Genomic DNA, 288,358 nt, shown 5'->3' on the forward strand with positions numbered 1-288,358 from the left:
CCTTATAACAATGGAACAGACCATGTTTGAGGAAGGTCCATCAAGCAGTTCATGAGAAGGCGGCGTTTCAAGGTAACTATTATTCTTTTCTTAGCTTTTGAGGTTCCTGAAGGGTGTCAAGCAGAACCATTTTAACAAACTTGATAGGATCATGCCAGGATGCAACAGACCAAGTTTTGTTGTGGACGAAGGATGCAGACCGTCCACCATTCATAATAGCTTACCCTGATCCTTTGGTTCCTTAGGGGAGCTAAAACAAGAAAACGTTAGTCATTCTCCATATTTTTTTCTCTTGAGCATTTGTGAATTTTTTTTTATGCACAATTTATACAGGCTTTATACCTATACTTGAAATAAGCCAACATAGATTACATTGTTAAAATTTATTTTTTCAGTAAATATATATTTTTTTCCATTAAAAAAAAATATTACGATATCACAGACAGTCCAAAAAACATACCAATATGCATGTGATCATGTTTTTACACAAAGATCTATACTTCTTTGTTTTACAGCAACAACCTCTTATGATATAAGGCTTGATGTGAGATCATTTATCTCTCATGAATAAAATGCATCAGTTTTAAATTATATAGGAAAAAGAAAAATATTTTAACAGACTATTATTGATATTATATTCTGTTCACATTTTTTTATGTACGAACACCATCTTTTCTTCACAAAGACAGTAAATAAATATATTCAAGTTAATAAACAGAAAGAAAATTGTCAAGCAAAAATGCTGTGTTGCAATTTTTCACAAAAGGGAGACAATTCTGTTTTATTCCACTTCTTCTTCATCTTCTTCTTCATTGTCCGACCCCTTCTTGCTCTGAAAACATTCAACAATGAATATTGTAAAAAAGATACAGTAAAACTTCATTCTAATGCCAATTAGGTTACCTGAAAAAAAAAAACAACACTAGAAAACTTATATTTTGTACAGACAAACTTGGTTACATTTTATTTTATTTCACTCCAGTCAGGTTTTATAAAATATGTCAAAATTAATATAAAATATAATTGTCCAAATGATCCCAAAATTTTACAAGGCAAAACATTTTAAGACAACTTCCAATAAAACTTGGGTTTAATTAACTCTGCTATGTTGACACAATGCTTTTTGTCCATCTCATTTCTGTTATATATCAGTAAAATATATTTAAGTTAGTTAGTATGCTAAGCAATAACCTTGTCAAACAATAAAAAAAACACAAGAAGTCCCCCTGACCCTAGAACCGCTGTTAGTGCTCCCTGTACCAAAGCTGAAATTCTACAAACACATTCTCAATGCCCTTGTTAAATGTTCATCTATCCTGTGTTCTCAAATCATTCAAGAACTAAAACTATTTAAGTCAAGATCTCTCTTTTTACAGCTAGTAAATTGTGTGAAGTCAGACATGCCCATGCAATATTACCATTTCTGTGTGAAAACTTACAGTTGGGTGAAGTTGGTTGGCTCTGCAATTCGAAGAGAGTTTAACTACTGGTAATTTTGCTTTGCACAGTCATGTTTTTAATATTTTTAAAAACTCATACACTAGGAGTCTAAGTATATTGAAGTAAAACACAGGTGCACTTCATGTGAAATTCTATATCCAAAGTAAGCTGGAATAGTTGGAATAAAAAAGGTCCACTTAGAACTATTTGCAGTCACTTTGAAATTAATGCTGTTTATTTTTTATACAAGACAATGTACATGTGAGAATAATAAGAATCTTTCACTGGTTGTTGGTGCAGATTGGAATCCCGGGCTCAAGGGTAACTACTGTAAAATTCAAAGGCATAACATTTTGTGTTTTTTGCCGTAACAGCTATTTTTGGGAGAAAGGAGTTCACAGATTTCAAACTTTGAAGATAAAATTAAAGGAAACTTTTCTTAATTTAATTAAATCAACCATGAAACCCAAGAACATTTGTCCCTCATGAATATTAATGATTTCACACAATTAAAGAGGTATTAAGTAGGCTCTGCATTGCCTTCAACTAGTGACAGATTCTTTTTCTTGCATACCATATTCTACAAATAGTAGAAGAAATAAAATAAAGGTTTAAAGCATTCTGTCATAACAACCTATAAATTTAAACATTTCATTCATAAATAACACATTCTTGAATAAATGAAGTCATAAATATTTATGGGTTATTAGCTTTGTATCGAGGAAATATGCACGAGTCCTGCAGCAAAAATACTGCGTGACTTTAGAAGCACATTATTCTTCCACTAAAGAATTAGTGCATATTTCCCAATGCAAAGGTAATAACTTTTTTATTACATATGTATATAAATGTATAAATTTAATGTAAATAGCCTGAATAAGATCAACAATAATGAACTAAATAAAAGAATTAGTGCAACGACAAGCATTACATTATGTCACGCACCCGATATGAAATTCAGGCGTCAGTATATGGAAAAATATTGACGTTTCCAGTACAATTGTAACTGAATGGGGAATAGAAACGAATATGTAATAATGTCTTGTATTTAACTTCATTCACAACATAAGAGTTGTCCTCTATGGCAGCATGGATGAAAACATTGGAAACTCGTGTCTGGTATGCAAGAAAAAAACATTCTCCTCAAAAAGCAGCACAACAGTAACTGACAAAAATTTACCCTCTTACCATATGAAATACCAAGCACAATGATTAATTTTGCTCATGAGACCAGTTAATTAAATATCTAATTACAAAACCAATTAACTGTGCCAGCCGTTACATTTCCACTATTCTACATTCATATTACTGTTTTTAGTATTTACTGCTACCAAGCTGAAAACATCTGAAATATCTACACTGTTAGAATATCAACATCTCTATTACATGTATACAGTCATTTTTACATACGGGTCATGTGATAATAACAAATTTTAGTCCTCCGTGGCCTGCTGTTCCTCTCCTTCTGCCTCAGCCTGTCATTAAAATAGGATAGATATCATGCAAGTGTTGTTCTCATGCAGTTTTGCCCCTATAATGATCAAAGGGTTACAGTACCTGCATGCAACTCGAAACAGTTTACCCCTTCATCGATATATATATATCAAAGATTAGTTACTACATGCAATTTCCCCTTACATTAATCAAAAGGAAGAAACCCAAAATATTTTACCCTACATAGATGAAAGGGAAGAACTTTTTCCATTACACTGATTAAAGGGAGGAAAACACAAGCAGTTTTTCTCAAAATTGATCGAAGGGAAGTATCCTCATGCAGTATTCCCATACATCCATCAATCGGCAGTATCTCCATGCAGTTTACTCCTGTATCAATTAAAGGGAAGTACAATTGAAACTCCGTATTTCGAACTCCAAGGGATCTAGCTTTGTACATTAAGCTAACCGAAGTTTGACTTAAAATTATATTTCATGAACGTGTTTTCTGGACGGGACTTGAAAATGTCTTTGAGATAGCTGGAATTTTGAGATAAGCAAGTTCGAGATATCGGGTTTCAACTGTATCACCCTGCAGTTTATCCCTTTATCAATCAAAGGGAAGCAATTCCATTCCTTTTTACCTATACATTGATAAAATGGAGGTAGTTTAACAAAATTTCAACTTTTGGTTAATTTGGAGACACCAACTTTAACATAGTTAGTATGACATAAATAATTTTGCCCTAACTGTTACAATTTTAATGTGGATACAACAGTTAACATGTACAATAGTTTATCTTCACCCAGAATTCCTCCAGCAATAGGCATTATAAGCATTACGGACTACCAGCAAATAAATGTTGAATGTCAAAACTGATGCCCGCACTTGTGATATATCATGACATCTGAGCCTTAAAGTAACGATGGAGAAAAACTTGATGTACTAGGAATGTTTCAGGCATAAATGAGCTTGGATTCAGGCATGAATGAGCTCTGGTTCAGGCAAGGATGAGCTATATTAAGCATGGAAGAGCTCTGTAGGTAATTCAGGCATGGATGTTTTTGTCTTCTTTTGTTTTTCCTTTAACGCCATTTTTCAATAGTATTTCTGTTACATAACGGCGGGCAGTTAACTTAACCAGTATTCCTGGATTCTGTACCAGTACAAACCTGTTCTCCACAAATAACTGCCAACTTCCTTACATAAATCAGAGGTGGAGGATGAATGATTTCAGACACAATGTCTTTTATCAAATTATCACAGAGAACATTCAACCTGACTAGCGATCAAACTCATGACTGAGCACTCCGTAGATATGTGCTCTCCCTATTTAGCTAAGTTGGTGGGCTCGGACACGGATGAGATTTGTTTGAAGGCATGATTGAATTATCACGAGCTATCAGGAATGGATGAGTTCTGCTTCACAAAAGAATGAGCTCTCTTCTGCTTCTGACATAAGTTCTGTTACATCCATAGATGAGTTTAGATTCAGGCATGAATGAACTCTGGTTCGGACAAGGATGAGCTGTTTTAGGCAATGTAAAGTTCTGCTTCAGGCAGAGATGAGTTATTTCAGTCATGTGAGAGCTCTGCCTGAGCTTTGTTGCAGGCACGGCTGAACTCTTTTTTCAGGCCTGGTTGAATAGGCATGGATGAGCTCTGTTTCAGACACAGATGAGTTCAGCGTCTGGTATGGATCAGCTCTATTCAAATTTACTGAGCATTCTGGTCAAATATTATTGTTATGAAGGGAATGTATTCCATTTATCATTGCTGTAAGTTTATCAGTTCCTGGTAGAATTACTCTGTAATACTTTTATACAAAAATGTTGTATTAGATAAGACCCCTTTTTCCCATAATACATAATTTTCTTTCCAAAATAAAATGTCAACAATGTAAACTTGTAATATAATATATGTTCTGACAAATCTAACTAGAGCTAGTGGAAATTCTGGATGAAGATGTACAATATGGTTATAAACAAAGGGAGATAAACATGTTTTAGATGAACATTGTGGGATGATTGCCCTTACTTCATCCTGGGTTACAGTAAATGCTGGGACCTCTTCTTCCTATGGAAAAATATGTTTAAAAAAATGAAATATTATAACATGAATAACAAACTATACTTATCATAATGAGCTAAGGTACCTAATTTATTATAGCGTTATTAATCAAATGATTTCATACTGGCCTTGTTATTTGTACGAGGACCAATATTACTCCTAGAGAACAAAATTAATAGTGGCCAATATGAAATAACTTGATTAATTATAATTTTATTAATCAACTTTACATTGGCCCCCTCAATTTAATAAGTCAAAATGCCTGAATACCATATTGGCCCTGTTTTCTTGTATTGGTCCTGAATAAATATTGGTCCTGATTTTCTCATATTGGCTCAGTTTACTTTTGGTATTGGCAAAATCTGTTTCAAATGATATCCAAACTTGTAGTATTGCACAGTCGAAAAAGACTGTTTTATTTACTCATTCCAATTCCTATCATCAAAGCAGAATTCAACTACAATACCCCCCAAAAAATGTCATTTAAATTCAAATGCAAACATTTTGTTCATATTTGGTAAATGACACAATGCGTCTTTATTTTATTTATGATATAATGTTCATCATTTTATTACAATGTACCTTTTCTCATGTTTAGACACAATTAGTCATTAGGTAAATATACTGTGAAATCAAAATTTAATATTCTTTGGGAATTTTGTGGTTGTATGAAAACCACAACAAAATAAATTTTATGTTTCCACGACAAAATTGCTATTTTTGGATGAAACCACAAATTTTTTATTCCAACAGAATGAACTGATTTCACAGTATACAGTCTTGTTTCAGAATTCATGAAAGAGAATCAGCCTCCACAAGACTGAAAAAAAAAATCCCTTCTTTGTCTTCTGTAAAATTTCAAATTTCAAATAATTCTGAAAATAAGTAAATAGTTGGATAATCACAAAGCCAGCTTTAAATAAATGTCAGAAAAATGATAACAATTCAATAGATAAGTAAAATAAAATCAGATTAGGTTATCAAAGAACTGTGTCAATTCTGTTTAAATTACTTTTAAATGAAAAAAAAAAAGGAAATGATGTGTTAATAGTTAAAAGAAAAAGTTTAGAATGGATAAACAGATTACATATTATATTTAACCCTCCTAACTAGCAACACTCTGCTGCCTTATATACCGGTACATTACTGGCTAGACCTGATGCCCCTTTTCAAACACATGCAAAAAAAAATCCAACTGCAAAGTGACCCTCAGCGGCCATTGTAAGCCACCACAATCTTTATTTGTAATACAAGGTTTAAAGAAATGATATAGAAATATTTAAAGAAATAAAATCAGAAAAACTTATGCAGGGAAGAAAGTTTTATGGCTTGTTAATATTGTCATCATGATTTAACAAAAATAGAAAATGGAAAAAAAAGAGTCTTAAATGGTAAATGTTTCCAAGTCTACCTTTAAACTGTCTTTTCTGACTGTTTTGGTAAAACTGATTTACAGCCATTTTAACAAACCTTTTGTGATGTAAGATAAAAGAAATCATAATGAAAGATCAGTGATGACAAGTGTAATGCTGTCCGAAAGTGGGTCTATGTTTAGACTGACCTGAACCTTAATCAAGGGACAATGAAATACGCCCATAACCAATGTATGAGAAAAACAAATGAGAAATGTAAAATCATTTATACACAATGCCGCAAGGGATATTTGTTGTTTTCATGCAAGGTAAAATCATGCATTTTCATTGGCTGAGACAAATACAGCTTCCACCTTTGCTCCGCCTTCCAACAAAGCTAACATTAGGGTAGGTGGTTGCAGTTTTTGCTCAATTACTAGCATTTAAATAACAACTGAAATACAGATGCTGATTTTCTTTTATACAGAACGGGTGTACCATTACAACAGCTGTTAATCTTTAACCCTTAGCCTGCTAAATTTCTATAATGGACTGGTCCATCATTCAATTTGGGCAATAGCATTTATTATTCAAAGGGGTGTTTACTGAAAATTTACTGACTGAATAGCGAACAGTGCAGACCATGATCAGACTGCACGGATGTGCAGGCTGATCTTGGTCTGCACTGGTCGCAAAGGCAGAATTACTGTCGCCAGCAGGCAAAGGGTTAACCTAGTAAATTTCTAAAACCATTCAGTTTTGGCAGTACCATTTATTATTTGAAGGGGTGTTCACTGAAAATTTACTGACTGAATAGCTAACAGTGTAGACCATGATCAGCCTGATCAGGTAGGCTGATCTTGGTCTAAAGGTTAACAGTATCAGTTAAGTTTCATATTGTTTTCAAACTTTTTCGATAAATCCTGTTTTTTCTTTAGTTATCATGAATTGGTCCAAAGTAAGTGCTTAAAACATGTTAAACAGATCCAAATTATTGGTACAGTAGATGTTACAACTTTGGGCACTGTACATTTGACCAGTAGTCAATTTTTACTATACTGTAAATCGGACCAACTGAGATGAATATTTTTAAGTTCAGTAAAGTGCCTCTGTATAGAAAGATAACCAACATCTGTATGACCATAAGTAGCAATCTCCTTTCCAGAATTTTTGTTTATTAAGTGTTAATCAATATAATGATGTATGTACATGTATATACATGTATGATACATGTACAAAAATGAAATGATGGTACAAAAAGTGAAACAGGGAAAAATCATGGATTATGATTGCTTGTATAGGAATAAAAAAAAAATATAAAAAGGGTCTGATAAAAAAAGTTTTCAAGAGTACAAAACATGTGACCCAATTTTCATGGCAACTGTAGACTATTGGTAGAGCATTGCGTGCTTCAATTGTCTTTCTTAAATTTCATTAAAAAATAAACAAACTACTATTAACGAAACATAAACATAAATAAAAAATAAATTTAAAAGAAAAACTAGTTTAAAAGCAATGAAAACCGATGAATTTTTTCATGACAATTATGATCTTCCAAAATTTATTGAGATTGTCTCCCTTGGATTATACTTTCTTTAAACTGGACTATTCATGAAAAATGGCCAATGAACAAAAATATATTTTGTTATTTAAAAACTGAATTAAGACATCTTTGTTGCTGTTGAACAAATTGGGTCACACAGTAATGTCCTACTGCCATAGGAAAATACAAAATGTACAGACATGTATAAATAAAACTGTCAGGGTTTACATTGTAATGGTAAAAGAAGCATAGTACATTGTAGGCATTCTATACTTAATATTCACTTTTAAACCATTTCCAGAACGAATCTTTGTAGCAAAATGGGATTCTTCAAGTTTTGAAACAACTAACCACTACTCCGATTCTAAAGTGTAATTTTTGTATACGGTGGAAGGATTTTTGCTTTATGGCAATTGTTAAATTTGTTTTTTGCCGTCAAACTTTTTCAAATACTTTTCATAAAGTGGCAATAAGTTTTCATTAAATTACTCGGATATGTCAGTAAAATACTTCTAAACTTTAGATTTTTTCCTGTGCTTGTTATGTTAGAATGGTAGCATATAAATGTCTATAAAGTATAGAACAGCCTCCACAAAGCATATCAGTGATACGGATATATTCGTATCACAATTAAAAGCAGCGATATTTTGGTAAAAAATGCAGGCCATATCATATCCTCACCGTCGCCATTTTCGCCCTCGTTCTCGTCATCGCGAAAACTAATATGATAGCGTGTGGGTCCATGCACATGTAAATCCCTCATCTAGGAATGAGGCATCAATCATGCATTAATTTGTGTGTTAAAAAAAAAACGTGTTTGTCTCCAAAATATGACTAATGGGCCAAATTCTGCTTTTCTTAGTTTATTCCTTTGTCTTAAAACATTTCTTATTCCTTTGTCTTAAAACATTTCTTTTACCGACTGTACAACTTGCAAAATTTGAAATCTTTTGTTTAAGAAAGTGGAGATAATTTCAAGAAAAAAAGGAAACTGCTGCAACTAGCAGGCAATTATCACACCAGAAATTTCAGCGTATTAAGGTAGTGTGTCTATAACAACAATAAGCAATTTACATATTCTTTGTAAGTGATTTCAGCATTCTACAGTTGTTATAGAAAGGTATATGCACCTTTAGCTGAATTTATGTCCAAAGGATGACTAATTGCCTAACAACAATATGTAATCACACGGAAATTGCCAAGTGTTATTATGGGGCCACTAGCTTAAAAGTAAAGAAGATATTGTCTTTGTAAAGCAATGACCAGAGTCATATTTTGGAAACCATCTATTTTGTCAATAAAAGCACTATAGATCAAACAGGTACGTTTTCAATCAACAATACACAATATTTCTGGGACAGGCTCATTATAACACCATGAAGTAGGATTAATGATATGTTATGAAAACTACATAAAGACAAATGTATATTATTTACAGAAATTTGTATATATACTTTGTTCAAATCAAGCTTTAAGCCAAACTTTCTCTGTATGTAAACAATGTCTGCACTATGCAACAGATTCAAAGAAGTACAAAAACTAAAATGGTCCAAATTGGGTCCATGTGTATGGTCAAATACTTGGGAGAACGGATCATCTGACCTTACATTAACAAAAAAATTCCACCTTTTATTTGAGCAGTCACATCTTTATAAGCTACACCATTGCTACCCTTTTAAGAATTTACGAAGTTTTGAAAGTTGCTACTGTATGCAGTCATTGATTACATACAGAGAGCTTAAAACAGTTCATGCATATTGCATAATAATGGAACACAACATTTTAGAATCATGCCACATTACTTTTCAAGACACAACATCAAAATTCCATTAAAATTTCAATACTTAAAGATGTATGATACGGAAATGATGTGAAAAGATAATATTCATATGTCATTTTTTCTGAAAGAAAATTCTTTTGAGTATCTTTAAAATATCTTTAAAATGATTTCAAATTTTATCAAATCTGCAGTCTTACAACTGAAAGCAAATCCCCAGACTCAATCCCAGCTCACCCCCCTCCTTCTATAAGAATTTACAATTAACAGACCTGTAACTGTTTTTTATTGTTTCACAGTGACCCCTTTTCAGATTTACATGAAATATGTAAGCCTTAGCTGATGTTATCACAGCGACTCTTCTAAGATTTACATGAAATATGTAAGCCTATGCTGATGTTATCACAGCGACTCTTCTAAGATTTACATGAAATATGTAAGCCTATGTTGATGTTATCACAGCGACTCTTTTAAGATTTACATGAAATATGTAAGCCTATGCTGATGTTATCACAGCGACTCTTCTAAGATTTACATGAAATATGTAAGCCTATGCTGATGTTCAGCGACTAAAAGATCTACATGAAATATGTATTATTAACAGTGACTCTTATAAGATTTACATGAAATATGTAAGCCTATGCTGATGTTCAGTGACTCAAAGATCTACATGAAATATATAAGCCCTAGCTAATGATTTTAACAGTGACTCTTATAAGATTTACATGAAATATAAGCTGATGTTATAGAAAGACCTAAAAGGTTTTTATTTCTTTGTTTCACTTTCTCTTCAAAAATCTTTAGAGTATCTTTTTTCAGTTTAAAGAGCAAAAGCTAATAAAAAGCTAAGCTCCATAAACTCGCTGACAGACTAGTAATGAAGAAAAAAATCTGTGAGAATTCGTATTTGTGTTAACGATGTCATTTATATACAGCTAAGCAATGATAGCAATTTTTTCAATTACTTGAAAAAATGCACCCTATTCTAGTTGCCCCATACTTTCCAAGAGACAAACTGTATCTCAGACTCCTGGCCAGCAAGCAAGTCTCTTAATTCCTAAAAATTGCAAAAAAATATTGCACAAACAAAAATAAAATTGCTCTGAGTATCAGTGATGGGTAAAGGACAAATCTGTGTCCCTGGATAAAAAGCCGAGTGTTGAGACCAGTTTCAAAAACTCTCCGATCTGATTGGTTGTTTCTGAACACAAATTTAAAATCAACCAATGAGAAGGCTGCATTCCAAGACTGGTAACCAAACTCAGGCAATAAAATCCTGGAACCAGTCTTGTTTCTCACAACTAACCTCAGCATTAGCTTCCTCTGCTTTTCTTGCTTCCGCCATTTCTTCAGCATCATTTCTTTCATCTTCAGTATACTCCTCTTTATCAAGACGTTCCAGTTTCCGCAAAGCAATCAAAACTTCAACACGGTAGTCGTCTTCTTCAGCAACAGGATTTTCTGTTGTATACAAGATAAAATTGATAAATGGAATATTAAGTACTTCATCAACTAATTTTTCAAAAATAAACCATTCACAGACTTAAAGTGCTGAGCGAAGTTCTATACATTTGTACATGAATTTTCTTCGAAAAAAACTTAAATCCTTAACAGTGTTTAAAGGCAATGGAAGAATTGATATATATACATTGTGAAATTATAAATATATTGGAAAGTAATATACATGCATTTCATGGCAGCATCAATCCTTGAAATTAAATGACATTCTTATATTTTAAACTGTGGTACAAAAGAATCCTCCAAAAATTTTGAAAATTTATATTTGTACAAACTGTTCTTTGATTTTTGGATTTAATGTTGCACCGACACAATCATAGGTCGTATGGTGACTTTTCAGCTTTGATGGTTAAGGAAGACCCCAGGTGCACCTCCATGCATTATTTCATCACAGGCAGCACCTGGGTAGAACCAGTGACCTTCCGTAAGTCAGCTGGATGGCTTCCTCACATGAAGACTTCAAAGAGTGAGGCTGAAAACCACATCGGTGAGGGGCAAGTGATTCAAAGTCAGCATCCTTAACCACTCGGCCACGGAGGCCCCTGTACAAATTGTAGACAATTAACCAAGTACAATCAACACACGTAATAAACATAAATACCTGACAATACAAGGGCTCTCAACATGGGGATACATGCCAGCTTCTTGATCTCTTTTACATCTGATGTATTGTTTCCTCTGTAAAATATAGTAAATCCATGTACTTATTAAACACCCAGCCAAGGGAGAGAAACAATCTCGCAGCTTAAGGCAGGTGGCAGCTTAAGGTAACTTGAAATTAAAACAAAATGTCAATTTTGGAAGTTAGCTAACTGACGTCTGCTTAATACAGGCGGAGCTATGGCAGGTCCAACTGTAACTATATTTTATACAAGACTGAGGAGTATTGTTTACACATGCAGTTTTTCACATCACAGTACCTTATGTATAGGAGATCTGTCACAGACAAAAAGGACAAGGTTAGTCTCATATGTACATATTGTGGTACACTCACATAGTCTTAGATCTAGTCTAATCATTATTTTATATCCTTCAGACAACTGTAGCATATCTAAGCATTATAGGATATGGGCACTGATTATATGAGCTGCACCTTGAGAAAACCAACATAGTGCGTTTGCAACCAACATGGATCCAGACCAGCCTGCGCATCTGTGCAGTCTGGTCAGGATCCATACTGTTCGCTAACAGTTTTCTCTAATTACGATAGGGTCTGAAAGCAAACAGCATGGATCCTGACCAGACTGCGCGGATGCGCAGGCTGGTCTGGATCCATGCTGGTCACAAATGCACTTTGCTGGTTTTCTCAAGGTGTGGCTCAATTATCTCTACTGCCCAGTCATCATTTGCTATCATCCAACCCAGTCTTAGTACTCAGACAATATCATCGCCATATATCTAATTGATCAATTATTCTCTCAAAGGTGTATGCTAGAATTCGGGGCGAAATTTTTCCCAATAATAGAATTTCTTCAAACTTTGGATATTGAAATTCTACTATTGGGAAAAATTTCGCCCATCTCATATCCAGGGAATTCTAGCATACGTCCTTAAAAAAAGTTGTACAAATATGTTCTTCATACAGAGCAGTAAATCTGAGCTTATCAGTCTATATACAATAATAATATTTACATTCCTCCATTTACTTCCTTTATTCATTTTATTTCATAACAGATTTATAAAGTGCCCTTTTAATGACAACAATGTTCAACAAAAGTGCTTTACATAGAATGGTGACAGCCATTCAGGACATCAAATTCATTCTCTACTATTACAGACAGAGATATCTGACCAGATGGACAGAGCAAGAAAAAGCCAGTTGAGAGAGAGTCAGAGAGAAATCTTTTTTATACAGGCATGTCCAGCTAATTTAGTCTAGCTCTTTGTGAACAGACAACCTGGTTCTTTAATATGCCCAGTGTATAGCACCAATACATGCAAAGCCCAATTTCCTGGGAAGAACCAGTATGCCGCTTAGTATTTTACCCAAATCATAGTTGTGTAAAATATTAGTAACACATTATATGAATTTGGTTATGTCCCCTTAATTAGCTGTGATATTTTAACAACCACTTGTCTTTTCTTCAATAAAAACATTTTCAGCTGAAAAAATGCCTATTCTCCCTATACATTTTCCTGATGCTCTGAATTTGGTCAGCTAAACTACCAGTACTTCTATTCAAACATCTCAGGGCATGTATGAAGTTGTTTTGTCAATGAAATAGGACTTTGTAGTAGCATATGTAGAGAGCACAAAAAAACTGTATTTGACTAATAATTAAATATGTGAGAGTACTGTTTTAAACACATAGAACATGGAATATTAGTGCAAATAAATGACCATTAGACCCTTTCCATTTCGCATTATGAAACAATGTCTGAATTTCTTTCCATAAAAGCTCTAGGTCAAAGTCACACTTTAATATCATAGTACAATACTTATTTTTCATGTAAATGAAATTATTAAATATAATGATCTACAAAACTCTTAACAAACATGTTTACAACATCTCAAAAAATCTTGTTATTTAACTTAAAAGTCAAGTATGTTTTCAACAGCCGTTTCCTTTTCATGCGAAAATGTGGATTTTCACAAAAATGAGCAAGTTAACAATTTCCTGAGTACTTGACATCGAGAGAGACTTTCTTCCTAAATAACCATGTGAAATTTTCCCTAAAACTGAGATAACGCTTTATCATTAAAAACAAAAATTCATGTTTAGATGAAGGTTAAATGAAGCTTAAAGGAGGATTTTCAAACACGCATAAGTGTGTAAGAGGAAGGGTGAGCAAGAAAAATTATTTGTTTCAAATATAGCAGTACAATGTACACATCTTTTCCACCAGTTGTTTAAACATGTACCAGTATGGAACAATTTTCATGCATTTAAAGGGACATTCACACAGATTAATGTTAAAATTATATAAAACAAGAGCACCGCCTTGCGGGTGCTGACGCTCATCTGATTTTTTGGTCTCTGTATAATAGAAATATTGTCCTATCCATGATTTTCTAAGTCCAAAAGGGGCCATAATTCTTGCAAACAGCAATGTAGAGTTACGGTATTTGCAGTGCAGAGTCAGCATTTAATGGCAAATAACTGCTCTAAGTTTTAAAGCAATAAGCTTTGACCATTAAGGAGAAAAGTTGACCTAAACGCCAAACTTAACCAAGAAATCTGATATTTTCTAAGTCCAAAAAGGGTCATCATTCTTGCAAAAAGCAGGATGGAGTTATATTTCTTGCTGTACAGAGTCAGCTTTTGATGGTGAACAAGTGTTAAAGCAACAGCTCTGATAGCTTAGGAGAAAAGTTGACCTAAACATAAAACTTAACCAAGAAATCTGATTTTGTAAGTCCAAAAGGGGCCATCATTCTTGCAAAAAGCAGGATGAAGTTATGTTTCTTCCTGAACAGGAGTCAGCTATTGATGGTGAACAAGTGTTGCAAGTTTTAAAGCAATAGCTTTAATAGTTTAGGAGAAAAGCTGACCTAAACATAAAACTTAACCAGGCAACGCCAACGCTGATCAAATGATGACAATAACTCATCATTTTTTTTTCAAAAAATCAGATCAGCTAAAATCTATAGGCCTATATCAAATATTATTAAAATCATAAATTCAAAATTATTCAAATTCATGTTTTCAGCAAGTTATAAAATACAGCAAAATTCATTACACCACACGGCTATTGCAGCATTATGCTTTACAGCATTTTTTCCCCTTTATATCAGAGCTTTTTTCCCCTATAAAGCTACCACCTATAAAAGGAGGCAATTTTGCTGGTGTCGGTGGCATTCCCAACATGATGAGAAAAAGGTCTGTATATTATATTTTACAGAGTACAAAATTGTGTTTTGATACCTAAAACTCACTGAAATCCCTATCTTTAAAGACTACTAAGTAATGATAGCGTTTCCTAAATTTCGAAAAACATTGACATGAATCTGGATAAGTGCACTATAAATATTTAAGAGAATGACAACATCAGAATCCCTAAATTTACAGCAAAATTTGAGGTAAGGAAGTACAGCACAAAAGGGAATATTTTTATATGAAATTTTCTAATTCATTATGTAGCACAAACAGGACAAAATACAAAATATGCAGACCTATGATTTGCAGCAAAACTGAGAGACAAAACATGTTGATATTTAAAGGAAACTTGCCAGTTTGTGAAAAAACATTATGGGTATGATGTAAAACAAACAGTTTAAGAATAAGATGTAAAACAAATAATTTAAGAATAATTCTGGGTAAATCTCTGATTTAAGATAAAGATACATTTAATATACACATGCAGTTTTGGTTGTGCAGTATGAGTTCAAAGACGAGGGAAAGCCCAAGCTTCAGGAAAAAACCTAGACTTAAATCTCCCACTTAAGATAGTAATACACTTACATTGTGGTTTTTGCCACAGACTATAAATTGACTAACCTCCATTTTAAAGCGTTTTAATTGTTTTTACCTCATGTTTATGTACTGTAACATTTTGTTTTCTTCTGAGAAACCATCCAGCTGAGAAAGTTGATTTTCTCGGAGATGTACTGTTGTTACACCAGTTAATTTGTCCATACCATCTAACTGCTTTATCATGTTTGCTCCCTGTTACAACAGAAGAAAAACAACTTAAAAGTTAAGTATAATACAAGTGGTAATTTCTTTCAGCTCAGATAAGAAAAAGAAAGTTCATTTTAATTACCCCTACAATCGCTTTCCTTTGGGAAACCAGTACTCAGGTCATAAAAGGATAATGTGATTATATCTTAAGTGGGATTCAACCTTATGATTCTAGGTTGAGCTGCAGAGACGTTGTTCACTGGACTGCTGCTCACCTTGGCGGTTATAGCAAGGGCATGTATTAACCCTTACCCTGCTAAATTTCTATAATGAACTTGTCCATCTTTCAATTTGGACAGTACCATTAACTATTAAAAGGGGTGCTTACCAAAAAAGATACTGACAGAATGGCAAACAGTGAAGATCATGATCAGACTGCATGGATGTGCAGGCTGATCATGATCTGCACTGGTTGCAAAGGCTGAATCAACTGTGTCAAGCAATTGGTAAGGGTTAAGACAATGCTTCTTTTCAACGCAGAGAAACAGATTCTATTCTAGACCTGTACAGTCTTTAAGATGACAAGCCACTATAGAGACAGGATCTGGTGGCATTTCTTTACAACCTGTCATTTCCTCACAGTAAGACAACCAAATTTTAATCTTAAGCTTAAAATTCATACAGTTTTTATAAAGCAGGATCCAAGGTTGTAAAGATGTGTATGGAAACCAGTTTAAATATCAAACATTTGACTGGCCGTCTCTCAACACAATTTTCAAACCGGCCAATAGCAGGGCAGCATTCAGTTTTAGAACCTCACAGCCTTCTGTCCTTGCCTTATATGAACTGACAAATTACAACCTAGGCATTTTTAAAAAAAATTAAGATGGTATAAAGTTTGTCAAGCTGAATAACTTTGCTAAATGTTGCACTTTTTGCTTTGAATAAACGAACAATTCTGTCACTGCATGGTACTAGACTTATGCAAAAACAGAATCTGTCCAAAATCATACGCAGATGGAAAAAGTAACCATAAAACTTGTAGTCTTCATTAACCAATAAACCAGTAGACCTATCTAAGTTATATTTTGTTTCAATACTATCATCTCTAGTTTCATACCAAGAACAGGTTCTTCAAGTTGGGCAGGCAAATGCCTTCTGTAGTAGTGAGTTTATTCCCTCTTAATTCTATTGTATGTAGTCGTGACAACTTGGCCTCATCAAGACCAGACACTTTGGTAATCTCGTTGTCTGAAATTAAAAAGGTGTATAATTAATTATGATTCAACAATAATTTGAGCTGCGCCATGAGAAAACCAACATAGTGGCTTTGCGACCAGCATGGATCCAGACCAGCCTGCGCACGTGCAGTTCACGGTAAGCTGTTAGTTTCAAGCCATTCCAATAGGGATATGCTGAGGACCAGCATGACCTACAACTGACCAAATCGGCAGCGGACTGGATTCATGCGGTTCAAAGCACTATGTTTCTCATGGTGTCGAGCTACAATAAACTTGATTCACTATATGCAATTTTGATAAATGACAATTTGTTATGCAGGATCCACTATGCCATCTTTTTGTATCAATTCTTTATTTTATTTATACAACCAATTTTTATTGAACACCTTTATAAATAAAACTATTTCATAAGGCACTTTACATACCATTCAGTCTTTCTTTCTGTTCCAATCCCTTTTGATTAGACAGAACGCAGAGCAAACTCATAATGTGATTCATAACAGTAGGGGGACTAAAACTGAATTTCTGGTTATTAATCAATTTGATAAAAGCCAAACGCAATCAGGTCAAATTCACGTTCATTATTTGTTTCAAAAGTTTATAAATCCGAGATAATCAATCCAACGCACTTAATATTAACTTTTTCTGTACCATTTATTACAGAAACATGCAGAAAACTAAAACTGATTTACAGTAAAATTGACAGTCACAGTGCATGCTACAATCGTAGCTGTGTCCTTTTTTCAATTGCTACCTCTAAACTTTGTTTCGTTTTCTTGAAATAGCCAAGTTTTTTCACACCAGCTCCTTTTCTATTGGTGACTGTTTTACCTTTTTATGTTTGTGCTACATTCAAGTAAACAGTCTGTATTCATCAGCATTTAAAAGTCTGAAATCTATTTTTTCAGGATGCGAAAAGTTTATTTGCCCGTAATCATCAGCATTTAATGTCTGAATCTTTGACTTAAATATTCAATTTGTAATAACTTTGTTCAAATCAAATTTGTATTGATGAAATTTAACCGAGCTGTCTATGGCCATAGATTACACATTCATGCAAAGTTCAATTACAACAGATCTATGCCGATTAAAATATGACACAGCAATTTTTTTTTTAGACTTTTGACGTCCAAGTCCAAATATCAGATTTAAAACACTGGACACAGGCCCCGTTTATTACTTACTATTCATTGACAAGTGCTCCAACATCGGATGATTGACCCCTTCTGTTGTTGTGATTTTGTTATTGTTAAATGTAGCGACCTGTAAAAACGGCATCTCTTCCAACTTTGCACTGGTCAGCAAATTTTCATTAGCATTTAATGTCAACATATGAGTAAGTGCACTTAATGGTGAAATGTCTTTCAGATTGTTTTTACTTACATCCACATACCTCAGGTGAATAAATGATTTTAGTAATGCTATGTTTGTAAGTTCTCTGAAATAAAAGAAAAAAATGAATTCACTCGTTAATTAACAGGTAAATGAATGAAAAACTCAGTTTCCACAAACAAAAATGGTACATTCACATAACACTTTTTTCAGACATTGTTTAGTAATATTTACAATTTTTTATTAACCTTTAGCCTGCTTGCGGCAAACGATTGTCTTTGCGACCAGTGCAGACCAAGATCAGCCTGCACGTCTGTGCAGTCTGATCATGGTCTGCACTGTTCGCTATTCAGTCAGCTAATTTTCAGTGAACACCCCTTCGAATAATAAATGGTATTGCCCAAATTGAGTGATGGACCAGTCCATTTCAGAAATTTAGCGGGCTAAAGGTTAATAGGTATATGTGCAGTACTAGTGTTATAAATCGCTATATACATTATATAAAGCAGCTGCAAAAAATGTCTGATAAAGCTAGCTACATGTGAATCTACATGTTTAAAACTTTATGTTTGGTTTTGCGAGTACTTTTTGAAGGTTTATGGCTAAATTGTGTGAATAATTTGCAATGTTCTAAATTCCGACACCTCATGTTTATTGAAACGAAGAGTGGAATCATAAAAGCATATGTACCAAATAAGTATAGAATGGCAACCTCTCAAATAACTGCAGTAAAACCTGTATTAAACAGTCAGTCAATGGAGTCACATAATGTGGTTGCTTAAAGCAGGTGAAGGCAACTGGCTGCTTAACAAAGGTGACTGCTAAGACAGGGTCAACTGTATTTTATTTTACCTTACACCAGCAGTTTAAACTGGAATGGCTGAAGCTCCACATATATTAAAGAATCTGCATTACTGATATAAGAACCTGCATCACTGATATATGAACCTGCATTACTGATACATGAACCTGCATTACTGATACATTGCAAAATGCAACTCAAGTTGTTAAAATGCTCTCTTAGATTTTTCTGTTAAAGAGGCAAAAATTCAAGGTTAGAAATATGAATTATAAGGAAACAAAAGCTATCAGAAAGTGTTTGCTTAATTGCATCTATGAGCAGATAAAGTGTACCTCTCCTTGACATCAAGTTTCACATATGCATGGGCAAGTCCGTCTCCAGTCTTACAGAGAAGAGACAGACAATCTGGCATCATTTCTTCAGTCAACAGCACCTCTGGAACTTTCTACAATGAAAATGAGAGACAGGTAATTTAATGGGTAATTACTTACTTGTTTAATAAAGGTGTTGTGTTTTAAACATGAAAAGATATATCATTAGTTTTAGATATATTTGTGTGAACTGAATATTTATTACAGTCGTAACGGGGCTTGGGTGGTTGTGTGTGTATGTGTGGGTGTGGTGAGGAGGGGGGAATGGGGGTGGCGGGGAGGGGGCAGAGGAGAGCAGACAGGATGGCTGGGTTTTACTAGATGGTAAGCAAGATAAAAGAAAGGAAAATAAAATATAAAAGAAAGGAAAATAAAATAAATGAAATTGTTTGTAAAGAGTGGATTTCCATATTCAACAAGGAGCTGCGTTCAATAAACGCTTGATGCCCCCGGTGGCATCCTTGTCGATAGATTTTGCACCATATGGTTCAGGTAACTCTAAGGCTAAAATGAGGTCAAGGTCAAACTGAGGTCTGGTGATATTTGAAGATAAGGAATGGTCACAGGTTACATCTGCACTAGTATCAATTCATTCTAGTAAGGGGTATTGATTATAGATGAAATGGTTCTATTTGGTTAACCAAGAGGTGGCCCATATAAAGCAACCTAAGTCCAAAATGAGGTCAAGGTCAAACTGAGGTCAGGTGATGTTTGAAGATAAGGAATGGTCACAGGTTATATCTGTATTAGTATCAATTCATTCTTGTAAGAGGTATTGATGCTAGACGAAACGTCCCATTTGGTTAACCTTGTACGGACGGACAGGACAATCACTATATGCCTCCCGCATCAGTAGATGCCGGGGGCATAATTAATAAAAGTACATTACAGTCAAACCTGTGTTAAAGACCACTTCTGAACAGAGACCACCTGGCTCCAAAGACCACGTTTTGTTTCCCATTTTAACATTTACAGTGTATTTTAACCTGTGAATAAAAACCATCTTCCAATAAAGACCACATTTTGGCTCTCCCAAGGGTGGTCTTTATAAACAAGTTTGACTGTATTATGTTTGAAAGTTTATCACACATATTTGAATAACCATTAATTGCAAAAAAAAAATGCCTTTTTAGACTAACAGTGAGTAGGTCAGATCTACTAAGTCTGTGACCACTGTTACCTATCATTTACATTCTTGAAATGCACAAAAACCTTTAAATTGTGATATTTTTTATCAATTACAAATCTATTTTCATTACACACAAAAAAACAAAGCAAAAGTAAATGATATTTTTGTTTTAGTAGTGTGATAAATATGAACATTTTGGACAAAACTCTTTTAATCTGCCTTCTGATTCCAGAAATGTGATTTTTTTACTGAAATTTGCTTGTTTTATACATTTCCTAGATGTTTTGTATTAAGCATTAAAACGAGAAAGTGTCAATAATCCTGATAAACTCTGCAACAGCCCTGTTTTACTGGTCTAAAATCATTTTCACATTTCGGAACAATTACAGAATTGGAAACCAGCACTGTCACTGCATCAGAGGGATTATCTGCAGGTTAAAACTGAGCGGTTTGTTACAAATAAAGTGACATCAGGGTGCAGCTGCAAACTCTGAAACAAAATAATAGCTGATATCAAGATTATTAACCTTTACCTTGCTAAATTTCTAAAATGGTCTGGTCTGTCATTCAATTTGGGCAGGACAATTTATTATTCAAAGGGGTGTTCATTGAAAATTTACTGACCGAATAGCAAACAGTGCAGACCATGATCAGCCTGCACATCTCTGATCTTGGTCTGAACTGGTCACAAAGGCTATGTTGAAATAAACTTAACATGTTTGGCTATATAAATAGAAAAGTGTGTTGTGTGTTTTAAAGCTATACTTGCCCTCAGTTTGGGTGAAACTTTTCAATATGTTCATTTCCACCAAGTTTGGCAAGGAATCTATATACGACACTGAACAATGATAAAGTGAGTGAAAAAAAAAATGCAGGAAAAATGTAAATTTACTGCATTATTTCAACGGTTTACTACCTTCTGCACAATTGTTTTTAGTTATTTATAAGAATATTAATATTTTGCAGAAATCTTATGTCAATAAGTTAACAATGTACCACATTTTCATTTCAGAGTACTCACTTTTTACGGATTTTTGAGAGAAATTCTTTTTCGTTTAAAATGTGTGGGTTTGTCCCTTTAAATGTAAAACAGTACATGCCTAATACATGTATAGCTATGTACAGTGTAAATGTGCACTACCTCTAAAAAAATGGGAGATTTTTTTAATAAATGATTGATACACACGACATTTTATTGTGAGTGTAGCTCTACAAAATCAGTTAGCTAGCTAAACCCTTTTGATGAGGATTTTCTACATTTAGAGATAGTATCTAAAAATAAAAAAGTTATAACGGGTAACGTTATTTTTAGATGAATATGTTTGGGGGCTGCTGCTCCCCACTTCGCCACACACCCCAACTTGCACAGTACATGATGCATGCGCAGCCATAATGTGCATTGTAAACTTCTGGGGATTACTAAAGTGCATTCTACCCTTTACTACTTCATATATTACAGTTTATTTTTAAAAAATACACTGGTTCTGACAGCTAGCATTTTAAACTGAAACTCGTATTATTTTGAAAACAAACTGAGAAACAAAAATAGTTATGCACTCTTCTGGTAATTCCGAGGCTATGCATTGATCTAGCCTTTGGAAAATGTGATTGCAGCTATATTCAGTTTGCTAAATTTTAATATGTTGTAGCAATGCAAGGAGATACACACAAAATAAAATATGAAAAGAACTTGCATAAAATAGAAATATATTCAACGAATTTGCACAAACTTGTTATTAAAATTTATTGGGTAATATATAACCTTCTTCAGAAAACAGAAGATTCTATTTTAAAAACTTTTTGTCCATTAACACAATCATATATTGTTCTTAATTGTACAAAGAACTTTTCAAAAAAGACACTTATTTTTATCACAAGTGTATCTAATGATGAATCTCGTTAACGAGAAAGAATTGCTTGTTTCAGCTGGTGTTGGGCTCCTCATTGACAAGCCTAATTCACATTACAAAGCAATGCCTAGATTGTCTCTCTGGGGATTATTACAAGTAGATGTTCGTATCCTAACTATCAAATTCTTTTGAAACTTTAAATCTTCTATGACAGCACTGAAAAACCGGCTTAGGCTGGAATAACAAAATAGGGCATAATTGGAACACTGGGCATGCAGATCTGCCTGCATTACTCCCAAGTGGTATTGGCAGTAACAAATACAGATAGACAGAATTAAAAGTGTTGCTGTTAACTGCCCAGTGCAGACCACTGAAAATAAATATTGATAAGAACTTCACAAAAAAAAATATTGTTCACATGCACCTTTGTTTACAACTTCTGATTTAATTTTCTGATCGTTGAAATCAACGGAGTTGTCAAACAAGACAGTCATGTAATTAAATTACATTTAGTCCTCATTTTATCAAAAACGCTGATCAAACGAGAATGTTGCATGGTTTTGACATTACCACCACTTTTCTCTCGTTCTTGTTTCCTTGTGTAATTCTCGCACTCACTGTTCGCTAATTGCTCTTCCTTCAGCTGTCTGTTGCTTCTCCGATCCTAATTCTCATCAAATGTTTTCTCCTTCAACGTCAGACATTTTTTCGAAATTTTATTGCGTGTTCCTGTTTCGCACAGCTTTGATTCATAAATATGGCGACTGTTGCTAGGAAAGTTTATTCAAGTTTCGTTTTCGATTTTAATAATTTAAGATAAAGCGTAATGAACAACAATATATGTTTAATTACAGTTCGTTCAATGTGAATTTGATTATCCATTTAGATGCATTTTGCAGTTAAACAACTACTCTTTTATCTCGTGAATTCTCGTGAAATCACAAGAACCTGCAGGAGTTGTTCCAAAGTTTGGAGAGGACAGCTAAATTTGGGGGAATTAAATTTAATTTTTCAAAATGTCAACTTGATGCTTAGGTAATCGTTTTGTATTTGATTTATGCTGCAATATACATATTTTGTATTAATTACACCTGTCAATCAAGATAGTATGTAAAAATCGTCTGCAAAGTGGGCGTGTAAAATTTTTGATAATTTCCCAAAAATTTGATAGTTTTGACAAATACCTTTTAGCTATGTCATAAAAACGTTTTTTTTGTTTTTCATTTTATATTTGTGTTACTGCATAGAAACTATGGTTTGTTTTATTTATAATTATTTTGCACATAGTATCTATCTCAGACTTTTTGACATTGTTTTTAGACCATTGATATATTTGTTCTTGTACAATTAACTTGCATCTATAGATTGTTAGATGTGATTAGATTAATCCTAATATTTTTAAAATAAACGCAATATTAAATTTTATAATTGCATTCAGAATTTCATAAGATGCATTTATGTTAATTTTTAATTCCTTATTTTAGGTTTATCCTTTATATTAGTAATAAAACAGTACATTTTTGTTTTTCATTTTTATATTTTGCTGTTAACTGAACCAAAACATGGTTTTATACAGTTTACACTTTCGCTCTTAATTTCTTCAAGATTTTTTTCATGTACAATTAGTTTGCTTTGAGACCTTAATGATATTGCTGTTTATAAAATTTAGCTACTATTCAATGAGAGTTGTTAGTTTTGTTGATTTTAATTAGATTTTTAATTACCTCCCTTTATTAACAGTTTAACTTCATCAGATTTCTTTCAATTGTTTTTGCCTACATTTAAGTTGGACTTAAGTTCATCAATTCATCTTTATTATTTGGTAATCCTATTCAAAGAAAAGGGAGATAATTCTGATTTTAAAGAAATTATAATTATGATATTTGTACTTGATGCTTTTCATATGCTTTTCTTAAGTGATGTAGCAATTTAATACTGCTTAATCTTAGAGTTCACATCTGACAGTGAAACTTAACAAAAGTTTAAAAATCAATTCTTTTTTTATTTTGGATACACAGAGGAATTTGTGTTGATTAATTAAATCAAATGGCCCGTTGACCTCCACCATCCCCTCATCTTTAATAATATGAGAAAATGGTTTGTTTTAGGGTAAAAAAGACATCAGAATTTTAAGTCAACAAAATTAAAAGATTAGCTGTAGGTAAACATAGACTTTAAAATGGTTAATTCAAAACTGCCTTAAGTTTCAGAAATAAAGACATCAAAATCTGAAAGATTTATATTTGTAATCAGTTTTTGCTGGTTTGTCAATAATTTGAGTACAATTTCAACGGCGGTCCTATATAATCCATCGATAAGTATATTTTTACAGGTATATCCTCAATAAAAGATTTATTCAAGTTTATTGATTTAAGCCGTACAAGCCGGGTTCGAAGTTGCATTGTTGTCCTGGTAACACCCAATAACTGTGCCAACTTGCCGGGACATGATTTCGCTTAAAATCCACATTTAATTTTCTAGTTTTACAAATCGACCTAGCAACTGAAAAACTTTTCAACTCAGATTACAGTGTAAAAAAAGGTACTAGGAAATTTATGAGTTTACTTAGGGCTGACTTGTTTTAGTTCTATAGTTACCAGATAGATATTTGCTTTTTTCGTACATATAATCTGTATGCCTTCATTTGCAAATTTGGAATGGGTCCAGATAGTTTAAACACCATTTATTTGGGGAATGTCTCGTTTTAAGATTTGCAAGTAACTAAGTAAATTTGTTATTAAAGGTCAAAATTAGTTGATATCAAATTTATATTATCTGCATATCTTTGACGCATATAGAGTCAAATCTCCGAAAATGTACATATAAGTGGATGTGGGGCAAAGTTTAAATAGGTAAAATTTACAATTTTTATATGAGCCTTGAGATATTGAACTGATTTGTTATCTCATATTTATCATGATATTTGAATATAATGGAAAGATTCAGCAATAAAATACTGTTCAAGGTATACTGTTAGAGAACATGTATGACTAAATGGTAAGTTTTTAAAATAATCAACCTATTAAAACATGAAAACTACCAATTACTTTTCTTCCTCCACTCCTTTCATCTTGGTCAGTTGTTCATTTCTTTCTTTTTCTTTCTTTCTTTCTTTCTTTCTTTCTTTTATTCATTCTTTCATTCATTCTTTCATTCTATCTTTGTGTTTGTTGACTAGCATGATTTTTGGAGCAGTTGGTTTTATTTTGGAGTGAAGATGTTCTGTTCTTTCTTCTTCTTTCTATCTGTCTTTTAAAAAGTAACATCTTTCACTTTCTTTCTCTGTCAGCGATCATTGATTTTTCAGTTATAGTTAATCTGAAGCAGTTATTTTTATAAGTATTTTATAATGAAAGTGTAACTGTTATCACAATATTTTCAAGAGAATAATCATCATGTTGTAGTGTTTCCTCGATTTACCGTAACAGCTTTACCCTGTCACACAAATTGACTTAAAAGGAGATTAATCAAGCGGGAGGAAATCACCCATTATGCTAGGTTATTATCCACGATTTCGTTTCCATAGCAATGCATATGGGACAATTGTTATCTTGTTGCTATAGAAACAATTATTACAGGTTTACCATCAATATTTGAATAAATAATTAAACGTCCCAGGTACAGACTAGATTTTATTGACACCCTGAATTGATTTCTTTAGCCAATAAAGAATCTGAGCTATAGAAAATTTCCAAAGAAGTTCTGTATTCCAGGAATTGGAGTATTGAACCTCTGGTGCTTTTTTCCCCACTCTCAGAGCTGCTCTTTGATTTGCTGTAAGATAGTGCTAAATGATGATGCAGATTTCTTTGATATTCTTATAGCTTATACCAAAATTGTCTTTAGAATTTTAAGTTGGTTCACTTGTTTGAATCCACTTTATGAAAAACCTTTCCAGACCAGCATAAGATTGGTTGTATAAGGTAGTCATGAAATAAGTTTACACCTGTTTAGTGTATAATGATTCTGCAGAAAGTTCTAACAACAACTAGTCCCATGTCTGGGATTGTAAGTTTGTGAAGACTGCGGTACAAACCTAAGATTGATCTCCAGATCAGGGGTTCGGTGCTTTACACCACTATGCTTCCTAAATCATGAAACAAATTTAAAAAAAGATTGAATTATGAGGCTGGTTTCATAACTTGGCTTTATAATCTGTCCTGTTGTTAAGCATAGTAAGTAGAATTTTCACTTTTACTGCAGCTGCACTTTGTTCTTGTCCTGCAATTCTGTATTTCTTATTGACAATGTGTATCTAAAAGTTAGTTGAAAAGGCACATACTAGAATTTTGTTGTGGAGTCATTGACTACCAAACTTGTAGCTAATATAGTCATTATACTGTAATAGAATTGGAACAGGATGGATTTTAAAGTTGTGAAAAGTAAATCAATTTTGTTTTCTATCCATGAGATGTCCCACTTTAATGGCTCTGTTTTTATTGAATTTATTACTATTTTGGATAAAAATCATTCTGGTCCTTCAGAACGAGTCTGACACCAAGTTCCAGTGGACAAGTGGATTAGATGAGCCCTGCTACTAAAATCCTGAAACATCTGAGTTTAAAGTTTTGATTTTTATTAATTCTAAAATTTCATTCAGAAAGTAATAATTTTTTGACAACTTTCCTAAATGAATCATTGTGGATGGAAGGATGATTTTGTGGTGAGGTCATTAGGTGGACAATATGTCTCATATGCAGGGTTACAGCATCCGTGTTCAATGTTGTCGAAAGATTTTTTCTTTTAAGAAGTTACGATTTACAAAATTTCCTTCAAAGTAAGAATTTATGAAGTTGTCATATTATTATTAACACTTTTTAAAATTTCCTGAAAATTCTGTTTGTATGCAAACTTGGGCATTTAATGTTATAAAAGGAAATAAATATTATTTTCCCCATGTTTAAAATACCCTTCAAAGGTAATAATGTTATAAATACTTATAACTTCAGAAAAAAAGGCCCGTCTTAATGTGTCTAAATACACGTATACATCATTTGTTCAATAGAATGTAGAAATACTTGCTTTGCATGGCATTATATGTACATGTACATGTTTTTAGCTCGACTATTCATAGAATAGTGAGCTATTGCACTCGCCCATGCGTCGGCGTCCACGTCCGCGTCCACGTCCGCGTCCCGATTTTGGTTAAGGTTTTGTATGTAAGCTGGCATCTCAGTAACAACTTGTGGGAATGGATTGAAACTTCACACACTTATTCACTGTGACAAACTTACTTACATTGCACAGGTTCCATAACTCTATTTTGCTTTTTTACAAAATTACGCCCCTTTTTCGACTTAGAAATTTTTGGTTAAGGTTTTGTATGTAAGCTGGTAACTCAGTAACCACTTGTGGGAATGGATTGAAACTTCACACACTTATTCACTGTGATGAACTGATCTACATTGCACAGGTTCCATAACTCTATTTTGCTTTTTTACAAAATTATGCCCCTTTTTCGACTTAGAAATTTTTGGTTAAGGTTTTGTATGTAAGCTGGTATCTCAGTACTTACTAATGGGAATGGATTGAAACTTCACATACTTGTTCACTATCATGATCTGACATGCACAAAGAAAGTCCCATAACTCTACTCTCTTTTTTTTCAAAATTATGCCCCTTTTTCGACTTAGCAGTTTTTGGTTAAATTTTTGTATGTAATCTGATATCTCAGTATCCACTAATTGGAATGGATTGAAACTTCACACACTTGTTCACTGTCATGATCTAACATGCACTGTGAAGGTCCCATAACTCTACTTGGCATTTTTACAAAATTATGCCCCTTTGACTTAGCAGTTTTTTGTTAAGTTTTTGTATGTAAGCTGGTATCTCAGTATCCACAAATTGGAAAGGATTGAAACTTCACACACTTGTTCACTGTCATGATATGACATGCAGTACAGAGGTTCAATACCTCTACTTTGCATTTTACAAAGTTATGCCCCTTTTTCAACTTTTGTATTCATTCAATTGACAAGGCTGTTGAATAGTCAAGCGTTGCTGTCCTCCGACAGCTCTTGTTTTTTTCAGGAATTATTTATTAAAGGTCAGCAAATCAGGGACAAAGCATTTTCTGCTTACAGTCCCTTACTCTGAATTATTCTCAGGTATTTTGTTATGGAGGAAGTGTCATTCAGTATTGTCATAATAGTGCACCCTACTTTTGTGTATTAATTGATACTTACGGCATTAATTGATATTTACAGATATGTATTTTGTCAGAGTGTGAGCTGCACGCATTGATTATCTTTAATTTACGTAATTTTTTATATCACTTCAAAATTTATTTCCTTGAACCTTACGAATATGCTGTATTAATCATAAAATTTGATAGGTACCTTTGCATACATCTTTGAATAATGACAACTTATATTAAGAAAGAATAAATTTATCAGTAAAAACAGTAAAAGTATTTAAGCAGACTGTTTATCATTCAAATTTTGTCATAAATTGACAGATTTATTTCGTATTTTTTTCGCAAAAGCCTTTTGATGAATTGCGTTTTAAAGGAACATGACAGTGATAATGAAATTATTAGTTTTCGCTAAAGAAGGTACGAAAATTGCGGAAAATTACAAGATTTCCTTTTAAAAATCTAACTTTGAATTATTAACGAATCATTGTCGTAAGATTACATAAGTGGGGTTTTTATATAAAAATTTGAAGAAAGCTTGAAGTGACTCTTCCTTCTTGTAATTGAGTGCTTTAACAGTCATATTTGTAGATATGTTATTTTTTAAGGACAAGCAAATGTTAGTACGGCAAGAAAGAAATGTCAGTTCCTGACCCTTTCATCAGGTGGGACGATAACCCAAGAGATGAATTTATTCTTTTCTAGCTGATGTTGTTGTGTTTTTAGTTGAAATAGTTCTGTAATTTATTTTGTACAATTTTATCATAGAAATTTTTAGTACAGTGAACAGGGGTAGTTTATTTAGTATACAGTAATCTGATATGAAACTGAGTAAAATTAAAGAAAGAACTGTGAAATATGATATTCTGTTTCAGTAAAGTAAGAAAAAAAACATGAAAATTAAGTATTGGTTAGTAAATGACTTCTTAGTCAGAAATACTCTATCTGTCTGAACTAAACTACTTATAGATAAATGTGAAAAATAATATATTTATAATAATGTAAGAAGGATTTTAATATTTTGACCAAAATTTTTTTGACCTATATATTATATATAAAGTTTATCTTTAACATAAAATAAGACAATTTGTCTAGGTTAAGATTAAGTAACGTATGATTTCTTACATTTATAAATACGTAATCAGAAGATCAGTAAATTGAGAAAATACGATTATTTTCAGCTAATATTTGAAAATCACGAAATCTTTTGTTTCGGCTGATTAGACAGTAAATTACTATTTAAACATAATATGTTAGGTTTCAGGTTTTAGTTTGAACTGAAATTTCAATAATCTTCATGAAGATTGGCAATTTAATAAATTTGAATTAAACAGATTATTTTTGTTTGACAATGTGATTTAGTTTCGTTGCCAAATTTTATAGATCTTGATTTTGAACAAAATTGTTTAATTTTTTTGGTTAGAGTGAGGTTCATTCTTTTGGTTCATTTAAAAATAACTACAGATCACGGAACAGAAGTTTTAGTTTAAAATGTGGCTAGGTATTGCATCCATAATGACAGCCAGCAAGTTACATATTCTCTATATGGGATTTAGGCATTCCCTGTTGCTTTTTTTACAATGAAAGCATGTTTTTATGTCTGAAAATTGCCAAGTTGCCTAACAAGAAAGCATGGAAATTGCCAAGTTTCGTTATGGGCCCACTACCCTAGATCCCTTTATTGCGGTTTTAAGGCATTTATGTCATACATTATATTCTATTTATATTTTTTCCATCTTGATGATTCTGTAGAAATTTTGTAGGAATGTTTCAGACTGTAAGAGTTACGTAATGTCCACTTAGTTTGATATTTCTTACCTAAGATACATATTGACATGTTGAATTATCTTTTGCATTCTCTGGTATTAATCTGAAATTCTTTATTTTTATACGCCCAAAGGGACGTATTATGTTATGATGCGGTGTCCATCTGTTAGTAATTTCGTGTCCGCTGTGTAACTCTTGAACCCCTTGAAGGATTTTGAAGAAACTTGACATAAATGTTCACTACATCCATGACAATGTGCAGAGCGTATGTTTTGGATGGCTTGCTTCAAGGTCAAGGTCACACTTAGGGGTCAGAGGTCATACCTTTGGGTGTATATTGCTCCGCATTGCTGTGCTCTTGTTATTAATTGTTCTGAAATGCTATGAGATCATACTTTCAACAGAATCTTAACACAACACAGATCAATTGCCTGTTTGGGACACAAGAAATTTTACTGGGATTGGAGATTGTTGATCAAGTGTAGGAAAATACACTCCAAAATATCCTACAGTTCCAGTCCAGAATCTTCTTGACTTTGCAAATATCATAAAAGTGATATTTCTAATTGCCAGTTTTGCATTACACAAAACTCAAAGATAGGTAAACATTAAACAGGCTAGCTTTGATCTCCTCTCCGCACCCCGACCCATCTCCCCACCCCCCACATCCTCTTCCCCATCCCTCTCTCCTCTCCCATGTGAAAAAAACATGAAAAAAAGCATCAGTCAGTTGCCATAAAAGTGATAATTGCCTTATAAAGTTTTGAAATGAAAATTAATGTTCTTTTTTTTTTTTTAAACAATTTTATTATGTTTTATTATGCAGTGAGTCTGATATGGCTATTGATCTGAACTCTGTGATAAACATTATTTTAAATTAATACCTCCATCAACTTTTCACTTAAATATTGCTTTAAACAAAAATCACAGCCCAGACTTGCAGTTTGACAAAAAAAAAAAAACTGAACCGTTGCTTGTGACTTGCATTATTTTAAATTTATAGTCTTTATAAGTTGTCTTCATACATAAGTATCATAATTCATGCATTTCTAAAATTCGTAATATTTATGAATAGAAATCAATAATATCATGGATTTGAGTAAGAAATGCACACAATTTACTTCGATTTTATAAACTTTATAGACTTTTCTGTCAGGTTTAAAAAACGGCTATTGAAAAACTGGTAATGATTTATAATATATGTATATCCATACAATCTTGAAAATATTACGTACTGTTTCCTATAGCAACTTATGTATAAAACAAGGGGTTAACGCATATTTAAGAAGGCTATTTAATTTGAGTGTAATGCCAAATCTTATTTCAAATCATGCTGATAAATACAAATTTGGCTAAATCCTGTATATGCATGTTTAAATTGTTAAGGCCCGTGATAATTTAGTATGTGACTTTATAGAATTTTTGGTATTTAAGCAAATTTGAACTGGCTTGGTTGTCGAGCAATATATATAATGTAAGACCTTTATTCAGCTCAGAAGTTTAAACAGTACTTTGTGTTGTGCTTTATAGATAAAGGAATGTATTAAGAATGAATTAAGAGGTAAATTTTCTATATTTATTTATTTTATATATAGACTTAAATGTGTATATTTAATGTAAAGAGACAATAGAATTTAAGATTTCATGCAAAAAAAAAATGAATAAATAAGTTAACTTTAAACAAAAGTTGATAATTTCACAAGGTATATGATGGTTGAAATTTTTTTTTATTTATTTGTGTTCCGAAAATACAGCAGCAAGTGTTGAATATTAAAGGGAAGTAATTTGATATTTTGGCCATCCATTAAAGGCAGATTTTCACTGCATATTTTAAAGGCAGTTTACGAAATGGTGTTATGGTACTAATTATCTATGTTAATTGGTATTTTGATATGAGTATTCTTATTAAATTAATGTTTTAAAAGATTAACTTATTTTTCTAGCGGGGGTCTCAGCGGCCGAGTGGTTAAGGTCGCTGACTTCAAATCACATTGCCCCTCATAGATGTGGGTTCGAGCCTCACTCGGGGTGTTGAATTCTTCATGTGAGGCCAGCTGACTTACGGAAGGTCGGTGGTTCTACCCAGGTGTCCGTTTGTGATGAAATAATGCGCGGAGGGCACCTGGGGTCTTTCTCTACCATTAAAGCTGGAAAGTCGCCATATGAGCTATAATTATGTCGGTGCGATGTTAAACTCAACAAAATAAATAAATAAATATTTTTCTAGCTGTTAAGATAAAAATTCTACAATTTTTCCAACTGTTGTACTGGTTTCGAAGCAGTTTCCGTCATAAAATGAAGGTTTTTAAAATATCTTTTTTCTTGAACGTTTCAGTTCCGTAAAATGCTCCCAAAGAGAACACCTTAGCTCTTCTGCTTTACGAAAACATGTATATCAATAGTGTCTAGCGCACGTGATAACACACAGAGGGGCTCCAAAAGGGGTGAATAAATAGAGCTGGATCGGTTGACTACAGAAGCACTTCCCGTCATCAATTTTTGTTTTAATATTTATGTACATTTTTACAGTGAATACGACTAGAAAAGCACCATCCGTGTTTTTTTTAATCTTTCTGGTGAAATTAATTAATACAATTTTAAGAAATTTGAAGGTTCAGGTGTTAAATTAGGCTTGTTAAAAATAGGAGGTAAAAAAAAAGCAAAACCTGAGACTCAAACTCGCGATCTCATGCTTGTGAAGCCGATGTTCTACCGATGCACAAAAATTACTCATTTTTATCTTTATTATGTAGTTTTGGTAAATCATCTGGTTTCGACTGCCAAAAGGAGGAACTTTCAACTTAATTGGGGATTACGGAGTTATTCTTTGCGCATGCGCATTGGTTGCACGTGAAATCCCCCATGTGCGGAATGTAAACAAAACAATTATGGAATGAACAATTCGAGTTTTCTTGGAAAGTTTTTACCCTTTGTTGCTGAAATTTCACAGAGCTCTGGATTGCAGGGTAGCGTTATGGAAACAATCTCGACTTCATTGTGAAGAACGTCACGAAACGTAAAATAACGCGTTGACGGATACTACTAGCCGACGGAAACTGCTTCGAAACCAGTACACATGTAATTCTGTAACTTCAGTGATGAACAACTGTGGTGTGTAAAAACTCTTTGGGATAATTTTTTTAATTTTGGTAAATAATTATAACCCAAAAAGAAATTTATTGAATAATGCAATTCTTATGTACTCATTTTTTAAACCAATGCAAAATTGTAGAAACATTTACCACCTTGATAGCTGATTGGTAGAGTGTATGCTTTAACCCTTAACCTGCTATATTTCTATAATGGACTGGTCCATCATTCAATTTGGACAGTACCACTTATTACTCAAAGGGGTTTTCACTGAAAATTTACTGACTGCACGGATGTGCAGGCTGATCTTGGTCTGCACTGGTCGCAAAGGCAGAATCATCTGCCGCCAGCAGGCTAAGGGTTAAGTGTGGGAGAACCTGGGTTCTGCGTCATACCAAAGATATGAAAAATGATACATGTGGCTCCCTGGCTTGATGCTCCACATTGAAAGGGAAACTGGCCTCTTCTCTTGTACCCTCATGATGATGGAATCTGTCATGGAAAGGTGTCAAGAGTGATTAATATGAGTTGTGGAACTTGTTTCACAATAGAACTAAAATGAAATGGTGTAAACTTATATATTGAAGAAACATCATTTGAGCTTGGTTTTGTCTGGTACTGGTTATGCTGAGTTAATGTGCAAGGTTATGCAACTTTGAGTGGATATTTTAGTAATAGTTTTTGCATGTACTTAATATTAGTATCAAGTGGTAAAAATATGATTTCTTGGAACTCATAATGAGAAAAATTCTGATTGTTGCTGTTTATAATTGCCTAAAAGGTTAAACTAACAATTTTTGTAACTTGAATTCTTTGTGAAAGAAAAATGTCTTTTGTTTTCATTTCTTGCATACTAGCAGCTCCAACACATTTTGACTGAACTTTATGAATTTGAAAATATACATTCATTTGAAGTTTTTTTTGACATATTTTAGGAACAAAATGTTAAACTGACATTTTCAACAACTATTTACTTTGTATAGTTTGTATTTATGATTTCCGTGACTTTGCTAAATTTTCCCACAAATTTCATATAAACAAAACAATTATAATATTGCAAAGTTTTAAGTGATTTTATGTGGGCATGTTTTTCTTTTCTTTGTGAAAATGGAAAATAATTGTGTATATATATAAAGCTACAGAATCTGATGTAAGTGTTTTTTTCCTGTTCTTTACTAAAGTTATAATGAAATTGATTAAAACTTGATTTTAGTTTTTGTTGTTATTGTTGTTGTTGCATACACAGCAGAAGGGTCTGACTGACTGACTGTCTGTCTGTCTGTCTGTCTGTCTTGTAGGCTGTGCGGTAGCATTTTGGATTTTTTTGGAAAGTTTATAAATAAGGTTAGTTTCAGCATGATTTTAAAATTTCATAATACTAACTTTTAATATATTAAACTCATGTCTAGGAATTCTATTTGCATTTTTACCTACCAGGTGATGGTCAAGCTGAAATGTAAATGTGGCCAATGACCAAATAATTTTTGTTGCTGGATAGGCTTACAGTATAATTATTCTAATAATGCCGTCTCTGTTAAAACACACGCTGGAATGACGTCACGTTAACATGCGGTGACTTCAAAGTTTTTGTTGCGACCAAGAAAGAGCGCTACAATATTTTATCTACTGTTTTAGATTAAGGGCATATTAGAATTGAAATAATTCATAGCAAAAGCGTGTTTTAACACTATTTATACACTTGGGCGGTAATACGTCAGACAAATAATATCACTTGGGCTGCGCATATAACTGCCCATCATGCATAAATCAGTGTTAAATTATTTCGATTCTAATATGCCCTTAATCTAAAAAAGTAGATAAAATATAGTAGCGCTCTTTCTTTGACGCAACAAAAACATTGACGTCACTGCACGATAACGTGACATCATTTTAGCGTAAGAGTGTTTTAACAGAGAAAAGCATATTAGAATGACCTTTAATTTTGGATTCAAGCGTATCAAATAAAAAAAGCAAAATGGTTCCATTTTGCAACACATACTGTTGATATTTATCATTCAGAAGATAATAAAATTGAGATTTCCTGCTAATTTTCTCTGTTTATTTGTGATACATAGATACTATTAATGTTTCCTAACTAAGTGTTCCACTAAGTATCATTTCCATGTTTCTCTACCGAGTAACGACTTCACAGAAAACATAAAATATTTATTTGTTTTTTTGAATAACAGCAAAAGATACTGGCAACCATTGATTTTCTTTACGTTCCTTTTGTTGACATTTTTCATAAAAAGTGAAATATTGGTATTCGTTTTTCCATTAACTGGGCACGATAAAAGCTCTTTCTGGTTTAAATTTATTTTTCTTATTGTTCGATATTGGTTATTTACTCATATACCATGGTGAATTCGATACCAGAACCATTAAACACACAGAAATGGGAAAATTTCTCTTGTATCAGTATTTAAGGTAGAAAATTGGAGTTTTACCAATATATATTGTCCCGTTCCGCAGGTATTGAGAATTTTAAGTGCATACGTAATGAGGTGTCCTATAGACATATGAAGAACTGGGGATTGATTTCTGTTAATATCATTGTTCATGCCTGCTTTGCTGGGACGAATCGTTATAGCAACCGGGTATTATTTATGCATGCTTTTCATGGAACCTGATCATAGTTGCTATGACGACACCAAATTTCTCCAGGTATAGGTGAATTTATCCCATACATTTTCTCATTACAATGTCTCCAAGTTTTGTTAGGACAGTGCTTTGCAAAAAAACTTTGAAAGAATAATGTTTTTCTGAAAAGTGCGAGTTTCGAATAAGAAAATCATTATTTCCTATTCTTATGCATTAATGATAAGTTTGTAAAACTTTTATTGGGACAGTCTATAAAAGGAATTTAAAAGAGTGCCATTCTGCAGAATATGGTTAGTAAACTATCTAATGTTTTGAACACCTTTGTTACTTATTTAACACCATATTTTAATTGTCTTTTTTTGGTTTCATGTAAGTGGACACTGTATAAAATTCTCTTTTGATTTTGTGTGATAAGTTTACTTTGGCAATGTATACAATTCACTTTCAGTTTTGTGTGATAAATTCAGTTTTTAAAAATTTAGTGCAGTTTTTGTATTGTAAATTCCACCATCATCATCATCATCATTGCTGACATCATGATAGTCATCATTATCATCATTTTCCCGTCATTCTTTAGATATTTAGATCTTGGAACATTATCCTTTGTAATATTTTGAAATATTTATTATTTAACGCAGGATTCAGAAATGAAGAAGTTTCAAGGTAGAAACGTTATAAATGTTAGGTATTGGAATTTAAGAATTAAGTAATTTTGGCCTTATTGCAAAAGTTTTTCGTCTTTAAACATTAGTGACATTTATTTAAGATATTTCAGCACAAACTGTGTACAGATCAGCTTGTCAATCAATGTAAATTATTGGTTAATTAATGATCAGTTTATGACCTGAAAATTAACATTTTATACAACAAGTTCTTTATCAATGTCTGTAAAACGTGCAGTTACGTTATAAAATTAATAAATTCATTTTTCTGCTGAAATAGATTTTAAGTGCACAAACATAGTTTTATATGCATATGCAATAATAATGTGAAGTGTTACTTCATCACAAAGTCAAATATTGTTCTTAATGTTTTTCGATAATTAGAGTTTAGATTTAAGTGTACGCCTGTGTTAGAAATTCCTTATTATTACGTATGTATTTTCAATCTGCATATACTCACAACAGTACCGAATGTCAATATTTTTCTATACCGAGCGTATGGTAAATCGTGATGTCATTTTATGATGTCAGTATCTGTTTCATGTGGATAGTTATATTAACTACAGTATTTTAAATTCTGTTCAGGCTATTTAGCATGTTTATATTAATTTATATAATACTTTTAACTTTAGATGTGTATGTAATAAAAAGATTTTATTAAATTTGCATCAAGAAATATGCACTGTTGTTCTTTCCGGGAATAATAATGAGGTCCGAAGTGATGCAGTATTTTAACAGCAGAACTTGTACATATTTCTTGATACCAAATTTATCTAGTAACTTATAAATATGCAGTTAAAAGTGTCTGGAAAAGGTTGTTAAGTTGTTCAATACATGAAAATTTACGCCTTTCAAACTTAAAATGTTGGTGTTACAAGTATGCTTTGAATGAGAGGATAGCAAGATTTAGTGAAAATGTTAATGTTTGGAATTCTGACTCCTTAATTAACTGAAATACTGTACAATGATTGCTCTGAATAATACCCCTATTCATACATTATTTAGTATGAAATCTCTCAGTTCGGTACATTTTTCCATGTTTATCTTAAAGAACTGCATGTATAATACAAAATTATTATCAAAGACACCAGGTAAATTAAAATTCTGAATGGAAATTTTATATTTTACATTATTAATTTTATTAAAACAATTTATTATAGTCTTTAATTATTTTGATATTACCCGGGCTGTATCGTAATATATGTAGAAATCACTTATTTTCCTTTTAAAAATTGAATTATACACAAAAAACAAGCTGTTGTAAATGTACTTCATCAAAATAAACCTCAAAATAATTATTTTTACAGCAATGCTATAAAGTAAAAACTGATGTAAAAAAAAGGTAATCAGTGTCAGATTCGGTCGGTAAAAATTGTGTATTAATTCATCGACTAAGGATTTGTAACTTTTCTTTTTCATGTAAATATTTCCTTACTCATTCAGATATACTTGTGGCTAAAAATGAAATATGAAACAATACTTCTTTAAGCATTTTATATTTATTATCAAGTCCAACCTGAGCAAATAGAATAAGTTAGTTCTAGTAATTGGCCTCTTCCTGAAGGTTCTAGTAATTGCCGTCTTACTGAAGGTTCTAGAAATTGCCCTCTTACTGAAGGGTCTAGTAATTGCCCTCTTACTGAAGGTTCTAGTAATTGCCCTCTTTCTGAAGGTTCCAGTAATTGCCCTCTTACAGAAGGTTCCAGTAATTGTCCTCTTACTGAAGGTTCCAGTAATTGCCCTCTTACTGAAGGTTAATTGGCCTCTTACTGAAGGTTCCAGTAATTGGCCTCTTACTGAAGGGTCTAGTAATTGCTCTCTTACTGAAGGTTCCAGTAATTGGCCTCTTACTGAAGCGTCTAGTAATTGCCCTCTTATTGAAGGTTCTAGTAATTGGCCTCTTACTGAAGGTTCTAGTAATTGCCTTCTTACCAAAGGGTCTAGTAATTGCCCTCTTACTGAAGATTATAGTAATTGCCCTCTTACTGAAGGTTCTAGTAATTGCCCTCTTACTGAAGGGTCTAGTAATTGCCCTCTTACTGAAGAGTCTAGTAATTGCCCTCTTATTGAAGGTTCTAGTAATTGCCCTCTTACTGAAGGTTCTAGCAATTGCCCTTCAGTGTTCTAGCAATTGCACTCTTACTGAAGGTTCTAGTAATTGTCCTCTTACTGAAGGTTCTAGTAATTGCACTCTTACTGAAGATTCTAGTAATTGGCCTCTTACTGAAGGTTCTAGTAATTGGCCTCTTACTGAAGGTTCTAGTAATTGCCTTCTTACTGAAGGTTCTAGTAATTGGCCTCTTACTGAAAGTTCTATTAATTGGTCTCTTACTGAAGGTTCTAGTAGTTGGCCTCTTACTGAAGGTTCTAGCCTAAGAAAGTGGGTCTGTATAAAATATATGGAGTTAAGGGACTTGGACATTTTGGTGCTTGGATTAAAATATACTCGTCTGAATTTACATTACTTCAAGATGGACCAGTTGGTTAGAATAGAACAGAACAGGACAGAACAGACATTTCAAATTCTTGTTGTTTTTTTTTTCTTCCTTAATTATCAGATCAACAGGTAAACTGTTTTTATAAGAATCATTATGCAGATGCACTAAAATTCTGCTTTATTTGGTAAATAACCTAGAAAAAAACTATTGAAATCAAATTAAAGCGTTCCGGGGCGTTCATACCTGTAATTTCACAGCATGACACCTAAGGGATGTAGAATTAACTCAATAACAGTAATTGAAAAATCAATCCCCACGAACTGATCATCACATGGCCGATCATTATAGGTTTTAGACAGTCGAGTATCACTTTGTCATGTAGCAGTGATTTGTATTTCGTTTAAACAATTATCTTGTATGTTTAATTTTCCAATTATCCTACTTTAGCGTTATCTTGATAATACCATTACAGAATGGGAAACGACCATATTTACATTGTAGAAGTACAGAAAATGAGATTATGGCCACATTTCAAGGGGCGTGAATGACTTAACTGAACGATATTGACAGTGGTTAATACACTGGTTTATCCTTGATCTGTGATTTTTGTTGCTGTTCTTTTAGTAATAATAATTGATTAATTATCAAACATTTGTTTAGAGTAAGGACTTTTGTATTTAAGAAATATTAAAAACTGTTTGATGAAAATTTGAATTTTTATTGTGAAACATGTCAGATTGTATTTTAGTTGGTTTTTCCCTATTTTAAACTTTCCATTTCTCTTGGAAAAAGGGTTAAGAACTTAAGACTATGTGAAGTGCTGATCCTTTTCATGTTAAAAAGCAATTTAAGTTCCTCGTATAATTTTTGTTAAACTAGAATTACAAGATTTTTGATTTTGCTACTACATGTATGATTTATTGGTATAACTTCCTTTATGGTTTTCAGTCATTAGCAAAATATTAATAATTAACATAGTGCTTGGTACATAAAACAGACAAAAATCTTTTTTGTTGTTTTTTTTTTTGCATAATTATACTACAATTTCCAATGAATGAACTTTGTTCTCTTTACTAGTCATTAAAATGATCCTAATTTAACTTTTGAATGCATACAGTTTTTTTTAAAACTTAACACCCTTACGACAGTTTTATGTAATAAGCAAGAAGAAAGCTAAAACAATGATTTGCAATCTTTTGTACCAGAGAACAAGATTGTCATTTCATACACTTTATTTGCCCAAATTAGGAAATAACAGGTTTATTGGAGAGGCAGGACAAAGATTTGTAAAATAAAGATTTACGAGATGGGTTTTCAAAGGGAACACATCTCTCATACAGTTATATCTACATATTTATGGACATAAAACTGTCCTTTTAACTAATTTTACATTTTACTGATGTTTCAGTGAAGTCAGTCTTTGCTTGTTAGAAATTAAGCAAGAATTTTGCAAGTACCGTTACTTCTGATTTTGAAAATAGATTGAAATGTGGTGCAAAATTGCTTCATGATCTGATTTCTTAATTAATGCAATGTTTCTGCATCGTCAAAATTTTATGATTTTATGCAAATTTATTCCGAACAATTTTATTGTCAAAAATGATAAACTTTAATGATTAAATGATAGATAGGAGTTGAAGTTTGTTCACAGCGGAAATATGAATATGGAATTATCTTAGGCTTTGGCACTAACTTAACTCATGCAGAAAATATGTAAGATTTTGATTTTTTTTACACATTATTTCGTGTTTATTAATAATTATTGTCACTTCAGCAGCAACAATTTAGAAGACGGAGGTTTCGTATACAAATCATTTATTTATTTATTTATTTATTTATTAAAATATGTTTGTTTTAGCCTTCTACAATTTTTGACAGCACCATTAAATTTAAGCATTGCATGAAAGTGCTTAAAATTATTAATTGCAAACAACACTTACCAAAAAAGATAAAAAAAAAAAATGTGTTATTCTATGTAAAATTTAATATTTGATAATATACATTTTCAGGTGAATTGTCAAACTGCATGTAAAGTTGATGGAGAAGGATTGAACCTTGCGGGACACCAAGTGGAACAAGAAACATCTGAAACATGCAAATGTGATAGATCAGGTGGCGGGAATCATTAAAATGGCTTTCTTTACGAAACATTAAGACGGAACAAGGAATTGCAATAGAGCTCGTTTTTGGTGCTAGTTTTGCAGTTTCTTCAAAATCTCCAAGAGTAGACATTTTCATCATTCAAGATGTTTTGTAGCTGACCTCTTTAAAGGAAAAGTATATCCCATTTTCAGCATTTTAAGACACTAAAAAGATATTGAAGGAAAAATATTTGGTAATGATTGTTTGAAAAAAGAGACCAAAATTAAACTCTGAAAAAAATGGCTCTTACTAGCGGGAGAAAACTTTGTAAACTTGATGCTATTTGTGCAAAATTGAAGCAAATTAGTAGCAAGGAACAAACAAAACAAGATGAAGAGAAAGCTGTAATTAATGATAGAAATAATGTGGCAAGAAACAGAGAAGACATAGTTGAAGAATTGCCTACAGATCTGTCTGTGAAATGCGCTAATAATAACATAATTGGAAAGGCTGATTTGAACACATTAGATGGTGATAATGTAGACAGCAATGGGCTTGATTTGAGCAAAAGAGTAAAGATTGATCCACCTACTGAAAATAATCATGAAAATGGAGTTAAAACAGTAATTGTGAAAAAGGATTATGAAACAGATGTTGCTAATGATGCTGAAGATAGGAGTAGTGATAGATGCTTTAAATCTGCTATCGCTGATAATAGTAAAGGAAAACCAGTCATGGGATCAGGACGAAGAAAAAGAGCTATTCCAAGAAGTATTTCACAAGTAAGAGACTTTTATGATAATGTTGACAGTAAAGATGAGTTAGCAGAATATGAAATAAATAATCAGAATACCAACTTTCCACCAGAAGATGCATATGAAAGTGAAAGAGACACAAGTGGGTCTGGTCGTGAATCACTTTCTCATTCCAATGACTTTGGTAATGAGGAAAGTAATTTGTCACTTTCGAATAATTCTAAATCTTTGGGCCATTCCGGTGAATCTTTGAAGTTGAGATATTCTTCTGACTTTGACAGCAGCAATAATATATTAACCCCTCTTGATCTCAGTATTAGTCGCAGTAAAGATGATGATGACTCCATAAATGGGTATTTGTCGAGTGATGAAGATGATAATGTTGATGCAGATGATGACGATGAAGATGACTTTTTCCACCCTGATAGAAATCTAGTCATTGATGAGAGTAAACCGACAAGTCAAACTTCTGAGCATTCATTATCGAATGCAACCAGTGCAAGTCAAAGGTATATCGGCAGCGAGCAAGCAGCCCACCTTAAAGATTATGCAGAAAGCACAATGAATGAATTGATCTCCATGTATGGTTTTGGTGGTGTAGCTGGTCATCATAATGATATCGCAAAACAAGTGCCAATGAAGAACTTCAAAACCATTCTCCAGCATTCGCCTCAGGACCAAACATCACCAGGCTCCACAAGATCATCAGTATTGACCAGTTTTAGTAATCAGCCAATGAGCAGTGGAGATGAGGAGTCACATGATGGTTCTACACCAATGAAAGGCATCTATGCAAACTACGTAAACTCCACGTTGGGTGCTTCCAGCAAAGTTCAAGGTAAAACTTTTATCCTTAGAAAGTGATTTTTGTCTCCTTTTCATGGGGTGAATTTTGTAGTTAATATCCTTACACCTACCTTGATATATACCATGTAATTTTACTCATTGATCTAGTCTTGCATTGTAATAGACTCTGTCACAGAATCTTTTGCTGTTCTGATTTTTGTAGCCTAGTTTCAAGCATATAGAAAGACATGACAAAAATGTTCTTAAAGCAGGATAATAGAAAAATCAGATTAACCTCAGGAAAGAAGCTGTTATAACAGTTAATTCACTGACTTTTCACTCTAGCGTAAATACCCATAAAATAATGTGCAGTTTTGTTTTAACACCCCCTCACCCTCACCCCCCCCCACACACACACACACTTTCCTTGGATAACCTGAACCATGGGGGTGTATTGTACACGGGTTTAAACAATTTTCCAGACTTTTTTTTTTTCTCCAAAATCTGTTACTGTCTTTCTAAAGTTAAAATATGATATTAAAACATCTGACACGTTAAATATTCAAAATAATGTCTTAAAATTAGCGTGAAAAGTGCTGTTCACTTTAATCATGGTCAGATATCTCAAAATTAAGCACACGGACCTATACATTTTATTTCACCACATTACAGGCCATATTTTTATTTACAACTGTGGGAAGTTTCATTGAATTCTACATTTTAGAAAAATTTCTATTTACGAAAATGTTATGAAAGTTACGATTTTCCCATAGACTTCCAATATGAAAAATTGCGTGAGGTCCATTTTTTTCAAATCAGTCTAGCAAAAAATCAAGCACACGACCCTATCTTTTTTATTTGCTGAATTTTCTAGGTATATTCTGAAGTTTTGAAAAATCGGAGTTTAATCAAATTCTACATTGTAGAAAAACTTTCGATCCAAATGTGCAGAATTACCTTAAGAAAGAAATATGAAAAATCATAATTATTATGATTGGGTATTATTTTTAGCACAGATCAAACTGTCAACAGCAAAACTGACACAAGGTGACTCAGAAGGACTTTCCATCTATGTTTACATTTTAATACATTTTTAGTTTTGTTCCCTTCCAGTCGGACTGGAAAACTATTTTTCCCAAGATTTGAGGCTTGAATCAGGTGTGCGCATTATTAATACATTGGTGTGCATGATATACGAGTATTTAAAATAATTGATATTTAATGCAGGGATGTATATATGTAAGGTGAAAGAAATACGTAAAAAGCAGCCTATTTCAACTTAATAATCATGATACGAATTATATGCGGGCTATTATATGATTCAAATGTTTTCTGAGCGTAACTGTTTTGCAGTTATTAAAGTTATAGGAACTTACATAAGTGACTGTATCTAACAAAATCAGGCTTTAAAAGTCATTGCCAGACAATATGTTACAAAGGGTTAATCTGTAATAAATCATATAATAACTAAGTGCAAACAGGAAATTGGAAAAGATGGTATATAAATATTTCGGTAATATCTGAAAATGGCGTACATGTCAAGGTAGCAAAATAACAATCACCTTGACCTTTACCATCCTAAATTTCTAAAATGGATTGGTCTATCATTCAATTTCGGAAGTATCACTTCTTATTGAAAGGGGTGTTCATTGAAAGTTTCCTGACTGAGTAGCGAACAGCCCAGACCATGATCAGCCTGCAGGCCATAAAGGCAAAACCACTTGCTGCCAGCAGGCTAAAAGTCAATATGAAATTATATATTTGTCTCAGTTAAACTTTCATTAAAATTTTTTAACATCAGTGTTGACAATTTTTTGGCTACCACTGATCCGGAATCTCCCTACAAAAGTATAAGGTCCACAGAATGATAGTCTTTCTAAAATATACATTATTTCAATAAATGATTATGGCAGTATAGATCAGTTTTACGTATATTCTCACGAATAGAACTTGTTTAAACTTTTTATTTTATTTCTAAAATCTGTCAATAAAATGAAAGCTTTAAACAAGTTTCTTTCTTCTTTTTGCATATTTGTATACAAGCAACTCTTAAAGTGTCTACACACAGATTAAACACCATGGAAGCAGTTCAAAACACGAACAAAAATGTTTTGAATATATAATTTTATAATGTAGGTCTTTGTCACTTTGTAAATACAGAGAATTGGCAGAAAAGTTCAAAAACACTTTTCAAATTTGTAAAGAATAAAATTTCGAAATAATTAAATTCAGAAACCTTTAAATATTATATAGACAGATTTTTCTAAAAAAGAAATCAGATCTTATATGTGCAAATTAGACTACAGCAGATAATTGGAGAGAAAAAAATCATTGCACATAATTAGAAAAATTATTTTTATTTTTATATAAGAATTATATTAATTAATTGCGAGAAAGGTGTATCATCTGTCATTTATTTATTTCTGTTAAATTGTCCTGTTATCTGGTTCTACGTGATATCCAACAGCTGTATTCAGACATACTGCATCAGGGGGAAAAAAATGAAATCATTTGTGGCCATAAAACAAATTAACAAGTATGCCTTTTTCTCTCTTCTTTTTTATTTATTTTATATTCATTTTTTGTATTTAAGGAACACTGATAGCAAGAAGTTCTGTTTTGAGGCAAAACATAGAAAGTATTGGTTTCTTAACCTTTAGCCTGCTAAATTTCTAAAATGAACTCGTCCGTCATTTAATTTGGGCAGTACCATCTTGGTCTGCAATGGTCGCAAAGGCAGAATCACTTGCCACCAGCAGACTAAAGGTTAATGATGATAAAAAAAGTTTCAGATAATTTTAAGTTGTTTTTCTGTGTGTCCACATGTGCATCTTTTTCGCCATGTTTCTAAAGCAAATGAGAAAATTAATTGTTCCCTTATCACATTATCTAATGCGGTCAAACGTGCTTGAGAGACCATATCTGTTTAGAGACCAGTTGCATTAAGAGATTCCTTATTAAAGGACAAATTTAAGTTCCCTTCCAGATTATGTTATTTAAATTTTAGTCCTTTAGAAAGTTCCACTCATGAGTTGTTGTTGTTTTTTACAAAAAATGATTCAGTGTGTTAGTTCTTTGCAGAATAAGTAGAAAATCTTTCTTACTGCATTCTTAGATTCTACAAACAGAAAACGGTCATGATTTTGAACTAGAAATAATGCAGCTGAAAATATCATACTCATAAAATGCTATCTTAGGTAAGACTGTTTATTTTTTAGCTATGCTATCTATTTTAATAATTTTAATGTTTTGATATACATTATATGGAGGCATGTTTAAAGCAAGAATTCTAATTCCGTATCAGGTTATCAAGCCATGTCTTCTGCTAATGTTAATTTCTGTCTTGCCAAACTAGAATTGTCCGATCACTGTGATGATGCCGAGGATAGATATCCAGGAAACAGACTATAGTGAAGTGACATGTAGTACCAGTCGCATTATGTTATAATCAACTATGCATCTATATTTACAATCTCTTTCAATGTGATAAGCAAGAAAAATTATCTTAAATTCGTATTGGCTTGTTAATGACAACAGTTTTCTGTTTTCTCAACCCTTGGGACAATGTGGACAACAAACCTTGCTTACATTCGCCACTGTCTCTCAGGTAGGGAACAGGCAGAATTGTAAGATCCTTAAACTGTACTACCTACAAGTTTTGTCAGATCAAAAAGGATATAATATATAAGAGCTGTGATTTTTTTGGTCATTAAATTGTGATAAAATTTGTATTTTTTTTTTACTGTTGCACTGTTATAAATCATGTTATGGCAAATCTGTTCCAATATATATATACATTCAATAAAATATAGTTAAAGTTATACATTTATACAAAAAAGAGAGTAATAATTTCACGAGGGCACAGTCAGAGTGAATTATTTCATACGACGTATAACCGCCCGAGAGTATAAATAGTGTTCAAACACGGTTTTGCTGTAAATTATTTCGATTCTAATGTATCTTTTATCGTAAAATTTAGATAAAATATTACAGAACTTTTTATTGGCGCATGTATAGCACCAAATGGTAGGTTGTTACGCTTTTTTGTTTATAGACGCCAGGACCAGAAACGGTAATATGTTTTGCGGAATAGTTCCATTAGTGTGCAAGTGATGGCAAAATTATTCTGCACAGCTAATAACCAACTCCGTGTGTGTGTAAATTTATTAAGACAGTTATGCTATGTGACATTTACTTGTAAACATGTTTTTAAATAAAATATTTGATCAGATTTGAAAGCACTATTTCTCGATGCGTACATGGTGCTAAATATCACGTTGACGTGACGTCAGCATAATATCGTTGTGATGATTAAAGCATTGTTGGTCATATTAGAATGTTATGATATATACATTATTATAGAGGCATGTTTAAGAAAGAATTCTAATTCTGTATCAGAATATCAAGCCATGACTTCTTAAAATACAATTGTTAATGTGTCAGTTTCTGTCTTGCCAAACTAGCATTGTCTGATTACAGGCTGAGGATAGATATCCATTGTCTTTCCCCAAGGAAATACAGCCTATAGTGAAGTGACATCATGCAGTACCAGTTGCATCATGTTGTAATAAACTATATCTATCTATCATTTTCAATCTGTTTTATTATAAATAATGTATGACACCAGAAAAATGGTCTTAATCCTTGTCATGCTGGACACGATTGATTCTGCCTTTGTGACCAGTGCAGATCATGATCAGCCTGCACACCCGTGCAGTGACTGCATGCAGTCTGATCATGATCTGCACTGTTCGCCATTCAGTCAGTATCATTTTGGTATGCACCCCTTTAACAGTTAATGGTACTGTCCAAATTGAAATAAGGGCAAGTTCATCATAGAAATTTAGCAGGGTAAGGGTTATATGTCTGCTTGTAAATGACAGTTGTTTTTCCAACCGTTGGGACAGTGGAGACAAGAAACCTTGCTAATGTTCGGTTTGTCATTCCCACCTGTCCCTAGGGGTGAGGACGAACACTGTCTCACACAGGCAGGCATGTAAAATCCATCCTTAAATTCTACCTGAACTGCCTTAAATTTTTGTCAGATCAGAAGGGATATGATATTTAAAGGCTGTGATTTTTTTTTTGTCTTCAAATTTTGATAAAATTTGTAATTTTTCTTTATTTTTCTTTACTGTTGCATTATAAAGCATGTTATGGCAAATCTGTTCCAATATATACATTCAATAACATATAGTTAAAGTTATACATTTATACAAAAAAGAGACAAAATCTATAGACATAGATCTATACAATGGAATAGAAATTCAGATAATACACAAATATTGAATTTTACAAGGATCATTTTTCTAGATATTGGTAGTTTCCAAATTCTATAACGATTCATTAATTTTTGCAGATCGAAAATTCTAACAGAAGTATTGAACTGTGAAGTATTGAACTAACTGTCTATGGGATGTTGCTATGGTATTTGATAAACAAACTTAACTTCTATGTATATTTAATCTATCTACAAAACTATTTAAGTATAACGTTTTGAATAGGTTCAGAAAAAAGCACTCAACTAATAAATGTTACAAATTTTTTATAAATACAAAAAAAATCGATGTTTTGTAACATGAATCCTTAAATTTTGACAAAGTTGCAGATTTTTAAAAAAAAAAAATGCATGTTTAACGTGTTTAAAATTTTGAACTACATGTTACTTATAAATATAGAAACAGCTTTAGTGCTAGGGGTAAAAAATAACATTAGAATCTTTCACTGTTCGTACCCCTTGGTGCAGATAGGAATATCCGACTCGTGGGTAACTGTTTAGGCGGTAACGAGTCTGTGCCAGATTACCACAAAAACATTCACAAGAGCTTGATATTTCCTGTCCACCTGTACTAGTGGGGATAGATTCTTTTCCTTGCAAACTATATTCTTCAAATAAATAGAAGAAGTAAAATTAATGTTTTTCTTTACCATGGTAGTAACTATTAGTAAGACAAGTTTTTCAAGCACTGGCAAAAACACATGGAAATCCTGTCCGTCAAGAAAATCATAATAGTTGTTTCACACTGGGATATTTCAGTCCCAAATAACAAAGATAGACTAATATAAAAGCTTCTTTTTTTTTTTCTTTTTTTTATGAAATTTTTAAGACACCAGTGGTCTTTATTCTGAAAAATAAACAAGTATTCAAAGTATGTAAATGTTGCTGTTATTTTTCTGTAGCATGATATAATTTTGTTTTTAATATATAACGCACGATAAGAATGCATCTTCTTTTTTTCTGACAAATCGACTGAAAAGTTCGATCATATTGTATTAAATGACATACCTATTTATGGCTTTGAGGTTTTTACCAACATGATGTTTATGAAACAGTTTTAAAGAACAAAAACATATATCTTTTAGTTACCGAAAGAAAGTATGTAGTTTTGATTGACAGGTGTACCTTCGAAATGTAATTTATTCATAACAAGTTGCATGTAGAATCTTGCAGCTTTTAAATTGATAAAAAGTAACGCTACTGTCATTATTTGAGGACAATTTTTATAATTCAGAACAGTAGAAATTTACTTATTCAGTTTCATGCTTGGGAATAAATTAACAAGAAATTGTAGACTTGAAACTGTTGTTTTTGTGAAAAAGCATAATGAGAGAGTTTTAATATTCATAGAAGTGAAATTGTGTGATGTCTTCAAAAAAACAGCCACCCTCATTGAATAAATTGACCAGTTTAAATTTGCAAATTTTGAAGATGTAGCATGAAATCAAAATTAAATGCAGTTTTTGACTCCTGCCCGTTCAGACATGTATGCCTGTCTGATAAAAATATGTGAAGGTAACTTAGTATTGTTTGTTTTAACAAGATGAAAACTTTTTATTTCAAAGTTAATGTGTCCCTGAATTTGTTAATTTTGTCTTTTTTTATTTTCCTTGTTTTGTTAAATTGATACAGAATCTTTTTGCATAATGTGTGGCTATTTACCATTTTGGTTGAAAAACACAGTTCAGCAAAACTTCTTTATATAATTTCTTAATTCAAGACCCATTGTTTTTTCTCTATTCAGAATAATGATTATTAACCCTTATCATGCTGGACAGGTTTGATTCTGCCTTTGCGAACAGTGTAGATCATGATCAGCCTGCATATCCGCCATTCAGTCAGTATCTTTTTAGTAAACACCCCTTTTAACTGTTAATGGTACTGTCAAAATTGAAAGATGGACAAGTTCATTATAGAAATTTAGCATGGTACAGGTTAAGTAGTTGGTAAAATTAAAGCTGCATGCTAAAAAGTGTGGTATCAGTCAAAGAAAATTGTGTACGGAAAGAGCCGTTCTGAAAATGTCTTTATTGATTGGTTATTGACATGTTTTAATCATGTTTGGTGTTATTTGATAAATTATTAAAGGTAGTTTGAAAGGAATCTTTGCATCAATTGTTAAGGTTCTATGGCAACCAAGCAAAATAATAATCAAAATTTATTGATATTTACACAGTTCAGTGTTTTTGGATCGATCTAGCTACAATGACAGACGTCACAAGAATTAGAATGTCCGAGGATAGGTTTATTTCAAGATGGTAATTACTGCAATTTAGGTGATATATTCAGTTTTCATGTAAAAATGAGAAATAGCCTGTTTTAAGAAGACGTGGCAGTATTAGAACTAATAAGTCTTCTCTGGCTCAGTTGTTAGTGCACTGGCTCCACAAGCATAAGTTCTTGGGTTTAAAACCCCAAACCCCAACCCATGGTCATTGGTCCATCCTAGAAACTTCATGCTGGTCTTGTAGTGTTGTCAATATGATATCTATTAACCTTTAGCCTGCTGGCAGCAAGTAATTTTGCCTTTGCAACCAGTGCAGACCAAGGTCAGCCTGAACATCCATGCAGGTTTATCATGGTCTGCACTGTTCACTATTCAGTCAGTAAATCTTCTTTGAACACCCCTACAAATAATAAATGGTTCTGCCCAAATTGAATGATAAACCAGTCCATTTAAGAAATTTAGCAGGGTAAAGGTTTAGTAGCAACCTTGGAACTTTAACCTGGATGTGCCTAATTTACTCTGTGTGTTAAATGAAGTATTAGGGAGTACAAAATACAATGTCCAGTCCATTATATGATGTAAGTGTGAAATTACCATTGTCCAAGAACAGAAAGTTATGTACTTTTAAACTATTATAATGCAATTATTGCAAATCCAGCTATTTTGTGAATTTAAATTTTACTTAATGAAATCTTAAGTACAGGCTTGTGCCACAAAATAGTTTAAAAATAATTCCGTAGACACCTTTTCTGTCATTTTCATATGCAGTCACCACTACCTCAGTGTCACAAGAAAGTGAGAAAATAGGTATTTGCTCAAGTTATCCAGGATTTTGTGCAAACTATATATAAACATAGAAAATATAAGGAAAATGGCAGGATTGCATAAATTGCAGAAGAGAGACTGGGTACTAGCAATTAATGCTTGAGCGAGTGGCATTTCACTGTATTGATTTCAGCATTTTACGGTAAAACTAATGATACATGATGATGTTTATTAGGAAAGTTACGGTTGGTTCAGGTTCCTATAATTTTCTACCTGTCAATAGTTCTTGACCATAAATCATTCTAGACAAGAATAATAAAAAAATTATAAAGGTCTTTGTTGGGTTTAAGAGAAAAGTTTTGTCAGTAGTCATGGTAACTGTCAATCAGAATTACTGGAAATTGGTCCTGAAGTTGACAATACCAATTTGAAATAGACAATAATCAATTAACAGGTGTTTGTCTGCAATGAAATAGCAAACAAATGAAAACTGGCAATCGCCCACAAAATTTATGTACGTAAATAAAAATTTACTGTTTTAGACATACTCATGATACTGTTTGATTTATACTGATGGTACAGAGGGACAGACCGTGACTACTTCAGTATCACACATTATTTCTTTGTATCCATGTTTGCAAATTTTTTGGAGATTTTTGCAAAAAAAGAAGTATTGCTGTAAAATGCTTTCTTAACACTTTTTCTCTTACTTTTATTATGATTCTGCCAGGCAAAAACAGATTAGCTATGGCCATTATAGTATACTTCAATTACAAAGTAATGTTAAGTCATTTGTATGTAATCACTCTTCACCTTTCAGAGAAAAAAATGTATTTCAGTTTTGAATATTTGATTATTTCATTTTTTTTTTCATTTCTGAAAAGAAATAGATAAGTAATCTTTTCCTTGAAAATTTATAATTGTTTATATATTTGACAATTTTTATCAAGCACAAAAAAAAAAACAATGTGGAATTTTTCTTGAACTTAAAATAACTGCCAGTTGTATAGATGTCACTGGTGGCTATAATGTAACATTAAATTCTTTATGAGTAAATTTCATTGTATAATAATCTCACCTTTGATGTGATAAGTTTAAACAATGGCATGAAAATGAAATGTGGGCGGGACTTAATCAAATAATTTTCCTTTGTAGTTAAGGTAACACTAGTAAATCGCGAAATTACAAACTTAGGATGTCCAAAATTTATTCGACATAATGAATAAATCATTAGTTTGACAAGAAAACACACGAGTCATCTCTTTTATCTTCCTAAACTACAGTAAAAAGTATAATTTTTGTCATAAAATTATAATTTATGTGGTCCCGAACGGGCCATGTTTTATTGTAGTTTATACAAGTTCTGAAGAAAATCTCGAAACTAACATTTCCTGTGTTGCTTCAAACAACAGTGAACTTAGTTTTGATAATTTAGGGTAATAAATATTAAAATGATACACTTTATTTTTGGTGACAGTTGCTTTTTCCTCTACGAAGGCACGTTTTCCATTGATTGGTTTAGAGTTTGCGCAAAATGCCCGCTTCTCACCTAGATGGATCAACTTACGAGCTGGCTTGTGATGCATAAATCCGAGATAAATAATTAATCATATCAGCGTAATTTGGTAAATTATGTGTTTTTCTATGATTGAAGGTTTTAATTTCTCAAATTTGCCTGACTTTTTTCAGCTAATTTGTCTTTCTTCATAACAATTACATAGCATATAAAACAGGATCGTCATGAATAAAACCGAGAGTTTGGTGAAAAATGTATATAAGTGAATAATTTATTATACCAAATTAATTCAAATTACCTAACTTTTCATTCAATAGTGAAACTTTTCTCATTCATTTTGTATGATTTAGAAAAAAGAAGGAACACCAGTATTAAAATTTGTGAGAAAGTGACATTCTTTCCACTTATTTTTAAGTAAACAGAATATAATGCATTTTAAAATAAATCAGAAATTTTCAGAACTTGAACTCTGTGTTCAGACATTATTCTGTCTACTAAAAACTTTTCAGACATGGTTCAGTCTATTTTCAGACATGTTCAGACTTGTTTCAGAAATATTCAAACATATGTTTCTGAAATATTCAGAAAAAGGTTTTGTGTGTGAGGACATCTTTTGTGGATCTTAATTAAATTGATACCTAATTTTAAGAAATTATGTCCTTGATTCTGTATTTAGATAAGACCAATTTGGAGAGACTCTATATCATGTCGGCTTTTCACTCCTTGACAGATATTTTTTAGAAATTTTATCTCTCATGGGTTTATTCTTTCCGTAGTTGTTTTTAGTTAGTTAAATCCACAGTCTCTCTGTTTAAAGTCCATCACATTATTGTTCAGCAACAGGTCTTACTATCATCTAGACAACCGTCATATAAAGAAGTCCATTTATTCATATAAAGTTGGGTGGTGTGACGTTAAACCCAACAAAATAAAAATAAATAAATAAATATAAAGTGGACTAGAGTCACAGTATCAAAAAGTCATTCTCCTCCTACTAGTATTTAGTTCTGTATGGGTAAGTAACTTGTCATTACTGGAGCAATGATTTGAGCCGCACCATGAGAAAACCTATATAATGCATTAAATTGCGACCAGCATGGATCCAGACCAGCCTGTGCATCAGCGCAGTCTGGTCAGGATCCATACTGTTCGCTAATAGGGTTGTTTGAAAGGGAACAGTGTGGATCCTGACCAGACTGCGCCGATGTGCAGGCTGGTCTGGATCCATGCTGGTCCCAAATGCACTATGTTGGTTTACTCATGGTGCAGCTCATTTTGTAGGCTCTAAATAGGAAATTGTTGCAATATGAATGGTGAACAATTTTTACTAATGACTATTTATTAAACAAATAATCCAGAGCTCTGCCAGCATCATCATAAACGTCAAGATGGCTGGTAATGTTTTATTATAACCATGGCATGCATATTTAAAACATGAAAACTGAGTCTGATTTATTGTAACTGTAACTGACAAAAGCGCCAACCTGTGTTAACCTTTATCATGCTGGACACGAATGATTCTGCCTTTGCGACCAGTGTAGATCATGATCAGCCTGCACATCCATGCAGTCTGATCATGATCTGCACTGTTTGCCATTGTCAGTATCTTTTTGGTAATCACCCCATTTTACAGTTAATGGTTCTGTCCAAATTGAAAGATGATCGACAAGTTCATTATAGAAATTTAGCAGGGTAAGGGTTAAATGCCCGTGTGAAAAAGATTAGTTTAATCATATTTTATTGTATATATATACATATTTAATACACACACATACAAAAGCATAATAAAACATCAATGTAATATAACAAAAGGTGTGGCCAGAAGTTATAACAACATTATACGGGGGCCCTCCCTGACAAAGCAGACTATATGTTATTAGAAATACTGTGATATATGTGAACAATCAATCAGGAATTGAAAAAGAAAAAAGAAAATATAGTATGGTACTGCAAAAAAAAACAGCAACAAAAAAAAAAAACATTTATATATTACAGAAAAGCGAGAAAAAAAAAATGAACTTCATGAATTTATTCATGAACAAATTCATGAAATAGTTCATGAATAAATATTCATGAAAGTCAAAATTTATGTTTCATGAATTTCGATACTGGTATTCATGAATTAAAAATAATACATGAACAAGTTCATGAATATTGAAATTCATGAAACATAAATTTTGATTCTCATGAATTTTATTTCATGAAGAAGTTCATGAATATCGAAATTCCTAAAACATAATTTTGATTTTCATGAAATTTTAATTCATGAACAGTTCATGAATATTGAAATTCTGATACATAAATTTGATTTTCATGAACTTTAAATTCATGACTATTTCAGGTTGTGAAAATTTGACATTTTAAAAGGATTTTATAGTTTTTAAAATGAACGATTTATGACAACACCATAATTACTTACTTGATATTCAGTATACTCATGTTCCTTTTAAACCATTCCTAACAGTAGTATGATAAATATTTCCTTCTTACTTGCTGCACAAACTTCTCAAAAATTGCTGAATCACATGTGCAAAAAATTTCCCAGCATGCAACAAAATAATGGAAACTGATCATGTGACATTATGAATTTAATGTTCATGAACATTCACAAACAGTTCATGAACTTATTCATTATTGTAAAAGGTAATAAACCTAAGTTTTATGTTTAATGAATGAACAGTTCAGAAATTCACAATTGGGTTAAAGATCTGGCACTTAGCTAGAAAAAGGTTTTGAATTTTAGTACTTTTAATGAACCTGTGTTCATGAACAATTTCGGTTCTTAGTCTAATACCAACAGTAACTGTTCAGGAACTGGTAAAGTTCTGTAAGTTATTGAACTTTTGCAGTTTTTGAACCAATGGTCAAGAACCATCATTGTTCTAGAACCACAGTCTGAGAACTGTTATGCTGGTTCAGGAACAGTTCTTTAAGTTCTTCAGAAGTTCTTGAATGTTCAAGAACTTAATACTAGTTCTAGAAAATCTTTTACAGGGGAAAACCATAACCCTGTAGTTCCTGAATCACAATTTGAATCATTATCTGAATTTCATTTTCAAGTTCATGAATTTCTTAAATTATTTAATGGATTTTCTGAAATGTTCATGAACTACATTTACAAGTTCATGAAATGAAAGTAATATTCTTGAACTTGAGAGTTCATGAATTTAAGTAAGTGAACTTTTCCTTGTAGTTCATGAATTTTTTTGATAATTCATGAATTCTTACAAATTCATGAATAAATTCATGAAGTTCATGAACCTATTTCACAGGGGTTACGCAAGCCTTATAGGCTTGGGCATGACCATGGAAGAAATCCCATGGGATCCTGCTGATGTTATATATTATAATAGAAAAACAAGCATAACCCTGAGTAATAACATTTGCATGCGGGTGCTGCAGTTGTTGAATTGTGATGATTTGTTTCTTGTCCTGGTGTAGATCTCGAGTTACTCCCTGTTATATCTTAAGGCCCTAATATGTATGTCAGTATTACGCGACGTCTTTTAACGTCATGTCTTTTTATATACATGTCAACGTCATATCCGTTTGGTATGTTTTGATTTTATTATAATTAAATCTCAGAAGCGTTAACTGCTCTTGTTTTGAGTCTTAACACTCCCCATTAAATTTAATCTAAAAAAAAAGGCTTGACCCATTAGGAGTTTAGTTATTCCCCGTTAGTTTAATTTGCATAATTCTTTTTCATTCAGACTTCTCTGCAAAAGATGATGTAAGAATTGCATTGTTTTCCCTGTTTACTTTCCAGAAAAAATGATATTTTGTTTAAAAATTGGGATTTATATGAAATATTTAGAATGTTGCCTAAAAATGGGCCAAGTTAAGTTTTTGTCTGAGGAAAGTATTTTTAACTGCGATTTAAGAGAAATAGTTATCTATGTTGCCTTCTTTTCATTAAATTTTCTGAAAAAAAAAATTGAACTGAGTTATTCTCCTTTAATGCTTATTTATGTTAGATGAGAGTTATTCCCCTTAGTATTTTGACTCGGAAATCCCTGCTTTACGTTACTTTCCTTTATAACTCTATTGAAGGTTTCCTTTTTTCAAGATTTTTTTTATGATGCATTGCATGCACATGGCCTGTATACTGAATGAAATACTCTTTTCGTTTTCTGTCAATCAAAAATAGAGCACCGTCATTTCGGCATACATTAATTTGCCATTTCACGGTATAAACTCAAACGAAAGAAAATTATTATGCACATAACTAATATCATTTAATGTAACATTAAATACACTTACTAACTTTTTGAAAAGACAATCAAATATTCATAAAATTGGTTACAAAAAAATGTCAAATGATGAAAAATACAACCTATAGATTATTATAGAAGGAAATTGAGAGTGACCTGATTTGAATTAATTACCTGAATCTTGTCACTCAGAAATCTGAGTTAGGCGAAAATACTGACAGATACTATAAATTTCGGAAAGATTATATATAAACGTAAATTTTTCGTGTTGTTTAATATTCATCAAGCTTTGTTCGGAATATAAAAAGAAATCATTTAAATTTTCTGACAGCATTTGATGGTTTTATTTTCAATTCCGTCAAAGATGATCGAAGTTAGAGAAATAATATTGTTGCGTATTTGAGTTGTTGCACGTGCAGAAATTGACATTAATGTATTTACAGAACAAAAAAAAAACGCTACACGGTTCGGAATAACCTGCGATGTCTCTTGTTTTCCTGGATATCTGTTTTGAATTTTATTACAGAATATTGGTTTTTGTCTAAGTTTTTGTAGATGAATCGAAGCAATTATTTTTTGTCTAAATGAACTTATTTGATCTCGTTCTGCCCCCAAAAAAGAGGAAAACCGTCTGGTTCAAACTTTAAAATTATGAGATGTTTAACATAAATAAAAAAGGCAGAACAAGTGGCAAGCATAAATTTTCCCGAAATCTTTTACGTTTCGGTTTTAGTATGTAGTTCAGTTTTTTTTTCAAACTTAAAAGTTGTTTTGATATTTCATATATGGATGGTCACTTTTCAAGATGAAAAAACTACAAAGTGTGAACATCAAAGTAAGTTTAAAAAAACACATACTAATTGCCACTAACTTCAGTCTCTGCTTATTCCAAAATAAATGAATGATGCTGAATTTGCAATTTTTGGGCAGATTTATTTTTTTGACATTTTTTTTTCCTGTTGTTGTTTGGCATTTTAACAAATGATAAAGCATAGAACAGGGATTTGTTATTCTCAAAATTCAGGCCTTAAATGATACATGCATATAGAAACAAAAATGTAGATTTGCTATCTTGATTAGTGGCCATTGATACATTATGGAGGACAGTTTGGTATTTTTAAGGCGAATCAGCAGTTTGTCCATCTTTAATTACAGCCACTTATTTATGTTTAACCCTTATCATGCATGACTCGGTTGATTCTGCCTTTGCGGCTAGTGCAGATCATGACCTGCCTGCATGTCTGTGCAGTCTGATCATGACCAGTACTGTTCGCCATTTAGTCAGTATTTTTTTGGTATGCACCAGGCCCCTTTTGACAGTTTATCACCGGTACTGTCCAAGTTGAAAGATGGACAAGTTCATGATAGAAATTTAGCGTGGTAAGAGTTAAATAATTATGGTCATTTAAAAAATAATTAATGTTGCTGTTTGATTTAGAGCGATTGAGTTTAGTATACTACAATAATGAATCTAAAAAGTAAAATGGTGGATCAATATTTGAATAAACTAAAGTTTTTTTTCACCAATAATTTTTGTATGAATGCCTTGTACCAGCCCTTTATTTCAATATTACCAAAACCATTTCATTTGTATACGTATCAGATATCAATAAAAAAAAAAAAAAGCTAAATATACACGATTTCCACTTTTGGAGAATTTCCAAAATACCTGTAATCTTTCAAAAAATATATTGACTAATATTTGTCACATGCTCTAAAACTTGTTGTAAATTTGGAAATAAATCTTTTAGTAAATAGCATTTTTATAATCTCAAGTTTCGAAGAGAGATTTCTTGGGTTATTAATTCTTTATGTTTATATAGATTATTGATTTTAAATCTATATTGATCTTACAATAATATGTTAATACAGAATAGCGTATTTTAACTGAAATAAAAAGCACGATGTACATATTTAAGAGATTATCAAAGCTATTATTTAACTTTGATTTTCTAAAAATGTATCATAATAACATGAAAAAGAAAACAGCTTTTTATTGAACTGACACAACCATCTTTAGCTTATAGTGTAACATAAATGAAGCAGTCACTGAAGTGGCTGTTGGCATGTGGTTTGAATGCTGCACCTTAGATAACTGGCACCTAATTATGACTGTAAAAAAATGAATGATTATATCCATGAGATATTGTGCCACATAAATCGTATATGTTGACTCAGATCGGACAAAGCTTGGCAAGGCCCATTTCTAAAACCAAATTTTGTTGTTTTTTTTTTACTGTTTTTATTTGTGTTTGAGACTGTTTTTATAATGAGCTGATTGAAATTTGTTGCACGGAAGACGGTAATTAAAAAAAATTAAACTTTGTTCACTTATTTTCAAGTAGAGTAATATAAAATGAGTATGTTTTAACTTGATGGGACACTTTGGAGCAAGTGAAATTCAAGGTCACTGTTTTATTATTTTATCCATCCTCTTGCCCTTAATTTTCTTCATGTTATTTTTTCTTGCAAAATTGATAAGTAGACAACAGAATGCAAGAAATATATAATATGTTGGGGACTGTTGACTTAAATGTAAAAAATAATAAATGATATTTTACCCTAGTACCAAATAAATAAAAAAATGTGTATCAAGGGAGACAAACTTTGTTGTTTAACTTGATCACAGCAGTTAATGTCCTTGCCGTGTTCACACATACTTCCCTACATTTTGTTTGAATGCCAGATTTCCTTAATATTATCTGATCACAAAATAATATTTATTGTTTTCTCTACTTTCAGGTGGTGTGAAGACTCAAAATGACAGATTTACAACAAGTTCTTCTTTCATTAATGCCGTCTATAACAACAGTCCCGGACAGACTACCCCAGGACAGCTTTCTCCTGGTCTGCCCAATTACTCCAAATATCTTAAAAGGTATTGAAACTTTGTGTTGAATTAAATATTTTCCTTATAAACAACTGTAACTTTGAAAAAAATATTCATGGGAAATCAGAAGTATTTTAATTCTGTCACAGAAGAGTCCATACCATTGCTAACTTGTTCTATCCGTATGACTGACAACTTCTTCACATGGACCAGAGGTGGAGAACAGTGGATCTTCTATCAAGTTGCTATTGAAATCATACGTATCTCTTGGGGATCAAATTTGCAGTCTTGCGAGCTAACCGATCTTCAGTTGATGTAAAATAAATCAATTCAAAATAAATGGTTTTATATTTATATTACCAATGAAACATCTATTTGAAGGTTTTTGTAAATGTTTATATGACAAATATTACAGGTATAACAATGGAACAGAGTGTGGAGGTCAGCACTGTAATGATCTCGGATACAGGGAACACTATCACTGTATTGACTGTAGCTTCCAGGTGTTCGTCAAGAAGGAGGAGATGGTGCGGCATTACAAATGGCACAGGAAACGAGAGGAGTCCCTCCAGCACGGCTTTCTCAGGTTCAGTCCCCTAGACAACTGCACCAAGAGGTTCGGAAACTGTACGCATAATGGAAAACAGACACACTATCACTGTCTACAGGTAATATATCCATGTATATCACAATGATTGCAATACAATTTGAGTAAAACTACAAGTATTTTGTTGAAACAAGGAAGTTTTGTATTTAAGTGATTTGAATAAAGTTTACCTAAAATGTGAGTACATTTTTTTAAGCTCTCAAGAAAATTTATATTGAGTTTCCGGGATTAATTATACCCTTGCTTAAGTGTAGTGCTAAATCAATGAATACTGTCAGGAGGCTGATTAAATGTAGTGTTAGAGTAATGAAAACTGCTTCAATTTAATGAAATTTACAAAATCTTTCATTTCTAACTTTATTCAGTTTTTGCCAATGAACTGTGGCAAATAATGTAATAGAAACCAAGAAGTTAATTGGCTGATATTTCTACCTTAGCTTTTTTCAAGGAAAATTGTTTACATCTTTAAAATACCATTACTAAATAAGATCAAGTGTAGGAGGCCATGGGTACGCTGCCTGGCCGCATCATGCCAAAGACATGAAAAATGATACTACCAGTAGTAGCTGTTTTGTTTGGCACTCAGCATTAAGGGGGTAGTACTAGGACTGGTCAGCCCGGTGTCAGTATAATGTGACTGAGTGGGGTCTACAGCTTGATATTCCAGTGAGGCAGCACTATAAAGTTGGGTATTGTGCTCACTGCTACACGTAGACACTGTTGTTTATGTGACTGAAAAATTGTTGAAACTTAAACACACTATTGCATGCATACACACACTAAATAAAGGGAGACAACTATAAAAACTTTTAACATATATATTTATTATTATTATCCTTTTTAGAATGGATGTGACAAAGTGTATATCAGTACATCAGATGTACAGATGCATGCCAACTACCATCGTAAAGACTCAGCCATAATGTCAGAGGGTTTCCAAAGATTTCGTGCAACAGAGGATTGTGGAACAATGTCTTGTAGCTTCTATGGACAGAGAACGACACATTTTCACTGTCTGCGGCCAGATTGTAAATTCACTTTCAAAAACAAAGCAGATATGGGTAAGTTCATCCCCTGCATCTTTAAACAACAAGTTTATTGACATCAAATATGATGATAGATTTATAAAAGTTTTTATTTGTAGAAGTAATTTATCATTCAAATTCATCCAGATAATTTTTGAAAGGGAGATCTCAGCTACAAAAAATTGGTCTTATAGACAGAATTTTAAACTAAGAAATGCATTCTATTTGCTGTTGAAAATTGAAAAAGACAAAATGACTTTTTATAAATTTACACAAATAGGTATGAACATATCACTTTTCTTTCTTGAACCTGTATTTTCACTCACATTAAATTCTCTTGCAGAGAAACATAAGAGCTATCATCAGAAAGACGAAGTTTTGGGACGTGACGGCTTTAAGAAATTCATGAAGTACGAGCACTGTATGTTCCAGAGATGTCGCTATTCCAAAGTCAGCAATCATATACACTGCATTAGATCAGGTATTAATTTAGTTTATGTGAATTTAAGTTCTACAATTTAAATAAATCACTCGCGAAACCTCAATTTGTATTCAGATTTATTGTCATGAAGATATAACAGAATCTAGTTTCACTCTTTATGCTGAGCTTCAAACATAAGGAAGCTACTTAGTAGAGTTTTCCATGTCTGGTATGACATGATCAAAGCGTAAGCACACAAAGTAAGTACTCTACGAATAAGTAACTATGTTTGTGGTAGTAATTCCCTAGCTGATTTCAAAGTAAAATATATACATATCAAAATATGATATATTTGAAGGAAGAGGAAAGAAATATTAATTTTTAATTGTTATGATTATCAAAATGTCTTCTATTTTAGGCTGTGACTATGTATTACACTCCACTGCTCAGCTGTATTCACACAAGCGTAAACATGAGAGACGCGACTTCGAGAATGCGTATAAGAAGTACAGGGACAACCATCAACCGTCGCCACAGACAGCGAACAAACTGATCCTTCCTCGTACAGACTTCGGAACTATTCAGCAGTTAGCGACCCTAAGTGGCAGCCCGGTTATCCAGACACTTACCTCTGTAGCCAATATGCCGTCGGGACTGAAACGTCAGATAGATTGGGACCATCAGGAACCAATGGAGTTGACTAAAAAACCAAAGCTAGAACCTGGGTCAGATGTAGATGTCTCGGCTCCATCGACACCAAGTGCAAGATCAACACCTGTGGAGAAAATATCAATTAAAATGGAAACAGATGACCAATCAATGGATGACGAGTCTCTACACAGTGTGACTGACTCGCCTGATGTGTCACCTGATATTAAGTCACAATTAAGTCAGATTTACAAAGATGGAAAAAGTCTCAGTTTGAGTGGATCACTAACGCTGCCAATTCCAATGTTTTCTGGGAAGAAAGAACCAAACAGTGCAGAATTGCCAGTCCCATCAGCTAGTGTTAATATACCACTGAAGCCAGCCAGTAATCTTGGGAAAGGGGAGTCAATGTTTTCAGCAAGTAGTAGTCTTGGAAGTGCTATGCCAAGTACGCTTGGTGGTTCATTAGTCACGATGAACCCAGGGGCTTTATTGACAGTTCCAACAACATTCCATGGGCCCTCTACTGTACTTCAACCCCCTAAATCAGTGTATACAGAGAGAAGAGAAAAAGATGACTCGTGGAAGACATATCTCGTCAGGTGAGAAGATACTGTATTTATCATATAGTTTCTTAATGAAATATTGAGAAAAATGACAAACAATAATTCTTCTTTTTTTTTTTCATTTTACATATTTATTTTTACAGCATCTGTTTATTTTTTTACTGCAGTGAAATATATTTTATGAATTTTCTCCAGTTTTCAAGAACTATTTTCATATCCTTGGGCAGTGACTTACATCTGAATATTGAAAAGAATCTTTTTCTTTTGTCTTTTTGTCACTGATAACCAGTAAAATTTATTAAATCATAATCTATAAATGAATGAAAATCTTTTTTTTTTATTTTTGAGATACATATGTTGCATTTTGACAGAAAATATTGAGTTATTCATGCGTAAAAGATTGAATTAGAATGATTTGGTCGTTTATTTCCTTGTTTTATCAGAAGCATAATTTATGAGTTTCTGTATTTATTTATTCCTGTGACGGTATGTTTCTTGCAACCCTGTTTCAAGGTTCAGGTGTTTTATGACAAAATATTTTGCAACATTGTATTTATACAACACATAACATTAGAAAAATTGTGCTCGCAAAATGATTTTTATTGAAACAGTATTTATTCTAATTGATGTCATATAGATAAACAAGTTTTCAATGTAAACTTACGTAGATTCATTTTTGAATAATGGCTAGGTTATTATTGGCGGTAGATTTTACTCACTTTATTTGTATAACGCCACATAGTTAGAAAAATGTGAAGCCATATTGGGACTCAGACACCAGGCCTTGGAACTCTAGTCCAATGTTTTCCTAGGTAACTCTTATCATGCTGAACACGATTTATTCTGCCTTTGTGACCAGTGTAGATCATGATCAGCCTGCACATCTGTGCAGTCTGATCATGATCTGCACTGTTCACCATTCAATCAGTATATTTTTGGTAAGCACCCCTTTTAACAGTTAATAGTATTGTCCAAATTGAAAGATGGACAAGTTCATTATAGAAATTCAGCAGGGTAAGGGTTAGGTACAATGTACTTGGGTCAACAACTCATATATTCATTGTATAAAATATACATGTACTTTGAAAGTCTGTTGCATGGGTATTACATTGAATGTATGTAAACATTGCAGGTACACGGCCAATGACCCGTGTAACCCTCGGTGCCAGTATCTCTACAAGGACCATTACCACTGTAAGATGGATGGCTGTCTAGTCTTGTTTAAATCTAAGGATGGTGTGCGGGAACATGCTAGGTAACTGTCTTCCTTTATTCACTCAGCATCGTCACGTAATTTTATTTATTCTTTTAGAAGTTTACTAAAGATTATTAGCAGCCTCCAAAGCCTAGTGGCAGAGCATCCGCTTTGAGTGCGAGAGGTTGTGGGTTCGATCCCCTGCTTCATTATACTGAAGAAGTGAAAAATGGTAGCCCCCTTGCTTGGTGTTCAGCATAGAACAGGAAACTGGCTTCTCTTCTCTCATACCCTCATGACTGTAAATTGCACCAGGAATGAGGTGCCGAGAGTGATTAATATAAGGTGTAGAAGTTGCTTCACAATCGACCTAATATAAATGAGTATAAACAGAAAGATTACTGAATTAGATAACTAACTAATCTTAGGAAACATACTCTAGACTGTAAATCGTGTGTTATATGCAATGTTTTTTTTTTTCTAATATACTGTGAAATTGTTAATATTCGTGGCGGACTAATTTTCGTGGTCGAGTCAATCTACGAAATTTAATCCCAACAAACAAGTAAAATTCCCATTCATTTTTTGTTCAAAATTTAAAATCCACAAATTCATATCCCCATGAAATTGCCATTTTGACCAAAACCACGAAATTTCATGCCCACGAAATTAAATGATTTTACAGTATATAAATCGATGCCGCTCACAAATTCTAAATATTCAGATTGTTAACACGGGGAATGAGGATCACTAAATAACGCATATGGGAAAATTGCCCAGTCTACAGTGGTCATTCTCGTTTTTATGAGGTGTCGGTTACTAGAGATGGGAAACAAATCATTACTGATAGAATCCTAGAACCTCAAAACAAATAGATGACTGCTATGTAACACTGATTTACTAAACAATGCTGAAAAATGAAGTAGAAGACCCCTTCACCCATCCCCCCCCCCCCCCACACACACACAAACCCCGATAAGTGAATTACAGGACTGAACCATTCTTGAGAATGCACAATAGAACTTTAAAAAAAGATTTTATCCCAGATGTATTTTCCTTTCACATAAAATCTTCAATTTAAAGGGAAGTGATTTTAAATGTGGACCTTTATTTATGACAGATTTCACGAATTACAAGACAGGATTACTCCAATTGCTTACCAGACATACGAGGATGATGAAGAGTGTCCGGACAGATGTCAATATAGTGAAAAGGAGAAACATTATCACTGTATCTGGGTAAGTGTCTTCTGTTTGTGATAGTTTGCTCGATTTTGGCTTATATTGTTCTCCCACATGAGGTAAACATAAATCGTTCAACATTTACAAACTGAATGATAGCTGTGTATGGATAGATAAGGAATACCGAGCCCATATTCAGACAGATCTGAAATGAAGACTTAGTTACTACATTCTGTAGCTTTTCTCAAGTGTCTTGGATATATTGTTTGTTGTAAAATTTCATTTAAAAAGATTTATCAGTATGTCTGTTACGTTTCAGCAAAATTACTGTGCTTGAAACAAAGTATTTTGAGGTCATAGTTTGATAAAAATATGCCAGAATATAGTATTTACAGATGATATCAAACGAAACAGAGCAGACCATATTTGGATTTTTTATGTAAAAAAGAAGGAATACTTTATATAGGAGATTTTCTTACAATTTACATGTCTTTATTTTTGTGTAGTCTGGAAAATATGTATTATTAATTTGATATATATAAACATTTATTTCAGACTGGATGTAACCATGTTGTTCCATATGTTGGACCCACATTTGGTAGACTAGAACACTATCGTATACATGAGTATGCCAGGGCTGCTGCAGGAAAATCGTACAATCGTGGCAGCAAAAGTATACCAAGCATAGAGGACAATAGTATGAGACGAAGGGGCAGACCACCAAAGTATCCAAAAATAGAACTTCCGAAAATACCAAAAGTTGAACTAACTGATGAAGAAATTCGACAGTCCCATGTACAAGCTAGTGATTTAAACGTCACCAGTCAAACAAAAGTTATAAATGGATTCCGCATATTTTCTCCAGATGATCCCTGCCCGGACGAACGCTGTAATTTCATCGGGAAACTTCACTATCACTGTGCCCGACCGAGGTGTTTTACAATCACAGATAGAATTGATGTCCTGAATCTTCATGCAAAGGACTTTCACAGTTTTGTTAAGATTCTGGAAGGCTACGAATTCTTTGACCGAAACGTAAGCTGTCGAAGAATTCACTGCCAAAACAATCAGACAAATCGTCACTTTCACTGCACGAGACAAAAATGTGATTATTCATTCATCAGACATAGCACAATGGCTCAGCATGAGAAGAAACATCAATATTCAGGTGGAAGTTCCACTACTTCAGTTACTCAGTTTTCACCAAAAGAAGTTCCAATATCGCCTAAAACTTTCAGAGATGTTCCATTATCACCATTATTACCTAACACCAATCTTTCACCTGTACTAAGTCAAAAGGCTCCTCAAGGTGGAACGGCAACTTCAGTCATTACGTCTGCTGCAGCTTTCCTTCAAGTGAAGCAGACGCAAAACACAGGTATACCAGTCTTCATATCTCAAGCAGGAAACATAACCAGTCTGTCTCAGGGACCAGTCATTGTGTCACAACAAGCAATTCAAAACCTTTCTCTCAGTGGAACTCAGGTAGCACTTAAACAAACACCGGCCAATGTTGCAACAGTCCCAGTACCAATCAGTACAGTTCAAGCTTTACCGGCATCCGTTACATCGTCTCAGCTTGTAACAGGGTTACCTGCCCCTCTTGTCACAGTAGGTGGCGCTCCGATAGCAATAAGTCCTATAGATAGCACAAACAACAGTAACCCAAGTGTACCACTTACAGTACTCCTACAACGAGGTGTCAATCAAATTCCACAACCAAGTTGGAATGAACTGAGAACCAAAATGCATTATGCCATTTCACAGAATTGTGGCCGTCCTTTTTGTAAACTGAAAAAGAAAGATCATTATCATTGTTTTGATTGTAATCAAGCGTTCTCTGACCCTGCACGATTACGCTCCCACATCGGAAAACATGGCGTGAAGATCCCGCGTGCTGACCAAGGAAGTTCTGTTATCAAACATGCAAGCCAGGTCACTTCTCCCCAACAACAGAAGATAGAGAACCATATAGAAAATCAGGAAGATAGTTTAGATCCTGATGAAGCTCAGTGTCTCGCTGAGGGCAGAGACATGGTTGATAGCAACAGCGATGTTGAAGACCCAAAATCATCATCGCTCAATCTAAACCCTTCTACTTTCTCAGAAATGATCTCAAAAGCACAAGAGCAAAATAAAATTTCTACAGATGCTGAAAGTGATGGTGACGATGGTGATAATGCTTTACATATAGACACTAGTGCTGAATTAGATTATAGTGGTAACCAGTCTGATAGTAATGAACAAAAAGGTGACGTTTCGATCCGATCAGGAAGGAAAATATTTAAGACTAAGAAAGATGATTTTATGAATAGCGGAGATATCAACTTAAGCAAACAACGACAATTGTCCGCACCAAAAAGCAATTCAAAGCAGATGTCTTTGAAAAGTCCGACCACTGGTGGAAATAAGATAATTGGAACTGGTACACGAGGATTGAGAGATGATTCTATTCCGGATGGTTATTCACGTTGGCGCTACAATGAAGAATGTAAATATCCTAAATGTGCTTATCGTCACAGTGTCACTCATTTTCACTGTGTGCGTGATGATTGCGGCTATGGTTTCAGTGATCGTTCACGACTTGTGCAACATACTCTACGTCATGAACGTATCGACAGTATAACTGGTGGCGAACTCCAACAGTACAGAATAAATCAAGACTGCGGAGCCATAGAATGTGAATATAATAAAAAAATGTCCCACTTTCATTGTAAACGATGCTCATACGTGTGCACCGACTCCAGTAAGGTATTGACACATAGAAAATATCACGCTAAAATGGATAATATTTCTAATCAGGGTTTCGAGAAACATACAGCTGCAGATGACTGCGGTGTTAGCCTCTGTCCTTATGCAAGGAAACAGAATCATTTTCATTGTTTAATTGAATCTTGTCGTGCCGCAGCTCTCGGGCCGGTTCAGATGACCTCCCATAAAGCGAAACACACAAGTAGAGATAATCTATAGTTTGTAGGTTTTATTGTAGTAAAAATACTGATTTTTAGTGGCTTTCCCAAGTGTTCCCGTTATTTTCCTCTAAGCTAGAAATTTTCAGATACTTTTAAATGGAAAGGTGCCTTAAAGTTTGTAACAGTATATTTTTTCATTTCTTAATACCAGTTTTTGGTACAACTAATGTAAAGGGCCTGTATGTGATCAGTGTAGGATATATTTTGTAAATATGAAAATATTTATAAACTTGGAAATCAGTGAAGATTGTCATATGAAATGATATTTAATTTCAGTCGATAAGACTTACCTTTTAAATACATTCCCAACATTCCGCCTGACATTCCATTTTTAAATTAAATGATCTCTGTTTAATGAATTTATTTTTACAATTTCCTAGTTTGTTAAGAATTAGAAATTAGATGTTAAACACTAACTGTTGAAGAATGCTATGATTGCAGATATTTACGGTAAAGTATGTGTTAATTGTCTGGAAATTTAGAAAGGAAAAAAAAATCCTTCCAAGCATGAACATTTTTTTTCCAAGTTGTTATCCCAGAATATGATTAAACTGAAATACATATACTTAGAGTATTAATATATTAAACTGACTCAGTAGAGCTGTATGTAAATGTGTACTTGTTATTGTTTTTAGATAAGTTTTGTTCTGTTGAAATTCAGCCATTTTCAAGATAATAAAGTAGTTTTGTTGATTATATACGTTACTATAAATAGTAACAAAATGCCCTTGAAAACGGTCATTTCAGTCACTGTAGACAGAATTGCACTGGCGGAGTGTGCCTAACACGCCGTAATCATGAAAGCCCCGAGGACAGTGGAACTTTGGTGCATTTTCTGATAGATTCTCAGATAATGACATTGTTAATGAAAAAAAATAATACAATATTTTCGTATTATAAGTCAGTTGGAACATTATCAAAATGTTAGACCAAATAAAAAAAAAAAAAATGATAATATTCTGGAACATTCCATTGTATTCTTCACTCCATCTAAACATTACACTATTGTATGATATAATATTTTGTTTCTGATATTATTGGACCACATATATTTTTGTGATAAGATATTTTAAACTGCTGCACAAGATCATTCCACCAAATAATTTTTTTAGAAGTTTTTTTTTTTTTTTCACACCGAAAATCACTGCTGATTTTTTATTGTATATATTACACATGTTTATTTATATATATTACATGTCCTCACATTTTGCATATTATTTTGCTAATTTCCATTTTTTTCTAATAAAGCTAAAGAGCCTTGTTGAAATTTATAATTTAAACAAAACTAATAATTCGTCTGTTGACCGCCAGAACATGCTATCAGCATGTGAAATAAGAAGGCTGATAGCACCTTCTGGCGGTCAACAGATGTAGTATTTTTATTTTTTTGTGCTATCTATTTTTCAAGCCTTTGTGATAATTAATTTTTATGTGCTTAAAAAAAATATGTACTTTTTTTCTTGTAAAATAAACATGTTTTTAAGTTATTTTCTTTTTTCTTATTTACAACAGAACTGTTTAACAGTTTTAAATTTTATGTAGTTTTTTTTTCTTTTTTCACAAATTCATTTGATAGTTTCACATTGCAGTAAGATAGCTGTTTATATTGGAGGGAAAATTGTTGATTTCTTGGATCACTACTGCTGGTAAATCACATAACATATTTCATAGGAAACATTAATTAGATTGAAGTGTGTAATTCTATGTACACAATAAAGTATTCATATAAATCAGCCGTGTTGAATTGCAGTTTAGCGTTTTGAAACATGAATTTTTAGTCAACACCAATATTATTAGAAAACATGTAATATGTCTCTTAACCTTTACCCTGCCAAATTTCTAAAATGGACTGTTCCATCATTCAGTTTGGACAAGACCATTTATTATTCGAAGGGTTGTTCACTGAAAATTTACTGGCTGAATAGCGAACAGTGCAGATCATGATCAGACTGCATGGATGTGCAGGCTGATCATGATCTACACTGGTTGCAAAGGCAGAATCAGTCGTGACCAGCATGGTATGGGTTAATGAGATTTCTAAAACTGAAAATGATCTTTTCTTGTCTCCAGTTGAAGTCAAATACATGTACATAGAACACTTGAAATTGTAACAGTATACTTAATTCTTTTTGTAAATGTAATCTATGCATATTTTTGTACAAATATAGAAATAGATTGCCTTTAAAAGGAAGCCTCATACGATACATTCCAATATAGTGCATGTACATATCTTGTATATTTATATCAATTGTATTTTATGCAGTAACTTTTAACAGAGAATGTATAGTTATTTATTTTAAACTGTTTATATTTTAGTTTTTGTGAAGAGCATGAAAGCTGTCCCTATATACTTAATTTGAAATACAGTAATTCAAAGGAGCATAAAAGCTGTCGCTATGGAATTAACTCAAAATAAAGTAATTCAAAGGAGCATGAAAGCTGCCCCTATAGACTTAATTCAAAATACAGTAATTCAAAGGAGTGTAAAACTGCTGTTGAGAATAACTAAATTTACTGCTCAGGGAACTTAAAAAGAATTTTGTTAATATTTTCATATCTTAGGAGGCAGTAAGTTGTCAAAGCTCTTAGAAAACAGTTAAAAACCACACACAAGTCTGTGACCATGTACCTGAAATATAAATATTGCAATGTTAACATGACTATATTTGTCTTATTACAAACCATCATCAGTAAATACCTAACAGATGTCTGTCCGATGACTGCAACTTAAAATTAGCTTAACGAAGATATGTATTCCCATCTGCAAGTCACTGTGTCATATCTTAGGATCAAAACTACTCAACTAATCTTTCCACTAAAACTTGAATTCTAGCAGCTTTTATTTTTTTTAAAGTACAAAAATGCATTTAAATCTATAAAAGGCCTCTTAATTTTATACTTCATCCTGGTAGATTCGACACTAAGAGGTTAGTGTCGTTTGCTGCCTCTTTTATACTGTGTCCTGAATGGCAGAATGGACCATTTTGAAAAATTGGGCATAGAAGCCTCTGCAGAGAACTGATAGTAATTTTGTAAAATGTTAGTTTTTTAAGTTGAGTTTGTGTTGTTTGTAGCTTTTGCAAGGTTAAACAATGGTTCTATTCACTTGCATTTTGGCTGTCTTAAAAATTAAAAATTTATTTCCCAATTTCTTTTAACCAGTTTATGTGGAATATGGTGAAGTCAGGTATGCTAGACTAAGTGTATATATGTTACGTTTCTTTGTGAGTTCAGAATTAAACATTATCATTTCATCTTGCAGTCAGAAAATTGGAACATTACTTACGTCATTTACATAAATAAGTTTACAATTAACAGAGAAATGTGATAGAAGGCGTTCATGTCTCAGACCACTAGTCATAATATAAAGTTGTTTTACTCAGGCATCATGTATTACGTAATTGGTTAAAAATCTATTTATTTTCACCTTATATTTGATATTTGTTGTAACTTGTGTATTTTTTCATTCAGTCTGCTATATTTATTCTTGAATTTTATACAGATTTTGTATGATTGTAATGTATTTTGTGTGCTTGTTTCTGTCAAATGCGTGAAAACAAAAATTGTATAACACAACGTTAATTTGAATGGGAAAAAATATTTATGTTAGTTGTATGGAAATAAAGGTTAATTTGCATGAAAAAAAAGGAAAAATGTATGGAAAATGTTACTTTGTATGGACAAAAGGAAAATTGTATGGAAAAATGTTGATTTATGTGGGGAAAAAAAGGTTAATTTGTACTGAGAAAAATGTTAATGTACCGGTAATACAACATATTTTTAACACTAAAATTTATTTAAGATATGGCTCTTTCTGGTGATTTTATATAGAATATTTAACATTGTTCAGTATTCTTTAACATGTAGAGGAAGTGTGTTGATTTTATGTATGTAGATTGAAATGAAATCATGGTAGAAACTGTATATTGACCATGTTTTATACACATTTATATGAAGGTCACAGATTTCCAGGTGAGGAATGATGTGTATGTGATATAGTGCTAACTAGTCCTATCATATTTATACATGTAATATATACATGTTAGCTGACATAGTAAAAACCACTGTCTAGTTGGATTTTTTTTGTTGAGATTTTGGTTAAAATGTTAAGATAAAATCTGTTCTGAAGAAATTTGTATTCATTGAGGTATCTCTAAAATCTGCAAGATGGTGTTTTTACTGTGATAATGCAGAAAATTGTTAAGATTTGTGTAAAATGCACAATTCTAATTTTATGTGTATTGTCATGTTTCTTTGATCAATAGGTTAAAATAAAGAAAAGTCAGAGAGCAGTTCTTCAGATTTTTCCCAAATGTTTGCCAGTCATAGATATTAATTACTCCGTTTTTTTTCCCGCTTACAAGCCAATAGTTAAAGTAAAGGGGAGTCTTTCTGATGAGTATTTTGGCACAGTTATTTTTTAGTATTATTAGACAATATCTTCTCCAAATGCAATTTCGGCTTTCCGTTCTGTTACGAAAAAGTCATGAGCTTGTATGAGCCGGTTTAAGATTCAGTTAAAGCCCAAAAAAGTATCGGACAGAAGTTGCTGGTCGCCATTACAAGTCCACTAACGTAACATTTAACAGTAAAAATTAATTGAGACATGTCACCATGTTACATATTCACACTCTCCCATAAGTAAAGCCAACAAAGTAACCAGGATAAAATCCTACATAATAGATAAGCTGCTGAAAAAACTAAAACTGTTGTTGTACATGTGTTAATTTTACATACACATATGCCGTCCTGATTCATTTCAACGAAGTCATAAATGTGCCTAAGTCATTTTATTGTCACATATATTTTTGAAGTGTCATTTGCACAATGTCATAATTATAATGTATCAATGTTGTTTGGAATTTGCATAATTATTAGTGAACTAGTTATATATAAGATAAGAGTGAAATTCAGAGTGACAGCTAAGGCAAAGGTTGTTGTTTATGATACATTGTATATTTATCTTGGGAATGAACTGTTTGATGCTTGGTATCATCTTAAAGCTTGAAAACAGTCAGACACAATGATAATACGAAATGTGTTAAATTTCATACACATTAATGACAATTTTGTAATTTCAAAAAAAAACAAAAAAAAAAAAAAAACGGGTATTTCGTAGGGGCTTGGATTTTAAATTTCAAAGATATAAAATGTGAAATTTGTCAAATGTGTTTTATTTTCAAGGATTCACAAACCTCAAAACCTACAAAATGTAATCCTCAACGAAAAATAATTCTGCAGTATATTGATTTTTGATGAAAGATAACTTTTGCCATGATTGTCATTTTGAATAAGGCGGCAACAGCCTTTCACTGGTCTAAAATACAACAAATTCATACTGTGTTTTTTCCTAGAGTCGAAGAGTTTATTTATATGCCAGTAAAATATGCTGATTTTGAAATAAACAGATTCCAGAAAAAAAAAAGATTTTTTTTGTGTTGTATTGTATTAGGCAGTGGTTGGATCCATATTTCTGTACAGTTGTGTTGGCATAAAATCAAATGGACTTTTAATTGTTTGTACAAATCCATGGTAGAATGGTTCAGGTGGGGCTTTCTTATTCCCAAGTACTATGGGTTTGGGTTAAATTCTATCATGCAGCAAGACAGTCTGAAAACAATGCTACAACATAATGAATGGGGAAGAAGAGTATTCGAATCCGATCAAAAAGATGTTTCTGTGGTGTAGTCGCAAGAAGTCTGAAGAAAAAAGATTCTGTGTTTCCATTTTTCACACATTTTAGTGTTAGAATGTATTCTGCCATTGCAATTTTGTAGACTGAAACCGAAAGTAGGTGCTTAATCATGTGTGAATTTTTTAAATCTATTCCACCTGGTTTCAAGGTCACCGACTGAATCACTTGACTTTCACCACTTGGTTCAAAAGCTCACTTGCGCTGTAGAATTCTTGCATTATGATGTGCCTCTGTGGCTGAATGGTTACGGTCACTGACTTCAAATCACTTGCCCCTAACCAGTGTGGGTTGAAGCCTCACTTGGGGCATTGACTTCAGCATGTGAGGAAGCCATCCAGCTGGCTTACTGAAGGTCGGTGGTTCTACCCAGGTGCCCGCTCGTGATGAAATAATGCCCAGAGGAGCACCTGGGGTCTTCCTCCACCATGGAAAGTCGCCATAATGACATATAATTGCGTTGATGTGATGTAAAACCCAACAAACAAAATCTTTCATGTGGTGAAGCCAGCCGGCTTGCGGGAGGTCCGCGGTTCTAACCAGGTGTCTACCATATGTCTAAAGTAATGCTTCAAGAAACATCTGGTCGTCCTCCACCATGAAAACATATAAACCACCTGGTAATAAATGAAGAGTTGAGCTCACTAAGATCAGGACTTACAGGAAAGTCTCTATGACCCTATCCAATTTTGAGAGGAACAAACATAATAGCCTCTTATTTTCTGTCAAGTTCATTGCTAGATAAGTGAACATGAATGAAAACTGTCCTGAGATATTCAAAACGCAAACAAGAGGATCATGATGACCCTATATGGCTCCCCTGTTGAACTTGGTCTTGGAATCATCAATATGAACATTTTGACCGTTTCATGAAGATGGGGTCATAAATGATAACAAGCTTTTCTTTTGATTTGAGTGGTGACCTAGTTTTTGACCCAACATGACCCAGTTTCGAACTTGGCCTAGGAATCATCAAGACAAGAGGCCCAAATGGGCTTAAGTCGCTCACCTGAAGAAAACCTTAACCATCTGACTTTGCTTCTCACTAGGTTTGGTGAAAATCCTTTAATAAGTTGTTCATTAAACAACAGTTATTTAAAGGTTTTTTTCTATATTTTGCTGTGGTATTTCTATTTGCTCAAGTGCCCCCATTTGAACAAATTTGGTATGAAACCTTGTAATGATGTTACAGACCAAGTTTGATGAAGATCCATTAAGTGGTTTATGAGAAGGAGTTCTTTAAAGGTATTTCTTTTTTAAGTTCTAATGGCCCCTAAAAGTGGTCAAGTGCTCCCAACTGAACAAACATGGTAAAGGACCTTATAATGATATTCCAGACAAGGTTTGAAGAAGACCCATCAAGCAGTTCGTGAGAAGAACTCATTTTAAGGCAATTCTATTTTAACTGTAGTGGCTCCTGAATTGAATAAATTTCCAGAGGACCTTATAATAATGCTACAGACCAAGTTTGATGAAGATCAATCAAACAGTTCAAAAGAAGAAATCGTTACAAGCTTTTTGTTTATTTTCAGACCTAACAACTCCTACAAGGGGCCAAGTGCTCCCATTTGAACAAATTTGAGAGAGCACGTTATAATGATGCTACAAACATGTTTGATGAAGAACCATCAAGGAGTTCATGTGAAATTGTTTAAAGGTATTTCTAATTTTAGCTCTAGCAGCCACTCAAAGAGGCCACTTGGCCCCATTTGTATAAAGTTAGAAGAGGACTATATATAATAATCCTTAAGACTAAGGTTGATAAACATCCATCAAGCAGTTCATGAGAAAAAAATCTTATAAAAGTAACTCTATTTTTAGCTCTACTGCCCCAAAAAGGGGCCAAGTGTCCCAGTTTGAACAAAGCTGCTACAGACCTAGTTTGTTTTTATGGTGAACATTGATGTCAAGTTATTTCAATATCCCTTTATGGTTGGCAAACTTACAACCCGGACAAGAACTTACATGCACGTATGGACTCACAGACATAGACACACGGACGGACAGTATGATTTTAATATGCCCACCTTCGAGGGGGGGGGGGGCATAAAAATAATTCTAAGACAGAGTTATTCTATTACAAAGGTAAGTAACAAGTGACGCACAAAACCTGTTTCATTGTTGGAGTTATCCTTCTGCCCCCCAAAACAGAAACAGAGAATATTCCATAAAACTATAAATATAGACATTCATTATTCAGTCTGGAAATCACAGAATTTGAAGAAATTTAGTTACAGATTTGCTGGCTTCATACCAAAAAAAGGTATATATTAAGTAAATTTATCTTAACTCCCTGGGGCCGAAATGCGATATAGGCGTTATATTTTCTACCTCTGTAGCCAGGACTCTCCAGGACGGTAGTCGCGGCACTGAGATCATGATGCTTGTTAATTTTTGATAATCCTGACAAAAGCAAAATTACTTTGCATACTGGCTATTATTTCTTTGATGTTATAATTACTAGTTGTGCTAATAATTAGTTCCCTTGTTAAAATAAATGTCTGTAACTATGGGGTAATGTAAATGAAATAAAAAGACGATCTCCGCTGTGTTTCGTTCATACTGTATTTCAAAAGAGTAAAATAATGTCTTCGGCCAGAGATCTTTCTTAAAATGAAGAAAATATTTATTTATTATCATGCCGATTCTGAAATATCGGTTCCGTAAGATTGATGACTCCGACGATGCGATTCCATTATCAGACAAATGAATGGTCGGATAATGTTAAGTTTTAGAAGGCTGAAATATTGGTGCACTTACATCACATACGATACAAATGGATAAAAAATAACACAATAATGCAATGCATGTTTCATAAAATACAATATATATATATATATATGCTTGTAAATTTAATAATTATTCAAAGATGGATGTAAATATTACAACTTAACTGTCTCAGCGCGTGACACAACATTTGTGTATATGTTTAGAAATAGATTATACATCAAAATAAACCACTGATATTCACACAAAAACGGGTGTAAATTTACGTAACGCTGATGTAAACATTTATTATCGCATAGTGCGGCAATTTTCCTTTGATCTTTGCAGCATGTTATACATAGTAACACACATTATTACTACAAAACTGTGCTGATATCTTACAAAACTGTTGCGATATATATCAACACGGAAATCTCTATGCCCAGTAGGCATTTGACGTCGGTTAGACGTCGTATAGACGTCGGACCCCGACGTCGGATTAACGTTGGATTTTGGTTGGATTTGCAAACCGTTTAGACGTCGGATCCCGACGTTGGCTAGACGTCGCAATCCGACCATTTTCCAACCTAAATCTAACCACTTTTCAACCAAAATCTGACCAAATTTTCTACGTAATTTGCGGTCTAACAAGTGATCAACACATGTATTTTATCATCTTTATTTTATATTATGACGACGTAAGTCAAATACAATAAGTCCAAAAAGTAATCCGATAATTGAAACTTTCAAGTTTCGTCAGTTTTGCATGATTCTTCAACTCCGTTAATATTTCCATCTGAAATGTATAAAATTTGTCAGTTTCATCATTTCATAAAAATAGAAAATTTATATAAATATACTAGTGCTATTAATAAGAGCTTAATTACTAAGTGCAAAACAAATATGTAATATTTCAAATTCTATGAAAAATCTTCTATAATTTCGTAAAATGTAAAAGTTTGGTGTTAATTGAAATTGCTTTACAAACAAATATGCATCAGTCTGTGAAAAAATACGGAACATTAATCAGCATAACTATTAAAATAAGTATAAATTTTTAAAATCTGTTACTCAAGATTGCGGATCCCTCCCTTTTAAAGTATTTATAAACTTGCTCTATCTTACCCAACACATATCAATTACAGGAAGACTGGTAACCGATGCAGGCTTATCTCGCGGATGAGACTATAAATTAACATTTTAGAGAAAGATCCTTAGGTAAAAATTATACATTGTATAAATGCACTTTATCTTGAACAGTTTAAAAATTCGTGAAAATCCGTTTCCGAAAAAAGACAACTCATGCGATAATTATAATATAATTAACAGTATTTGATGTTCGAATGAACTATTAAATAATATGCGCATGTCCAGGCTTTTAATGAAAACATTATATAATAAATATAAATATCTGAAACTAACTAGCAAATTATACTAGTTAAAAGTTTTATAATTCATAACATTAATCAGACATTTCTATCCAAACCTAATTCCAACGTCTTCTAACGTCAATCTGACGTCTATTAGACTCGTGATATATGTTGGTAAGACTTGATTCGAGTCGCCGACGTCGCGACCAAAATCCAACGTCTAACCACGTCGATACGACGTCAGTGTTACTGGTGGATTTCATAAAAAAAAAGTTCCGATATATATCACACAGAAAACGTTCGAAATATATCGAACGCTTTCTTCTTAAATGAGCTCCTATCAAGGAGTATAATTTTGTTCCTTTCAAATAAAATATGATTATTGTCTCCAATTTACAGTTCACAGAGAAAGAATTGTCACAAACACCTACATTTATAAAGTAAAAGAATAAATAAATTAGAATATTTCAAAAACTTGATAGTTATTGCCAAATTCAGAAATACATGAAATATATGAAATTCTGAGATTTCTCAAATGTTTCTTTTTCTTTGATTTTTTTTACAAACAAAACAACAAGTTTTACAATATGTCTGGCCAATGAAATGCAAAGATTTAAAACCAATGCAGAAATTTGTTGGGTACTTTTATCTGGGGAACACATTTTCTAAAACAGGAGTTTTAGTGTTTCAGTCAGCGAGGCGCAGAAAGGGAATCAAAATAGTAAAAATAATAATAAACAAATTTAAATGAAAATAATATATAAATTTTAATGATAAACTATGCGATAAAACAGTTATAATATGTAGTGCTCGTGTGTTACCAGGATATATCAGAGCTAGGGGTACATCTCGTTATTTTTCTCTTCACATATCTGTCTCGGCCTACCGGCCTCGACGATATGTGCAGAGAAAAATACCCTCGATGTACCCCTAGCTCTGATATATCCTGGTAACACACTCTCACACATACTATAACTATTACGTGTTAATGATGCATTTCTATTTATGGGAATTTAATGTTCAAATATCTATTAAACGCTGTAGGTGTGTTAAAATTGTGAATATTTCGAAGTGAAAATTTTGTTCTATTTGGATATAAGCTACGGACGAAATTGGATATAAAAAATATTTGTTCAAACTTCGAATATTTTGTCAGTATATTTTAATTTACACCCATGTTAATAATGTTTCCCTGCATGATTTCAACTGACTGTATGCGAGTGTGGTTATGATAAGGTTAGATAATGTTCTTCCACGTCAGGTAGTAATCTTATCCCGCCGCAGCAGGTATGTTACGATATCGGCCTCAGGGAGTTAAAATACAAAATATTAATGTGATATTTTTGACTTTTCATTATAGTTCTAAACAGCATAATTATTGAATTATTAGCCTGACTACTACATAAAATTCTATCAAATTTCAGAATTGTACTCAAAAATGTCCCTCCATCTTATGAAATAAATAAGAGTACAAAAATAAATTAAAGTATCTGATAGAGTATCATCAGTCATCAGTCTACAAAATAATCAGATTTTGTTTTCTTTATTTTCAGAATGTTTCAACAACCTGGTTATATTGAGAATGTGTCACTGGGACTGTCAGAGGTGCTTGCTGATATAGGAGTGAATGAGAGAATTGTTAAGAAAAGAAGAAGAACATGGCTGCTAGCAGAATCTATGGATAAAAAATCAGCAAAACTATATGATGTGAATGGTTCGTCATACTACCTTGGCAGTCAGTGTGAGGGAACAACTACACTGGGACTCGAGTCAGACACTGATCAACTTGTCTGTCCTAACATTTTTAATGTGATACAAGACTGGGCTGACTGGGAACCTGATAAAAACAATTACCTGATGACCCAAGATGAGTCTGTATCATCTGGTTATTGTCGACTACAACGCCTGAGAAATGATGCTCCTCTTCCATACAGCAATGTACCTAATGAACACCATTTCAGAGACACAATGGGAAGAATATTGCTAAAGAACACTGTAATGTCAGCAATAGCTGATGTTTTTGAGAGAGGAGTAAAACATGGTCCAGCATATGCCGAACAAGAACAACATGGTGTTAGGGATACTGACACTGTTCCTGCTTTATCTTGTAAATCATGGCCTCTACAAGCTAGACAATGGGTTGAACAGCAAGGTGTAGGTCTGTGGCCACCAGATCACATGAAGAGATATTGTAGCAGTACTGGATGTTTTGTTGTTGGTGTTGGAAGCAAAGGCAGAGAAAATGAAGAGCTTGAATGGAGAATATCAACATCTATAGCTGAAAGGTGTTTAATGTTCAATCTAAATATCACCCAGATTCGATGTTACGTACTGACGAAGATGATGTTAAAAACATTCATCAAGCCACACTTTGACGACACTATTTCAAGTTTCATGTGTAAAACTGTTCTATTCCATTGTATTGCAAATACAGGTTTCAACATTTGGAGAAAAAATAAGTTACTTGTTTGTCTATCATTGTGTTTATTTGTCCTGTACAATGGTATTTTAAATGAATATTGTCCACATTTTATCATACCTGGAAACAATTTGATGAGAAGACATATTCCTCATGAATCTAAACCTTACATTCTTGAAATACTGAGGTATATTATAAACAGCAAAGGGAGAGCACTATTGGAGACTGATTGTGATGATCTTGGTGCAAGGCTTCAGCTGAAGTTGAGTAACTTGCTCTTTGGGTATGATTTAAAAAGAAGTGGCATGATTTCAGGACACTTATTACTATCAACTGCACAATTCATTGATCTGAGAATACAGGACTGTCTAACTGAAATTACATACGGTAGTTACAAAGAAACTGTACAGACATTGCTGAAGGATATTTTCAAACTAGCCATTATTTATGATCAGTGCCAGGGACTGGATAAAACAGCTTGCAGTCTTCTGGCTCCACAGTTCTGTACCACCCTTGGATCTGTCCTGGGGTCCTGCAGTATTCAACAGTACCATGCTATATCAGCAGAAGCTCTCACCTGGATCTCACTGGGTCTGAACACAGATGTTGCATCTAGTAAACTGAAGCTAGCCTCCATGTTTTACTGTATAGGGGATACTCAAAGAGCAGAAATTGTTCTCAGAGATATTGAAGGAAGCTATGATCTAAATATTGTAGAGCCTATTTGTAAGTGTCATAATTTCATCAAACAAGCCAGAAGAAATGGATTCTTCCCAATATGTGACAATCATAATGAAGAAGCTATACAGTACACTACAGCATTCTGTGTCAGATTTGTGCCATGTGAAATTAACTGTGTTCCACATGAACTAAGACATGAAATGTTTAGATCTACACAAGAGGACCTAGCTTTCAGAGGTAGACATGACCAATGGATGGACTGGGCTATGGTAGATTCTCTCCCTTACCTCTACTTCCTACAATACAAGACCTACAGCACTATTCAGAGACAAGAAGAAAAGCAAAGAGCCCTTTCCAACCTTATCAGAACCATTGACCAGGAACCAAACCTTGGACACAGGGAAACATCATTGAATCTACTGGGACAGTGTATGGAACAAGAGGACCGAGCTAGAGATGCTTTACATTGTTATTTGTTGTCCTTAAATCTAAGGGAGAGAAACAATGCTGCCAAGTTCCATATCTGTAGACTGCTGTCTACTCTGGCAAATGACCATTAGTTTAATATGAACAATTAAGTTATTTGACCAGTAAGTGAGAATATCAGTTCATACAATATTTGAGCCATGCCATGAGGAAACCAACATAGTGCATTTGCGACCAGCGTGGATCCAGACCATGCTATTCGCTTTCAAAGCCTATTGGAATTAGAGAAACTGTTAGCGAACAGCATGGATCCTGACCAGACTGCCCAGATGCGCAAGCTGATCTGGATTCATGCTGATTGCAAACACACTATGTTGATTTTCTCATGGCGCGACACATTTAAGTATACTGGTACAAGTGATATATCCTACAGTTTTAATGAAATGACTGTGGCTCACTGTGTGTGTCACAAATTGACATACGGGCCTTATTTTATCTGTAGTGTAAATGCAGGTATTGCATCATCTTTTTGTAAATTTTTGAGTTATTGAGGTAAATGTCAGATTTCACGCATGAAATACCTCTCATGTTTTTCTGTATTTCATAACATAAATTTCCATGTAAATTTCATTAAATTCTGTTCAGTAATAAGAAAGTTGATATTTTATAAACTTCAGTAATTTATGTTTTTATCCCCAAAACCACTATAATGGGCCTCAAATTGTCAATTTAAATTCGCGCCAAAGTAGTTAGATTCCCCGGCTATATCGTGAATCCCGTGGAAACACAAATAGTCGGAGCTCACGGCTTAACCGTGAATCCCATGAAATTTAGTATTTGGCGGGACATTATCCTTTAAATAGACTGGACTAGATATGCCTTGCGCACACCACCTTCGGACATTATAGACGAATCTATGTCTGAATTATTTTCTTGCTAGAAATTTATGCTCGATCGAGGTAAGAAATTTATTTGTTAGATTTTTGTATGATTTTTGCATTACGATTTTTTTTGGGTAAATTTTTGGTCATTCTACAGAATTCTGTAACATTTACTTTTCGGCATATGATTTTAGCTAGTTTCGGTATGTCAGGATGATTTATTAAATTTTTCAGACTTTTGTAAATTATTTCGAAAGAGGAATCTAAAATGTTTCATTTATATAAGATGTAAAATTTGTACTGAAATTTGTAACATGATATTTATAAAGTACTTTGTTTCAAAAACTTATGTCAAACATTTTGTTAATTATGGAACGCCATTACTGCATTGTATGGTTATGTATAAATCTATATGGCAAGTCTAGTGCCATGTTTGTAATATATTATTGTAATATGAAATTGTGTGACAGTCTATTGCATACACATACAATGTCCGTTTTAGTGTATGGCATTAGATATTATATGGATGCCAACTATCATATAACGTTTGATTTACATTGAATTTTGTTAATTTGTAGTTGTAAATAATGGCTGCAGTTTATCATGTCCGTATCTATAATGTTTCCTCATATACTTTTCATATCATTTCATACTTTAACTTTAGTCTTTTAAGTAAGTAATCTTTGTAATAATGGAAGTAATAAGTGACGTATTTTAATCATGTGACGTTTGAACTTAGTAGCACATATATTTTGTATAAGTAGCACGTATTATTTATGGGAGCCTACGGAGGTATGGTATACCCAAAGGAGCAGTTTTATGCCCTGACTTATTTGTTTTGCTATGGTGCTTACCATATGTTATATATTTTAGCTTCTTCCGCCAGACGATTTTCCTGGTGATGTCATAACCCGGAAGTACAATGCCCGAGGTTCACTTGTCTTCACTCGCCTGGATGTGATATTCCCAGCGCAGAGCTTTCGTCCCATGGTTGTGCCGTAAACCGCAAAGACGATGATTTTTGTTATCCTCTGAAGTCAGCTCAGGGATGCAATCACCTACCACCATAGGGAGCCAATACGGAATCAACGTATTCACGGTTTAAAGGGACTGTATTTTGAATTTAGAAGCTGTTTTGTTTGTGCTACTTAAAGTTCACAATTACATTAAAGACCTGTGTCACGTCAGATTAGAATGGACTATAAGAACTTTTGTATCTAGAGATACTGAACTTTCTTTTTTTTTCTTTCTTCTAATCAGTTTTTTTTTTCTTTTCATATCTATTCATTGTTAATAATCATCTTATGTAAATAAATTTGTAAATATTGTAAAGGGTGTTGATTTGTTCTGATGGTTACTGTCGCCGGTACGGCCTTTCCTGTCACAGTGTGATAAAAGGAAATCAAGCACTTTTCTGTTTAAAAATGAAAAAAGACAAATATCCCAATCAGCTTCACTTGGAAAGGCTGAACTGTACATAAAATTTTGCTTGAAAGTTTGTTTTAGATTAATTTTAACTCAGAAATATCTTTTATAATTATGTTTGATGTTGAATTACCTCTTAAATCTTCATTTTCTGCTGACTTATTTAATAAAATAGTGTAGCCTTTGTTTTAAGAAGGTCATTGATAAAAACTATCTACACACCAAGTATACTGAGATTAAGTGTACCCAAACTAAATAAAAAAATTTGGATCCCAGCCGGATTTGAACTGACACCCTTCCGTTCCACAGTCAGACCAAAAAGTAGCTTTTGGCCCAATGCTCTATACCACTGTGCCACCATTGAATTTTCTAAGTATGAACATTATTTAAGTTATGCTAATCTTTAACTTGACCCCAATGACACAATACCGGTGTAACAGTCAGTTTTTTTCCCAGGGAAAAAACTGACTAGTTAGTTTCTTCCCTGGGGAAAAGAATTGACTAGTTAGTTTTTTCCCCGGGGAAGAAACTGACTAGTCAGTTCTTTCCCCTCCTAGTCAATTTTTCCCCCCAATCGCAACTGCATGGTTACTCTTGATTATTCTTATGGGGGGAAAAAACTAACTAGTCAATTCTTTCCCCCCTCATCAATTTTCCTGGCTAGTCAATTATTTCCCCTGTTAGGTAATTGGAACTGGTTTTCTTGGTTATTCTTAAATAACCTGTTTTTTATTTCCGATAGTCGGTTTTCATTTAAATTGCATATAAAATAAGAAATATGTTTCATATTTTGTGTAAATTAAAGAAATGTTTTTAAACGAACTTATTTTAATTTCTGTTTTTTTTTATTTGCCTTTTTCCTGTTTCAATTTCTTCTAAGGTAAGGAAATTACTGCTGGTCAGTTCTTTTCCCACATAGCCAGTACATGACCAGTAAGGTGGGGGGAGTAAATTGACCAGTCAGTTCTTTTCCCCCTAGCCTGTACTTGCTCTGTTAGGTGGGGGAAGAAATTGACTAGTCAGTTTTTTTCCCCCCCTAGCCAGTACTTGACCTGTCGGGTGGGGAAATGAAATTGACCAGTCAGTTCTTTCCCCCCTAGCCACTACTTGCTTTGTCAGGTGGGGGAAGAAATTGACCAGTCAATTCTTTCCCCCCTAGCATATATTTACCTATCAGGAGGGGGAAGAAATTGACCGGTCAGTTCTTTCCCCCCTAGCACATACTTGACCTGTCAGGTGGGGGAAGAAATTGACTAGTCAGTTCTTTACCCTCCTAAGCCAGTACTTACTCTGTTAGGTGGGGGAAAGAACTGACTGGTCAATTTCTTCCCCCACCTAACAGAGCAAGTAATGGCTAGGGGGGAAATAACTGACTGGTCAATTTCTTTCCCCACCTAACAGAGCAAGTAGTGGCTAGGGGGGAAAGAACTGACTGCTCAATTTCATTTCCCGACCCGACAGGTCAAGTACTGGCTAGGGGGGGAAAGAACGGACTAGTCAATTTCTTCCCCCACCTGATAGGTCAAATATATGCTGGGGGGAAAGAACCGACCGGTCATTTCCCCACGCGACAGGTCAAGTAATGGCTAGGGGGGAAAGAACTGACTAGTCAATTTCTTCCCCCACCTGACAGGTCAAGTATGTGCTAGGGGGGAAAGAACTGACCGGTCAATTTCTTCCCCCTCCTGATAGGTCAAATATATGCTAGGGGGGAAAGAATTGACTGGACAATTTCTTCTTCCCATCCGACAGGTCAAGTACTGGCTAGGGGGAAAGAACTGACTGGTCAATTTTTTCCCCCACCTGATAGGTAAAGTATAAGCTAGGGGGGTAAGAACGACTGGTCAATTTCTTCTCCCGACCTGACAGGTCAAGTAACGGCTAGGGAGGAAAGAACTGACCGGCCAATTTCTTCCCCCACCTGACAGGTCAAGTACTGGCTTGGGGGGAAAGAACTGACTAGTCAATTTCTTCCCCCACCTGACAGTTCAAGTATAATGCTAGGAGAGAAAGAACTGACCGGTCAGTTTTTTCCCCCACCTGATAGGTCAAGTATATGCTAGGGGGGAAAGAACTGGCTAGTCAATTTCTTCCCCAACCTGATAGGTCAAGTATATGCAAGGGGGGAAAGAACTGACTGGTCAATTTCTTTTCCCCACCCGACAGGTCAAGTACTGGCTAGGGGGGAAAGAACTGACCTGTCAATGTCTTCTCACCACACCACAGGCCAAGTACTATCTATATATAGGAGGGAAAAAACTGACTAGTGAATTTCTTCCCCCACCTGACAGGTCAAGTACTGGCTACGGGGGAAAGAACTGACTAGTGAATTTCTTCCCCCACCTGACAGGTCAAGTATATACTAGGGGGGAAAGAACTGACAGGTCAATTTCTTCCCCCACCTGATAGGTCAAGTATATGCTAGGGGGAAAGGAACTGACTGGTCAGTTTCTTCCCTCACCTAACAGAGCAAGTACTGGCTAGGGGGGAAAGAACTGACTGGTCAATTTCTTCTCCCCATTCGACAGGTCAAGTACTGGCTGTTGGGAAAGAACTGACAGGCCAATTTTTTCCCTCACCTGACAGTTCAAGTATAATGCTAGGGGAGAAGGAACTGACTGGTCAATTTTTTCCCCCACCTGATAGGTCAAGTATATGCTAGGGGGGAAAGAACTGACTAGTCAATTTCTTCCCCCAACTGATAGGTCAAGTATATGCAAGGGGGGAAAGAACTGACCGGTCAATTTCTTCTACCCACCCGACAGGTCAAGTACTGGCTGGGGGGGGGGGGGGGGGGGGGGGGGGGGGAAGAATTGACCAGCCAATTTCTTCCCCCACCTGACAGGTCAAGTACTGGCTTGGGGGGAAAGAACTGATTGGTCAATTTTTTCCCCCACCTGATAGGTCAAGTATATGCAAGGGGGAAAGAACTGACCAGTCAATTTCTTCCCAGCACCTGACAGATATTAAATAGTAATGGCAATCAAACAGAAGTTAAAAAATTTGTTTTGACAAAAGAAAAACATTGATTAAAGTTACAAAAAAAGAAACATATAGGTTTATTCAAATTAAAAACAATATCTGTTTCATCTGAATGAATAGACATTTGTATCCCAAATAACAATACCGAAAGAATCCAGTACTTGAAGGGAAAACTTGACTTGGGAGAAAAAACTGACTAGAAACTAACCTCGTCGGACACAGGTATACAATCCCAACTTTGGTTTTTCTATAAGCTATCTATAGGCCAAGTTCAAGTTCAATACATCCATGCAAACTAAAGTTATTGATCAGAAAAAAATGTTTTTTCTACTTTTAACAACAGTGACCTTGACCTTGAACCTACTGACCTCATATGCAATCGCAAACTCTGACTCCATGCAAGCTACCTATATACCAAGTTTGTGGTCACTTGTGTGAAGTTTCATTAAATTGTGTGCATGGGTTCAGGAGATTAGGCACACACAATATTGCATATGCAGACTCTATGTATATAGTACATGTATAGTAACAAGAGGGCCAAGATGGCCCTAGGTCGCTCACCTGAGATACACACCATAACAATGTAAACATGTTTGACATAGTGATTTCATGGAAACAAATATTCTGGCCAATTTTCATTAAGATAAGACTAAAAATGTGATCTCTGGAGTTTAAACAAACATTTTCTTAGATAAGACCTAGTGACCTAGTTTTTGAACCCAGATGACCCATATTCAAACTTGACCTAGATTTTATCAAGGCAATCATTCTGACAAAATTTCATGCAGATCAGTTGAAAAATACAGCCTCTACCGCATACACAAGGTTTTTCTTTGATTTGACCTAGTGACCTAGTTTTTGACCCCAGATAACCAATTTTCGAGCTTGGCCTAGATTTCATCAAGGTGATCATTCTGACAAAATTTCATGAAGATTAGTTGAAAAATACACAAGCTGAATGTTGACAGACGACAGACAGACAGACGCCGGACATCGAGCGATCACAAAAACTCACCTGGGCTAACAAACAAGGAGCTGCGTTCAATAAACGCTTGATGCCCCCAGTGGCATCCTTGTCAATAGATTTTGCACCTAAGTCCAAAACGAGGTCAAGGTCAAACTGAGGTCAGGTGATGTTTGAAGATGAGGAATGGTCACAGTTTACATCTTTGTTTTTTTTTTTTTTTTTGGATTTAATGTCGCACCGACACATGATAGGTCATATGGCGACTTTCCAGCTTTAATGGTGGAGGAAGACCCCAGGTGCCCATCCGTGCATTATTTCATCATGAGCGGGCACCTGGGTAGAACCACCGACCTTCCGTAAGCCAGCTGGATGGCTTCCTCACATGAAGAATTCAACGCCCCGAGTGAGGCTCGAACCCAACAGTTTACATCTGTATTAGTATCAATTAATTCTTGTAAGGGGTATTGATGCTAGACGAAACGGTCCCATTTGGTTAACCAAGAGATGGCCCATATAAAGCAACCTAAGTCCAACATGAGGTCAAGGTCAAGGTCAAACTGAGGTCAGGTGAAATCTGAAGATGAGGAATGGTCACAGGTTACATCTGCATTAGTATCAAGTCATTTTAGTAAGGGTATTGATGCTAGACGAAACGGTCTCATTTGGTTAACCTCGTATGGACGGACGAACGGACAGGACAATCACTATATGCCTCCCGCATCAGTAGATGCTGGGGGCATAAAAAACAAAGTCCCGTAACTGCAATTTTTTTTTCTGAAAGAACCATCATGCTATCAGGCAAAACTGCTGTTGTTACTGATCACTTGTGCAAAGCATTAAACTGTCTCAAGGAGATGAGGAAAGTTGGTGCACACAAGATTGTGTCTACGGACAGACAGACGGACAGACAACCTGAAACCAGTATGCATGTACCTTACAACTTCCTTGTTTGGAGGTACAAAAATCTACTGTATTTCAAGATAACATTTCAAGGGAAATAACTCTCAAAGATAAAAGAAAGACAAGTAGTGTAAACAAATTTTATTTCAAAGAAATCTGTACATGCAAATACCTATAAAATATGTATGACAATTTGTAATGTTTCTATAAAACACAAAAAAACTATTTTAACCCTTAGCCTGCTGGCGGCAAGTGATTCTGCCTTTGCGACCAGTGTAGACCAAAATCAGCCTGCAAATCCGGGCAGTCTGATCATGGCCTGCACTGTCTGCCATTCAGTATCTTTTTGGTAAGCACCCCTTTTAACAGTTTATGGTACTGTTCAAACTGAAAGATGGGCAACTTCCATTATAGAAATTGAGCAGGGTAAGGGTTAATAGTACTTCTGAAACTCTGTCAGCACTTTGACAAATATTCAAAATGCAACTATGCTTTAGCAGACATTTTCTATGCAAATTCTGATATATAAACAAATCTTATACTGGCAAGTTCAAAAACCTGTTTCCATATTTGATTTGCAGCATGTCCAATATTTGTCTGACTGCAAAAATTGAAAATCCTTCATAATGCTAATGCGAAAACATGTTTATTGACAATTCTATTATGTGATCACTTTTCAATGAAACAAACTGCAATAAAATACATAATTATTCTCTTAACTACAGACACCAGAACATCCTTGAAAACAATTTCTGTAGCATTGATATTTCTATTATCAATCTGTGGTGCAGTAACACTGGCACATTATGAGAAATAAAAGGCCACACTGACCCCAAACCGATATTACACAGGCAACAGACCTGTCTTAAAATGAGCATGCTGAAAAATTATACACGGACAGGAAATATATAAGGCCGGTATACTGTTATCGTGTACATACTGCATTGTAACAACATTCAGAGAATATGGAAAAGATAAACAAGAAGGTCACGGCCTTAAGTTGCTAACCTAATGTAAAACCACGCACTGCTTGCCAAGTTTGATGAACATCTATCAAGCAGTTCATAAGAAGAGTGTCGAAATGTTTTATTTGATATATTTCATCATGATGCCCCCACCGCTCCCCCTCCCTCTGACTGCACTTTCAAAACCATTTAGACTTAAACCCTTATCATGCTCGACACGATTAATTCTGCCTTTGCGACCAATGTGGATCATGATCAGCCTGCACATCCATGCAGTCTTAACATGATCTGCACTGTTCGCTATTCAGCAAACTATTCTGACTGAATAGCGAACAGTGCAGATCTTGATCAGACTGATCAAGATCTACACTGGTCGCAAAGGCAGAATCAATCGTGTCCAGCATGGTAAGGGTTAAACTTCAAAGAAATTTCATTGATGTCACATTCCATCATATACCCGGTATACGTACCACAGTGACTGTAAAAATGTCTTGTTTTAGCCATAAGGCTCATTTATACAGGCTAGTTGAGTATGTATGTCTAAATGTTACTGTTATCACCTATACACCTTTTTCGTGTGGTATATAGATAAATAAAACAACTTGTAGCATACCCATTTTCAGTCTTTTACTAACAATGACATCAGTGCTTTATCCATAATGATGTATAAGACTTGATACTTTGTGTGTAACATTATTCAGCTACTCATCATTCACTCACTGTAAATGCATATGTCATAAAACAAAAAAGGTTATTAGCTTTGTGCTGAAAAATATGCTCTTGTTATTTTTCTCCATTTTGTTTTGTTTTGTTTTGGTTGGGTTTAGTGACACACCAACACAATTTAGGTAATATGGCAACTTTTTCGCTTTTGATGATGAAGGAGGACCCCAGTTCATCAAGGATCTTGACAGAACCACTGACCTTCTACACTCGGCTGGATGGCTTCCTCACATGAAGAATTTTACACCCAAAGCAAGGTTTTTTTTGTTTTGCTTTTGTTGGGTTTAACACCGCACTGACACAATTATAAATCATATCTTGACTTTCCAGCTTTTAATGGTGGAGGAAGACCCCCAAAGCAAGGTTTCAAACCCATATCAGTGAAGGGCAAGTGATTTAAGATCAGCTACCTTAACCACTCGGGCAGGGGAGGCCCTTGCACTTGTTCTTACATAAAGAAGTAATATTAGGCATGTAAATTTTGCGCAGCAACTTGACTGCAGAACTTGAATATATTTCTCAATATAAATTTAATGACTAATGTACATATGTATATGATTTTGACAGCAAAACATTTGATCCGACTTGATTATTGAAGCCATATAAACATAATGAGAAACTGTATGAATTTTTATTTTACAAATTTAATGTACATGCAGTAACTAGCCTATATATTATCAATGACAACACTCAAAGCAGGAACCCCATATTCTAGATGGATCAATGTTATAAACAACAGAAAAATTTGGTAACACACAGTAAAAATACAATCAAAGCTGATTTACAGAATTTCATAAACAATAACTTATCACAGATTATTTTCTAACAAACAATTGTAGCACAAAGTTGTGATATATAAGTTAATTTAACACATTATTCACCAAACATACAAATATATGAGTTAATTTAGCACAAACACACCAACACAAATTGAACATAATAAATATTGTAGAAACTTGTGCCAGTTCATAGTAACAAAGATGGGTTACTGAGACAATTTCAATTATAACACACTGCATGGACAATGAAACAGTAAGTACAGCTGGAAAGTTAAGTTTTTTTCTAACATACAAACATTCCTACTTTTTTTCTTGTGTGCCTCGTCAACCTATACTGACTTATGTATAGCACACCTCTACACTACTTAAATGTGCTATTTTATTACAAAACTCTACACCTACAAAAAAGGCAATTCTTTTACATGTAGGAAAACACTATTTCACTCAAATGCGCAACTACATTACATGCAGGACAAGTCTACCTGCCTCAAATGCAAAATTCTATTACATGTGGGACAATTCAACCCCTATGGAAATGCAAAATTCTGTTACATGCAGGACAATCTATCCCATTGAAAGCCCAGAACCCAAGGTGCACTCCCCTTTCTGCTATTATTTTCAGCATGGGCGAGTACCTCGGTAGAACCACCAACCTTTCGTAATCCTGCTTTATAACTTCCTACTATGATGACTTGACTAGGGCTTGAACTAACAGAAGTAAAAATCTTGTGATCTGAAGTCTGCAACCTTGGACATCTGATCATGGAGACCCCTTTTTCTGTATACAGCCGGCTGAAAATGAACTAATCAATGTTAAATATATATTTCGTTTCTCCCATCATATATAATAAGATTTTGCATCTGTAAATAAAAAGTACTGACCATGATTTATGAAATATACTAAAGGGAATGGTAATCTATATATTTTGAATATATTGTCGGGCACATAACCAAGAGGTTTTTAATTCAAATGCTACAAAGCTTGCATCCTTTTTGTCTTTTACCCTAAAGTAGTTCATCTTATGACACAAAACATGTAAATCTACTGATGATTCCAATTTGGAACATATATCCTTGTACAATAATCCAATCCAACCAATAATAGTAAACATCTTGAAGTACTGTATATAGTAACCTTTAGTGAATATTGTTACTGGATTGCATTGGGCTATTGGTAAAATATTTTCAGATTTTAGTTAGTCTACCAGTTCATTTTTGTTTCTCACCCTTCTCACTAATCTTTGAAAACACTGTACTGGCAAAATTTCAATAGTATAGATCCAAGATGATAACTTGGATCTATAGCAAAATGGAACAGACAGTTTAAGGCATACGAATATGTGCGAAAGGACAGTAAACTGCTGTTCACCCTGTTATCATATCTCATTTATTCTATTTTAGATTTCCCAAAAATACCAATAATGGTCAAACTATCATCCTAAATACTCAAATCTCAGCACTTCTGACAAGTTCAATGTGCATATACTGTAACTTATAACTCTTCGAAATAATAAACTGCACATGAAGTAAATCAACACAATCATGCATATCAAAACATTATTACTGTAAAATCATTAGTATTTGTGGCGGACTAACTGTCGTGATTTCGAGGCTGCATCAATTCACGAAAATTATTAAAATCCCATTTTTCTGCATCCTTATCTTTTAAAATTCACAAATTCATGTTCCCATGAAAATGTCATTTTTGCTGAATTCACAAAATTTAATGCCCAATAAACTAAATAATTTTACAGCACATGTTTTTCATGGGCACACAGTGAACCAGTTACTCATGTTAACATACTCCCACTGGTTTAAATAGATCACTTCAATATACTTCAAAAGTCTAAGCTAAAAATCTATCCACTCCCGCAAAAAAAAAGCCTTTAAAAAGCCACACCTCAATTTTTCAGTAACATGATTTAAGTTCGTCTGAATATAGCAGGGACATCACAAACAAATCTATGAGTACAAATTGATCTTTTTCGTTATAGGTTTTCTACACATATGGCAAATACGTAATTCATCGCCACATGTACTACACACTGTGTGTCCACACAAAAATGCCATGTTTCTTTTTCGTTCCATACAAATGGAGCATAATATATTCTCTTCCATTTCGTTAAGTTTACGCTGAAGTGTTGAATTCTGCGGGTCTTTACTAGTTGAAGCTGAGAGGTCTTGACCAAATATAGGTTTTCCATCTGAAATGAATTAGGTAATGCATTATTCTACATATACCTGAAGTAATGGAAGTTCAAAGTATTGAAAGAAAGGTTTTTTTTAGAAGAAATAATGCTCTACAAACATTTAAAGCTGTTGAAAATTTGCATAAATTTTTGTTGTTATACAGCTGTACCTGCTTTAGTGGCCACCTGTATTAAGCAGCCACTTGTCTTAAGCAGTCAGCAAGCTAACAATTTAAACTGACTTTTTGTCCTTATTTCAACTCATATTAAGCAGCCTGAATGCCACTCCTTTGGCTGGCTGCTTAAAACATGTTTGACTGTACACATAATTTAAAGCTAAAATATTCACTGAGACAAGTTTTATATTTATCTTTAAACCTATTTTTACTACAACTTGCTATGCATGGCGTAAACCACATGTGAAACAGATGGAGAGGATAAAATTAATGACTTTTAGACCATGCCTTAAACTCAATGTCACGATCTATGTTCATTGATGTGACTCCTTCTTTGCTGGTTGTTAAAATAGAGTGCAGATGGATACCAGCAAAATGAAAATACATAACAGCCTTTTACAAGGAATCTGGTATAAAGCCCAAATCAAAATGCATGACTTATTTAAAATCTTTCTTACAAAGAATTGTCCTTCTTAAGATTTGGTAATTATTGGCATTTTTAAGTAGGAAAGCCTAAAACTTACTTTCGTCAATTTTGGCAGTTATAGGCATTTTACACTCTATACATTTTTTCATCCTGATACAACATTCCAAGCACGAGACGATGTGCTGACATGGCTGGAACATTATACAGGCCCGCTGTTCCGAGCAAACCTCACACAACTGATCACGACCACTACTAGACAGCAGCTCCTGACGTCTGCTGCAAATAAAGACAAAATGAATAACGTGACAATTTTTGTGTTTGCTTGCATGTTAAATGTCGCTTTGAAAAATATGGTCATACAGTAACTTTTAAGCTCTACTTGCACAGGTTCCCATACCCTCACAAGCAAACTCTTAGGTGGAACCTGCTTGTTGCACGGTTTACTCAGATAAACGAATTCCATTCAGTTAAGGCACTAACAAGTAACTTATTGCATTTTGAGAGCCGAGTGCTATTGTAACTGTAAACAAGAGGGCCATGAAGGCCCTGTATCGCTCACCTGAACTATTGACTTAAAGATCATCAAGATAGTTTCATTAAGATATGGTCATAAATGTGGCCTCTAAACTGTTAACTAACTTTTCCTTTGATTTGACCCAGTGATCTAGTTTTTGACCCCACATGACCCAGATTTGAACTTGACCTAAAGATCATCAAGATTAACATTCTGACTAAGTTTCATGAAGATACAGTCATAAATGTGGCCTCTAGAGTGTTAACAAGCTTTTCCTTTGATTTGACCTGGTGACCTAGTTTTTGACTCCACCAGACCCAGATTTGAACTGACCTATAGATCATCAAGATTAACATTCTGACCAAGTTTCATTAAGATATGGTCATAAATGTGGCCTCTAAACTGTTAACTAACTTTTCCTTTGATTTGACCCAGTGATCTAGTTTTTGACCCCACATGACCCAGATTTGAACTTGACCTAAAGATCATCAAGATTAACATTCTGACTAAGTTTCATGAAGATACAGTCATAAATGTTGCCTCTAGAGTGTTAACAAGCTTTTCCTTTGATTTGACCTGGTGACCTAGTTTTTGACTCCATCAGACCCAGATTTGAACTGACCTATAGATCATCAAGATTAACATCCTGACCAAGTTTCATTAAGACACGGTCATAAATGTGGCCTCTAAGAGTGTTAACTAGCTTTTCCTTTGATTTGACCTGGTGACCTAGTTTTTGATTCTATATGACCCAGATTCAAACTGGACTTTGAGATCATCATAATTAACATTCTGACCAAGTTTCATGAAGATACAGTCACAAGTATGGCCTCTACAGTGTTAACATGCTTTTCCTTTGATTTGACCTGGTGACCTAGTTTCTGACCCCAGATAAACCAATATCGAACTCGTGCAAGATTTTGATATGGGTAACATTCTGACCAAGTTTCATTAAGATTGGACCAAAATTGTGACCTCTAGAGTGTTAACAAGCTTTTCCTTTGATTTGACCTGGTGACCTAGTTTTTGAACCCAGATGACCCAATATCAAAATCATCCAAAGTTTTATTGAGGGTAACATTCTGACCAAGTTTTATTAAGATTGGGCCAAAATTGTGACATCTAGAGTGTTAACAAGCTTTTCCTTTGATTTGATCTGGTGGCCTAGTTTTAACCCCAGAAAACCCAATATCGAACTGGTGCAAGATTTTATTGAGGATAACATTCTGACAAAGTTTCATCAAGATTGGGTCAAAATTGTGACCTCTAGAGTGTTAACAAGCTTTTCCTTTGATTTGACCCCGTGACCTAGTTTTTGACCCCAGGTGACCCAATATCAAATTCGTCCAAGATTTTATTGAGGGTAACATTCTGACCAAGTTTCATTAAGATTGGGCCAAAATTGTGACCTCTAGAGTGTTAACAAGCTTTTCCTTTGATTTGACCTGGTGACCTAGTTTTTGACCCCAGATGACCCAATATTGAACTCGTCCAAGATTTTATTGAGGGTAACATTCTGACCAAGTTTCATTAAGATTGGGTCAAAATTGTGACCTCTAGAGTGTTAACAGTCAAATTGTTGACGACGACGGACGACCGACGACGGACACAGGGCGATCACAAAAGCTCACTTTGAGCACTTTGTGCTCAGGTGAGCTAAAAATGAACAATAAGATATAATAGTTTCACGTTCAGCCCTTGATTTAGGCACAAGCAGGCCTATAATACATTCAACCGCCTCGGTAGCCTAGTGGTAGAGCGTCCGCTTCGAGTGCGGGAGGTCGTGGGTTCGATCCCCAGCCACGTCATACCAAAGATGTAAAAAATGGTACTAGTAGCTTCCTCGCTTGGCGCTCAGCATTAAGGGGATAGTGCTAGGACTGGTCAGCCCGGTGTCAGTATAATGTGACTGGGTTGGGTATCATGTCACGTGTCTATGGCATGATATTCCGGTGAGGTAGCACTATAAAGTTGGGCATTGTGCTCACTGCTACAAGTAGACATCGTCGTTTATATGACTGAAAAATTGTTGAAAAAGACGTTAAACCCGAACACACACACATACACACAATACATTCATCCAACAGACAAGAGATATTAAGCGAGTAGAGGAGACAAGAATATGTCCTGGTGAGAAGACAAGACATGTACACATTTCAAATCACTAAAAAAGATAACCTTTTAAAATATCAAAAACTGCTCAGATCCCGAGTACTATTGTTTTAAATTCTGGTATCGTATATGATTATACTGCTCCTCTCAAGTCCTGGAAAGTGTGTATATTGGGTTTAACAGATTTTCATGTCATTTAAAGAAAATTGTATTTGTTTAGATTAAATATGATTTTCTAGTATTTTTCAGCCATATATCAACAGTGTCTACTTGCAGCATCGAGTACATTACTAAATTTTATTGTGCTACTTCACTGGAATATCATGCCGCATAAATTATGTATATCTGGTGCAGTACTGACCGATCCGAAACTGTCCTTATGTTGAGCCCCAGGCAAGGAAGCTGCTAGTACCATTTTAAACAAGTGTTTGGTATGGCCCTGTGAGGATCAAACCCTGACCTCCTTCATGAGGGGTGTATGCTGAACTGCCAAGCCAAAGGCAAAGTATACATTGTAGACTACCAGTGTTAAGACTGATTTTTTTTGTTGGGTTTAATGTCACATCAACACAATTATATGTCATATGGCAACTTTTAAGCTTTGATGGTGGAGGAAGATATCAGATGCCCCTCCGAGCATTATTTGATCATGGACGGGCACCTGGGTAGAACCAGTTCTGTAAATCAGTTGGATGGCTTCCTCATATGAAGAATTCTACGTCCCTAGTGAGGCTTGAACCCACATCGGTGAAGGGCAATTGATCTGAGGTCAGCGACCTTAACTACTCGGCCACGGAGGCCCCTAGACTAGTTGTAATTAAGAATTACTTACTTTGCCGTAGCAAACTGTTTAACCACCTCCTCCAGTTTAGGATCACTGATGAGGTCTAGTGGTGTTTTCCCAGCATGATTCTTATGGTTGAGGTTCGCGCCTTGCTGAGCTAGGTAGCAGGCAATCGCCGTGCCAACAGTGTCTTCTCCTTCTGACATACCTAACTGCATCCGAATCTGAATGTAATAGGAACAGAGACCTTGTGATGTGTTCAACATTTTCTTTCATTTTTCTTAAAATTGTAATTTGCAACTGACCACATCAATGAAATTCAGTGCAGTATACCCTTAGCTTCTATAAATTACTGCACACATTTGTCAAAAGTAAAAGTCTTGTGTCAAATAAAATTTACAATACCTGCAAGGGACCAAGACTTGGCAAACTAAATTTCTCCTGATGTTAAACAGGAAGTATTTAGATATACCACAACAGCCATAAAATATCAACTTAAGTAACGTGGAACTGTGAACCTAGATGTAGATTTTGAAGCCTTTTAAGTGGTATGAGAATGGTTCCACCTTTTCATACCCCCATGGATGAGCTGAACTGATAACTTTAACTCATGTATAATAACACAGTTTTTATGCAAGAATAAAGTATACATACTGATTCAAGCATTGGACTATCCTCTCTTTCTGTGGACACGCTCTGTCTCATCAGTCCTAGATGTAAACATGTGTCGCCATCCTCGTCATCTACGTTCACATCCGCTCCCTTTGATACCAGTAACTCTATAAGCCCCGTATGTCCCTGGCTCACTGCCAACAGTAATGGCGTCTGCTGTCGGTTGTTTCTGATTTCTATATTAGCCTGACCCTTTAAAATTTGAGAATAAAGATATAAATTATCTCCCTTATATACTAGTTATACTATAACAGTAAGCCCCCTTTGTCTCTTGCTTACAGTCAACAGCAAAAATTAACAATGTTTTAAAATATCTCGGTATGTTGTTCAGTTAGAATAGTTTTGTATATTCTTAATAACAGCACAATAGTAACAAATGACCTTATTAAAATCTGCTTAGAATTAATCTTTTCTGCTCTGTACTGGAGAAACTTACAGTAACAAGCAGTGTATTAGTGACATCTCGATGTCCGTTTAAGGCAGCTAAATGTAAGGGAGCAAATCCATCGTCTTTCTTCATATCAACAATCTGTCGACACTTTTGTAAAATTTTCTCTGTGGCACTGTAACGGAAATTGTTCACTTTTGATAATACTGCATCTAATCAATATCAAATTCACGTTGAATGTGTGCTTTAAAAACTTTGCATGAAATGAGATGTTTTTCATGTTTATAATCTGTTAGTGAGTTTAGCAGATCGAAACCAAAAGCTTATTGTGCGGCCAAGAGCAAATATGCGCCATTTTAAGAGCAGCAGACCATCACTTACTGGCATTTCACTAGGAACTATTCAACTCCCTAATACCCTATTTTCTTTTCATTTTTTTCATAAATTATAATAGAACTTTCGTGAAAAATTGGTGTAGGAAAAAGTGATGTTCTATAAAGATGCGTAAATACGACTTGAGGTTGTCATTTTTTATACGAAACAAAGGATCTGAATTACTGACCCTTAAGCTGTGACAACTTGAGGTTGTCATTTTTTATACGAAACAAAGGATCTGAATTACTGACCCTTAAGCTGTGATAGCAGTTGAGACCGAAGTAAAGGCAACATGCTCTTATTAAACTACTTACTAGTTATTTCCCTTTAAAGCAGCATGGTGAAGGACGTTGAAACCGCGTTTGTTTCGTAGAGTAAAGTCAATACCAGGATAATTGACTAGTTGATCCAGTATATCTAGATTGTCTTTACCAATAGCATCATGTAGAGCTGTGTCGCCATATGCATCCTACAATAGCATAAAACAATTATTCCAAATTCAGACATATAATGCAATATTAATATTAATTTACATCCCAGATGGCAGTTTTTCCTTGCTCTTCTGAAAGAATGCTGCGATGCATCTGTAAATGTATAACGTGGATTTTGAAAGTACTTTAAACAAGAGCTGTCTGTAAGACAGCGCGCTCAACTTTTCGCAGTGCTTGACTCTGAATAAGAGCTTTGCCAGTAAAAAGTTTATAAAACTTTTTACTAAAAAATTCTAAGTTAAAAAGGGGCATAACTCCATCAAAATTCAAATCAGAGTTATGGGGATTGTTTCTCCTGATGTAGACTTTGGTAGTAAATAACTATTTTAAGTTTCAAGTCAAAGGCTTTGAAATTCATAGTAACAGAGATATTTGACTTTATCAAAATCTTTAACCAAAAATTCTAAGTCAAAAAGGGGCATAACTCCATCAAAATTCAAATCAGAGTTATGTGGATTGTTTCTCCTGGTGTAGACTTTGATAGTGAACAAGTAATTTTAGTTTCAAGTCAATAGCTTTGATAGTAACAGAGATATTTGACTTTATCAATAACTTTAACCAAAAATTCTAAGTCAAAAAGGGGCATAACTCCATCAAAATTAAAATCAGAGTTATGGGGATTGTTTCTCCTGGTGTAGACTTGATAGTAAACAACTATTTTAAGTTTTAAGTCAATAGATTTGATAGTAATAAAGATATTTGACTTCATCAAAAACTTCAACAAACAAGAGGGTCATGATAACCCTGAACCGCTCACCTGAGTAATATGAGCCACATTTTTCAAATGGCAAAATGATGCTAAAATATTAGATAGGTCAGTAAGTCAAATTCATGGTCACTGAAAGTCAGTTTTAAGATCGGTATGCAAAACTGTTTATGTCATCCAAATTTCAAGGCTGTATCTTAAAACACAAGAAAGTAGGTCAGTAGGTCAAGGTCACTGTAAGGTGACCTTTAATCACTTGGGTACATCAGGTAAATATAATTAAACAGTCCAGGAAATATGACCTGATAATTTTTGAAGTATTTTATGCCCCCGAAGGGAGGCATATAGTTTTTGAACCGTCTGTCGGTCTGTCAGTCTGTCTGTCCGCAATTTTCGTGTCCGGTCCATATCTTTGTCATCGATGGATGGATTTTCAAATAACTTGGCATGAATGTGTACCACAGTAAGACGACGTGTCGCGCGCAAGACCCAGGTCCGTAGCTCAAAGGTCAAGGTCACACTTAGACGTAAAAGGTCATTTTTCATGACAGTGCATTCGTGTCCAGTCCATATCTTTGTCATCCATGGATGGATTTTCAAATAACTTGGCATGAATGTGTACCACAGTAAGACGACGTGTCGCGCACAAGACCCAGGTCCGTAGCTCAAAGGTCAAGGTCACACTTAGACGTTAAAGGTCGTATTTTATGATAGTGCATTGATGGGCGTGTCCAGTCCATATCTTTGTCATTCATGCATGGATTTTAAAATTATTGGGCATGAATGTGTACCACAGTAAGACGACGTGTCGCGCACAAGACCCAGGTCCGTAGGTCAAAGGTCCTAAAATCTAACATCGGCTATAACTATTCATTCAAAGTGCCATCGGGGGCATGTGTCATGCTATGGAGACAGCTCTTGTTTCCTATATAACTCATATAACAAGTGACCCCCAGGGTGGGGCCTCTTTTTATCCCAGGGGCATAATTCGAACAATTCTGTTAGAGGTCCACTAGGCAATGCTACATACCAAATATCAAAAGCCTAGGCCTTTCAGTTTCAGACAAGAAGATTTCTAAAGTTTTCTCCTATATAAATCTATGTAAAACTTGGGACCCCCGGGGCACAATTTGAAAGATCTTCATAGAGGACCACAAGGCAATGCTACATACAAAATATGAAAAGGCCTAGGTCTTGTAGTGTCAGACAAGAAATTTTTTAAAGTTTTTTTCCTATATAAGTCTATGTAAAACTTGGGACCCACGGGGCAGGGCCTCTTTTCATCCCAGGGGCACAATTTGAACAATCTTCATAGAGGGCCATTAGATGACGTCACATGCCAAATATCAAGGCTCTATGCCTTGCAGTTTTGGACAAGAAGATTTTTAAAGTTTTTCCTTTCAGTACTTGTGTTACTTAATAGGCTCAGGAAAACTGGGCTTGAGACCCAGTTAACATCAACTCTATATTTAAGTAATACAGGGACACTGTCTAAATGTTGCTTTATTTTATATAGATTATAGACTGGTACCATACCTGTATGTTTACATCAGCTCTACGTTTCAGCAGTACACGGACACAGTCTAGATGTTGTTTATTTACAGCAACATGGAGGGTACTACATTCCCCATTGTTGAGGGCATTAATGTTGGCCCCTTTCTGGAGCAGCAGTTCCATTACATCTGCCTGGTTCCTGAAACAAACAATAAAATGAAAATTGGCACTGCCTATCCAGAGAGATAATATGTAGGATTATGTATTGTCAATGAAAAAGTGCGCTTGATTGTGTACCCAGTTTTTGCTCGGTACACTGATCTGTACTCGTTTCAGCTGAGCTAGTTGCACAAGCATCAATTTGATACACATGCCTTACAGCCCGATCAAAATATCACAGCGCATTTCAGTGTAGCGACCACATGACTGGAATAGCCAGGTGTTGCATCAATCAAGCCCACCTATTTAAAATGAAGGAAAAGATTGTAAGAATACCAACCCAAAGGAAGAATAATGGCCAGGTGTTGCATCAATCAAGCCCACGTATTTAAAATGAAGGAAAACACTGTAAGAATACCAACCCAAAGGAAGAATAATGTAAGGCAGTATCTCCATCTTCATCTTGTAGTTCAATGTTAGCTCCTGCAGCAAGCAGTAATTGTACTATCTCTTTATGACCTTGATGACTGGCCACCTGTAACGCTGTTTTACCTGAACTCTTCTGATCTACCTGTAACAATTGTAACAATAGTCTTTTAGTCTCTTCAATAGGAAAAGCCCTTATTACAAGTAGCATTTAAAAACAATTTTACTGCACTAATCAAGCCAGAAGTAACTTTAAGATTTTAATACTTTTTAGAATAAGATGACACCTTGAAATTTTAGTAAATGTCTGAGAATATGGCCGACAATAGAGGAATCCATTTAGGTGTATTTGATGTCACTGTCACACTTCTGAAATATCAATCATGTAAATACATGTTTAAATGTTTTGGGCTTTTTTTTTTCACTGAAAACTTCAATGAAATTTTCTTTTTTTATTTTCTTTTTTTATCAACTACAAAAAGTTTGAATAACTTCATCCATATGTTTGCCATTTAAAGATCGTTTTTTATTTTTAGCTCTGACTACCCCTACGTACAGCACAGTAAAACTGTCTGAAACATGAAGATCCTGGGAAAAACCTCCATAAACTTTACTAATATCCAACAAAAGATTTCAAAAAGAAACTATTTGAAGAAATGTTAACCCTTATCATGCTGGACATGATTAATTCTGCCTTTGCGACCAGTGTAGATCTTGATCAGCCTGCACATCTGTGCAGTCTGATCAAGATCTGCACTGTTTGCCATTCAGTCAGTATCTTTTTGGGTAAGCACCCCTTTTAACAGTTAATGGTACTGCCAAAACTGAAAGATGGTCAAGTTCATTAAAATAGAAATTCAGCACGGTAAGGGTTAATAGGCAATGGATGAACCATGAGTGATCATAATAGCTCAAGTGTCACGGAGTTCTAACATTCTGACTGTATATTATTTGATCCTTCAATATAAACCTTCATTTCTTGTACATAAATTAACTCCACAGTTCACGAACCTTATCTTGGAACTTGCTGATGATATCTTTGACCACATCAGTATGACCTTGTGCAGCCTCTCTTACCAATCTATCGGGACCTGTCTCTGTCTGATGTAATTCTACAAGCTGATCTAGTAGAGTTGTTAATGAAGCTGCAAGAATATACTTTAACCTTTAGCCTGCTGGCGGCAAGTTATTCTGCCTTTGCGACCAGTGCAGACCAAGATCAGCCTGCACATCCATGCAGTCTGATCATGGTCTGCACTGTTTGCTATTTAGTCAGTAAATTTTTAGTGAGCTCCCCTTCAAATAATAAATGGTATTGCCCATATTGAATGATGGACCAGTCTATTTTAGAAATTTAGCAGTGTAAAGGTTAAATAAAAGTACAGGTCTACATGATGTTGGAACTATAGCCTATACACTTAAGTACAGGCCTTTATGACCCTTTGCCTAAACGAAGCTGAAAGTATATACTTTGCACATGTGTATTGGCATCCATGATGCCCGAGATATATTTTTTTCCACAAAAGTATGTGAGGTAATGGCACTTGAAGTACAAAAGTATATGCCTCCATGATGTTGGAAGTCTACATTTTACATAAAGGTACACGGCTTGTATTCATCAACATCTTCAGTCTGAACTTTAGATTTTCATTTCAACAGCTAGAACTGCTTTCTGCTCTATCATTGCCGTTATATTAGATCAGACTGTAATGAAACTTTGCATGAATGTGAATCATGCTGCTTCACACAACTCAGCCAAATTCAATGAGTGTAAATCTGCTGAAAATAAAATGACATACTGAATATTTGCCATTCCTAACTTTAAGTTTCAGACTATAAACCTTGATGAATACAGGCCCAGGCCTTAATGGATAAAGAAAACATCTAGCATATACATAATTCAGCCAGTTCATCAGCTGGGTACAGGTGCTCCCTAAACAGCAGTCTGTGGTCTCTGCAAATAGATGTCTGTAACTCCATTAAAAAATTCCTTTCTTTTTTGTACCGGTATATCTATACATCTGACTTGGTCATCTCTGAACAGCTTTAATAGCCCATTTCGACTTTTATGACCACCAATAAATATGGAATTAGACAAACAATATTTCCATTGTTCAGAGATCAATGTGGAACACTGAGTTCACCCACATGTGCAGCCTTATTTAAACAACACAATATTTATTGTTACAAGATTTGATTATTTCTGGATGAAAACATATTTCACCTCCCAAAAAAATAATGTGAATGACTTTTTCTATAGTTTATGTTCTTACTGTGTTGTTGTTGGATTTAACGTCGCACCGACACATGATAGGTCATATGGCGACTTTCCAGCTTTAATGGTGGAGGAAGACCCCAGGTGCCCCTCCGTGCATCATTTCATCATGAGCGGGCACCTGGGTAGAACCACCGACCTTCCGTAAGCCAGCTGGATGGCTTCCTCACATGAAGAATTCAACGCCCCGAGTGAGGCTCGAACCCACATCGATGAGGGGCAAGTGATTTGAAGTCAGCGACCTTAACCACTCGGCCATGGAGGCCCCATGTTCTTACTGTGGCTAGAATTTAAATTATTAAACAAATTCTCACTTTGTAAGTCCTCTCTCTCGTTATGTCCCATAGTGTTGTTCAGATCTGTGATTACACTGGCTGGTACCTGACTAACACACATCGGATTGAACGTCCATGTCTGGTTACCAACAGCAACTCGCAGGTCCCCATCAGCATAAATTTTTAATACTCGACCAGTTTTTCCTAAAGTCTGAAAACAGTGAAAGTGTCATTTCTTTGATAAAACTTTTAAAATTCTTACTAAATACTATCTTTTACATAATCAAACATAACTACATATATCTGCTTTGTGCCCAGAGATGGGAAATTTTAATTAAGTCATGCTCTAACTTTGAAATATCAAACATGGATTCAGTAAAATCTTTAATTTCTCGAACATAAAATTTTCCTGGTTTTGTTAAAATAGACAGCTTCATAGAAGCATAAATTCTAAAGATCAAATAAAAGATCATTTTACATGTTCCTTGGGAATAATTTTCATGGTTTGATGCAAAAACACGATTCCATTAAATTAAGTCCCAATGAATACCAGTGATTTCTGTAAACTCTTAACTTGACTCATGTATGAAATAAAACTTAGACCAATATATAATCACTACTGAAAAGACTTTTTCATATAAAACTTACAGTTTTCATTGATTCGTTCCACTCCCCGTGATTTTTCTGTAAATCCTTCACAGCATGTATATTGTCTGATACTTTCACTATATCTCCAACAGACAATGTCTGTACCTGAAATAGTTTACTCAAAACTGTTCACAACTTGTCAACTATCATAAAATTTGAAGAAAGTAAATCCACAACAAATGCCTACAAAATTTACTTACAGAATTTATCTTAAATATTTTTCCATTTTAGATAATTATTATCAAAAACAAAAAGTACCGCTACGGAAACTGGAAGTATCAAAACAGCTATCCAAAACCTGACATAACAATATAACTCTAGCTAAACAAAAATTTATTGAATTAGAATCCCTCTTCAAAAAGGAACTTGTTACCCTTGTCCTGTTCGGTTTAAAGTCACTAGGACACAATTTTTTTCCAGCTTTTAATTGCAGAGAAAGACACCAGGTTCCCTTGCTGGCACTGTTCAAGACATGGGCAGGAACCAGGGCAGAACCACCATCTTCTATAAGCCAGCAGGATGGCTTTCTCACAAGAAGAATTCTACACCTCATGTTAGGTTTCGAACCCACATCCTTGAAAGGTGAGTGATTCAAAGCCAGCCACTTTAACCACTTGGCCCTAAAGCCCCTAGTGTAATAATGAAACATGTTGAAATGTTTAACATTCAATGCTGAACTTTACCTTGACCTGGGCCGATTAAAACATAGGTTTTATGTGTTGTTTTGATGCGGAACATTCTCTCTAACTTTAAGAAATACCCTTCAAGGGTCAAACATGAAACTTGAATGTTTGTCCTTCAGCTGTGACCAAACCTTTGGCTGGCACAACATGAACTCTGCAGGTCACCTTGATGAAAATTACATTTCGCCCAAGTGCCATGCACTTCCCAGAGATTGGATGGAGGGATGGAGTGATTGATGGGCAATGTAAAATCTATATCCCTCTCTCTTGTTTGTTTTGTTGGGTTTAACATCGCACTGACACAATTATAGGTCATGTGACGACTTTCCAGCTTTGATGGCAGAGGAAGACCTGAGGTACCCCTCCATACATTATTTCATCACGAAGGGCATCTGGGTAAAACCACCAACCTTCTGTAAGCTAGCTAAATGGCTTCCTCACATGAAGAATTCAATGCCCCGTGTGAGGCTCAAACCCACATCTGTGAGAGGCAAGTGGTTCGAAGTCAGCACCCTTAACCACGGAGGCCCCCCCACTCCCTCTTGACAGGGACAATATAATTATTCCCCTTTTATCAATTCTGGGAAACATTACAACTAGCTCTACCTTTTTAAGAGCACCTGGATGGAACGTCCATCTGTTAGCACAACCCTCATACTGTACCCTGACATCCCCTCTTTCTGTTATACGATGGACTTTTCCAGCCTTACCTATATACTGAAATACAAAAAATGACAAATATTAATTCTCAAATCACAAAGAAAATACAATATCATACACATACTGTATGGCTTGCAGGTTTCTCATTAGCCCAGTAAACGTGTGTGGAATATGGATGCTCATATAGACCAAACTATGGACTAGAGATTTATATAACGAGATGCCAACATGAATATGTCTTTCAATTTGTTTACATAACATCTTAAAACCTTTTTCAGTTTGAACTAAGTTTCAAATTAGTGTTAGATTGTCTAACTTTGTCCCTGGATTTCTAGCTAATTTACAACTTACCCACATGCAAAAAAATTCAACATACAGTACAATTTGCAAAACATGTACAACAGGGGAGAAGGTCTATGAACATACCACTGAGCATATTAAGTTTGGAAAAATGAATCTGATAGAATTGAATTTATAGACAAGTTAGTTTTGTAAGTGGAAGCACTCACTATCCCATTGAAATATACCCATCAGTTTGATCCAAGTTTTTTTGTTTGTTTTTTGTGAATTGCAGTTTTACCATTATTTTGCAAGTTTTGCAAAGATGTAACTATAATACTGAGCCATGCCATGAGAAAACCAACATAGTGCCTTTGTGACCAGCATGGATCCAGACTAGCCTGCGCATCCGCAGGATCCATGCTGTTCGCTAATGGTGTCTCTAATTTCAATAGGCTTTGAAAGCGAACAGGATGAATCCTGACCAGACTGCGCGGATGTGGTTTTCTCATGGCGCGGCTCATATATCATTCTGAATGTCTCCACTGGTGGTTGTTGGATACTTATTTTTTTTATTATCTTTATCAACCTTTACCCTGCTAAATTTTTAAAATGATCTGGTCTATCATTCAGTTTTCCACATAAAATTCTGTAATATCTTTTTATAATTTTTGGGTATAAAATTGACATTAACCTTAAGCCTGCTGGCCGCAAGTGATTCTGCCTTTGCAACTAGTGCAGACCAAGATCATTCGTGCAGTCTGATCCTGGTCTGCACTGGTCGCTATTCCATCAGTAAATTTTCAGTGAACACCCCTTTGAATAATAAGTGGTACTGCCCAAACTGAATGATGGACCAGTCCATTCTAGAAATTTAGCAGGGTAAAGGTTAAGCAACTTACCTCTCCCATTCTGGGATTCCAACCTCCATGTCCTTCCTGCATCATTCTCAGAATGTCGGGTTCAAGGTCAACACAAACTTTGTCACCGACCTTGAACTGGTTTGTTATTCCTGTGTTCGTCATTAGTTCCGGAAACTCACCTTAAAACACAGAAAATAATTTACAATGAATTAGATTAATAATTGAGCATTAAATCTTTACTGGTACTGATGATAAACCCGAACAGAAAATGAGGTTTTTTACCTGTAACTTTTTTATTTCTGCAGATTGAAATCAATGGTTGGTATCAAAATAAAGCTTAACCTTTGCTGAAAACTTTACATAATTCAAATTTATATTTAGTAAGAAAACTCACATGAAGTGAGGGCCTGAAAAGGGTATGTAAAAAGGGGACTTTATGAACGTTGACTGATGATAAATTCAAACCCTTTGTCATTTACAAAATTTTCTTGGTATTATTATATTGAAACTTTCCCCAAAAAAGCTGCAACAGTCATTCCTGATCAAGTAATGAAAAGTTAACAAATGTCAGGCCGTCATGTTTCAACAGTGAGCATGCGCAAAAAAGCACCCTCTTCCCCAGTAATCTTGGATAAATATTTTTTATACAAATTTATGTAAGTGATTTATTTATACAGAATATTTACCAATTTTGTTTTTGTTTACACCAGTTGGTGTTGTAAGTGGAAACTATTAGATGGTGTGTTCAATTTTATAAATAACCGATTGCAATCGAATATTTCCAAGGTGTTCGACTTTATCATCTGTCCGGGTTTATCATCAGTACCAGTAAACAGATAAAACCCATCAGAAAAAAACATTTAATCCATAAATACAGAAATGCATTAAGTTTGATGTTGATATCGGGTAAATTAAAATTTGAAAACAACCAATAATTCAACAAGCTTCAATACAAATCTATGTCAGATAAAATTGCCCATTTTCTTCTCAAGGTAACATATAAAGTTTAAAGATTACTAATGAAAAACGTGATTTTCAAAATATTAAAATGAGAAAAGTGTAAAAATGTGAAATATGAAAGCAAAGAGATGTGCCATCAAAATATCTAAATACCAAATACTCCTGGTAATAACCAAGTATATAGGACAGTAGATTGGCATCCTCAAACTAAAGAGCAACAAATTATTATTTTTCTTCTCAACTTTGATAATGCCCGAGTTTTCTCCCCTGATATTTGTTAAGTCAAAACTGTCTGTAAAATAGCCTTTCCATTTAAATGACGTACTTCGTGTAAAAAATTGTTGTAAATAACGAATTATACAGAATTTTTTTTTACTGTATATTCTAGTTTACAAATCTACAACCCCAGTCACCATATTTACACATTTTTCAATCAATCTATGCCAAATATGCAGAACAGCTTCATGGGTGAAGTGTTAATAATGTTAAAATTCATTCATTAGAACTTAGTTTATAGTTTGTATTATATACCTATATAAATCCTGTTGAAAATACTGCTTGTATTTCACAAGTAAATATGAAAAGCAAGAAAAAAATACGCATTGTACCTTTTGTATTGTATGTTACCGGACTATTTTCAATTAATATGCAAGACCAGACAGTTCTATAAATAGCGCACACAAAACTTTCACTCATTTTTATTTTAACATTGACAAACAATGAAGATTTCCGTTGATAACAAGATAACAAACAAAAAGGAGGAGGTATATAATAAAAGGGTCACAGTAGCTAGATCTGGAATTTTGTATTTGGCTCTCATGGATTTTGCAAGGACGGATCACACTTGGCGCTTGTGCGCCTCCCGAGATCCGATCTGGCAAAACCCACTTGAGCCAAATACAGCATCCCAGATCGAGCTACTATTATAATAACCCTATCATATTCACCTTTAAAGTAAAAACAAGAAATGTGGAAACTCCACGAAAACCAGGTTTTCACAATTTTTTTTGATCCCTTGTATTCTTTTATACAAGTACAAATCTATGACCCCAAATGCAATCCCAGCCTTCCTCTCCTTACCATCTATCTACGGGCCAAGTTTGTTGTCTATAGCTTGTTCCAAACTAAAGTTATTGTGCGGAAACCAAAATTATATTTTTAGCAACAGCAACCTTGATCCAAATGACCCCAAATGCAATCCCAGCCTTCCTCTCCTTACCGTCTATCTATAGGCCAAGTTTGGTGTCTATATATTGTTCCAAACTACAGTTACTGTGCAGAAGCCAAAATTCTACTTTTAGCAACAGCGACCTTGACCTTGACCCAAATGACTCCAAATGCAATCCCGGCCTTTCTCTCCTTATCATCTATCTACAGGCCAAGGCCAAGTTTTGTGTCTATAGCTTGTTCCAAACTTAAGTTATTGTGCGGAAACAAAAATTCTATTCTTAGCAACAGTGACCTCGGCCTTGAGCCAAATGACCCCAAATGCAATCCCAGCCTCCCTCTCCTTACCATCTATCTACAGGTCAAGTTTGGTGTCTATAGCTTGTGTGGAAACCAAAATTCTATTTTTAGCAACAGCAACCTTGACCTTGACCCAAATGTAATCCAAGCCTTTCTCTCCTTATCATCTATCTACAGGTCAAGTTTTGTGTCTATAGCTTGTTTCAAACTTAAGTCATTGTGCGGAAACCAAAATTCTATTCTTAGCAACAGCGACCTTGGCCTTGAGCCAAATGACCCCAAATGCAATCCCAGCCTTCCTCTCCTTACCATCTATCTACAGGCCAAGTTTGGTGTCTACTAGTGATGTTCCAATTGTCGCTGATGTTCGATTAATCATCGCCAAAGTTTCAAAGTCGGCGACATCCATTCTGACCAAAAAGAATCGATTCTAGTCGCTGATTTTGTTAAAAAATTAAAATCCCGCTTTCAGGACTTTTTCAGAATACTTCTCGCTGTTTAGCTTAAATACTTTTGCTCTTTTATAATCTTTTGGTTAGTATTTTAAAATATCTGCTCTTCAAATTGGAGAACGCTGTCAGGCCAGCTGTCATGATCGTAGATAAAATTTTTGTTGCACGCCTTGAAATGTTTTGGGATCTGCATGAAGCCTGAATGCTGGGTGTTGGCTCCTTTTAAGGAAAACCCTGATACTACTAGAGCTGTTTGCAAAATATGCTTTAAAGCGTACATTAACAAAGATACCCCACCCACTTTTTTCTAATTGGAAATAATTTTCAGATTTTATTTGACAAGCTTTTATTATTCCTTCAATACAAAATAGTGGATTTACTTAAAAAAAGATGATAAACTAATTCAAGACCTGCCATCAATGTCCCCAGCATATATTCCATGTCAAATTTGGCGGTGCATCTAGCATGACTTGAATCCCAGGCCTTGAGTCATAGAGAAAAGATGAATTCTAGTTACTTTTGCATCTGGTCCAATAGTTCCTCCCAGATCGCAGTTTGGACTTATTTGTTCGAACCTTTGAACAGCCGGTTAAGTTATTGGTTGGTTAACTTTTAAGGCTATATGACAACATTTTAGAAAAATTTGAAAAACAAATCTTTGAGTTAAGGACTGCCTTTATAGTGAAATAAAAAAATCCGCTAAAGACAAATATTTTGAATCAGATCTAACCAGCAGATATGTTAACAACCGGTTAAAGATTCGAACAACTGGGCCATAATTGCCCAACAGTTGCTAAAGGCTATACAGTACATCAGCTGTGTCATAGAATTCTTCATAAAAAGTAATAAAAGTAGTCATACAATAATCTGAAAGTCTTTAGAAAGGTTTGCTGTTACTACCATATTGCCACATTACAAAAGTCTGATATTTCGGTTCCGATTCTTTCGATTAATCGAATCGGAGAGAGATCAGAATCGGACCGATTAATCAATTCTGCTTCAGCTGTCCGATTCTCATCACTAGTGTCTACAGCTTGTGTGGAAACCAAAATTCTATTTTTAAGCAAAGTGACCTTGACCTTGACCCCAATGTACAGCCTTCCTCTCCTTACCATCTATCTACAGGCCAAGTTTGGTATCTATAGCTTGTTCCAAACTTAAGTTACTGTACGGAAACCAAAATTCTATTTTCAGCAACAGTGACCTTGGCCTTGACCCCAAATGCAATACCAGCCTTCCTCTCCTTTCCATCTATCTACAGGCCAAGTTTGGTGTCTAGCTTGTTCCTAAAATTATGATGCGGAAACCAAAATTCTATTTTTAGCAACAGCGACCTTGACCCAAATGCAATCCCAACCTTCGTCTTCTTAAATCCCACCCCCCCCCCGCCCCCTCCCCGGTACGCAAAATTCAACTTCCCCTATGGGTGATTGTTTTGGAGTATACTGTATATTAGTATTACCAACCTAATACTGGTAGGTGATCTCTGTAGTAAAATCCACCACTAGCTGCCTGTACATATTTCAGATCAACTTTTCCTTTGTGTCCCACCCTGTACACATTTGTTGAGCCAGACGACCATGTTACTGCCGCTACACTTCGACCCGACTCCGAGTCCCAACCTCTGACATCAGTAACTTTTCCAACTTTACCTTCACCTCCTGTTTAAAATAAAATCTTTTAACTAAATAAGTTTGAACTAGAAATATTATTTTCACTGGATATAAGTGACCCCTAAAAATAATGGCTAGCCCAAAAAAAGTTCATTTCTTAACAAGAGCTGTCCGTAAGAATGTCAGACGGTTTGACCCCTTGACAGTTTGACCCCTTAATTTTTTTTACCAAAGATGACACCTTGACCCCTTAGTGACACTTTGACCCCTATTTTCAGTGACACCTTGACCCCTACTTTTTTTTTTATTTGACACTTTGACCCCTTAGATTTTTTTGTGGCTAGGGGTACATTTTTCTGCAGTTTAATTTCTTAATGTGCATGTAAGTCATTGATAAAAGCTGTATAGATGGACTTGTACAAGTTCTAGGCTATGAGTAGGTGACAAAGTATGGTTTATGAGTGTTGGTTTATGAGTGTTGGTATTATTAACAATGATGTTTCACAAACGTTTGCAGTAATCTAAGAAATTATTTAGATGAAATTACTAATCATGTTAGTAATTAGATATACAGTTAATAACTTCATTTACTAATTGAAATAATAAAATAACTCTCTGTTCGAAACTTCTCATTTACTGGTATACTACTTTATTCATAATTGTACATTTTTGTACCCCCCGACAACAAAGTTGTAAGGGGGGGTATACTGGTTTCAGGTTGTCTGTCTGTCCATCTGGTCGTCTGTCCGTAGACGCAATCTTGTGCGCACCATCTCTCCTTATCCCCTTGACAGAATTTAATGAAACTTCACACAACTGATCAGTAACAACAGTAGTTGTGCATGGGGCATGTTAGGTTCTTTTAGAAAAAAAATTGCAGAGTTATGGGACTTTGTTTCTTGTTAACATACTATGTACATACAGCCTGCATATGCAATCTTGTGGGTGCCTAATCTACCAAACCCTTGCACACAATTTAATGAAACTTCACACAAGTGATCAGTACCAACCCTAGTTGTGCATGGTGCATGTTACATTCTTTTAGATAAATATTCTGCATAGTTATGGGACTTTGTTTTTTGTTACTATACTGTATACATACAGTCCACATAATTATGCAGTCTTGTGTGTGTCAAATTCAGTGTACTGTGTCAGTGCATGCGGGGGGTACATTCATCACCTTTAGTGATAGCTCTAGTTATAAATAAATACAAGTAACGCTAAACTATTTACATGAAACAGAAGACTGTAAAACATAAAAATCAAACAAAAGACAACAAAGACACAAATAAGAAAAATACATCACATAAACATAAAATACATTGAATAAGTACACTTTTTACACAATTTACATGAAACAGACAACATAAATATTAAACATCACATAAATCATAAAATACATTGAATAAAATACACTTTGTACACTATTTACATGAAACAGACAACATAAATATTAAACATTATACAAAAGACAACAAAGACACAAATAAGAAAAATACATTACATAAAACATAATACACTTTGTACACTATTTACATGATGAGCACTGGTCAGTCTATTATTAAGCACTGGCACTGTTTTTTCAATTTAATTGAGTTTTAGATTTACATACGGCCATAGATCTCACCAACCCGGGCAAGAAAGTCTTCACACACAATGTCATGGTCATCGTACTTGTCCCAAAGCTCGCCAATACGATTGTCCATTGACACATACACTTGACGACGGTTTCTGATCACTGCCTGTTGAGAGACAAGAGCAACAGTGATTGATACCAACTTTCCTTCCTGATGAAGAAGTGAAACTAGCACGTAGAATGGGAGCATGCTGCATCCAGCTTTCTGGTTGAGGCGCCGGTGCCAACCCTCACAGTCGTTGTTTGTGCATACAGGCTGCCTGTAGACACTCCACTCGTCGCCCGTCCACAAACTTGAGCACAACCACTGGTCCCAGACGTATTGGAAGAGATCCCACACTGGCTGCGAGCTGGTCATGGCGCAGTCCCTCAGACGTTGGAACGCTCTCTCGATGTCCAGACCCGGTAGAAAAGGAAGGGCAAGTAGCTTGCTTATCAGCTGATGAACGGTTGTCCTGTCCTGGTAAGTTTTGGCGAGACCGTGCTCCTTCACATGACGAATGATGGACTGTATCAAAGAAGTTGTATCAGTATATAAATGTGTGTAAGGTTATTGAATTATTATGATTAATTAAATCACTTTAATGTTTTGCTCACATTTTCTGTAAAGTTAATTCACTATCTTCGAACTTTTAAATATATTCAACTTAGATAAAAAAAAAAACATTTTGATTTTAAGGAATTTTCATAAAAAATTAGCCTGATAACCTTTAACACCATACATTTCAATTAATATACAGTACCTACTAGTTACATGTTGTGAAGGTGAGACCCCATTAGGTAACATGTTTATTGTATTGTACCTATATTAGAGTAATTAGGGGCACACTTCAGTTTACAGTGCAGTGTAATCCAATTATCACACCTCAGTAAGTTTTTAATCCAATCACCACCCTATTGATGGAGTTCAAGTATGCCTTTAAACAATAAATTAAATGATAGATAAATTTGATAATCTGTTTAAGAATAATTGTAATTGATGTTATTTTTGAATAATTTTATATTTGAAATTAGTTTAATATTGAAATATCATTTTTATGAAAATACATTGAAAAATTGATAAACGTGAAACAAAATGCTATTATAATAAGTGTTAGACTTTAATTGCTCAAATCTTATTAGTGAAATTTTACACTCCACAAAAAATATATATTCATTTATATTAATAAATCAACAAACACATCCTTCATATTCTATCTATTCGGACTGCAATAACTACAATACTATTATACTTAGTAAATCTTATAAAATCATTTTGCATATATTTATCATTGACATTTTTTAATGCAACAAAACATGTTATAATGTACAATTATATAAACACTGCTTTGTGTGATAAAATATGTCCTTGGGTTGTCCAACAACTCTTATAATATTTATAGCTTAGTGGAAAATAATTGCATTTATTCCAACATCTTATCAAACATAGCCAAATATGTGTAATTCTGACAAACATCTCAAATGAATGTCAGATTCAATTTATTATGAGTAAACAGAACATTAATTAGACAATGCAGTCCAGATACACAAATGAATTTACAAAATACAATATCAGTTTGACTCAGTTAGATATTAATATAACCATGGTAATATAGAGATATAGAGCTAACATTTTACACTTACCTGACTGACATGTTCTATGAGTCCATCTTTATCTTATAATTACTTGCAAATTAGCCCACTTACATAAAATTGAAATCAATGATTTCTTTGATTCAAAGTCATTCTATATTTTAATACAGCATTTATACTTACCATTATATCATTATCGCCTTTTTACATATTCTTTGATGTGTCTTGTGATGTCAAAATCTTCAAATAATGTGATTAAAATTGTATTATTTTCTGATGTCTGTTCCTTTTAAAACACTAAAATAATGTTAAATATTTGAGCCAGAATATCTGTCAATATTCAACAAAAACTGTAAAAGCTAACTATAAATACTGCACATTGACATATAACATGTAAATTTTTCACTTAAACCAAGCAAATAAAAAAAAAAATAGGGGTCAAAGTGTCACTATGAAAAAATTGAAAATAGGGGACAAAGTGTCAAGGGGTCAAGGTGTCATCTTATTTTATTAGGGGTCAAAATGTCAAGGGGTCAAAACGTCTTGCTACCGTCCGTAAGACAGCCAATGCTCGACTATTCGAAATATTGTCCCAGAAGCAGGAATATACTACCCAAAATGTTAAAATATCAAAAGAGTTTTAAGTTCAAAAGGGGATATAATCTGACCAAAATGCATGTCAGAATTATGGGATTTGATGCTATCAACTAGTATTATAACCCCAAAGGCACATGTGAAGTTTCAATTTAATATCTGCATTTGCTCTGCAGATAGTACCTTGCACACAAAACTTCAACCAGTATTTAAAAGAGGGCATAATTTGCCCAAAATACATATCAGAGTTATGGGACTTGATCCAGTGAGGTTGGTAATTGATCTAGAAAATGAAAAAATAAGTTTCAAATCTATATGCCTTTAAGTAATAGCTGTATGAACTTTCACGCAAAACTTTAACCAGGATTTTCTAAGTCCAAAAGGGGGCATAATTTGGCCAAAATGCAGGTCAGAGTTATGGGACTAGATGCTATCAGCTAGTTTTATAAACCCGAAGACACTTGTGAAGTTTCAATTCAATTTCTGCATTAGTTTTGGAGATAGTAACTTGCATGTAAAACTTTAACCAGGATTTTCTAAGTCAAAAAGAGAGCATTATTTGCTCAAAATACATGTCAGAGTTATGGAACTTGACCCAGTGAGGTTGGTAATTGACCTAGAAAAAGAAAAAATAAGTTTCAAAGCTATATGCCTTTAAATGATAGCTGTATGTACTTGCATGCAAAACTTTAACCAAGGTGTGACGCCGACTCAGGGTGAGTAGAATAGCTAGACTATTCTTTGAATAGTCAAGCTAAAAATTAACTAAGTTCTGTAACTAACAGGGATTAATCCTATCTATTATAACTACCTATCATGGGTGACCATTTGTTCAAATGAGTGCTAATCCCACTTCTCTTATTTTCACAGAGTTTAAACATGCAAAAATTTAGGCACATACCAACATGGGCAAATATCAATGCTGTATACTTTTCAAGGTCACAAAACAAGGTACATGTAATAATAACACAGACTCAGTAAAATTCCCCATTTCTTGATTTTCTATCCTGGTTCCCTCAACACCAATCAGGGCCTCTAACAACATGGGCACCAGCAAAATTTCCCCAATGCCTGCTCTGACAGTACTTGCCATCCTGGTTCCCAAACTCCAAGCCAAGACCTCTAACAACACAGGACCCAGGAAAATTTTCCACACTACTTACCGTCCTGGTTCCCCCAGTCCCAGTCAGGGCCTCTAACAACACGGGCACCAGCAAAATTTCCCATTGACTGTATTTTAGTGCTATCTCTTCTCTTTGGAACTTTGACGCTGTTCAAATGAAACAAAACATGCAAACATTAAGAATGCATTAATGGCAGCAATTCATACATCATTTATTATTCAACATGAGTCTGTAGAACTTGGCTAGATAATCAGACTTGTGTAGGAGTGTATTATAAATTTGTCATTTACAACCAATGCCAGACTTGAGACCAAGAATGGATGGGAGTCTCTGATTTGGTAAAAGTGCTACACATACAGTTGTTATAACCTTAAGCCTGTTGCCTTTGCAACCAGTGCAGAACAAGATCAGCAGGTTGATCATGGTCTGCCCTGTTTGCTTTCAGTCAGAAAATTTTCAGTGAACACCCCTTTTGAGTAATAAGTAGTATTGCCCAAACTGAATGATGGACCAGTCCATTTTTAGAAATTTAGCAGGGTCAAGGTTAAGTGTAAGAGGGAGTAGTTGTGTAGCAAATGTGATACACACAACCAATCTTAACATTGTGGGTCCTAATGGTGTTCAGAGAGACAACCACAAGATCACAAGTTTGTTGCCTTAGCACAAAACTTTTGTAAATGCATATAAATACATTGTGGGTTCTAATGGTGTTCAGAGAGACAACCACAAGATCACAAGTTTGTTGCCTTAGCACAAAACTATTGTAAATGCATCTAAATAAACAAACAAATAAATACACAATTACAATTCTTTCACGATAAGAAGACCATGTACTGTTGTTTTTTTTGTTATCATTTCTTTACAAGCAACAGTTACACACTAGAAGACTTATTTGTAACAATCAGGCCATCCATAAAAAAGTTTAATTTCCTGTGTTCAAACTAATCCTACAAACAATGACAGCAAACATAGAAGTTATCATACCCTTTAGAGGAGGCCGTATCAAAGCGTTGGAAGGAGTGAGCAAGATCATGTTTATCTTCCATATAACACAGTGTACAGAGATCAAAGTCGTGGCATTTGGTACATTTCCAGCGCATCCCTTGAATTCCTTGATTCTTACACCCATCACAGATTATGTTCTGATGTTTTATACCTGAAATGTAAAATATGTCACAGTTCTTGTAAATAATCTCTACATCATTGAACAGACACTAGCCATTATTGGTATACACTTGAAAATAAAATCTCACACTAACATAAAGCTGGTGTTATTGCCATTTTCAACAGTTGTTCTAACAGGAAAGTAAATGTGTATTAGCAAAGAGTCCATATGTTGCTAAGCCTTTCTTATATATATAATATTATATGCATGATCCATCACAAAGCACAAGAGTAGTTGACCCTATGACACATACTGGTATCCATTTCAAATATGTACAAGAGCTGTCTATAACACATATCACATATATATATGTCCCCCCTCCCTTCCGCCCCCCTGCCCCCACAGGCTGACCTGTAGGAGGTACTTCTCCCCCCCCACCAACAGAGGTACTTTAACTTTTCAGTCTCAAGTATACATCCTTCAGTCCTTCACCATAGACCTAATGACCAGGGCTCTGGAAATTTTGATAACTCAATCGGTCCGAAACGAAAATCCTGACATCGGCGCTACCCCACCCACCACATTCCCAATATTACATATTTTGTAAAACGTGATAGGGTAAAGAAATAAGCATGTCATGCATTAAAACTGAGTTACCAGTCACCGCGCGTTACCATACAATGAAGACAGTTATTCAGTGTTATGTGTGATCGTTACTTTGTTTAATTTTCGATGTTTTTCCGAGATAATACGAGGCATTGACACCGTGTGCGTAACTAGTCTAAAAGCCAACGCACGTGACTTCGATACCGTATACACGGCAGATACTTTGTGATGTTTCCTCATCTTTGACGGAATTCTATAAAATACAATGCCTCAAAGTGAGTTACACGACACATATTCTCTGCTAAACAGCCTCAGTATTTAAAGAATACTCTGCCGCGGACCGAATGTGTACGTTATTTGAACGCTGAGATCTAATTTCCCGCATGTATAGTACCAAAACGTCACGCGGGTTGGCCACGGATATTTCATTTCACTTACGTTGTACTTCAACAAGCAACTACATTTTATAAAGTTATATGTTCTCTTCTGATGTAAACAAAATTTCATTTTGAAACGTTTTTTAAAAGACCGGTTTTCTTTATCATTCGTGGTTGCCCGTCCATTTTTTTTCTTTTTTGTACAGTCGGGTTGCAAAGACAATTTTCTGCATTTGTTTCAACTGGAGCCCCAACAAATGAATCATGTAATTTTTTCAAATCAAGTAATTATAAAAATTATTTTTATCGGTTTTTTCCGTGTGATGTCTCATTAAATCGAAGACCTATAACGTACAATTATAGCTCTTTGATTAAATGCAGCGACCATTTGTTTATTACCGTGATCAAACATAGCCTTTTGAAATAAACCATCCGTCGGATCCTAAATAAAAGAAGTGGATCCCCGTCGAAATGATTTGGATCCAGTCAGAAACGTTAGGAAACAAGTCAAAAATGTTAAATACACCGCAGTCGGCTGTCTGCAAACATTAAAGGATGTGCCGCACGAGCACTGATTGCATCACGCGCTAATTACGGACCGATTATCAAAGTGACAATCAGACCGATTGACACGTTTATTGATTATCTGAAGGTGCGACCAACAATTTCCTACTTGGCAGGTGATCGTGTATTGAGATATCAGACCGAAATTTATACTTTTCTCCATTTTTACGGGACCGATTTTTTTCGTTTTTTCACTTGACGAATCGGTCTGAAAAGTCAAAAATCGGTCCAAAACCGACAAACCGGCAAATTTCCGAAGCCCTGCTAATGACCCCAAAAGCAATACAGTTTGACACCAGTATGCCCAAGGATTCTACTGTTACTGATAAGAAACCACTTGGTTTCATGACCACTGTGATCCTGACCTTTGATCCACTGACCCCAAAAAAAGATAGGAGTCACCTAATGACCATGCACAATCCTGTGAAAATTTAGCATTCTTCAATTATTGACCAGAAATCATTTTCAGCCTATGTCAGTGGACTTGACCTTTCACCTCTTCTGACCACCAAATCCTAGACCAAAACATTCTGGAATTATAAATCTGCAATCATTTTCGAGGACACTGTGACCTTGACCTTTGACCTACTGACCCTCTCAAACATAATGAGCAATCTACTAACCAAAGCAAATATTGTATGAAGTTTGACAATTATAACCCGAAGCATTTCCAATTACTGATAAGAAACTGTTTTCAGTTTAAAGGTCACTGTGACCTTGAACTTTGACATACTGTTCCCAAAAATAAAAGGTGTCATCTACCAATCAAGTTTGACCACTGTATCCCAAAGCATTCTCCAATTCATGATTAGAAACCAAATTAGCTACAGACAGACCCATCAACATGAGCAAACCATATATCCCTTCTGCCTAGAAGTCCGGCATAATAGTATGTAAAACCAGATGATACAATGTCAAATCCATACCTATAGCAGCATTGTCGAATATCCTCAGATCATATGCCCCTTGGTATCCAACACGGTAGTTGGTTCTGGACCCAGAGTCCCATTGTATCACAACCGTCTTGTCCGGTGATGTGGTGCTACCTGGTTTACCGATCTCCACAACTGTGCCCACATGTCCCTCACCATCGTCCTGGTTACCCCACTTCCAGTCTGGACCTCTCACCGCTCGAAGACCAATTTCCATTCTACTGCTACATCATCATTATGAGCTGAAATGAAAAATGTTTCAATTTCAGAACTGGCATTACTGTCAATTCAATGGTTGAAATTTGCAATGGTTGTACGAGGTAGTGTTTGTATAATATATTGTCAACCCTTTAAGACAGGGCCAGTTATTCTGGCATATGAGACAGGTTTTTCTTGTGTACATCAACCTCAGTAATCTTTTCCTATAATGCCATGCAAGAAGGCAATCAGTAACTATTTTTTAACTAGCTGACAGCTTTCCAACCAGCCAAATCAGAACAGATCAAAGTCCGGTCCAAACCTTTGACCTTCCATTTCTGACACGGACGCCTAAACCATTATGACACAATGTACGGTTGTATGTACACTTTTAAAATATATCTGTGCAGACTGCGACTTGTAAGTTGAAAATAATCCGCATTTCTTCCTAATTTATCACAAATTGAACAACTGGAATTCTAAAGATCACAATTACTGATCTATAAAAATATATAAGCAGCACTAGAAACTCCCAAACTACAGTAATAATTTAGTCTACTAAACACTCCACCAGTCCCAGGAAACACAATCAGAAAATTTGTCTAGAAATCAACATGAAATCCAATATGTGAAATGAACAGAACATCAATCTATCAACAGTTACAAAATCTGTTACATGAAAGAATAAATGAGCCGTGCCATGAGAAAACCAACATAGTGGGTGTGCGACCAGCATGGATCCAGACCAGCCTGCGCATCCGTGCAGTCTGGTCAGGATCCATGCTGTTCGCTAACAGTTTCTTCAATTCCAATAGGCTTTAAAAGTGAACAGCATGGAGCCTGACCAGACTGCGCGGATGCGCAGGCTGGTCTGGATCCATGCTGGTCGCAAACCCACTATGTTGGTTTTCTCATGGTGCGGCTCAAATACACTCTGCAACATTTCTCATTCTTTGCCTAATTAACCCTTAGCCTGCAGGCAGCAAGTAATTCTGCCTTTGCGACCAGTGTAGATCATTATCAGCCTGCACATCTGTGCAGTCTGATCATGATCTGCACTGTTCGCCATTCAGTCAGTATCTTTTTGGTAAATACCCCTTTTCACACTTTAATGGTACTGTCCAAACTGAAAGATGGACCAGTCCATTATAGAAATTTAGCGGGCTAAGGGTAAAGACTCAATTAGTAGAGAAAAACTGCAGGGAAATCATTTTTATACAAAGGCCACTGCTCTGGACAGGTTAACCCTTATCATGCTGGACACAATTGATTCTGCCTTTGCAACCAGTGTAGATCATGATCAGCCTGCACATCCCTGTGGTCTGATCAAGATCTGCTCTGTTCGCCATTCAGTCAGTATCTTTTTGGTAAACACCCCTTTTAACAGTTAATGGTACTATCCAAATTGAAAGATGGACAAGTTCATTATTGAAATTTAGCAGGATAAGGGTAAAAAACATGCCAAGAGTGTCCATTTCCTTTGCAATGGTTGAAAAAAAAATCTCCATAATATAAAAATTGCCTATAGAGCTCGATATTTTCAAAGCCCTTAAAGGGATGTACCCCCAGATCAACATCAAAATTTTGAATTTTCTTTAAGCACAGATAGAAATTGATAATTCATATTGAAATTAATAAACCAGTATTGATCTAACAGATATCCTATGTGTATATAAGGTACAGCTAAATTGGTCAAATTTCATATCTCTATTATATTTTATTGACTAAAAGGGCGTTATCGAAAAACAAAAAGTTCCTGAAACGTATAAACAAACTTTAAAACTTCTTTCTGTAGTACTGACTTTAACTAAAGAAACCCTCTCCTACATTTTGAAAATTTTCACATCAATCTGGATGTGTGCAGCTTTAAAAACATATTTCTCATTATGAGCTAGAGCGCTAACTGCATTAAATCTCCATTGTGACTAGGTCTTTAAATATTTAGCCTGCCAGCGGCAACAGATTTTGCCTTTGTGACCAGTGCAGACCAATATCATCCTGCAAATCTGTGCAAGCTGACCATGGTCTGCACTGTTCAGTATTTAGTCAGTACTTTTTCGGTGAACACCACTTTGAATAATAAGTGGTGCTGACCAAACTGAATGATGGACCAGTCCATTTTAGAAATTTAGCAGAATAAAGTTTAATTCCACAATCCACCGTAACATTTTTACATCAATAAAACTTCTTACTATAATAATGGTTCAGAAAATAAATGTGTGTCTGTGTATGTGTGTGTTCGGGTTTAATGTCTTTCTCAACAATTTTTCAGTCATATAAACGATGGTGTCTACATATTGCAGTGAGCACAATGCTGCCTCACTGAAATATACATGGCAGGATTTCCCATAAAGTTATAGTCACATATAGTAGTCGCAACTTGATTGGATGGTTGACCTTAGGCTGAATATTCATACTGATTATTTCATTATAGAAATCAAAGGGGGCTTAGGGTAGCCGTGTATATTTATATGGACTTTGTTAACACTGGGCTGACTAGTCCTAGCTCTATCCTCTTAATGCTGAGCGCCAAGCAAGGAAGCTACTAGTACCATTTTTTACATCTTTGGTATGACGCAGCCAAGAAAATAAATGATAGTCCTATATAAATGTCTGTCTAGTTTTCTCTTATTATTCCTTAACCTGTATTGACAAAATTTCCTGGTTTCCACAAAAAAAATTACTACAAATATTTGTTTTAAGTCTTGAAACAATAGTAGATTATGATTGACATAAACGATTTTATATTGTACAATATCATACAAGGAACATTACAAACTTACATAAATCCCTAGCCCACAGTTTATGCTATATGACTATATTCCACACAATGTCCAATAGGTCAAAGCAAAATAAAATTGTGAAAATTACTTAAAATCTTTTTCCTTGGTCAATGACCTTGGGTAATAGCTTTTACCTCTGACGGAAGGCCAACAGTTTTAAATACTGACAGTGAAGCCATTCAGTAAGAGTATAATATATATAAATATCATTCAACACAAAAACTACGAGGACTTCCAATGTTTGAATGGAACTACATAAACAGTTTCAGAGTTTGTTACTTATCAAAAGTTTCACGGAGACAATCTCATGACAACCAGGTTTTCTCAAGACCATGACTGTAGAAAATATACCTCTATAGAATATTTATAGGATTTTTTTCCATGATCTGAACCAAAGACCTAGTTTTGGATCCCAGATAACCAAGTTTCAAAATTTTGATAGTTTCATGTAGATCAGGCAGGAAATTCTGGGCAGTTTTGAACTTAGCCTAAATGTTAGACGGAAAATGTGGCATCTAGATTGTTAAAGGCACTGACCTCTAGATTTTGGCTAAAAATAATCTTCCTTTAAAATTGAAGTTTGGTCATATTATGAACTTTAGAATATGAGTTTTTGTTTCTAAACTATCTTTAAAATGCCAAATCAACAAAATCAAAGATGCCAGCATCGGGAATCGAACCCGGGCCGCTGCAGCAATAAAAACTTTCCCGCTGTCGTTACCAATACCACCACAGAGGACTATGTGTTTAACGTGTTAGATATAGATATTTATAATAAAGGCAGTTTACCTCGAGTAAAGTGTTACAAACGCTTTCCGATTTCATTGTAAAAATGAGTAAAAGAAAACTTTAATTCTCATGTGTGTTTCCATAACATATAGTCTGTCAGTAATAGTTTCAAAGCATTCTTAAGAAATATAGCATTAATTTCCTGATACCTAATTTTTTAAAATAAAATTGTTGTCATACCATCTGGATAACAGTCACACTTTTGACCAAATGACATTAGCCCAAGATGACTAAAGCGTCAAACTTGACCTATAACATTCCAACAAAGTTTCATCACAATTTGGCCCCATTATAACATCAATAACATTGTTCCTGACACACAACATAGGAAAACACTGGGTGATCACAACAACTCACCCTGAGCTAAAAAACAAGAGGACCATGATGGTCCTGAATCGCTCACCTATCCCCACATGACCCAGTGTTGAACTGAGTATGACGTCGTTATTTCTATTATTTGACATAGTGACCTAGTTTTTGAGCACATGTGACCTAGATATCATCAAGATAAAAAATTCTGACCAATTTTCATGAAGATCCATTGAAAAATATGGCCTCTAGAGAGGTCACAAGGTTTTTCTATTATTTGACCTAATGACCTAGTTTTTGAAGGCACATGACCCACTTTTAAACTTGACCTAGATATCATCAAGGTGAACATTCTCACCAATTTTCATGAAGATCTCGTGAAAATATGGCCTCTAGAGAGGTCACAAGGTTTTTCTATTTTTCGACCTACTGACCTAGTTTTTGACCGCACATGACCCAGTTACAAACCTGACCTAGATATCATCAAGCTGAACATTCTCACCAGTTTTCATGAAGATCCATTGAGAAATATGGCCTCTAGAGAGGTCACAAGGTTTTTCTATTTTCAGACCTACTGACCTAGTTTTTGACCCCACGTGACCCAGTTTCGAACCTGACCTAGATATCATCAAGGTGAACATTCTGACCAATATTCATGAAGATCTCATGAAAAATATGCCCTCTAGAGAGGTCACAAGGTTTTTCTATTTTTAGATCTACTGACCTAGTTCTTAATCCCACGTGACCCAGTTTCGAACATGATCTAGATATCATCAAGGTGAACATTCTGACCAATTTTCCTGAAGATCCATTGAAAAATATGGCCTCTAGAGAGGTCACAAGGTTTTTCTATTTTTAGACCTACTGACCTAGTTTTTGACCGCACGTGACCCAGTTTCAGACTTGACCTAGATATCATCAAGCTGAACATTCTCACCAATTTTCATGAAGATCCATTGAGAAATATGGCCTCTAGAGAGGTCACAAGGTTTTTCTATTTTTAGACCTACTGACCTAGTTTTTGATCCCACATAACCTAGTATCGAACTTGACCTAGATATCATCAAGGTAAACATTCTGACCAATATTCATGAAGATCTCATGAAAAATATGGCCTCTAGAGAGGTCACAAGGTTTTTCTATTTTTAGATCTACTGACCTAGTTTTTACCCCCATGTGACCCAGATTCGAACTTGACCTAGATATCATCAAGCTGAACATTCTGACCAATTTTCATGAAGATCCATTGAGAAATATGGCTTCTAGAGAGGTCACAAGGTTTTTCTATTTTTAGACCTAATGACCTAGTTTTTGACCCCACGTGACCCAATTTCGAACTTGACCTAGATATCATCAAGGTGAACATTCTGACCAATATTCATGAAGATCTCATGAAAAATATGGCCTCTAGAGAGGTCACAAGGTTTTTCTATTTTTAGACCTACTGACCTAGTTTTTGACCCCACGTGACCCAGTTTAAAACTTGACCTAGATATCATCAAGGTGAACATTCTGACCAATTTTCATGAAGATCTTGTGAAATATATGGCCTCTAGAGAGGTCACAGGGTTTTTCTATTTTTAGACCTACTGACCTAGTTTTTGATGGCACGTGACCCAGTTTCGAACTTGACCTAGATATCATCAAGGTGAACATTCTGACCAACTTTCATAAAGATCCCATGAAAAATGTGACCTCTAGAGTGGTCACAAGCAAAAGTTTACGGACGGACGGACGCACGCACGCACGGACGGACGACGGACGACGGACGCCGCGCGATCACAAAAGCTCACCTTGTCACTTTGTGACAGGTGAGCTAAAAAAACAACAACAAAAAATATAACTGAAAATGATAAGATGCAATGTTGAGCACTTTGAAACCACATTATATAAATATGGTGTCTTGAAACCACATACAACTCTGTTTTACAAGGATGTATTTCACTTCTCCATAAAAAAAACCGAGTTCATCAACAAATTCCAATAAATACAATAGGAAACATCATAAATCCGCCTACGTGAAGCTATCTGTTTCCTGAATGATCAGTTTCAAAGCATACAAAACAATTGGTCTACGAGAGAAAGTTAATTTTGTATCTTCCAATTCAAACCATCAAGTTGCCTTACTAAATTCACTTAATGGTAGCCAGTTTGATGTTTTATCAATAATAATTGAACATTGATTTGTACAAGAAGAATCTGATCATCTTAGTGATTAGAAATCTTCAATTTTGGTTAACAAAAAAGCTAGAACCTGCTATTAAATATATGGCTACTTTGGAATGATCGACTTATACAAGAGGACAGTATGATATGGCTGGGTGTGAGCCATGGAGGACATGCTCTCTTGTTGGTTAGATATCTTCCCTGACCGGTTTCATTCAGTAGTTGTGAACTTCTTCAGACGACTTGACTTATACAAGAGGACACTTTTACATGTCACTATAGAACACAATTGTCAGACCTGAAAGTCAATCAAAATCATTTCCTGTCTAAATCTTTCAAGACACAAATCTACAATTTCATCACCCCCTTCACCTTAAAGCAATGTTTCAATAAAATGCAATAAAAGTTTTTTTACTAATACGACTAAACATCTTTCATCCATTTACATTTTTTTTTCCAGAAAAAAAAAAAATGTTTACATTACCACTATGATCTCTATAAATACCTCCAAACTAGCACAGAAAAAATCTTATCCTTACTCCATAAATAGCTATCAGATATTTTGGCTTGGTCGCATTATTACTTCCATAAACTGCAATAAAGTGGCTGGGCAGCGCATCAACTGGTATAAAACATTGATCTCCCTGGGCCATTGCTGTAATTCAATAACTGACTGGTCAACATCCAAACTACAGCTGTAAAAGATTGGTCCGCTGGGGAAAAACTCATTTCTTGAATGGCTAAAGTTAGACCAATCTGTCTAAAGGTTTCCGGCTTTATTTATGTAGACAAGATCTTTCTATGTAAACAGTAGCCATAAAATTTTCTTAATGTGGACAACAGTAACAGTACACAGAATTAATGGAGATATAAAATCATGAGGCTTAAATGCCATGGTGCTCAGAAAGAGTATGAACTACTTTTCAATCAATCATTACCATTTTATAAACCTAATTACTTCACATCAACCTAAACTTTCTACTTTACTAACTACCTAATGATTTATAACCAACTTTACTACTGTGAAATCATTAATAATGGTGGGGGACTAATTTTCGTGGTTGAGCCAATCCACGAAATTTAATCCCATCGAACAAGTAAAATTCCCATTCATTTTATGTTCAAAAGTGGAAATCCACGAATTCATATCCCCACGAAATTGCCATTTTGACCAAAACCACGAAATGTCATGCCCACGAAATTAAATGATTTTACAGTACTTCTTACCAACCTAATTACTTTCTACCAAACTAATAACTTCAAGCCAACCAAATGTATGTTTGAAGCTTAAAATTGCATCTACTACCAACTGGATGACTTGATTCATAAATAGACCTTTCATAACTGACTTTTTGCTATTCCCCAACAACAAAACAACGTATCTATTACACAATTCTCAATTCTTGCAAACAACTGTAATAATTTTCATTTCTGATTCATTGATACTATCTTCTAAGTTACTGGGTGTCAGTTACTGCCCTTGTTCTGAATTCCCTGCTCCTGAATGTAAGAAACTTGTTCTAGTTTTGACAAAAATGGCTGTCAGTTAATAAGACCTTGTTGACAATACAAAAATTGCAACAACTCATAAATTTAGGAAAACCATTCAAGCTTTGAAATGGTTGTCAATGCATTTGTTTAAATTCTAAAAGAAAGAAACTTGTCCTATTCAAACAAAACTTGGGTAAGTTGATGCACTTGTTCTTACAGGGACTAACCCACATATTTAACATGAAAAACATTCATAAAGTGTAAGTACTCTGAAAGTGACTACAAACTTATTGACATAAATTTTTTGCAAGATATTCTTGTAAATATCCAAAAATATTGTGCAGAAGGTAGTAAACACTTCTGAAATTATGCAGAAAATTTACATACATCTTGCATTTTTAATTTTATACCCTAATCTAACTTCTATTTTCACCCACTTTATCATTTTTCACTGTCATATTGATATTCTATGCCAAACTTGGTGGAAATGTACATGTTGAAAAATTTCACCCAAACTGTCAGCTTCTAAAAAATTCTACATTCCTGCTTGTCCTAGTTTTGAGAGAATTGTCAGTTGAAGCCCTTGTTCTAAATTGTCTAAATTGCATCATCTCCTAAAAACCACTGAGCTGGAACACACCGATAGTATGCACAATTAGGCCTGGCACAGTTCACTCCTGTATGGTTTAGCGGAAATCCGCCCAATAATATAACAGAATTAGACAGATTATTGTAGAATTCTACTAATTAAGGGCCATAACTTCACTGGAAATCAATGAATCGGAACATGCCAACAATATGCACAAAAAGGCTTGGCATTGATCACTTGTGAAGACTGGTGTAATTAAATCTGTCTTGCGGTGTCACAGGAGTTAAGTGGACAAACTTTGTGACAGACAGAATGACAGTACTAAATCAATGTATCTCCCACCACTTGGTGAGAGACATAATATAACAGAACAAAGTTCAATGTAAGTTTTCCTGATTTTACAAAACTGACTTGTCAGTTCCAAATTTCTCTGTAAAATTCAACAGCTCCGAATGTGCGATACTTAAAAACTGGCTGTTAGAAACTGCACTTGTTCTTAATTTTCAATATAAACAGCTCCAGAATATAAGACAGAACTGCCACTGTCAGTAACAGTTACTGCTCTTGTTGAAAATTCCATATTAAGTTCAACAGCTACTTGTCCTAATATTGATAAAACTGTCTGTCACTTAATTGCCCTAAATACTCTAAATCCTCTATAAAATTTAACAGCTCCTGAACATAAGTAACTTAACCCAGTTTTGACAGACAATGCTGTCAGTTACAGCCCTTGTTCAAATCCTCTATGAAATTTAACAGCTCCTGACTCCATCAAGGCTAATTTTACTTGTCCTACTTTAAGTGACTCCTGGCTACTAAATCTTCATCACTACAGCTTCTATTTACCATAATTTCATGTATATCCATAATTAACCAAAGTGGAATCAATTTGCAGAATATTTGCACCCAGTTGATTGACACAAGTTGATCAGGCAGGTTAATAACAGTCTAGACTTCCTTAGATTTAAAGACAGTCAGTCAATAAACTGTATACATCTTGATATGTAACAACCTAAATCAATTTCCCAGCATAACCATGTCTGGAAAAAAAACTGAAAAATACTATGATGTCACAGCTTCATAAAACTATTTCCTGAGACCAGTCACACTAAATGGTTATATCAGTTCCTGAAACCAGTCACACTAAATGGTTCTATCAGTTCCTGAAACCAGTTACACTACCTAAATAGTTAAATCATTCCTGAAACAAGTAACACTAAACAGTTAAATAATTTCATGAAACAGGTAACACTAAACAGGTAATAATTTCCTGAAAACAAGTAACGAGCACATAGTTAAACCATTTCCTGGACAGTCACACTAAATAGTTACATCATTTCATGAAACCAGTCACACTAAACAGTTAAATCATTTCATGAAACCAGTCACACTAAATAGTTGAATGATTTCCTGAAACCAGTCACACTAAAACAGTTTAACAATTTCCTGAAACCAGTCACACTAAATAGTTAAATCATTTCCTAATACCACCAGTCACAATAAACAGTTAAATCATTTCATGAAACCAGTCACACTAAATAGTTAAATGATTTCCCGAAACCAGTCACACTAACTTTTCATAGTTTAATCTAATATGACACTGATAGGACACTGAATGTTACATAATAACCACTCAAAATCACATTTAAATGTAATAAATAACTGCTCCAGGGCTGAGTAGATCAAAACTCGTATTAACTGCCAATAACTATATTTAGTTAATACTAATGTATTTTAGCTCAATTGTAATGAAAGCCTATAGATTATCTGAACCACTAGTGAGGCCACTTCCTGGAAAAACCAGTACTGGTGCCATATGAGAAGGTGTGGTTCTAACCAATGACCCACCTCCCCCACAAGGTACAGCGGCCACCATCTTAACAAGTAGACCACCATACTTACTACATTTAACTGGAAAACAACAAAAAGATCTATTAACAAACATTTAAAGACATAATTTCAACTGTCAATCTGACCCTAATTATCAAAGACTACCACAAATTTTACATTCCTTACACAGGAATAACCTGAAATTACCAGTCTCTCCTATTTACCATTATGTCTGCACAGAAACGAATCAATCATTAGAAAATAAATGGTTTCCTCACCAGACAGACACTCAACATGTGCTCCACATTCCACACAGAAAACATCCCTAGCACAGTATTCAGTTAAGGATTGAAAGTTACTTATTATGCATTTACATGGGTGCATGTGAATAACACTGAGACGTGAATCATGGATTTGCTGGGAGCTGCATAAGTGCACAAGAAATAACATCCAATTTCCATACTTTTACATTTTTACTGTAGCTTACTACAAAAAAATAAAGAGGTCATTTTCCTTCGAATATAGGATAATTATATACTAAATCTTCCTCTTTTGATGATTTCATCTTTACAATAAATAGAATATACAAAAAAATCTGCCCATGTTAAATTTTAATTTGCATTCCAACGAAAATACAGTTGCTGAGTTTAATTTAAAATAGTCTTAAATTCAAGGTAAAAACACTGAAGTCATGTTGAACTGGTTTTGATCTTTACCTCAAGAAAATTGAGAATACAATGGCGGACCTTGTGTTCAATCTTGTCAAAAAGTTTGCCACCAAAGACTATTACAAGACAAGATGGTCATGATGACCCTGAATCGCTCACCTGAGTAATATAAGCCACATGTTTAAAATGGCACACTAACGCTAAAATATTAGAAAGTAGGTCACATTCATGGTCACTGAAAGTCAGATTTACGATCGGTGTGCAAAACTGTACATGTCATACATATTTAAAGGCTGTAACTTAAAAAAAACAAGAAAGTAGGTCAGTAGGTCAAGGTCACATTCAAGTGACCCCTAATTGCTTGTGGTCATCAGGTAATTATAATAAAACAGCCTAAGAAATATCATCTGATAATTTTTTAAGTATATATTCCTATATAACTCATATAACAAGTGACCCCAAGGGCAGGGCCTCTTTTCACCCCAGGGGCATTATTTCAACAATCTTGTTAGAAATCCACTAGGCAATGCTACATATCAAATATCAAAGGCCTAGGCCTTAAACTTTCAGATAAGAAGATTTTTTTTCTCCCTATACAAGTCTATGTTAATTTTGGGACCCCCAGGACAGGGCCTCTTTTCACCCCAGGGGCATAATTTGAACAATTTTGGCAGAGGACCACAAGGCAATGCAACATACCAAATATCAAAAGCCTAGGCCTTGCAGTTTAAGGCAAGAAGATTTTTAAAGTTTTTTCCTATATAAGTCTATGTAAAACTTGAGACCTCCCCCCCCACACCCCCACCCCTGGGCTGAGCCTCTTTTCACCCCAGGGTTATAATTTTTTAACAATTTTGGTAGAGGACCATAAGGCAATGCTACATACCAAATATCAAAGGCCTAGGTCTTGTGGCTTTAGACAAGAAGATTTTTTTTAAGTTTTTTCCTATATAAGTCTATGTAAAACTTGTGACCCCCGGGGTGGGGCCTCTTTTCACCCCAGGGGCACAATTTGAACAATCTTCATAGAGGACCATTAGATGATGTCACATGCCAAATATCAAGATACTATGCCTTGGGGTTTTGGACAAGAAGATTTTTAAAGTTTTTCCTTTCGGTTGCCATTGCAGCCACAGTTCTGCATGGAATTCAATTCTTAAACAATTTTGAAAGGGGGCCACCCAAGGATCATTCCTGTGAAGTTTGGTGTAATTCTGCTCAGTGGTTTTCAAGAAGAAGATTTTTTTAGAAATTGTTGACGGACGCACAATGCACGCGGCACTACGGACATTGAGCGGTCACAAAAGCTCACCATGAGCCTTTGGATCAGGTGAGCTAAAAATAACTGTGTTCTTTTATATAAATTATGAAAGACAGTAAATAAAATAATGAACATTTAACTGAGTATATTATAGTCCTACAAAAACTTAAATAACTTCCAAACTGAAAATTGCCATTTACTTTTATTAAATTTAAAATGCCGTATATGCAATTTGCAAAATAACTGATTTTTAACCTATTTATATCAAATGTGAAGAATTCTACAAACAGTGATTTATATTATTTGTATTTTGTAATAAGGCATCTGGCCTTGAGTCTTGAACCACATGCAATGACAAAATCCCCCTGGAAGTGCATGACGGAATGATATTATAAACTATAATGTCTAAAAAGGGCTTACTCTGTAAAACTGTAATCTGATAACATGCACTGGTCAATGTCATGCTGCTGATGCTGCTCTGTTAAGAGTTCAGTACACAAAAATGTGTGATGGACAGACAGACACACTGATAGATGGATGGACAAGTCAAACACTACGTTAAGCTTCTCTCAGTCCTCAACAAGTGACTGTCTGTAGACTTTCCCAAGTACATATTGTAAAACATACCAGTACAAAATCAAACCATGAACACATATAATAAGCCATCATAAAAATTGTCATAAAACAGTTGTTTCAGATATCCACTTCCATTGTGAATAGGACACTAACTGATCACAGTTCTACTAGTGTTGGCTACCCTACTTTAACTAACGCTATTTTCTTTTTTCTGTCGGCCATGTCCATTAAGTGTAACCCCATTTGCTTACCAGCATTGAACAGCAACATATGCACCAACTCTCATGAGAATACTGATGTTGTAAGGCAAACTTTCCAAAGTTTCTGTCACATGGTTAAATGGTGGATGTGAAGATTTTTTAAAAAAAATATTAATGTCTTTATTTTTTCAACAAAGTTCATGAATACATACCACAGAAAGTTCAAATTCACACAAAAAAAAAATAATTATAAGCTGCACATTTGTTTTCTAAGTTAAGTGTGTCTCAAGTCATGGGACAAAGTTCTGTATTGCTGGATAAAATATTGCACAGTGGTGTAAATTTTGAAATTTTTATATGTACAACTTGTCTTCAAATTATGTTCATTGGTTTATTTTACACCGTATCAAATGGAAAAAGGGGCTAGAGATGGTTTAAGATTCTGCATACAGATTCATTTAATTTATATGCAATAACTAGCCATAATAGTTGTTAAAATACTATGTTGTAAAAAAAAAATTGTATCCTTTTAGATTTTTGAAGTGTATTTCTAAAGTAGAATAGGCAATAACATTTGTTTGTTTGTTTGTTTTGGGTGCAACACCGTTTTTCAACAGTATTTCAGTCATGTAACGGTGGGCAGTTAACCTAATCAGTGTTCCTGGATTCTGTACCAGTACAAACCTGTTCTCTGCAAGTAACTGCCAACTTCCCCACATGAATAACCAGAGGTGGCAGACAAATGATGTCAGACACAATGTCTTTTATCAAATCGTCACAGAGAACATACAACTTGCAACCCCGGGATCTATAGACCAACGCTCTCCCTACTGAGCTAAGCGGGCAGGTAGACAATAATATAAAAGTTTGGATATTGTCTCTAAATTGTGCATTCGCTTGTTTAATTTATGTCAATAAAAAACCTCCAGTTCTGAGACCCCAACTCCAGCTGAAAAAAGAAACCTCCAGTTTTGGGATTCTGAACTTATCACATGTACATGATGTATGATGAAAGATCCTGGAACAATATAAGTTAGTGTGAGAAAGTACAAAAACAAGAGGACCATGATGGTCCTGAATCGCTCACCTCTTCCCACATGACCCAGTTTTGAGTATAATGTCATTTTTTCTAATATTTGACATAGTGACCTAGTTTTTGAGCTCATGTGACCCAATTTTGAACTTGACCTAGATATTATCAAGATAAAATTCTGACCAATTTTCACTAAGATCCATTGAAAAATATGGTCTCTAGAGAGGTCACAAGGTTTTTCTATTATTTGACCCATTGACCTAGTTTTCGAAGGTATGTGAATCTGTTTTGAACTTGACCTAGATATCATCAAGGTGAACATTCTCACTAATTTTCATGAAGCTCTCATGAAAAATATGGCCTCTAGAGAGGTCACAAGGTCTTTCTATTTTTATACCTACTGGCCTAGTTTTTGACCGCACATGACACAGTTTCGAAAATGACCTAGATATCATCAAGGTGAACATTAGATCAATTTTCATGAAGATCCATTGAAAAATATGGCCTCTAGAGAGGTCAAAAGATTTTAATAATTTAGACCTACTGACCAAGTTTTTGACCGCAGTTGACCGAGTTTCAAACTTGACCTAGATATCAACAAGATGAACATTCAGACCAACTTTCATACAGATCCCATGAAAAGTATGGCCTTTAGAGAGGTCACAATGTTTTTTTATTATTTGACCTACTGACCTAGTTTTTTATGGCATGTGACCCAGTTTCAAACTTGACCTAGATATCATCAAGGTGAACATTCTGACCAATTTTTATGGAGATCCATTCACAAGTATGGCCTCTAGAGAGGTCACAAGGTTTTTCTATTTTTAGACCTACTGACCTAGTTTTTGACCGCACATGACCCTGTTTCGAACTTGACCTAGATATCATCAAGATGAACATTCTGACAAATTTTCATACAGATCCCATGAAAAATATGGCCTTTAGAGAGGTCACAAGGTTTTTCTATTATTTGACCTACTGACCTAGTTTTTGATGGCACCTGACCCACTTTCGAACTTGACCTAGATATCATCAAGATGAACATTCAGACCAACTTTCATCCAGATCCCATGAAAAATATGGCCTCTAGAGAGGTCACAAGGTTTTTCTATTATTTGATCTACTGACCTAGTTTTTGAAGGCACGTGACCCACTTTCGAACTTGACCTAGATATCATCAAGGTGAACATTCTGACCAATTTTCATGAAGATTTCATGAATTATATGGCCTCTAGAGAGGTCACAAGGTTTTTCTATTTTAAGACCTACTGACCTAGTTTTTGACCGCACGTGACCCAGTTTCGAACCTGACCTAGATATCATCAAGATGAACATTCAGACCAACTTTCATACAGATCCCATTAAAAATATGGCCTTTAGAGAGGTCACAAGGTCTTTCTATTTTTATACCTACTGGCCTAGTTTTTGACCGCACATGACAGTTTCGAAAATGACCTAGATATCATCAAGGTGAACGTTCTGACCAATTTTTATGAAGATCTTGTGAAATATATGGCCTCTAGAGAGGTCAAAAGATTTTAATAATTTAGACCTACTGACCAAGTTTTTGACTGCAGTTGACCCAGTTTCAAACTTGACCTAGATATCAACAAGATGAACATTCAGACCAACTTTCATACAGATCCCATGAAAAGTATGGCCTTTAGAGAGGTCACAATGTTTTTCTATTATTTGACCTACTGACCTAGTTTTTGATGGCAGGTGACCCAGTTTCGAACTTGACCTAGATATCATCAAGGTGAACGTTCTGACCAATTTTTATGAAGATCTTGTGAAATATATGGCCTCTAGAGAGGTCACAAAGTTTTTCTATTTTTAGACCTACTGACCTAGTTTTTGACAGCACGTGACCCAGTTTCAAACTTGACCTAGATATCATCAAGGTGAACATTCTGACCAATTTTCATGAAGATCTTGTGAAATATATGGCCTCTAGAGAGGTCACAAGGTTTTTCTATTTTTAGACCTACTGACCTAGTTTTTGACAGCACGTGACCCAGTTTCGAACTTGACCTAGATATCATCAAGATGAACATTCTGACCAACTTTCATAAAGATCCCATGAAAAATGTGACCTCTAGAGTGGTCACAAGCAAAAGTTTAAGGACGCACGGACGGACGACGGACACCGCGCGATCACAAAAGCTCACCTTGTCACTTTGTGACAGGTGAGCTAAAAACTGCTGAAGAGGTGTCACTGGTGTGTGTTAGCGGCAGTGTGCATATGTGTGTGTGTGGGGGGAGGGTAGCTGCCGACTGGCCAAATACAATTGTATCTAGTTTTACGAATAATCTGATTTTTTGCTTTCACAGTTCTCGCAAAAATCTCACAAGTGTGTGAAGTAGGCAGAGCTTCAATTATGCCAACGGAGTGTAATTGTTATCAGTCCTAATTACGGTGATTAGCACATATGAATAAAAAAAATCTGGCGACCTGAATTTCATTTCATTCTGGGCGAACCATGTATTTTCTGTCAGATTTTTTACACAAACAAGCAAATGATGAATTGGTATCCCCTGCCGAATAGGTTTGTGTTGAGGAATGGCAAAGAAATATATCTGGTAAAAGTTTAAGGATGTTACTAAGAAGCAAATAATTTCATTACATTTGAACTTAAAAGAACAGAAGTCCTTAAATTGTCATATTTATAGTACCCTATATAGTTAACACTAGAAACTTCTAAGGGACATAACTCTGGTGTTACTTGGGCAATCTGACTGATTCACTGAAACTTGACAGGCTGGAACATGCATATGAAGTTTTATTAAAATACTCCAGACCACTTCTTAGATATGGCTCTGGATGGATGGATGGAAAGACGGTCGGACAACGCCAAAACTATATCCCTCCGCCCTCTGAAACAAGCATTCCAAATATTTCCTATCTAAAGGTAGTGTAACCTTACTAATTTGGCTTATCAGGATGACTTATTTTATGATCTGATATTTTAGTTGTCATCCCTCTAAGCCTTACCTGTATCTGCATTTTACTGTTAGGAAAATGAAGATATTAACAAGAGCTGTCCGTAAGACAGCACACTCGACTTTTCTCAGTGCTCGACTCTGAATTAGAGCTTTGCCAGTAAAAACTTTATAAAACTTTAACCAAATAATTCTAAGTTAAAAAGGGGCATAACTCTGTCAAAATTCAAAACAGAGTTATGGGGACTGTTTATCCTAGTGTAGACTTTGATAGTAAATAACTATTTTAACTTTCAAGTCAAAAGCTTTTGACATTATCAAGAACCAATGGCGACGCCAATGCTGGGGTGAGTGCAATAGCTCTACTTTTTCTTTGAAAAGTCGAGCTAAAAAAAAAAACAAGTGGGCCATGAAGTCCCTGTATCGCTCACCTGACCTATTGACCTAAAGATCATAAAGGTTAACATTCTGACCAAGTTCCATTAAGATATGGTCATAAATGTGGCTTCTAAAGTGTTGGCTAGCTTTTCCTTTGATTTGACCCGGTGACCTAGTTTTTGATCCCACATGACCCAGATTCGAACTTGACCTAAAGATCATCAAGATTAACATTCTGACTAAGTTTCATGAAGATACAGTCATAAATTTGGCCTCTAGAATGTTAACAAGCTTTTCCTTTGATTTGACCTGGTGACCTAGTTTTTGAACCTACATTACCCAGATTCAAACTGGACCTTTAGATCATTAAGATTAACATTATGACGAAGTTTCATGAAGATACAGTCATGAATGTGGCCTCTACAGTGTTAACAAGCTTTTCCTTTGATTTGACCTGGTGACCTGGTTTTGACCCCAGATGACCCAATATATAACTTGTCCAAGATTTTATTGAGGGTAACATTCTGACCAAGTTTCATGAAGATTGGGCAAAAATTGTGACCTCTTGAGTGTCAACAAGCTTTTTCTTTGATTTGACCTGGTGACCTAGTTTTTGACCCCAGATGACCCAATAGCAAATTCATCCAAGATTTTATTAAAGGTAACATTCTGACCAACTTTCATTAAGATTGGGCCAAAATTGTGACCTCTGGAGTGTTATCAAGCTTTTCCTTTGATTTGACCTGGTGACCTAGTTTTTCACCCCAGATGACCCAATAGCGAACTCGTCCAAGATTTTATTGAAGGTAACATTCTGACCAACTTTCATTAAGATTGGGCCAAAATTGTGACCTCTAGAGTGTTAACAAGCTTTTCCTTTGATCTGACCTGGTGACCTAGTTTTTGACCCCAGATGACCCAATATCAAATACGTCCAAGATTTTATTGAGGGTAACATTCTGACCAACTTTCATTAAGATTAAGCTAAAATTGTGGCCTCTAGAGTGTTAACAAGCTTTTCCTTTGATTTGACCTGGTGACCTAGTTTCTGACCTCAGATGACCCAATATCGAACTTGTCCAAGATTTTATTGAGAGTAACATTCTGACCAAGTTTCATTAAGATTAGGCCAAAATTGTGACCTCTAGAGTGTTAACAGTCAAACTGTTGACGATGATGATGGACGGACGATGGACACAGGGCAATTACAAAAGCTCACCTTTGAGCAACTCGTGCTCAGGTGAGCTAAAAAATCATAAAATACTGGTCAGACTTACTTGCTCCAATAAAATTTAAATTAAACATTAATATTCATGTAGTTGAATATAACGTTCTCATAATTTTAAATAAGAGACTTAATCTTCAGAAATATAATGTGAACATGTGCGTCAAGAGGTAGCTACCCTGACACCAGTTTCAATATGCTGTGTACAGCAGACTGCCAATGACTTTTAATTGCAGAAACAAAACACAAAATATACATTCAACAAGAGATCACAGAGCGATCTTGGCGCCCACCATTGAGCCATTTTTGAATGTTCCAAATTTCAAGACTAGCTCAAGGTCAAAATTCATTTCAGTACACAACACTGTGCATGTGGTCCATGCATGTGGTCCAAATATGAAAGCTGTAGCTTGAGAAATATGAAAGTAGGTCACAAGATCAATTTCCAGGTCAAAGTTCATTTCGGTATACAAAACTATGCATGTGCTTCAAATTTGGAGGCTGCAGCTTGAGAAATGTGAAAGTAGGTACTAGGTAAAAATCAATATCAAATTTCAATTCAGAACACAAAAATATGCATGTGGTCCAAATTTGAAGCCTGTAGCTTCAGAAATGTGAAAGTAGGTCACTAAACTATGCATGTGGTCCAAATTTGAAGGCTATAGCTTAAGAAATGTGTAAGTAGGTCACTAGGTCAAAATCAAGGTCAAATTTCATTTCTGAACACAAAACTATGCAGGTGGTCCAAATTTGAAGCATGTACCTTCAAAAATGTGAAAGTAGGTCACTAGGTCAATGTCAAGGTCAAAGTTTTTTTTTCGGTACACATAACTATGCACGTGGTCCAAATTTGAAGGCTGTAGCTTGAGAAATGTGAAAGTAGGTCACTAGGTCAAAATCAAGGTCAAATTTCATTTCGGAACACAAAACTATGCGTGTGGTCCAAATTTAAAGCCTGTACCTTCAAAAATGTGGAAGTAGGTCACTAGGTCAAAATCAAGGTCAACTCATGTAGAGGTTCATCTTGTCACTCAAAACTATACATGTGGTCCAAACTTGAATGTTGTAGGTTATTAACAAGAAGATTTTAAAAGCTTTTCCCTATATAAGTCTATATGAACCATGTGACCCCCGGGGCGGGGCCATATTTGACCCTAGAGGGATAATTTGAACAAACTTAGTAATGAAACCACTAGATGATGCTACATTACAAATATCAAAGCCCTAGGCTTTGGGGTTTGGACAAGAAGATTTTCAAAGTTTCTCCCTATATAAGTCTATGTAAAGTCTATGTAAACCATGTGACCCCCAGGGTGGGGCCATATTTGACCCTAGGGGGATAATTTGAACAATCTTAGTAGGAGACCACTAGATGATGTCACATACAAAATATCAAAGCCCTAGGCCCTGTGGTTTTGGACAAGAGGTTTTTCAAAGTTTTTCCCTATATAAGTCTATATAAACCATGTGACCCCTGGGAAGGGCCATATTTGACATCAGGGAAATAATTTGAATCATCTTGGTAGAGGACCACTAGATGATGCTTCATACCAAATATCAAAGCCTTAGGCTCTGTGGTTTTGGACAAGAAGATTTTCAAAGTTTTTCCCTATATAAATCTATGCAAATTATAAAAATAAACAAAGGGCCATAATTCACTCAAAAATTGTTGAACCAGTCTGATTTTCAGGGGGACACAACTAGGGTACCAATACATCATTCTGACAAAGTTTGGTCAAAATCCCCCCAGTAGTTTCTGAGGAGATGCGATAACGAGAAATTGTTAACGGACGGACGGAATGACGGACGGACGGATGGAATGACGGACGGACAACGGACGCAGAGTGATTTTAATAGCCCACCATCTGATGATCATGATGGTGGGCTAAAAAATGTCAGTGAGGCAATTTTATACTTTAATGTCAAACTTAATTCATTATCCCAGATGTAATCATTACAAATACATTGTACATGTACTAGAAAAGGTTCCAAACAGATTTCATTGGGGATTTCCGAACACAGGACAGCGACAGTTAAAAGTTATCATGCTGTCCTTTTATTTAGGCCAGAGTTTTTTTACTTTTTGTTACTCGGATTTTGGGCAGAAAAATGTTGACAGGAGGAGGGAAAAAAATAAAAACAAGGCAGTCTGAAAGACAGCTAAATCCCCCGCCACTGCTACGGATAGTGAAAGGGTAAACCTTTGATTTTAGCTGTGACCTTGACCTTGAACTGACATGGCTGACTCATGAATTCTGCACAACGTCTTGATGAGGTGATCATTTGACCCAAGTTTCATGAAAATCCTTCAAGGGGTTTAGGAGATACAGAGCTGAAACCTTTGACCTTCAGTTGTGACCTTGACCTTGAGTTGACATGGCTGACTCATGAGTTCTTGATGAGGTGATCATTTGACCCAAGTTTGATGAAAATCCTTCAAGGGGTTTAGGAGACACAGAGTGGACACAAAATGGAAGGCTCAAACCTTCGACCCTTAGTTGTGACCTTGACGCTTGAGCTGGCATGGTTGACTCATAATTTCTGCACATCGTTTTGATGAGGTAATCATTTTACCCAAGTTTTATAAAATTCCTTCAAGGGGTTTAGGAGATGTAGAGCGCAGTGTTCATTCCAGGATTTTTTTAAGTGGGGTCAAAGGGCCCCATGATGACAAAAAATTGGGGACATTTGAAAAAAATAGGGGCCATGAAAGAAAAACTGATTTATATGAAAGGAAAGGCTGTATTTTTAACACTTTTCTTACATGGAGTTCAAGGTATTATTTTCGCGGTTCGCTCAACACGACAAAAACGAAACAAGTCATAATATTTTGACCGTTACCGAAACTTAATCACGGAAAGTCCGACAGCCATGAATGCGGATTTACTACGGAATTAATGTTTGTCGCCTGATTTAGGCTAAGCGGTTAGGCTATTGAGTGGTCTAGCGGTCTCGAACATGTCATCTTTCTTTGGAAATTTGTTCTCCATCGTCTGCTTTTTTTTAACGGTTAGAGAAAAACGTAAAATTGGATTTCTTTTTTCTCCGAATCGCGACTGTTTTTTTTGTCCGCCATTGCATAGCAACATTGCAAGCTGTATGTTGTTAGGCGACCGGAGACTGGCTACTATTTTAACATCGACCAATGAAAATGCGCATTACGTCATCGGAAGAGTCGTATTCGATTCACAACTTCTGGAAGTCGGCTCATTGTAAACGGACTGTTTTCTGAAAAAGTGTGCGCTCGACGGGCGCTATAGGGCAAACTTTTATGCGCCAATACAGTAAAATACGCGCCTATGGCCCCATGGCGCGGCCTGGAATGAACACTGAGAGCGGACACGAAATGGAAGGCTCAAACATTTGACCTTCAGTTGTGACCTTGACCTTGAGCCGACAAGGCTGACCCATGGGTTCTGCACATCGTCTTGATGAGGTGATCATTTGACAAAAGTTTCATGAAAATCCTTCAAGGAGATTAGAAGATATAGAGCGGACACAAAATGGAAGGCTCAAAACCTTTGACCCTAAGTTGTGACCTTGACCTTGAGCCGGCATGGCTGACTCGTGGGTTCTGCACATCGTCTTGATAAGGTGATCATTTGACCCAAGTTTTATAAAATTCCTTCAAGGGGTTTAGGAGATATGGACCGGACACGATTTTGTTACGGACGGAAAGACGGAAGGCAGACGGACGGAAAGACCATTCCTATAATCCCTCCGCCATGGCGGGGGATTAATAAAAGGCAGTAAAATTACTAAAACAACAGACGATAAGTGATCACTTAAAATGTGTTGCCTGAAAGGATTTTAATACTACTTTAATACGCATTTAACATGTAATACAAAGAAAATTACCATTCTGTGTTTAACTTTTTTATTATCTTGAACATAAAATTGATGATTTCAAAAACTTTAACAAAATCACTCTTTGGGTATGGGTACTCTTTGCCCTTGGTCATTACATCTCCGGCGAGTATTAAATTGATGACTGAATAGCAATTTTCAATGGTCTGATCGGCTGGTTTCATTTTTAGCATGTGCATACTTTTATTTTTAATTCATAAACTTTTCTGACCAAGATCTTTATTTAATACATTTTAATATTTATTTGTTGTATTATAAGTCACACTGACACAATTTTATAGGGCATATGGTGACTTTCCAGACTTAAATGTTGCTGGAAGACCCCAGCTGGAAGACCCCAGGTACTCCTCTGGGCATCATCTTAGGCAAGAATTGGCATCTGGGTAGAATGGCCTATCTTCGTCAGCCAGCTAGATATCACATGATGACCTGAGTGGGGCTCGATCCCACAGTGGTCAGGGGCAAGTGATTCAAAGTCGGGCCACTCTTTATTTTATATTCGATGGCCAGAAAATGACTGAAAGCATAAGTAGCTAGATAGGTCCCTGAAAAGGGTTTGTATGCAATGGAATATATAGATAAATACCTCCAATCAGGCAACTTGTAATATATAATGTCTTCATAAGCATATCACAGGGTTTTATCCCCTTCATAATAGGGTCCTTCCCTCAGAAAATATCTTTTAAATTATGCAGTTTTCCCCAAAAACTGACATTACATAAGGTTTTTTATTCCCCTTTGCCCAAACACCGAGCTGTTTTTGCTCCAAATCACAGGCATGGGCCCCTTTCCCTCCTGGTTAAAAAAACCCCCAAAATCTGAAACGGATGACTCCTTTGGCAGCACTTTGTTGCTCCTATACGTCATCCTCATGTAAATATATAACTGCCAAACGCATGTCAGATTCACACTCAATGTTGCCGTTGTTATTTACAGCGGGTAAATCTATGTTTTTCTAACATTTTGAGACACCGTTACTGACCGTAACCTTTACAGAACTTGTTTTTCGTTGTTTTATTGTCTATATACTAGATCACAAACCAAATATTCCGCTTTTCCATCGCGCATAAATCGTTCAAAGACAATCTTAAATTTCACTCAAGTTTTTGTTTACGTACCGGAGATGCTTCCATTTGAGCTGAAATTGCGCCTATATGACACTGACGGATAATGCGCTGACGAATATCGACGTCATCGTCATCATCAGAATGCAGCAAAACATCGATTGTCGCCCGAAAATAATTTTGAAATTTTTGAAATTTCAATTTTTATTTTCTTCAAAAATGACGGAAAATAGGGTCGGCGGGTCTGAGTAACGAAAAATCAAAGAACTCTGGCCTTATGGCCTTATAAGGCAACCCTTTTTGGTCAAATTAAAAGGCAAGTCTGATGAAGTTATATCATATTCCTAGTTAGGCTTGAGATAAACATCCCTGCCGCTGATTTTTGTTCTACGCTTCAGCTAGATTAGGTGTGTCTGTGCCTGGCCTACCATTAACTTGAGTGTGCATCATCATAGTCATAACAATTGCTGGAAATTCCAAATTTTTCTGATATTGATCATTAATTTTAATGAAAGAAAAAATTCTTTTCAAAAAGTTTTTTTTCGTTTATCAATGCCTTTTTTCAAACCTTTCAAGCAGAGTCCTTAATCAATACTATTTACCTTTTCTCTTTGGAATTTCTTACAAATCTGCTACAGGAAGTAAACTCCTTTTATTCAGCAGTGAATCAGTTACTAAAATATCATTTGTTGAAAATTTTGTAAACAACATCATCAAAAATAACAGTAGCTGATAATAATTTGATATGATATTTAAAAAATTGAGAACATACTAGATCTGCCTTATCTCATTCTTAAACAAGATTTTCAGTTGGGAAAAATGGTAAATAGAAGCTGGGTCGCAGAAAATATTTCTTGCTGTTACTTTCACCTCCCATTTAGAAAATAAATAATAAATTGCGTGTCAAAAATAGCTTTAAAACAAGTATATTTACTCCATGAATGTAATATGGGGATACAATTCTTTTGTCTCGAATTAAAATCTCTTAAATATGTGACCTTGATGTTTCATTGGGAGGCATTTGCAAATATTTACTATAAAGGGTACCTGCAAGTCGCTTTAATTGGCAAACGAAAGGAATCAAAAACAATTTCCGAAACTATATAACTCAAAGGTTATAATGAAACAAATAGTTTATTTGAAACGTAGTACACATTATATATGAAAGAATAATCTGTTTCACTCATTTCTTTTATATATTAATCGAGAATATTTTTGCTTTTCGGTGCTTGTACTTTACGGAACTTAGATTTCGTTATTCCTTACAGCTGCCCTTAATTGTAAATTGAAAGGATATTCGGTCGCCATTTTTACTAAAAACAAGCTCCTTACTGGAATTTTTGCGAAAATTGTGCCTCCGTAATGGAGGAAATTAAAGAGACAAAAATAATTTATCATATTGACGATGAAGACACTCCATATTTGATTAAACTAAATGTCCCCGCGGATCGGGTTACATTAGGGGACTTCAAAAATGCTCTCAATCGCCCAAATTACAAGTTTTTCTTCAAGTCTATGGATGATGATTTTGGGTAAGGCTTCAACTTTGCATGAACATTTTCTATATTAATCACATCTGTTCTGAAAAGCCCATTCCTAACAGTTATTTTTATGCTGAGATTTAAAGATTGAGCAGTTGAATTATTTTTGACAAACATACCAGGCATGAGTCACCAGTTCTGGTCAGGTTTTGAGACCAAGATACTGCTGTTAATATTTTTGCACAGGTTATCATAGTCCATTTTGGAGTTTGGCACAAATAAAGCGACAACAGTTATACAGTGGGATAGCTGGGGGAGGCAGTTAAGTGTGTGAACCTTGCCTTAGATACAAATTTAAGTCTTTCTAAATTTATAAAGGTTACTTTAATCACTTAATTGGCTACAAGACAAGCAGTAATAGACAATGCTATGCAGGAAACTGTACAGATGAGCTTTGCTGGTTGTTAGGTTGGAATGCCATAAGATTTTAATCTGAGGACTTTCCTAGCTAGCAAGACATTTCGACCCCAAGACATTTCAACCCCAAGAGACAATTCGACCCCAAGACATTTCAACCCCAGCTCCTTGGACATTTCTACCCCATTCAATGATATACCAGAAAACATCTAAGAATGCCGTCATTATTATAATTAAGCTTTAATCTATAGATAATTGAGCAATTTCAAAATGTTATAACGCTTAATTAGCAAAAAGTTAAAATACGGTTATTTTCGCGAAAATAAGATTTTTGTTGACGAAATTGAGCCATATTTGTCTAAATTTCTTTATTTTCTAAAATTCTTTTTCTAATTTCTTAAAGACTTTGTTAGTACCGACTTCATATGAGAAATGAGTGATTTTTATCTCACAATAACGAAATAATCATCGTCTATATTTTTTTTTTTATTAACGAAAATAACGGGATTTATGTATCAGCCGCGTTTATTACGTAAATAATTTAAGAACAAACCGTTCTGATTATCTATCTTAAAATAACCTTTATATAACATATTTTCATACTTGGTGTTTATTTATATTTTCAAATCATCTTAAAGACTATTTTAGTACACGGCTATATTAAAAAAAACAAACAAGATCTTTAAATCATGGGCCGATGCGTTGATTTTAATTATGAAAACAACTTTAATAAAGTCACATCTTTAATACCTCTTTATTTATTTATTTCAACCAAATATCCAAATATAAATAATTATAATGTAACTCAAAGAAGTATAAGATGTCACCATCTTCATTACATTGATATTTAAAATCATAATCAGAAAAACGTGATCTTTTGATTGGATTATCACACCTTGATTAATTGTTTGTTGATATACAGCACGTGTATATTTATTAGCAGTGCGCATTGCAATTAACAATCAATTAAGCGATTGTGGTGACATCGGATATTTATAAACATGTGTCAACATTATCTTTAATTTCGGCGAAAATGTAAAGAAAACAATAGGAAATTAAACAACACATTGCTTTAATGTTATTTTCGCAAGCGATTTTGACGCACACATAAAGTATTTGCTTTACAGAATACAGAATATGATTGTTGTTATTTACAAACTGCTCTATTCTTTTCTATGAACGACATTCCTTCCAGTTGTTAAATATCAAAAAAGAAATCCCCGTTACTGCAAAATATAAGAATATATGAGTACTGTTCTGTTAAAAACGGGGAAAAAATTATTATCATATTTCATATCTGTAAAGAAAATGTGGCAGCCTTATAACATTTTTCTATATTATTTTAGCAAATACACGTGATTTTAAATGATTTTAAAAGTATGATTTTAGCAACTTCAAGCGATTTCGGTCACACATTAAACGGGAATCCACCTAAAAAATCGGGATACACCGGAATACATTTTCCATAACCGGGATACACCTGTATTTTGTAAGTTAAAGGTATTTTTGAAGGTTTTTTTTTTTTTTTTAAATAATTCAATCATATATATCATAAATGAATAAAATACGAAAGGAAAATAAAATACGTTCACGCAAAATTTCCATTACCGAAATACACCATTATTTTATTAATAAATGGTATTTTTGTAGGGTATATTGCAGAAATCATTCGTGTATAATATAAATAATACTGGCAGTAAGTTTCAGAAGGATAAGTAAAATTCTTTAACGCAAAACGATTTTATAAGAGACTGAAATTCGGCGACCACGCGGGAAATTACCATAACCGAAATACACCCGTATTTCTTTAACAAATGGTATTTTTGAAGTGATTTATGACTGACTTCAAACATATATATCATAAAATATTATTTTTCAAAAGGAAATTAAAATACTTTTGCGTGTTACGTCTTGTACATGATTGAAAATCGGCCTGCGCACTGGAAATGTGTGCATTCGGAATTTCCATGTCCTAGATTCTCTAATGTACACAGGTATTTCTTAAATAAATCGTGTTTTTAGGGTTTATGATAGAATTCAATCATATCTCAAATAAATAATTAATTTACAAAAGGAAAATAAAATGCACAAAACGTTTTTACACGAAGTTGAAAATTTGTTGAGCGCACGGGAAATTTGCGCACTCGTGGATGAACAACAGTCGCCGGTATTTTGTTAGCTTCTAAATTAAATAAAAGCTTATCATATTTAACAGCACTTACCTTAAGCTTGTAAAACATTAATTGTCACATGTCACATGTGTGTGCTTACAAATATACTGATTAATTGATATAATCAATAGGTGTGATAATCCAATCAAACTCTATCAGAACTAATCAGAGGCACGTGTTTGTTACGCCGCATATATTCAAAGGACATTAATTGTGCTTTGGCAATAAATACACTAAACGTTTTTATATTCACATATAAACATGATATAATTCTTTTAAAAACTGATTTTTCATAATAATTTTTCTTCTTAAATTATCAAATTAAACATGAAGAAATAATTCAATTAGTTCCAATAATAAACTTTCCGGTCAGCGCAGTTTATTCACTAACATGTATTTTATGTATGATTCATTTAAAAATAGCATGTTTATATACATCTATATATTAATATTTTCTAAAATATGCAACATGGAAGAAATATAAAATGAAAACATACAACTATTTCTGAGGGGTCGAAATGTCTTGGGGTCGAAGTGTCTTTGGGGTCGAATTGTCCAAGAAAATTAAATTTTGGGGTTGAAATGTCTTGGGGTCGAAATGTCTTGGGGTCGCAACGTCCAAGATTCCTTTCCTACCTCCGTTTTAAGTATTCAGAGGGGATTGCAATGTTCAGACAGGTTATTCATTGACTACTGAATTAGCTGTCAATTGCATAATTAGCAGTTTGTGCAAAAAAACAGAATTACTGAGTTCCAGTGAGATGCCAGTGCAGACATTTTGTTTGCACTAGACTACAGGTCACTTTTAAACCTTTTTTGCTAACTAGTGACTTTTTATTGAAGCTTTAATAGTCATAAATCATTAAAGGTGGTTAATCAGATCTTGGTCAGCTAATGGATTTGTTCAAAACTTAACCATCTGATCATCAACATAAGGCGTAGATCAGGTTTAATAGAAGAAACTTGTATCAGAGCTCCAGATAAGCTTTTGGTGCAGTTGGGTATTTACCCATCACTTTTTGTCTGAATTGGGTATTGGAAATTTGAATTGGGTAAAAATAATATCATTACCCAGCCTTTTCAGAAGTAATTGGGTATTTGCTAAAACCAATTGGGTATTTTACCAATCTCCCACTAACAATTGAGTATTTTTTTGCTTACAGTATACATGGTATATATCATTAAACAGGACTGACTAAGTATTTTAATGGCGCCCTTCAATGTTTAATACAAAAATGTATTTAAAATTGTAATGAATGTTTCATACTGTTGTTTTCTTTTTCACTTTTAATGCAGTCTGAGATCAGTTCATCCACAATATCCCGAACGATGTGGTCACCGCAATATGCATTCTCCCAAAAGATGTCATCCAGTATTTGTGACATTACATCGTCACAAACAGATAACTGTCATTGTTGAACAGCAAAATATCCCACTAATTTGTTTGTTTGTGCTGCAACAATGTTTTTTCCTGCAACCTCTTTACATTTTATCGGCGTAAAATTGTTTACAAAGCGTCCAAATAACACTGATCAGCCGACTGAATGGTCCTGTTATTTTTCTGATAAATTGCAACCTGTTCTGCAGTAACATATAACCAGTCAGTCAAATCTAGCGTTAAAGTCTCATACCCGTTCTAGTTATAAGGAAAATGCGATACGCAAGCTATTTTTTACGAATTGGGTATTAGGAATTTTAATTGCGTTTCAGTACGCACACTGTATGAATTCAATTGGGTTTTCTGCAATTTTAATTGCGTAAATACGCAAATACGCAGCTTATCTGGAGCTCTGCTTGTATGTATGAAATTCACGCACCCACAACTTCGACATACGAAAGCATACATCTGTTTTAATTAGGCATGTCAGTGATGTCATGAAATGTGAGAAATATTGTTTCATTGATGATTTAAAGGATTTTGAGTTATATCCACAATTTTAATTTTCTATCCATTTGAATGATTTCACAGTAAGTACATCCCTGAGTACAGCCAGTGAGTACTGATGAGAACAGAAATATTTACCCAGTTCAGCAGGGATATTAACTGGCTATTTTTATTTAGGGGCCCAGACTGTCAAAAATAAATGTTTTAACTGTTTAACATTCTAAAGGTATATGGGCATTTTCTCCAAAAATGTAGGGGCCCAGCCCAAAATCTATGGGCCATGGGCTACTGGGCCCATGCTAATTTATATTCCCAAGTTGATAATGATATTAAAGTAAGAGGTATTTTTTGGAAAGGCCCTGCTCGAATTATTTTGCACATGGGGTGGAGGCGTGGTGGTGAGGTGGGTGATAGCTCAGTATTTGGGCAAAGGGGAATGAAATTCTCTCTCAGTGTAAAGTTATTTTTTAAATGACCACTATGGTAGAAGAAAAAGCATTGAAAATTTTTTATATTTTTTTTATCGTCCTTGTTAAAGTTGTACATTTGTATGTACCAGTGAATACCTTCTGACACACACTTTTATTTTCTAGGGTGGTAAAAGAAGAAATAATAGATGAAGAACAAAGGCTGCCCTGTTTCAATGGAAGAGTTGTTTCATGGGTAAGTTACTAGTACCTAGTAAGTAACACAAAATGTTACTGGACACGGTATAAATCTTTCTGTTAATTAGCTGATTTGATCCTGTTCAAAATACTGACATTAAACTACATGACAGTGGAAAACCATCTAATTTCATTAAATGCAGATATCACCTCTTATTTAATACTTGTATTACAATTCTTTTAGTTAGAAGTTAGCATTAATGTAACAGCGATAAATGCATCTGTGCATATAGATATATCTGATTGTATTAATATTAACTTCAGTTATTATTAAGTTTTGTTCAAAGAAAGTTTTTTTTAGTGGTTTGAAAAGGTTTCAGATGTATAACTGGTCCAGTAATGAGTATGTAGATTTATTACTCCTAGCATTAGATAAAAGTTTTATTCAAATGGTTTTAATAGGTTTACAAGAATGTTTGAAAATATTTGTACTGTATTTATTTTTTGCAGTTGGTTGCTGCAGAGAGCAGCAATGCCTCGGACACACAATCCCAGTGTACTGATTCCCAGGCAGGTGATATTCACATGCCGACAGAGAGGGTTGGTGGTATAGGAGATAGTCGACCACCTTCTTTCCAGTAAGTTTATAGAAATAATATAATTATGTTGGTTTTGGTATTAATGCTGCATAGCAAGATTTTGGTACTGCAAAGAAAGCCAGAAAGTCTTTCCAGTTTCCTGAATTCAGTACCAGTACTGTTTTGATACCCTCTTGTAACAAACAACTTCCCCACAAAAATCAGCAGTGTAAAAACAATTTATCACATGATTTATTAGGCTAGTGCTCTACCTACTGAGCTTATCAAGTTGGTCTACGATAATTTGTATAGATTTATTTACATTTGCAAGTCTATATCGTAGCATCTTCTCTCCACCTGACGTGGTCTGTAGAATACTTGAATGGACCTTACTCAGATTTGGTCACATGATTTTACTTACTTGACTGCACTTAATGGCAGCATTAAAAAAAACTCTTCAAATGAATTCTTATGGGCCGAAAGAAAATCTTGATAAATCTTCATGTCTAAAAACTCAAGGCCTAGAGCTTTTAGATGTTTGGCATATAGCATTGTTTATTGTTCCCAGACACTTTCAGAACTAGTAATCAGCGTTATTGATATTGCAAAAAGGACAATTATTGCAATATGATATAAAAGATACTGCAGAAAGGGCAATTGCAGTACAATTGATGTACAAAAAAAGCAATACTGTTGCAAGAGATAAAATATTCCGTACATGATGAATTCTCTTACTCTTTCCCACAGACATGTGTAGTGACATCTATGTACAATTATGCCATTTTATCCCATATTGGCATAATAGAAGAACGCGAGTCGTATTATTGAGAAACTTATTCTTTCATGTGTTTTAAAAGAGGAATCGTTGGATTAAGGAATTCACCTGGATATAAAATTTGTCTATTTCAGTGCAAATCCCTCGTTAGGTAGTAGAGATGACCACTGCGATACCTGTACTGAAACAGACTCTGTTATTAGCTCAAGACGAGGTATGTCCTTGTGTTTATGCTTAGAAATGACAGTACTGCTCAGGAATGTGTATGTTGTATATATTTTAAGTTTTTTTTGTAGCATTCTGGCTGCTGTATGTGAGGGCTATTTGTTTGAGTTTGTATCTATGCATAAATATATCTAGATGGATTGACACATAAACAGAAGTGGGTTTAAACATACACTAATCACTTTTAAAAGTATTTTTAGTTAAGTTATTAATAACATCTCTATACATTTTCGAAAGTATTTGTAGCCATTTTCTTATTTTCAATAATACAGGTGTTTTACTTTTGTGTTTAGATGCTGGGGCTCTCACACATTGTAGCTAGAAATGATTTGTTTGTACAGACATTCTATTCAAGGTTTTGTACAGATATTCTATTAAAGGTTGAAATTAGAAAAATGAACAATATATATATATATATATAAGAAATTTGATCCAGCCACAGGAGTATATATATGAAAACAGTAGTCTTAGATTAGATTAAATCAGTGTCTTGTTATTCTAACACTATAGAAAACTTTCATCAATAACACTGTCTCAAGAACGCTTGTACCTAGACCACCAAACGCTACGGGATAATTGACTGTAGCCTTGAGGTAACACTTCCTGTTTTAGAGCCATTTGATTAAAGGTCAAGGTCACAACATGCTTTAGAACGAAAATCTGTTTTTTCATCAAATGGGAACAGACATATTTGTTTTACAAACAGTTGTTGTCTTCTATCAAAGATGGATGGATATAGTCGTCATGTTGTCCATTTGGTTTCATGGCTGGCCCTTATATCCTTAAAACCTCTCTAAGGGTGTTGATGAAACTTGGATGGAATGGTCTTCCCATGACATGATCAATATTGCTGGCAGAACACGTGTTCCTTTCGAATCAGCCCATGATCAGGGTCAACAAAAGGTCAAACATTTGAGCTTTTAATTGCATGTTCAGTCAGTATCTTCTTAACCCCTCAATATACCAAGCTTTGGTTGACTGTTTCATTGATTTAGATGACATTTTTCAGAAGACTTACCCAAGGTCAAGTTAACACTGAAGGTCGAACATTGAAAAATGCTTTAGTATTACTGTACGCTATTTATTCTTGTACTATATAATTCAAGTAGCACCAAATTATATATCTGTATATAAACCTCTTATTTCTATGAATTCTGGTTATTCAAGTTTCTGAAATAAGTTGTAAGGCTTTAACATACTTCTCTACACTTGTGAGGCAATCAATGTTGGGCGGTTAAAACTGCCCCCGGTTTTAACCAGCGGTTTTAACCGGTTAAAACCGTCCCGGTCAATACTCCCTGAAGTGGTCAATACCGGTCAATACTGGTCGATTGGTCAATACTGGTCAATTAGTCAATACTGACTGTTAAGATATTTTGCAAAGTTTATGAACAATTAAATAATGACTGTTTAAGAACATCTGGGGCTTGATTATGGTAAATGCAGGCATTAGTATTTAGTTAAAGCAACCAAATCAATACTCCCAAATTGGTCAGAAGTGGTTGATTGGTCAATACTGATTGATACTGGTTATTAAACATTTTCTGTTAGATTAGATTACAGAGATATATAGTTTTGCTGAACTTCATTTGTAGACAGTATTTCATAAACTGTAGCAGTAAGTGTTTGATTCACAAGTGATAAATCTAATGATTTTTTATATTGGTATAAACAATTTAATGAAAAGCTGCTGCAAAACACCTGGACCCTTTCACAGAAGTGGTATAATTGTGTGTTGATAGCAATTGTCACATTGCCTAATGACACCATGTCTTACAATATACAATAGATGTTGCAGACCTGTCTATCTAGTCACTAATTAGGTGTCAAGATCAATAATCCCACTGTATTATTGAGATGCTTGAACATGGTAAAATAAGTTATGCAATCAAAGTATTCAGCTGACCAATATTTACAAACTATATGCATTAATCAGAGATATTGCGTAGGACCAAAATTTGAATTGACCAGTACTGTCTGTTTCAATGAGTGTAATTAATATTAATAAAATCTTTAATTAATTTAAAATAAAGACTGCTGTAAGAAGATAAAAGCTTTGAATAAACTAGTATTGATCACTGACCAGTCTAAGTATATTGTCCAAAACTGAGTCTGACCAGGACACATTGCCACTGACCAAAACTGAATCGACCAGTATTGACCACTATACTTTTTAATGAACAAAATTCTATATTATTCAAATTGCTTTATTATTTTTATATTACTATCACAGCCTGTGCCAATCTTTGAATGTGCATTATGTAAGTGTTGAATAAACCAGTAATGACCACCCAAGAGTGACCATAGTATTGAATCGACCAGTATTGATCGGTATTGACCGGTTTTAACCAGTATTGACCGCCGGCCCGGTCAGTACTCATATTGACCGGCTTTTTGCCATTATTGGAGGCAATTCACAGCCATTGCACTTTTGCAATACCTTAGTCCTTTAGTCAGTTTATATAGATATATATTCCCTAAAGCATGCAAACTTCTCAACTGACTAATACATATTTGACAGGGAATACAAATGCAATGAATTTGTTTTAAGACATTATTTCTTGGAATACAGTGTAAACTCTTTAATCCAGGCTCGTCTTCAACAATATATTTGAAGATCTTCTTGGTCCCGGAATTTTTTAGTGTAATCATAACAGAAAACAAATTTGAGACAGTTATTATATTAGATTTCTGTAAAATTAAATTTTTGGTTTGAACGTTACTCTCATAGGTCATTATGTCTCCCACATGTGTTTAGGGAGACTTTGTGTTATTTTGCTGTCTATGTGTATGTCACAAAGTTTGTCCATGCAACTCCCCTGACACCACCAGGCAGATTTACACCAAACTTTACAAAAGTAATTATTTTCAATCCTTTTACATATCATCGGCTTGTTTCAGTATGGTGATTTTCATTGGAGTTGTGGCCCTTGGTTTGTAAAATTTTATAATATTTTGGTTACATCGCATTACATTATTACAGATTTCTACCAAACCTTACAGGAATGATTATTGCCAAGTCTTATTGTGCATTGTCTGCATGTTCAGGTTTTGTTATTTTCAGTGGAGTTACGGCCCTTGATTTATTGTTGTTTACCTTGTTAGTGCAACAGTTACTGCTCTGACACCACAGGGAGGAATTACTTCAAACTTCATGAAGGTGATCACAGCCATGCTTAATTATGCATTTCTTGGGCATAATCCAGTTTATTGATTGTCTGCAGATTTATGGCCTTTCTTACATCATTGGGCAGATTTTCGCCAAACCTTAAAGGATTTATCAGTGTCAAGCCTAGTTATGCATATCATCGGAATGTTCCAATTCAATGATTTTCAGCAGAGTTGTATTTTTACAGTATTTACACTACCTGCTGTATACCATTGGGCAGAATTTCTCTAAACCTCACAAATGATCATTGAGAAGTGTAGTTTTGCATCACACTGGTAGTTCCAGTCTAATGATTTTCAGTGGAGTTGTCACCCTTGATAGGTCAAATTCTATGATGCTCATGCTACTTCACCTGTATCGCTGTTTAGAATTCTGCCGAATTGTACAGGAATGATCAGTGCCAAGCCTAGTTGTGTATATTGTTGGAATGTTATGGTTCAGTGATTTTCACTGGATTTCTGGCCTTTTATTTGTGGCATTTTACAATGTCTTCATGTTAAGTCGTGGGAGACACTTTTTATGACTATCTTAATTGTTTCAGAATTATCTCCCGTTCATATTAAATTTTTGTTTTATTATTTTACATTTAATTTTAAGATAATGACTTAATAAACTTCAAGGCTATTGCTGATAAATATGAGTAGATAGATACCAGCTCCATGATTGTGGAACTTGTGTACAGTGTAATACTCATTTTTTCGTTTTGAGTGCAATTTTTCACCAGTATTATAATACATCAATTGTCAAGCAAAAATCAGATGTCTGATTGATCAAAATGGAAGTTGATTTATTGTTTGCAGTGCTAATATTGGTCCAGTTTTGTCACAGTTCCACATTTATGATCACATTAGTTGCAATGTAGATGCTGAATAGTATGTGACAAGATTCAGTATTAAACTTAACTTTGAAATAGACACTGTGGACAAAATTGTTTTTCGTTATTGAATACATATAAGTACAGATTGCAGCAGCACAAGTGAAAATTCTAAGACATTTCTTGCTTTCCAAATATTTGTTAAGTTAAGATATTGATAGTAGCATTTAGAAAAAGTGTACAAATCAGAACTTTCACAAATAAGGTAAAATTATCTCCCTTTGTGTACTACATAATTTCACCCTGTTTTGCGTTTAAGCAAACACAACACTTGCAATTCCACTGAAACAAGCCTTTGGTGGAGTTGAGGGGCTCATTGATCTTCAATTATTTTCTAGTTCAAACTACTTTTCTGATGTTGAAGATTATAATAAGATAAGAGGGGTTTCACTGTACATGTATGTTAGTTCTAACACAGCCAAAATCTTAACAAGTTATGTAGAATAATGAATGATTTTCCTTAGATGCATTTCGTTGTCTTTGTTATTATGTCTCCCACACCACTTTGGTGGGAGACGTATTGATTTACTCCTGTCTGTCTGTGTGTGTGTCCTTCTGTCACAAATCTTGTCCAAGCTCTTAAGTCAAACATTTCTCATCCGATCTTCACCAAACTTGAACAAAATGTGTTTGCCAATAAGTCCTCGGCCAAGTTGGATAACTAGCCAAATGGGCCCAGGCACTTCAGAATTATGGCCCTTGAATTACTGATAGGCTGCTTACTCCAACACTTATCCGATAGGCCTGTTACTCCAACACTTACTCCAAAACTATCAAAGGTATATTTTCTGTGAGTAAACAGTATTTATAAAGGCAGACTTACTATTCAGATGATTAGGCAGTTGTGGGAGACATGCGCTTTTCTCAAAAGCAGCTCTAGTTAGATATGTGTTTTTCACTGTATTTAATTTAAGTGCCTGCCATAGCAGGCATATGAAAGTGTTGATTGAATGCTGTACAAATGTAGAAAAGCCTAGTTACAGAATGTTGACATGTAATGTTTTGAGACAGGTGCGCTATTGAAACATTTACTGTGAAATAATTAATATGCATGCGGGGCTCATTTTCGGAATTTCCAGATTGTGTTTAACCATCCCAAAAACATATTTGTAATTAATGTATTCATTTTCCATTCATTTTTTATGTCAGAAGTTGAAATCCCCATGAAATAAACATTTTGACAAAAACTACGAAATTCCATGCCCACAAGATAAACTGATTTCGCAATATTTTAATTTTTAATGCATGTATAACATTTTTTTTAAGCACCTGCCCCAAAATATTATTTTTGAGAATCGTAGAAAATGTAATATATAACCAGTAACAAGTAACTACATTATATCGTAGATGGTCGACATAGAAGTTCCCGCCACTCATCACATAAACTGTGTAACCACAGTTGTTGTAGGGAAAATTCTAGTCTTGGTAAGATACCTTAAATGTGACCAGATCTGGCAAATGATTTCCAGGGTTCCCACATCTAAGAAATATATTAAATATTAGGACTCTATAGATGTTAGCTTCTAAGGCCTCCCTAAATTATCCTGAAGAGTAAATTTTGTAAGTTTTTAGAACCAAGTCTTTGTGGTTTAGGCCATTTGGAGGTAATTATTTTCATGCCTTCAAGATTGTCAAAAGTGGCAAAGGAGGCCCTGATCAAGCATATTTAAGACATACTTTTTTCAGAAACCATGTATAGGCATTTTAGTAGTTGAACAGGATGCCTAAATATAATTTTCTTTGGAAATGTTAGGTTCAAAAAAGGACCAGTTTTCGGCCTTTTTACATTTTAATGATTCTTTAAAATATATATATAAAAACTGATTTAAGCTCTTAAATTCTTTGATATTTTAGTGCAATACTTAACTATTTTAGAAAGTGTAGTCATTCTGAAGCTAAGTGGGAACCCTGTCTGAAACTGGTGTTGGTGACCATACCCTGGTTGTTATATTGAAAAGCTTTGCTTCTCCAAGTTCACGGTGGCAGTCATTTCTTCCAGTATTGTATGACATTAGTGACACATCCCAATCCTGTTTTCTTCACATTTTCTCAATTTTTAAACAACCAAAGCCTCTTCTCAGAAGTAAAACAATCAAACCTGTTTTAAAGTGGTCATTTCTTAGATTTTTAGGATAACTCCAGCACAAGTCAGCATTGATTACTAACTTCTCCTTTAACCTTTACCATGCTATATTTCTAAAATGGACTGGTCCATTATGTTATTTGAGCAGTACCACTTATTATTCAAAGGGTTGTTCACTGAAAATTTACTGACTGAATAGCGAACAGTGCAGACCATGATCAGCCTGCACAGAGGCTGCACTGCAAAGGCAAAATAACTTTTCGCCAGCAGGCTAAAGGTTGGTTAATGTAAATACAACACTTTGTAAGTTAAATACAAATCATTCCATCTTTATACTTTGGCACACTGTGAGAAAATATCCAAACAAACCATGGCTCCATGGAGCCTGCACTGCAGTGCTTCAACTCAAAATTCCATCAGTGAGCAAATGCTCCCAAAATTTTGAAATAAATTTTTAAACTGCATTGTTTGTTCAGTAGCAGACATTGCACAGATATTAATTTTCATGTCTCTATTCCTTCAAGATGCACTACTTAAGACAGGTTTGATTGTGTCTGCACAACTTATGGGATTTTTTGCTTGAGAAGGTTGATTGTGGATGATCTGATACATTGGGTCAGGACCATTTTGCATGTTATGTTAAAACGATATTTCAGTGTTATAAAATATTTATTTTTTTTTGTAAAAAATATATCCAAGTTCTACTCATATCACTTGGATTTGTCTTTTTTCATTTAGGTCTAGCATAATAAAGAAGCTGCTTTTAATGCTAATATAACAATTAATGCAACTTGTTTCTGATTTTTTCATTTACATTGTAAAATGATTTTTTTTTATATGTATCATATAAGAAGCAGTAACTGCTGCGTCTTTTAATCCCCACTCAAGATATGCATTGCTTTTAAAGATTTGCCCTGCTTAAGTTTTGAAGCGATATTATACCAAAAATTTGTAGGTGTATGTATCATAAAATGGCTGTGTTTGTTTCTTTACATAAAAAATATTCCGATAAATCATACATATGAAATAATAACAAAAATCCTAGCACAGCATGTTTCTCTATAGATTCTAGAATAACTTTTACTGTAATGAAATTATTATTCCATTTGGCACTTCTTTGATCTGCTCATAGACTCCACTGGAAAGAGTTAATTGACTCTGCTAATTAGCAAAGGATCATCAGTTTACTATTGTACCGGTAGATATCCCTATATTTTCTTTTAATGTTTTGATAGAAAACAGTATCTTTTTGTATATTTTGTTATCTCATACTCAAAAATGACGTAAATCAAGGGAGGTTTTTGTATTTCACATATTGTGGTTTTGTCTTTTCAGCCCATCCATCACGGTTAAATGGCCACACAAAACTTGACCTTCGTCATAGAGACCGTCGAGGTCACGGTCACTCGTACGAGTCGTCAACAATGCTCAGTAGTGACCTTGAAACAACAAGTTTCTTTGATTCAGAAGATGACACAATGAGCAGGTAATAGATATAAAATGTTGAAGCACTGTGACTAGGTAATATCTGAGATAGCAATTTTTTCCCCCTTAATTTTCATGAAAAAATCAACACAAGGATTTAAAGCTGAAAATATGGCTGTTACATATCAAATCACATGCAGTCAAAGCTGTTCTAAAAATACCACTGAACAGACACTGTCTGGTGTTGAAGACTGCAGATTTTATTTCCTATTTGAATACTAACAGTTGATTTTCTCTTTCTGTTGAAAAAAAAAGATAGAAAAATACAAAGCCCATGTCTGCAGATCGATATTATACCCTGATATTAATGACTGTATTCTTGTTACTAAAAATACATATAAGTATATTGCATGTGAAAAAAAATAAATGGAAACTTTCAATTTTGTGATGTTATTAAAAAGCAATTATTGCTGAACAAGCACACTTCCATGTGAACTGTATCTCACAATCTCTATAGAGGAACTTTATGCCTGGGGATTCCTCCTGAAAATTATGGTAAATAGAGTGAAGGGAATTACTACAGAGTGATTAACTCATAAGAGTACCTATTATACTGTGTAATGATTCACAAAACGCATGTTTTTTTCTGTGAACTTGGCAGGAGAATGATTCTCTCTGCTTGAGGTACAAGTGCAGTTGGTTATATCATGTTACTGTAGTAAGGTTGAATAAAAATAAAAAAAAACAGTTGCTCCCAAATGTAGACCAGAAGTTGTTAGGATGAAAATTGGTTGAATTTTCGGCTGATTTTATATCTTGATAGTGATACTGTTTCATATTCTCAAATGGAAAAATATTCAACAAAAATACAAAAATTCAAATACCAGCATATTTTAAGCACATACAATTAGTGATAACATTTACTAAAATAATGAATTTCATATTATTATTTTTTTGCAGTACATTCCATTAAACATTTAAATATCTTGCAGAGCTTGTTTTCAGAAACCAGAGCAAATCTTTAATTAAATGTTAAATAGAAAATATACTTACACATAAGATTCCAAGATTTTAATGCCTGAGGATTTCCTGTGTATGACATTCCTGGTCGGCTATTTTGTTTTAATTTTTAGAAAAATTTCTGTTACTAAACTTAAAGTTTTGAAACAATCTTATAATTTATACATGCATAATTGTTTCCCATAAAGGTTCCTTTAAAAGTTGAAGTTGCTGCAAGGACTGGTTTTCATGAATAATCAAAAAATGTTATATCAGCAAAAATGAATCACTTGTGATTGTTTCTGGCTTTACAGTAAAAACAGGACGGCTAGAGAAAAAGTTTTCAAAACAGAGAGATAGAATTGCTTTTGCTTATTAACCATCTGAACATTAAATATGCTCTTTTGATCATTAAGTCATACAGGTGAGACTTTCTCACATGTCTGCAGTTAATTAACTTGTAATGTAATATTACCTGGTTTCATAAAGATTATAATAGCACTGTGAGTTGAAACAGATATTGAAATGGTTTCAGTTTAACCCTTTGCCTGCTGGCGGCGATTGGTTTTGCCTTTGCGACCAGTGCAGACCAAGATCAGCCTGCACATCCGTGCAGGCTGATCATGGTCTGCACTGTTCGCTATTCAGTTAGTAAATTTTCAGTGAATACCCCTTCGAATAATAAATGGTATTGCCCAAACTGAATGATGGAACAGTCCATTTTAGAAATTTAGCAGGCTAAGGGTTAAATCAGGTTAGCTTCAGTTAGGCACCTTTTCATTTAAATCAGGTTAGCTTTTCAGTTTAGGCTCCATAACTTGTAATGTAAGAAAGAAGCAAGCTGAAGTTAGGCCTGTACAAAAGCTTGCGCAAATTTTAAGTTTCTATTGGCATTAAAAAGCAAGCTTGATGCTGTGGCTCCCTTTGGTAGAAAAATATGTAAATTTACACAGAGTATTAAAAAGTATAGTACTCCAAAATATGACAGTTTTAGTGTCAGTGTGATTCAGTTTTTGATAGGATGTGTAATAAATGCCAAACTGTTTGCTACTAGTGTACAAAAGTTTTTGCATACTATACTATTGTCAGAAAGAGTGTCAGAAATTTACATCTGTGTATTATGTCTGTAATACTTCCATTTTGTTGGCTAAGAAAGTTAGAGAGCAGGAGACACATGTTCACAAAAGCAGTCTTAAAGTCCAAGGTTCAGGGATATAAAACTGAGAATGTGGACCAGTCACAAAACTCTAGCATCTGATTGGTTGATTTCTAAGCCCAGTCTTAAAATTGACCAATGGCAAGGCTGTATATTTAGACTGGTCTTCAATTTCAGTTTTATAACCTTGGAACCAGCATCTGACTGGTAAATTCTGAGAACATTCCTGGTTTTCTCTGAAACAGATTTACCTTGCTCTACTGTACACACCTCACTTTAGAAGATATACCTATTTTGGTCTGTTTCAACAGATTCAAGTAAATCCTTGAGAGTCAGACCATGCTATACTATTGATGTTATTGATGGATTTTAATTCAACTTAAATGAAGAAAAATGAAACATGACGAAACTTACTATAAATGTTCTATATACTTACAGGTTCTCAACTGTCACAGACACAACAGCTAGATCTTCATCAAAATATGGTCGCCATCGGAAACGACGACGGAAGCATAGACTGCCACCCATTAGTCGCGTATGTTCCACTTAAGATAACCATATTTGATTTGAAATTGGATGCAAGTAAAGTTACCTCGAATTGTATTTTAATGGAAAGAAATTGATTTGTTACCGAGACCTAGTTAATGTTCGCGATGTAATGATAACTAACACTTAAAAACAGATAAATACTCGTATTTTATTTTCCAGCTTTATTTTCAGGCATCAGTTTCGAGTAGAACAGACATAGTTATAATCTTTCTGTTCATATTTTCAGGCATCATCATTTTCCAGTATAACAGACTCTACCATGTCTCTCAACATTATTACAGTCACTTTAAATATGGGTAAATATTTTCTTCAGTTTCCATTTATAAACACTATAGGTTCAGTCCAGTAATCCTGCACAATTAAGCTAAGGTAACATTAACAGGTATTTCAATGAATTGTCTACATCTATTTTTATAAACATTTAAAGTAAATTGATTAATCTGAACATTTCTTTTTTCGGGGGATAAATGACTCGTATTCTATTCCATACTAGTAGGGAGACATACGATGGTGGTAATATAAATTACCAAGTTGTACTCTGGATAAATTAAGTTAAATTATGGATAAAATGTCGGCTTCTGGTTATGGCAGCCTTCCCGCTCCAACTGTGTGATCCAAGCATACACAGTTCCTTTCGATAGACTGTGCTCGCTGTTTTTAGCAGTCAGGCTCCACATGAAATAATGTTGTTGACAATAGACAGAAAACAGTACACATATTTGGAAGAATCGTAGAATGAGGCTGCCTTTAACCAGAAACAAAAATTTAATGCAATACTTAATACAGCAATGGCAAATTTATTTAAAAGTAAAATTAGATCAGTGAAATATGATTTAAAGGTGGATAATCAGATTTTGGCCATGTAACGGATTTGTTCGAAACTTTAGCATCTGATCATTTACACTCATTTATGATCACTTAACACTTAATACAAATTAGATTTTCACTGGAGGTATTTTTAAAATTTCACTTTCCTATCCTGGTTGCCCAACCAAGAAAGAGTTATTTTAACATAAGTATAAATTTGATAAACATACTTTGCCTAAGGAAATGTTAAAATATTAGACATATTGTAATATATTTGTTAAATATTTGCATTAAAAATTATGTATTTAGATAGAAATGCAAGTTTGAAAAATTATTATTACTTCCCTTTGCCTGTCTTGGTTGCGTAACCAAGATAGATTGGAAATAAATGAATTCAGAAGCTACACACAGCTTTAAATCTTGCATTTTGGTTCAGATTGTTCAATAGTTGATATGTCTATCAAATGCAAATGTAAAACTAGACATTGTATCGAAATAAAAAGAAAAACCCAGCTTTTTATATACTTTCATATTAAAGGGGAGTAATTACAAAATTTTATAAAAATAATAAAATATACATTTCAAATAGGAATCTAACTCTATGTAATCGGTCTTTTTGTTCCTTAAATAATTCTCTACCAGAATATACAAAAAGTAAAAAATGTCATTAAATGTTGTTTAAATGTGATTGACCACCTTTAATAGATGGGTAAATATAATACAGGGGAAAACATGTTGGTACTTCTCCATTTCAGACACAGTGAATTTTCTTGGAATCAGTATTGTAGGTCAAAGTAACAAAGGTGGTGATGGAGGGATCTATGTAGGATCCATTATGAAAGGGTAAGTTCTGCAGTTAGTACCGTTAACATCTCCATTCCGTAATTAATGAATAAAGGGGTCACTCTTGTGGAGGTTGCCCGACTGGCTCAGTACCTGGAGCACAGGACTTGGAAGATTGTTTTCTTTTCTGTGCTTTGATGACACATGAGTTGTTTAGATGTGCTTGAAGCTTAGCTATCAAGCTAAAAATAAGTTGTAAAACAAAAATGTTTTTGATTTAGATTATGTGTTGAAATCGTAAATGAAATGCATATTAAGTAGTAGCTATATATGAAAATGAAGTGTCTATTATGAAAGAACAATAACCAGATTTCATTTTAATGCTTTATGTTGACCTCAGCATAGCAAGGTGGTAGAATGGCTGCCTCTTATATTGGGAGGTTGGGGTTATTCATGATCGTGTCATGCCAAGGACTATAAAAATGGCACTCGAATTGTGTTTTGGCTTTGTATAAGTATATCTCGAGGACTACTTTGTCCTTGTCGGTATATGACTTGAGTGGAGTATCATTTATGTCTCTATGGCATGACATTACACTGACACAGTACTATAAAATTTGGCATTATTATTACTGCTACAGGTAAAAATGGTCCATATATGACTGAAAAATTGTTTAAATAATGCATAAAATGGAAGATTTTCAATATCACTCTGGTGTGTAAACATTGACTTTAGACAGTAAAAACCAAGATAGGGAGAAATGACTGAAAGATGTATTTGTCATTATATTGTCAAAAGTTTTTTGAAAGTAAATCATGAGCCCTTTGATCCTGTGGATGAAGTTCTTGGCAACAGACAGAAAACAGTGCACATGCTTCATTTAAATGCTTCTTGAAGTAGCTGTTGTGGATAGAAAATCAGTGAATTCATTCTGATTTCAGTGGTGCTGTGGCCCAAGATGGTAGAGTAGAACCGGGTGATATGATACTTGAAGTTAATGGTGTTAGTTTTGAAAACATGAGCAATGACGATGCTGTACGGACACTCAGAGAAGCTGTACAAAAACCAGGGTGGGTAACCCATCTAGAGTTACCTTTCTTTCATATTCAAATATATTGGTAGTCTCAGTTTCGTTATAACTTTTGATGTAGAAATATAAAATCCTGCAGACCAAAATGCTCTATTTTGTTTCTGCAGGAATGGATCTTGACTCTAAGATTTTGATGATATTGCACTTGTGCAATTGTGAAAAAGCACTAATTTACATTTGTGTATTATTATTACTAGCTCATTTGTAAATTGAATGTGATTAAAGTATTTTATGATTGTGGAACACTAATTGCTGTGGGTTTATATACCTGTACTGAAATGGCCGAAAACGTTTTTTTATTAATGTAGATTTTACCTACACAGTTTCTACAGGAAGAATTTAGTGTTTAAGAAGTACTTAAAATCAATAAATAAAATTTCAAAAAAAGATAATTTGATACTATTAAAATGGATAGTCATATGTTTGTTTGGCAGCTTTGATATTATTAAAAATATGTGCATGTATTATATACAGTATGCATTCCTTTTTTCATGCCAGTATATAATTTTGTCATTGCAGGCCCATAACTTTAGTAGTTGCCAAATGTTGGGACCCAAATCCAAAAGGTTATTTTACTGTGCCACGCCAGGAACCAGTACGACCTATCGATCCATCAGCATGGGTTGCTCATACAACTGCATTAAAACAAGAGTACCTGAGTCGCGGTGTCCCTAGTCCCTCGTTAAGTAACATGACATCAACAAGCTCGTCAATATCCAGTTCTATACCAGAGTCAGAACGTAAGTTATAAAAGTGGAAAGGGTGGGGGCCTCGGATTTATTTATTCCTTAACAGCAAAGACTGATGTCATTGATGTAGAAATTCACTTTTGTTATTATTATGTATATGTACAACCAATTATTGTTTGTTAAAGTTATTGCGTTAAATGTCACCTTGGGGTATAGATATAGATATTTTAATAATAAAAATCTGAGACACGTACAATGACAGTTGTTTGATATTATGTCCATGTGGCAGGATAATCATTGTCAGAAAAACTGGAGATTTTCACAGTGTTTACCTCCCTTGAACTGACAAAATTTTGATGTCCATAAATTTGCATGTTTATCTTTCAGGTTTTGATGATTTAAATCTTACCATCAATACTGATATGGCGACTGTAGTCAAGGCGATGGCATCACCTGATTCTGGGTTAGAGATTAGAGATCGCATGTGGCTCAAAATTACTATACCAAATGCATTCATAGGTAAATGTACACTAAAAATTATTTGATGGATTGGAATACATGTTCATAAATAGGTATAATAGATACAAATTTCATATTTAAAAACATGAACAAATATTTATGAATGTAGCTCTATATGCAAACTTAATTTACATATTTAGTCAAGTTAAATACATTTAATGAGGGTTTTATACATTTGAAGTAAATATCTCCAATGGCTGTCTTTCACTAAAAAAATTTATCTTTAGATATTGATATGATAGTATTTTACCTTACTTAATTGGACATTGTCACGATGTGTTTATTTCAGGATCTGACTTAGTGGAATGGTTGTTTACACATGTGGAAGGTTTTGCTGATAGGAGAGATGCAAGAAAATATGCGTGTAATTTATTAAAAGCCGGTTTTATTCGACACACTGTGAATAAAATTACTTTTTCTGAACAGTGCTATTATGTGTTTGGAGATCTAAGTGGAGGTAGGTACAGGTTTGACTCTTGTATAAGGTTTATTTGTTTATGCTTATTGTACTGTCGAATATCTGGGTTGGGGAGGTGGTATCTGGTAGATTTACTGGCAGGTCTGTCAAGGTACCTTGTTTTTTTTATGTCAAGGACAGAGAACTCTAGAATGGAGGAAGCAAAATCAGATGCTTCCCTTTGAAAATAAGATATCTTGCTGGCTTGTGGTATTTTATTGTGGGTAATTACAATTTGTACATCCTCGTTTAACACTTACCCTGCTATATTTCTAAAATGGACTGTCCATAACAGGGCTTCGGAAATTTGCCGGTTTGTCGGTGTTGGACCGATTTTTGACTTTTCAGACTGATTCGTGAAGTGAAAAAACGAAAATAATCGGTCCCGTAAAAATGGAGAAAAGTATAAATTTCGGTCTGATATCTCAATACACGATCACCTGCCAAGCAGGAAATTGTTGGTCGCACCCTCAGATAATCAATAAACGTGTCAATCGGTCTGATTGTTACTTTGATAATCGGTCCGTAATTAGACCGTGACGCAATCAGCGCTCGCGCGGCACATCCTTTAATGTTAACAGACAGCCGACTGCCATGTATTAAACATTTTTGACTGGTTTCTGACTGGATCCAAATCATTTCGACGAGGATCCACTTCTTTTATTTAGAATCTGCCGGATGGTTTATTTAAAAAGGTTATGTTTGATCACGGGTAAAAAACAAATGGTCACTGCATTTAATCATGTACATTATAGGTCTTTGATTTGAAAAGACATCACACGGAAAACCGATAAAAATATTTTTTATAATTACTTGATTTGAAAAAATTACATGATTCATTTGTTGGGGCTCCAGTTGAAACAAGTGCAGAAAATCGTCTTTGAAACCCGACTGTACAAAAAAGAAAAAGAAAAAAATGGACCAGCAAACATGAATGATAAAGAAAACCGAAGTGGCGCTGTTTATCAAATTGGTCTTTTAAAAAATGTTTCAGAATGAAATTTTGTTTACATCAGAAGAGAACATATAACTTTATATCATGTAGTTCAAGTTATTGAAGTACAACCTAAGTGAAATGAAATGTGCGTGGCCAACCCGCGTGACCTTTTGGTACTATATATGCGGGGAAATTCGATCTCAGCTTTCACATAACATACACATTCTGTCCGCGGCAGAGTATTCTTAAAATACTGAGGCTGTTTAGCAGAGAATATATGTCGTGAAATTCACTTTGACGCATTGTATTTTATAGAATTCCGTCAAAGAATGAGGAAACATCACAAAGTATCTGCCGTGTATACGGTACCGAAATCACGTGCGTTGGCTTTTAGACTAGTTACGTACACGGTGTCAATGCCGGCAATTTTATCCCTGCAGGAAAAACATCGAAATTTAAACAAAGTAACGATCACACATAACACTGAAACACTGTCTTTATTGTATGGTAACTCGCGGTGACCGGTAACTTAGTTTTAATGCATGACATGCTTATTTCTTTACTCTATCACGTTTTACAAAATATGTAATATTGGGAATGCGGTGGGTGGGGTAGCGCTGATGTCACGATTTTCGTTTCGGACTGATTGAGTTATCAAAATTTCTGGAGCCCTGGTCCATAATTCAATTTGGGCAGTACCACTTATTCAAAGGGGAGTCCACTGAAAACTTACTGACTGAATAGCAAACTGTGCAGACCATGATCTTGATCTGCACTGGTCTCAAAGGCAAAATGACTTACCGCCAGCAGGCTAAGGGTTAAATCAGTTAAAGGTTTTCATTGGGCATGATCTTTACAATTTGAAGGACATTTTAAGGAAGTTTTGCAATTTTTCTGGGGGGGGAAAAAACAATTAATTTTTTTGACAGAAGTATGACAGTTTTCTATAAGGTTGTTAACAAAATAGAACCTTAATTAACCTGTTGACCTAATTGTTATGATTGACAAACGTTGTTAATGTCTGTCTCAGGTAATGATAAAATGGACGTGTATAGGTCAGGAGGTTAATTGATGGATATAATGTGTTACTGTATAAAAAGATAGCTTGAAAGACTATTGTATTTCTAAAATATATCAAATAATTAAACAGGTGTCATGTGTTATGAATAGGTGTAGAAATATACATTCTCATCTGTCAGTAAAGTGATACGTTTGTCAGGACTTGTCCAAATTTAAGGGTTGTCAAATGTAGTTTGGTAAGCTGTCATAAAGTTCTTACAGAATGAGTTGCCTGGTGCTGATATATTCTTAATATAACCAGAAATGGCTTTTCTTTTATCCATTGCACATATCTGCGTATTAACACCCAGGTTTCACTTGACCTAGACTGTGAGACAATGTATCACTTCCAAGGTCAGAAGGGGTCAAAAGATCATGAGAAAAGCATGACTTGGTTACTTTGTCATCTCAGTTTGCAAGAAAACTGATAAAACTTTTTTTTAAATGCTTTTTAGTCCTGTTACATTTTAATTCGAACAACAACACTTAAAGCAATTAAAATATTTTGCACTGTATGTTATTTTGAAATTTTGCCTAAGAAATAGATTGATTCAGTGGTTCCCTTCACCAAATAGTATTCCACGTGTAGAAGTTGTGGAGAAATTGCAGCCTCTCAATGCACATATATTCATTGGGCAACTGGATGTTATTTCTTTCAAGAAAAAAAAGAAGTTTTTTCCTAGTCTATGGTTGTTTAACCTTACAAGCATAAGAACAAATTTTATAAACCTACATGGAATAGTGACTTATAGAAATATAAAACAATTTTATTATGTTGTCAGATTGAAATATAAAATCTGAATTACCTCCCTTCTATCTGCAGATAAATTATTTCTATCACTTCATGCAGTTAAATTTAAAACTGCCCTGTTAGTTCATATGGTTCAGATATTCCTGTACCTATTAAGTTTAAAGTTTAGGCAGCAATTTTTATTGAAGTTTGCATTGCCGTGTAATTATATAATTCTGTAAAAGACAATACACATGTATTTCTAAGCACCTGGTTTTATGTTAGTCACCTTTCTGTTGCTACAATAGTTATCATAAACTTTGATAATGTGACAGCTGAGCTCAATACAATCGACACTGTTTATTTTCCAATACAGGTAAATCCAATATTTGCTTTACAATACATCTATGACGGATTATCTTTGAACACCCCTGGACTAATTGAACTCAACTGCCACATTATCAAAGTTTATTAGTATATGAAAAGTACAAACTGTTGCTTTAATGTGATTGGCCATATAGAAATAGGCGTTTTATCAAATTAATCAGTTTCAGTTTCCGTTTCATACTGTGTCTGAAAAGAATAAAAGAAAGTGAAAGAGCTGTATTGCTAAGGTGATATTTACACTTAATCTCAAACAAATAGGAGGATATAACCTTAATTGAGCAATTAAACTGCAATTTAACAAAATGTCATTTCCTTTTCATGTGAGTAGTTTTGTTTGTTATTTGTACATAATGATACACAAATGTTGTGTCACATGGCTTTAAATGCCACTGTTTATTGATAAGAAACAGTTGTCATTTTTTTTTTCTTTCTGAGGGTTTACTATGTCTGTGACTTTTAATAGGGGAGGATATGACTTGTTTGAATGACGTTTTGAAAGTTTGTTTTGCGAAAACATCCATTTTGATGAATAATAAGTTTTAAGAAAAGAAAAAATCAACAAAGTTTAAGAGAATATGACTGAGCCGCACCATGAGAAAACCAACATAGTGGGTTTGCGACCAGCATGGACCCAGACCAGCCTGCGCATCTGCGCAGACTGGTCAGGATCCATGCTGTTCGATTTCAAAGTCTGTTGCCGTTAGAGAAACCGTTAGCGAACAGCATGGATCCTGACCAAACTGCACCACTATGTTGGTTTTCTCATGGCACGGCACATGTTATGTCAGCAAGAAGTTAAAGATGCTTAATCAGATTTTGATAAAGTTATAAATTTGCCATTTCTGTCCGTTCAGATTTGTGTGCATGTCTCAAGAAGTATTTAACCTAGAATTATGAAACATCATATGATTTTTTATCAGTGTGTGAAGTTCTGCACCTGGGGTTTGTTTGGAAGTTCACATAGCAAGGCTAGAGTTACTTCCCTTGACTTAGGAAGTTCACATAGCAAGGCTAGAGTTAATTCTCTTGACTTAGACAGCCATGTGCACAAGGGGCCTAAACGTTTATGTCGCTCGTACCTCAAAAAGTTTTTGCCCTGGAGTCATGAAACTTTGTAGGCATGTCATTGAGCATGTGAAGTTGTGCACATGGGGTTTTATTATGCCCCCCTTCGAAGAAAGAGGGGTATATTGTTTTGCAGATGTCGGTCGGTATGTCGGTCGGTCGGTCGGAATGTAAACCAATCCGTTTTCAGATGATAACTCAAGAACGCTTGGGCCTAGGATCATGAAAGTTGATAGGGAGGTTGGTCATCACCAGCAGATGACCCCTATTGATTTTGAGATCTGTATATCAAAGGTCAAGGTCACAGTGACCCCGATTAGTAAAACGGTTTCTGGATGATAACTCAAGAACGCTTGGGCCTAGGATCATGAAAGTTGATAGGGAGGTTGTTCATCACCAGCAGATGACCCCTACTGATTTTGAGGTCAGAATGTCAAAGGTCAAGGTCACAGTGACCCTGAACAGTTGAATGGTTTCCGGATGATAACTCAAGAATGCTTAGGCCTAGGGCCATGAAAGTTGATAAGGAGGTTGGGCATGACCAGCAGATGACCCCTAATGATTTTGAGGTCAGTATTTAAAAGTCAAGGTCACAGTGACCAGGAACAGTAAAATGGTTTCCGGGCAATAACTCAAGAACGCTTGGGCCTAGTGTCAGGAAAATTGATAGTGAGGTTGGTGATGACCAGCAGATGACCTGTATTGATTTTGAAGTCATTAGGTCAAAGGTCAAGGTCACATTGGCCAGGAACAGTTTCTGATCTTGTCCAAAACCACAGGGCCTAGGGCTTTGATATTTGGTATGTAGCAAAATCTAGTGTTCCTCTATCAAGACTGTTCAGATTATTTCCCTGGGGTCAAATATGGCCCCACCCCAGGGGTCACATGGTTTATATAGACTTATATAGGAAAAAACTTTGAAAAGCCTCTTGTCCAAAACCACAGGTCCAAGAGCTTTGATATTTGATATATGACATCATCTAGTGGTCCTCTACTAAGATTGTCCAAATTATTCCCCTAGGGTCAAATATGGCCCTGCCCTCGGGGTCACATGGTTTACATAGACTTATATAGGGAAAAACTTTGAAAATCTTCTTGTCCAAACCACAAAGACTAGGGCTTTGATATTTGTAATATGTAGCATCATCTAGTGGTTTTCTACCAAGTTTGTTCAAATTATCCCTCTAGGGTCAAATAAGGCCTCACTCCGGGGGTCACATGGTTAATATAGACTTATATAGGGAAAAACTTAGAATCTTCATGTCCGTAACCTATATCATTCAAATTTGGACCACATGTATTGTTTTGAGTGGCAAGATGAACCTTGACATGAGTTGACCTTGATCTTGACGTAGTGACCTACTTTCACATTTCTGTAGCTACAGCCTTCAGATTTGGACCACATGCATAGGTTTGTGTACCTAAACAAACTTTGACCTTGTTATTGACCTAGTGACCTACTTTCACATTTTTGAAGGTACAGGCTTCAGATTTGGACCACATGCATAGTTTTGTGTTCCGAAATAAAATTTGACCTTGATTTTGACCTAGTGACCTACTTTCACATTTCTCAAGCTACAGCCTTCAAATTTGGACCACATGCATAGTTTTATGTACCGAAATGAACTTTGACCTTGAAATTGATCTAGTGACCTACTTTAACATTTCTGAAGCCACAGCAATTCATTTGGACCACATGCACAGTGTTTTGTACTGAATGAATTTGACCATGATTTTGACCTTGAGCTAGTCTTGAAATTTGAAACATTCAAAAATGGCTCAGTGGTGGGCACCAAGATCACTCTGTGATCTCTTGTTAGGTTAATAGGTTAAAGGTCAAGGTCAGATTGAACCAGAATGGTAGAACATTTGTTTACAGTGAGCATACAATTTCTGTTCATTGTGCAATTACTGAATGCATCAAGGCGGGCATTTCGTGTTCGACGACCTCTTGTTTGAACTTTTTTCCCCCAACCCCTCACAAGAAGAAAGAATATTGGCACATACACCTGTATATATTGGCTTTCTCTCCCAAGGTAATATATTCCATTGTCAGCAATTAACATACAACTGAATATGGCAGTAAATGGGGTTACCAGTGTCCTATGGACTCGCATCTAGTTTTCATAAAGATCTGCATTGACTGATGAGAGAATTGGAGCAAAACTTCATATAACAATTCAAAGTCTTGACCAGCGTTCTTGATCGAGCGAATTTAGATCTTTTCCATTACAGCCATGTTATGTCCACCAGACTTTGTGCAATCTTTACATGCGCCGCTACCCTTATATCCAAAGTAGGAGAATCATTTTATAACATAGCCAAGTCTTTAAGTAGGAAAGCTGATTGCTTAGACTTAGTGAAAAATAAAAGGCTTCAGGTATCTGAGTAAATTGAATTTGGGATGGTTATCCTTATTAAGTAGGGATAGTAGCAGACAAAATACTTGACTTCAAATGGTAATGTTGTTAGAAGTAAATCTTTATTTCAAGTGAAGACACATGAAATGTAGAAAAGAGTTCACCTGTTCAGTGTATTGATGTCAGACCAGGTTACATTAATATTGAAGATGCTTTTAACTTTGACATTTGAGTAAAAATATTAAAATAATGACCTCATCTGATCCTTAGTTTGTAACTGATAGTTATGCTAATATATGATCAGGAATAAAACTTGTGATCTGTCATACAACACCAGACATGTTCGCATATTAATGACAAAAAGTTTTTTAAAGTAGAGGCAAATTAAAAGGTCGCAAGAGTACTTCTACTGTCATTAGTAATTGTCTTTGGTCCCATGTTTGTAACAGAATTTTGAATAGCCTGCAGACTTTGCTCAGTAGGGAGAATGCATATCTACGTATCGCCGACTTGTGAGTTTGATCCCCGGGCAGGGGGTATGTTCTCCATGACGATTTGATAAAAGACATTGTGTCTGAAATCATTCATCCTCCTCCTCTGATTTGTGTGGGGAAGTTGGCAGTTACTTGCGGAGAACAGGTTTGCACTGGTACAGAATCCAGGAACACTGGTTAAGTTAACTACCTGCCGTTACATAAATGAAATACTGTTGAAAAACAATGTTAAACCCAAAACAATCTAACAGACAAAAGGATTGTGATTATATTATCTGGAATAAAGGCATATCTAATTTGTGACATTATTCATTTCCATATATATGATATCATTTGTTACATGTTTCATTACCATATTATCTCATTTGTGACATGATTCATAACCATGTTATCTGTATTTGTTACAGGATCATTGCCATGTTATATCAATATCTCATTTATGGCATCATATATCTGATTTGTGACATTATTCATTGCCATATATATGATATCATTTGTGACATGTTTCGTTACCATATTATCTCATTTGTGACATGATTCATAACCATGTTATCTCTATTTGTTACAGGATCATTGCCATGTTATATCAAAATCTCATTTGTGACATTATTCATTGCCATATAATATGATATCATTATTTCATTTATGACATGTTTCATAACCATGCTATCTCATTATCTCACTTTGTGACATGTTTCAGGCGGAATGGTGTATCCAGGTAAGACAATCATTGTTTCATTTAATTACACCTTTATAATCAAATATAGGCACCTTTTTACTAAAATGCGGTACCACTCCAGAAATCCTCTCATATTGCAATTCATAACTTAGGATGTACAGTACTTGAAGGAATGTTCAGAATTTAAAACTTTGCCCATTTGAAGTTTGAAGTTTTCTGTCAGTTTATTACTTGAGAGATAGAATGTAAAGGGTGTAAGGAAAGTTTGTTCCAGTTAGAAAAGTAACTTCGCATAGCAAAAATATTGCAATTAAGACATGTGACATTGTACAGTTTTTCAGTCATATTAAATGCTGATATGTTACCCTAATGCTGCTGCAGAAATTATGTTAATTTCAGATTTTCTTAGTGGAGAAAATACAATTTAACTATATATAATATATATAAGTTGAGAAATTTTCAACTTATGAAAATAAACATTCATTTCCTCTTTCATTGATTCCAATGTCAGAGCTTCACTTATTATTTGTACACTACAAACTCAACGACTGTAATGTAATACAAAACAAATACCTTCTAAATATATTGCAAAATATGTATGCCATTAAGTCTGGAAGTTGCGTACTCTCGTAGAATTTAGTCGAAAATAACATTTTCTAAAACAAATAAATGGATAAAGGCAAGTTTTCACCAATTGTCATATATTCAGTAGTTAAACCCAAAATATGATCATATGAATAGTACGGACCTTTCTTAATGTCTTTTACTTCGCAGTAAAATAATATAGCCATTTGCTTAACTGGAACAAACTTTCTTTACACCCTTACATATATATACAGTGTGAATTCAAATACACTTTTCTTGCTAAAATACCTTTCTTCATTGGATATACATTTTTTTTGTGATAAAATAAACTTGTTATGAATAAGGAATTTTTGGAGTGAACTGTATACAGTTATTTTAATATTGTATCATATAATCAAATGTGTTTCAAGATACTTCAGCACTAGCATGTTAACTTGTAACATTGTCAGGATAGCCACCCTGTCTGTCTGAGGATTTCATTATGAATTATGAATAAAATAGCTTTATATTTAAAGAAAAAGGGACTTTTGTACATGACAAATTTGTAGCTAGTTTAACCTATGTAACATGTTAGTGCAGGGTATCTGTCAGTAGGCTAGGCATTGTTACAGCAACAGAGTATAAATCTTGTAGTGGGTTGAAGCTATAATTTTGTTCATTCCCACTGCTAAATTCCAGTAATGAACGTGTCTATCTTTTAATTTGGACAGTACCTTCAACTGTTAAAAGGATTGCTTACCAAAAAGATACTGACTGAATGGCGAACAGTGCAGTTCATGAACAAATTGCACGGATGTGCAGGCTGATCATGATCTACACTGGTCGCAAAGGCAGAATCAGACATGTCTAGCATGATAAGGGTTAAAATATTGTTCATTGGCAAAACTTTGAAGTGAGCAAAGAAAAGTATGTGAAAAACTGGGTAAAGCCAGATTAGGGCTAAATTGACTATTTGATTCGTTTATAGTCTCGTTCACATAAAACTGAGAAGTTTGATGGTTTTACCCAGGGTCGTGCCTATACCTGGCAGCAACTTTAAGCTCAAAATTGGAGATAGATCCACATTGTTGGACTAAGAAAAAGTAGAATCTTGAAAATTTCAAATCTGATTTTGAGAACCAGCTTTGTTTAGAACCCAAAATTTTGATACTCATGATTTTACCCTGTGCTGTCTTTTGATGTACTCATATCACACATTTTGTTCCATTTCACACACACCCCTCGCTAGTGCCTGCAAATTAGTACCTTCCTAGTCAATAACCAACTCAATAAACTGAGAAAGTTTTCAAATTAAAACACACTGTTACCTCTGACTAACCCTTGCGGTACTTTTTAAGAGTCAAAGGTTCTTTTTAACCAATAGTAACACATCTGTTTTATAGGATGTCACAAATCAAAGTTTTTTTTTCTGATAATCTAATGTGACATGTATGTTTTTTATAGAACACATTAAAATATATTTATTAAAATCTACACAATTGGCTTAGATGTTTAAACTCACACAAACAAAGTTTAGGTGAAGGATATACTGGAGCCACAATGTTGGCCTATTCATCTGTGATAACTCTTGAAAAGATTGGTGGAATTAGTTCATTTTATGGCTTAGCAATAAGAAGCATATGGAGAGCTACCCACAGATTGGTAAAGATTTTTTGTGCTTTTTCGTTTATCTCTGTTATTGTACCCCCCCACTGACAACAAAGTTGTAAGGGTGGGTATACTGGTTTCAGGTTGTCTGTCTGTCCGTTGACACAATCTTGTGCGCACCATCTCTCCTCATCCCCTTGACACAGTTTAATGAAATTTCACACAAGTGATCAGTAACAACAGTAGTTGTGCATGGCGCATGTTAGGTTCTTTCAGCAAAAAAAATTGCAGAGTTACGGGACTTTGTTTTTTGTTACTAAACCATATACATAGACACAATCTTGTGCGCACCATCTCTTCTTATCCCCTTGACACAATTTAATGAAACTTCACACAAGTGATCAGTAACAACAGTAGTTGTGCATGGGGCATGTTAGGTTCTTTTGCCAACAAAAATTGCAGAGTTATGGGACTTTGTTTCTTGTTAACATACTATGTACATACAGTCTGCATATGCAATCTTGTGCGTGCCTAATCTTCCGAACCCTTGCACACAATTTAATGAAACTTCACTCAAGGGATCAGTACCAACCCTAGTTGTGCATGGTGCATGTTACTTCCTTTTAGATAAATATTCTGCATAGTTATGGGACTTTGTTTTTTGTTACTATACAGACCACATAATTATGCAATCTTGTGAGCGTCAAATTGCAATGTACTGTGTCAGTGCATGCGGGGGGTACATTCATCACCTTTAGTGATAGCTCTAGTTGATTAATGAATTTGCTTCAGACATAAAATAATTGTTCCTTCATATGACACAAGGGTCATATCTTTTGCACCAATTTTTCTGGAAGTATGCCCCTATTTACAAAGAATTTTGGGTCATTGTTACGTTGCTTTCTTCACTCTAAAATCCCTTTAATAACTACATAACTTTGATCATGAAATGAGCCGTGTCATGAGAAAACCAACATAGTGGGTTTGCGACCAGCATGGATCCAGACCAGCCTGCGCATCCGCGCAGTCTGGTCAGGCTCCATGCTGTTCGCTTTTAAAGCCTATTGGAATTGGAGAAACTGTTAGCGAACAGCATGGATCCTGGCCAGACTGCGCGGATGCGCAGGCTGGTCTGGATCCATGCTGGTCGCATACCCACTATGTTGGTTTTCCCGTGGCACGGCTCAAATACAAGTTGCAAGTTACTAGTACATTTGTATAAAGTTGACGTCAGAATGCACCAGAGACTGAAATTATGCTATTAAAACAAAACATTTACATAATTAACTGTATAATAACTGAAATAAAACACTAGGCTCTTTCACAAACTCTCGTTTTAGTTCCTTCACCTTCAAGTTAAACTACTTAAATTGCACCTTCTTGTGGCCATTTCTTTCTTATGGTTGCCATACTTCTGTGAAAAGACTGTATTGTGGGCGTCTTATTCATCACTCCTGTGACAGTTCTAGTTGCGATTGTTTTATTACTTTAATTAAATATGGGTGCAATGGCACATGCAGGGTGATATTTTGTAAAGATGTGAACTTTTTGATTGAATAGTTTGATAGGTTTATAGTCTTTTAAACTTGATGGATTATGACAAGGTTATCATCACTGCACAAAGTCATTTAATCAACTTGTTCATCAATTTTCATCAATACTTAGTACAGGAACAGTATATTCATTGTTCTTTTTTCTTGCACTATTTTTGCTTATGAGTTCAGCTATTTCCTTCTTTCGTAATGAAAGCAGAGCTTTTTTCTCTCGGTTACTTGAAAAATAAGTGGAGCTATCCTACTCACTATGGCGTTGGCGTCACACCTTGGTTAAGTTTTTCGTACCAGTCCACTTTCTGACAAAACCTTTTGAGATAAAGCTTTGAAACTTTCAACACTTGTGTACCATCGCCATGTCCAGTTTTAGGCAAGAGTACATAATTTCATCAAGGATTTTGGCTGTATTATGGCCCCTTTTAACTTACAGGTCTTGACCAGTTCATATTTTGTGTAAGCTGTTGACATTATGGCTTTAAAACTTTAATCACTTGTTCTTTATACAGTCTCTATCTGTAGGCAAGAGTACATAACTCTGTCACCTATTTTGGCTGAATTATGGCCGTTTTTGGACTTGGAAATTAGTTCTTTTTTTTTTTCATACAAGTCAACATTTTGTCAAAAGTATTTGACTTGTGGCTCTGAAACTTTGAACACTTGTTTATTATAATGATCTACATCTGTAGGCAAGAGAACATAACTCTGTCAACTATTTTATCTGAATTACGGCCCTGTTAGAACTTGGAAATCAGTTAAATTTTTCATACCAATCCATATTTTACCTAACCTGTTTGTCATATGGCTTTGAAACTTTGACCACTTGTTTACCATCATAGTATACATATGTAGGCAAGACTACATAACTAAGACAAGGACTTTTAAGCTCAGTTATGGCCCTTTTTTGACATAGAAATTAGTTCAGTTTCGCATACCATTCCATATTTTGTCTAAACTGTTTGATATATGGGTTTGAAACTTCGAACACTTGCCTACCATCATGGTCACACATTGCCATATAGTGCAAGACTTGTCCAAATACTGGTATATTATTTGTCTTATCTATTTTTAGCTTGGCTATTCAAAGAATAGTCTAGCTGTTCTATTGAAACTGATGTCTGCATCAGCGTCAGTAACACCTTGGTTAAAGTTTTGCATGCAAGTACATATCATTCAAAGGCATATAGCTTTGAAACTTAATTACTTCTTTTTTCTAGGTAAATTACCAACATTACTGGGTCAAGTCCATAACTCTGACATGTATTTTGGCCAAATTATGCCCCCTTTTGGACCTTTGGAAAATCCTGGTTAAAGTTTTACATGCATATTACTATCTCCAAAACAAATGAGATATTGAATTGAAATTAACATGTGTCTTTGAGCTTATAAAACTAGGTGATAGCATCAAGTCCTTTAACTCTGGCATTTTGGCCAAATTATGTCCCCTTATGAACTTAAAATTCTGGTTAAAGTTTTGCATGCAAGTTACTATCTCCAAAACTAATGCAGATACTGGTTTTAAACTCTATAGATATTTTAACATTTTGGGTAATATTCCTGCATCTGGGACAACAATTTGAATAGTCGAGCATTGGCTTTCTTACAGACACCTCTAACTAACTTGTTCTTTTTTTTTCGTCTGAAAATCTCTGGTAATATTTTGACCCCATACTTCAGTCAATTTTTCGAATAGTCGAGTGCGCTGTCAACAGACAGCTTGTTTTTCTTGCCTCTTAATATGAGCCGTGCCATGAGAAAATCAACATAGTGGGTTTGCGACCAGCATGGATCCAGACCAGCCTGCGCATCCGCGCAGTCTGGCCAGGATCCATGCTGTTCGCTTTTAAAGTCTATTGGAATTGGAGAAACTGTTAGCGAACAGCATGAATCCTGACCAGACTGCGCGGATGCGCAGGCTGGTCTGGATCCATGCTGGTCGCAAAGCCACTATGTTGGTTTTCTCATGGCGCGGCTCATATTGGTTCTAAGACCATTTGTGAAGGTGACAAACCAAGTTTAGATGCAAATTTTAGTCATAAATTTTCCAAACTGAGGCTAGTAAATAAATAGAGCGTGATTACGTATTGCATAGTAGCAAAACATTTTAAACAACTTACAGAAAGAGAAACTTTAACCAGAATTTTAATTTCATAAGGGGACATAATTTGGCCAAAATGCCAGAGTTAAAGGACTTGATGCTATCACCTAGTTTTATAACCTCAAAGACACATGTTAATTTCAATGCAATATCTCATTTGTTTTGGAGATAGTAATATGCATGTAAAACTTTAACCAGGATTTTCCAAAAGGTCCAAAAGGGGGCATAAATTGGCCAAAATACATGTCAGAGTTATGGACTTGACCCAGTAAGGTTGGCAATTTACCTAGAAAAAAGGAGTAATTAAGTTTCAAAGCTATATGCCTTTGAATGATATGTACTTGCATGCAAAACTTTAACCAAGGTGTGACTGACGCTGATGCAGACATCAGTTTCAATAGAACAGCTTGACTATTCTTTGAATAGCCAAGCTAAAAATAGATAAGACAAATAATATACCAGTATTTGGATAAGTCTTGCACTATATGGCAATGTGTGACCATGATGGTAGGCAAGTGTTCGAAGTTTCAAACCCATATATCAAACAGTTTAGACAAAATATGGAATGGTATGCGAAACTGAACTAATTTCTATGTCAAACAAGAGCTGTCGGATGACAGCGCGCTCGACTATTCGAAGAATTGATTGAAGAATGGGGTCAAAATATTTCCATAGATTTTCAGACTAAACAAAAAAATGGATTAAACAAAAAATGTTCCTGTATTTGTGGATTTCGATTAGTCTTGCACTAAATGGCAATGTGTGACCATGATGGCAAATATGTTAAGTTATATGTTAGGCAAAACATGGACTTATATGAAAAATTTAACTAATTTCTAAGTCCAAAAAGGGCCATAATTCAGTCAAAATAGTTGACAGAGTTATGTACTCTTGCCTACAGATGGAAATCATGTTGATAAACTAGTGTTAAAAGTTTCAAAGCCACAGTTCAAACAGTTTTGACAAAACGCTGACTTGTAAGAAAAACTGAAACAAATTTCAAAGTCCAAAAAGGGCCATAATTCAGTCAAAATAATTGTCAGAGTTATGTACTCTTGCCTACAGATGGAAATCATAATGATAAACAAGTGTTTAAAGTTTAAAAGCCATATGTCAAATAGTCTTGACAAAACATGGACATTTACAAAACAGAACCAATTTCCAAGTTCAAAAAGGGCCATAATTCAGCCAAAAAAGAAGAGAGTTACGTACTCTTGCCTATTGATAGAGACTATTATACTGAACAAGATATAAAAGTTTCAAAGCCATATGTCAAACACTTTACACAAAATATAAACTGGTACGAAAAACTTAACTGAGATTTCTAAGTCAAAAGGGGCCATAATTCAGTCAAAATGCTTGATGGAGTTATGTACTCTTGCCTACAACTGAACATGGTGATGGTAAACAAGTGTTGAAAGTTTCAAAGCTTTATCTCAAAAGACTTTGTCAAAATGTGGACTGGTACGAAAAACTTAACCAAGATTTCTAAGTCAAAAGGGGCCATAATTCAGTCAAAATGCTTGACAGAGTTATGTACTCTTGCCTATAACTGCTACATTAAAATAAAGTATCAACTTGATTTCTGAACACTCACCAACTGGGTCAGTTACTAACAAGCAGGTGACACGTATGAAAGGTTTACAACTAATAAACAAGAGGACAATGATGGTCCTGAATCGCTCACCTATCCCCACATGACCCAGTGTTGAACTGAGTATGACGTCGTTATTTCTATTATTTGACACAGTGACCTAGTTTCTGAGCACATGTGACCTAGATATCATCAAGATAAAAAATTCTGACCAAATTTCATGAAGATCCATTGAAAAATATGACCTCTAGAGAGGTCACAAGGTTTTTCTATTATCTGACCTAATGACCTAGTTTTTGAAGGCACGTGACCCACTTTTGAACTTGACCTAGATATCATCAAGGTGAACATTCTCACCAATTTTCATGAAGATCTCATGAAAAATATGGCCTCTAGAGAGGTCGCAAGGTTTTTCTATTTTTCGACCTACTGACCTAGTTTTTGACCGCACATGACCCAGTTTCGAACTTGACCTAGATATCATCAAGATGAACATTCTGACCAATTTTCATGAAGATCTCTTGAAAAATATGGCCTCTAGAGAGGTCACAAGGTTTTTCTATTTTTAGATCTACTGACCTAGTTATTGACCGCACATGACCCAGTTTCGAACCTGACCTAGATATATTATCAAGGTGAACATTCTGACTAATTTTCATAAAGATCCCATGAAAAATATGGCCTCTAGAGAGGTCACAAAGTTTTTCTATTTTCAGACCTACTGACCTAGTTTTTGACCGCATGTGACCCAGTTTCAAACTTGACCTAGATATCATCAAGGTGAACATTCAGATCAATTTTCATGAAGATCTCTTGAGAAATATGGCCTCTAGAGAGGTCACAAGGTTTTTCTATTTTTAGACCTAATGACCTTGTTTTTGACCCCACGTGATCCAGTTTCGAACTTGACCTTGAGATCATCAAGGTGAACATTCTGACCAATTTTCATGAAGATCCATTGAGAAATATGGCCTCTAGAGAGGTCACAAGGTTTTTCTATTTTTAGACCTACTGACCTAGTTTTTGACCCCACGTGACCCAGTTTTGAACTTGACCTAGATATCATCAAGGTGAACTTTCTGACCAATTTTCATGAAGATCTCATGAAAAATATGGCCTCTAGAGAGGTCACAAGGTTTTTCTATTTTTCGACCTACTGACCTAGTTTTTGACCACACGTGACCCAGTTTCGAACTTGACCTAGATATCATCAAGATGAACATTCTGACCAACTTTAATAAAGATCCCATGAAAAATGTGAGCTCTAGAGTGGTCACAAGCAAAAGTTTACGCACGGACGGACGGACGGACGCCACGCGATCACAAAAGCTCACCTTGTCACTTTGTGACAGGTGAGCTAAAAAGTCAAATTCATTATCAACTTGCCACCAAAGGTATGTTTATGTTTTGACAAAAGTGCATTTCCTTGTTTAACTGGTGCTTTAACCATTACCCTTCTATATTTCTAAAATGGACTGGTCCATCATTCATTTTGGGCAGTACCACTTATTATTCAAAGAGGTGTTCACTGAAAATTTACTGACTGAAAAAGCGAACATTGGAGAACATCGTGCAGGCTGATCTTGGTCTGCACTGGTCACTAAGGCAAAATCACTTGCTGTCAGCAGACTAAAGCTGAAGCAGGTTTTTCACCAACTTCACAGTCCATCTTCCCTTTTTTTTTCATCTGGGTCTCTGTATCTGAGTGTTTGTCTCTAAAATGTTTTCTGTCTTACCAAGACATTTCAGTACTCCATGTAAATGAAACTCTTCAAAAAGTCTAACCAATATTTTGAAAAGTTTGTACAAGACCTGAAACACTGAAAACAGTATTAATTAACCTTTATCTTGCTGGACAGGATTGATTCTGCCTTTGTGAACAGTGTAGATCATGATCAGCCTGCACATCCATGCAGTCTGATCATGATCTGCACTGCTCACCATTCAGTCAGTATATTTTTGGTTAGCACCCCTTTTAACAGTACATCCAAATTGAAAGATGGACAAATTCATTACAGAAATTTAGCAGGGTAAAAGATAAACTGAAAGAAACTGAAAGTTTCTCTTTCTGTAAGTTGTTTGCATGATCAGACTGCATGGATGTGCAGGCTGGTCATGATCTACACTGTTCACAAAGGCAGAATCAATCCTGTCCAGCAAGATAAAGGTTAATTGATACTGTTTTCAGTGTTTCAGGTCTTGTACAAACTTTTCAAAATATTGGTTAGACTTTTTGAAGAGTTTCATTTACATGGAGTACTGAAATGTCTTGGTATGACAGAAAACATTTTAGAGACAAACACTCAGATACAGAGACCCAGATGAAAAAAAAAAATGGAAGATGGACTGTGAAGTTAGTGAAAAACCTACTTAAGCTTTAGCCTGCTGACAGCAAGTGATTTTGCCTTAGCGACCAGTGCAGACCAAGATAAGCCTGGCCGATCATGTTCTCCAATGTTCACTTTTTCAGTCAGTAAATTTTCAGTGAACACCTCTTTGAATAATAAGTGGTACTGCCCAAAATGAAGGATGAACCAGTCCATTTTAGAAATATAGAAGGGTAATGGTTAAAATACCAGTTAAACAAGGAAATGCACTTTTGTCAAAACATAAACATACCTTTGGTGGCAAGTTGATAATGAATTTGACTTTTTTATTAGGCATAAACCTTTCATTAGTGTCACCTGCTTGTTAGTAACTGACCCAGTTGGTGAGTATTCAGAAGTCAAGTTGATGCTTTATTTTAATAAAGCAAGTTGTAACCTTCAGACAGGGCCTTCATTTTTTGGCCTTTCTTTCATCTGTCAGTATAGGCATAGGTGGAATGAAAAATTAAACATTGAATCTTGAAGTCAAAGCATTTAGCTGTGTATGACCTTAATCTGACAGTTTGCCCAGAGAAGCCACTCCTCCTTCACATCTGATATATGCAGGAACATTTTCAGTTACTTGCAACAAGTCAGAACTGGAATCTGTCTGCGTTACATAGAGGGTATTTGTTAATTCTGGTGTAAGATTGAAATATATTTTTTCACCAAGTAAACACCAGATGCAATATTCCGTGAGGGAAATTATATAATATTGTATTCACAGGGAAAGATATTGCTATCTTGTACACAGAACAAATGTCCTTTTTATTTCATGTATTTTTCAATGGTTTCAGCCAAATTATGCTCATTTAAACTGCACAAATTTACATGCATTGGCTGTTGATGTCACAATTTCTATGTTCAAAAATGTTAAATAGTTCTGTGAGATCTTGCTTTTACATTAGAATATGGTTGAACGGGTGGAGTTTATAGTTGATGTGGGTTTATCTTTATTGAAGTATTTTTTGAAAAGAATATCAGGTTATTTATAATTCCTATTCTTTCACATTAAGTGTACTTCTGTTCCATTAAAAAATAAAAATGCATGAAACAGCAAAATGTCAGTTTTATTTTACTGATATATTCTAGTATTTCACTGATATAATTATTCAAGTATTTCACTAAAAAGCATAAAATATAACATGGAACTTACAGAGCGTTTAGTTAAGAATCAATGTTACTGGCAGTAGGTCAAGGTGTTATTACAAGTAGGTCAAGGTGTATTCTCTAGTAGGTCAATGGGTATTCTCCCAGTAGATCAAGGTGTATTCTCCAGTAGAACAAGGTGTATTCTCCAGTAGGTCAATGTGTATTCCCCATTAGGTCAATGTGTATTCTCCAGTAGGTCAAGGTGCATTTTCCAGTAGGTCCATGTGTATTCCCCAGTAGGTCAAGGTGTATTCTCTCTTTAGGTCAATGTGTATTCCCCAGTAGGTCAGCTTGTATTCTCCAGTGGTCAGGGTCTATTCACCAGTGGTCAAGGTGTATTCTCCCTGTAGGTAAATGTGTATTCCCCAATAGGTCAAGGTGTATTCTCCAGTTGGTCAAGGTGTATTCCCCTGGTAGGTCAATGTGTATTCCCCAGTAGGTAAATGTGTATTCTCCAGTAGGTCAAGGTGTATTCTCCCTGTAGGTCAATGTGTATTCCCCCAGTAGGTCAAGGTGTAATCCTCCAGTAGGTTAAGGTGTATTCTCCCAATTTGTATTCTCAGTAGCTCAGTGTGTATTCTCCCAGTAGGTCAATGTGTATTCTCCAGTAGGTCAATGTGTATTCCCCTAGTAGGTCAAGGTGTATTCCCCAGTAGGTTAATGTGTATTCAGGTAGTAATTCAAGGTGTATTCCCCCAGTAGGTCATGGTGTATTCATGATTGCTTGCAGACGATAGGACAGGGCAGTTTGTATCCAAAAATAGCTTGTACAATTTTAAAAGCTCGAATTATTTTAATACAATTTATTTTTGGATTAACAGAAGCTGTTTTGACAAATATACTTGTGTTTATTAACAAATGTCGTCAAAAGCAATTCCGCATGGATTAAGCTAAAACATTTAAAACAGACATGTTATGCAAAAAAAATCAAGCTATTTCAGTGTTAAACATATCTTGAGGCAGTTACATTTTGAAACAATACAATGACATAATGTCATAACAATAAAATACGAGAATTATCATAAATGTAATGGGCTATTATAATAGTAGCTCGAGCTGCGTGCCTCCTGAGATCCCATCTGGCAAAATCCACGAGAGCTGAATATAAAATCCCAGATCTAGCTACTGTTATAATGACCCTTTTATTATATATATCTACCTTTTTGTTTGTTGTTTTGTTTTCAAACGAAATCTTCAATGTTTATCAATGTTAAAATAGAAATTAGTGAAGTATTTGTGTGTGCTGTTTATAGAACTGTGTCATGTTGTGCATATTGAATGAAAGTAGTCAGGCAACATACAATACAAAAGGTACAATACGTATTTTTTTTCTGCGTGGTTATACTTACTTGTGAAATACAAGCCTTATTTTTGACAGGCTTAATATATAGGTATAATTATAATAAATGTATATAAAGCAACAGTTCAGTAGATATTTAAGTTTTTTTTATTATGATTACAGAGCATTTGCCCAAGATTCTAAGTCTGACTCTTCCATTCCCTGTCCTGATTTTCTAATTGTCATCCCCAACTGACATAGAAGAAAAGATGTTTTCTATTAATTTAAATATGTAGTCGGCCATTTTGTTTTCTTGTTTCTTTCTCTTTCATAATAAACAATGTAAGCAGAACACAATAATAAATAGATAATTACTTGAAAATATTTGTCACAATATATATTGTCTAGTTCTGTACTGTCAGTCTATTGTGTTGTTATAAATAGTTAGGATGGACCATCATAAATGTGAATGCCAGTGTACTGAAAAAAACAGACAAATTAAGTGTGCTATTTTGAAATTTAATGAGAAAAGAGATATATTTTAAAGGTACAATGTGAAGTGTATATGACAATATATTCATCACTGTCATAAACTTTGATGTTAGTTGTCTCGTAAATAATTTATGACGGCTTTGCCCTGAGAAACACTGTCTTGTCAAGATGAATATTCAGCAAAATTACATGTATGTGGTCATTAAGTGTCATAAAGAGAAATAAAAGCTTTCCTGGATGCTGTGCAATTTAGATTAACTTGATTGACCCTGTAAGGATAATTTGAGTTATTTTCTTAGAAAAGACTGGTTTACATAAAAATATATAGAAAGATGTGATTTTCATATGCTAAGATTAAACCTAATGTTGAATTATTGTTTCAATTGAAATAAATTGCCTTTCCGTTTGATAAAATATCCAAGTCAAATTAATGTTTTAAATGCATATAGAGGTTTTAGTTAATAATTAATCAATGCAAGACAAAATCTATAATATTTAAATAAATGAATACTGACATTTGTGTTTGGGTAATGTTATTTAAATTCACATATAAGATTGCCATAAGGTATATAACCCCTTTCGCTTTGAAATATCACAGGAGAGCAATAACGAAAAATGTTAAACATAACAAATCACCATGAAGATGAAGTGTATTTAATCATAATTGTGTGTGTTTAGTTCTATTAAAATTACATATCTTCATGGCAGTTAAGAAATAAGAAAATTAGCATTTGAATTGAACTAATGAAAAGGTACTTTAACCTTTAGCCTGCTAAATTTCTAAAATGGACTGGTCCATCATCCAATTTGGGCAGTACCACTTATGATTTAAAGGGATGTGCAGGCTGGTCTTGGTCTGCACTTGTCGCAAAGGCAGAATCACTTGCCGCTAGCAGGCTAAAGGTTAAATCCAAAACTGAGCGTTCTACCGCTAGATCACACACAGAAAATAGCTACAGTAACTTCTGTATCAGAATAATTGTATAAGTAGGGCTGTCATTGATTGGGTCTTTGTCATATCGACGATACCGATATATCGGAAGACAGATATCGACGATACATCGATATATCGATTATTAAGTTAGAGTTACAACCTATTTGTTCATGTACATGCTATATACCTTCTTGTTAATGTTATTTTTAGTTTAATTGCCTGCTTTTCATGTGTTTTATTTGTATTTATGTATTTCCCCATACAGGTAGTGCCGACTAGTTGGAAAGAATGCTACGGTACAAGTTTAGACATGACCTTTATTGACAACTTCCGTTACTAAGGGCGCATTTTTGCAGGCAGAAAAGTTGTTTTAGAGGGTCTGAGTGTTTATCTGGATAGTTTTTTCTCTGTGTAAAATATCGATTTTTAAAAATGGGAATCGATAATCGATCGACCAAAAAATATCGTTGATACATCGATATCGTTTCTATCGATGACAGCCCTATGTATAAGTCCTCAAGTTTTCTATTGAAATGCCTGAATTTCGTACAGTACTAATCATTTAGAAAAACATGGCATTTGGGCAGATAAAATAAACTTCTTTATTGTTTAATATGACTGAGAACTACTATAGTTTGATTTTGACGTTTGAGAGTTCAATTTATAGACTCGTCTGCCGATTAGGGAAATCAGCATGATTTACCTTGCCTTATTTAGGGAAGAACCACTATCATACTGAATTAACACTACCTAAATAACAGACCGTTCCATTATTAAAAGTACAAAAGCATCACTGACCTCAAAATCGAACTATATGCCCCAAAATATTGTGATGTTTACAAAGTGATAAATATATTGAAATGAAGCATAGAGAATTCAACAGTTTTGTAACTGCTCAAAATGTAAATATTTCTTTGCATACTAATTATAGATTAGCTCAGTGGTAAAGTATATTGATTATGTTCATTAGATCTTTTGCTGTGCAGGTTCGAAACTCCATAAAAAAAAGATTTCTTCATTTTCGCTATTACATGACAACAGCGAAATACCTGAGGCCGATAATTATGGCAGATGAGAAAAGATATGTGCTATTGGTTTAATGCATATACTAAACATGTAAATAGAAAGTGAATATAAATGAACGTATGTTATATAAAGACATACATGCACATACAAACCAAAGAAAGAAACAAAGAATACGGGAACAAAATAGGATATGGATATGAAAATCAAACAGAAGAATCATGAGGATTCGAACTCATACAAAACGATTTGATTATATTCTATTGATATCTGCATTCTATTCAACTGAGCTGCAATATACTTATTGACCAGTTAAAATGAAACAAATACTGTTATTTACAAGAATTGCACAAGCAATATGGATTGTTATTATATCATGAAATGGACATACATCCTCGCATTCGCACGGGAATCAGGCTATCATTGGGGACTTGTATCAAGAAAATATTAGCATTATATTTACTGACAGACCATTAAAGGAACGATAGATGTGTTCATCCCTATAGGTACTAAATAATAAAAGTGCTTACGTATCCTGGTATCATGTGTTCTCGACAGTCCAACAAAAACAGGCATATTTAAAAAATAAATAAGATAAATTCATCTTCCAAATTACCATTTCCTCAAAATTTTACCCGTTCCTGATCATCCTGCTTTAAAAAATACACGTTTTTATTAGCTCGACTATTCGAAGAATAGTCTAGCTATTCTACTCACCCTGGCGTCGGCGTCGGCGTCACACCTTCGTTAAGTTTTTGCATGCAAGTACATACAGCCATCAATTAAAGGCATATAGCTTTGAAACTTATTTTTTCTTTTTCTAGGTCAATTACCAACCTCTCTGGGTCAAGTCCCATAACTCTGACATGTATTTTGAGCAAATTATGCCCCCTTTTGGACTTAAAAAATTTTGGTTAAAGTTTTACATGCAAGTTACTATCTCCAAAACTAATGCAGATATTGATTTGAAACTTCACATGTGTCTTCGGGGTTATAAAACTAGTTGATAGCAGCAAGTCCCATAACTCTGACCTTCATTTTGGCCAAATTATGCCCCCTTTTGGACTTAGAAAATTCTTGTTAAAGTTTTGCGTGCAAGTACATACAGCTATTTCTAAAAGGCATATAGATTTGAAACTTATTTTTTCTTTTTCTAGATCAATTACCAACCTCACTGGATCAAGTCCCATAACTCTGACATGTATTTGAGCAAATTATGCCCCCTTTTAGACTTTAAAAATTTTGGTTAAGTTTTACATGCAAGTTACTATCTCCAAAACTAATGCAGATATTGATTTGAAACTTCACACGTGTCTTTGGGGTTATAAAACTAGTTGATAGCATCAAGTTCCATAACTCTGACTTTCATTTTTGCCAAATTATGCCCCCTTTTGGACTTGGCAAATTCTGGTTAAAGTTTTGCGTGCAAGTACATATAGCTATTACTAAAAGGCATATAGATTTGAAACTTATTTTTTCTTTTTCTAGATCAATTACTAACCTCACTGGTTCAAGTCCCATAACTCTTACATGTATTTTGAGCAAATTATTCCCCTTTTTGGACTTAGAATATCCTGGTTAAAGTTTTGCGTGCAAGTACATACAGCAATTACTAAAAGGCATATATATTTGAAACTTATTTTTTCTTTTTCTAGATCAATTACCAACCTCACTGGGTCAAGTCCCATAACTCTGGCATGTATTTTGGGCAAATTATGCCCCCTTTTGGACTTTGAAAATTCTGGTTAAAGTTTTACATGCGAGTTTCTATCTCCAAAACTAATGCAGATATTGAATTGAAGCTTCACATGTGCCTTCGGGGTTATAAAACTAGTTGATAGCAGCAAGTCCCATAACTGATATGCATTTTGGTCAAATTTTACCCCCTTTTGAACTTAAAACTCTTTTGATATTTAACCTTTTTGGGTAATATTTTCCTGCTTCTGGGACAATATTTCGAATAGTCGAGCTTGGCTGTCTTACGGACAGCTCTTGTTTTCGTTGAGTTCACAGTAGCACATTTTATCAGTGACCTACTTTCTAGTTCCAGGAAGCACCTGTCATATATTCCTGAGCTATATTTAGAAACTGATATTTTTAGCTCGACTATTCGAAGAATAGTCTAGCTATTCTACTCACCCTGGCGTCGGCATCGGCGTCACACCTTGGTTAAGTTTTTGCATGCAAGTACATACAGCCATCAATTAAAGGCATATAGCTTTGAAACTTATTTTTTCTTTTTCTAGGTCAATTACCAACCTCTCTGGGTCAAGTCCCGTAACTCTGACATGTATTTTGAGCAAATTATGCCCCCTTTTGGACTTAGAAAATTTTGGTTAAAGTTTTACATGCAAGTTACTATCTCCAAAACTAATGCAGATATTGATTTCAAACTTCAAATGTGTCTTCGGGGTTATAAAACTAGTTGATAGCAGCAAGTCCCATAACTCTGACTTTCATTTTGGCCAAATTATGCCCCCTTTTGGACTTAGAAAATTCTGGTTAAAGTTTTGCGTGCAAGTACATACAGCTATTTCTAAAAGGCATTATAGATTTGAAACTTATTTTTTTCTTTTTCTAGATCAATTACCAACCTCACTGGATCAAGACCCATAACTCTTACATGTATTTTGAGCAGATTATGCCCCCTTTTGGACTTAGAAAATTTTGGTTAAAGTTTTACATGCAAGTTATTATCTCCAAAACTAATGCAGATATTGATTTGAAACTTCACATGTGTCTTCGGGGTTATAAAACTAGTTGATAGCAGCAAGTCCCATAACTCTGACCTTCATTTTGGCCAAATTATGCCCCCTTTTGGACTTAGAAAATTCTTGTTAAAGTTTTGCGTGCAAGTACATACAGCTATTTCTAAAAGGCATATAGATTTGAAACTTGTTTTTTCTTTTTCTAGATCAATTACCAACCTCACTGGGTCAAGTCCCATAACTCTGACATGTTTTTTGAGCAAATTATGCCCCCTAAAAATTTAGACTTAGAAAATTTTGGTTAAAGTTTTACATGCAAGTTATTATCTCCAAAACTAATGCAGATATTGATTTGAAACTTCACATGTGTCTTCGGGGTTATAAAACTAGTTGATAGCAGCAAGTCCCATAACGCTGACCTTTTCATTTTGGCCAAATTATGCCCCCTTTTGGACTTAGCAAATTCCGGATAAAGTTTTGCGTGCAAGTACATACAGCTATTACTAAAAGGCATATAGATTTGAAACTTATTTTTTTCTTTTTATAGATCAATTACTAACCTCACTGGATCAAATCCCATAACTCTGGCATGTATTTTGGGCAAATTATGCCCCCTTTTGGACTTTGAAAATTCTGTTTAAAGTTTTACATGCAATTTTCTATCTCCAAAACTAATGCAGATATTGAATTGAAACTTCACATGTGCCTTCGGGGTTATAAAACTAGTTGATAGCAGCAAGTCCCATAACTCAGTCATATATGCATTTTGGTCAATCTATTCACCCTTTTGAACTCTTTTGATATTTAACCTTTTTGGGTAATATTTTCCTGCTTCTGGGACAATATTTCGAATAGTCGAGCTTGGCTGTCTTACGGACAGCTCTTGTTACCATTTCTGTTAAAATCACTGTTGTGAAACTGTGTCACTGCAAAAAGTATATAATTTTGAAATATCACCTGTTTTATAAAAATAGCATTTTTCATTATTTTCTTAATATTTCTAAACTAAAACAATGGGTATGCAGAAATGATATGGTTGCCCAGCAACTTATCTGACAATTGAAATAATTCGAAAACCCCGAATTGCTACATATTTTTCAAAACCTACCCATATCAATATCAAAAGGCTATAGGCTGAACTTCTTTTAAAAGTTAACACTTTTCCTCTAAAATATTTCCTTTACAGACAGCCCTGATTTATATCTGAGAAAATAAATATGTGTTTCAGTTCTTTCACGTAACGCCTATTGCTACTTTACACAGTCACCATCTCTTGCAGTTGAACTCGGGCAGATTGATGTCATCATGGTTTATTTTGATTGACCTCTGATGTAGAAATTTTGATAGCAGTAATGTTTCTTGATGGAAGATATATGGATATATACCAATTTTTAAACCAAGTAAAAAGTTACATTAAGATTTTCTAACTTAATTACATAATTTGAAATCAGACTGAAACTGTCTTGCTTTGATTCGAGGTAAACTGTTTATGTTTTCATTTTTAAAACAGCAGACACAATGTTTACACTCTTGTATATTTACTTGTGAGGATTATGTTGCATGCAAAAATATACTGGCCATTTCCATAATAGCTCGAGAATACATGTATGTCGAGAACACATGACATTCCGGTATATCTATCTGTTCAACTACCATATTTTTCCTTAATATTCTATACCAATATTTTGACATGGTTATTTATTAGACACGACTTGCGTACATCAGTACAACAAAAAAGGCCATGATCTCACATTTTAATCTATTACGTAGTACATTGTATTGCCTGCCATACTGTGACTCACAGTGATTGGCAGTAAATTTATTGCTTACTTTAAAGTTTATGACTCCTATAAAAATATGTCGCGTATGCATAAAACTAGTACTGTAAATTTACCTAATTTTTCCTCAGTTCATCTCATTGAACTGTTAGAATTTTGTCATGTAGCTTTATGTGTAGGCTCGTGTTTCAGTGACTTCTCGCTATGTGATGCCATTCTCATTCACACGTTGTAAGGTTTTTAAATGAATAGCATTTATAAAGATATAGTTTTTGTTACCAGGTGACATGGGTTTGTGTGTTTTCAAAGTTTTAAATATTTTCTTTCGTCTACTTTCAGATTTCTCGACACTTAGTTTGGAAGATGTTGATTCTGTGTCAGAAGCGGATCGGGACACGCTGGCGCCGCTGCCCCCGCCACAATGGAACAATCAGTACCCGTATAGCAGTTCAAATTATCTGCCACAAAACCTGAGCTACGTACCACCTTACAGTTATACTAGTACGGACTCGCAGAGTTTTGTCGGCAGTTTTGTTGATGGTGCTGATAGTCGAGTTGGCGGGTTTGCAGGTGGTGGTAGTGTTGCAGGTGGCAACAATAGTGCCGGGTCTGTGCACAGTGGGTCTGGAGGTATGTACATTGTAGAAAGTCCCTAATATTTGATGATAATTTTTCTTATCACAGAAACTAGAACATTACAGAATATATAACACAAATGGAATTTCGTGCTGACCCATTTTTTTTCTGCTCCAGCAACAAAGTATTTACCAGTTTCCTTCTGTCAGAGTAATGACATTAATAGTTCATAAGACAAGTTTTTGACAGCTGGAAAAGGTTTTTGATAAAGTGTTACTAGTGTAATAAAAGTTGTCTAGGACAGGAAGTTGTAAATGAAATATAGGTATATATATATAGAAACAGTCTCAGCAATTTGTCTTTTTGCAGAGTAGTAATGTTTTTCAGTATCACTATAAATTATACTAAAAAAATAGCGTTTTCAGACCACAAATCCTAAAGAAATAAAGAAAAGTCGGTAGAAATGAACAGATAAGGTTGTTGTCTATGATAGTGAAATATTCGCTATTTTTATTGTTGTGGGACAGTAACCGACTTGGTTGCTAGGAAATCTGCAGGCAGAAGTGGTAGTATGAAGAAGAGTAAATAATACACTCGTATTTCAAGGTTATAAAAATGGTCCGTACAAAAGGTTTTCATTTTGAATCATTACCTAGCACTCCTTATCCCATTTGACCTTCGGCACTATAGGCAGGAGATGTTTGATCAAGGTGACAATATTTTCCAAAGACAGTAAGTCTCAAGTCCTTTATCCATGATTGGTGATCCAATGCTTGGTATTGGTGATCTGTGTCTCGATAATTCAGGCATCTGTGATGCCTCGCAAAAAATATTACATAAGTCTTGATCAACTCGTCTTAACATAGTCTTGACCAACTCAGCTCTACAGCTCAACTTGCAACTTGATATGCTTTTAATTATTAAACAGTTCAGCTGTCACCAACAAATGCTTTGTAAAACCATGATAACTGCTATCTAATATTCCTCCTTTTCTTCACAATTTACCTTGTTTTACCTATATAATGTTATATGTATAATCTTCATTTAGTCACTTAATGCAGCTTTCATTCCTCAACTGCAGAATTGAGAAGAGGACGAGGGGATGCTATTGCAAATTATCCTCTTTAAACAATGCTAGTGATTAAACTCTTTATTTATATCCGATCCAAATTGCAGCTTTGCCTAAGATCTCTGCTATAAAAGACTACAAATATTGCCAAGCTTATGTGCAGACTCTCTCTCTGTTATTTGATTGTCATGTCATAAAAACAATGAATGGCTTACTGGTCATTAGTCAAACCTGTTTTTCTCCGTCGTCCTGGCCTTGAGTAATAGTTTTGTCTATTGACTGGCAAGCCATTTGGTTAATGTGTACTAGTTGACAGTTATGAGGAACAAATTTTTTTAGAGAGTAGAAGGGATTATTTTGTTCAGTTCTGTTGTAATATATGAATATTGTAAATATTTGCATGAAAAATTACTTGTTGTTTTCTTTTTAGCTCACCTGAGCAATGCTCAGGTGAGTTTTTCTGATCGCTCGATGTCCGGCGTCCGTCGTCCGTCGTCTGTCGTCTGTCGTCTGTCGTCCGTCGTCTGTCAACATTTAGCTTGTGTATGCGATAGAGGCTGTATTTTTCAATTAATCTTCATGAATATTGGTCAGAATGATAACCTTGATGAAATCTAGGCCGAGTTCGAAAATGGGTCATCTCGGGTCAAAAACTAGGTCACTAGGTCAAATCAAAGAAAAACCTTGTGTATGCGATAGAGGCTGTATTTTTCATTTAATCTTCATGAATATTGGTCAGAATGATAACTTTGATGAAATCTAGGCCGAGTTCGAAAATGTGTCATCTCGGATCAAAAACTAGGTCACTAGGTCAAATCAAAGAAAAACCTTGTGTATGCGATAGAGGTGGTATTTTTCAATTAATCTTCATGAATATTGGTCAGAATGATAACCTTGATGAAATCTAGGCCGAGTTCGAAAATGGGTCATCTCGGGTCAAAAACTAGGTCACTAGGTCAAATCAAAGAAAAACCTTGTGTATGCGATAGAGGCTGTAATTTTCAATTTTTCTTCATGAATATTGGTCAGAATGATAACCTTGATGAAATCTAGGCCGAGTTCGAAAATGGGTCATCTTGGGTCAAAAACTAGGTCACTAGGTCAAATCAAAGAAAAACCTTGTGTATGCGATACAGGCTGTATTTTTCAATTGATCTTCATGAATTTTGGTCAGAATGATTGCCTTGATGAAATCTAGGCCGAGTTCGAAAATGGGTCATCTCGGGTCAAAACATAGGTCACTAGGTCAAATCAAGAAAAACCTTGTGTATGCGATAGAGGCGGTATTTTTCAATTGATCTTCATGAATTTTGGTCAGAATGATAACCTTGATGAAATCTAGGCCGAGTTCGAAAATGGGTCATCTGGGGTCAAAAACTAGGTCACTAGGTCATATCACGTAAAAACCTTGTGTATGCGATAGAGGCTGTATTTTTCAATTGATCTTCATGAATTTTAGTCAGAATGATTGCCTTGATGAAATTTAGACCAAGTTCGAAAATGGGTCATCTGGGGTCAAAAACTAGGTCACTAGGTCAAATCAAAGAAAAACCTTGTGTATGCAATAGAGGCTGTATTTTTCAACTGATCTTCATGAAATTTAGCCAGAATGATTACCTTGATAAAATCTAGGCTGATTTCGAAAATGGGTCATCCGGGGTCAAAAACTAGGTCACTAGGTCAAATCGAAGAAAAACCTTGTGTATGCAATAGAGGATGTATTTTTCAATTGATCTTCATGAAATTTGGTCAGAGTGATTGCCTTGATGAAAACTAGGTAGGTTTTGAATATGGGTTATCTGAGGTCAAAAACTAGGTCACTAGGTCAAATTAAAGAAAAATCTTGTGTATGCGATAGAGACTGTTTTTTTTTCAGTTGATATTTATGAAATTTGGTCAAGTTGATTGCCTTAATGAAATCTAGGTCGAATTTGAATATGGGTCATCTGAGGTCAAAAACTAGGTCACTTGGTCAAATCAAAGAAAAAACTTCTGTATGTGATAGAGGCTGTATTTTTCAGTTGATCTTCATGAATTTTGGTCAGAATGATTGCCTTGATAAAATCTAGGTCGAGTTTGAACATGGGTCATCTAGGGTCAAAAACTAGGTCATATCTAAGAAAATGCTTGTTTTATCGCAAGAGACCAATTTTTTAGTCCAATCTTAATGAAAATTGGTCAGAATATTTGTTTCCATGAAATCAGTAGGTCAAACATGTTTTACACTGTTATGGAGTGTTTCTTAGGTGAGCGACCTAGGGCCATCTTGGCCCTCTTGTTAGTTAATTTTCGCTATTATTAGCAGTTTTGCTGCAAAAATTTTTTTTGTCAGGCCACTTTAAAAAAGCCATATGTATAAAGTTTAACTATTGATAAAGGCAAATTGGCACCAAAGACTGGTAAGGCAGATTGGCGCCAAATGATTAATTAGACAGATTGGCACCAAAGGTTTAAAAGTTTAGATTGGCACCAAGGTTGATCGGACAAATTGGCATCAAAGTATCCCCAAGAAAGTCACCATATGACCAGTAATTATGTGTGTGTGACTTTAAATAAAAACAATAATTATGTCTCCCCCAGGAGACATGTTGTTTTTGCCCTGTCCGTCTGTCCTTCCATCCGTCCGTCCGTCCGTACGTCACACTTCATTTCCGAGCAATAACTGGAGAACCATTTGACCTAGAACCTTCAAACTTTATAGGGTTTTAGGGCTGCTGGAGTAGACGACCCCTATTGTTTTTGGGGTCACTCTGTCAAAGGTCAAGGTCACAGGAGCCTGAACATTGAAAACCATTTCTGATCAATAACTAGAGAACCACTTGACCCAGAATGTTGAAACTTCATAGGATGATTGGTCATGAAGAGTAGATGACCCCTATTGATTTTGGGGTCACTCCGTCAAAGGTCAAGGTCACAGGGGCCTGAACATTGAAAACCATTTCCGATCAATAACTAGAGAACCACTTGACCCAGAATGTTGAAACTTCATAGGATGATTGATCATGAAGAGTAGATGACCCCTATTGATTTTGGGGTCACTCCATCAAAGGTCAAGGTCACAGGAGCCTGAACATGGAAAACCATTTCCGATCAATAACTGGAGAACCACTTCACCCAGAATGTTGAAACTTCATAGGATGGTTGTACGTGCAAAGTAGATGACCCCTATCAATTTTGGGGTCACTCCATTAAAGGTCAAGGTCACAGGGGCCTGAACATTGAAAATCATTTCCGGTCAGTAACTTGAGAACCACTTGACCCAGAATGTTGAAACTTAATAGGATGATTGGTCATGCAGAGTAGATGACCCCTAACGATTTTGGGGTCACTCTATGAAAGGTCAAGGCCACAGGGGCCTGAACATTGAAAACCATTTCCGGTCAGTAACTTGAGAACCACTTGACCCAGAATGATGAAACTTCATAAGATGATTGGTCATGCAGAGTAGATGACCCCTAACGATTTTGGGGTCACTCTGTTAAAGGTCAAGGCCACAGGGGCCTGAACATGGAAAACCATTTCCAATCAATTACTTGAGAACCTCTCAACCCAGAATGTTGAAACTTCATAGGATGATTGTTCATACAGAGTAAATGACCCCTATTGTTTTTGGGGTCACTCCGTTAAAGGTCAAGGTCACAGGGGCCTGAACATTGATAACCAGTTCCGATCAATAACTTGAGAACCACTTGACCCAGAATGTTGAAACTTCATAGGATGATTGAACATGCAGAGTAGATGACCCCTATTGATTTTGGAGTCAGTCAATTAAAGGTCAAGGTCACAGTGGCCTGTTCATGTAAAATCATTTTTTGGAAATAACTTGAGAACCACTTGACCTACAATGTTGAAACTTAATAGGATGATTGGACATGCAGAGTAGATGACCCCTATTTATTTTGAGGTCACTTGATCAAGGTCAAGGTCACAGGAGCCTGAACAGTGACTTGAGAACCACTTGGCCAAGAGTGTTGAAATTTAGCAGGATGACTGGACATGCCAAGTAGATGATCCCTATTGCAGCCAACCATCAGTGTCTCTTTGACTTTCGCTCCTGACCCCTATTGACTTCTTGCCTATAGGACTTTGCATTTGGGGAGACATGCCCTTTTTTACAAAAGCATTTTCTAGTTTGTTTTGAAATTTTCCTGTTTAATCATTTATTTATAATAATATCTAAGGAATACTATCAACAGTAATAATAACAGAAATAAGATTTCCTTGTTCATAATATCACTGTATGGCATTAAAATTGTGGCCTGATTTGTTCAAATGTTTATAGCTTTATTTTGAGTGTTTTTCTTTGCTTTTTGCCTTTTCAGTAGCATCAAAAAATGACTGTGCATGTTTAGTTACAACCTATAACAAATTAAGTCGTCTCTGGGATAACAAAGACAAGCAAGAATACGAAAAACAACAACAACAACAGCTTCTACAACAACAACAAATGAATCAAAACAAACATTCAGACAGTTCGCAACCTTATAATCCTTATCCTATGAATAGTTTTGTTAGTTCGCATAACTCATCGGCCAACAATACTTATGCTCAGCTTGGAATGAACTCGTACCCCACCCACCCTCCTATGCATGTGATAAAGGATACAAGGGATACATCGAGCTGCTCTGGTTTGTAATCTTCGCTTTTTCGTTCTTTCGTTCTTTAACCTTTACCCTGCTAAATTTCTAAAATGGACTGGTCCATCATTCAGTTTGGGTAATACCATTTATTATTTTAAGGGGTGTTCACTGAAAATTTACTAACTGAATAGCGAACAGTGCAGGCTGATCTTGGTCTGCCCTGGTTGCAAAGGCAGAACCACTTGCCGCCAGCAGGCTAAAGGTTAAGCTTACTTACATATCTACCTGATCCAGTGCCTTTTTACTAACATTCATATTAGAATTTTATTCTGTAAAAATATTATGTTCCTTAGTTGGTGATAGTAGATATTGTAAACCTGTTTTTAGACCAGTTTGCTATATTTAGGGACGCGCCATTGTGATATGTCATGTGATGATAAAGTTTGTATTTAACTGCTGTGGCATAGGAGATATATGTGAGGTATAATGAATACATTTATTAACCCAGCAGTAGGAGGAGGGATACAGTTTAGCATTGTCTGTACGTCCATATTCCCAAAGCCATATCTAAAATATGTTATTAATTTTAAATGAATCATGGTAAACATATTACCTGCTGCCCTGCAAGTTCAGTCAGATTGCCCGAGGAAGTCAATATTTATGGCCCTTTGTTAATGTTTGTCAGGTACAGTGGCTGAAGGTGACTAGTCTCCACTTTTGAATATGGAACCTGCATCACCACTCTTAAGACTAGTCTAGCTTTGTGAAATGGAACTTTTTGTCAAAAATACCCATAAAGGGCCTAAAAGTTCATGGTGCACATATTTCAAAAGTCATGTTGTACAGCATTTGAAATTGTGTTTATAGAGTTTTATTTGAGATTTATCCCAAATTTTGAGAATTTTGAGTTTTTACAGGTAGCATGTCACCGTACAGTGACAGAAATTCAGACTGCCAATGTGCTACACACATCTAGTTAGGTTATACTAATGATTGTGACAAACATTCAAGCTACTTGGAACCACTCTTGAGTCCTTTATTACTCAATTCTTTTCCTGTGTTACCATTTTTGTGTCCCCCTCCCCCCATGAGTGGTGGGGGCATATAAATTTGGTCTTGTCCATCCGTGCATGCTTCCATCCAGGCATCCGTCTGAAGTTATTGACGCGCCTACGTCAAAAAGTACTTGATATAAATTGGTGAAACCTTGCCTGTGTTTATCATGATATGAACTTGCGCATTTCCTATTTTTCATCTGGCTCCGCCCCCTATTTCCAGAAATATGGCCCCTGAAATAGTAAAAAATGCACATTTTCACCTTGTGACGCGTCTAGCTAAAAAAGTATTTGATATAGATTGCTGAAACCTTGCATGAGTCTGAATCATGATATGAACTTGTGCACCTTCTATTTTTCGTCTGGCTCTGCCCCCTATTTGCAGAGTTATGGCCCCTAAAATAGTCAAAAATGCACATTTTCACCTTGTGACATGCCTAGCTGAAAAAGTATTTCATATAAATTGATGAAACCTTGCGTGAGTCTTTATCATGATATGAACTTGCGCACCTCCTATTTTTTGTCTGGCTCCACACTCTATTTCCAGAGTTATGGCCCCTGAATCAGTCAAAAATGCACATTTTCACCTTGTGGCGCGCCTAGCTAAAAAAGTATTTGATGTAAATTGATGAAAATTTGCATGAGTCTTTATCATGATATAAACTTGCGCACCTCTTAGTTTTTGTCTGGCTCCACCCCCTATTTTTAGCTCACCTGTCACAAAGTGACAAGGTGAGCTTTTGTGATTGACGGTGTCCGTCGTCCGTCCGTCAGTCCGTGCGTCCGTGCCTGCGTCCGTAAACTTTTGCTTGTGACCACTCCAGAGGTCACATTTTTCATGGGATTTTTATGAAAGTTGGTCAGAATGTTCACCTTGATGATATCTAGGTCAAGTTCGAAACTGGGTCATGTGCCATCAAAAACTAGGTCAGTAGGTCTAAAAATAGAAAAACCTTGTGACCTCTCTAGAGGCCATAATTTTCAATGGATCTTCATGAAAATTGGTCAGAATGTTCATCTTGATGATATCTAGGTCAAGTTCGAAACTGGGTCACGTGCAGTCAAAAACTAGGTCAGTAGGTCTAAAAATAGAAAAACCTTGTGACCTCTCTAGAGGCCATATATTTCACAAGATCTTCATGAAAGTTGGCCAGAACGTTCACCTTGATGATATCTAGGTCAAGTTTGAAACTGGGTCACATGCCATCAAAAACTAGGTCAGTAGGTCAGATAATAGAAAAACCTTGTGACCTCTCTAAAGGCCATATTTTTCATAAGATCTGTATGAAAGTTGGTCTGAATGTTCATCTTGATGATATCTAGGTCAAGTTCAAAACTGGGTCACGTGCGGTCAAAAACTAGGTCAGTAGGTCTAAAAATAGAAAACCCTTGTGACTTTTCTAGAGGCCATATATTTCACAAGATCTTCATGAAAATTGGTCAGAACGTTCACCTTGATGATATCTAGGCCAAGTTCGAAACTGGGTCACGTGCCGTCAAAAACTAGGTCAGTAGGTCAAATAAAAGAAAAACCTTGTGACCTCTCTAGAGGCCATATTTTTCATGGGATCTGTATGAAAGTTGGTCTGAATGTTCATCTTGATGATATCTAGGTCAAATTCGAAAATGGGTCACATGCGGTCAAAAACTAGGTCAGTAGGTCTAAAAATAGAAAAACCTTGTGACCTCTCTAGAGGCCATATATTTCATGAAATCTTCATGAAAATTGTCAGAATGTTCACCTTTATGATATCTAAGTCAAGTTGGAAAGTGGGTCACGTGCCGTTAAAAACTAGGTCAGTAGGTCAAATAATAGAAAAACCTTGTGACCTCTCTAGAAGCCATATTTTCCATGGAATCTGTATGAAAGTTGGTCTGAATGTTCATCTTGATGATATCTAGGTCAAGTTTGAAAGTGGGTCACGTGCCGTCAAAAACTAGGTCAGTAGGTCAGATAATAGAAAAACCTTGTGACCTCTCTAAAGGCCATATTTTTCAATGGATCTTCATGACTGTTGGTCTGAATGTTCATCTTGATGATATCTAGGTCAGGTTTGAAACTGGGTCAACTGCGATCAAAAACTAGGTCAGTAGGTCTTGAAATAGAAAAACCTTGTGACCTCTCTAGAGGCCATACCCTTGAATGGATCTTCATGAAAATTGGTCAGAATGTTCACCTTGATGATATCTAGGTCAGTTTTGAAACTGGGTCATGTGCCTGAAAAAACTAGGTCAATAGGTCAAATAATAGAAAAACCTTGTGACCTCTCTAAAGACCATATTTTTCAATGGATCTTCATGAAAATTGGTCAGAATTTTTATCTTGATAATATCTAGGTCAAGTTCAAAACTGGGTCACATGAGCTCAAAAACTAGGTCACTATGTCAAATAATAGAAAAAACGACGTCATACTCAAAACTGGATCATGTAGGAAGAGGTGAGCGATTCAGGACCATCATGGTCCTCTTGTTAAAGTTATAGCCCCTGAAATTGTCAAAAATGCATATTTTCACCTAATGACGTGCCTAGCTCAAAAAGTATTTGATGTAAATTCATGAAACCTTGCATGAGTCTTTATCATGATGTGACCTTGCATTATTGGCATTCTTCTTGAGAATCTTAATGCTTATTACAGAGTTATGGCCCTTTAAATAGCCAAAATAGTGGATTTTTTGTTTGTGATGCTCATAGCTCAAAAAGTATATGGCCTAGAATAATGAATCCTTTAATATAAAATGTTTGTTGAGGCTATACCCCCTTAAGATTGCAAACATTTGAATTATTGCCCATATTTGTGACAAATATACCAGTGAGGGCACACCCTTTGTCCTACAGACACATTCTAGTTATGTTACAGAAAAGTCATTGAGATCAACTTAGTTTCACTATTGACACGGCACTCAAAATTAAAATGTATTGGAACATTCAACAAATTTTATTATTTCAAAAGCACACAGTGTACTTTAAAATTAAGGAATCTTTTCATCCAGGTTGCTTTAGTCAAATTTTGTGGGGTGCCAGAAACTTTTTTCCTTCATAAACTGACATCGGTAGAATCTGTCGCCAGCTGACAATGAATGTTTTTCCCCAAATTGAAGGCAAAAATGCCACAACTATAAACAAAAGTTGCGTGGTATCATAAATCATATCCAAAAATCTTCTCATAGCAGACACGCCCAGAGTGTGCACTTTACACTTTTCGATGACTCTGATGATAAAATTTACCTTCAGTACAGTGTGTAAATTTTCTGTAAACTAGATGGAATACTCTGCAATTAAACATATTTGGATATGGACAATTTTTTAGCTCACCTGTCACTTTGTGACAAGGTGAGCTTTTGTGATCGCGCAGCGTCCGTCGTCCGTGCGTAAACTTTTGCTTGTGGCCACTGTAGCGGTCACATTTTTCATGGGATCTGTATGAAAGTTGGTCTGAATGTTCATCTTGATGATATCTAGGTCAAGTTCGAAACTGGGTCATGTGCCTTCAAAAACTAGGTCAGTAGGTCAAATAATAGAAAAACCTTGTGACCTCTCTAAAGGCCATATTTTTCATGGGATCTGTATGAAAGTTGGTCTGAATGTTCATCTTGATGATATCTAGGTCAAGTTCGAAACTGGGTCACATGTGGTCAAAAACTAGGTCAGTAGGTCTGAAAATAGAAAAACCTTGTGATCTCTCTAGAGGCCATACTTGTGAATGGATCTTCATGAAAATTGGTCAGAATGTTCACCTTGATGATATCTAGGTCAAATTTGAAACTGGGTCACGTGCCGTCAAAAACTAGGTCAGTAGGTCAAATAATAAAAAAACCTTGTGACCTCTCTAGAGGCCATACTTTTCATGGGATCTGTATGAAAGTTGGTCTGAATGCTCATCTTGATGATATCTAGGTCAGTTTTGAAACTGGGTCAACTGAGGGCAAAAACTAGGTCAGTAAGTCTAAAATTAGAAAAATCTTTTGACCTCTCTAGAGGCTATATTTTTCAATGGATCTTCATGAAAATTGGTCAGAATTTTTATATTGATGATATCTAGGTCAAGTTCAAAACTGGGTCACATGAGCTCAAAAACTAGGTCACTATGTCAAATAATAGAAAATACGACGTCATACTCAAAACTGGGTCATGTGGGAACAGGTGAGCGATTCAGGACCATCATGGTCCTCTTGTTTATATTATTGACGTAATGTATTGTAAGATTGACTTGTTAACTGGTTATCCACGATTGACCCAATCCCCCCCCACACACACACACACAAAAAGGGGGGATGAATCTATCTAATTTTGTCTATTTCACGTCTATCTTGAATTGGGATTTTTTGAAATTTTTATTTTAAATTTTGTAGTACAAAAAATATTAGGGCTATCAAAATCAGATCTACTGATGTCATTCTCAAAACCTTCGAGTATCATAACTGCTGCTTCACCCACAGCTGCTAGTAATATTGCATTAGTTATGGCTTCCTTCTTTTTTTTCCCAAGTCAGTAATTTACGACGCTTTTTTCCACAATTTACCAGAACCGGTATTGCCCCAAAATCTGAAAAGTATCCCCGAGTGTCTAAAATATTTTTAGGCTTAGTATCAACAATGCGAAATACATTGATGACAGAAATTTCTATATCCTTGATAATTATTTATCAGCAATATTTCAAAAGCGTTAAGCTTGCATTGCTATGTAGATGCTGAGATATGGAGGTGGCATTTTTAGTTTTCTTTATATGTTTATAGGTAGCAGCGCATCGGGTAGTAGTCGAAGAGAAAAAGACAAGAAAAAGTCATCTAGTCCAGCTGGAAGTGGGGGGAGTGACACAGAAACAGTTGCTAGTTCTCGTATTGATCCTAGCGAGGTTGGTGGGCAGCGCCCAGGTTTGGGCGTGCCGCAAGATGTTAGTGCAAGCAGACAGTCATTCAGAATGGCTATGGGAAACCCATGTGAGTTCTTTGTGGATGTCATGTGATCTGTATTGTGGCCCCTTTACAGCCAATGAGAAACTTCGTACTATTTGTGAGCAACCAATGAAAAGCTTTGTTACAAAAACTTACATGAAAATGGAGAACTGAAGTGGAAATTATGATTTAGTGAATTTTTAGTGGGAAAAAGGGAAGGTTTTCATTGGTTGGAAATGGAAAAATTAAACCTTACGCATGAATGTTGTACACACGGAATACTTAACACAGAATGCAGTAATACATGTATTTAGAACATAATTATAAAGGTGAAGATAAATTATTAAATCACTATGTAGTTACATACAGCTTGCATATATGTGTGATTGTAGTGGTGCTGTTCAAAAGAAAAAGTGTGTTGTACCACATTGCATTCTGTGACTGAAAATAAGCTAATAAGAAAGTAGTATTTATAATACAGTACGAAATAAATTTTCCGTCTAATTTGCACTTTATAAGACTACATGGCTGATTAACATAATCATATTAAAATCGTATTTTAATATGGTAAAATGGCAGAAATATTTGGCAAGGCTTGTTTTATGATGGGGACATATACACATATTAAATCACATGTTTCCTAGTTTTGACAAATTGAAACAAAAATTTTGAGCCATTAAATTACAAAATGAATTTAGAAGCTAATTTATTCACTTTAATCTGAAATGAATTTTATACCTTGTTTTGTTACGGTATTATTCATGTTCTATTTTCACACCAAGTTTTAACATAATTTTTTCTTCCATTGCACAATGTTTACTGTCATTTGATTCTATAGACGAATATTTCTGTCTGTATGTCAAGTACTAAAATGGAATAGATTGACAATTACCTATTTGGCTTCAACAGGAAACAAAATTCTATTTACCCACAAGCCTTTGTACTAACTGCAGTAAATGCCAATGATGTCTTTAACGTTCACTGAGCACCGTTTGATAGTTATTGTTTTATCTCTGGTAAGTTTAAAATTTGGTCATTTTTCTCGGCTTGGACCTGTGACAGTAACTGCAATCAGAGCAATTTTAATAAGATGACTTCTCACTTTTTTGTCCAATCGCAAGAATATTTTATAGTAATCGGTTTCTTCTCCATCTCTCAGTATAGGATCCATAGCAAATTTTTAACAGTACATTTAGTGTATTTGGTTTGTAAACTGATTGAATTTATTTATTGATTAAAACTTCTTGATGTATGGTAATTTTGTAAAGCCTTTTAGTACAAAGTGGATTTTAGGACTAGGAGAACACATTATGTTGGAAACATGTCAGTTTTGAGGGAATTTTTGTGTATAGTCGAATTTAAAAATGACTTGCCTGGTATAAGTTACACATGCATTATAAGTTTATTATATCTACATAATTTAGGGTAGATCATAGCAGTTTCAGTTGTAACAATAGTTGATATGATTTCATGCTTTTCAGTGGATTACTGTTCAAAATATAACAATAGATTATCCCTTTATGAATCCACTGTTTCAAACAGTGAGAAAGTAAATATAACTTTCACTGGTATGGAATTAAACTTGTGCGCAAATTAACCTAAAATAAAGATGAAACGGCATCGGTGAAATGTTCTGTAGAGACAAAAATTACATGTATACTATTTCAAATGTGAATATATAGACCAAACAATAAAAAATGTATGAAAAATCAAATGAATATCATACAACTATTTTACTTTGACAAACAAAATCGTCATGACATGACATTGTAAAAAACATGTAAAGTTGCATGGATAGAAAAATTTTGGTTAAATATACCGTTGAAAAAGCATGAAAAAGGAAAAAAATGTTTTACATGTAATATCAAATTATCTTTCACTCGTGAACATATTTGAATTCTACATTTTCTCTTGTCACTGCACCATTCATAAAAATATTGCATGTTGTTTTAACTCTTTGAAAGATTTTTTTGTCTTACAGTTAAGGATGGGCACCAATATCAGTTATTCTATGCATAGTTATATTTATATAATTATAATGATGTGCATGTAATCTTCCACCACCAATGTCATTTTTGAATTGTGACTATAATAATTGGATTATGTATGAATGCATTGTACTTATTTGACAAATACATATTTCAAAAACAACAGCATGTTCTTAATGTGTTACAAAGCGTGATGCATATATTTATTTCATAATGCATGTTGAATAATGCATGATGTATCTCACCATTCTGTCACATTGTAACTTTAAGTGGGTGCTCTGCTTGATTTGAGATATGACTTGTCTTTGGCATTTGGCATGTAATATTTAGTAAAAGATTAGAATAGCTTTGATACTTGCCACAGATTTAGCTGTGGATCTACCGTCTCACCTGTGCACTAAGACCATGCTTTGAAGTAGTCTCTCTTTGTAGATATTTATTCATGATACGGTAGGTTAAAATAAAAGACAAATATTTAAAGGGGAATTAAATTACATACAAATGATTGTAGTTGAAGTGTTGGTGACATTGAAAGTTTTTGAATTTTTGGAATTTTAAAACGTTCATGAAAAATACGTGCCAGGATTTATTTCCAGGTTCCCCGAAACATGTCATTATGGTCAAGTAAAGATAAACAAACTGCTGTAGCACTTTGTTTTGTTTTCAGTGATCCCTGAATATTTTCACAGGGTAAATGTCCAGAACTGGCAGTTTAAAAACTTTTTCGGGGGTAAACATATCCACATGTACCATATATAGAGATCAGAGGTCTTAGGGCAGGTGTGACTGTATTAAGAGTCAACAAATGAATAAAAAGTAACAATTGGTGGTGGGGCGGAGTGACGGGGAGGGAGTTGGGAAAATCGTCTGTAGTATCTCAAGTCTCGAGTACCCATACATTGTATGTGCCATATGCTACAGATTTTCTTTGAAAACTTATTGTAGGCTTTGATAAAAACAAGTTTTCTTTATGATAAGATATTTTATTCAAGTGAAAAAGACTTCACATGTCACAGGAGAATGAAATGTTATTTGATATTTAATACACTTTGTGTTAAGTTTTATATAAATCTGTTCACATTAAAAGAATCCATGTTTAATTGACAGGTGATTCAGTAATGGATTTGTGACCTTGAAATTGTGGTCATAGCAACAGTAGTACCTTGTGACCTTGACCCTAAGTTCATTGCCATGGTGACCGAGAGGAGAGGTTCAGCTTGAGAAACAAAACAAAAATACTAACATTCATAGTGTTGGGGAAAAATACAAATGTGCAATTTAGACATTATGGACAAGTTTTCAGATTTTATCATAAAAGGAGAATGTGTCAACCCCATGTTTTATAGGTTCATTTTATTTAACCATGATATATCATTTTTACTTCTAAGTGAATGCCTTTTTAATGTGTGTATGAATATTTATTTATTTTGCAATTTTTATGTAGCAGTTTATAAGAAGTTTTTCAACAATGGTATAAAAGAAGCCAATTTTCTAGTGCCCACCTCTTCTGTTAGAACAAATTGTGAACAAAATGAAACCAGAAAAACACAAGAAGAAAAAACTTTGGAAAAAAATAACATTTGTCATTTGAAGCTATTTTAAATACCATCTTAGATAAATGAAAATCATGTAAAGTAGTAAAACTAGAGATTTTGGCTGTGCTATTGACCTTACGCCAGTGTTGATTGACAGGTTCCAACTGACCAATCAGATAACAGAACTGATAAGCCTTGTTGTTAGCCGCCATTTTGTCCGTCAAACTTAGTGCCGGACTCGCCAGTCAAAGAATATAAATACCACCGAAAAATCGTCCAAAATGGTAAAAAGGTGACGTTACGACACCTTTACATCAGACACAGGGAAGAGAGTGTAATATTAGAGCGCTTCCCTTTTCCAAATCCACTCTCAGACCTCGAATATTGTCAACGATGTATCAGGCTCTGTGGACGTCCTCAAGAATAGTTGATCTTAAAAATCTTATAAGAGTGTTTAAAAGCAAAGCAATTCGACTTAGCACTCATTGTGTTATAACGTTTTAATTATTTCATTTAAATCAGTGTAAAATTCTATGAAAATTAACTTTCTTATTTAACAAAAGTGCCTAGTATTCTTTATTCAATAGTAAAAATATTCCATCAGTTACCAGATTAACTGGTATGTACTGATAAAACACAAGTATTTGATGTTCTATATTATTTGAATGGTAACGTGTAAATATTATGCCTTAATGTACCGGAAACAGGATTTATGCATTTTTTAAGGTTTACATCAATCTCCCACTGGTGTATGTTAAGTCATACCTGGGTGATAATACAACAAATAATAAACATGATAAAAAACTATGACTAAGATTTTTTTAATGAGTCTAATCAACAATTTTCCAGGCGCTCAAAGTTTTAACTTAGCACTCGGCGTGTGCTTTCGTTCTAAATTTCATTTTAATAGACAGCGTTAACTTCGTCTAAAATTCCAGAAAAAATAGCATATTTCGTATAAAGAAGATATGTTCTTAAACAAAAATTATACATTCATTCTGTATACTTTATAAAGAAATTTGGTAGGCTCAAACATTGTTTTAAGCTGCGATGCGCCGGTATATGTCTTGAAATATGAGTATGGACTATATCATCGCCTTGGACTATATCTTATTTTTTTATCATTTACACGTTTTAATTCTAATAAGGGAACTTTCGTTACTTATACTTAAAACACATCATGTCTAAGTATTAGACATTAAATGCTATGTATCTGAATAATGTTGAACAATGATATGAGCATCTTAAATGAGTTCCGGTATTTCGAAATCCGACGTTTCTTAAATGACACAAGTGACAATTTTTACATGTAAATTACCTTATTTAATTTATCTAATTATTTTGAAATAGGATTCAGAATCCACAGTCTGATTTCAACCTTAATTAATAAAAATCAATGTTCTAGTCTGCTTAATATAGTCATACCCTACATATGTAGATTTCCGGGAGATCGAAATTTGACGTTTCTATAATGAAAAAGAAACGGACAATTAAAAAACCCCCCCACAAAATCAGCTATAATGGTTTCAGAGATTTCCGTCTTTTTTACGTGTTTTCCGCTCGGCCCCCTTCCTTGTTTAGTTTTCCTCATACTTTGGTGCAGTTCCCGGCTTTTAACAACAACGTATCCTTGTTTTTTGTAGAATTTATGTTTCACTACAGAACATCCGCTTATTAACGATTGTGTTTTGTCTTTTCACTTTAGAAATACATGTGAATTGAGGTAGCGTACGCCGAAATCAACTAGAATGTCCGGCAAAATATTTCTGCCGTCGCCATTTGATTCCTTTGTTTGTCGGGCCTAGCATGAATTGTTCCCCCTGAAAACTGGTAGGCGTGGCTACAGGCTATCTGGCGTAAGGTCAATTAAAAGCAAATTACATCCAACTATACATACATGCTACCACATAAAATAGCTTATTATCACCAAGGAAACAGAGGCCCAATGAATGATATCCTGATCACAACAGACTTTGTTAGAAACCATGCAGAAATAAGTATGCTTCTTTAACCTTTAGCCTGCTGGGGGCCAGTGATTTTGCCTTTGCAACCAGTGCAGACCAAGATCAGCCTGAATCTCCATGCAGGTTTATCATGGTCTGCACTGTTCGCTAGTCAGTAAATTTTCAGTGAACACCCCTTTGAAGTGGTACTGCCCAAATTGGATGAAAGACCAGTCCATTTTAGAAATTTAGGAGGCTAAAGGTTAAATACAGTGTTAAGGTACATCTTTTTGTAGCATCATCTCTTCTGTGTTGACAGTATTAACTTGCAGAAATTTTGTAGTCTGCTACCAAAGTGCTTTTTTGTTACATTATGACAGGCTTGCTCTAACTTTAGCTTGCATTCTACAAACTAATTTTTTTAAAGTCCTTATGTATCAGTGATTTATAATGCCATGATCAATGAATTTATTGCACAGCTTTAAATTTCTACGCTGATTAATTTATTTATATAATTATATTTACTGCCATTGATCAACTCTTGTATTTCTTACTGAATGTTCCCTTTGATCAGTGTGTACTGAAATATTGTTTGGTACCTGACACAGTTAAAATGAGATTGTACTGTGATGTTTTTATCTGATATATACCTGGTAATGTTTCTATTTCTTAGAAAGACCTATCTCGTATATTGGCATTTTGTTTTACACATTTTCCAAGCAGAAGTTGTGAATTAAGCAGAGGTTGATTTTCTAAGAAAAAAAAATATTTTGAGCCGCACCATGAGAAAACCCAACATAGTGCATTTGCGACCAGCATGGATCCAGACCAGCCTGTGCATCCGTGCAGTCTGGTCAGGATCCATGCTGTTCACTTTCAAAGCCTGTTGCAATTAGAGAAACCATTAGTGAACAGCATGGATCCTGACCAGACTGCGCGGATTTGCAGGCTGGTCTCGATCTATGCTGGTCGCATATGCACTATGTTGGTCTTCCTATGATGCGGCTCATATTTTGTTCAGTATGCATCATCAGAATATAACCAACGTGTTCTTTTCTTGTGCATTGTGCTTGCAAATATCTCACTGTATATTCAGTTTTTTCCGCACTTGTCATTTTCTGTAATTATAAAAAGATTCTGAAAATATGAAAAGTTTTGGATGCTTGACATATACTGACCAAAAGAGCTAACCTGCCAGTTATTATTTTGACCAGTTGTATGGTCTTGTAAAGTGTTAAATTACGACAATTAGTGATATTATAAATGTTGTTTTTCCATACAATTTGAATAACTTGAAAAAATGTCTACTAGTTTTTCTGATTTTACACACAATAATTGTGTTTGAAACCAGGCTTGGAGCGTAGAATTTTTTGTTTTGACTGAAATAATGCTTAGAGGGTTACCTTAGGTCTTCCTACTCTCTTAAAAGCTGGAAAGTCATCATATGACCTTGTGTTGGCATGGCATTTATCCCAATTAAAAAGATATGCGTTTATCTTGTACTGTAAATCACATTATATTCGTGTGATCTTTATTTCGCGAATTCCCGCACCCTGAATTATTTCGCGGCTTTATGAATTCGCGACAGGAGGGTCAGAAATTTAAATTCGCGAAGTTTCTTATCTTTTATTAGTGAAATTCCAATTCCGGAAGTTGTGATTACATTTAATGTCCATTCTTCCGTACCGTACCAGATTTATGCACGCCAAAGACTCGTTAAATACATGATCCGTAACGGTTATTTCGTATTAGTAATCGGTTACTTTATTCACACAAATTACTTTTGTTCGACTTAAATTGATTGAAAAGAGCTTTTTAATCCTTTATTCAATTTACGGGCGATTATTCTTATTACATTTAATAGCTGATAAAATGTTCAAAGTTTGTTACAGTAATTTCTTAAATAATTGTAACGTACAAGTATATAATACAATGGTGTGATAAATTGTCCACTAATCCCTATTGTTATCTAAACGAAATGTGTAAAAAATCAGGTTTGTTGAGAAGATAAAGGATGATATGGATCATCCCCTCAGGTAACACGCGCTCTGCTTGTTTGACAAAGTGCATCAAGGAGATGCTCTCCGTAACCTGTTAAAAAAACAAAGTTATCATCCTGCCAGCTGCATGTAAATCCAACCTCTACACATTAGCGTTAATTCTGTCTTTAAGCAGTATATTCTACATGAAATGTAGTTTCAATGATTTTTATTATACTTATTGATAATATATTGAAATAAATTGAAGTACATTTAATAAACATCGTGTACAGGTGGTAGTATTCATTGTTGAACTTGACCGTATTTCGGACATTTTTTTCGAATATGTCTGTATGTTATGGAAGGAAACTTAACGCGGATTTATGAATTCGCGATGCACCCGATTCGCGAAAAATAGCGAAAATTAAAACCCCGCGAATAATACCCGATTTACAGTATTTCACAAAAATAATGCAAATATTAGAATGGTGGGTCAGCTGTTTTGCTCAGTATATATACACTGCAAACCCTTTCTGCATAAAGGAGATGGCGGGGGCCTCCGTGGCCGAGTGGTTAAGGTCGCTGACTTCAAATCACTTGCTCCTCATCGATGTGGGTTCGAGCCTCACTCGGGGTGTTGAATTCTTCATGTGAGGAAGCCATCCAGCTGGCTTACGGAAGGTCGGTGGTTCTACCCAGGTGCCCGCTCGTGATGAAATAATGCACGGAGGGGCACCTGGGGTCTTCCTCCACCATTAAAGCTGGAAAGTCGCCATATGACCTATCATGTGTCGGTGCGACGTTAAATCCAAAAAAAAAAAAAAAAAAAAAAAAAAAAAAAAAAATAAAGGAGATGGCACACCAAATTACCATCATGTTAGTTTTAGATATAAACTGAAAGCTTTTTTTGTAAGACTTTAAAAATAGTGGCTGGTTATGTATCATTTAGCATGAAGTTGCCATGGTGATTCTTGAAAATTACTCAACATATTTTTCATGAATTTTTATAGTTTTGTCATTATGAATTTGGAAAGTGTAAAACTTGTTTTCCTACACAGTATGTGATGCGTTTCATGGTGCTTGTATGTTTTATAATGCATGTGTTCAAATATACATCATGTTCAAATCTATAGTTGTCATCGAATGAGTATTTCAGCTAATGAATTTTTAGCTCACCTGATCACAAAGTGCTAATGGTGAGTTTCTAGGGTCATTGATGTCCATAAGATCATCACCTACAATTTCTTTTATAGTCCATCTTTTACAGAAAACCAATTTAAACCAGATTTCACAGGAATGGTCCTCAGGTGATCTCAAATTCCTTCAAATCTAGGTCATCCATGCAGAATTCTTGTTGTAGAAAATGCTGGCACCAAAATGAATACAGAAAACTTCGTCTCAGAAGTCCCTGGCTTTGCCTAACATTTCTTGGGTGACCCTCTACCAAATACTTCCAGGCCATGTTGATTTGTTAGAAAAGAAAGAACATGGTTGCTAGTTGACAGGGCTAATTATTTCAACATGGTTAGGAAAACTGAAAATTTTTCTCTGAGACTGATGGCTAGACATAAGAATGATTTCACTCTAATTTCCCTTAGGTGACCCTCTTCCAGATTCCTTCAAGCCGAGTTGATTTGTTAAAAAACATGGCCACCAGGGGGCAGACCTAGTTTTCTCTGTATGGCCTGTATGGAAAACTTTGACAGTCTTTTTGGAAAGTATACTGAAATGACCCTAGGGGTAACCTACAAATTTTTTTAAGCTGTGTTGATTTGGAAAAAAAACAACACAAATTACATTGCCACCAGGGGGTTGGGCTAGTTTCTTCTGAATGGCTCGGAAGGACTTTTAAAATCTCTGAAACCCCTAGCCAGATTTCAAAATAATTTCTGTCAGATTTAGTATTGGGTCGTCGGTGTTCAACAAGTAGGTCACTAGGTCATAGAATATAGGTTAACATACTAGAGGTCACATTTCTACCTGATTGATACGTTCAAAAATAAGTCCTCTAGGGTCCAGTGCCAGGTTACTTATTAAATGATAGAAATATTTGGTCAGCACATTCTGCCTTAATAACATAAAACATTGTCAGCTTTTTCTTTTTTTTTGAAAATCTAGATCATATTAGATACTAAGTAATCTGGGGTAACAACAAGTCAGGTGAGCAGTGCAGGGCCTTCATGACCCTTCAATGTAATATTTCAAGAAAATATATGAAAATTAATGTCTGAGTCGTCTGTTTGTTCTTCCATGATACAGGATCCCTTTCACAGATTGAATGAGAATTTTAAATAAAGAATGACAAAAGATATGTAGGTAACTCATAAATATCTAAAAAAAAAAATTGTCCGTATGAAGTGACACATCAGGATACTTTTCAAAAAGATAGGCATTTCGACATTTCATAGCATTCTTTCATACTTACGGAAATATATAATGTGCAAATCTCTCAGTACTGAAGGATATATGAACAAAAAATGCAGTTTTGAAATAATTTCAGTCCTACCTGAATTACCTGAATGAGTAACCTTTTAGAGTATGACAGAGACGTAATGGTCTACTTAACCGAACTGAAAATATCTTTGATATATTTATCTACCAGACACTGACAAATTATTCTTTACTGTTGTATTTAAATTGCTTTAAAGTTTACGTGTTTTTGTTTTTTTTGTGTGTACAAAGGTCTGAAAAAGCAAACCCGACTTTGCATAAATATGTGACAACATCCTGCCAGGTAAATGTTTACGGCCCTCATAATACAATTCAACCAAAACAAAATCAGGTCTAATGTCAGTTTAACAGCTGTTTTTATTTTAACATCAGTCTAGTAAAAATGCATATTTTAACATCTACTAAAAATGCAAAATGTACTTTGTAAACTGTTTAAAAATTCCAACAATTTTGTCATCATGTTTAAAAGAACTATTTTAGCATAAAAGTTCACTTTAGACATTTACAATTCTGTTAATTACATATTTATGTCTTCCATGCATGGTAAAATTCTGAACATGTATATAATTATATGTTTCTAAAACAGGAAATATTGTTTATTAAATTTGTTAAGAACAAAGTTCTGAAAAATTTAACCAGATCACTGTTTATATTACAGGGAATCTAGGTAATTAACTGATCTGAAAAATTGCAATTTTTTAGTTCACCTGCATGATAGGTGTTTGAACAAGTAATGAATTTTTAACACAAGAAAGATGAAATAAAGAAAAATGTAATTTTTATGTTATGCTAGGTCTGTTGTTATTATGAAATCTGAATATTTCAGTATAAGCGATTCGATAAAGTTATTCTTGAGTTTATGTACAGGTTAATTTTTCAGTAAAATAAAGATATCATTTAGGTTGTGCCTTTCTTGTCAATGCAAATTTCTTTACAAAGATAAATATGTCATTAAACTCTAGTTTTGTTTTAATGCAGCTTTATGTAGCTATTTACAGTATCCTGAGTGATTTTCTGTTGTGAAAAATGCCATACATTTATGAAATACAGTGTGACTGTGAGGTTGTTGTGTGAAAATCCCATATAGTTAGAACTACATTACAGTTGCACTGTAAGATGATTAGGAACATTTAAACATTGGTGATAATATTGTACAAGAGTGTGGAGCTGAGTTTTCTAATGCTTGTGTTTATTTATGCAATTTGAGCATTAAAAACTGGCATATAGATATGCATATACACATAATACCTGTCGATTCACAGCTGAATGTTAGATATAATTTTTATGTTTTGTGTGTCCTAAGCATGTATTTGTGCCAGATAATTAAACATCTCCTAACATGTTAGGGACCTCTAGAGAAATAAAAATGTTTCAAATGCACAGTTTGCATGTTATTTCTTAACACCATTTCCCCAGTTGCCTAGTACAGCCTTAACACCATTTTCCCAGTTGCCTAGTACAGCCTTTGCTTGGAAAACACCACCGTTTACTTAAAAAGAGGATGTGCATGTCTGTGACAGTATGATAGTATAATAAGTGCACGTCTACGACTTACAAGAAGTTACGCACGTGCATGTCTTGTTACCACATGAGTGGATCGATACTCAAATCCATGTCTGTGACAGCACATAGATACTCGAGTGCACGTCAGTGACCGCATGAACTTGAGTATGTGCACAGGTAACACTGTCTTCCTGTTGGACAAAGGTCACTTGGATCCAATATCTTAATAGTGTTGATTAAAGGGTTTGCTTGACAGTAAATTTAAGGAAGGGACCTCAAAATGAAATGAGATATCTTTGTTATGCAAAGCCCTAAAAGCATTTACTGTGAAATCATTAATATTCGTGGGGGACTAATTTTCGTGGTTAAGTCGATCTACGAAATTTAATCCCAACGGACAAGTAAAATCCCCAATCATTTTATGTTCAAAAGTTGAAATCCACGAATTCATATCCCCACAAAATTGCCGTTTTGACCAAAACCACGAAATTTCATCCCCTCGAAATAAAATTGTTACAGTATCAAATTTTGCCCCTTGTTACCTAGGCTGAACTCTGTACATTTATGATCTGATCTTGACCTCCAAAGAAGAGTGGTGTATTGTTTTGCTCATTGTCAGTTGGTAGACTGTTTGGTTTCCGCTAAATTACTAGAGAATTCTTGGTCTCGCACTGATTAAACTTTATAGTGCAACTTTATAGGGGGCGGGAGAGGTGTTGCACATTTCATTACCTCTCATTAACAGACTCGATCAAACCAAGTCTGTATTATTCTTCTTGGTTGCATACTTTGCTTCCAAAGGATCTTTTTACAGATTTTATTAACTATCACAACAGCAACCTTTAAATGCCGTGTGGCTGCTGTAGAAAGTCTCCCCGTTCTTGGATTCGTGTTTTTATATTTTCTGGTCCTTTGGGATTATTGAATTTTCTGGTGCTTTGGGGTTATTGAGTCTATTCGACATATGTGTAATAGATTTCCGCTATAAGCCGTTGCTAGGGGGCGTGAGAGGTGTTTTTACACTTCATTACCTCTCATGAAGAGACTCGATCAAACGGAGTCTTCTGTTATTGTGCTTGGTGGTATTCTATGCTTCCAAAGAATCTTTACAGATTTTATTATTTATAAGATGTTTGCTTTTGGACTGCAGATGACACATTTTAGCTTGACTATACGAAGTATATGGAGAGCTATCCTACTCACTCTGGTAGTCCGCGTCTACACCATGGTTAAAGTTATGATGCACTTTCACTTTATCACTGTTATTACTTGATGGATGTGTTTCAAACTTAATGCAGTTATTCCTCATCATTGCCCACATCACATGACACAAGGGCCTTAACTCGCGAAGTTTCCCGTTTTTACTTTGAGTCTTATGTCACAGTAAGGTTTTGATGCACTTTTACTCTATCTCTGTTACTAATAAATGGATGCTCCACATCACTACCAGCATCATAAGAAACTAGATCCATAACTCTTTCACAAATGTTTCATGAATTATGCCCCCTTTTTACTAAGAATTTAAGGTTCATTTTGATGTATTTTTACTATATTTTTGTTTTTACAGAAGGGATTCCATTGAAACTTAAAACGATTGTTCAACATCGTTAAGTCTAAGGGTAGCAATTGCTTGTTACTTGAAATACTAAATGTAACAGGAAAACAAACCAGCAACTATTAACAATAACAAAATTTATTTATTTTAAAAAGAATTCTAATACCATAAAAATGTTAACTAGTCGTAAAGTCCAGTGATAATATACTAGAATAGTCCAAATCCTGTCCTGGTCAAATTTAAATCCAACCAGTATTAATTCCAAATTTCATCCAAACAATATAAATCAACTTTATCTACAATGTTTAATGTAAATCCAGTAAATGTTAAATGACCAAACTCGAATATTGTATCATTAAGAAATACAGGAAAGTTTTTCAGTAAGAGCTTAAAGGTAATTTTCATCAAGAGCCATACCAGGTAACTATGTGAATATGTCAGATCGTAGAAAAAATATTGTTAACACTTTCTACTCCATTTGCATAAAGCTTGATCGGAATTTTTGGTCTAAATTAAATTTAGGACAAATTCGACAGTGAAACTTGGTAATTGAAACACTGGAGAGACCATATTTTCTACTGGACACGTGGTGTAATTGTCCAATCGTAGAAAATCCTCATAAACACTAGAAACCACAGTGCATAGCATCATCTTAACCATGGAGCCAAACGTCATAGTAATGCTCGTGTGATGAGCTTTCTGATTCCTTCAGTAAAGCAAAAGGCCATGACAACCAAAACAATAAGACTGGAAATTTCAAAAATCCTGGGTTTGATTTCAAATTAATTTCACAGCAAAGTTCCTTGGGTGACCCTCAACCGAAACGATATATATAATATTTCCTAAAAGCATATAGGAAGCCTTTTAGTATCTTGTCAAAAAAACGCTCTCTAGCCAAATTTCAAATAATTTTACAGCTATTTTTCAAACAAAATTGTTCAAGCAACCTATGCGACTCCAATGAGCATTCTGGGGCATCCATGGGTCTCTTGTTAAATAACTTTGCACAAATATTCACCAGGAAAGACAGCATTGTGTTGTTGCATGCAACTCCTACTTTAAATGTCAAGAATATTCCTGTATTTAGTTTTCAAATCAATTATAACGCAATTTGGTTTGGGATAACGAAAACGAACTACCATTACGAAGACATAGCTTTTGGGACATTTTTTTTCCGACATATTAATATTTGAGCTTGTGTATTTAAATTTAAATTTGGTCTCTATGGCCTTCACCTTGTCGCAAAGAACAATAGTTTTCTGGTGAATGACCTCTGAAGAGTTCAAGGTCGAGAGCGCTGTCCTATCCATCTGCTCTTGATATCATCAATATTTTACTGATTTACACAACTAACACATACAGCTACAGGAACATAACCTCTCCAGAAATTCCGTTCTCCAAGCCCTTAGCCGCTACTTGAATAAGCATTTGACACGGACTATCTATTCAATGTCAATAAAAAACGGTGTTATTCCTGGCCAACTTCATTTTGAGTGAGCAAATACCACGCTGTCAATAAACTTTAAGTTGATACGACAAAACAAAGTACATGTATACCAATATGGAGAAGACGAAGATCAAAAATGGTGTAACTTCATATCAACAAAGCACATTGAACAGTTTTGCTATCACCATGCATGTAAAGTTTTAAATTCGCCGCCTCCGGTAATTTTGTGGCTTTCTGACTTCGTACTAAATCATGTCGACCCCTAAAAAACAGCTTAGATATATTGAGCACGAAATAGTCCTATTTAAGATATTTTTAGCATATCTGTAAATAACAATGGCTCTAGTTGAAAACAATCGTTGTCCGTGTGTAACAAGTATGCTTTCACGTATAACATTATCTCCTTTGAATGACATGTTTATTTTTACAAACTTAAGCGAAAAGGTAGACCTATGTAAAACAAACGTTGTATAGTCATTATTTTAGTCCAACAATTTTGTAGCTCATCAAAACTGGTTAAAATGAAAAAGCCAGGGCTGAAAAAAGAATATTTTACTTGTTTACATCTTTGCAATGTCAACCATAGACGACGCGACGCGTGCACAGATTACTAATTTTGCATGTTTGGAAAAAAAATATTTTAAAATGCATGAAGTTTGTACAGATGCGTTCATATGCGCCAATTTAGACATGCCTAGTAAACACCACAAAAACAGTATCAGTGTATTTTCAGCGACGGTAAGTAATATTATTGTTCTAAAACAAAACTGTGGGACACGGAAAATTAAACGTTATGGTTGTGAAAATTTAATGTTGACGTTACATCTCGATTCGAGCCCAAGTATGGCTGAAGCCGAGTCCAGTACAAACCCACTGCATTATGCGAAGTAGGTGTCTAGCGGTTCCTGGTGACCGTGCGTGCGTATTAGATAGATAGATATATATATATATATTAGCATGTATTGGTATGCCAAGACATTAACATAGCAACAGCATCGAACTTGCCTTAATATGTATGCAGGCTACAACTAGAATAGATAGATTCTCCTTCCACGAAGACTTTTAAGAAAGTGAAAAACATAACGATAAGTCGTAGTCATTACAGTTTTGTTAACTCTTTAAAATCTGTCACTTAAGGTGATTGAAAAGTAGGCTTCTTCAGTAAAAACCTTGGCAGAACAGTAACAAAGGTAAACCGAGAGGTGTTTTTCACAAATATAGCCAAAACAATAAGCATGAGAAAACATTGTTTTTGACCGCATGAAAATAGTTGTAATAATCGGTATTTCCCTTGATGCAAAGTTTGACAGTAGCAATCACGTTATAACTTACTCAGTAATCTTTTTATACATTTCAGGTAACTACCTTATTGCGGATATATGAACCTCTATGGACAATATTTCTTATTTTTGGCTACGGATGTCACGTACGTTATGGATGATACATTTGAAAATTCTTTGATGGATGGCTCACTTGAAGAAGTTTACCTGTGAAATAACGAAACGACACAGTTCACGCAACTGCACACCACATTCTTCTGGATTTATGCTTTACTTTTTTTAAAAGAGTTTCTATAAATACGTTACCTTGATCGGAGGTTATGTTTTTGTGTATGTTACAGAAATGATATCTATGCGCAACGTGTTCCATAGTTAAATGAAAACCACTGTATGCACGGCATATGATCCTTGGTGTATATCTGTCAGAAGATGAAGAGGATTGCATTTTGAATTACTGGTAATTTATTCATTTTGTGTAATGTACTCTCTGAGTTTTACTTTAGAATTGCAATGCAAAACTAGCTCTTCGTTATGATACTACTTTTGTATGCATATACTTTATTTAAGATGGATGGATGGATGGATGGATGAATGAATGAATGGGCGACATAACGAACGTACGGACGAACGAATGAATGAAAATAATTAAAGCTTCTCGAATGAATTTGTGATATTATAAAATCGGTGCTTAATATTAGTACCAGTCGTCGAGTTATGTAATACTGTTTATATGTCTTGATTTGATGTGTGAGAAGTAGGGGACTAATGAAGTATGTTCATCATATAAAGGCAGGAAATCAACACATTAAGCAATGACTTGCTGCAGGGAACGTTTATGACGATTTACTGATAAATGACCCGCGCCATGAGAAAACCAACATAGTTGGTTTGCGACCAGCATGGATCCAGACCAGCCTGCGCATCCGCGCAGTCTGGTCAGGATCCATGCTGTTCACTTACAGTTTCTCTAATTCCAATAGGCTTTGAAAGCGAACAGCATGGATCCTGACCAGACTGCGCGGATGCGCAGGCTGGTCTGGATCCATGCTGGTCGCAAAGCCACTATGTTGGTTTTCCCACGGCACGGCTCAAATACCAACCAAGCCCACCAAAATTAGGATTCTTTTGAAAAATGGGTGATTTTCAAAATTCTTTTTTTTTTCTGTTAAAATTCAAATCAAGACGCAATCTGAATATTCTGAAAACGTAAGCTGTTGTCAGTATTGAACAGAATAGAAATTTGACTGGAAGTGTTCTGCATGTGTGACGAACGTTAAATCAATATCAATACCTAACGGAACTTACATTAGGTTAGCTTTATCATATCTAAAACAGCACTTATTCGGCAAACATTTTACTGAACCTACACTCAGTTAGTTAAACTTTTACTGAACCTACACTCAGTTAGGTAAACTCTTACTGAACCTACACTCAATTAGGTAAACTTTTACTGAACCTACACTCACTTAGGTAAACTCTTACTGAACCTACACTCAGTTAGGTAAACTTTTACTGAACCTACACTCAGTTAGGTAAACTCTTAATGAACGTACGGTAGGCTGAGTAAAGCTTATTAAATCTACACTGTTGGCCAAACGATTACCAAAGCTACATATTTGATTGTATTTAAGACAAATTTAAATGCCTTAAGTTACATAGATTATGGTTGCAGATTATTTCTGCCGTCTTAATATCACCATGTTGCATATTGCATATGCTTAGCTGAAGGCACCAACACGCCAGGTCGGCAAAACTAATTTTATCGTTTCGTTCTGGCATAATGGCGTGATGGCGTCAGCAAGCCAGAACAACAAACTGAGGCGCCAGCATGCCAATTATGGGACATCAGAAAGACAAGTGTTTTGAAAATGTCGTAATGCTTCTCTTATATTGTCCTGGCGTATTAAGGTTTCTTTGAAGAACTACAACTAAGCGTACCGATACAACAAAGAAGGACTTTGTTTTTCTGGCAGAGGCGCCAAAACCTTTCCAAACCATCAGCTCGCTAGAAAGAGATAGCTGAAATCTGCCAGGTCATTTTAACCTCGGGAAGTGACTGGTACTGGAACAAGAGTTAAACATGATGGAGCCGTTAACTATAAAAAATGTTTCTTTGCAATGTAAAAAAAAAAATGATGATATATGTAGCTATGTTTGATTTATTTTCATTATTTCTAAGAAAACTGATTTTATTTGAATATTATCAGATGATCCTGAAAACAATTTCCTTCTTAAACAACAAACAAGTAAAAATGACCTTTATGGACGGTTGAAATAAAATGAGGCGTAATAACTACAAATATATTAAAATTGTCAACTGTATTGCGTACAAAATTTCTGTCTTCGGCTAAGTTTGACCAATATTGTTGTAAATATTTACTCCTAGGAAATAGCTTTTAGAAATCGATGTTGTTACTTTTTTATTTTTATTTTATTTTACTTTCTGTCCCTTATGTACACATTTTGTGATATGAAATAAACTCAAATAGTCTTCGAAAAAAATCACGTGTTTGTATTCTTGATTTGAGTAGTAGTGGCCACCGGCTACTTCCACAACTCTGACTCCCTATAACTGTAACTATATGATAGAGACATATTTAGACAAAACGTCTATTTAAAAATAAAAGGGGAACCTAAACACACGCCCTTTTCAGAAAAAATCAGCGTTTTATTTCTTTTGTTTGTGTATATTGTAAAACTACCAAAATACGTTCAGTTCCATGATCCAACAAATCATGTGTAACCTTGCAACGCATTTCTGCCGCAACCAAATTCAGCCGAATTTTGATTGTCTGTACCAACTGCGTTGCTACCATTTTGATTGGAAAAATGCACCCATGACCAAATCAACATATGGTAGGCCTACTGATAGACAAACAAATCCGTAAGAACATCCTTTGGAAGAACTGAACGGAAACTAGCGGAATACTGGCAGTTTCGGTTTGCCTATATCTGTTTATGGGATATATTAGAATGAAAACGCCCATGGTGTCCTTAAGCATAGGCTTTTAGCGAAACATTATTATAAAACAACTGTGATTCTAAGTCAATAAAGCCATAATACTCCAAGGCAATAGAAAACGACACTATTGGAAATATCACATTTTACATTACTCTCGGAAATATTGCAATACCCTCACACATGTAAAAATATTTTTGGGCATATCGCAGTAATACAGACACAGTAAACTCCAAGTGAAGTTATTTCCCCCTAATTGTTTCGAATTTCTAAATATAAATCTGGTTAGTTACTTTTTAAGATTTGTTTGCTTCATTGTCTATAGACACAATATCCGAGAGCAAGACGTTGAAAAGGCTAGGTCTTGTTTCAAAGGCCACGGCCAAGACTGATATTCTATCGCCACCCGCTTTAGCTCAATAGTGACAGCGTAGATCTATGGAAATTTGGGCCACGAGTTCGGTCCGATGAGCTCTTACTTATAGACAAGCACCAAAAATGCTGCAATCTGAATGGAATTAGGGGCGTCCTCTGTATCTTGCACTATCCTCCAACTAATATTACTAACAGCCTTCTAGTGGAGTCGCCCATATGGCTTATATATAAACAAGAAGGAGAGCTTAGTTTATGAAGATTTTTAAATCTAACCAAGGAAATCGATGAGCGTGTAAAATATTTCACTTTTAAGATGTATTTCATTCAAAATCACTAGTTGAACAAACATTGGCCAAAATGTGATCGTGGTATATATTGCGATGATAAAAACAGAGGAAAAGCATAGTTTGATAACAGTTTTAATTTTATTTTTTAAATTCATTTTTAGCTCACCTGAGCTCAAAGTGCTCAAGGTAAGCTTTTGTGATCGCCCAGTGTCCGTCCGTCGTCCGTCGTCAACAATTTGACTGTTAACACTCTAGAGGTCACAATTTTGGCCTAATCATAATGAAACTTGGTCAGAATGTTACCCTCTTAAAAACCTTGGACGGGTTTGATATTGGGACATCCGGGGTCAAAAACTAGGACACCAGGTCAAATCAAAGGAAAAGCTTGTTAACACTCTAGAGGTCAAAATTTTGGCCCAATCTGAATGAAACTTAGTTACCCTTAATAAAATCTTGGATGAGTTTGATATTGGGTCATCTGGGGTCAAAAACTAGGTCACCGAGTCAAATCAAAGGAAAAGCTTGTTAACACTCTAGAGGTCACAGTTTTGGCCCAATCTTAATGAAACTTGGTCAGAATGTTACCCTTAATAAAATCTTAAAAGTATTTGATATTGGGTCATCTGGGATTAAAAACTAGGTCACCAGGTCAAATCAAAGGAAAAGCTTGTTAACACTCTAGAGGTCACAATTTTGGCCCAATCTTAATAAAACTTGGTCAGAATATTACCCTCAATAAAATCTTGGACGAGTTTGATATTGGGTCATCTGGGGTCAAAAACTAGGTCACCAGGTTAAATCAAAGGAAAAGCTTGTTAACACTGTAGAGGCCACATTTATGACTGTATCTTCATGGAACTTAGTCAGAATATTACTCATAATGATCTCTAAGTCCAGTTTGAATCTGGGTCATGTAGGGTCAAAAACTAGGTCACCAGGTCAAATCAAAGGAAAAGCTAGTTAACACTCTAGATGCCACATTTATGACCATATCTTAATGAAACTTGGTCAGAATTTTAATCTTGATGATCTATAGGTCATGTTTAAATCTGGGTCATGTGGAATTAAAAACTAGGTCACTGGATCAAATCAAAGGAAAAGCTTGTTAACACTCTAGAGGCCACATTTATGACTATATCTTCATGAAACTTAGTCAGAATGTTAATCTTGATTATCTTTAGGTCAAGTTCGAAATTGGGTCATGTGGGGTCAAGAACTAGGTCACCGGGTCAGATCAAAGGAAAAGCTTGTTAACACTCTAGAGGCCACATTTATGACTGTATCTTCATGAAACTTAGTCAGAATGTTAATCTTGATGATCCTTAGGTCATGTTCGAATCTGAGTCATATAGGGTCAAAAACTAGGTCACCGTGTCAAATCAAAGGAAAAGTTAGTTAACACTTTAGAGGCCACATTTATGAACATATCTTAATGAAACTATTTTGATGATCTTTAGGTCAAGTTCGAATCTGAGTCATATGGGGTCAAAAACTAGGTCACCATGTCAAATCAAAGGAAAAGTTAGTAAACACTTTAGAGGCCACATTTATGACCATATCTTAATGAAACTTTCTTGATGATCTTTAGGCTAATAGGTCAGGTGAGCGATACAAGGCCTTCATGGCCCTCTTGTTTAAAAAGTATAGTGAAATAATGACCCGCGACCAATCCAGAATTAATGTGCATTTCTACCAGAAATTTGTCAATAGGCTGACAATAGAATTTTGTAAGTATCGTAGGTCGTTGTTCGAGCGTTACACTGCAAAAAAGTAAAAATAAATAAATAAATACAATAATAAATCTAACAACAGTGAGGGCATTTGATGATATCTTCACGCAATATAAAATGAAAATTTCAAAATCGGAATCAATATAAACAAACATTTTCAAGAAGTCCAATTAAAGGAGTGTACTCAGAAACTGGAAACGAAAATGTGGAAAAAAATGTTACATGTTGTTTTAATGTTCAATGTGTAAATTTATCGTTTTCAAATTCCACAAGGCTTTAAATTTTATGTTAAAAACGAATTAAGCAGATAAATAGATAGTGTGCGTAGAAAGACGGTAAGAAAAGCACTACTTACAATATTGCATATTAAGTTGTGTCGTTTTAAACAATACAGTGAGGTAATCAAAACAATGAACTGAGTTACACTTTCTACCATGTTAACATACATATATTCATACCTTTGACAATTATACGAAAAAAGCAAATATGGAAAATAGGATATAAATAGATGTTAGTGTATTTCATGTTCATAGCAAAAACATGGCAGCCAGATTATAAACAAAGGCATTATGTGCCTTTAATTATGAAACAGTATTACTGAATTTTGAAAATGCTGTATATATAAATAATGTTGCAATTGAATAATTACAAAATAATGTATTAAACATCTGATCTAGATTCTATACATACTAAATTCTTAATATATATTTATTATGATACAGCAATAATTTAGTGAGCAAATATATTCGATGTGGATAACATTGTAAATCCAAACTAAAACGTATAGAATAGAGCTATTAACATAAAAAAACCCGAGAAACGTTATTTACGAATTAATAAAAAAAATGCCGAATATAAATAGTTTAGTTAAGTTAAGACATTACTTATTCAGTTTCTCCCCAAAAATATTCATATCATTTAGTTTCCTAATCTGTTACCACACACAGACAGATGAATATTATGTACAAACACACGCACACATATATAATATAAAAGTAAAAGTAAAGTAAAATGTCTGTTTATTATAGTGTCACCCCTACTGAAAGGGCCAGCCAAGTTGGCTTATGAGGCACCTACATACAATGAACAGCATTACTTCCCGATTCCTATTTTTAATGCCGGGCACCAGGCAGGTAGGCAATCGGTAACCATTATTTTTAACTAGCTGGCGGCTCACCAACCGATCACTATTCAGTAATAAGCCCCGCCTCTTACAGGGCTCGAACCTTCGACCTCCCGGTTGCGGAGCAGGTGCCTTATTCATAAGGCCAGCGCAGCTCGGTATAATTCACAAACATTAAAACGTTATGAATACAGGAAACAATACAATACAAAACAGACACGCGGCCACAGCGTACTCACGTTTGTAACGAGACCAAAAACACGTATAAATTTGTATATATGGAATGCAGATTACTCCCTCCGCAAAAACGAACATTTGTTTATTCTTTCAGGAATAGTTCTGAATGAACTCAATAAGCTTTTCCTTTTTCCTTACTTTAAACATGAGACCCGTCTTCTTTATATTATCTTTAAGTTCATTTAAAGTCATTTCGCATACTATTTTGATATGCATAGGTTATATAATCTATTTCCTGTTATTTTTATTCGGTTATGATTTTATTATGACAATGGTACTGAATTTGTGCACACGCTTATTAGTTATACTTTAAATTAAAATATCTTCAAAGACACTTTATATTCAGAACGTTTCTGTTTATCTTACGCATTAATAACATTGGTAACAAAAGTAAATTGTTGAATCTAAATTATTTTAATTGCATACATCTAACAAATTTAACATTTTATTGAAATAAAAACGCTCTTAAAAGTCTACAAGAAGTTATAATGAGTGTTGTTGTTATTGTCATAGCCCTTTGGGATGGTAAAATTGCACATTTCATTACCCCCGATGAATAAATTGAATCAAACCGAGTCTGCTGTTATTAACTTACCAGAGCATTTTTTCTCATGTGGGTTTTTGTGATCACCCTGTGTCTGTTATCGTCCGTCGGCGTCGATTTTTACATAACATCTCCTCTGAAACTACTAGTCAGAATTATTCCAAACTTGGTATTTAGCATTCTGGCATAGTCATCTCTCATATTTGTTCAAACGGTTCCGCTTGATTGATTTTAAGGATAACCAGAGCTAATATAGAAAAAAAGCTTTAGATGACTTTTTCTCACGAAACACTTGATGGATCATCACGAAACTTGGTCTGTGGCATCCTAGTAAGATCCTCTCTCAGATTTGTTCAAATGGGCTCGCTTTATGGATTTTAGGAGAACTCAAAAGTAAAATAGAACAATCTTCCCATTCAATTTAGGCACATCTGTTTACATGAGTTACTTTAACAATCATTAGACTTGGTAGTGCATTGTATTCAGAAAATTGACCGAGCGGCTAGTCACAACGCTGACGGAATAACACAATTAACCTGGTCCTACTTGCACATTCACTGATAAATACATGTAGGTTTCCTGATTAAAGTCGAAGGCCTGTATTAAAAGATAATGTTTGCTCAATAATTTATGAACATTTTCTGTAACAGTGTAAATGAAGTTTATTGCAGACAGCTTCCCCTAATTACCTGTAAGTAATTCAGTATAATAATAATAATATTTATAATAATAATCATATGCCCAGTACATCTAGAAACGCAACGTTTTTACCCTCGATTTTTTCATACTTTCCTTTATAATTTCCTTGTACATGTATATTTGAATTATACCAAGGGTCCAAATTCACGTTTGAACAAGCACACAGTTAATAAGGTGTAAAATCACCATTTACATTTACCAATGCAAGGCATCGTCTGTTTGAAAAATATTGACTGTAGACCCAAGTGTTGCGTTTCTAGATGTACTCAGTATAATATAATGTTATAAATGTAAGTCTATTTAAAAAGCAATTGGTGGTCTCTTACCTATAAGCATTGCTAGTCATATTAGAAAGTCTTTATCGTCATTAAAGTCAGACTTCTTCAATTTGGCAACATCTTAGAATGGCAAACATTTTTGGTAGGGCTGTCATCGATAGAAACGATATTGATGTATCAACGATATTTTTTTGTCGATCGATTATCGATTCCCATTTTCAAAAATCGATATTTTACAGAGGGAAAAAACTACCCAAATAAACATTCAGACCCTAAAAACAACTAAAGTTCACAAAGTTGTAAATTTGGATAAATGCAAAAAATGGAGTGAAGGCAAAATAAAAATGAAAGATGTTATTAATTTTTATGTATTTCTTTTATTTCATAAATACAAATACAACACAAACAGAAATATGGAAAGTAGACAATAAACCTACAAATAGCATTTACAGGAAGGTATATAGTATGCATATGAACAAATTGGTCGTTAATCTGACTTAATAATCAATATATCGATGTATCGTCGATATTTGTCTTCTGATATATCGGTATCGTCGATACGCCTAAGACCCAATCAATGACAGCCCTAATTTTTGGACTCCTTTGAGTCGACGATACATTACAATGTTAATCTCACAGATGTTCAAAAATCTAGTTATCTCAAATCTAAAACTTGAGCATACTGCAGCCAGAATTATTGAGGAATTCGCAATGACAAATTGATAAATGCAAAATACACTCGTGCCATCGACCTTCTAAAAGAGAGCTTCCGACAGCAATATAAATTCGGTTACCTGTTATCCGAACCGATTATCGGAGCTGACACGCGTGCGCACATATATCACATCTTCAAGGTTATAACATCACATCGTGCGGAAGAAAGCGATTTGGAACTATTCTGGAGCTGGAGGGTATGGGTATTACAAGTGACCCAGCGGACCAGAAGATAACTGCTTGGACATCAATAGAATTCCCTGATGGTAGGTATTCTGCAAAACTTCCATGGAGAGAAGACCACCCGCCTTTGCTTGCAAATTATGAGCTCGCCAGGAAAAGGACAGAAAATACTATTAGAAGATTAAGCAGTCAACCTCATATTCTGAAAAATATATGGAGACATCATTGCGGACCAAGAACGAAGAGTATTAATTGAGAAGGTAGACGATTCAGCTGATACACCATCGCAAATGCATTATATTCCCCACCACCCAGTGAAGAAGGACTCTTTCACAACTCCCATTCGGATCGATTATGATTTGACGCTTGCTACACACATAGCGATGACTTCCTCACACACGTTTGTTTTGGTCTATTCAAAACAAACGCTAAAATGTTGTGAAACGTATTAATACGTACGTGCAAAACATACTAAAAGTAGTACAAACGTATTTACGACATAGAAAACGCACAAGCCATAGAGAACAGCCATCTGCGCATTACTACGTTTTATTTACCTAGCTTAGTAAAAGTGTTTTGTTTCATGGTTGAATTAAGTGTAGCAATTTTGAAAGATTCTCTTCAGGAATGAAAAATGGGATAAATTATACTTTTATAACTGTTAAACAGCTATGTACTGCTTCTATATTATTACAGAGCAAAACAAACTGATTAAGTTTGTCGCCTTTTTAAGTGTTTATTTTCTTATGATCAGACTTAGGGTAATCGAATACAGTAATTGCAATCACCTGTAATTGATTACTCAAATACAAATATTCAAAAATATTTGATTACTCACCTCAATCTGATTACATGTAATGTAATCAATTACAGTGAATTTTCTACCTGTAATTATGATTACTTTTCATTATTCTCTGATTACTGGAGGAATAGTATGACACCAGGGTGTTAAATATGTAAGTGATTATCTTATATGCTTGCTTCACTTCATCTGGAGAATTTTCCTAATGTTCAATATCGTCAAAAACATTTCAGTTCATTATTATCCCTAAACAATTCAGAGGTATGGTAAATGCAATTTGCCATCTTGTATCTTGTATAATCTTCCCTCCTTATTAGGAGAACCGTCGCAAGGGCGTAGAATAGAACTGAATATAATTCCAAGATCCAAACTCGTGAATAATGTAAATCCCTTCACCACGAAGAATGACAAGGTAGTAATTACTGGCCAACAGTTAATGATGATCTGAGCACGTATTTTATCCGGCTCTTCATGGAATCTGTGGGTAGTCATCTTATTATAGTCTTAACTTATTAAGGATCAAATAATCAACTGTTCACCTAAATTATCTACCGTGGGTTCAGGTATTATGCACAGGTGAGAAAATATCACATTTAGCTGTTAATATACCAACAATTTAAACAATGCCCCTGGGTAATGCAAACATGACATGCCTGAATTGAAATAAAAATGTAATTATAAGATTATGGCTAATTTATCCTTCAACATGCAATGAGATTTTTTGTGAGCAGGCCCTTCTCTACATGATATAATTGCTACCAAACTTTACAACACTTTACTGAAAGATGTCAAAGTTGGTGCTAGATTATTTTGATATACCCAAGGGTTGTTTTGGGCCCATAACTGCCAAATGCAGAATGTACCCATCCATAATTTCTGGGAGTACATTGTCAATATCTAACGTTTCCACACATTTGAAGGTAAGTTTTGACACAGATTTTATTAAAATATTAACTGATATTATATCAATATACATGGAAGCATAAATACTGAATTTTAGAAAATAGAAATTATGTCTTTAGTTTGTTTGTCACAGTTTTTAATAAATGTTAAATAAATGACTTGTAACACATTATAGTGTATTGTTTTATTTTGAAGATGCTTATGTCAGATCATAATAATCGAATTATGGTATCTTTCTAAGACATGTACCTGCTTTCTTTTATCAGAGGCTGCACTGAAACACATTTCTCGAGGGAAACTTAAGAATCAAGAAAAATCCAGATCCGGGTCAAATCCACTTCCACCAGGAGCAAACCAGCCACCTGTTATTGACTAAGCAAAATCATGCAACAAGTGCTTAACATCTAACCAAAGACATCGGCATATAACAAAGGTCTTAATTCATTTTATTGCTGGTGTCCTGATAGCACTGTCCACAGTTAACAGCAATAATTTCAGAACACTTATTTGCTTTGGATCCAAGGTATCAAGTGCCAGGCCACAAAACAATCACCAAGAAGATGTTACATGAAACATCCACTGAAATACAGTGCAATCTGAAACGTATGCTGAAAAATGCTGAAATCACCCTGACATTATCCTGTGGTTAAATCGCCGGAATGAGAGGTTTCCTTGGAATCACTGGCCACTTTCTTGTGAATTGGAGATTAAAACTGTTACGATTTCATGCAAGAAATTTAGAGGCTCACATACTGCTGAAAAAAATCCGAGAAGGGTTTGAAGAATACTTGGCATGCTTTGACACAATGGACACAAAATTACAGAAAATGCTGCAAATATGACAAATGCATTTGATTCAGACCTACCGGATTTACAGAAGAATCTGATGACGAGGACTCCGAGCTTGGAAGTGATGACAGTGACTGTCTAGATACCAATACCACTGAACTAAACATCGATATCAATGTACCTCAACACCGGCGTTGCTACGCTCATACCCTACAGCTTGTAGTTAAGGATGACTTGAAAGATGTAAGCAGCAGTCTACAGAATGTACATTGTTAACTTCACAAGGGGTTATGTGTTGGCGAATGATACCATCGAAGGTAAAAAAAACGGCTACAGACAGCACATGTTACTCGGAGGAACTCACAACTGACAATGATAAGGTCAGTCCTGAACATTTCTGAAGAAAAGTTGAACAAACTTGACACAATGAAATTAGTACATATGAACGTAAGCTTCTAGGCGAACTGTGCACAATTTTATAGCCCTTCGGAGAAGCAACACTTTGAATACAAGCAGACGTGAATGTTACGACCAGTTTAACTATTCCTATCACAATTGGAATGAAACAAGCTCTGGAAAAAGTCTGCTCCAAATACAACAATAAAATGACTCAATCGTTGAAAGCAGCATTGCAGAAGCGTCTTTCTTACTATGAAAATGATGACTTGTTCAAAATGTCAGCAATACTGGATCCCAAATTTGAAATGCAGTGGTGCAAGCCTCACACAACCATGGTTGTGACTAAACTTGTTTTGGCTGAGGCTTCCAGAATGTTTAAGAAATTAGTCGATGAACAAGAACTATCGGCAAAAATGTGCAAGGTAGACACCGACGATGACAGAGGTCTCTTCAGCTTTATGACTCATACAAAGAGGAGACATGTATCTGCACAAGATAATATGAGAACATCATGCCTAGCAGAAGAAATTGAACCTCTGCAATCAAACCAGTTCAATTACAGGAATGAAAAAGAAATTTACTTTTCTGCCTAGGCACGGATGGCAGCATACTACCTTTCCATTCCATCATCATTAGCTCCAGTATAACGACTGTTTGAAAAATTTTCAGACCTGAACGATGATATCTTAGTGATGAAAACTTTAACAAGTTGATGATTTTTAAGTGCAATGATGCCCTTCAGTGGGATACAATGCAAAAAAAAATGACGTTGGATTTCCAGATTGAATGAATCATTAATTGCATCAGTTAAAGTTAAAGGGACTGACTTTTCAGATCGTTCAACAACAAAACAATATTTTTGTTTAGATATCTGGAAATAAATGCTACTGTAAATTTCGTAAGACGGCTTTAATTACTGACAAACTATGTGTTACGGAAACACATAGGACTTTGCTGTTTTTACTAATTTTTATGGTGAAAATCGAAAAAAGCGCTTTACTTCGGGTAAACTATCTCGATTATAAATATCTATAATTTGAAGTTCTAATTCACCAATTCCGCTATAGCGCTATTGGTTACGACGACGGGAAAGGAAAATGTCTTTATTGTCGCGGCGGTTCGGGGTTCGACTCCCGGCAAGGTCATCTTTTTTCTTGATTTTGGATTGTTAAAAAGATATTTTAGAAACAAAAACTCATATTCTAATATTCATAATATTACCAAAATTCAATTTGAAAGAAATATTATTTTTAGCCAAATCTGGAGGTCAGTGCTTTTAAAAACCATATATTCAATTATATATGCCTATTTCTGTCGTCCAAACAAATGGTTACATAAAAAGTAATCAAATATAATCATGATTACTTGAGTGCATGTAATACAATATAATCAATTACTGATGTAAATTTAGAGTAATCAAATGTAATTGTAATTAAAAACTATCAAATTAATTGTAATGTAATCAATTACTGACATATGTAAGTAGCCCCAAGCATTCTTATGATGCCTGTCGATGGTTTGCAGGATGAGAGAACAAAATACACGGAAATTAAATCGACAATAAGGCAGAATATCGTGGTTTAAACACGACAGGTAACAACACGGAAACGTTCCATAGCTGGAACAAGTTTTACGGATCAGTTATTAACCTTTAGCCAGCTGGCGGCAACTGGTTTTGCCTTTGCGACCAGTGCAGACTAAGATCAGCCTGTATTTCCATGCAGGCTGATCTTAGTCTGCACTGTTTGCTATTCAGTCAGTAAATTTTCAGTAAACACCGCTTTGAATAAGAAGTGGTACTGTCCAAATTGAATGATAGACCAGTCCATTTTAGAAATTTAGCAGGGTAAAGGTTAAAAAAAAAACAACAACTATACATACGAATTTAAACCAGTTTCACGTGAAGTTGAATTAAATGTCCTTTTGACGCGGCTATGCATCAAGTATACGCATGTGTGAAATAAATTAAGTATAAAATACATATGTATCTTGCTCTAAGATTCACTCAATATAGTTAATATTCGGTCGTAAAGACATGGTTATTAATTCCAAAACGTTATTAATCGTGCTGCTTAGATCGTGCAATTAAACAATACATCATAATGTATCATTATAATAAGCATCTTAGGCAAAGAAAGGATTCTCTGTCTTGGATTAAACTAATTTAAATTTCTAATGACAAGTGACGGTTGTACACGATGCGTGACTTCGCCTGACAGCCTGAATATTTACATTCTTGGCCGTCTTGGGCTCTAGTCACTTTTTCCCCTTGCATGCAGTAACACCGTAATTTTGTTGCTCATACAAAAGACAGTGTTACCATTTGGCAAACAAGAGAAATAGCGACTCAAATTTAACTGAAAGTGAGAAAGATCTTCTGTAAAATTAGAGCTTTTGTAAAGGATATATGTGAAAAGATGAACGTATTTGTTGTCGTCGCTTTTATTGCCAGTGTGTGCGTGGTGGTTAATGGACAGGGAGCAAGTGGTAATAATAATAATGCCGGATCAAGACCTGCAGGTACACCCAATAACAACGCGTATGGGAATATGGGTAGTATGATGAGAATGATGGCGAGCGGAGGAGCGGCGCCTGGTATGCGAGGCGGTGGATCTGGCGGCGGCGGAGGCTATGGAGGTGGCCAAGGAGGTGGTATGGGAATACCTGCAATGTCTGGAATGCCTGGTGGAATGCCTGGAGGTCCAATGGGTGCAATGATGTTTGGTGGAAGTAAGTATTTTACTAGATCCTAGTTGTCTATGTCTGTTCTGTACATATGTTTGCGGACTGATAATACCGGCATATAAACAGTTATTGTTAAAAAATAGTTTGTCACAAGTCAGCAGCGTCAATCTAAGCGATCTGCAATCCATTTTGTCCGCGACGTCCATAGATAAAGCAGCTGTACAATTAGAGTGTATGCATAATTACACGGTTAAAAAACAACAAAGATCAATACCGCGCATGAACCCATAAGTGGAGGTAATCAAACAATTAATTCACATATATTTTCTTTTTGCTAACATTTGGCATACAATGAACAAACAGTGATCGAAGCATGATTAAACAAGAAATTGATATATTTTATGTTCATAGCCAAAAATTGAGCGACTTCGATCATAAACTGTGGTCCGGTCACGGAAGTTATAATGCACGTCTGTACCAGGAGTTGATAAATCTAACTTTGGTTCGTGCATAGTTTAGACAATATGGCGTTGATTAGCAAAGAGCAACTTCTAGCAATATCTTGCTCATAAAAGCAAATTTTGCATTAAAAAAAATATATTACGTGTGATTTACTCGAACAGTGTTAATTTTCACATTAATAATTTTCAGAAGGTAAAAAGACGTTCAAATCATATTCTTATCTTTTTCCGACATCTTTAGGTTACAACACACTAAATAGCTGTTCTTCATTCTATATTAAACTGACATATTTGCAAAGGCGGAAGTACCAATTTTAAATGTCTATAACTTATTTTCATAAAGAATATTGTCGGTGCTGAATAAAATTCAAAAGAAAAGTGGGGGTCATATCTGATTTTCTGTCAAACACACAAACTGCAAATGAGACCCCAGATTGTACCGGTGGTGTATGATCTTAGTTTCCATGACAAATTCTGTTATGTTATTATTGCATTATGAAAATGATACCTACATGTCCAGCATAGATCTGTCATGTGATTTCAGCAAAATCAAAAGCAAAGAAGATAAGGAAAATAGCTCTACAGAGCAAAAAATAAAAAATAAAATAAATAAATAAAAATAAACGAACTGACACCACTATTTGAATCCGCCATTTTTTCGCGCCATTTTCCTATTTAGTGTCCATATGCCTTTAAACTAGAAAAAAAACCCCACCGATTTGGACTGGTTCGACCGGGATAACTTAATGACGTCAGTTTAGTTAAACCAAAGTAACTTAGACCACACTTTAGTCAAACAAAGGAGACCACGGTTGGTGAGCGAAGTCGCCCCTTATTAACACTGTCAGACTACGAAACCATGAGTTCGATTAACCGGCACTGCAAAGAAGTAACAAATGGCATTTTCAGGTTAGAATTTTCGAAAAGTAACGCAAAAGTAGATAAAAATCAAACATTTTCCACAAATTCATGGCGGAGTTTATGTGAAACAAAATTCATATTTTACCTGTAGGCTTGACTATTTTATAACGGCAGACATATACAAGATGTCTTTTATAATTACTTTATAATTATTTTACAAACATATCTAAAACCATGGTAAGTCAATGCGTTTCTAAACAGTAAATTGTTTCAGCTTGCCCTGGGGTGGCATGATCAGAGAATCACGTGATCAGTTTTAGTAATAAATTGGTAATAAAAAGTTATTTCATAGGAGTTTCGGGAACATTAAAAACTCATCATCTTCTCACGGTATTGAGTCGAAATTTAGACTTGTTACCCTTGGCTTATTGGCATGTCGCCTCGAGGAATGTCATAAGCATGAAATAACTGTTAACCTTTAGCCTGCTGGCGGCAAGTGGTTTTGCCTTTGCGATCAGCGCAGACCAAGATTAGCCTGAACGTCTGATCATGGTCTGCACTGTTCGCTATTTCAGTGAACACCCCTTCGAATAATAAACGGTATTGCCCAAACTGAATGAAGGTCCAATCTATACTAAAAACTCAGCAGGATAAAGGTTAATATATATAAATATATATATATATATACTGTTTACTTAGTGTCGGTGTTATCAATGTGTCTGGTTGTCCAGTGTGTTGTGTTTTATCTATGTGATGGATGTACATGTAGTTTATGATTGGAACCAGTATGCGTACATATAAAATGACAGATTAGCACACAATTATACTTATTACTTTACTGCACCTCATTTAGATACATACTTTGTACGCAGACAACATATTTAATTTTAAATCTACTTTGGTACTTTAAATGGAACTGTAGAAATTTGCAAAGTCATTTTCGTTTGTTAACCGTTGTCCCGAGGAATAACCGCTTTAAAGCTTTACAGCACTTCTGAGGCCTAAAAAAGATTGTTTGTTTCCGGTGACATGCTAAAATATTAGGGTAGGTAAGTCGGTATTTTTTTTTTTTTTTTTTTTTTTTTTTTTGATTTTTTTATCAAGTGAGATTTTTTGGAAATTATTTTTGTGTCAAAAATGAATACAAATAAGGAGGTTATGCTTTCAGAGCATCAGTAAGTTGATTTCTAACATCACTGACCGTGTTTAAAGGATAAAAAGTGCAGATTTGCAACCTTTTGTTAAAAAAGTCGAGAAAAAAATTCCCCAAGGTCATAAAAACATGTAGGGTCGGGCCAAAAATTTAGGGTAGGTCGGGATACCACAAACAAACAATTTTTCATAGGTTTACTGAAAATTTATAGAACGCTTCAATGTCCTCCTTATGAGACATACAGTCAGAACTGTATTTAGAGGCAAGTGACACAATTTGGCTGACTGCTTTAAGCTACCTTCCGCGGAATTGCAAGTATTTATATCATCTTTTACGATTTTAGACTATACAAATAGCAAATTGATGTCTAGGTCTTTGTAATCTTTTATATTTTATATGGAAAACCTATTTTTAGAACGTAAAATTCGATTTTCCCTGGTTACCCGGATGTAAACAGTCAACAAAGGCGACAGAAAGCAGTAGTTCCGAGATTCCGACTAAATAATTTGTCCGAAATTTGTGTGTTTTGGTTTACTACGAAGTGTTTATTATTTTTCCACACAATCGTTAGTCGTTTCTGACTCGATTTCCTACGACCTGACATTGACATAGTTTTCATCCAGAAATAGATATCTACGCATGCGCCAAGGTTAACTATGCTATTTTCATAACTGCTTATCTATATGTTTCGTGGATGAACGTTAGTGTTTTTTTCGTGAAATCTCTGAAAGTATACCGATTTAAACATTTTTCACTGCTTCAATATTGAAAACAAAATTAATCGATCACGTACAAGTAAAACATTATTTTTTCTGTAACGAAATCAAATTGTTCTGTGGAAAGTAGCTTTTAATGCAGATGGCTGCTAAATCAGGTTCAGCTGAAGAACTTCAGATTTTCTGATTCTCCAGGCAGACTGCTACCGTATCTGATAAGATTACTATAATGTTCAAAGCTTACAACACGATTTGCAGAAAAGTAATAAGTACATTGCCACTTTGATATTGTGCCTTGATAGCTCTAGACGCTTGAAGATTAGGCTTTTAACATCTGTTTAGGTCCAGTTGTTAAAATTTGGCCTTTTCGCTTAACAATGTAAGTATCAACAGAAAAAAAAGAGTTGAATACAAAGTTAAATGAGCCACGCCATGGGAAAACCAACATAATGGCTTTGCGACCAGCATGGATCAAGACCAGCCTGCGCATTCGTGGATGCGCAGGCTGGTCTAGATCCATGCTGGTCGCAAAGCCACTATGTTTGTTTTCTCATGGCGCGGCTCAAATGTTACATTAAGATACTGGAACCGTAATGAAAACCGGCACCGTGCGATTTATACATTTTCCCGTATACTATTTCGGAATCCTTCGGTCATAACAGTTAACTGCTTTAGAATGTCGATAATGGTATACGGAGAAAACGTTATCGGATGGAAAATGCCGATTGTCATCACCTGTCCACTACCTTAAGTTGAAAACTCACTACCTTAAGTTGAAAACTTACTACCCTAAGTTGAAAACTCACTACCTTAAGTTGAAAACTTACTACCCTAAGTTGAAAACTCACTACCTTAAGTTGAAAACTCACTACCTAAGTTGCAAACTTCAGGTACTTTGGTCTGGTAATAAAGGTGATTACTTTGTTTTGTTTGTACGAGAATTGATCAATAAAAAGACTTAGGATATTTTTTAAAGACTTTCTTTTCAATTTTCTCACTCGGAATATGACGGAATTACACGAATACGTCCGACAGGCCTACCAATGTTTAGTCAACTTTTTGTGACTTTTTAAATGTTGTTGTTGTAGTAACTTATGGGGTTCCGTTTTAGTATTCATTCACTATATTTTTTGATATTCTAAACTCATTTTTCTGATAGCCTTAATTATTTTTATGATATCGTTAAATTTATTTTGTGATATCTTAAGATATGTTATATTTAGTGATATCACGGCTTATATATCAAGATATCATAAAAAGTGTTTTATTCAAAATTTGAAATATTTCAAAATGATTAAATTGTATCACAAAATAGAATATTGGAAATATTTATAAAGAATAAAAGGTAATGCACATTTTTATTAAAACAAACAGTTCCGTATCATTTAGTCATTGATACTGTTTACTAGTGTGTTACTTAAATAGGTCTGCGTTTTCCTTTAAAATACACCAAACCAAATAAAAGTGCAATTTTGATATACATTTGTTTATTTATTGATCAAATCTCGTTATGACATATATGTTTGAATGTTTCCACAAGAGCTTTTTTGGTAACTATGGTAAATACGCATGCGCACATTATTTTCAGTACCGAAAGCGCTACCGCAGTGTTCACAATGTTGCACTCAGTATGCTTTTGTACTGGACCCACATTTGAACAGGTTGCTTACGAAACAGTGATTTATTGATGAATGAAATCATTGTTTGTAGTTAAGATACGATGGAGTTATGTTGAGGGTGCGGTCAGATTGATATTATGATATGCATCTGGACACCAAACAATGATTTTATTTATCGATAAATCCCCCACCCCTCCACCCCAAACACACACACTTAAGAGTGAGTAGGCCTACAGCATGTAAATACATTTAGAAATTATGAAGATGTACTTTATTCAAGAAATCGCACTATTATAAAACTTCGGGTAAACAAATATTGTTTAGACGGATATAAGAATTCTATTGTGCCTCAGCAAGATTAAAACATGTACCTCGAATATAACGTGAAAAAATCATCCTTACTGTTTACATACATCTTGGACATGTAAAAGAACACATTTCAAATAATGAAAGAAAGACCTCAAGATATAGGACGTCACGAATATCATGCGAAACAAATCAATTCTAATGAGACCATAGTTTTTTTTTTTTTATTTTGACCTTAGATGACACTTTCTCTAAGTGGTTAGCATTATTGATAGGTAAATCCTCTCGAATTACCAAAGCTTTCCTTCTAACACTTTGCTAGCCCGAGGTTCATTTGATTTGAGCTGGCGCGAAACAAACTTGCGAATAATTTGACCGTTTGCATAAAAACTGATCTATATGCAACGTCAATGTCATTAGTTTTCACGTCTATGCTGAAGTGATCTGACAGGGTCTTTATGACCTTTTTTCAGTATCTCCAGACGGTTCCTTTTGGTCCTTGTCGCTGACCCCTTAGATCCTAACTCTGTTGCTTCTACTGTACTGGTCAAGATCTTTTATTTACCTATCTTGCTACCTTATACGAGCATCTTTGTCCATAATCATATATTTTAGAACCCAAACTTCCATTTTCCTGGATTTTAAGATCCGCAATTTCAATGTCATATTTCTTAATTCTTAATTTTTTTATGTATTGTGTCTAGCTCTTCCTTTCATTCAAGCCTTACTTCCTGTTTCACCTCCTCCAGATTAGAGCTAGCTTACCCCTCTATTACTAGTTTTTTTGATGCATTGGTTAATGTATTCCTTCGATACCAGTTTTTAAAATTTAAAGTCTAATGCTCCAGTTAGCATAATCATATCTGAGATCATTGATTCCTTTTCCTATACGCCGATACTCTTAGCAGATTTATTTTCCAGCTATGCACTTAAAGAACCGAATATCACCACAATTTTCCCATGATCATCAGGCTTGCTGATGCTAATTACAAAAAACGTATTAAATCAAACAGCGAACATTGTCACTTCTTTTCCTATAGGCTCAATACTTTCGTTTGATCTGAATATATTCTGATATTCGACAGTAATAAGCGTACAAATGATCAGTAGTTAAAGTTTGGAACAAATCCACTGGCTGGACAAAATCTGATTATCCACCTTTAAGTTTGGAACTAAGAAATCTGCTTGCAATATATACCTTAGTTATAACAATGAATGTACCATACATATTCTTAATTTACCGCAAGTATAGAATCTATACCTCTAACTGTAACAACACAAGTCTCTATAAAAATAGTTTTTCCTTAAACATTGGTCACAACGTCCGTTTGTTTTTAACCGACTCGGTCCTTAATGAGCATATTTCAGTTGATCTGCCATTATGTGATAGTTCGAAGTCCATCAAATGAGTATGTACGAAAAAAAATGCGAATAACGATTTACAAGAACATTATTCGACAGAGCCTGACAGCCTAGCGGCAAACCAACCGCAACTTATGTTCATGGCTCACAAATACTTCCGGCAAATGAGTATATTAGCAGCACGTTCACGGCGCGTGCACATCTTTCTGACCATTTCGTGAGGGTGCGTGCGTTCCTCTGATACCTGTTCATTTTAATATAGTGCGCATGCGTTCTTGTAATTTATTCATAAAAACACAAGCAGTAGAGATAGCACAACAGGCGTATTTGCTTTGTAATGTGGAGTTCACGCTATGTTTGCTTTATTTATTTACAGTGGACGCAAATAATATATTTCCATTCATGACGTGTATGCGATTCATGCCTCCGATTTATTGCCTGAGTCAATATATAAACTGAGAAAAAAGTCACAAAATGGTGGATGTGTTAGAATAGAGACGGACACCATTAAATAATCACCAAATTGTTATGTGAAATCATGGATAATAATGGAATTAACAAACACTTGAACAGTGTGATATAATATAATTTACAAAAAAGCGTTGTGCTTTGCAAATGGAAAAGGGTGCACCAGTAATAAAATAATGCTTACCAGAAGAATGGAATTAGTCAAGATTATCGAAATTTGTATTATATGGCACGTAAATGCAGTTGATAATTTTTTTTTCTTACAGTGAGTATGAGTGAAATAGGGCAAATGATGATGTGTAGACGTCACTTACGTGGAATGATGGCGTACGCGTGTATAATGAACATTTTAAACTAAATTCAAACCGCCGATCAAGAGATGCCCCTTTTTGACGTGTCTTCGTCTAATGTTTGAAAGCTGTAGTGAATATTTTACCCACATTCTCATTATAAATACCACGGTTTTGGCTACGGCTCTAAGACATTACTTTAGATAAAAGATTCTCATAAAACGATCCTGTTTTTATTCATTAAAATGAAACAGTTTTTATCTCATTGCCTGGTTTAAAACCTGTCACTAAACGGTGAACTCTTTTGTGTGAAGACGTGCATTATATCATGTGTTTAAGATAGTAAGAAGAAGGCAAAACGTTATTGGAAACGGAAATAGGTCAGTTTTTAAAACAACGAAGGCATCAACAACATTTACGATGACGTCAACAACAAGTACGACACTACGACGGCAACATTTACGACAGCAAAAGCAGTGACGTCACCACCATAAAGACAATAGCTTAAGCTTTGCCTTAATATATGACTTACAGTGTGTTTTTCATACTAAGATTAACGAGAAGGAAATCGTGACTCGTTAAGACATTCTAAGGTGACATCCGTCACCAAATCTGATTGGAGCGTGACGTTTACAAAAAGGAAGTCACCTCAAATTGTTTAGAAAAAAGAAGATAAATGGCGGCCTTGCAAAGATGACAGTTCTGAAGTTACGTTTTGATCTGATTATGCACACTTAAGATAATTTATTGTCTGTATGATTCAACTTACCATTCGTAGTGCGTAAATGTTTTCACTTTTGGTTTATAGAAATGGAATTTTTACGTGAGGCTCCTGTCATTAGTTATGTTGTTTATGAAAAATAAAACTTTTTCCTTTTATATAAATACATTTATAAAAAAAATTAAGGTCCAAATGAGCTGAAGATGATGTAGATGAGAGGCGGCGTTCTTGTTATTTTACGGATGAAATGGGCTAGAAAAGTACAGCATAAACGAAATGATTAAATGTCCATATTTCGAGTTTGTTTTAAGATTCAAATGAAATGTATAAACTCTCTAGAACATTTCGTTGACTACTAACCATTACCCTGCTAAATTTCTAAAATCGACTGGTCCATCATTCAGTTTGAGCAATACCACTTATTATTCAAAGGGGTGTTCACTGAAAATTTACTGAATGAATAGCGAGCAGTGCAGACCATGGTCACAAAGGCAAAATCATTTGCCTCCAGCAGGCTAACGGTTAAGGAGGAATGCTCGTTGCCTACAGAGGAAAGTCTCAGTGATGTAAACAGCCTATGGCAACCATACATTTAAGCCTTCTGCCACAATATTTGATATTTTGTATTTCACTGTCATTACTTGTCAGCAGTATATCGCAATTTCAGTAACACTGAACTGAAATACCATTTAGAAACGTAAAACAGAACAAGCAAACAAAACAATAATAGACACGGTTTGTTTGTCTCTTTTTGTGAGAGAGATAATGAAACGTGCAACACTTCGTGCGCCCTCTAGCACTGGTTTAAGCGGAACTCATTTCATGCTACATGTACATAGAATGTGCTTCCTAGAAAATATAACAGGCATAACAATACTTAAGGTACCAGCGCGAGAGCAAGCTGGTCTAGGATGAACACCACTAAATCTTGTTGTTCTTTATTTCATATAAAATCCACTTACATAATAACGGTATTTAAACATTTTCTAGTATATCAGATTTACAGAAACTTATGTTCTGATAAAAAACATATATCGCTCTTATAGAAAAAGAAAATGGGTTTTAACTTTTATGTAAGAAAGTTACTATTCATTAAACACAACCTTTTGAATTTACTCGTTTTAGCTTCTTTCAATGCTTCTTTTATTACAAAAACTTTTAGGCCTAAAAAAATCTTTGTTTCCGGTAACATGCTAAGAAAAAGTTAGGGTAGGTAGGTCGGAATTTTTTTATTTTTTTTTATTTTTTTTTTATGAAGTGAGATTTTTCAGAATTTATTTTTGTATAAAAAAATGAATACAAATAAGGGGGTTATGCCTTTAGAGCATCAGTAAGTTGATTTCTAACATCACTGGCCATGTTTAAAGCATAAAAAGTGCAGTTTTGCAACTCTTTGTTTAAAAGTTGAAAAAAAATCTCCAAGGCCATAAAACATTTAGTGTCGGGCCAAAAATTTAGGGTAGGTCGGGATACCGGGAAAAAAAATACGCCTTACGCTGCCTGCGACAAGAGCATGCAGGTTTCGATACAGAGCATTCAATACATAAGGGAAGGAAAACACGATGCTATTGAAAAAGAGAACGTGGAACGGAAGAAAGGTAAGAACTATTTATATGTTTGGCCTACTAGTTTTAACTAGACCTGCATATGCTTATTTTGATTTTGTATTGATCAGCCTCCAGGACTGTTTACACCAAATAGAAAGTGACTAATCATCTCATTATTTTTTATTTTTGAAAAGAAGACATGTTATACTAACTGGCAATATGGTTTTCATACCACTGAAATGCTCTAAAGTAATGAAAATAAGTTCTCAAGATTCACTTGTTAATGTAAAACAATATTAAAGGAACAGAATTAGTATAACGTAACTTAATAGTCGCATAACAGTGACTCAGAATGAACACAGAGGTATACTTAAGGCTAGATTGTGCTTAGATCTCATTGAGGATTTGGTAGAACAAAATGATTCAAAATGTTGTATTTGGTAAAATCAAGCACAATAGTGTGAGTAATAATAATAGGCTACAGTGTTGGGAGTAATTTTGGTATAATTTTGCATCAAAGAAATCTCTCTTACAACATGCTACTGCTTAATCCTTCAAAATGAGGTGAGCCGCGCCATGAGAAAACCAACAATGTGGCTTTGCGACCAGCATGGATCCAGACGGGACAGGATCCATACTGTTCGCTTTCAAAGTCTATTGCAATTAGAGAAACTGTTAGCGAACTGCATGGATCCTGACCAGACTGCGCGGATGCGCAGGCTGGCCTGGATTCATGCTGGTCGCAAAGCCACTATGTTGGTTTTCTCATGGCGCGGCTCAGGTAAGGATTTGTAATCTGAAATGAGTATCTGTAACAACATTGAGAACAGAATATAGAGGGAAAATGTTCTGTTATGATAGCTAATTGATTATTTAAAAGATCCTTTGGAAGCGCAGAACACTAATAATCAAGTAAAATAATAACCGGACCCGGTTTGACTGAGTCTGTTTATGAGAGGACATCCCTCATCCCCCCATATTTTACATAGAATATAGAGGGAAAATTCCTTTTATGATAGCTAATTGATTATTTAAAAGATCCTTTGGAAGCGCAGAACACTAATAATCAAGTAAAATAATAACCGGACCCGGTTTGACTGAGTCTGTTTATGAGAGGACAACCCTCATGCCCCCATATTTTACATAGAATATAGAGGGAAAATTCCTTTTATGATAGCTAATTGATTATTTAAAAGATCCTTTGGAAGCGCAGAACACTAATAATCAAGTAAAATAATAACCGGACCCGGTTTGACTGAGTCTGTTTATGAGAGGACAACCCTCATGCCCCCATATTTTACATAGAATATAGAGGGAAAATTCCTTTTATGATAGCTAATTGATTATTTAAAAGATCCTTTGGAAGCGCAGAACACTAATAATCAAGTAAAATAATAACCGGACCCGGTTTGACTGAGTCTGTTTATGAGAGAACATCCCTCATGCCCCCATATTTTACATAGAATATAGAGGGAACATTCCTTTTATGATAGCTAATTGATTATTTAAAAGATCCTTTGGAAGCGCAGAACACTAATAATCAAGTAAAATAATAACCGGACCCGGTTTGACTGAGTCTGTTTATGAGAGAACATCCCTCATGCCCCCATATTTTACATAGAATATAGAGGGAAAATTCCTTTTATGATAGCTAATTGATTATTTAAAAGATCCTTTGGAAGCGCAGAACACTAATAATCAAGTAAAATAATAACCGGACCCGGTTTGACTGAGTCTGTTTATGAGAGGACATCCCTCATCCCCCCATATTTTACATAGAATATAGAGGGAAAATTCCTTTTATGATAGCTAATTGATTATTTAAAAGATCCTTTGGAAGCGCAGAACACTAATAATCAAGTAAAATAATAACCGGACCCGGTTTGACTGAGTCTGTTTATGAGAGGACAACCCTCATGCCCCCATATTTTACATAGAATATAGAGGGAACATTCCTTTTATGATAGCTAATTGATTATTTAAAAGATCCTTTGGAAGCGCAGAACACTAATAATCAAGTAAAATAATAACCAGACTCGGTTTGACTGAGTCTGTTTATGAGAGGACAACCCTCATGCCCTTATATTTTACATAGAATATAGAGGGAAAATTCCTTTTATGATAGCTAATTGATTATTTAAAAGATCCTTTGGAAGCGCAGAACACTAATAATCAAGTAAAATAATAACCAGACTCGGTTTGACTGAGTCTGTTTATGAGAGGACATCCCTCGTGCTCCCATATCAAACCGTACACTATTATGCATTGACGGAATGCCTATGCAGAATAAAAAGCAACAAGAGAAACATCCTAAAGGACCTGACGCAACATTCTAGGAGAGAAGAATCAAAGCAATTAAGTCCCAGAGGATTGCTTATCATGGAGTCTTCCACCTGTTCCGTCAGACACGATCAAGGAGGAAAGAGTAGCTTTCAACTGCAAAAGTGTTGAATATTCTTATGCGGGGAGTCTAAAAATAGTCTTTGTTATCCCCCCGCCAAAGGCGAAGGGGATATTAGAAATGCTCTCCGTCCGTGCGTGCGTGCGTCCGTCCGCAACGATCTTTGTCCGGAGCATAACTCCAAAAGTACTGGAGGGATTTTCTTCAAACTTCATACACTGATAGAACACATTGGGAGGAAGTGCAGTGTGCAAGAACAATAACTCTATCTTGCCTGTTTTTTGAGTTATTCCCCTTTATCTTGTTTTCTTTAAAAAATTTGTTCGGAGCATAACTCCAAAAGTAGTGGAGGGATTTTCTTCAAACTTCATACACTGATAGAACACATTGGGAGGAAGTGCAGTATGCAAGAACAATAACTCTATCTTGCCTATTTTTTTGAGTTATTCCCCTTTATCTTATTTTCTTAAAAAATTTTGTCCGGAGCATAACTCCAAAAGTAGTGGAGGGATTTTCTTCAAACTTCATACACTGATAGAACACATTGGGAGGAAGTGCAGTGTGCAAGCACAATAACTCTACCTTGCCTATTTTTTGAGTTATTCCCCTTTATCATATTTTCTTAAAAAATTTTGTCCGGAGCATATCTTCTTCATGCATGGAGGGATTTTGATATATCTTGGCACCAATGTTCACCACCACGAGTCGGAGTGTCGTGCGCAAGAACCAGGTCACTAGGTCTAAGGTCAAGGTCACACTTAGAGGTCAAAGGATACAAGAATGAAACCCTTGTCCGGAGCATTTCTTCTTCATGCATAGAGGGATTTTGATATAACTTGGCACAAATGTTCACCACTACGCGACGGAGTGTCATGCGCAAGATCCAGGTCCCTAGGTCTAAGGTCAAGGTCACACTTAGAGGCCAAAGGTCATATACAAGAATGACTTTGTCCGAAGCATTTCTTCTTCATGCATGGAGGGATTTTGATGTAACTTGGCACAATTATACACCATCATGAGACGAAGTGTCATACGCAGTTCCCTTCTTTAGAATTACTTCCCTTTGTTGTTACTTTAAATAGCTTTTATTGCAACTTTTTCATTACTAGTCGTAGGGAAAAATCGAGACCACTTTTCTGTAGTACAACGTGCATGCTACATCCAATTTTGAGGTGTATTTTGACCAATCTCTACCTGGTAAAGATTTTTTTTTTTTGAAGATTAACTTCCCTTAGTTGTTACTATAAAAAACTTATATTGTAACATTTTTATAATTGACCGTAGGGAAAAAACAAGACCACTTTTCTGTGGTACAACATAGATGTTACTTTCCAATTTTAGGTGTATTTTAAGGTATCTCCACCTGGTAAGGAGCTTTTTTGTGGACTTAGAAATATAAAAGACTTACAATGATTACTAAACAACCGCAAAATCAAAATTCCATTTGCAAATACAGCTGCTAGAGTAAAGAAATTTGCTGTGACGGGCGTATATTGTGACATTCTGGCACTCTTGTTCTCTGTTAGCTTTCCATTCCTTCTTTTTACAGTAGCGATATAGAAAAACATCATAGCTATACTGTTCATGAAAATTAACAAAATTTAGCAGTAAACCACCTCACCACTGACTTATTCTTTCTTCCACATCTTTAAAACCCCTGATGTGGACCACAACTAAACGGTTCTTCAAAGCTTTCCCCAAAATCAATACTTTCAGACACTAACTTGCCAGGAACTTTAGCCTTCAGTTATAATATGCCCGGCGGGGGGATTAGCCATGTCTAACATGGCTCTTGTTTGTTTTGGGTTTAACGCCGTTTTTCAACAGTATTTCGATTATGTTACGGCGGGCAGTTAACCTAACCAGTGTTCCTGTTCTCCGCAAGTATATGCCAACTTCCCCACATGAATCAGAGGTCGAGAACGAATGATTTCAGACACAATGTCTTTTATAGAACATACGCCTCGCCCAGGGCTTGAACTCACGACCCCGAGATCCGTAGATCTGCGCTCTTCCTATTGAGCTAAGCGGGCGGGCTATCTAAAAATAGTCGGATCATTATTTCTAAATTAAACGTTTTATAATTTTTCAAATTACAGTTAGGCTTTTTCCATGACCCCCAAATATTACGATACTGGTAAAGGACATCTCAATAAAAGTCGGATTACCTTGTCACAGAAATGTCTTGAAAGTAATTTTCAATTTTGAAATAAAATATCACGGTAGCCAACACCTGTGACTTTTGGATGCCGTACAGACAGACAGAGGAAATGTCTCGATTCAGGTAACATTTTGCCAATATTTTCCTTATTACTTGACGGCATTTTATAAAATAAAGTGCGTCGAAGACGGTCTCTTCCGCACAAAGCATCTGTCACCAGTTCTCTGTATTTTTTTCTCAAACAATTCGCCCAACTGCTTTTCGTAGTCGAACTGTGTAGATAACGTATACATGTTTGCAGTTGGGCGAAGTGTTTGAGAAAAGTACTGAGAACTGATTGCAGATGCATTGTGCGGAGGAAACCCCTCATCGTTCTGTCTTCGACGCTCTTTATCTTATAGAAATCCGCCAAGTAATGAGGAAAATATATTATCAAAATGCTACCCGAATCGGGACATTTCCTCTATGTGTACGATATCCTAAAAGATAATAGGTAAAGGTAGATTTCTCGGAAGCACAGAGCACCACAAACACAGCCAAAGAGCCAAGCAATTGCAAAATAGGCCCACCCACAACAAAAAAAAAGCTGTAATGGAAAAATATTAAAGATGGGTTGCTTCACAAATCCAACAAGTACATTTTAATTTTATGCAAAATATAGAAAAACAGGAGGATGTAGGGGTAGAAAGGGGAGAGGGGAAAGTGGAACAAGGATGAATATTAAAAAGGGAATGCTGCGTTCCTTAATTACAGTTACTCTAAAACGTAAACCACAGCAGCGCAGACACTCACGTACAAAAGACAAACACACATAACTGACTCACACAAACAAACAAACAGACAAGTAAGATATAACAACACTGTAGGGCATCGCCCAAGACACACAGACGCACAAGCACACACACACGCACACACATAAGCAGGAGAAAACAACGATTGGGCACCGCTGAAGGATTCCAGCAGCCAAAATTAAGGTGGGCATGATAACTTACTCATAGAAAAAGGAGAGGGGGTGGAAAAGCGAGGGAACGCAATTGCAAGGGGAAATGATGGGATGGTGCGATAGGGCTGTGGGGAGAGAGAGAAAAGAAACGCTGATAACAAACAAGACAACATAACGCAACAAAAAATACGAGACGGACAAACAACATGTTAATAATAGGGGCATCGCCTTTGAAGGGTCAGTAACCTATATAAAGAAAACTTGGGGTTTAAACGCGTTTAGGGCAGGCCAACCTCGCACTTACCCTATTTTCAATAAGTTAGACAACACAATGTGAACAAAAAATCATTCCCCGCTGAGAAAGGCTTTAACATTAGTGAAAAACTACCAGATCATATTAAGTAAAACATAAAATCACGATAAATCTAAGGTATAATTACACCAATGTACTCAACAACTTCTGAAGTCAGGGCACCAAGAGCCTAATTTTCAAGGGCACGACTAAGAAAGCTGCAAGACAAAATTCCACTCCCTCCGGCCGTTTTATGTAGGATTTAGGAGAAAAGCATCAAGAAGTCTTACACTTTATTAGTCATCGCACTATCAAATAGGAAAGCGTAGCGATTAACTGTAGAGGAGTCAATCACCAAACATGCACTGTGCTTAACGATTTTCGCATTGTATCCTCTTTTGACAATTTTTTTTACACATTTTACAAATATCTGATTAAAATAAGAACATGTTCAATTTTCCGAATTATATAAACTAACTCTCCATAGTATTCCGGGTGTGCAAGACTGTAATACCAAGTTTTAAAAGTGTTTAAGGTGTTCTAACGTCACATGGATTGGCCACCCTGAACCTCAATTACGATATTAAACTTACGTGCAATATTTTCGCATTTATGATAGTGATAACCCCACTGACGGTGTTTGTTGGTAATATATTGGTTACATTCGCTGAAGTCTTTACATGACTTAACGTTCCAGCAAATCTTTTTCGATAAGATGTCACACAAGCACAGCCCTATCCAAATAAGGGACATTGACAATACTAAAATTAAAACATTTCTCTTATTACAATTTTTGTGGGGTAATACTATATGATCGAAATGTAAATCTAAGAGAAAGATGCAGTTGTGAGCGAATTGCTTAAAATATTATCAAAATGGTATAATATTTAAGAAATGTAATGATTTTTTTCGGTGTTCATGCGAAATGAACGACAGAATAGGAGCGATTCATGCTTAATATGCCGATCCTATTCTGTTGTTCATTTCGCATGAACACCGTAAAAATAGTTTCATTTCTTACGTATGAACGGCAAAAGGAAAGGCGCAAAAGTTACGTCATCGCTGCTTTAGATGACGTCGCAGTTGTTCCGTCTGGTGCACAGAATGGAAGCTGATTTTGATGTTAAATGCCACAGAATATGTGCAATTAGTAATATTATCTTGTTTACAAATGGAATGGAAATTTAATGTAAATATAAAAAATGAAACTATTTTTTTTCGGTGTTCATGCGAAATGAACGACAGAATATGATCGGCAAATTAAACATGAATCGCTAGCGCGATTCATGGATTTGCCGATCCTATTCTGTCATTCATTTCGCATGAACACCGAAAAAAATTATTTCATTTCTTAAATAAATACAAATCTTTGACAATTGGTGCACAATTATTTTTATGGGAATTTCAACAACCTATCGGTAAACTGCATTCCCAAACCTGAAATAAAAATTGGAGGACTCCATAATAGGTCTACACAATATAATAGGATTAGTATGATAGTTCGATCTGAGATCATGATGGATTCGGCTTGAATGAACTTTGCCAGATCGGATCTCTCGAGGCGCTTACGCGCCAAGTGTGATCCAACCTTGCAAAATCCACAAGAGACGAATACAAAATCCCAGATCTAATTACTGTTATGATAACCATTCTATTATATTCTTCCACGTTTTTGTTTGTTATTTTGTTATCGAACGAAATCTTCAATGTTTATTGATGTTAAAATAGATCTGAGTGAATGTGCACTATTTATAGAACTGTGTCAGGTCGTGCATATTAAATGAAAGTAGTCCGGCAACATACAATACAAAAAGTACAATACGATTTTTTTTCTGACTTGTGAAATACAAATCGTACTTTTTTTAAAGAATTAATATAGGTACATTATAAAATTTTTAACAATTCTATTTCCTGGCGGAATTTGTTTCAGCAGGAAGTCTGTAAGTTACTAGATTATGTGGTAAAGTCGTATACACAGTAGAAAAATCATATGTTCTGAATGAGGTACATTGCAGCTATTAACATTTTAGTGAACTTTCAATGTGCTGGTTTGTGTCGTACCTGAAGAATCGAGCCCAATATGTCCAAATAAATGATATAAACACTTCTTTATCGTATATAAAAACTGGCGTTCCACAAGAATCTATACTTGTAAGCGACCATAACATATCTGATATCGAAAGAAAATTGCAAATTGATATTATCAAAGTTGATAATTGGTGCACGTCTAACAATATGACTCTCCATCCAAATAAGACAACCAGTATGTTAATTGGTACCAACAAGAAATTAAATAAAGTAAGAAACATAAATCTAACTCTGAATGATAACTGTATTCAAAATGTATCATGTCAAAAATTGTTAGGTGTTTATATTGATAAAAATTTAAGTTGGGATCAACATGTGAAAAAGGTGTGTGAAAAACTGCACTCTAAACTGTATCTTTTTTACCGAATATCTAAATACCTAAATGCTGATATGAAGAATATGTTTTATAATTCGTACATTTTACCGATTTTTGACTATGCATCCACTATATGGGGAAACTGCTCTAAAGGAAATATAGAAAAAATCTTTAAAATTCAAAAGAGGGTAGCTCGACTTATATTGAAAGTACCCTTCCAGACATCATCCAGTACTCTCTTTTGTGAACTTAAATGGTTAACTTTTCCAAAACAGGATTAAATACAATATTGGTGTTTTGGTTTATAAAGCATTAAATAAGCTTGCACCATCTTATATTTGTGACACTATTGAAATTTGTGACAATACATACTATAGCCTTCGTTCTTATACGAAATTTGATCTACAGCACCTTCGATATAAAACACACTTCTTAAACGTTCGTTTTCCTTTATGGCTGTGGAAATTTGGAAAGATATACCTTACTCAATTAGAAATGCTAGCACAGAAAGTTCATATAAATATTTACTTAGAAACTTTCTTTTAAGTATAGAGTTATGTTATGTGACTGTTAACATGCGTTTACTAGTATCTTCTTTACAAGTCTGCTCTATGGAATGACTGTGACATTTTCATTTGTATGCGTAAATGGTTTTGTGTTTGTTAGAGGGCCTCATTGAAAATAAGATTTGTATGTTATGTATGGAACTTGATGAGTCTTAACCTCTTTAAATAAAGAATTTATTATTTTTATTATTAATTCATCTAAGATTTCAACACCTGTTCAGTTATATAAATGACGATGTCTACTTGTAGCAGTGAGCACAATGTTCAACTTTGTAGCACCGTAGATACTTGACGTTATACCCCATCCCATGATACCCTAACGGTAACAAAAGTTATTATATGCAAAACCATAAAATGTTCTTATAAACTAAAATATAAAGTAAACATAATATAATAAACAAAAGAATATATGCATGCCGTATTTAGTGCCGTTTGAGAAGGCAGAGCAACACGCATGTAACAAGGGCCCGACGAAAAAGGCCTGAAGACAAGCGTCCAAGCAGGTCAGTCCCTGTGGGCTTCAAGAACTGCATACAATGGAGTCTGCTACTGTTAAAAGAGGAAAGCGTATACAGCGTCCAAGTTGTTAAAGGACTGTACTTCAAACAGGTGCTTCCCAATACCGTAGGGCAAGAACTATTTAATATGGAGTGAAAAGAATAGCGTAGCGTCCATCTGTAAGATGACAGAATACCAGAACTGCGGCGTGGGTAATAACCTCTTTTAAAATAAAAAATAATATATATCTAGAAGTTTTTTCTACAAGCCATTATTAGGAATTGTATCGCCAGCACACAAAATATAACAGTTTTCGTTGCTTTCAGTCTTTTGTGGACACCGATGTACCTGTAATTTATCTCTACACGCCGGTTACACTTCAAATGAGTCAACACATTAATTTGAAATAAGTCAAATAAACTTTAATTCTAAATTTTAATTGTTTAAGGCTATGCTTTTTGCCTAGTGATCTTGTTCTACGTAATTTACATGAGAAAGAATTGACTTCCAGCGCGATACGACAGAAAATTAAATCAAGTTATTATCCATTTATCAGTCTAAAAGTTTAGCATATACTGTATTAAAACTACAAATATACTTCATTACTTTGAACATAAACTAATAATGGGTGACATAAAGGAAATAAAGGTTTTCAAGAGATTTTATAAAAGACAGCAAAATGTCAAATGCCTTACTGTACCACATTTCATTTCTATATCCAAACATGGCGATTAACAATCATTTCAGTGATACAAGTGAAACTATCAGTATAAAATTGTATAGTCTGTGGCGAATTGTAATCCTGTGGATTTTCCCTACATTTTCAAAAGTTATTTTTTATGAAAGGTTATGTGCCACCAATTAAGAATTCCACTGGTGACATTGTTTTCGTCCGTCAATATGGCGTTCATCTTGAATTTTAAAATGGCTGCAATATTTCAATATGTATACCATTATATATTCATTCTAGCTTTCAAATAAACCTTTTTTTTATGAAAGAACTTAAATATGTATTTCTAAATGGTAAACTTGTATTTATAATGTTTATATCAAGTTTTAGTTAAGTACTGAATTTTATAGATGTAAAACAAAATTTTTAAATGCAAATTTAGGTAGAAAATCGTACTATTCTTTATCCACCCAATTCTTAAATGGTAGAAAGTGGTCATTCTTTGAATGAAACAGTATATTAAAATTTTATTCAAATGCATGTTTAAGACATTCATTTTAAACATAGTATCAATTATTTAAAGATATGGTATTCATGGTAGCAAAAGTCCCTGCTGTTTTGAAATACCTATCGTGATGACAGAAAACACAAATACGGAGACGAAATAAGAGATGTTTTCGTTTTTTTTTTCCTTTCATTTAAACATCATCACATAAACTAGAGCCTCTTCACATGTAAAGGGTAAAATTTTCCAGAAGCTAACACAGGAAGTCTGCTAGAAGTAAAATTTGACAGTGTCATATAATGAGATACCTTTGCAGGAAATCATTAGGTTAAGGGCAACATGTATTTACATAAGTTGTTTTGAGTTACTTTAAATATAACAGTAAGATATTACTTACAGCATTACACAAACACACATTGTTAATAGCCAAATTTCAGCTTATAAACTAGTTGATGAAATATGCGTGCATATAATTTTGACAATACTTGTAAATAAGTTTGCTTGTACGAAATATGGAAAATTGTATGAATATGGAGAATTTAACCCCACAGAAACACTCGCCGTACCTTTAATAAACTTTTCATTCTAAATTATTATATTATATATATTACTATATTATTATAGTCTTAGATATCTATATGAATCAGAAAGCCATTGTGTCTAGGAAGATATCAGCCTAACTGTGAATAAACGTTTGTGTTGTTCAACAATGCAATTACAAAAATTTCAGTAACATTGTTACACCATAGTAAGTTAGCAAGGGAATTAATCATCAAATCGTTATATTTATCAGTTTGGTTCAACTATTTCTTCACATGTCGGCCTACTGATGAGAGTAAAGTTGAACATACAAAAGAAAATGCTGCAGAACTAAACTGAAGTGCATTGACTTCTTCGACCATTTTTTGTACCAAGAAATGGTATGCAACCACAGCTAAAAGCTGTCTTCAGTATTGTTAAGTTTTACTTTACATGTTAATAAGTATAAGTATTTCCATTTTAGTTAAAATGAATCTAGCTGAGAATAACCGAGTCTTACTTTGGTACATCACCCTATTCTCCCAAATCCCCCATTAGTCCTCTTTTGTAATCATATTTCATTCATCTTGGTCCAGTAAATGCTGATTTTTTTTCTAGATTTCAAAAGAATGTGATTGTCCTACCAATGGTATATCCGGTTATATGTTAATAACTTGCTACACGTATCATTAAAGCAAGAATAGCAAGGGAAATATCTTTCAACTATTACAGAACCTTATTCTTCACTTATTTTTTAATAATAATACAAGAAGTGGGCCACGAAGTTCTATTTTGTTTGGTTTTATATCCCACCACAACAATTTAGAAATATGGCTGTTTTCCAGCTGTGAATGGCAAAGCAAGGCCTAGCCTAGGTGTCCCGCCTGGCAATATTATAGGCATGGGTAGGTACTGCTATGGTAGAACCAATAATCTTCGGTAAGCCAGCTGGATGGTTACCTTAATGAAAGAATTCTACGTCAACTGAAACCTTTCAACCCAACAAGAGTGACCGGGATGTTACTCGAACGTAAACGTCCTTTAGCCACACAATCATGCAATGCTCGTAGATTGAGGTCATTGACTAGACGTACAACACCACAAATGCACAATAATTAGATATTTCTTATTTATCTATTTGATTTGATTTGATTTAGTATTAAGTAAATTGTTTATTAACGTGACATGTGTTATATACAGTACATACATATTACAATACATAATCAACATTCACAACACCCGGCCCAATGGGCCTATATGTCACCTGTTAACTTGTTACACATTTATAACATGATCTAAAGAATGGGAATAATATGAAATAAGATATCATATTAACTCACAGCAAATATGTGGACATTTTGATGATTAAAACAGTTTTAAATTTATTATATGTCAAAATTTTACCATACATAAATAATTCTTATTGTTTGAAATGATTGCATATTACAAGCATATAGTATCAATAGTATCGCAAGCTTCACCGTTTAAAAAGTGCACTTTGTCTTATGGAATAGGCTTTCGCCAGATACTTAGCAACCTTTCGAGGATATGACACCACTAATGTTCTTAGCTTATCATTACTGTTCTTTTGGACGAACTGTATGTCTGACCACTGATCCCTAAATATGTTATCTGTAATTTCTTCATAAAAACCACAGTCAACCAAAAAATGAACCTCATTTTCTACTAAGTTCATATTTAGATTTATTTAGCTCAATAATGGAGAAAAAAAGGTAAGTGTGAATGTCACATTTTGTAATTTTCTCCCTTTTTATCAACAAAAAATAAATTCTGGTAATAACTTACAAATTTTACCTTGACTTATTTTTATTATAAATGCAATCAGTAACGATAATTATGATAATTTAATAATTCTAATCACACATGAATTTCAAGAGATTTATTTCCCTTTAACCATACATCTACAGAGCTTTATGTTAAAAAAAAACAACATATAATTTAATGTTCCATTTAACACACTATAGCATTTATGTTACATATAAAAGCATACAGAACATTATAGAGAAGTTTAATTGATAAGAAAATGGAAAATTTGAAATCAAGGCGGCCACCAAAATAATGACGATAAAATGTTACCAGAAGATTTTAAGAGCCTGGGTGTTTAAACTTAAAAATACAACTTCGTAAAGTATAGGAAAAAATCACAAACTCATATTTTAAGACAATTTCGCAACAGACTATATATTTATGTGGTCATAAAAATGTTACTGATCCCAAACAAGCTTCGTAAAAAGAAGGCATAATATAATAGGGTTGTTATAACAGTAGCTTGATCTAATATGTTGTATACGGCACCAGTGAAGTTTTCCAGGCTGTACCACAAGCGCTTCGTGTGATCCGACCTGGCAAAAGTCACGAGAGGCGAATACAATACCTGAAACCAAATCATTCCAAAAGTATAATGTAGGGATAACGATTTTTTATCGTGTAATGGCATCTGCTGAATCCGAGAACTAGTTCTTACCCAAGCCCGTTATCACGAGGGATTCTGCATAGAACATGTGTTAACACTATGCTATAATAGTTAATAAAATCTAAAAGAGGGTCCTTTAGAATGCAACCAATCAAAACACATGTAATAGCAGACTCAGATCGTCATTTCACAAGAAGTAAAGAGAAGTGCAACGCCCCATACGTCCCAATAGCGCTGGCTTAAGCGGAATTCTTTGTGTAAAAATGTGTAAAAAGCTGATTAACTATGCGTTATGTGACAGACATACGCACGTGATCTCCTCAAAAGAGCAGACGCAGTGGTCCAGCGGTAATACTATCTGAATACGAAACCATGGCTCGTGAGTTCGAAATCCCACTTAAAACAAAAATAAAAGTAAAAAAAACAAAAAAAAAAAAACAAACAAAAAAACACAAGAAACAAACAAACAAAAAACAAATATACTAAAATTGATATAAGAGCCCCGTGTATTAGTGCTATACATTTAGCACGCTAAAGCACCAAGGAAGCTTCTGGAATTAGAGCGTCTTCTGTATGTGGCATTATCCTCCCACTAACATTACCATGAATACTTGCAGACTTGGAGGAGTCGGCCAAATCGGTTACCGGTGGCGGCTGTAAACAAAACAAACATGGCCGCCATGTTACCATACATTTACTCTCCTGAAAACGACAATAAAGGTAGTTGAAGACAACGCATGTGTTTTCTGCATTAATATCTGCAGAACCCCGATGAACTGGTTGGCACCCGATTCCAAGAGGGCAAGTACAATAAAGATATTGTTAATTATTGCGCTACAATAATTAACAAACATGCGTGTAAAAAGATAAAGAAGTGTGAAAGTTGCTGCAAGGTTCAACAAAAGGAGATACCACGCCAAACAAAGCAGACATGATATAATGATACTTGTGTCTTTGTTGTAGACTCAAGGCAAACAGACATTCTCATGGGGTTTCATGAATGTTGGAGAAAAAACATAATTGTCTTTATAGTGTAAGCTGGATTTTTATTGTTGCATTAGTGACCCTAATTACTGATTAATTATGCCCCATATGCGAAAATTGACTTTTAAGTTTCGGTATATGGAATGAAATGTATTGTATACACAAGGCTGTGTTTAAATTCAGACTTACGTTGTAGTTCATCCGAAATGAGTTTCAAACTTAGCTCAGATGTGATCAAGTCGTCACCATTATTCTGATAAATGTCTAATCAGGAATGTGGACTCTATATGATACTTTCAAGTTAAATGATGAGGAAGGATGTACAATGATTGAAACACAACAAAAATCATTTTTATCCCACCTGGGGGCGTGAAACTCACAGTTTAAAAGGAACAAGAAAATTATAACCAAAGTGTTACATGTTGACGAATACGTTGGTTTATTTACTTAGAGGGTATTGTTGTTGTTGTTGTTGTTTCTTTCACCTCCTCCGTAGGAGAACAGCGTCTGAATACGCAGCAATGAATATTGACTAAACAGTTCACTACTATAAACACCTTTACCACTTTATACAGTCATACACTTATCAACTGGTATTTTGGAAGGACAAACGGTCAATGTTGTGTAATGAGCCACCTCTCAGGAAAGACCATTGTTTTGATATTGCTAAAGAACCTACATTGAGATAATAGAGCAAGGGTACTTTAAAATGCAAGTCGCCTTGGTTCAAAGGCCAGTTTTTTGCCTTATTGTTAGGTGACATTTGTAAAAGGTTTGACTTTAATTATGCATATCAAACATCAAACACATAAATATATGACTATAAACTGTGTACTCGTCAGAAACAAACTGTTGAAGCATCTGGATAATATTTTATTTCAGCAGTCATCAAACAGGGTCATGTTCATAAGTGTTTGATTAGTATTACAATGTATTTGTGTAACTTAAATAAAGACACGTAATGCAATATAAATCTATTATATGAGCTTCCCGGAGAAATTTTGAAATAAGTAATTTGGATGCTAAATGAATTTTTTATTAGGATATTAAAAAAACATGAACGGTAGAAATAGATATATTTCTCATGATTACAGTAATGTACTGCATTTAATGATACCATATTCTTATACACATTTAATGATACCATGCATATTCTTATACACATTTAATGATACCATGCATATTCCTATGCATCAGGCCTTTTGAATGACGCAAGCGAGTGAGTGAGTGGGTGAGTGAGTGAGTATTTGTGTTTAATCAGGGTTCATCCGGCCTTTCGGCCACAGTAAAGCATTACGCTATGTAGAGTACGGAACCCCGGTGTCGCGTGAATATCACACGCGTGGTAATATTACCACGCGTGTGATAATTACGCGGCGGCGTGAGAATCGCACGGTTCCGGGTATAGCCGTGATAATCGCACGGGCGGTCTTAGCTTTAGATATATATACCAATATGATACATAAAATTATTCAGGAATGATTTCTGCATCAATGGGTATAAAATAATTGGGTGTTCAGGCGCGTATCAATTTGGGGTTGTGCATCAAAGCCACATACTTTGAAAAAAATGGTATTTTTTTTCATAAATATAATCAAGTCTTTCTTTTTAGAATAGTTTCAATATTTTATCTGAATTGGACTGATATGAATATTAGTAATCCGGGGGCGGACAATGACGGGGAAAACACGTGCGTGCATACTAAAATATAATAATATTTTGGTAAAATTTTTATTTAAGGGAAACAATTATATTCTGTATAAGCGGACTATTTATGTGCGTGGAAACATAAGTATAGCATTGCATGCTCTCCTTTTTTTTTGAAAGAAATAAAGAAATCTACCTATCTTCGAAATCAATTATAAATATATTTGTGTACTGCAATAAAACGAAATGTTTAATGATGAGCTTTATAGAAACCAGGGGCGGATTATAACTGACGCCTTTTTGATAGAGAAATATGACGTACAGCGTATGTTAAAATATACGGGTGTTGTTAGTTTTAGACATATATACAAAAACCACGTACAAGATTATCAAGAATGATATTTAATATTCAGGTGCGTAGCAACTCGGTGTGTGCATAAAAGCAACATAGTTTTAAGAAAAAGGAAAGTTTTTTTTTTTTTTTTTTCATAAACACAATGCTTCAGACCTTTTTAGAGTAGTGTTAAATTGTTAATACTTGTCCGTACATTTATTTTAAACCGAATGTTATGAACTGATACAATCTTTAATAACCCAGGGGCGGCTAGTAACTGAACTTTAAAAAATCCAGGGGCGGATAGTGAGGAGTATACTACGATAAATGTCTATGCGGGCGGCGTATATATGATATACCTATATAATGGAAAAATGATTCAGAATGGCTTCTGCATCTATTTTTAAAACTTTATTTTCCGGTGCGTGGCTTGAGGCCATCGCAAGGGTGCACACTAAAATGTAATAACATTTTGATGAAAATATATTTATTTCTATTTAAAGAAAATAATTATTCTGTATTGAGCAATTATCTGCGTGGTAACAGAGCATCCTGTGGAATTAACTTCGAAGTGATTTTTCCGTGTAGTGCATTAAAATCAAATGTTTAACGACGAGTTGATTCATTAAAAGAAACAAGACAGAGGCGGTTACTTAGCATTTTTGCGGTTCGGCGTGTGGCCGTTAATATTAAATGGACGTTGTTAGTCTGAGTTGGAACAACTGATACGTATTAGACCTTCCTGGTTAAGACATGTATAAAATACGAGTACGATGTATCAATTTTTTTCAAGAATGATTCCAGCATTTAATGGCGTAATTTTTTCAATATTCAGTTGTGAAGAAACTCGGGTGTGAGCACCAAAGCAACATATGTTAAAAAATGGAAAATTAATAAAGCATTTCATATTAAAATTTGTCTTAAAAGGTTTCCGTATATTGTGATAATTACTCGGCGGCGTGAGAATCACACGGTTTCGGGTATAGCCGTGATAATCGCACGGGCGGTTTTAGTTTTACACATATTTACCAAAATGATACATAAAATTATTCAGGAATGATTTCTGCATCAACGGATATAAAATAATTGGGTATTCAGGCGCGTATCAATTCGGAGGTGAGCATCAAAGCGACATACCTTGAAAAAAAGGGATCTTTTATGAAAATATTTGCCTTTCTTTTTAAAATAGTTTTAGTTTTATTCAATATATTTTATCTAAATTGGACTGAAATGCTTAACCACGAGCAGATAAATTATAAAATAATCCAGTGCCTGGGCGGGTACTAGGCATTTTTTGCGGCGTATTTATTTATTTATTTATTTAATATTCATGTGTATAGCAACTCTATAGTGAGCATGAAAGCAACATATTTTGAAAAAAAATGGGAAAAGTAATAAAGTAATTCATATTAAAATTTGTCTTAAGGTTTCCGTATCTTGCGATAACTACGTGGCGGCGTGAGAACCACACGGTTTCGGGTATAGCCGTGATAATCGCACGGATGGTCTTAGTTTTAGACATATGTACCAATAAGGTAAATAAAATTATTCAGGAATGATTTCTGCATAAACGGGTATAAATAATTGGGTATTCAGGCGTGGATCAAATCGGTCGTGTGCATCAAAGCCACATCCTTTGAAAAAACGGCGTGAGAATCACGCGGTTTCGGGTATAGCCGTGATAATCGCACGGGCGGTCTTAGTATTAGACATATATACTTTGAAAACGAGATGCCCAAGGGCAACATGTCGTGCCCGCCGGCTGACAAAAGGACTCGGAGTTGCACACGAAACTCTGTCTCACTGAGACAAACATTTGTGCCAAATAAAACAATTGTGTCAGGTTATTTTATAATCCCACATTCAATGACAAAGTTATTGTCCGGACAAGGTCAGTTATAGCCACATTTGACCTTTAAACTCCAAGTGTGACCTTAAACCTTTGAGATATTGACACAGGTGTTTGCGCGCGATACGCCGTCTCATGGTGATGAAGAATTGTGCCAAATTATTTTAAAATCCACATTCAATGACAAAGTTATTGTCCGGACAAGGTCAATTATAGCAATATTTGACCATTAAACTCCAAGTGTGACCTTGACCATTAAGATATTGACGCCGGTGTTGCATGTGACACACCATCTCACGATGGTGACAATTGTGCCAGGTCATTTTATAATCCAACATTCAATGACGAAGTTATTGTCAAGACAAAGTCAATAATAGCCGTATTTGACCTTTAAACTCAGTGTGACCTTGACCGTAAGATGCTGACACGGGTGTTGCACGCGACACGCCGTCTAATGATTGGTGAACAATTGTGATAAGTTATTTTAAAATCCCACAATCAATCAATGACAAACTTATGGCCAGGACAAAGAAATACGGACGGACACCGAACAGCCATTTGGACAACGGGCTCTACAAAAAAACGGCGTGAGAATCACACAGTTTCGGGTATAGCTGTGATAATCGCACGGGCGGTCTTAGCTTTTAGACATATATAACAATATGATATATAAAATTATTCAGGAATGATTTCTGCATCAACGGTATAAATACTTGGGTATTCAGGCGCGCATCAAATCGGGGGTGTGCATCAAAGCCACATACTTGAAAAAATGGGATTTTTTTTCCATAAAAATAAAGTCTTTCTTTTTAGAATAGTTTCATTATTTTCTATATATTTTATTTAAATTGGACTTATATGACCAATCTCTCTATCAACTTAATGATCCTAGGCTCAAGAGATTTTGAGTTATCATCCGGAAACCGATTGCATACCGACCGACTGACAAACATCTGCAAAACGATATACCCATCCTTCTCCGAAGGGGGGCATAAAATGTCAATGTGCATGTCAGAATGAAAACAATCGAGGCCTTCTTTTGATTAATTTTTTAATTTACCAAGGTTCATCGTTCTGATGCTGCAGTATTTAACCACCCGGACTAACGCCTTGATTACTAATAAACAAGGAAATAAAGCTCTATATATTCTGCGATAAACAACGGTTGACGCATCGACTGGTAAGAGACCATTAAGACATCAATTATGACGTCAGATTACAGCATGACGTCCGATATATTACCCCTCGGGTAAATGAAGTCTAACATAATTGTAATCTAAGTAGGTCAATCAAAAAATATGAGCCGTGCCATGAGAAAACCAACATTGTGGGTTTGCGACCAGCATGGATCCGGAACAGCCTGCACATCCGCACATTCTCGTCAGGATCTCTGCTGTTCGCTTTTAAAGCCTATTGGAATTGGAGAAACTGTTAGCAAACAGCATGGATCCTGACAAAATTGCGCGGATGCGCAGTCTGGTCCGGACCCATGCTGGTCGCAAACCCACTATGCTGATTTTCTCATGGCGCGACTCATTAATTTATAGTTATCAGGTATGAAACTCTAAGACTCCTTAAAAATATTTTTCAAGAAGTGTTTAACAAACTGGATGGGAGTTAAATGGAAAATCATAAGAAACGATCTTTTATGAAACTTTCAACATTTATTTTATGTTTTATTATTAATAAATCAACAAATTATAGGATCTAAACACCAACTGTTACAATGTATAATAACGTGTCTTTCCTAATAATCCATCATTTAAGGGAAGAAATTCTCAGCAGATTAAGGTTATAGACCTATGTACAGAATTTATACAAATCAAAGCCACTAACCCACAGATCCTGTGGTGAGAATTTATAAATTTACCTATATTCACCTTTATGTTGCATATTTGAAGTTCTAACAATGTACTTTTCATCCAATTCTGTCCAACACTGCTGTTTTCCATATAAATCAAAAATACTTTAGACGAGAGTGCTACACATTAAATATCATCAGGATAAAAAATTCATTGTAACAGTCCCTTTTGACCTGTGGGTCACATACTAGTCAGGGCCAATCTTCATATCATGTTTGAGGGTCCTAGGCTCAAATGCTGCATTTTTGTACTGGCATGACTATTTCTTACCCTGGAAGACTTACATAACATTTTAAAGCAATCTCATTAGATGCTGCTGAGATATATATTCATTTACATAAAATAAAGGGAGGTTATCTGTCATAAATCCAGTCAAAAGTTATCTACCCTGATTGTCCGTGTCCATCTCATTGCATAAATGACACTTCAAATCAGTATCTTCATTGGTTACTGAGATACACCTATTTTAACAAGAAACGAAGGAATGTAACTTGGCATAAAATCAGTCAATATAATCTACAATAATTGTCTCTGTCCAACTAATGACAATAATGAAATTTTAAATGAGTCCTATATATGTGCTTACTGAGATAAATCCATTTTTATAAAAATCAGGGAAGGTAATCATGTATTGGTACATGCATGTAGAAGATACACAGTACAAGTTTCACAATAATATATAAGAGAAGTATTCATATCTATAAACATTCAAGCAAGAGTTATCTAACATGACTATATCTTACCATGGAAGACATAAAAAACCTTTCAAACCAATTTCATTAGAAGCTACTAAATATATTCATTTACATAACAAGAGGGCCAAGATGGCCCTAGGTTGCTCACCTAAGAACACACCATAACAGTGTAAAACATGTTTGACCTAGTGATTTCATGGAAACAAATATTCTGACCAATTTTCATTAAGATTGGGCCAAAAAATTGGTCTCTTGCGATAAAACAAGCATTTTCTTAGATATGACCTAGTTTTTGACCCTAGATGACCCATGTTCAAACTCGACCTAGATTTTATCAAGGCAATCATTTTGACCAAAATTCATGAAGATCAATTGAAAAATACAGCCTCTATCACATACACAAGTTTTTTCTTTGATTTGACCAAGTGACCTAGTTTTTGACCTCAGATAACCCATATTCAAATTCGACCTAGATTTCATTAAGGCAATCATCCTGACCAAATTTCATAAAAATCAATTGAAAAAAAAAAAAACAGTCTCTATCCGCATACACAAGATTTTTCTTTAGTTTGACCTAGTGACCTAGTTTTTGACCTCAGATTACCCATATTCAAACTCGACCTAGATTTCATCAAGGCAATCACTCTAACCAAATTTCATGAAGATCAATTGAAAAATACAGCCTCTATTGCATACACAAGGTTTTTCCTTAATTTGACCTAGTGACCTAGTTTTTGACCCCAGATGACCAATTTTCGAACTCAGCCTAGATTTCATCAAGGCAATCATTCTGACCAAAATTCATGAAGATCAATTGAAAAATACCGCCTCTGTTGCATACACAAGGTTTTTCTTTGATTTGACCTAGTGACCTAGTTTTTGACCCAAGATGACCCATTTTCAAACTCGGCTTAGATTTCATCAAGGCAATCATTCTGACCAATATTCATGAAGATCAATTGAAAAATACAGCCTCTATCGCATACACAAGGTTTTTCTTTGATTTGACCTAGTGACCTTCTTTTTAATCCGAGATGATTCATTTTCGAACTCGGCCTAGATTTCATCAAGATAATCATTATGACCAATATTCATGAAGAATAAATGAAAAATTCAGCCTCTATCGCATACACAAGGTTTTTCTTTGATTTGACCTAGTGACCTAGTTTTTGACCCGAGATAACCCATTTTCGAACTTGGCCTAGATTTTATTAAGGCAATCATTCTAACCAATATTCATGAAGATCAATTGAAAAATACAGCCTTTATCGCATACACAAGGTTTTTCTTTGATTTGACCTAGTGACCTAGTTTTTGACCCGAGATAACCCATTTTCGAACTCGGCTTAGATTTCATCAAGGCAATCATTCTGACCAATATTCATGGAGATCAATTGAAAAATACAGCCTCTATCGCATGCACAAGGTTTTTCTTTGATTTGACCTAGTGACCTAGTTTTTGACCCAAGATGACCCATTTTCAAACTTGGCCTAGATTTCATCAAGATTATCATTCTGACCAATATTCATGAAGATTAATTGAAAAATACAGCCTCTATCGCATACACAAGGTTTTTCTTTGATTTGACCTAGTGACCTAGTTTTTGACCCGAGATGACCCATTTTCGAACTCGGCCTAGATTTCATCAAGGTTATCATTCTGACCAATATTCATGAAGATTAATTGAAAAATACAGCCTCTATCGCATACACAAGCTAAATGTTGACAGACGACAGACGACAGACGACGGACGCCGGACATCGAGCGATCAGAAAAACTCACCTGAGCATTGCTCAGGTGAGCTAAAAAATAAAGGGAGGTACTTTTGTCATAAATGCAGTCAATATGTATCTTCACTGAGTGTCCAAGTCAATCTGATGGCATAACAGTATCTTCATTAGTTACACTGATGTACCCATTTCAATTTGAAATAAAGGGAGGTGATTTGACATAAAATCTGTCCATAGTTATCTACCTGATTGTCTCAGTTAGCATGCTCGACTATTTCGGTGCTGGATAGTGAGCCTGGGCACATCTGAGAACACTGGAGCTGTCACTATTGTGTTTAATGACTCCAACGGCGGATGAAGATATTGCATAATAACTAAGTCTGTTTTAAAAATATTAAGTAATATGAGAGATAAAAATAAAGTGTATCAAAACACTATACAAAGTACATTTTAAGCAAAACGGGCACAATTCAATAAATTTTAGTGCAAGAGTTATGCATCTTGTGTAATATGATGTGGGTGATGATTGATGATGTTGAACAACTATTTTAAGTTATATTATTGTAATGGTAAGACTTAGTGTTGAAAGATTCAAAGCTATATGTCAAAATGTTTTGTCAAAATGTGGACCTGTACAAAAACTGAACCAATTTCAAAGTCCAAAAGGGACATAATTCATCCAAAATACTCTATAGTGTTATGAACTCTTGCCTATATAGAGAGACTATTATTATAAACAAGTGACAAAAGTTTCAAAGGGCCATAGTTCAGTCAAATCCTTGATGGAGTTATGTACTCTTGCCTAAAACTTGGTATAATGATGATACATTACTGTTGTAAGTTTCAATACTGTCAAAAGGTCCTTTTAAAATATGGACTGGTAAGAAAAACTTAAACCTGGTGTAATGCCAATGTCGATACCATGGTGAGTATGATAGCTCCCCTTATTTTTCAATTAATCTAACTTTAAACTGAAAACCTCCTAGAAACTGTGATTCTAGAAAGTGCACACTTGAGGATAATCTGCTGAATATAATCATCATATATGAAAGTCCTCGCTAAATCAAATTTCACAAATTGAATAACAAATTCATCTTCTTTGACCATGTATAAAGGCCTGGCATATGGTTTGAACTCCACTGGACAGCATGATGTGCCAAGAAAGCAACTTCAAAAGCTGATGTCTGACCTGAAATAGATAGAAAAATATTTTATAATGATGTCACTTAATTGCAGTATCAAATGACAAATATATTGCATATAGGGGCGGGGTCATGATTTGAATAAATTTTGTTAAAGTCAACAGGCAATGCTACATGGTTTATCTTATATAAATTTTTTGAAGATTTTCCTATGTAAAATCAAGTCACCCCTGGGGCGGACAAATTCTTAATTATCAGTCTAGTGGCTAGTCTATGAAATCGCTAAATTAGACTGGCATCTGACACTATTACATCAAAGTAAGAAAAATGACAAAGGTTGAATTTTTTGGACAAATTCTTAATTATCAATCTAGTGGCTAGTCTATGAAATCACTAAATTAGACTGACATCTGACACTATTACATCAAAGTAAGAAAAATGACAAAGGTTGATTTTTTTGGACAAATTCTTAATTATCAGTCTATGGCTAGTCATTGAAATCACTAAATTAGACTGGCATCTGACACTATAACATCAAAGTAAGAAAAATGACAAAGGTTGAATTGTTTGGACAAATTCTTAATTATCAGTCTATGGCTAGTCTATGAAATCACCAAGTTAGACTGGCATCTGACACTATTACATCAAAGTAAGAAAAATGACAAAGGTTGATTTTTTTTGACAAATTCTTAATTATCAGTCTAGTGGCTAGTCTATGAAATCACTAAATTAGACTGGCATCTGACACTATTACATCAAAGTAAGAAAAATTACAAAGGTTGAATTGTTTGGACAAATTCTTAATTATCAGTCTAGTGGCTAGTCTATGAAATCACTAAATTAGACTGGCATCTGACACTATTACATCAAAGTAAGAAAAATTACAAAGGTTGAATTGTTTGGACAAATTCTTAATTATCAGTCTAGTGGCTAGTCTATGAAATCACTAAATTAGACTGGCATCTGATACTATTACATCAAAGTAAGAAAAATGACAAAGGTTGAATTTTTTGGACAAGTTCTTAATTATCAGTCTTGTGGCTAGTCTATGAAATCACTAAATTAGACTGGCATCTGACACTATTACATCAAAGTAAGAAAAATGACAAAGGTTGAATTTTTTGGACAAATTCTTAAATATCAGTGTAGTGGCTAGTCTATGAGATTTGTAACTTATATAGTATAAATTACAAATACTTTTACAAAGAACCATTCACCGTGTTCATATATAGATCTGTAAGAATGTCCATCCTTACCTAAATCATTGAACTGTGGTGACAACCTGTCCAGCTGCAAATATTGGTTTCTTTCTCCATTAAAAAAAAGATGGTCATCATGATCAACCATTGACTTTCAAGTACCAATCTGAAATATGCATTTATATGTGTTGATAATATAGGTTTGTTACAGTGGAGGGATCAGCTATGAGAAAATATCTGAAATGCAGACAACAATTTTATTTTATGAAAAAAAAGTCACCACTTGGAATATACTATTTTCTAGTTAATATTAATTTAACTCAATATCAATAAATGGGAAAGTATCAATGGTCATTTTCTTAATTATATAAAGTTTCACCGTAGATAACATTATGTATAATGATGAAAGATTTTTTTTAGTTAGCATTAATTTTGTAGTAACTATATATACATTAAAACTCCAAGGTAAAATGATCTGGAACACATGCTTCGTTTAATAAAAATGTATCAGTAATAACATGAGAGCCCTTCTGAAAAAAAACTTAATGTAGAAAATGTAATACTTAGGACTGGTGAATATTAGGTTATGACACCCCCCCACCCCATGATTTCAATGATTTCTGAATGAAAAGGAATAAGCTGAACAATAATGGTAGACAGTTAATGTAAATTTGTCTTAAAATTGGCCCTGCTGTTTCTGACCAGAACATTTTTAAAGTTTCCAATATTACAAATATGGAAAAAGTGACAATTACCCCTGACACCCATGTTTATAACAAAAAAATAATTTGTAGTCTTTATAGAAGGTCACAAAAGGCCCATTTGTGTTAAATTATTTCAAAACTGGAACAGCAGTTTTTATATATATATACATATCAGGAAAAGTGACCATGCCCTCTGGCACCCATGTGTTCATGCTCAGATGAGCTTAAAATGCATTTAATGTAAGAACATTTTTAATAATATTTGAAAAAAAAATTCCAGTGAAATTTGACATGTATACAGAATAAGAAAGAAGACAGGGAATTTGAATAAGTAAGAAGAGAGGGAATTTGCCTATTAACACAGACCATTCTGCTTTTTAATTTCAAAATACCACCAAATAGTTTTGCAAGGAGTTTTGCATATCTTTCTAAAATGTGTTTATTTTATAAATCTATTTTTTAATTTAGTATAGTTACTTAGACATGCACATGTGCAGAATAATAAAATGAGGGTTCCAAGAGACAAAATAGAAAGAAATTTATCATGTTCATCATATTTTCCAATTTGCAATCACAATTCAATAACATTTCAGTTACAGAATTAAGTATAATTACACTTGCTATCAGAAGTCTAAAAGTGAAGAGACTTAAACTGCATAAAAAAGTTTTATTAGTGTTTAAGAGATTTGAACCTGTTTGAAGATAACCATAGACTTAAAGTTACTTTTACATATTTTGTTATCTTAAAAGAATAATGATGCACAAATTGTTATTAAGATATATAGTAGCATGGTATAGTTCAATCTGTAATAGCAGTAAAATTTAGGCCATATTTTTAAATTAAAATATGCAAGAAATTAAAATTCTGAAATTTGTTTTAAAAAAGGTATTTTTTTTAAGATTATTTATTTATTAAATTAAGAAGATTTTCAGTAGATTTATTATGCAGATAATATGCAAACAAAATGTGAGCCAAGCTATATGATAAGATATTGGCACTTTTATGTGCAGATATGGGGACATTGGCTTACCTGTCCAGAACTGCTAATTGCAATTATCATAAATTGGTGTGTCTGCTATCACCAGGTATCTTTAATAAGCTTGTTGTCATGTGATATAATTTGAATATTGAATAAGGGTATTAGTTTATGGTTTATATGTGAGAGGGTCATCCAGGCCCCTTTCAAGCTTAATTTATTTGGTTTCCTGATAAAAGTATATTTCTTTTCATTTGTGAATTATTTTTTTTTCCCAATCTTGATCATGCATTTTTTGCTGCTTTTAAAGGGGATTTAAAGTTTTGACACAAAAGTGTAAAGATGTTTTAAAGTTCCCGGCATCTCTTGCCAGAAATAGAGGCATATCAGTGACTTATATTGAGTCAGCTATGACTTTGAAGGAACACTAAGCTTTACTTGTTATTTAAATACAGGATTTTGTGAATTGTTGTAGCTTTAATATTGGGGACTTATTTTCACGGGAACTTTGTTACATCTTTGTTGCTTGTTATCATCTAAATGGGAAACCTGAATTAAACTTCAAAAAATAGTTACATTGTGTTTTATCTGCATTGTGGACAATTATCTAAAGGTCAGGCCTAAAACCAAAGGCTTATTAAGTCTGTCAAATGAGGTTCCTTTAAATTATAACACTCGGTAGAATCTCCAGGAGCTCGAACCGGCTAATTTCCCCAAGACTACAAAAATCAACCGGTACCACCTTTGAGCCCGAGTCATGCCCCCAAACACCTTGGAAACGATAAGGGCCCTCTATGCAGATGTGTGGGGAGAAAACCGGGTACGATCAGTGAGATGGACATGAAGAAAAGGAATAGAATTTAACTTGTTTGAAAAATTGGAAATTTCATTGTGTAGAAACTTTGGAAACATACAAAACTACATAAGAACAAATTTATAATTTATATAAACATTACTTCAACATGGATGGGACTCTTTGATCTTGGTCTTTCTGGATTTCTGCTTGAGATCAATACAAAATTACGAACCAAGCGTTAAAAAAACAATTTTTCTTTGGCGATGGAACTACAGAACTCATAAAAAACATAACCAACTTCGTGAACATCTATTTTTTCCGGTGCATTTGATGGAACCGGGATGAGAGGCTGTAACTAGAAACTAAAAAACCCAGGATCCTTATGAATGTGGGCATGCAGGAATATACAAGACAATCATTTGAAACTCTAAATTTACCAAAAAGCATAAACTGTGGTGAGTACATACTGAATATCCTTTTCCTTATTAACTTGTTACCCTGTGATTCTGGGCAAATTCTTAGGTTAAAGGCAACAATAATGCACTTTTGAAAGGAAAATATTTAAGGTCTCGGAGTTTTGCCTCATTTTTTTTAAAATAAAAGTGGGTTTGTTTTTCATATTTTCAAAGCTGAAATAACCAAAAAATTGATTTCTGAAAAGTCATGTAAGTAACTTTGGCTTAAATTTCAGATTGTTGCATAGAAGAACATTTTGTCAGTTGAGGAAGAAAAAAGAATATAATAAAATTAAAGGTACACTTTCTTCCAAGTAACAAATAATTTGTTTTAGACTAGTTGTAAAAAGGGTGGACTGCAGACAGTCTTATACATGTAAATATAATATTATTTCCATTCCTATCCTAGTGAGAAATTTGTCTTAAATTGAGGATATTTTATTTTCGATTTTCAAATTTAAGAGAGAACTCGCATATGGATTAAAATTACTGGTGAAAATTAGTGAGATGTTAGAATTTATATCTAAGCAAACTAGTGTTAATCTTTTGAAAAAAATAATACTTTGTGTCATTTTGTTTAATTTTTTTAAACTGATGTTTTAGTTAGGAATATTTGAACACCAAATTTGAGGATAGAGGCTTAGCTGTTCATTACGTGAATTGAAAATTTTTGCAGTTAAGGAAAAACTGTTTGAAATACTTGTGGGAATTTTCCCATTTAAATCCCTGCGGCTTACTGTCCCTTTTTTGTTTCATTTTTCTGAACTTCCTGAAGATCATGTTCATTTAAAGCCATTTATGATTTTGGTTCCCTCATTAAAAGATGTTATTTGGATACAGCCAGTGGGGTTCTTAAAGGTTGTTTATAGTACGTCTCAGACAAGTGTATAAATTTTTTAGTGCATTTCATACACTTGTTAGTAATTAATTTTGACCATAGTATAAGCTGTAAAATTAGAGCAGATAAATCTGCATGAAATTTCATATGCTCTGCAAGGAAGGTGTCAGATATGCCACAATTAAAGCGGCATTGCTAGATCTGAATGTTGTAGTAATAGAGTAGTTTCTCAGTTTAAAGTAGTGACTTTTGTACTCCTTGTTTATAGTAAGCCTTCATAAAGTGAAAGATGGGCCCCAAGAAAGCTTAATTAAAATCTTGGAAATTGCAGCCAGAAAGTTTGCTCCAATTTTGCAGATTTTGGTAGTGAGGAGCCTAAAATCAATTTTTAGCACCAGTTTAGATAGAAATTTTGTAGAAGTTATGTTTGGCAAAAATAGTTATCTGTTTGGTAGATAGTGGTGCTAGCATTTCTTGTTTTGTCAAAAAGATTGTTAAAACAAGTTGCACCGGAGGCAAAGGTGTCCAGTTGATATAGGTGCAGATTTAGGTGTCTGTGGAGAGCGACATCTAGTTTTGGAGAGACCTTTTAGATGTAAATTAGGAGGGCTAACTTTGAAACAGAAATTTAGAATTTTTGAGACTTTGCATGCAAGCAATCTTAGGCATTGATTTTCTTGGGGACAAATTCTGTTCAGAAGATTTTGGGGCTCTGAAGTTGAAAATTTCCCCAGCCCCTAGAGCAAATAAATCTAGTAGTCTTAGGGATCTCCATTTGTAGGTGTATTACAGTAGATACTTTCCCTGACTACAATACACCTATAGTGCTAGCTTCAGTGCCATGTGAGGCCCATTGTGCCCCTCACAGTGAAAAAGGTTATCCCTGTTCATGTTCCCAGAATCCCAAATGGGATCAGTTGTTATGCTAGAACCCACTTTAAGTTTGATGGGAAAACATTCTCTGGCTGGAGGTAAAACGGTCTGTAGAGTGCTAAATTCAAGGGAAACATATCGGTTAATGACCCCACCAGTATGCCAGCGTTCCTGGAATCAAAGGGGACACAATAGCTAAAGCTTTGCAAGTCACAAACTCTTGTGTATCAGACCTCAACCTGAGGCGACCTTAATGTAGCGTCCAGTGCTGGGCAAGGTATTTAATCCTAAGTATTATAAGAGGATAGTTTAATGAGCTGGGGATCAATCTTGATCAAACAGATCTCAGCGATCAACAATAGAGCAACTGTATACCCTTTTAGGAAAAATAGAGACATATTTGCCAAGGATATTTCAGAATTAGGGGAGACTAATATGCATTTCCATACCATACATAAAAAAAACAGAAAACCCGTCAGTTGTCTCCTTACCGTCAGTCCCTAAAATTTGCGTAGGGTCCTCGACAAGCAACTAGATGAGTATCTTGAGGCTGACATCATTGGGGAGTCAACCTCCCCCTATCATGCCCCTGTGGTTTTGGTCAAAAAAGGAAACCAAATGTGTACAGGTTCTGTGTTGATTCAGGAGATTAAATGAACAAGTCGGTCCCTATGTCATTCCCATTCCCAGTTTGCCGATGTATTTGACACCTTGGCAGACATTTAACCCGAGATTTTCTCCTCTGTGGGATTTGCGCAGTGGATTTTTCAAGTACCCCTTGACCCAAAAACAAAACATAATGCTGCATTCATTACCCACAGGGGAAATTTTCAATTTCAGCGCCTACCTATGGGTCTTTCCAATTCAACCTTGACCTTTCAAAGCCTAATGTACAAGGTATTGAAATCTATTGAACTTCAAGTCGGCCTTGATTTATGTTAAATGATGTGCTTTTATTTGATAAGTCATTTGATTCCCACCTGTCCATCTCCAACAGTTGTTTCAGCTTCTTAAAAGTGCTAATTTGAAGCTTCACCCCGGCAAAATGTGCTTTTGCCACAAAGTCAATTAATTACCTAGGTCACATTGTGTCGAAAGACGGCATTGGGGTAAATCCTGAAAATATAGAAAAGCTGAAAAAAATTCAAAAGTCCTACAAGTGCTAAACAAGTCAAAGTTCCCTTGCAACAGCAAAATTTTTCGCAGGTTTGTAAAGATTTCTCAAAGATAGCTGGCCCTTTAAATAGTTGCCCAAAAGAATAAAAGATTTAAATGGACCTAAGAATGTAAAACGTCTTTCAATGAGTTAAAAAAACGATCACTGAGGCCCCTATCCTTGCCTATCCAAAGTTTGAGTTGCCCTTTAATTTGACAATTGACGCAAGTGACTATTCTGTTGGATTTATTCTCTCGCCAAGTCCAAAATGGCAAGGAACATGCAATTGCGTACAATGGCGTGCCTTCTGGAAATGAATTAAAGTGGCACATTACAGAGAAAGAAGCTTTGGCCACTAGTTGAGGGAATACAGCACTATAGGGAGTATCTAGAAAATCAGAAATTTACAGTGTTCACGGACAATGTGTCTGTGAAATACTTGCAGAGCATTAAGGGCTGTAATAGTAGGTTAGGTAGGTGGAGCTTTTTTACGGGCCAAGGGTAACAATTTTGAGATTGTACATAAGCCGGGGAAAAACAGAATCCTGCGGATTATTTGTCAAGACAAAAGTATAAGATTAGTTCTACCCAAACACCAGATAAAGATCAAGTTTTTAATGTAAATGCTTCAACTGACGCTTGTAGTACTGAAGTCACTTTATTATGGACGAAACACAGGAAAGAATTATGGCAAGTCTGCAAGATGGAAGCCGCCGAATGTACAGTTGCCAGACTTAGTTAATTTTCCCAGAGGTCATGTCCAGACTTCAGGGATATTTACAAGTACAAAATTTTTAATGTTGTGCCAAAAGGGACTCAGAAAAGGCCAAAACTGTTGTGGCTGAAGCCTACAATTTTGAATTAGATGATGGTGTTACTTGTCCATCTTTATACGAAGCGGGGCAAGAACACTCCTCGAGAAGACCGTCTGGTAAAGCAAGTAGCTGTACCAAAGGGGTTTCGAGATGATGTTCTTCGCTATATCATGACTGTTTTTTAGGGGCATCAAGGTTTCGATCGTACTTATATGGCACTCAGGAATAAATTTTATTGGAGTTCTATGTACCATGATATCCGGTATATGTACGTTCATGGCGAAGTGGCCAAACAGTCTAAGCGTAACTTTCATACTAAAACGACCTCCTCTACATCCGCAACCAGTCAGTGATGTGCTTGATAGAGGCACATGGACATTTTGAGGGTCTGCCTCTACCAAGGACAAGTACAAACTGTGCTCCTTGTGGTAGACAGCTGCTCAAAATGGTGTGAAGCTTTTCCGCTCCGAACTCAGGAGGCCACTAAAGTAGCCGCCGTTTTCTACAGAGAAATCGTAACTAGGTTTGGCGCACCTTGATTTTCAATCACGGACCGTGGAAAAAATTTCACGTCTAAGTGGTGAAAGCTCTGTGTGAGTTTTTCCAAATCACCAGACACCTTACCAGTTCCTATCATCCGCAAAAGAATGGTTTGTGGAGCGTATGAATTCTGTTGTTCTGCAGGGTCTACGTGCTTACACCCAGAATCAGCAGGATGACTGGCCAGAAAATGTTACCAGGCATCATGATGGCCTATCGAGCCACACCGCAACACAGTCTACAGAGTATTCACTTATTTCATGTTTTTCGCCGTGAGATGCAGATGCCAATTGACACAGCATTTAATTCCCCCAAGGAGCATATGACACAGGACCATAAAGTTTTTTTAAGCAGAATTCTACAGAATATGGAGGGTGCTAGGCAAATAGCTAAGAAAATATCGAAAAAAACTCAAGAAAGGTACAAGTCACAATATGACAAGAATGCAAAAGAAGTTTGTTACATACCAGCACAGAGAGTGTGGCTGTACTGTTCAAAAAGGGTTCCCCTAGGGGGAAAACACCAAAGTTACACCGAAAATTGGGTCGGACCTATTACATAGTGCAAATATGTTCCAATGGGCACGTACCGACTGAGAAATTGCAAAACTAACAAAGAGGTCAAGTCGCTGGTGAATGTACAGAGACTAAAACCATATTATGACCGGCAGGGCGTCCTACAAATCCCTTACCAGAGGAAGACCATAATAATGAGTTGAACCCTGAGGAGATCCAAGATGACCCTGACCTTCCAGAGAGGACAGAAAGGCCTCAGACACAACCAGTCAGACCGAGAGATCTTCAGCAACCACCAGTGCAAAAAGGCCACAGTTACCCCTGCAGCCTAAACAACCACAGCCGCGACCCCAACAGGCCAGTCAAGCAAGCAGACGGCAAAACAAAACACCAGAGCAGCCAAGAATACCTGCAGAAGAGCAGACATCCACAAGCAGACAAACAGAACAGACACATCTAGAGTTTCTCTCCAGAAACCTGTCCAGACTGCACTTAATGGGACATGTAAACCCTACCAGAGCATGAGGGTTCAAGAATCCTGGAGGCCTGGTCAAAAAAAAGAAAACTTTGTCAAGCTGCGTTATAAACAGGAGGGTAAAAAACCAGACTGGCAATTTTCCTGCAAGATCCCCGATCAAATGAGAAAGAATTTCATGCTGAAAAGACAATGAAAGGGAAGAAACGCCGCGTCAAACACAGAAAGGAAAATTCAAGTTCTTTGAAAAGCCAACAGTAAATCAGGTCACAACTTCAAAATCCACCGGCACTCAAACAAAAAGAACAAATCAGATTCCACACACAAACAAAAGACAGTGAAATTTCGGACAAAGTGTCCAACATTGACAACAACAAACTGCTGGGAGTTCGTATCATCAAATGTAAGCCATATTTTTATCTACAACGGAAATCATCAACCCTGAATGGTGCCCCGCTGCAAGCTGCTAGGGCATTTGCAGAGGACATATACATTAAAATTGACAAACTGACCCAAGAAACGGAAAAGACAGGGAAAGATTGACTGTCTAAAATTCAGGTTAGATAGACGGGAAGGAAGGCCTATGAAAATCTTACAGAATTATTCATTTTAAACTGAGCACCTCTTGGAAATATGCATTGAGGACATGGGTTACATACAGTATCTGATCAGTCCCAGAATAAAAATATTCCCCCATGTTGGTACCATGAAGAAGATGTGCCCCGTGTTCTTTGGAAAACTTTCTGAAACTTTTGAAGAATGATTTTCCAGCAGTCATGTTAAAAAATCTTCATAGTAGGCAGAGTGTAGCATTTAATTAGCAGTATATATTGTAATCAAATTACTTGTATTGGGAGTACAAACAAATTTCCCCTGTAGTTAGGTGGATTAGAAAAAAATAAGATAGTTTAAAATATGTATATAGATGATACAGTGGAGAATGCAGGTCAGTTCTAAAACAAAAAATAAAAAATACAAGAAGTATTATTTTATTGAGTTAAAACTTTCCTTGAAAAAAAAACTCCCCTTTTTTATTATAAAATTTACCAAATTTCTTAACACAAAATAATATTCTTTTTGCTTTAAATAGACTATAGTTGTTGTAAGTACCAGTATGTTTTGTTTGTTTTTTTCTCAAAAAAAAAAAAGATCAACTTACTTATTGATAGGTGGGCCAATCTTTGATAAGATAGGAGTGAGTTTTAAGTTAGATCAAACGCGCAGGTCTTGCTTGAGAAGCCTCTGTTTTATCCCAACATTGGTGTCAAAATTTTTTGCATTTTTTTTTCCTTAGTCTTATTTCAAAGAGAAGATGTTACAATTTTAAAGAATCTGTCTGCTTCTAGCAAGCACTAATAGGTATTTATTGTCAATTATGACAAATTTTGCATTTTCTGTTTTGGATGAAGCCACCTTTAAGTTTTATTTTTATATAGAGATCTAAACAAGGAAGTTAAGTTGAGTTAAAATATTTTGAGAGACCAGATTTTTTATAGCATTCTATATAGAGTCATAAGTATTTCCATATAATTTATAGTATAATCCTTTTTTTGAGATTCTGATTTACCTTCAAAAATCATTATTTGCAAAAAATTAAGCAGTATAATTGGCGGGCTGCTTAATAATGGTTTGGGACTGTTTGTTCACAGATAACTGGTAGCAAGGTATATACAGTATATGATGGTGTATCAAAATGAAAGAAAGTGATTTTTATTATAAATTTAAAAACTACAGTGGAAAAGTAGCAACTGAAAAAAAAAACATTGACAGTCTTAGTGTCGGTTGAATGATGACAATAAAATGATGAGAAAAAAAACTAATGACAGTGCCATGATGAGCTGAAAAATGATGTGCAAAGCAATACACTGTCGAAAAGTAACAAACAAACATTTCTATAGAACTGTGAACAGAAACGAGTTAAGAAATGCAATGAATTGTGAAGGAAAAAAAAGCCATGATGCTATTATAAACTGTGTTTGCAATGATGCTAATGTATACTGAAATTAAATTTGTGATGATTACAGTGATGATTAGAAATCAGAGTTGAAATAGCAATGATGCTGTGTTATTTTTGATAATGTGAAAGATGTGAATAAGACAGGGCAGAAGTTGTTAAATGATGTTATAATGATAAAAACAAAAATGGCACGAACTGTAATTGAAAAGGATGTTTTGAAATTATATTGATGTTTTTCTTGAAAAGTGAATCAGATTGATACAAAAAAGATTGTGCCATTATTCAGAATATTAACATATATACACGTGTAATATAAATATGAAATGGTACCGTCTGTAAATAATGTAAATAATGCACAAAAAGAAAAAAGAAAAAAAATTATATTATGTACTAAGAAAATCTTCATGTCATATGTTTAAACTATGTTCTATTATGTTATAATGACTATGTATTTAATATGTTTGGGGACAAACATAATATGCCAGAGGGGAATGTGTAATAGCAGTAAAATTTAGGCCATATTTTTAAATTGAAATATGCAAGAAATTAAAATTCTGAAATTTGTTTAAAAAAGGTATTTTTTAAAGATTATTTATTTATTAAATTAAGAAGATTTTCAGTAGATTTATTATGCAGATAATATGCAAACAAAATGTGAAGCCAAGCTATATGATAAAGATATTGGCACTTTATGTGCAGATATGTGACATCTGGCATTACCCCGTCCAGAACTGCTAATTGCAAATTTTCATAAATTGGTGTGTCTGCTATCACCAGGTATCTTTAATAAGCTTGTTGTCATGTAATATAATTTGAATATTGAATAATGGTATTAGTTTATGGCTTTATATGTGAGAGGGTCATCCAGGCCCTTTTAAGCTTAAATTTGAAATTTGGGTCCTGATAAAAGTATATTTCTTTTCATTTGTGAATTTTTTTATTTGCAAATCTTGTCATGCAGTTTTTTTCTGCTATTAAGGGAGTTAAGTTTTAGACACAAAAGTGTAAAGATGTTTTAAAAATTCCTGGCATTCTTGCCAGAAATAGAGGCATATCAGTGACTTATATTGAGTCAGCCTATGAACTTTGAAGGAAACTTTAAGCTTTACTTTGTTATTTAAATAAGGATTTGTGAATGTTGTAACTTTAATATTGGAGACTTAATTTTTCACTGGAACTTTGTTACATCTTTGTTGCTTGTTATCATCTAAATGGGAAACCTGAATTAAAAATTTTAAAAAATAGTTACATTTTGGTTTTATCTGCATTGTGGACAATTATCTAAAGGTTTAAGCCTAAAACCAAAGGCTTATAAGTCTGTCAAATGAGGTTCCTTTAAATTTTAACACTCGGGAGAATCTCACAGGAGCTCGAACCCGGCTAATTTCCCCAAGACTACAAAAATCAACCGGTACCACCTGTGAGCCCGAGTCATGACCCCAACACCTTGGAAACAATAAGGGCCCTCTATGACAAATCTTTCACCTTCATTTTGGTGTGAGGGGGCACTGTGAGTGTGGCCAAGTAGTTAAGGTCTCTGGCTTCAAAACACTTGCCCTCATCAATGGGTTTTGAGTCGCACTAGAGGCGTAATTTAAGATTTTTCAATATATAGTTTACATTATATTATGTACAAAACTTGCTGTAATGAGATTTTTCCTCTGAGTTTAATGAATTGTTTTTTAAAAGACAAAGAAAAATCTCCTATATAAATGACCCCTCCCCCACCCCTCAAATACCAGACTTTTTTATCCCCAATATACAAGATCCGTCTGGTCCAGTTGATTGGGTCCCTAAAACCCCTGTAGACTTGACATGTAGCCTAATTTTGTCAGAGAATCTAAATTTTATTGCTACAGATTTAAAATTTGGGTTTTTTCCTGTGTTTTGCATTGCTGTTTTTTTTTTTTCTTTTTTCTTTTTAGAATGTACACAAAATTATTTTAATGATAATATACTAATAATGATTGCTCAGTCATGTTGAGTAATGTCCTGGCCAGTTAAATTATATCTCTTATAGCAAAGCAATTCTCACTCCTTAACAATAAAAAAAATTATTTAAGAGAATTACAAGTTTGTTTATTCAATGATTTTGATCTTTTTATCCCAAAAGTAAGCAAATAAAAACCCGAAAAAAAAAGATAATTGCTGAATTTTATTAGAAATTAAAAAAGCATTCAGTTGCATTTTTAATAGATAAAAAGGGATATGGACAGAAGGATTTTATATATTAAAAATGCATAATTCCCCTAGTGTTGTCTAAATAACGTTTCTTTTATGTATAATAAAATCCAGCAATGAAGATATATCATTGTTCAAAATACACATAATTTATTATTTCTAAAAGCTAAGTGCCTGAATGCATTTTTTACATTTTTGATAAAAAGAAAAACAGCAATGATGAGATGTAAATCAAAAATATGAAAGAAACACTGTTTTATCCTATCACTTTGTGTATTTAGCCCTAATTCAATCAAGCTTTCTAACCTCCTTATAAAGGTGAGAACTGATTTGCTATAAAGGTGAGAAATATCACCTGCAATTTATTTACTGCACAGTAGCTATACAGTAGCTTATTATGATAAACAGAAGCAAGTCTATCAATGGTCCAGACTAGTGTATTGGCCCTTACCTCCAATATCAGACCTTATCATCCCCATAGGCCACATACCAGGCACACCAGAATCAGTGTCTTTAATTATTATTTACTGTAACAGTGAAACAGAATTAAGTTAGCTCTGGGTATTTAACTGTTCTTGAAAAGGGGTTGCTAAAAAGCTCTACCGAGCTTATGTTAACTGTTTCACAAAGCAAAGGTAAATAAAAATTACCTTTACCTATTCCAACTTAGTCAAAATAACTGGATGTTCAGATTGTTCTATATTTGGGTGGTTTTCAAAATAATGAAGAAAAAGTGGGACATAGAGTTGAAAACCTATTTCTTATGGTGGTCACCTATTTTATATGATAGCAAATACTTCAAATTTCAAGGAAATAACTTTGGGAAAGTGTTGAGAAAAACCAAAGAGCTATAAAAATAAATGTATACTTCTTTGGAAAAACCTATCAGAAAATAGTTCAGCCTTTAATTTGAAAGTTCAGTGAATTTCAATTGCAGTATGATGGGTGATAAATGTTGCAGTGTTTTGTGATAAGGACATATATTAACAGTTATATTTTCAACATATATGATAAGTAATAGGTGTAATGTGTATGGTTTGAAACTTATTCAATCAAATGTTTGTGGAGATTGGTTTTTAAAATCAGCCTTTCTGCACAAATCTGACATGAAAATAAAACTTTGCCTAGAAAATTTGTTGCTTAATGAAAATAAATTAACATATTATTATAAAACATATTTTTTCCTCAAATTTTGAATGTTCAAAACATGCCAAATTTCAAGAATGTCCAGTAACCTTAATTTCTAAAATTTTCAACTCAAAATTGAGTTACATTGCAGATGCACAGGGGACACATACTGAAAATCAGTATAATATTCATTCATTATTAGTTTACTGTTCATATTTTTTTTTCACAAGAAAGACAATGCTTATTCAACAGCATGTGTTCCTTTAACTGAAAAATAAGTGACTTTAAACATAACCAACACATTGAAATCATTTATTCTACATGCACTGCTTACTGAGAGTAGAAAATGACAAAATGCCATGCATGGTAAAATGTGACAGTAAAATTCATACATACTTTATTATGTTACTAAGAAGATGCACAGGAGACAAACTGCAGCAAAATATATATTCATAGAATATGTTCATAGTAAGTAAATTTTTTTTCAACTACACAGTATTCACTTGTGAACATTTACATAATGTGGGTAAAAAAATTGATGTTTCCACTTCCTAACTTGAAAACTGGCTACTTCTGAAAAAATGCAAACAATGAATTCTAAATTGTCCAGAGTTTCTTATATAATGGTAAATTAAATGAATGTCAAAAAAGGTGCACAGGGGACATCACTTTTGGCTTTGTGAATGTTGAACAGTCCTTAATATGTCAAGTTAAAAAGCTGCTTTTTTATCAACTGTAACTCCCTTTTAAGGAAAATGAGCCGTGCCATGAGAAAACCAACATAGTGGGTTTGTGACCAGCATGGATCCAGACCAGCCTGCGCTTCCACGCAGTCTTATCAAGAACCATGCTGTTCGCTTTTAAAGCCTATTGGAATTAGAGAAACTGTTAGCGAACAGCATGGATCCTGACCAGACTGTGCAGATGCACAAGCTGGTCTGGATCCATGCTGGTCGCAAACCAACTATGTTGGTTTTCTCATGGCACGGCACAAATAAAGTATAATCTAATTTTATTTTTAAAGAAATAAAAGAAATCTGACACTTAACAACTAAAAAGTTGCAAAGGGGACATTTTTGGGTGTATAGACATTCATCAAATGTCTGAGAAAGTTGATCTGTTAAACAAAAAAACATATTCTGTCTTCACAGCTGAAAGGAAAAAAGATCTTAGAAAAACCTTAGGACTTTAGAAAACTAATGGGGTTTTGAAATTGTAGTGTTCTACATTAAAATTTTGTACTTTTTCACTATATTTTTGTGAAGAGGGTTCCATCACAAGATGTGAAATACTGGTGAGAGTAAGATGTTGGTAATGAAAAAAGAGTATTTTGCTTTAAATGTACAGAGTTTAAGCTTACTGGAACCACTCTCGAGTCTGCTTCTTGGAATAACCAGTACTAGTGTCATATGAGAAGTCCTGACCCCACTGGGGCTCGAACCCATGACCCCTGGATTGAGCTGAGCCAACAACTTGTAAATATACTACATAATTTAACATAAACTAATGAGGAACTCGTGCGGACGCATTGGTTGATAGGGCTATTATGCTGTCCTACAGAGGTGAAGGCCCCAGGTTCGATTCCTCGCAACTCCCATTGCGATGTGACCTTGGGTAAGGCACTTTATCACGATTGCCTCAGTAGGCCCAGTTGTAAATGTTATATACTCACAAATTGCTGGGGGTAAGGTATAAGTGGTTTTAACTGTTCTTAAAAAAGGGTCGTTCAAAAGCTCTACAGAGCTTATGTTCATTGTTTCACAATGCGACGTTAGATAAAATTTACCTTTAACCGAATCCCCTTTTGATAAATATATGCTTTTTTTAAATTAATTTCAAAATTGTGACACAATCGGCATTTAAACCTATAGAATTTAAAGGGTCAGCAGCGATGAAAATTTGATCTGAAACTGCTTCCAATATTTTGGTCTTTCGAGTGTTTAACACAAGTGGGGACATTGCCCATACAGTATATCATATAAAAATATCTCAGTATCTCCTCTGTTCCATATGATATGGATCCCGTTTTAAATTTTTGGATTACATTCCAACTGAACATCTAATTACGGATCACTTTTTTCGAATTTCAGTAGTAGAAAACAGCTAATAAATCACAATTACAGCTGCTTTGTAGACCTAGATCTAAAGTTATTTATGTCACTCTGGCCAGGCTTTGGCTGAAGAACTTCAAGAAGTCTTAAGAGCATCCGCACACTAGGTGATTATTTTAAACTGGTTGTATGTAATCTACTAGATCCATATTATATGTGGAAACAGATAAATAAGATAAACAAGTGACTGTCAATCAGAAAGATCTAGAATCTACAACATTTTATTTCAAAAGTGCAGATCTACTTACTTTCGATTTCGCAAGCTCCGCCATCTTGTCTCTTCAGGCGGCGAATGATGAAATTAAAACGTGCGAATCACGCTTTTCTCCAAAGGTGTAATTACACCGATAACAGATATTTGCCTATGGGTATGTCAAGCAAGTTATTAGAGTCTTAAATTAACAAGAAGTTTTACTGAAGAATAATAGGACAGTTTTGAAATAAGCAACTCATTATTTGCACACCGCGGCCATGTTTTTCGTAGAGTTTTAGACAAAAAGGTCATTTTCAGAGCGTGTAAATCTTATTATTTTGAGTAGCTATTCACAAACAACAGTCCCATGCACAACATTTAACACCTAGCAAGTTTTAAGACAATCTGATTCGTGAAAAAGATAAGTTACTGTGTTCTGCAAGTTTTTTCAGAAGCACCATAAAAGCCGGTAAAATGCGTCAAATTGGGCATATTCAAATCAATATATCTAAATTTCAGGAATATAAAATCAAAATTAAATTATGTAAGTTACAAAAGCTATCTTTGAGAATTTAATATGCAAAATTTTGCAAATATTGGACAAAGAATAAGCATTTGGGCAGGTTTTGAAAAACATATATAAACCGTGGACCTGGTCACGACCGTGTGATAATCACGCTACACCGGCATGTCACAAGCCTTACCGTTAAAGAGAATTTCTTTTAAGCCAAGTGGAGAAGAAAATTTAACTCTATGCAATTTCCAACTGACAGACTGAAAAAAAACCACACAGCTTAAATGTCATCATTCATGAAAAAAGGGACAAAAAAGAACTTAACAAAACAATTCATGAATAACGGATAGCACAATGGACAGCCTGGGATTTACCTGAGCTGTAATGAGCTGTAATAAAGAATAAATCAGAAGTTGTAGTCAGACTAGATGCCCTTTGACCCTAACTGTGACCTTGACATTTGAGATAGAGTTCGTCTCATTGAGTTAAACATTCATGCCAAATATAAACAAGATTCCTCAATTCATGTCAAAGTTATGGGCTGGAAAAGAGACCTAACATGACCTTTGACCTCCAACTTCGACCTTGACTTTTGAAATGGGAATCTGGAGTTTGCGCACGACACTCTGTCTCACTGAGATTAACATTCGTACCAAATATAAACAAGATTCCTCAATGCATGTCAAAGTTATTGGCCGGCAAGATCTGACATGACCTTTGACCTCCAACTGTGACCTTGACCTTTGAGATAGGAACCTGGGGTTTACGCATGACACTCCGTCTCACTGAGGTTAACATTCGTACCAAATATAAACAAGATTCATCAATGCATGCCAAAGTTATGAGCCGGACAAGACCTTACATAACCTTTGACCTCCAACTGTGACCTCGACATTTAAGATAGGAACCTGGGGTTTGCGCAAGACACTCTGTCTCACTGAGGTTAACATTCATGCCAAATATAAACAAGATTGATCCATACATGTCAATGTTACGGTCCGGACAAACAAATCCGGACGGACGCACGCACATACGAACGGACGCACTGACACACGGACGCACGCACATACACCGAACAGCCATTTGGCCAACAATGTCTTCGCTTCCGCAAGAGGGCTCGACAAAAAACTACATGTTCTTCTTATGAAGAAAACGTATATTTTAAGCTACTGACAAAAACTTGATTTTGTGAGATTTAGTGTACAGCCAGTCCAAACTTGTTTAACATTCTCCCCTGCATCAACGATTTTAGGTATTACAATACCAAATTATTTCACTCACTGTGACAAACATATAACAGAATAATATTTACACTCCGAATCGGTTTTACACCGAGAAGAATAATTCGCCCGGGCTACGCTCTCGTAAAATTATTCCGTAGGTATATGACCTGTTCGTCGTGTTTTAGATATATTAAAACATGGTTCTGCTATATATTATTTATTAATTGAGAAGAAACGTGTTTATATACATTGTGATTTAAGCACAAAAAAGATGTTGCGACGCGACGTCATAAGTTGGAGTTAAAAAGCGTAACGCCAGAAAAACGCCGTTTTATTTCATTTG

General features: G+C 34.8%; 6 protein-coding genes and 2 long non-coding RNA genes across 21 annotated transcripts; 4 read left to right on the forward strand and 4 right to left on the reverse strand.

The window, feature by feature from the left end:
- Nucleotides 1-368: 368 nt before the first annotated feature.
- LOC123526566 (leucine-rich repeat-containing protein 23-like) lies at nt 369-22,916 on the reverse strand. The gene is made up of 9 exons (XM_053522545.1): nt 22,857-22,916; nt 19,405-19,517; nt 18,123-18,376; nt 16,818-16,948; nt 15,606-15,742; nt 11,737-11,813; nt 10,924-11,078; nt 8,522-8,603; nt 369-832 (listed from the first exon to the last, which is right to left on the reverse strand). Exons 1-9 carry the CDS (start codon nt 22,914-22,916, stop codon nt 810-812), a joined length of 1,032 nt encoding a protein of 343 aa, XP_053378520.1. The 3' UTR covers nt 369-809.
- Nucleotides 22,917-23,356: 440 nt separating this feature from the next.
- On the forward strand, nt 23,357-73,609 carry LOC123526565 (zinc finger protein castor homolog 1-like). 4 transcript variants are annotated; one of them, XM_053523062.1, is made up of 11 exons: nt 31,585-31,886; nt 32,661-33,436; nt 41,126-42,791; nt 59,482-59,617; nt 59,985-60,237; nt 61,021-61,237; nt 61,545-61,682; nt 62,041-62,872; nt 63,969-64,091; nt 65,152-65,269; nt 65,768-73,609. In XM_053523062.1, the coding sequence occupies exons 3-11, from the start codon at nt 41,498-41,500 to the stop codon at nt 68,180-68,182; spliced, it is 5,526 nt and encodes a 1,841-aa protein (XP_053379037.1). In that variant the 5' UTR covers nt 31,585-31,886; nt 32,661-33,436; nt 41,126-41,497; the 3' UTR covers nt 68,183-73,609. The 4 variants fall into 4 exon arrangements, with proteins under 4 accessions (XP_045161717.2, XP_053379037.1, XP_045161718.2 ...); XM_045305782.2 differs by lacking the exons at nt 31,585-31,886; nt 32,661-33,436 and adding an exon at nt 23,357-23,457; XM_045305783.2 differs by lacking the exon at nt 32,661-33,436.
- Nucleotides 73,610-78,936: 5,327 nt separating this feature from the next.
- On the forward strand, nt 78,937-81,942 carry LOC128548405 (uncharacterized). Of its 2 annotated transcripts, none has more exons than XM_053523063.1 (2): nt 78,937-79,239; nt 79,506-81,942. In XM_053523063.1, exons 1-2 carry the CDS (start codon nt 79,181-79,183, stop codon nt 81,610-81,612), a joined length of 2,166 nt encoding a protein of 721 aa, XP_053379038.1. In that variant the 5' UTR covers nt 78,937-79,180; the 3' UTR covers nt 81,613-81,942. The 2 variants fall into 2 exon arrangements, with proteins under 2 accessions (XP_053379038.1, XP_053379039.1); XM_053523064.1 differs by having other exon boundaries at nt 78,937-79,103.
- A 6,817-nt stretch (nt 81,943-88,759) lies between these two features.
- LOC123526567 (E3 ubiquitin-protein ligase MIB2-like) lies at nt 88,760-144,759 on the reverse strand. Its single transcript, XM_045305789.2, has 18 exons — nt 144,671-144,759; nt 120,693-120,940; nt 118,099-118,270; nt 117,154-117,260; nt 112,042-112,236; nt 107,736-107,875; nt 106,501-106,611; nt 105,212-105,316; nt 104,603-104,774; nt 103,025-103,158; nt 102,010-102,158; nt 101,471-101,627; nt 99,052-99,206; nt 98,411-98,537; nt 97,957-98,166; nt 97,351-97,526; nt 93,990-94,168; nt 88,760-93,304 (listed from the first exon to the last, which is right to left on the reverse strand). The coding sequence occupies exons 2-18, from the start codon at nt 120,913-120,915 to the stop codon at nt 93,063-93,065; spliced, it is 2,754 nt and encodes a 917-aa protein (XP_045161724.1). The 5' UTR covers nt 120,916-120,940; nt 144,671-144,759; the 3' UTR covers nt 88,760-93,062.
- A 564-nt stretch (nt 144,760-145,323) lies between these two features.
- Nucleotides 145,324-221,828, forward strand: LOC123526568 (segment polarity protein dishevelled homolog DVL-3-like). Of its 9 annotated transcripts, none has more exons than XR_008367016.1 (18): nt 145,325-145,600; nt 150,616-150,685; nt 151,138-151,265; nt 152,115-152,194; nt 157,596-157,673; nt 159,667-159,817; nt 162,350-162,446; nt 162,687-162,756; nt 164,023-164,110; nt 164,993-165,121; nt 165,661-165,881; nt 166,218-166,349; nt 166,639-166,806; nt 174,539-174,556; nt 194,003-194,293; nt 199,631-199,936; nt 205,678-206,852; nt 208,932-209,490. XR_008367016.1 is itself a non-coding variant. In XM_045305790.2 (18 exons), the coding sequence occupies exons 1-18, from the start codon at nt 145,431-145,433 to the stop codon at nt 221,618-221,620; spliced, it is 2,427 nt and encodes an 808-aa protein (XP_045161725.1). In that variant the 5' UTR covers nt 145,325-145,430; the 3' UTR covers nt 221,621-221,828. The 9 variants fall into 9 exon arrangements, 8 of the variants coding, with proteins under 8 accessions (XP_053379040.1, XP_053379041.1, XP_045161725.1 ...); XM_045305790.2 differs by lacking the exon at nt 208,932-209,490 and adding an exon at nt 221,595-221,828 and having other exon boundaries at nt 205,678-205,881; XM_045305792.2 differs by having other exon boundaries at nt 205,678-205,881.
- Nucleotides 221,829-222,753: 925 nt separating this feature from the next.
- Nucleotides 222,754-223,134, reverse strand: LOC128548409 (uncharacterized). Its single transcript, XR_008367018.1, has 3 exons — nt 223,036-223,134; nt 222,912-222,942; nt 222,754-222,880 (listed from the first exon to the last, which is right to left on the reverse strand). It is a non-coding gene; the product is annotated as an uncharacterized LOC128548409 (long non-coding RNA).
- A 12,632-nt stretch (nt 223,135-235,766) lies between these two features.
- On the forward strand, nt 235,767-244,345 carry LOC123526693 (keratin, type II cytoskeletal I-like). 2 transcript variants are annotated; one of them, XM_053523074.1, is made up of 2 exons: nt 235,767-236,269; nt 243,079-244,345. In XM_053523074.1, exons 1-2 carry the CDS (start codon nt 235,957-235,959, stop codon nt 243,159-243,161), a joined length of 396 nt encoding a protein of 131 aa, XP_053379049.1. In that variant the 5' UTR covers nt 235,767-235,956; the 3' UTR covers nt 243,162-244,345. The 2 variants fall into 2 exon arrangements, with proteins under 2 accessions (XP_053379049.1, XP_053379048.1); XM_053523073.1 differs by having other exon boundaries at nt 235,770-236,269; nt 243,437-244,345.
- Nucleotides 244,346-265,792: 21,447 nt separating this feature from the next.
- Nucleotides 265,793-286,638, reverse strand: LOC128548408 (uncharacterized). The gene is made up of 3 exons (XR_008367017.1): nt 286,334-286,638; nt 270,622-270,730; nt 265,793-269,412 (listed from the first exon to the last, which is right to left on the reverse strand). It is a non-coding gene; the product is annotated as an uncharacterized LOC128548408 (long non-coding RNA).
- Between the last annotated feature and the right edge of the window lie 1,720 nt (nt 286,639-288,358).

This window comes from Mercenaria mercenaria, chromosome 14, assembly GCF_021730395.1.
Source record: "Mercenaria mercenaria strain notata chromosome 14, MADL_Memer_1, whole genome shotgun sequence".
Taxonomy (NCBI): domain Eukaryota; kingdom Metazoa; phylum Mollusca; class Bivalvia; order Venerida; family Veneridae; genus Mercenaria; species Mercenaria mercenaria.

Coding starts and splice junctions, on each gene's coding strand:
- LOC123526566 (XM_053522545.1), bottom strand. CDS start 22,916: ATGACTGTCTTGTTTGACAACTCCGTTGATTTCAACGATCAGAAAATT. Junction 18,377..19,404: donor AAACTTGATGTCAAGGAGAG/GTACACTTTATC, acceptor CTTTTATTTCAG/AGAACTTACAAACATAGCAT. Junction 15,743..16,817: donor ACTTGAAGAACCTGTTCTTG/GTATGAAACTAG, acceptor CTGTTGTAACAG/GGAGCAAACATGATAAAGCA.
- LOC123526565 (XM_045305782.2), top strand. CDS start 41,498: ATGGCTCTTACTAGCGGGAGAAAACTTTGTAAACTTGATGCTATTTGT. Junction 60,238..61,020: donor CACACTATCACTGTCTACAG/GTAATATATCCA, acceptor TATCCTTTTTAG/AATGGATGTGACAAAGTGTA. Junction 64,092..65,151: donor GGTGTGCGGGAACATGCTAG/GTAACTGTCTTC, acceptor TATTTATGACAG/ATTTCACGAATTACAAGACA.
- LOC128548405 (XM_053523063.1), top strand. CDS start 79,181: ATGATAAGGTTAGATAATGTTCTTCCACGTCAGGTAGTAATCTTATCC. Junction 79,240..79,505: donor ATCTTATCCCGCCGCAGCAG/GTATGTTACGAT, acceptor CTTTATTTTCAG/AATGTTTCAACAACCTGGTT.
- LOC123526567 (XM_045305789.2), bottom strand. CDS start 120,915: ATGGAAATTGGTCTTCGAGCGGTGAGAGGTCCAGACTGGAAGTGGGGT. Junction 117,261..118,098: donor GATACGGCCTCCTCTAAAGG/GTATGATAACTT, acceptor TCATTTGAACAG/CGTCAAAGTTCCAAAGAGAA. Junction 97,527..97,956: donor ATAGTCCAATGCTTGAATCA/GTATGTATACTT, acceptor TATTACATTCAG/ATTCGGATGCAGTTAGGTAT.
- LOC123526568 (XM_045305790.2), top strand. CDS start 145,431: ATGGAGGAAATTAAAGAGACAAAAATAATTTATCATATTGACGATGAA. Junction 166,350..166,638: donor TATACCAAATGCATTCATAG/GTAAATGTACAC, acceptor TGTTTATTTCAG/GATCTGACTTAGTGGAATGG. Junction 205,882..221,594: donor AATGGCTATGGGAAACCCAT/GTGAGTTCTTTG, acceptor TATACATTTCAG/GTAACTACCTTATTGCGGAT.
- LOC123526693 (XM_053523073.1), top strand. CDS start 235,957: ATGAACGTATTTGTTGTCGTCGCTTTTATTGCCAGTGTGTGCGTGGTG. Junction 236,270..243,436: donor TGCAATGATGTTTGGTGGAA/GTAAGTATTTTA, acceptor TTTTTCTTACAG/TGAGTATGAGTGAAATAGGG.